This window comes from Pongo pygmaeus, chromosome 1 (assembly GCF_028885625.2).
Source record: "Pongo pygmaeus isolate AG05252 chromosome 1, NHGRI_mPonPyg2-v2.0_pri, whole genome shotgun sequence".
Classification (NCBI taxonomy): Eukaryota; Metazoa; Chordata; class Mammalia; order Primates; family Hominidae; genus Pongo; species Pongo pygmaeus.
In genome coordinates, this window is record NC_072373.2 from 206,317,069 (window position 1) to 206,584,519 (window position 267,451).

Consider the following 267,451-nt stretch of genomic DNA (forward strand, 5'->3'; position numbering starts at 1 on the left):
AATAACTGCTGTGGCTTCTGTCTCCTGACGTGACCCTGATGGACATGACTGCCTAAGAAATGATATATACCTGGGCTAGGCAGAGTGGCTCACGCCTGTAATCCCACACTTTGGGAGGCCAAAGCAGGCAGATTGCTGGAGTTCAGGAATTCAAGTCCAACCTGGGCAACATGGCAAATCCCATCTCTACAAAAAATGTTTTAAATTAGCTGGGCATGGTGGTGCCTCCTGTAATCCCAGCTACACAGGAGGCTGAGGTGGGAGGACCACTTGAGCCTGGGAGGTCGAGCCTGCAGTGAGCTGTGATCACACTATTGCTCTCAGTGTGGGTGACAGAGTGAGACCCTGTCTCAAAATAAATAAATAAAATAAAGAAATGATACATGCTGGGCACAGTGGTTCATGCCTATAATCTCAGCACTTTGGGAGGCAGAGGCAGGTGGATCACCTGAGGTCAGGGGTTCGAGACCAGCCTGACTGACATGGTGAAACCCCGTCTCTACTAAAATACAAAAATTAGCCATGCGTGGTGGTGGGCGCCTGTAATCTCAGCTACTCGGGAGGCTGAGGCAGGAGAATCGCTTGAACCCAGGAAGCAGAGGTTGCAGTGAGTTGAGATCGCACCACTTATTGCACTCCAGCCTGGGCAATAAGAGTGAAACTCCATCTCAAAAAAAAAAAAAGAAAAGAAAAGAAAAGAAAAAGAAATGATACACTAGGTGTATCAATGAAAGGACAGATGGCCTGGCCCAGGGAGTTTATGAAGACTGACAAGCTAATAGCTGTCGCGCTACTCAGAACCCAAAGGAGTTTCATTCTATGCAAAAAATAAATAAAAATAAAGAATTTAAAATAATTGTCTATTGATATATAGAGGACTGAAATTTTTTTTTAAATAGACTTTGAAATCAGTCATATGTAGGTTTGAATCCAGGCTCTGCCACTTACCCACCAGGTGGCCTTGGACAAATTACTCAACTTCCCCGAACCTCCATTTCCACATGTGTGTCATATAACAGGGGTTGAACAGCTTCCTTGTGGGGCCGTTGTGAGAAGAAAATGCATAAAGTACGTAAAGTGCCTGCCCAGAGTGAAAGCTCAATAAAGGGTAGTGGACCTAGGATGTAGGAGGTGTTAAGAGGACGAGACCAGAGATCATAAGACCTGAGTTAAAGTTTTGAGCCTGCAACTGACTAGCCAGTGACATCCTCTCTGTGGCCCTCCCTCTCCTTACACCTGTACCAAGACCAAGCATGGCTCTACAATGCTGGTCTCATCTTACCGGCCTGCAGCAAAATAGGCAAATAATGACAATGTCTGACATTTTTCATAAAGCTAAATTATTCAGTTTAAAGGATTACTATCTGAGATTTTGTTCTTCTTACTGTTTTGGTGTTAATGTCTTTTTTAAATGAAATGACAGGATAGTAGGGTATTTTTTTTTCTTTTCTATGTTCTGATTTGACAAAATAAGTTTGAAGAAGAGCAAGGAGCTGAGACTTGCCCAAACAGATTGGAAAACATATCAGAAAGCCTCGATAATTGGAACAGTGTTACTGGTGAATGTATAGGCAGACGACTGGAACAGAATGGCAAGTCCCAAAACTATAGATATTTAGTGTATTATAGAAGTGGCATCCAATTCTTTAGGGCAAAGCTGGACTATTCCATAAATGGTATTGGCATAGCTTGGTAGCTATCTCAGCAGAATAAAGTTGGATCCATACCTTGAACTGTGCACCAGAATAAACTCCAATGGCTTTCAGATGTAAACACACAACCAGACTATTGTCTAGTAAGTCCAACATAAAAAAAAAAAAAAAAAAAACTAAAAAGACTCAAAGATGACGTGGGGAATTCTTTTATAATCTTGGAGTAAGTTAGACCTTTCAAACTATGATTCAAAATCCAGAAGCTATAAAAGAAAAGACATTCGATTATATAATACAGATATTTATATAAGTAAATAACATATTTATATAGAAATAACCATATGTAAAACAAAAAACACAGAAGAAAAAGTCTCTTCCATAGTAAAAATAAATACTACAAGCAAATCAAAAGGCAAGTAACAAACTGGGGGGAAATAATTGTAGGTGTTATCACAAAGAAAGGTTAATTGATACCAAAGAGCACTTTCAAATAAATAAGAAACCAAAAGAACCATAGAACGGTGAGCAAAGCATATGGACAATTTACAAAAAAAAAAAACAAATAGTGGCTGGGCGTGGTGGCTTATGCCTGTAATCCCAGCACTTTGGGAGGCCGAGGCGGGTGGATCATCTGAGGTCGGGAGTTTGAGACCAGCCTGACCAACATAGTGAAACCCTGTCTCTACTAAAAATACAAAAATTAGCCAGGTATAGTGGCACACACCTGTAATCCCAGCTACTTGGGAGGCTGAGGCAGGAGAATCGCCTGAACCCAGGAGGTGGAGGTTGCAGTGAACCGAGATCACACAATTGTACGCCAGCCTGGGCAACAAGAGCAAAACTCCGTCTCAGAAAAAAAAGAAAAAAAGTACATGAACATATGCAAAGATGCTTAGTCTCATTCATACAAAGAGACATTTGTGACTTGACAATTTTGATAGAAAATATTTTCATAATTATAAGACAATATAAGAAATTGCTATGTAGTTTCCTGAATCATCCCAGGAGACCTACACAGCTGAGCTTTGTAAGATCAGAGTGTAGGGACGACCGCATTAATTGTATTCCTGAAGCTGTTGTTTAAAAGACAAACAGGAGAGTTAAAGATAGGGCTTTCTGGTTTTTTTGTGTCTTTTAACTTCTTAAAAAGTAATCCTGAGAATTAAGTGCATCAAAGTTTCTAGAGTGCCTCACATTTCAGTACAAGCTGGAGAAGGCAGAAAGCAATGCTCTCGCTGCCATGTGAATCTTCTCTCCTTACACCTGGACAGCTTTCACAGAACTATGCTCCTACCTGAATACCTTATGGCATCACAATGGGAAAATGTTTGTTTCTTGGCTTGCATTTGCTTTATATTTATAATTTTAATATTCTGCTTGGTGCATTTTGACATTTAATAAGGTCATGACAGAACACGGTGCTGCTGCACCAAACATCACCTTTTTCTTAAGCAAGCCTTGGACTTTGTTTCCTTTTTTATTGTTTGTTTGAACAAAGAAAGCTGATTTTGTAGTGAAACTAATAAGAAACATATTAAAGAGAAAACAAGATTAGCTACAGAAAGAGTTAGTAGCCTTTTGCCAATCTCTATTTAAAAATTTTTATTTCATGAAACCAAAAAGGAAAATAAAAACTGAATAAACAAAAAAATTAATGAGAACAAGATTAACGACGTAACCTTTTGCCAATCTCAATCTAAATAGTTTATTATTTCATGAAACCAGAAAGTAAAAACTAATAAAAATAACAACTGAATAAGTAGCAAAAAATTAATGAGAACAAGATTAACTATAAAAAGTAACTCTTTGTCAATCTCCATTTTAAAATTGTACTGTTTCATGAAATAAAGTCTGAGAGTTGTGGATGATTCTAAAATTCCCTTCAGGTCTCTGAAAGGCTGCATTTTTTTTTTTTTTTTTTTTTTTTTTTTTGAGATAAGAGTCTTACTCTGTTGCCAGGCTGGAGTGCAGTGGCACAGTCTTGGCTCACTGCAACCTCTGCCTCCTGGGTTCAAGCGATTCTCCTGCCTCAGCCTCCCAAGTAGCTGGGACTACAGGCATGCACCACCATGCCCAGCTAATTTTTGTATACTTAGTAGAGACGGGGTTTCACCATGTTGGCCAGGATGGTCTTGATCTCTTGATCTTTTGATCTGCCTGCCTCGGCCTCCCAAAGTGCTGGGATTACAGGAGTGAGCCACCGCGCCTGGCCGGTAGACTGAATTTTATTCCCTCGTCTGGTTTGCAGGTGGGACCATTGCAAACGTGGTCCCCAGAGACTCAGCTAATGAGCTTCTGTCCTTCAAGTCTGCACCTTCCTTTGAAACTGGGCCAAAAGTGATGTCCTACCCCATGGCAGACCTTACTCCCATTAAAATCCTGCTTGCCCACACCAGGAGAGGCAGCACAGTGAGGGAAGAACTCAGGTTTTGGAGTCAGGCAGTCCTGGGCTCAAATACTGGCTCTGCTGTTCACCAGCTATGACACCTGAGTCTCAATTTCTTTTCTTTTTGAGATAGGGTCTTGCTCTGTTGCCCAGGCTGGAGTGCAGAGGTGCAATCATAGCTCACTGCAGCCTCAGTCTCCTGGGCTCAAGCAATCCTCTGGCCTCAGCCTCCTGAGTAGCTGGGACTATTGGCACACACCACCATGCCTGCTAATTTTTATTTTAATTTTTTTTTTTAGTAGAGATGGGGTCTTGCTGTGTTGTGCAGGCTGGTCTCAAACTGCTGAGCTCAAGTGATCCTCCTACCTTGGCCTCCCAAAGTGTTGGCATTACAGGCATAAGCCACCATGCCCAGCCAGTCTCAGTTTCTTCATCTGTAAAAGGATACGATTAAAATTTACCTTGTGGAACTGTTATAAAGGAGAAATGAGATATAAATATGAGGTCTTAATATATCATGTGGCATACAGTAAGTGCTTAATATATGAGTATGTATATATGACTCTGTATTTTATTTTTGTGACCGTACAAATAAATATATAGGTACCATACTACACCTGCCTTTGTAAATTGGAAACTCGGAATGAAGAGACATATGTGCTTAGAAATACTTAAGATCAAAAGTGTTCATTATATAATTTAAAAAAGAATAAAGAGAAAAAAACCCCATTGTTTCAATATAATAGAGTGCCTTGATGGGATGCTCAATATAGTTCCAAGACTTTATATCTATTAACCCATCCAATCCTAAAACAATCCTTAATAATGCTGTTATTCCTGTTTCACAGATGAGGCACAGACAGGTTAAGTAACCTGCCCAATGCTACACAGCTAACAAGTGAGAGAGGAATCAAATCCAAGCAGTGTAGACAGAGAGTCTGTGCTTTTTTTTTTTTTTTTTGAGATGGAGTTTCACTCTTGTTCACTCTTGTTGCCCAGGCTGGAGTGCAATGGTGCAATCTTGGCTCACCTCCACCTCCCAGGTTCAAAGGACTCTCCTTGCCTCAGCCTCCTGAGTAGCTGGGATTACAGGCATGCGCCACCATGCCTGGCCAATTTTATATTTTTAGCAGAGATGGGGTTTCTCCATGTTGGTCAGGCTGGTCTTGAACTCCTGACCTCAGGTGGTCTGCCAGCCTCAGCCTCCCAAAGTGTTGGGATTACAGGCGTGAGCCACCGCACCCGGCCGAGAGTCTGTGCTTTTTAACCATGGTGAGGGTTGCAGGGGAAGCTCAAGTGAGCCTCAGCTGCAATTATGGGCATCTCTGGATCTGTACTGTTAATATATGAGCTATATGGAAATGTAATTAGATGAAATGAAACATTCAGTTCCTTGGTTGCACTAGCCACATTTAAAGTGTTCAACAGCCACATGTGGAGAGTGGCTACCATGTTGGGCAGCATAGACATAGAACACTTCCATCATCACAGAAAGTTCTACTAGACAGTACTGTTCTAGATAATTCTAGGAAGTATTAGCCAAACATAAGACACGAACTCAGCTGTCACTGCATGGATTTTTAATTAAATACCACTTCATAATGTTATTCGCACCTAGTACTTTTTTTTTTTTTTTAAATAAGACATGCCATAAGTCGTGAAGTTAACAAAATATAAGCATCTGCACAGAATATATTCTAAAGTGACTTCATTTACACCGCTTCTCAGAGAAACACACAAGTAACCTTTTGTCTGCCTATCAGCCAGCGTTGAAACAGCTTTGGAATTCACATGGAAGGCTGCCGGGCTGGTTCCCCAACACTAGCCTGATGGAGTCCTGTATCAGCACTGCGCCGTCAAACTGGCTGGTTTCCACTAGAAAAGCAATGGAGAGTCAGCTCTCCCTTCTTTACCCAGCGTTCAACTCCACACTGAAAAAACTGCATAACCTGAACCCTGCCGTGATGGCAACTGAAGTTTAAACCCAAGTTTGGTGACCTTGCTTTAGGTACCTGGGCTGCTCAGAAGGAGACCGAGGTGTGATATTTAACATTGCTTGCAACATTCAAGAGGGCTTGGGGACGTCAGAGCCATGAGTAACAATAACGAACCAGGGCTATGAGTGGAATCCTGATGTACCCCTTCCCCATCCTAACAGCCAGTGCTGCATATGGCCATCAGCAGACAGTCCATTTATACCACGGGACAAAGACTGGGAGGAACCAGCCCAAGACAGATGATGGCTCCACACCCACTGTGCTTCCTGACTACTCAAGTGACCTACGTGTGGCTTCCACTCAGGAAACCACCACTTAACTTTTTGCTCAGCCCTTTCGTGGCTCAGGTTGGTGGGATGACACCACTGCCCCAAACCTGAAGGCAAGGGAGCTTCCCAGGCCTCAGCAGCAGTTCCTGGGTGGCACTGTCCCCATGAGCTGCAGCAGACCTGAAATTATAATGCACTTTTATTCACTCATCTCAAGAAAGCTGGCTGGCCCAAGGCTAAAAGGCCCATACCAAAAAAAAAAAAAAAAAGGGAAGGAGGGAGGCAGAGTAAGTTTGGGAGCATATATATGCCCAAATTATTACTGATCACCTGGGTTTGACACATCTAAATAGCCTCCCTGCTCACCTTCTCTTTCTCCCTCCTGCCTCCACTCCCAGCTTTAGAAAAATCATTTGGGAAAGGAGGAATATATAAATAGCAGTGAAACCTGATTTTAATTTCCGCTTTTTGTTTTTTGTTCTTGTGGGCTTGGAGAAGGTAACTTATTCCCCCTTCTGATCCTTCCTCCACACTGAACAAGCCCTCCTTTTCAATCGGTGCTGGTCCTGCCCTTCTCTTCCTCATGAACCATCAATGGCTCCCATGTCCTCTTGGATACACTTTAAACTCCTTAGCCGGGTATTCAAGACCCTCCATGATTCGGCCTCCACTGCTTATCTTTTTTTTTTTTGAGACGTGGTCTCATTGTCACCCAGGTTGGAGTGCAGTAGCATGATCATGGCTCACTGTAGCCTTGGCTTTCTGGGCTCTAGCGATCCTCCCACCTCAGCCTCCTGAGTAGCTGGGATCACAGGCATGCACCACCACACCCAACTAATTTTTTTTTTTTAATTTTTAGCAGAGATGAGGTCTTGCTATGTTGCCCAGGCTGATATAAAACTCCTGGGCTCAAGTGATCCTCCAGCTTTGGCCTCCCAAAGTGCTGGGATTACAGGCATGAGCCACTGTGCCCAGCTTCCACTACTTAGCTTTGAGACTTGTCTCCCACCACCTTCCCTGGCTTTCCTTTCTTTGCCCTTACCTCTGTGCCTTTGCAAATGCTGGCCCCTCTGCCTCGGGGTGATCACCCTATTTTATATGCTTTATACAAATCTTAGATTTGCCACCCATCTATGAGTGGGGCCAAAATCATCTCCACTTCTGAATACCCCTTTGGGCTCAGGGTCCGACCTTTAGCAGGGTCTCCATGATGGTCATTTTCTGTGGCTCACCACCGCACTTCACACCCATCAGAGATTCCTGGGTATTTGTGCCTCCCTCTGCTGGCCTGGAGGGCGGGAACTATGTCTTATCTTTGTAGCCTGGGTCTTCCAAATGCTTAGCACACAGTAAATGCCTTATAAATATTGTTGAATTGAGTTGATACTCATCCTAAGGGAAAGGAGCCCACTGCCCGTTGCCGCCTTAGGCAGTTAAGACCACACAATACAGAAGTGGTTAAGACGCAATACAGAAGTGGTTATCACAGACAACAGATGTCAGTTTTTGAAGTCAAGATACTAAATCAGTATTAAGCACAATCCATAAAGATAAATGATCTATCACACTGGTCTATCAACACTGTTATCATGCCTATTAAAGGCTGTCTAGGGAAGTGGTGAGTGTAGCTCTAAGTAGGGAAGTGGTGAGTGTAGCTCTAAGTAGTATTCATCGGATGGAGAAATGCCACAGATCCTATGGGGAGTATTTAACCTTCCAAAAGAACCCTAGGGAGGAAATTTTCTAGCAAGACTGCATGGGGCCCTGGGGGTTTTAGCAGAACATCTTTGTAAATTCTTAGGCTTTCCAGATGTGAAATCTCGGGATTGCAGCATTGCATCAGAATCACTGGTGGTACCAGTTAAGAATGCAGGCCCGTGGGCCCCACTCCAGTCCCACTTAACAGTGTCTGCAGTTGGGGTGCAGGAATCTGCATTTTACATACACTTCTAGGGGATCCTTATGCCCATTAAAGTTTGCAAACCTTTATCTGCCCCTCTTAAAGTATACCTTCAGTCTAGGGGAAGACAGTCACATATGCGACCAGGAAGAAAGCAACAGCCCTGTTTTTGAGAATGCTTGCTTCTCCCAGACATATATGCGTGGGGATGAGGACCCAGAGGTTCTCTATTGACTTCAAGGAAATTAACCAGTAACTCAAGCTTGGCTTGTGGCTCTGTAATGGAGAGACAGAGGACAGGTGAAGAGGCTGTCTCTGAAATGAGCATCCCCATCTTTCCAGGGGTCTCTGGTATGCAGGAAAAAAGTAACACATACAATGGCCAGATTTTCTACCTATCCTTTTTTAAGTGGTGCAATCACCTTTTGTAAGAGTCAGGGGAACTTTTCTTCCTTAATGGGCTGAAGCATCATCACCCTCTCCTATCCTCCATATTCTTCCCCTTCTCTTAACCTCCTAATTCCTTTGGTGGAGGAGGCGGACAAACAAGTAGTCCTCACAGGACCAAAACCAAATTCGTTTTCAGAGTAGATCCAATTTGAACATATCAAGCACATCTTCCCTAGAAGGGCACAGATGACTGGAAGGCAGATGTACATTTCTGAAAACACAAATATCAGAACCTCCCACCCAGGGTTGGCCCAGCCTGCCATGTGAAGGCAACGCGAGTGCTATCACAGATACGGCATCAGGAGTGTCGGGGTGAGATCAGGCATGCACGTGAGGTGGAGGAAGACGAGATTTAGAGGTGTCCGGCCTTTCGCAGGATTTGAGAATTAACAGCAGACTCTCTGTCTTGTCTTAGCTCTGAAGGATACAGCATCCTTTGGTCACTGTCAGAGGAAGCTCAGTTACCATCCTCAAGGATGGTAGAAAGGCTTTCCAAATCCCCCTGGGCTAACCCAGGCAGAGGCTGGATTCTATCCCACCCGCCTGGAATAATGCTTCCATCCCCCCACTCTCATCATCTGAAATTTCCAAGACCAAGATAACACATCCTTTCCCAGAGACAAAGGCTTTTTGAGATCATCATCCATAGAGTTCTCAGTTAAAAACAAAATGAGACTTGAAAGGCAAGTTTTACGATTCAGGGTTGAACCACTGTCAGCCTGGCAGGGACAGTTATAAACAGAGGGAGGCGAGTCTCACTCCTTCTTGGTGTGCTCTAGGACTCGGTAGGGGACCCCAGAGGCACTTCTGGAGCCGTGCTCTTCTTGCATGACTGGCAGTGTGGCAGGAGCGTAGATCTCAGAAATGTTGTCATTGTTTTCCAGAGCCCCATAGGAAAAAGAAGCTTTGAGTTCAGGCTGGACAGTCATCCCTTTATCGTGCATGTTCTGCATACCTGAAATGAAATCCATTTTCCCCAAATCATTATGTGGTAAGAGGGCCAAGGAGGCCGCATCTCCCTCTATCCCATCACAGACTAATTATAGTGCTCAGCAGCTAATCATGTGCATTGTCAATTTCCTGAATGCTTTAGATTTAAAAGAGAACACCCACAAATATACACTGCAACTATTACGGTTGCTAAGCAACAAGGGATGAATCTTCAGGAAATATGCACACAGACCAGCTGCTGTCAGGAGGAACCCTCAGTTGGCCTAAAGTGAGGTGGGAATGTCGGTGTGGGCCCCAGGTGGAATGGAACTAGCACTGTGCTTTGAACGTGGTAGATGCCAATGCTTCACTGCTGAATTAAATCAGGATCCAGGAAACTTTGTTACGCTGTCGAGGAAAGAGGGTAATTTTTGTGTCGTGGGCACCTGAAGGTGACAGATGCATCCTGATGCCCAGAGGGAGCATCTTGGCCTTTAACTTTAAATTCCCTGGTCCACATATAGGGGAAGGTGAGATTTGCTTATTATTACTTCTGGGTACTTTGACAAGGGATTCCTACTCACATTTGAGGGCAAAGCCTTTAATCTTTAATTCCTTTACCTTTGTCCTACAATTCCCCTAGTCAAGTGAGGAGGGGTGCGGTTTGTTTGTTTATTTATTTATTTATTGAGACAGGGTCTTGCTCTGTCGCCCAGGCTGGAGTGCAGTGGAGCGATCTTGGCTCACTGCAGCCTCAACCTCTGGGGCTCCAGCGATCCTCCCACATCAGCCTCCTGAGTGGCTGGTACTACAGGTGCATGCCACCATGCCCGGCTAATTTTTTGTGTTTTTTTTTTTTTTTTTTTTTTTTGGTAGAGATGGGGTTTCACCATGTTGCCCAGGCTGGTCTCAAACTTCTGGGCTGAAGTGATCCACCTGCCCCGCCTCCCAAAGTGTTGGGATTACAGGTGTGAGCCATTTCACCAGGCCGGTTACTTTTGAGGCCAACTTTTCCCGCCAGGGAATTAAGACTTCAGATTCTGCCTTCAGGCCGAGTCATAAGAAATTGAATGCAATGAAACTATGATGATAATAACAGCTGACATCTAACTGTTTAATATGCCCTGGGCACTGGGCTAAAGCACTTTCTTTTTTGAGGTAGAGTCTATGTTTTCCAGGCTAGTCTTGAATACCTGGGGCTCAAATGATTCTCCTGCCTCAGTCACCCAAGTAGCTGGGATTACAGGTGTGAGCTACAACACCTGACTGGGCTAAGCACTTTAAATAGTAACAGTAACAACAATAGCAATGACAATGGCTTATGTGTATTGAGTATTTAATTGGTGGCAGATACTGTTCCAAATAGTTATAAAGTTCTATCTCATTTGATCCTCAGGATGACTAATAACGAAAATGAAGCAGCAGAAATGAAGCATGTAATTTGTCTGGGATCACACAGCTAGTAAGAGGCAGTGCCAGGGTCCAAACTCGGGGGTTTCAACTCGAAGTCCATACTCTTTTTTTTTTGTGTGTGAGACGGAGTCTCGCTCTGTCACCCAGACCCAGGCTGGAGTGCAGTGGCGTGATCTCAGCTCACTGCAAGCTCCACCTCCTGGGTTCACACCATTCTCCTGCCTCAGCCTCCTGAGTAGCTAAGACTACAGGCGCCCGCCACCACGCCCAGCTAATTTTTTTTTGTATTTTTAGTAAAGACGGGGTTTCACCGTGTTAGCCAGGATGGTCTCGATCTCCTGACCTCGTGATCCGCCCGCCTCAGCCTCCCAAAGTGCTGGGATTACAGGCGTGAGCCACCGTGCCCGGCCGGAAGTCCATACTCTTAACTGAATGCTGTGTGGCTTCCCTATATACCTGCACTTAATCCCTAAACAATCCTATGACAGAGATGAACTACTGTCCTCATTTTCTGGATAAGAAGAGATTCAGAGAGGTGAATAACTTGCCCAAGGTCACACAGCTAATGAGAGACCAAGGTGGGATCTGCCACCAGAGACCGAGGTGGGATCTGCAGTGCTCTTACCCACTCTGCAAATGGCCTGGGAAGACCCAGTCCGTGAAAGGCCCTTTGGCTCCCTATTGCATAAGACTTAACTGATGGTTCTTTGAAGGGCACAGTTTAAGAGTCTGTGGTTTGGATTTTGGGGGAGGGCAGAAGAGGGAAGTGGAAGAGCTGAGGAGGTGCCTGTCCTCAGGGAAGAGAGCTGGCTTAACAGGCCTGGTTTACCTTTTGGATTTTGTCAATGCCCTCCAGCCAAAGACCAATAGGAATACACCTATAGTCTAATAAATATGGGTTTATTGACACATTGCAATGAGAGAGGTGTACATGGCGGGGAACCATGAACCATCTAAGAGGGGGTTAGAAAGGAGTTATTGGGGGGGTTGGCTTGGACTAGGTGATTTTTGGGGAGGGTTCAAGGAAGTGAGGCTTTGCTTTGGGTTGGATGCTGTCAGGAAGCAGGGCTAATTCCATAATTGGAGATCTTAGCTTTTACCTAGAAGATGCCTAGATTGAAGCTAAAGCTGTGCCTGGTAAAGAAGTGGCAGTCTCTCACATTAGCAAGGTCAGAGGGATGTTTGGTGTTTTTCATGATTTGGACAATGTCCATTTTTTGTCTGTGTTTAGACAGGCTAGCAGAGTAGTCCTGTTTGTGTTCTTTTATTTATTTATTTATTTTTAATTTTAGGAAAAAAAACCCTTTTCTTCCCATTCCACCTGCTTGTGTCCTGATCCATCACAGCTGCAGAGTGGCCTTGTCTGCTGCTGATGTTCTGTGAAATTGTTTCTGTTCAACAGGAAAGGGCCAAGGCCTGGCTGAGAGTGCCAGGCTAGTTCCTGGAGGTCAGGCGCTGTTTCTCGTTCTCATTTTTAAGAAGTCTTTCAGGTGCTTGAATTACTCAAAGGCCTCCAAATTGTGATGTGGTAAATTTCTGGAATTTGAATACCTCTTGAACAGCAGTTGTCTGTTGTGAAGACATGAATCTAGGTAGACAAAAGGCAAGATCCTAATGCTGACCAGGGAAACCAAGTGGCTGGAAAAGCACCTCTGTTTAGACTGAGACTGTTCAGCAGTTTTATTCTGCATGTTCTACCTGCCTCCAGGTCAAACAAGTGTGTGAAACTTCCAAAGGTTTTTAAAGCAAAAGGGAAGTGAAACCAAATATAACCAGGCATCTACCATGTCCCAGACACCGTGCAAGAGACCTTTACACATGTGACCACTAGCCTGAAAGAAGGAATCCCGGTTACAAGTGAGGATGAGAGGCCTTGGGAGGTCACACAGCAGGAAGGTGGTAGAGCTGGGATTTGAATCCAGGTCATCTGAACTCCAAGCCCACGCTCTTCGCAGTACAGAACACCTACAATCGGAAGTGTCCTGACAAGCCGCTGCAAGGGCAGGGTCTCCCTGATTCAACAGCTGACTTCCCACTGATCACAAGGTACAAAGAAAAAGCTGAGAGCCACACCCACAAACAGACAACAGAATGTTGCTATCTAAGACTACCTTAGGTTACCTTCTATTTTCCACCAGAAAATACATCCATCTATATATATATATATATACACACACACAAATACTGATATTGATATATACACATAGTTTATAAACACACAAACACACGTTTACATACACATACTTGCACACACAGAGTTGACACCTCACCTATCTGGAATTCAGCTATCCAGCGCCCTCATCTATCCGGAACACAGCCGAGAAACAAGGAAGTTAGCAAAAAAGGAATCTGAGCAGCCAGATTAGACGTTTAAAAAGTTCATGCACCAAAGCTCATGCACTTAATTCCTAGGAGAAATCTTAGGCCCCCAACTCAGAGCTCCTTAATTTTGATTTTATTTGTAATTTGAACAAGCTGGGTTGAAGGAGCACATTGACATTGAGTTGCTATACTCAGGCAGGCTGGCTACAGCAAGAAGGACAGACAACAGCTTAATAACGAGAGAGGAGGAACTAATATAAAAAGTAGACACATAAACCCTGGGGCCATTTAATGTAGGGGCACACCAGTCAACCCTGAGAACACACCTGCATCACAGCGTTACAGCATGAAAACCTCTCGAGTAAGCAGTCCTCTAGACCATCAATGTGTTTATATTTTGTTCATGAGATTGTGTTAATGAAGGACAGGAGATTACGTTTTAGAGAGAGTTCCACCTTGTATAAATAAAATTAAAATGTTGAGTTAAGTGTGAAAGCTAATGGTCACCAGCAACCTACAGAGTTTAGGTCAGCAAATCTGAGGTTGGTCCAATGTCTTAACTTTTCTAATCCGAATTCCTTTAGGCTAGACAGGCACTCTCCAGTCCTCCACAGGTCCCACCACTCCTGCTGGGCAGTATTGGGCTGATTCACATGCTTATGTTACTGTCAGGGCTTACAGACATTTACATTTGTGTTTCTCGGTATGAATCCTTAGCTCGCTAGGAAATTAGGCTTTCCAGAATGATCCACTCCCTTGTGGCATTCAGGGAGTGAGATTATAATATTTTAATTTCATTCCACTCATTCTCCTTCCCCTCTCTAATCATTTCATCCCAACTAGATGAATGGATTTTTCCATTTGCAGGCATGAAGCCTGGGGCTGCAGATCCTAATTATATTGAGTATGAATCAGAATTTTATTTAAAAGATCCCCAAATAGACACAGAACTGGCAAGATGTGCTCAAAACCAACCGAGGTGCCTCAGCCATTGCCTACCCTTTTGCACAAAATTAAAAAGAAAAGAAAAGAAAAGAAAAAAGACAGTGAGAGAACAGTCACACAATCAAGGCACAGCACAGCAGTTGGTTGTCTCTTTTTAAACAGGAAGTAGCAGTCATTCTACATGGATGGTCAGCTAGACCCACGGGGCTTTAACCTTACCCGGCATGGCATCCATGGAAATATAGGGCTCAAATGGAATGGCCTTCTTCCTGTTACGTGTGATTAAGAAGACGCCCAAGAACGCGATGAGGCACCTGAGGAATGGAGATAAGATAGGAAGAGAAATAAGGCCAGGAGCAAGGTCGGGGAGGGACACTTTCAGGCTCAGGTGATGGAAAGAGGTAAAAAGGCTTGCAGGCTGAGGAGGAGGGCTCACTGCCCAAGCAGCCCTGAGAGGCTGCCAGCCTGGGATCAGCAGGGGCAGATGTAAGTTGAATAACAATAGCTGGAGTGGCCTCACATGCCCTACACTCTCCATGAGCTGTAATCAGAATAAATTAGACTCTTCTGGGCGAGCTTCTCATGGCTCTTCACTTCCATTCAAAAAGGATTCTCGGAAGCTTGCCTTTTAAAACATTTTCTTAAATTGAAGTCATTCATTTCAATCACTACTGAAGTATAGATAGTAAAAATCAATAAAAATTGGAGAGTCCCTGTACTCCTGGTCTCACTTGGCCAGGTAGGTGTATAGCCTTCCAGGTTATTTTTTGTTTTGTTTTGTTTTTTTCCCTTTTTCCTACAGCTTACATAAACAAGCATACTTTCTAAACATTAAGGTATAATTTATAAGCAGCAAAATGCACAAAGCCTAGATGTCTAGCTGAATGAATTTTACTTGTGAAATCATCAACCAGGTCAAGACAGAAAATACGTCCATCCCACTCAGAAAGTTTTCCTGGGCCCCTTTCCATTTCATGCCAGCCCTTCCCCAGAGGTAACTACTATCTTGACTTCTCCCACCATGGATGAAATTAGTCTGTTTTTTAATTCATGTAAGTTAAATCATACAGTATGTACTCTTTTATGTCTAGTTTCTTTCATTTGATAAAATGTTAAGATTCATCTTCTTTTTTTATTTTTTTATTTTGATTTTTTTTTGAGATGGAGTCTCGCTCTGTTGCCCAGGCTGGAGTCCAGTGGCACGATCTCGGCTCACTGCAACCTCCACCTCCCAGGTTCAAGCGATCCTCCTGCCTCAGCCCCCGTAGTACCTGGGATTACAGGCATGCGCCACCATGTCAGGCTAATTTTTGTATTTTTAGTAGAGATGGAGTTTTGCCATGTTGGCCAGGCTGGTCTCGAACTCCTGATCTCTGGTGATCCACCCGCCTCAGCCTCCCAAAGTGCTGGGATTACAGGCATGAGCCACCGTGCCTGGCCAAGATTCATCTTCTTTACTGTATGTATTAGTAGTTCATTATTTTTCTTTTTCTTTTTTTGAGACTGAGTCTTGCTCTGTCGCCCAGGCGGAGTGCAGTGGTGCGATCTCGGCTCACTGCAACCTCTGCCTCTGGGGTTCAATCGATTCTCCTGCCTCAGCCTCCTGAGTAGCTGGGATTACAGGCGCGAGCCACCAAGCCTGGCTAATTTTTGTATTTTTAGTAGAGACAGGGTTTTGCCATTTTGGCCAGGCTGGTCTCGAACTCCTGACCTCAAGTGATCCACCCGCCTTGGCCTCCTAAAGTGCTGGGATTACAGGCGTGAGCCACTGCACCTGGCCTACAGCTCATTATTTTTAATTGTTGCGTAGAACCCATTGTCTGAATATACCATGTTTTTCCTACTCTCCTGTTGGTAGACATTTGGGTTGTTTCCAATTTAGACCTATTATGAATAAAGCTACTATATAAATACTCATGTGAGAGTCATTTTGTCAACAGATGCTGATATGGTTTGGCTGTTTCCCCACCCAAATCTCATCTTGAATTGTAGTTCCCACAATCCCCATGTGTCATGGGAGGGACCTGCTGGGAGCTAACTGAATCATGGGGGCAGTTACCCCCATGCTGTTCTCATGATAGTGAGTGAGTTCTCACGAGATCTGATGGTTTTATAAGGGCTTTTCCCCCTTTGCTTGGCACTTCTCTCCTTCCTGCTGCCATGTGAAGAAGGACGTGTTTGCTTCCCCTTCTGCAATGACTGTAAGTTTCCTGAGGCCTCCCCAGTCATGCTGAACTGTGAGTCAATTAAATCTCTTTCCTTTATAAATTACCCAGTCTCGGGTATGTCTTTATTAGCAGCATGAGAATGGACTAATACAGATGTACTCTTTCTTTTGGGTAAAAAATCTAGAAGTGAAATTGCTGGATCATAGGGTAAGGCCACTTTTTTTTTTTTTTTTCTTTTTCAGACAGACTTATGCTCTCATTGTCCAGGCTGGAGTGCAATGGCATGATCTCGGCTCACTGCAACCTCCACCTCCCAGGTTCAAGCGATTCTCCTGCCTCAGCCTCCCGAGTAGCTGGGATTACAGGTGCCTGCCACTACGCCTGGCTAATTTTTTTGTATTTTTAGTACAGACAGGGTTTCAGCACGTTGGCCAGGCTAGACTCAAACTCCTGACCTCAGGTGATCCACCTGCCTCAGCCTCCCAAAGTGCTGGAATTATAGGCGTGAGCCACTGTACCCGGCCAAGGCCACATTTTTAAAAGTTTGTGATTTTTTTTTTTTTTTTGAGACGGACGGAGTTTTGTTCTTGTTGCCCAGGCTGGACTGCAATGGTGCGATCTTGGGTCACCACAACCTCTGCCTCCCGGGTTCAAGCGATTCTCCTGCCTCAGCCTCCTGAGTAGCTGGGATTACAGGTATGCACCATCACGCCTGGCTAATTTTTGTACTTCTAGTAGAGACGGGGTTTCTCCATGTTGGTCAGGCTGGTCTCGAACTCCCAACCTCGGGTAATCTGCCTGCCTTGGCCTCCCAAAGTGCTGGGATTACAGGTGTGAGCCACCTCGCCCAGCCTGTGATTTTTTTTTTTTGATGAATGTGTTCTAGACATGGTTCTGTGTCAGCACCTACAGACTGGCCTCAAGTTTTCAAAATGGCAGCATGGCATGCTATTATCTGGATATGGCATAATTTTTTAACGCTTGTATTCTACTACTGAGCATTTCTATTGTTTTCAATTGTTTGCTTATACAACTAATTTAAAAATTAATAAATAGCCTCATACATGTGTCTTTGCATCCCTGTTGAAGCATTTTTCCAAGATAAATGATTAGAATGGAATACTGTATCAAAAAGTATGCTTGTTTGGATTTTTTGTTGCTGTTGTTAAATTTTCCTCCCACATTCAAGTATGCTAACAGTGTGGTAATAGGCTGGCCTCCTCATCCTCTTGCCAGTGTGGAATACTATTAATCCTGTTAGTTTTTGCAAAATGATGATATCTCATGTAGCTTCAATATGTATTTCTTAGATCCGAGGTGCGGTTGAGAGACTTTTCATGTGTCAAAATGTGATATTTGAGAAATGCCAAAGAGATTAGAGTCCAAAAGAGAAGGGGAAGATAAAGCCCTTAGAGGAATAAAACGCTCACCTCTGGGGACAAAGCTCCAAAACCCCACAGCTCCTCTGACTCTAAAGGATGGGGCGGCTATAGCAATAAGGGAGAGAGAGGGGCAACCTACTTGGAATTCTACACACAACGTTTTGGGGCCGGCAAGCGGGACAGAACTCACCCCAGGGCAAACATGCAGATGTGCAGCACGTCCTCCCCGATGAAGTCCAGGTAAAATATTGCACCTGCAGCAGCAAATCATAGAAAATATCGCTGAGCTGTTTTCAAATCACCGATCTGCCAGTCTGTCTAGGATTTGGCTAAGCTCTCTTCCATTTAGGAAACCAAAATGATCAAAACTTATTATGACTCTGCCTTACAAGAAGAAAGGAATAAAAGCCATTTAGGGGATCAGGTTGTCAACTTTTTTCCACCTTAGGCCCCTCTGATCTCCATGTTGTTTTTTAACTTTTATTGGGGGATAATATTAGACTCACAAAAATGGTGTAGAGTCCCCATGCACCCTTCCTCCAGCTTTCCCCAGTCATATCTTCCATAACCACAGTGCATAATCAAAGCAGGGAAACAACAATGAACACTTACTAACCAAACCACAGACCCTATTTACCAGTTTGTGCCTACAATCGTCTCCCCTCCATGTTTCTTAAGATAGATAAACAAGGCTTTGTGCTTATGTTGTTAGAGCTTTCTAACCTCGTGTGGCCAGTAAATCCTGTCTGCGGGTCTACTCCTATGGTATGGGAGTGGGGTGGGCCTACTGCCCCTGCCCTGAGCCAGCCTTTGTCGGGAATCGTCTCACCCACACAGGCCTCCAGCTGTATTCCTGAGCTCCTGATTCCCTGCCTTGACTTCTGTTCTCACCCAACCATGGTGTTTGTGATTCCTTTCAACCTTGACTGGACTTCACACTTCTTGACCAAGCTTCTTGACCCTGACTTAGCTTATGGCTTCTGGCTGCTCTGGGTCAATGCCTCACGGCCCCTGGTGTTGCTCACAGCATGGGCCCTGGAAGCTGCGCACCTTGCATGTTCCTCCTGTGTAGACAGGAACTGGGGCACCACTTGTCTTAAGCGTTGGCAGAGCATAGGGCTTTGCAGCCAGGCTTTCATCAAAGGAAAGCACTTAGTTCTTATTGGATTTTTTACTCTGAAGATTTTAGTCACCTATTATGCCATTTAAACAAACAAACAGCTTTATATAATTGCAGCCTCTGAGGCCACTACAGAAAGAAAATGAAAAAAAACAATTAGAGGTGAAATAGAGGAAAAGAGGGCAGTAATGCTAATGATCACTTATTGAGCATCGATGATGTTGCAGTGCTATGCATATTCATAATCTCTAAAATTATATAGAAGAGATCTGTGGTCACTTAGCCAGTAGGGGTTGCGGAGCTAGAAGATAGCAAAACTTGTTAAAAGTACACACAGTATGGCGTAGGGCACATTTGGATCATACCCATTACAATTCTAGGAGGTAAGTGTTATCACTCCCATTTTATGAATGTGGAGCTGAGGCTCAGAGAGGTTAAGTGACGTAGGCAGAGCTGATGTGCGTCTGTGCTGGGATACAAGCCCGGGTCTCTCTGTCTGGAAATCCTGCACATTCTCCATGAACCCATAAATCACTCTACGGGAAGAACAAGTCAGCAGAATCAGCCTCCCTCTGCCCTGGGATAATACCCTGCTGCTAAAGTAGAAGACAGAAATCTAGCAATGGGTCACCCTTACCTGCTGTGATAGCAATGGTTGTGGATAGAATGTAGCCCACACTGGCAATCAAAGAGGAGTCGTACATCTGTGAGGCTTGACTCAAAAACCTTCAACACAAAAGCACTCCAGTCAGTGGGCTGTGGAGATGTTGGAAAGGCTAAGAGCTGACAACAGTAGAGTTTGATTTGAAATATGAAGATGATACATTTAGGAACGTTCCTTGGGTTTCTAATAATGCCACCCTCATGTTACAGGGCACCGTGTATCCCTGGTCTGGGGTCCATGCTTGATTCCCACTCTTCCCCTAGACACACAGCTAAGGCCCATCCCCATTTCCCAATTGAGCCATGCCATCATGGTCTCACACCTTTGGCCGCACGGCTCCTGTCACCTGAAATGCCCTTCTCCTCACCCCCCGTATCCCCACCCCACTAAAAAGAGCCATTCCTGCATCTCTTATACCCCTGCCCCCAGAAACTCTTATAGCACTAATCACGTTCTGCCTAGTGTCATAATTATTCTTTTAAACAAAATTTCTTTTTAATTTGAAAATAATGTGATCACTGAAATAAATATAGGAAAAAGAGAAAAAGAGTCCCTCCTAATCACTCCATCTATGATAAACAATACCCTTGTTTTGGAAGATATTCTTTGCCCTTTCTCTGCATGGTTGCTTACGCCATGCTCACCACTCAATTGCTTTTATTTTTTTACTTCGCTTTGTGGCCTAGGCTGGAGTGCAGTGGCACAATGACAGCTCACCACAGCCTCTAACTACTGGGCTCAAATGCTCCTGCCTCAGCCTCCTGAGTAGCTGGGATTACAGGTTGAGCCACTGCATGCAGCTTGGCTGTACTAGTTTGTTCACTGGCTGTCCCCCAGCCAGGGCTGTGAATGCCTGAGGGCAGTGAGTGACTACCTCATCATCTCTGTGTGCTGAGCACCCTCAGTGGGCTGCACTGGCTAGGGAATGAGTAGCTCCTTAGGAGGTGGGCGGTGGCATCTGAGCCATGTTTGTGACACCTGGAGTGCTCAGCACAGGGCCTTTGACTGGCAGGGGCTCCCAGGTGATGACTGGAATTGTTGTAGTGGGACCAAAAATAATAACCAAAATAACAATAGCAAGGCCAATAATCATAGAAGCAGCTCATGTTTACCGGGCATTTCCCTAGAGACGTTCTCCTAAGAGCTTCATGTGATTCTCTTAGGTAGGGACTATTGTTCTCATTAGCAGGTGAAGAATCTGAGTCTTGGAGAAGCTCAGTAGGCGACAGCAGAGCAGAGCGGTGAGGGCATGGGCTGGGGAGCCAGACACCTGAGTTCAGATCTCAGCTCCGCCACTTCCTAGCCTCTTACCCTCTCTGCCTCAGTTCCTCATATGCAAAATGGGGATTATATCCTCTACATCAAAGGAGTGTTGTAAGGACCAAATGAGCTGGTTCCATAAAGCACTGAGAAAAGAGCTGGGCTCACACCGGGCCAGCAGCAGCTGCTCCTATGGTCCCTGGAGGCCATGTAGCTGGTGGACCTTGAGTCTGAGCCTGAGCTTCTCAGGCTGAATCAGCCTCGTGCGCTGCTGAGTCCTGTGTACCTACACAGGTTTTGTCACCTACAAGATTCCTAGAGCCTCTCCTCCTCCCAGGCCCTCTGTTGGGCTCCAGGACTCAGACGCAAATGAGACACAGGCCCTGCCCACAGGCTGCTGCCTTTTATTTAACTTCATGCTTAGAAAGAGGAGGAGGCACTTTGCCTTCCACTCAGGAAGATTTGGAGGTGATATACTGAAGGCAAGAAATGACAATTTTTCTTTCCAACCCAGCAGACAAGCAGGTGCCTCCTAGGGATGGCCATGCTTCCGAGGCCCCTGAGACGATCATCTGCCCCGGAGAAGATGGGAAGTAAGGCTGCCTCCAACCACAAATTTCTCACATTCTGGCCAGGCGTTGTGGCTCATGCCTGTAATCCCAGTACTTTGAGAGGCCAAGGTGGGCGGATCACTTGAGGTTAGGAGTTTGAGACCAGCATGGCCCACGAAGTGAAATCCCGTCTCTACTAAAAATACAAAAATTAGCCGGGTGTGGTGGCACACACCTGTAGTCCCAGCTACTTGGGAGGCTGAGGCAGGAGAATCGCTTGAACCCCAGAGGCAGAGGTTACAGTGAGTGAGATGGCTCCACTGCACTCCAGCCTGGGCAACAGAGTGAGACTCCATCTCAAAAACAAAACAAAACAAAACAAACAAAATTATCACATTCTGAGGGAGTGGGGAAAAATCCATCCACTGCTGGCTTCGTATTTCTTTCTTTTTTCTATTCTTGTGTCTCAGCTTCCTGAGTAGCTAGGACTACAGGCATGTGCCATCACGCCTAGCCAATTTTTTTTTTTTTTGTATTTTTAGTAAAGATGGGGTTTCACCATGTTGGCCAGGCTAGTCTCAAACTCTTGGCCTCAAGTGACCCACCCATCTTATCCTCCCAAAGAGCTGGGATTACAGGCGTGGGTCACCGTGCCTGGCCTGGTTTCGTCTTTTAAGCGGCAGGTGTCCCTCCAGGTGACAACTCAGCAAATTAGCAGCTCCTGTCTCCACGCTGGATGCCAGGCCCTGGGGCATGTTCTGGCCTCCTTGGGGCTTCACAGCATACGTCATCAGGCCCCCAAAAGAGAAGTGGCCCGAATGGCGGGGCCCAGCAGGAAAAGGATTTGTAACTCACGCAGCCTGATAGACGGCGGTTGCCACCATGCACACGAACATCACGTAGAAGATGGGGTAGTCAAGCTGCAGGTTCCCTTGAATGGACAAGACAAGCATCCCAGCCACGGCCTTGACTGTCACTACTGTCATGGAGCCTGCAGACAGGAGACAAGGGCGAGTGGGGAGCCTCAGGGAAATGCAGAGTTAGGTCCAGAAAGCCAGTCTATAACCCCAAAGGGCTTGGGGAGACAGAGGGGAGGGAACAGGAACAGAGTCAAGCCGGCGGTTTGCACGGTGACAGATGCTGTTTGCACTGGGTCTCGTGTGCACCTCTCCCATGGACTCCCATGCTCTGTGCTGACTACACCCTAAAGCAGGGAGGAAAGCCAACCCCCTGCAGGTAATCCTAGATGTCACTTCTAAACTGCCAAGCATGGGCAGTAAGTTCAGTTCTCTGAGGTCTGGAGTGCCCAGCACTGTGGCCAAAAGGATCCGAGTGGATCAATGAACCTACCAGTCTCATGGCAACCACAAGAAAAACATGTGGTGTGTAAACAGCTTAGGAGTTGTTGGGTTTTTTAGTGCTCAGTCACTTGTATTTTTTGTTGTTGTTGTATTTTTTTTTTCCTTTTTGTGGAGAACAGGGTCTCGCTATATTGCTCAGGCAGGTCTTGAACTCTTGGGCTCAAGCTACCCTCCCACCTCTGCCTCCCTAAGAGCTGGGATTACAGGTGTGAGCCACCACGCCCAGCTGGTCACTTGTATTTTTAAAAACATTTCTCCAGTGTTTGGGAATGCACACCCCTGTGCATATGTGCAAACATTTCCAATATGTGTGTACCTATTTTCAAATTAGTCATGTGACCCTGAACTTAAATGGTAGGCAAGTTATAAAATTTGTACAGGAATATAATTTAAAAGGCAGAGAAAAAATGATTGAAGTTCTAATATTCTCTCTGTGTACCCTGCGAAGCATCCTGCTCACCTCCCTGTGGAGACCCTCGCTCTACCCTACTGTTCAGAAATGTCTTCTAACTGCAGACTGTCAGACTGCCCTGCCAAACAGGAGTTAGAGACAGCCCCCAAGAGTGGTCCAGGTGAAGCCCCTGGTCCCAGCTGCTGTGCTTTGCTTTCCTATTCTTCAGCTTTGGTTTATTTCGCTTTCTCCTGCCAACACCCCCAACACGCAGTGTCTCTCGGGCTCCTCACCCATTAGGCTACAGTTTCCAAACGTCAGCAACCACTTAAGCACTTGTCATCAGGGAGTCCTCCTTAGTCAGAAGGGGATCGGCCAATGGCCTCAGAACCTTCTGGCCTTCCTACATAAGAGGAGAGGATGTTTCAGTGCCATGATCCTTCCCACTTTGAAAGACAAAGTCACCAAGGAATGAAAGACTGATTCATGCTACGTGGGTGAACCTCAGAATCATCATGCTCAGTGAAAGAAGTCAGTCACATCAGGCCGCAAAGCATATGACTTTATTTATGAAGGTGTTCAAAAAGGCAAATCTACAGGGACAGAAGGTAGCTTAGTGGTTGCCTGGAGCTGGAAAGAGGGGAACAGGGAGTGACTGCTAATGGGCACAGGATTTCTTTTGGGGGTGACAAAATGTTCTAAAATTAGATTAGGATGATGGTTTCACAACTCTATGAAATACTAAAAACCACTGAATTGTATACTTTAAACAGGTGAACTTCATGGTATGTAAATTATATCTCAACAGAGCTGTTAAAAAATTAATGAAACCCCGTCTTCGGTGACAGGTATCTATTTGGTTGATGGCTTGTGGTAGTGGTAGGGCACACAGTAGGAAGGTTGGAAGAAAAATGCACATATTAGGCACCTGTGCACATGTCATTTAACCCCCACTCCCTTCCATGACTTGGATGTTCTCACAGGCCCCCCCTTTAGAGAAATGGACAGTGTGGCTTAAGGAGGGAGGGTCACTAGCCTGGGCCACACAAGAGCAGCGCGGTAGCAGGCTTCACCAGCCCTGACACCAGCCTGCTCCTCTGCCTCTGTCTGCTTCTCCTTCTCAGGAAGGATGGATTCCCCACAGCTCTATTTAGCTATCAAATTATACGCAGTTCTAGCCAGGCACAGTGGCTAATGCCTGTAATCCTCGCACTTTGGGAGGCCAAGGCAGAGGGATCACTTAAGGCCAGGAGGTCAAGGCTGCAGAGAGCTAAGATTGTACCACTGCACTCCAGCCTGGGTGATTGTACCACTGCACTCCAGCCTGGGTGACAGAGCAAGACTGTCTCAAAAAAAAAAAAAAAGGAAAAATTAATATGCAGTTCTAGCCTCAAGCTGATTCAGGAGCTATCTCTTCCACAGCATCCATCCCTCTAAAAGGAAAAGAAAAAATAGACGACAAAATCTAGTTTTACCTTTGAATCAGAATGAATTCCTAAGCTGTGATAGGTTTCACATGGATCTTTTCAGGGCTCAATCGCTGGGGCATGCTCTACTACTACCATCTCTGAAACAACATAACTCACCTCATCCTCACTCTGCTTTATTCTTCCTCATTGGAATTGTTATTGCCCAAACTTACATAACCTATGAATTTGGCTAGTTGTTTACTGCTATTTTCTCCCTTTAGATTGGAGGCTCCTGGAGCACAGGAGTTTGCCTCCGGTCAGCAGGGACCCAGCTCCCCAGAGCCACTGATGGAGACAGAACAACCTGAGCCAGTCTCAAGCAACTTCTGTGTCCAGCGGCTACAGCTCTGCAAACAAAACCCACATCTCCATTTGGTGCTTCTTGGTGGTGGCAAAACTCAATCATCCAGATGCCAACTTACCGAGTAACGCCACCAAGAGAAGAATCACGACAATGTTGTTGGCATTCTTCTCCTTGTAGAAGTAGAGCAGCAAGCAGAACAGAATGATCTCCACCAGCTGTGGAAGGCAGCAAGCAGGGGGGTCAGTGGGGACCACAGAGGTAAGCGAGACCGGGAGACCCTGGTGGGCTGGGCCATCATCAGAGTCACAGGGTTGAAAGGGAATGACTGAGCTATGATTTGGCATTTCCCAATCTACTGTTAGATGTTCAGGGGAAAAAGGAAACACAGAGTGAATCTCTCTAAACCCTGGCTAGTACTGAGAAGGAATCCCCTGTTGTCCTGAGGCTGAAGCTTTGAGGGTGATGTGCTGCCCTCATATCCACTCTTTCTTGGAGGGCCAAGATTCATCAGGCTGAGATGGTTTCTTCCCACTCCACTGCTCCGTGGGCATCCCCATTAAAACAATGGGTTGGTCCAAGAGGGAGACACTTGTTCACCAAGCTCTTTGGTCAAGAATGCGAGGCCAGGCACGGTGGCTCACACCTGTAACCCTAGCACTTTGGGAGGCCAAGGCCGGTGGATCACCTGAAGTCAGGAGTTCGAGACCAGCCTGGCCAACATGGTGAAAACCGGTCTCTACTAAAAATACAAAAAAAAAAAAAATTAGCCGGGCGTGGTGGCATCTGCCTATAATCCCAGCTACCCAGGAAGCTGAGGCAGAAGAATTGCCGAGATCGTGCCACTGCACTCCATCCTGGGAGACACAGCGAGGCTCCATCTCAAAAAAATAAATAAATACATAAATAAAGAATATGAGGATATACTCCCTGTGCTCCCAGCCAAGCTTCCAGTGTGAAGCTTAACAGAGTAGAATGAGGAAGGCATTTGGAGTCAGGGAGACCTGGGTTTGAACTTGGATCTGCCTCTAAACTAGTTGTGTGGCCTTGGGTAAGTCACTTAACTTCTCTAAACTTTCGTTAACCCTCTGTGAAGTAGGGTTAAGAATTCTTTTTATGGGCCCATAATCATAGCTTACGCTAAATGACATCTCCTTGTACGCCAGGCAGTGTTCTAAGCATTTTATCTACATTAAACTCACTAAATCAGCACAATAACTCTACGAAGCAGGCACTACCACGATGGCATGGCACAGAGGAATTTAAACCTGGACAGTCTGGCTCCCAGGCCCATGTACTTTCCTGCTAGGCCACACTGTCTGGTGCTATATCAGTAGAAACTTAACCATTAGACGATGGCAAGTCCGAGTTTGAGAAGCTCCCCCTCCTTGCATCAACAACTTTTCCTTTCTGCCCCTTAAAAGCCCAGATATTTGCTAACACTTTCCCAAGAAGTTAAGCCAGCCCTAGCGCCCAGTGCAACTAAAGCAGAAAACTTTGACAACAGCTTAGTCCCATTTGCCTATCCCAAACCCCTTATCAAAGCTGATTTAGTATAAAAAAAACACAGAAACATTAATGGGCATTTTGAAACATTTAAAACATTCCTTCTAATTAGAGACCATAAAACACAGCTGCTTTCATTTCCCCCTGTTTCTTCTTTGTCTTTGTTCCAGTGAATCCATATTTTATCGAGTTGTCATTATAGTGAATGCACAATTTTGTACTGGGCTGTTTTTAGTTACCATAAACAATCTTCATGTTTTGTGAAGTTGTCATAATTATCTTTAATTGCTGCAGAATACTTCCTCAAGTGGATGTGCCATCAATCATCAACATTCCCAACCACTGTGCCTGCATTTGAGGGGTCCCAATTTTTCAGCCATTCTCCATGATTCTTTTTTTCTTTTTCTTTTTTTGAGACAGGGTCTCACTGTGTCACTCAGGCTGGAGTGCAGTACTTTGATCATGGCTCACTGCAGCTTTGACCTCCAGGGCTCAAAGCTATCCTCCCACCTTAGACTCCTTAGTAGCTGGTACTATACGCATGCGCCACCACATCCGGCTAATTTTTACTTTTTTTTTCCAAATAGAGATGGGGTTTTGCCACATTGCCCACACTGGTCTCAAGTTCCTGGGCTCAAGCAATCCTCTTGCCTCGGCCTCCCAAAGTGCTGGGATTACAGGTGTGAGCCACCACACGTGGCCCATTCTCCATGATTCTAAAATGAACACTGGAATAGCACTGGACATTATATCATGAGATGGCTGTGCATATGTGGTGCCTCCCAACAGTCCGTGAGTTCTGTGGGCATGTCTCATTTATTTTTTATAATCATAGTGTCTAGCACATAGCAGACGCTCAATAAATATTGACTGAATTTGGTTTGGCCAAATCTCTCCAGCTGGCAGCACTGCCTCCCAGTCATGATGAACTAAGACAACAGAATCATTCACTGAGCATCTACCACCTTCTGGGTGACTTAAATGCTACTTCCTGGATCTCCCAATAGCAATTCTAAGTCCAGAGATTCTTGCCACTTTACAGAGAGGGAAACAGAGAAGGAAAGCGACTTGGCTAAGGCCACACAGCACTTAGGAAGTCTTGGGCTTCAATCCTCTGAGTGAAAGGCCTGTTCTGGCGTAAAGCTTTGCCCAAGGAGGCGGTCTTTTGCTCTGTCACCAACTACATGCTGGGGCTGGCTGCCAGTTGGGAAATGACACAGCCCCCATTTCAGGGGAAGTGATCCTCTGCCTTGTGGATAATCTGAGGAAAAAAGGATGTTCCAGGGCCTCTAGACTCAATCAGAGACCAGGCTGTTTATGTCAGAGGAAAACAGTGAATACCTTTGTCGGCAGGCCACGGGGAAGGAAGATGGCACCTGAGGCCAGGTGGGCCCGGCCTTCAAATCCAACTCTGCTTTTATGGACTCTGAGCAGGTCAGCTAACCCCTCAGAGCCCTGATTTTCTCATCCATAAAATGGGAAGAACATTTACTTTATAGGGTTAAGAGAATCTGAGATGATATATAAAAATGTGTTTAGCACAGTGCAGGGCATGGAACAAGAACGTACCAGTAGCTTTATCACATACTTTAGATGTTTTCCTTAATCAGTTGATTTATAGACTTAAAATGGGATAGAACTGGGGCAGAGGACTGAGCTCTGGCGGAGGGGTTAGGAGACAAAATTTCCCGTGTCTCCTGGGCTTCTATCAGCAGTGTGATACTGGGGAAAAAAAATAAAATAACATTCTTAAATGGTTTACAGTTTTAACTTTTTCTTCCCCTTACCATAAAAGTTTGAAATGGTTACTGTAGACATTTTGGACAATTTATAAAGATGAAGAGGAAATAAGAACTGAGTCATAACACTATCTTCCAGAGCCAACTACTGATGGAATTTGCTTTCCCATCCAGGCCTTCATAGATATATTACATGACTATATACCTATACATGCCTCTAAAAAATAAAACTGACATCATAATGGTTTTGATATTACTGTGTGGGGCACAGTGGCAGTTCATTCGTTCTCATTGTGTACGGTCATCCTCTGTGTGAACACAACACAATTTATCCATTCTACTGCTGGAGGGCATTTGAGGAGTCTCCAGCCTGGAGTTATAAAAAATAATATTGCTGTGAACATTCTCGTACATGTCATTTGAGAAACACATGTAGGCATTTCTGTTGAGTATAAAATGAGGGATGGAATTCCTCCATAGGGTATGTGGATGTTCAATTTGGTAGTTAGTGTCAAATGTTTTTCCCAAGTGGCTGTACCAATTTACACTCCCACCAGTAGAGTTTTGATATTACATAAATGAAACAAGCATTTCGCCATGAGCTGTTCACTCTCCAGAAGTACGGTCTTTCATGCTGGTAAAATGAGCCACAACTCACGGAATCCCCTATTGCTGGGTATTCACGTTTCTGGTTTCTAGGACTTGATCTCCCTCCTGCCATCTCAGGGGGAAGGATTGGAGGCTTCTCTTACCATGTACAAAAGGAAAGGCCAGCTCACGAGGTGCCTGGTGACATTCTCGCCTGTCATCTTCTCGTGACTGTTGGGTGCGAATGTCACCAGCAGGTAGGTACCCACGACAGCCAAACCACAGCCAACAAAGGATAAGATGTAGCGCCCTGCGGGGAAGAGAGGCTGTCACAGACTCATTGCAACAACAGGCCCAAGATACAGTACACGTTCTCAGCCACGAAAAAATAGGCTTCTCCTGCAACATACCATGACCTGGTATTGTTTGTATTTTTGGTTTTTCTTTACTTTAAAAAATAAATGATTTTCCTTAATTTTGTTAAAAAAACACTTAATGTAAAAAAAATAAAAAACTTTAACGAAGTATAACATGCATACAAAAAGTGCTTGAGGAATTCTCCCAAAGTGAACACACTCATGAAACCAGGTCCCAGATGGAGAAAGAGAACATTAGCCAGATACTGAAATTTCTCATTTGTGAAATTGATCACTAGACCCTACCCTTTCAATTGCTAGACCCCACTCTCAGGGTTACACTATCTTGACCTGTAACAGCACTGATGGCTTTGCCTGGCTTTGTGCTTTATATGAATGGAATCTACAGTGTGATCTCTTTTGTCTGTATTCACTCAACATGATGTTTCTGAGATTCATCTGCATTGTGGGGCACAGTGGCAGTTCATTTGTTCTGTGTAAGGTCATCCACTGTGTGAATGCAATACAATTTATCCATTCTACTGCTGGGAGGCATTTGAGGAGTCTCCAGCCTGGAGTTATAAAAAATAATGTTGCTGTGAACATTCTCGTACATGTCATTTAAGAAACACATGTATGCATTTCTGTTGAGTATAAAATGAGGGGTGGAATTCCTCCATAGGATATGTGGATGTTCAATTTGGTAGTTAGTGTCAAATGTTTTTCCCAAGTGGCTGTACCAATTTACACTCCCACCAGTAGAGTCAGACAGTTCTAGTTACATTCTTGTCAACACTTACATTTTGTCTTTTTCATTTTAGCCATGATGGTATTGCACTGTGATTTTAATGTGCATTTTACAGGTAACATTTCAAAGCTAAAATCACTTTATGGGCAAACTAAAAAACCAAATAAAATAAAACAGAAGGGCAAGCCTTCAGAGCTCAACACATACCTTTTAAAAATTACCTCATCCTTTCCCAACTGGCTATTTAACCTAACACCAAGGGAACTATATAATAACCATATAATTACTATCAATATTCTGCTCCACAGACCTGTCAGAGACTGTTAGTGGTCCAGGTGGCATGGCTCTTGTCTCTCCCCTGGAGTCCTGTCACACTCCTATTGAACTCTGTAAGGTTGTTGAAAAGCCTCCAAGGTCCAGCCCAGCCCCAGGAAGCCAAAAAATGGCTAAGAGTTCTAAGCCACACTTATGGTGACCACAGGCCTCTAGACTTTTCTGGGATAGAACTAACTTTGCCTATTTCATCCCACTGTCTAGAGAAAATGCGAAACCATGTTAAATGTCTTTTATCTTTATTCTCAGTACTAAGCCTTGTAAATGTAGGAGGTGCTCAGAAAACGGTTGTTCAATTGTTCAATGAATGAATGAGCCATGGTTAAACTCAACAAAGTAAGTGTGTTATCTAAAGTTTTTTTCAGGCAGGGATGAATCTTACTCATCTCCACACCTGCAGTGTCCAACACAGGTCTAGCACTGAGTGAATGTTTGCTGAATGTAATGGAACTCCAGGTAAGACAGCCATGTTCAGCTGTGCAGGTTACTCACTGCACAAGGGCACCTGGCTGAATAGGTGAGATGGGCTAAAATCCAGCCCATGCTCTGCTCATCAAGGCTTGTGCCTACAAAACTACAGATGCCCAGAGGGGCCTTCTTTTTCCAAGTCACATAGGGCACTGCTTGGACTAGCATGGCTCTCATCCTAGGACTACCTAGAGTATTCCCAAAGGGATGCAAACTTCTATACTGGTCTTAGAACCAGCCCTAACCCCCTGCCCCATCATTAAGACTACTGAAATTTAGTCTGTCATTTGGTCTTCTTGGCAGTAGCTCCAAAGTCTCCACTTTTTTCTTTTGGCAAAGTTCTGCTTTTTTTTTTTTAGAGTAAAATTCTTTTCTTTTTTGGCCTCTTGGTCCCATCTTGATCTTATTCTATATCAATGATTCAGAGAGGTCCCCAAACTTGGCTGAATATCCACAACATCTTGGAAATTTTCTCTCCCCGAAGTTCTGTTTGAAAAATTTTCAGACATATATTAAAGTTCAAAAAGTTATATAGTGAGTACCCATAGTCCCAACAGCTAGATTCTAAACTGACCTTTATACTTGTTTTCTCACATATCTATCCATCTCTCTATCCATGCATTAATCCATCTTATTTTGGATGCATTTCAAAGTGATTTGCAGGCATCAGTATACACTTCACCCTGGGGAGCTCTATAAGAATGCCAATGCCCTGGCCCCAGCCCAGAGCTCAGAATCTCCGAGGACAGAGCTTGGGCCACCATCACGTCACTCCTCAACTCCTCAGTATGGCACATAAGGCCTACATGTCTCACTGATCGCCCTCTCACTTTATTCATTACCCTCTGGCTACACAGCCTTACTGAGACTAGACAAACCAAGCTTGTTCCTGCCTCGGATCCTTTGCACCTGTGGCTCCTGGTATGTGGAAAACCCGGCCCGCAGACCTGGGGATGGCAATCTCCTTAGTATCACCTGGATCTGGGCTTAAAAATAACCTCCTTGTGTAAATTAGTTCAACAATTGTGGAAGACAGTGTAGTGATTCCTCAAAGTCCTAGAGGTAGAAATACCATTTGACCCAGCAATCCCATTACTGGGTATATACCCAAAGGAATATAAATTGTTGTATTATAAAGATACATGTGCACATATGTTCACTGCAGCACATTCACAATAGCAAAGACATAGAATCAACCTAAATGCCTATCAATGACAGACAGGATAAAGAAAATGTGGTACATATACACCATGGAATACTATGCAGCCAAAAAAAGAATGATATCATATCCTTTGCAGGGACATGGATGGAGCCGCAAGCCATTATTCTCAGCAGACTAATGCAGGAACAGAAAACCAAATATTGCATGTCTTCACTTGTAAGTGGGAGCTGAATGATGAGAACACATGGACACATGGTCGGGGAACAACACACATTGGGGCCTGTTGGAGGGTGGGGGCTTGGGGGAGGGAGACCATTGGGAAGAATAGCTAATGGATGCTGGGCTTAACACCTAGGTGATGGGATGATCTGTGCAGCCAACCACCATGGCACACGTTGCCCTATGTAACAAACCTGCACATCCTGCACATGTACCCCTGAAATTAAAATAAAAGTTAGGGGGAAAAATCACCTCCTCAGAGAGTCTGACCCTGATCAGTCTAGAAAAGTGTTCCCATCTCCCCAGTCCCCAAAAGTGTTCAATTTTCTCTGAAAAACTCACTATAATCTAAAATTATTTCATTTAGTTGTTTGTTTATTGTATCTCTCCCCTCCCCCAACACACACACACACACACACACACACACACACACACACGACTATAATCTCTGTGAGCAGAAGCCCCATCTATCCTACTGCTGTATCCTCAGCACCTATAACACAACATGGCACTTAGTAGGTGTTTTGTGGGGAATGCTTCTTCCCCACTCCTTGGGTTTCCATATGGAGGGACCTCCATTAAAGTGACACTTCTGCCTCTTGCCCTATTGGTCTACATTTCTCAACTTGGGTGGAGCTAATCTACTTAAAAAAATAAAAAATTAAATACTGGGGCTTTGATCTTTTTTCTTCCTTTTCTGGCCCAAACTATGTGAGGCAATAATTCTGGCTAAGTGTCTCCACTCTGTAAATCCAAGTGTTTCTTGGGGGGACCCGCCCAAGGTCTGACTGGGAGCTGGAGGGTCCTGTGGGGAGAGTGCAAGAACATTCCCTTGGCTGCTCACCTAAGCAGCTTTATGCTTTAATTTAGCTCACCTAAAATGCTCTAATCTAGCTTTTATTAGGAGTAAAGCATGACTTCTGATCATCTGTGTTTGACTCCCATTGCTTTAGAACTCGGTCAGGGAGAGAGAGGGTTTCTTAGGCCTCCTAAAATCCCAATAATAGATGCTCAAAATTGATCCAATGGGGTGGATAAAAGTCCATTTTTAAAAGCCTCACCAATGATTCTGATGTGTGGGCCAGGCTTGAGAACCCCTGATTAAAAAATCCAGCTCTGAGGAGCCTGTTGAGGGCAGAACATAGAACCACAGAGGAGAGCAGGAGGGAGATAACCTCTGAATTAGAGTGAACTGTTTTTACAATTAATAAAAAGTGTTCATGCAAAATTAAGGACACAGTTCAAATCACTGAACTTACTCAGAAAGTCTTTCGGTTTCCACTTTTCCTTGATGAATATGATTCCTATGATGGCACTAGCTGAAAAATGAAGCACAAAGAAAAGGGAATTGAGGCTGCTGTCAGTTAAAGGGCATCCCTTCACCCATGCCCTCTGGGTGGTTCCTTTGCATTGGAGCTTGGTACTTCCTAACCTGTCACTCATGCTGCCAAGAGCTTGGTTCCTGTGTGATTCCATCTAGGAAAGGGAGGCTCAGAGAGGAGCCTTCCTTCCTGAGGATTTCCTACAAGGCCAGAAGCATTGAGTACCTGCTGTGTGACAGGCAATTTACACAAGTTATTTCTGACATGTTCACCCTTGGAGGTGGGTACTCTCATTATTCCTATTTGACAAATGGGGACACTGAAGCTGAGAGAGGTAAAGGGCCCACTTGAGATCATGAAGGTGGCAGGGGAAGGCAAGACTTGAACCCAGGACTGCAGGAGGCCAGGCTCTTACTTCTTCCACTGTAACACCCACCTCTGACATTTCCCCCGGCTCTTTCCTCTCCCTGGCTCTTCCACGTTCACAGATGTACTCAAACACCCTTGGGACTGCCCAAAAGGATAGGGCTGGCAGTCACTGTGAACAGACCTGGACCACTCGCTACCCTAGTTCTGCCTCTTCTGGCTGTGTGTCCTTGGATATGTCACTTCACCTGAGTCTCAGTTCTCTAGCCTATGAAATACGGTGTTAGATCCAGCTGGCACCAGCTCATAGAATGTTAAATATTTTGTGGAATACTCGGAAAACCATCCGTAGCTTGAAATCAGCCACGGTAGGAGTAATAATGTCTATACCATACAAACTGGCAAGCGCTACAGATCAGGTCTGCCTTTTCTCCTTTCCACTTTTCCATCCCCTTTCTCCATCCCTCCATCTCCTCTTCTTTTTCTTCTCCTTTGTCTCTCTGAGAGGTGGTTTACCAGCACACCACTGAAAATTACTTTTCTGAATGATAGGGGTAATTCAATGATATATGTAAGCCACTTGGCACACAGTCAATCTCAATAACTAAGCTAGTATTATTACTAAAAGTACCTGGAGCAGTGATGGTTTAGTCACAGATATCCTCATTACTATTTTTAATATTACACCTCACTGGACGGCTTCAGAAGCTCTAGGGCCCCTTAATTTCCAGTGGCTGATATCTGAAGTTTTATCATTATAACTTGGCCTCTTTAAAAAAAAAAATTCGGTTATTTGAACCTTATTAAAATTCGAAGACTAATATTTAAAGCACCAGTCACTTAGACACTTATTTCTCATTGTGAAAAAGGTTTGGGAGCCCTTTGGAGATACCCGCAGTGGGCAGAGCAGAGTGATAAGGCTACAGGTATGATCACATACAGGGGCTGGGGAGTAACATAACACAAACATAGAAAATGGTCTGGGAGTAAGACAACAGGGAAAGGCTGAGACTCTGGAAAACTACTTGCCTCAGCTAAAGACATTCAAATTACATTTAAAAAATACTGTGTGGGAAAAAACACACACCATGTCTGAGGACCTCATTCACTTTGTAAGCTGCCAGTTCACCAACCCTGGTTAGGAAAAACAGGGCCTTATAACAGGATCAGGGAAAGTAAATAGGTTTCTGCTCCTTTGCCAACTCCTGGTGATTGGTAGTGACTGTTGGAAGCACTGAGAATTCTGAGGCCTCATCTATGCTCTCTAGGAAGGAGTGCCATGATTGATTAATGATGTCTGCCTTGAGCACAGGAAGGGAGGGGCACATAGTTACCATGCATCTGCCATCCCTTGCATAGAAGAGAACCTCTTAACTCAAGGAGGAATAAAACCCAAAATATGACTTTCTCCTTTAAGAGCAGAGAAGAGCATCTGGGCAGAGTAGTGCTTGCCAGCAAAACGCAAAGGAATATTTCAAAGCAAGTTCGTTGTCCTGGCTTCTATGCACACAAAAAAGCTATTGTTCACTAATCTACTAATATCTTTTCTTTAAGGAGAATTTTTTTTTTTTCTAATTCTGTTTTGCTTGTGTTCTCATGAACATTAAAGCTCCCTTGTCTTTTAGTTGGTTCAAATGTTCTGAAACACTGGTTCAGTGATTACAGAAATCATAGAAAGCCAGCAGATAAGAAAGTTAATGGCCGGGTGTGGTGGCTTACAATTGTAGTCCCAGCACTTGGGAGGAAAGGCAGGCAGATAGTTTGAGCTCAAGAATTTGAGACCAGCCTGGCCTGGCCCCAAACCCTACAAAAGCTTAATTTGTTTTTTTAATAGATGGGGTCTTGCTCTGTCACCCAGGCTGGAGCACAATTGTGTAATCAAAGCTCACTGCAGCACTCAAACACTGGACTTAAGGGATCCTCCTGCTTCTGTTTCCCAAGTAGCTAGGACCACAGGTGCACACCACCATGCCCAGCTAATTGTTTTTCTCTTTTTTTTTTTTTTTGTTTCATTTTGTAGAGATGGGGTCTCTCCATGTCGCCCAGGCTGGTCTCAAACTCCTGGCCTCAAGCGATCCTCCCACTTCAGCCTCCCAAGTAGCTGGGATTACAGGTACAAGCCACTGCACTCAGTGACAAGCTTAATGTATCTTGATGGTGAAAAGATGCATGGGTTAAGGTTTATCTTCCTTCTTCTTTTAGAAATAAAAAGCAAGTCTAAAAAGCTTTTGAATCTTAAACAGATCCTGGAGCCAGACAGCCCAGTTCATATCCCAGCCCTACTACTCACTAGCTGTGTCATTTGGGGAAAGTAATTTCATTACCCCGTGCCTCAGTTTCCTCATCTGTTAAATGGGGATAACAACAACATCTCCCTCAACATGTGGCTGGAGGATTAGCAGAATTAATATCTGTAAGCACTTACAGGGCCTGGTGTGTCTGAAACCCTTTGTATTAGGCTATTATTATCCAAGCTAAAGCTGGTTTGTTCAATGGGCACCTTTGATCCTGGTGATGGCACTCTGGTCACGCAGCTGGGAGCACCCCAGGGGAGGGTGGGACAGCCCTGGTCTTACCTATCACAGAGACTGCGCTGAGGGGCACGATGAGTGACAGCGGTGCGAAGGCGTAGGAGGCGAACACACCCAGCTCGCCCAGAAGCATCAGGAACAGGCCCAGCCACCATGTCTTGGTCTTGAAATAGGCCCGGGGATCCTTGGAGCCTGCCAGGCGGATGTGGCAGTACTTCTAGAAACCCAAGAAATAATGCAATTTGCTCAGATGTTTGGGGAAAAAAAATGCTATGATGTAGGTACCCTAAATCTACCCCCGACTTGCAAATAAATTGGGAAGACTTGTCAGGTTCTTGTGGAGTCCTGACTTAGAGAAGAGTAAGACAGTAGAGATCTAAATACTAGATCTAAATTCTAGGACAGTAGTTCTCCAACAGGCTGGGAATCCTTATAATCCCCTGGGAAGCTCTGTCAAAATACCCGCCTGGGCCTCATCCTGAGTTAGTCTCAGAGAGATGTGGGTGAGCCTGAAAACAGGCATTTCTAATGCACGTCACAGGCAATGCAGTCTCAGGGTGGGAGCCATAGTCTAAGGATCCCACTTGGCCCGGCCCTTGGGTCGACCTCCTGCCTCTCTCTGCAGTTTCCAGGATTCCCCACGTTTGGATGCCCGAGTGTTTGGCACACTCCTTCCTGTCTACATGCCAGCAGCTCTCGCTGGGCAGTTGTGTGGGTATCAGTGGGCCTTGCTCTCCCTGGGGTGGATACATGGCTCAAGCATGGTCAATATTCTTTCTGGGGGAAATGTGAACCTGGGACATAGAAACTGAGGCGGTAACTAAAGCAGGCTAGAAAGTCATGTTGACTTAGAGGGCCAAGTCTGCCATTTGGGGAGGATCATGATGTGGGCTGCCCGGAAGCAGATAAATAACCAGAGATGCTGCCCTGGAGAGAGAAGAGAATGAACCAGACAAGTAGCTAAGAGATCACATGGTGTCAGTGACACACGGAAACATACACATCCCAGAGCTGAGATGCATAGAGTACAGGTGAACAAGGCACAATCATGTGCCCACAGGGATCACAGTCTCCTGCCTGCTCCAGGGAGGGAGAGCAGTTCACTGCAGGTAGAAGCTGGGCAGTGCTTGGTGGAGTGAAGCCAGCCAGTGTGCTGTGGGATTCGTCCTGTTAGCAGGTATCAAGTCTTATTTGGGTTTCCCAGAAGCAGTCCCTGAGACAAGAATGTGGGAGCAGGTAGTCTGTATGAGACGATTCCAGGGAGCACAAGTAAGGGAGGGGGAAAGTGAGGCAGGGAACAGAGATGAAAGGTGCATTCATGAGCGAACTAGTCCCGTGGGCAACTCGGGCTCAGTCCCACAGGGGACCCTCTGAAAAACCCTGTGAATCTTACCTTAGAATCATCCTAGCAGAGGATAAGAGCCTGGGGCATTTATTCCCTGCCTCCCACCCCTGCTGGCAGAAGGCAGCCTCCAGGGGCATTAACCATCCCGCTCCCCCAGTGCACACCCCAGTTGTGCCTGCATGCCAGTAGCACCAGCTCCCTGGTGCCCCCATGAGAAGCTCCTTAGCTATCAACTTGCTCCACACCACAGCTGCTTGTGAACTCAGGCTGAGGGGACTTGGAGGTCAGTAGCAGGGTCCACAGCAGCTGTATAGGGCATCCCTGAGGCTTTTAAGTAATGAACAGTGCTGTAATTAGAGTTGAATTTGACAAAACTATGGTAATTCCAGCAGCTTTGTGGCAAGGCAAAGAGGAGAGGATGAGACCAGAGCCAGGGAAGCTAGCAGGAGATCACTGCAAAGCCCAAGGAGAGACAGTGAGGACCTGGCTAGGAGGGCGGGGGCGGGATGGAATGGAGCCACTGAATCAACAGAAATCCTGGAATGGCCCGCAAGGTATTGTCCCAGGTGCAGCCCAGGGATGCAGTAGGCAAGGCCCTGCAGAGAGGAGGCAGCTGGACCTGGATAAGACACCCTGACTTGTCTGCTGTGTCTCTGCCCCCAGACAGTGCTGGTTAACTGAAACTTACCTGGAGGTTAAGTGCAATGCTGACCACGAGGTGCCCGAAGATTGCCAAGAGGGCGCCGATCAGGTTTTCCTGTAAGGAAAGTTCACAGGAGCGGACATGATTTGGGCACAAGCCAGGGGGGCCCCAGGACACTTCTGACACTCAACCATTTGCTGCCCCAAAACAAAACCAGAAAAACAATATCCGTGACAAAGCCACACTCCAGACCCACAACTGGAATTTTACTACTCAAGGTTAATCTGGCTGCTTTGCTGGTTTACAAAATGCTGCCCTGAATTGGATACTTTGGTGGCCCGATCACACTGACCTGACAAGGTCTAAACCTGCTGTGCTATTCCCTTTAAAGTATTAACTTGCCACCACCTTGTGCAGAAAAGCAACATTCCAAAATCAGAATTTACAAGAGAAATACAGGCCAGAGAATACTTTTTGCTATCTTGTCAATAGAGTCTTCCATTTCCCAGAGGGGTTTCAATGAAACTCTTTTAACTGGCTCACTTGCTTAGGGCATTTTCACTTACTCAATTTATAAAAAGTTAATTTACATCACCTATGAGTGAGGTTCAGACTTCCTGGCATGGAATTTTTTACTTTATAAAATGATTACCAAACATATATTCATTGTAGAATAACTAGGGAATATATATAGATAAAAATAATAATATCTTAGACAAGGCAGCATGAGAACAAAATGAAAAATAAAAATAACAATAACACCACCACCATAATAGAAAAGTCACTTTTAATTCTATAACCCAGAGATAATGACTATAAACACTTTGGTTCTTATTCCTGCAAACATTTTTCTGTCCATAAATTTACATATCAATGGAAATGTTAATTTACTTTATAAAAATAAGATTACCATCTGTTTGATAATCTGTTTTTTTACTTAACATATTGCGAACACATTTCCCTGTCAGGCATACCTAATTTATCATTTTTATTAAATGTCAAATAACTCATTATTTTTGGATGTGCCATATTTTATATCATTACTTTGCTATTACTGGATATTTAGGCTGTTTCCTTTATTATTAATTTTCATTTAACTTTATTTTAGAGCGGGGGTAAATGGGCAGGTGTGTTACATGGGCAAATTGTGTCATGCTGAGGTTTGGGTTTCTAGTGAACCCATCACCCAAATAAGTGAACACAGTACCCAATCGGTAATTTTTCAACTCTCACCCCCACCCCAACCCCTCCCCGTTTTGGAGTCCCCCGTGTCTATTATGTTTCCTTTTTAAAAAACAATGCTGTGATTGAATAGCCTAGTGCACACATTTTTGTGCATTTGTCTGGATTAGTCCCTTGGGACAAATTCTTATAAGTGGAATTGCTGGGTCAAAGTGTACTAGCATTTAAAACACATTATAACGAGTCCCTAACACACCCTCCATCCGTATTTCACCACTGAACACCAAGGAATGCTCTATGCTGGCCAATGCTGCATCCTCCTTCCCAGCATGTTCTCTTCCCAACCCCACCTGATTCCCCTCCCTGGTGAAATCCTGCCCATTCTTTAAGGCGGGGGACAGGCCCTAGGGAATCGGCAGTTAACAAGACAAACAGTCCTCACTGTCATATGTTCAGTCCATCTGGAAAGATAGATAATTAGCAAGCTGCCCCGCAGTGGCCACAGCTGGCCGAGGCTTCCCCCTCAGGACAGAGTCAGCAGTAATAGTGAAGCCAACCCTCCCTCCTTCCCTCTTCTAGATTGCGGGGCTTAGAGAGCTGAGGGCAGGTCTTCCCTGAGAAGGGGCAGTTGGCCAGGGACGGGAGAGGGCAGGAGGACCGAGAGGGAGGCCCACCAACTGAAATCACCATGGACGGCTGTCCTTAACTTCTCTCCCAACAAGGCTCAGCGCTGCCACAGAAGGGAAAGATGTGGAGCCAGGGGACCCCAGTCTAGTCCCAGCTCCGCCACGACCTCACCACACCTGAGATGTGTCCCCTACCTGGAAAAGGTCAGAGCTGGGAACTGATTCTGACTCACCTGATGAGCAGCAAGAAGGAGTAAAACCACCTGTGGGCAGAACACGTCTTTCCTGTAGGATCACAGGATCTCAGAGCTAAAAGGCTCGCTGGAGACCCGCCCAGCCAGGGTTTCCCCAGCTGAGTTCCCAGAGATGCTAATGGGGTGCCAAGGCAAGAAAGGCACCATGTAGTTAAAGGCAATGCATCATCTACCCACTGCCGGGAGGTCCCCAGAGCATGTTAGAGGCCCTCAGGGGAGTTTCTCCTTGTCTAACTCAGGTTCTCAAACTTATTTGGCTCTAGAACTCTTAACTTGGAATCTAGCCATCAGCATCTGGAGTAAACATCTGTGACTCTCACTTGACTAACATTTTAATCCTTTCCTTTTCTTCTGATAAACGGCACCCTGATTTTGCTGGGGAGGACTCTCCTCTGCCCCCTCCCCATTGGACACAGTCTTATTGGAACTGTCATTCCCAGTGCTCCATCCTCCCTAGACATCATGGCCCAAGTGTGACCCAGGCCAGGCAGGCCAGAATCTCTTTCTCTGGGATCCAGATCTTGGACTGAGAAACACAAAGGCTGAAGAAAGGTTGGCTCCCTTCAGCCCAAGGTGAGGCCTGAGCAAATCATTAGTTGCTGCTCCTCAGGACCCTGGAGCCATCCTGGTTCCAGAACTCCTGGTTCCAGACCTTCCTGAAGCCAGGAACAGCCCAATTTTGCTTAAGAACTTGTTTCTGTTACTTGCAACTAAAAAGCTCAACAGAATCAACACTTTGTGGAAAGCATTTTGGGACATGTTTATTATTAGCCCAACTTCTCATAAACATGAGTGAGGTTTTTTTCTTCCTCCTTCTTAGAGGCATGGCTTTGGTGGACAAAAAAGGCAATCTGCTTTTATTTTGTAAAAAGAAATATGTTATTCAAATTTAGTTTTTTGAAATAAAACCTTACCATAGAACTAATTATTATAAATCTAACAAATTATATTTACAAATATAATGAATCTTAGTTTCAATATTTTATTATTATTTTTTTTTGAGATGGAGTCTCACTCTGTTGCCCAGACTGGAGTGCAGTGGCGCAATCTCGGCTCACTGCAAACTCCACCTCCCAGGTTCACGCCATTCTCCTGCCTCAGCCTCCCGAGTAGCTGGGACTTCAGGTGCCCGCCACCACGCCCAGCTTTTTTTTTGTATTTTTAGTAGAGACGTGGGTTTCACCGTGTTATCCAGGATGGTCTCGATCTCATGACCTCATGATCCGACTGCTTCAGCCTCCCAAAGTGCTGGGATTACAGGCGTGAGCCACCGCGCCTGGCCAGTTTCAATATTTTAATGCTGCTTGCATACAAAAAATTATTTTATAACTTTCCATTTAAAAAGTCAATTATAGAACATCTGCTTCTGGGAAGATGGAGTAGATGTACTTTTCCCTATTCTTCCTGCTATGTACAACTAAAACCCTGGTCATCACATATAAGGCAAACAAAAGGCCGGGCACGGTGGCTCACGCCTGTAATCCCAGAACTTTGGGAGGTCAAGGCGGGTGAATCACCTGAGGTCAGGAGTTCGAGACCAGTCTGGCCAACGCGGTGAAACTCCATCTCTACTAAAAAAAATAAACAACCCAAAAATTATCTGGGCATGGTGGTGGGCACCTATAATCCCAGCTACTCAGAAGGCTGAGGCAGGAGAATCACTTGAACCCAGGAGGCGGAGGTTGCAGAGAGCCAAGATTGTGCCATTGTACTCCAGCCTGGGTGACAAGAGTGAAACTCCATCTCAAAAAAAAAAAAAAAAAAAAAAAAGACAAACATAAGACAATTCTGAATGCAGAGAAGAAGGCAGACAAGCTAGAAAAGTTGGGACCCCAGGAATGGCATATTGGTGAGCTTCTTGGGTATTCTGTATTCTTTTTGCCTCATATATCCCAAACTTGTAGGTGAAGAAGCTAGCACTCTGGAAATACCAACAGGGGTGGAGCAGGGTAAAAAAAAAAAAAAAAAGCCCCAAGAAAAGCCTCCTCTTTTTTTGGACAAGTTGATGGGAAGCTTGGCAAGAAAAACGCTTTTAGACAATAACCTCACTATTCCAAACACCACAGAGAACAAGGCACCTGTACGTCTGAATGTTTGTGCCCGCTGCCCCCTAAGTTTGTATGTTGAAGTCCTAACCCCTAAGGGGATGGTATTAGGAGGTGGTGCCTTTGGGAAGTGACTAGGTCATGCGGGTGGAGCCCTCATGAATGGGATTAGCGTTCTTATAAAAGAGGCCCAAGAGAGGCTGCTCGCCCCTTCCATCATGTGAGGACAGAAAGAGGAAGTGCCCTCACCAGACACCCAATCTGCTGGGGCCTTGATCTTGGACTTCCCAGCTTTTAGAACTGTGAGAAATACATTTCTGTTGTTATAAGCTACTCAGTTTATGGTATTTTGTTACAGCAGCCCAAATGAACTAAGTCAGCCCCTCAACTCCCCTGTTGGGACTATCAGGGAAGGCTAAGCAGGGAGCCAGTGGCAAGGTGTCTTCCTCCCCATGGTGTCAACGGAGACCACACGGAGAGGCTAGACTTCTACCTTTAATGCAGAAAAGTTTTAAATTTTGATGAAGTCTAATCTATCTATTGTCTTCTTTCGTTGTTTATGCTTTTGGTGTCATATTTTGTGACAATAATAGCATCATGGGTCGGGGAGAGAGATGGAGCTATATAGGTGCGACATTTCATGTACTTCTAAAATTAAGTTGGTGTTAATCTGAACTAGGTTGTTATAAGTTAAGGTGTTAATTGTCATCCTCAGCACAATCACTAAGAAGATAAATCAAAATATGTAGTGGAAGAAATGACAAGGGAATTAAAATGGTACATGACAAAATATATCTATTTAACACAAAAGAAGGCACTAATGAAGGAACTGAACTAAAAGAGACAAAAACTGTTGCCTGATCTAAAATAACACCTTTATTTTCTTCTAAGAATTTTATAGTTTTAGCTCTTACATTTAGCTCTATGATCCATTTTGAGTTAATTTTTATGCATGGTGTGAGGTGGGAATCCAATTTCATTCACTCTTTTACATATGGCTATCCAGTTATCCCTGCAGTATTTGTTGAAAAGACTATTCTTTCTCCATTGAATGGTCTTAGCATCTTTGTCGAAATCAGTTGACCATAGATGTATGGGTTAATTTCTGGACTCTGAATTCTATCCCATTGATTTGTCTGTCTTTATGCCAGTACCATATTGTCTTGACTACTGTAGTTTTGTAGTAAGTTTTGAAATCAGAAGTGTGAGTTCTTCAACATTGTTCTTCTTCCTCCAAGATTGTTTTGGCTATTTTGGGTCCTCTGGACTTCCATATGGATTTTAGGATCTGCTTGTCTCAAGGTAGTTCCTATTATTTCCCTTGTGATTTTTTTCATTGACTTGTTGGTTATTTAGGAGCGTGTTGTTAAATTTATACATAATTGTGAATTTCCCACTTTGTTTTTGTGAATTTCCTTTTGTGATTTTTAATTTCATTCCATTGTGATCAGAAAACATACTTTGTATAATTTCAATCTTTTAAATAATGAGATTTGTTTTCTGTCCTAATATGTGCTCTATCCCAGAAAATGTTCATGTGCACTTAAGAAGAATTTGTATTTTGCTTTTGTTGAGTGGAATAGTCTACAGATTTCTGTCAGGTCTAGCTGCTTTACAGTGTTGTTCAAGTGTTCTATTTCCTTGCTGATCTTCTAATTGTTCTATCCATTAGTAAAAGTGGGGTATTCACTATTCAAGTCTTTGGGTATTATCGTCTATTTCTTCCTTTGATTCTGTCAGTTTTTGCTTCATGTATTTTGGGGCTGTGTAGGTGCATTTATTTTACAATTGTTACATCTTCTTGATGAATTTACCCCTTCATCATAATATAATGTCCTTCTTTGTACCTTGTAACAGTTTTATCTTGAAGTCTATTTTGTTTAATATTAGTATAGCTACTCCAGCTCTCCTTTGGTTATTGTTTACATGAAATATCTTTTTCTTTTTTCTTTTTTACTTTCAATCTGTTTGTGTCTTTGAATTTAAAGGGAATCTTTTGTAGATAGCACATACTTGAATGTTTTAAAATATATATTCTTCCAATCTCTGCCTTTTACTTGGAGATTTTAATCCACTCACATTTAATAATAATTAGTAATAAGAAAGGACTTGTCATTTTGCCATTTGTTTTCTGTAGTCTCTTTTTGTTCCTCAATTCCTCCATTACTGCCCTCTTTTGTGGTAAATAGATATGTTTTCTAGTGTACCATTTTAATTCACTTGTCATTTATTTTACTACATATTTAGAGTTATTTTCTTAATGGTTGTGCTGAGGATTATAATTAACACCTTAATTTATAACAATCTAGTTCAGATTAATAGCAACTTAATTTTAGCATTACACAAAACTTTGCTCCTATATAGTTCCATCTCTCTCCCCCACCCATTATGCTATTGTTGTCGCAGATCTCTTAATTCCTTTTAAAACTTAATCATCCAGTATGGGTAGACAGAATTCTGCCTTCCTTTCATTTAGAAATTATATCTAACTGGAGCCTCCATGTCTCTCTTTTCCTTCCCAATCAATAGAAGGAACTCAGTTTATGTTTCCTGAATAAATGACTTAATCTAAACACAAATAAATGGCAATAATTGAGAGACCGCTGAGAAAAAGGTGGAATGTCAAAGGAGGAATTTACTCTGGGCACAAAACCTGAACTACTTGGCTGTGGCAAAGGCAGTATGGAAGGACCATAGCTAAAATTTAGGCTCTCAGACTTCCAGCCTGAGTTTTTTTCACATGCCTGGCCTCCTCTTCCAACCTTCACATGGCACCCGGCCTGAGGCAGAGCATACGCAACCCCCTCAACCAACATTTGTGGCCTGAGGAGGACTGCAGAAGGCAACCTACAACGTACAGTATTTTGTGGAAACTAAGTGGAATCGTAATCCTAGGGAACTGCTCCAGCACAATAAGTGTGTGGAATGTGGTTATTCAGAGGTTAGGTTCTAGAGTCAGGCAGACCTCACCTTGAATCTAGCCTCTGTCCTTCATGACACTGTGACTTGGACATATCTTTGGGCATTTGTTTCCTCAACTGTAAAACGGAGTTATTAAGGGTACTTACTCCTCAGAGCAGTTGCAGGAATGAAACAAGATAAACCCATGGAAGTAACAAAGCATGATTCCTAGCACAAATCAGAGGGTTTACGGATACAGATTTCTTTACTATGGGGCTTCTCAGAGCCTTCAATAAATATTAGCTATCATAGTTAGAGTCATCCATCATTCAACAATAGGGCGTCGTGAGAACCTCCTACGTGTTAGGCACATGCCAGTGGGAGGTGATCAGGTTTACTAGAGAGAGATCAGCCTTTGGAAACTGACAGACTAGCCTTGTTGTAAAGATTAGAAATGATGACAACAATGATAATCATAAACTAACATTTATCAAGCACTTACTATGTGCTGAGTATTACTCCAAGTACTTTAAACATATTAACTCATTTAATCCTCATAACAACCTTTTAAGGCAGGTACTATTATCATCTAATTTTACAGTGAGGAAGCTGAGGCACAGAGGATAAGAGATAGCTAGTAAGCAGCTGAAGAAGGATGGGAACCCAGGTAGTCTGACACCAGAGCCCATGCTCATAATTATTATGTCAAACTATATAATATATAAAGCTCTATAACAGGCCTGGAACAGCGTAGGTATTGAATAAATAGTAGCTATTATTAGGAGCTGGGGAATTGGTTCTTGACCCAGTGACTCCCAGGCTAGTGCAGAATACAGACACTTAAAATATTACAATCTGGCCAGGTGCGATGGCTCACACCTGTAATCCCAGCACTTTGGGAGGTTGAGGCGGGCAGATCACCTGAGGTTGGGAGTTCGAGACCAGCCTGACCAACATGGAGAAACCCTGTCTCTACTAAAAATACAAAATTAGCCAGGCATGGTGGTGCATGCCTATAATCCCAGCTACTCAGAAGGCTGAGGCAGGAGAATCACTTGAACCTGGGAGGCGGAGACTGCAGTGAGCCGAGATGGTGCCATTGCCCTCCAGCCTAGGCAACAAGAGCAAAACTCCATCTCAAAAAAAAAAACAAAAAACAACAAAAAAACACAATCTATTAGAGATGGGCACAAGAACACAAGTATAGAGAAGGGAGGAATGGCACTCCAGTCATTTGTTCCTTCAGTGCCTAGTTTGTGCCATGCCCTGTCCTAGTCGTCACATAACGTACATTGAACTGACTATGTAATCACATTGTGGTTAGGGCTACACAGGAGAGGCACAGGGTACTCTACATGACAGGGACCTGATCTAGTGTGTGTGTTGTGGGGTGGTCAAGGAAGACATCTCTGAAGAATGATTTCTGAAGGGAGGCCTGAAGACCTGGAGTGGTGGGGGTGGGGTGGAGAAAGCTGTTCCACAATGCATAGGAAGCTGCGGGGGTGGGAACGAGCAAGTACTTTTGAGGAAGAGAAAGATGGCTGGTGTAAGGGGAAAAGACTCAGGGAAAAATGGGATCGGGGAACTGACTAAAGGGAACCCCCTTTAATTCAGTTTTAAAAGGGGTCCAGGGAAGATGGAAAGAAACCAGAGAAGCCCTATTCCAAGACATTGGACCTGGCCTTGGAGATGACAGGGAGGCTCTGAGTGACGTTATTAGCACTATGTTTCTAAAAGAGAAATTATTTCACTTGAACACTTAGAAAAAATAAATAAATAAATAAAATAGAAATCAGGGTTGCAAGGACTAGAAGGCCATCTTCTTTGGACTGGGGCCAGAGATTTTCTTCCACAAGGTGATACAGTCTTAAGGGACTTGATCACCTATCTTCATGTCTTTCCACGTTCTTTGCTAGCTTTTCGTATGTTCCGCTTTCTCATTTCACCTTTCACAGCAGTTTTTTCCCGTTTGATCAAAGAAAGGCTTGTCGTTCATTTACCTTAGAATCTTACTCTGGTACACTGCCAAGTTGTAAAACCACCAGGAAATCAAGGGGAATTCTGAAATTTTGTTTCCCACGTTTTTTTAGTGATAATCAAGATGCTGTAACACCCATCCCAAGAATGACTTTTCTTCCCTCTGTCATCCACATTCCTGTTAAGGCATGACACTGGAATGGGATAGTTTGGCCCTTCTTGGAATACTCCTAAGCCAGAGTCTGGTTTGACTGATGTTTGGACAATAAGGACTAGCTTTGTTAATTAGGTTATATTCCAGATCTGTTACACAGACTGAACGAGCTAAATTTGCTGCTCTAAGCTTTGACAAAAATATATTCAAAGCTTGTTATAAAATAAAATCATTTATACTTGAAATATATGTACAAATACTTATATACTATGCTACATAATAAATGTACAAATATATGTGCATTAAAGTACAGCATAAGCAAAGGTATAGTAAAAATAATATTTCAATTTCCCTGACCCTTTCTAGATATATCAGATTAACACAAGGTGTCTTTAGGTGAAAAAGTTACAGGCATAATTGATAATGCCCTTTTGGTAAACTTCACAGAAGTTATGAAAGCAAAACAAATCTTGTTGTAAATTAGGTGTGTCCTGTACTTTGCTTTGAACAAAAATGAAGGTAGCTCTAATCATACTGTTAGCTGATGAAAATAGTTTATCATGATGTGATTTTTAGCATGTAACTTGGAAGGAGTTTAAAGAATTTAGTGATACTGGAGCCTAGCACGGTGGCTCATGCCTATAATCCCAGCATTTTGGGAGGCCGAGGCAGGTGGATCACTTGAGGTCAGGAGTTTGGGACCTGCCTGGCCAACATGGTGAAACCCTGTCTCTACTAAAAATACAAAAATTAGCCGGGTGTGGTGGCTGGCACCTGTAATCCCAGATACTTGGGAGGCTGAGGCAGGAGAATCACTTGAACCTGGGAGGCAGAGGTTGCAATGAGCCGAGATTGCACCATTGTACTCCAGCCTGGGCAATAAGAGTAAGACTCTGTCTCAAACAAAAGAAAAAAAACAGAATTTAGTGATACTGCTATATGAACACTCCTTCCATTCCAGGTACTTATACTAATGTGAATAAAGTTCTTAGCACTTTAGCTATGGGAAACAAAACTTGCAATAGAATTGATGCTAAACTCTGCCTCATTCTAGCAATCAGTAATATTTATCTTGAATACAGAAATTAATTTTTAAAGAAAGCCTCATTCTTCTCATTCAGATATTCATTTCCAATACATTGTTTTTTTGCTTAATAATCATTGTAAAACTTTATACTGCATTAACAGCTTTCAGTCAATCATACCAATAAAAAAACTCTTCTGATTGAATCAACACTTATGAATCTTATATCCAAGGAAATTTTAATAAATGAAATTTGATTACCTATTCTACATCTTTTCTTATAGAGAAGTATGAAAAAATTTTCTCTGGGAGGCCATCAGGCTGAGACAGCTGTAGGGCCTTGGGTTCCTATGTAAGCAAACTGAATTGCAAAGTAACCAGTAAAATGAAACTTAAGCATAACCAATCAAAGCATCAACTAACCTCTAACTAGGGACCTTTTTCCAATCAGACCCAAATAAAGCAAGCACCTATCTGTAGCCAATCAAGCCACTTCTTTGCTTTGCTTCTGCATTCAACCTATAAAAGCCTGCTGCTCAGGCCACTAAAGTGGACCTCTCTGAACCTCTTCTGGTTCTGAGTGCCTGCCCAATTCATGAATCATTCTTTGCTCAAATAACTCTGTTAAATTTCATTTGTTCAAAGTTTTCCTTTTAATGGAAGTATGAGAGGAGTCCACAAAACTTTCAAGTATTAAAATACACAATTTTTTTTTTTTTTTTTTTTTTGAGATGGAGTCTTGCTCTGTAGCCCAGGCTGGAGTGCAGTGGCGTGATCTCGGCTCACTGCAAGCTCCACCTCCTGGGTCCACGTCATTCTCCGGCCTCAGCCTCCCGAGTAGCTGGGACTACAGGCGCTCGCCACCATGCCTGGCTAATTTTTTGTATTTTTAGTAGAGATGGGGTTTCACTGTGTTAGCCAGGATGGTCTCGATCTCCTGACCTCGTGATCCGCCCACCTCGGCCTCCCAAAGTACTGGGATTACAGGCATGAGCCACCGCACTCGGCCACAATTTTGGAATAAAATTCTGTGAGGGAAATAGAATGGAAATACAAAGTCAAGGAGAAAAAGGAATGATGTAAAATTTTCAACACTTAAAGAACAGCTTATATATTTTTCAGAAGGCTGGCAGTGGGTACTGAATGGTCTTTATACCAAGGGCTTCAGTTAAGAGTATCTAACAGTTTTAAAAAATACCAGTGTTTAAATTTGCCAGAAATGGTTCAATCCATTCTCCTGCCTCAGCCTGCTGAGTAGCTGAGACTATAGGCATGTGCCACCATGCCCAGCTAATTTTTTTTTGCATTTTTAGTAGAGATGGGGTTTTTCCATGTTGGCCAGGCTGGTCTCAAACTCCTGACCCCAGGTGATCTGCCCGCCTTGGCCTCCCAAAGTGCTGGGATTACAGGCGTGAGCCATCGCGCCCGGCCAATACTCAACAATTTTTGATGCATAAAGATGGTAGTTTTTCATATGGTTCCTATAACTGGTAGCTGCTATTTTACTTTTACTGCAAGGGACCAAGATGAGATGGCCTTGGATGAGTGGCTGACCAAATCCACGAGGATTTAGTCTGTGAAGGTGTCAGCCTGAGAATGTATTAATAACTCACTACCAGTGGAAGTGCGGAGCTGCAGAAGGGCAGAGAGAGGCCACTGTGGCCACAGAGACAAGTCAGGGAGTAGGGCAGGGAAGGCTGGGACCCAGAAGTGAAAACTGTAAACCTCACAAGGGTGAACCCATCTAGGCAGCAAAAACATTGTAGGCTAAAAGGTTATGCAGGGGCCAAGGGAAGACTTCCCCACTGCCCTCGGAAGGTTCGCTGAAAATCAACTGATGAAAGGCAGATTAATAGGAGAAAAGGCATACAAATTTATTTGATCATCATTTTATGTGACACGGGAGCCTTCAGAGTGAAGACCCAAAGACACAGGAGAAACTGTCATTTTTAGGCTTAGGTTCAACAAGGTATGGACGACTGTGTAGAAATAAGATTGGACAAAGGGGCCTGATCTAATGCTGATAGACTGAGTGGGGAACCCAGCCAGGTCTGTCTATTGAGATTTTTCTCGGCCTCTCTAGGCAGCATTCCTTCCTTATATGAGTCAGGACCCTCTCTGGAATGGGGGTCTTCTGACCTACAATCAAACAAAGTAGGTCTGATAATTTCCTTATGGCCAATTTTTACAAAGAAAAGTAGAAGAAAATTAGAGTAATATTTTAGGTTTTACAGCTGGCTTTGGGGAAAGGAGGTTCTGGTGTTTCTCTCTCTCTCTTTCTCTCTCTCTTTCTTTCTTTCTTTCTTTTTGAGACAGGGTCTCGCTCTGTCACCCAGGCTGGAATGAGGCTGGAATGCAGTGACGTGATCTCAGCTCACTGCAACCTCCATCTCTGGGGATCAAGCCATACTGCCACCTCAGCCTCCTGAGTAGCTGGGACTACAGGTGCATGCCATTACACCCAGCTAATTTTTGTATTTTTAGTAGAGACGGTGTTTCACCATGTTGCCCAGGCTGGTCTCGAACTCCCAGGCTCAAAGGCTGCCTCGGCCTTCCAAAGTTCTGGGATTACAAGCATGAGCCACCTCAATGCCTGCAGGGGTTCTGGTTTCTATGACCTGCCTTGGGGAAGAGGGACTGTAGTTTCTATGGCTAGCCTGGTGGAGAAGGGGGGGCCAGAGAAAGGAGAGTAAGAAAAGGTCAGAGAGGAACTTTTGCTTCTGAGGCTTTCTTTTTCGGGTATGGTTTTCTGATCCCCGATAGTTACTATGATAATAAAGGCTGGTATTGATGGAGCACATGGTGTGCTAAGCCCTTTCTGTGTACCCTCCTCTTAGGGCCACAAACAACCCTATGAGATGGGTGTTACTATGAGTCCTATTTTTAGCATCTAAGCCTGACTTCCAGCCTCTTGATGATAATTACTCCTCCAGACTATCTCCATTGTGTTCTATGAAGTGTCCTTCAAAGGTGGCACAGTCAATTAGGAAAAAAAATAACCTTATCAGTGCCACATTTCCACTAAGAACACAGATGGCTGAGGTTTCTTTTAAAAGCCATTTCCATAACATATGAATGTCCACATGTAATAACCAGTTACAGACAGACATGATTAGCAATAGCATAATATAACTCCACCTAAGCGTTTCAAAGGGTTTCATCAACATTAATTATGCCCCCAAACCCTTGTGAAGTGATGACGGGTCCAATTTTATTAGCATTCAAAGAGAGGCCAAGAAGTTGCCACCAGCCCTGGGTTACACTGCTTGTACACACACCTACGAGGTGCCCTGCAGTGCCTGGCATAGGGCAAGGGGAGGGGCAAGGATGACTCCTGCCAGCAAGCTCTTCCTCCAACCCTCAGGTTGGAAACCATAAATATGGGTGCCCAGTTCGGCTGCAGGGAGGGAATGGGTAGTGCCTGGCCAGCTCCCACCTCTGGACCCCGCTGGCAGCCTTCTCTACCTATTCTGCTCCTCTTTTTGCTGAGGAACCACCTTGTATGTCTTCACTGGGGTTATTTTAGGGGTGGAGCATTCACAAGTACACGTGCACAGTTAACCCAGAATAGGGATATTCCACCTTGGAATCAGTGACTTTGTCCCTTAAGCAAAGACACGGTGCATAGTGGAACATATGGTTCCCAGCTGACAGGCAGGGGTGAGAACTGTCTTGGGCGGCCCCAGGCTTGGGCACTGCCAGATCGGGTTGATTCTTCTGAGCCAACACCCAATCAGGTTCCCAACTTTTCTTGAGTTGACAAGGCAGAGTAGAATTGACAGTGTCCATTGAGGTGGAAGAGAGGGGAGAAGGCAGGCAAATATCTCAGGAGCTGCTCCCAGTCGAGATCTGGTACCCAAGAAAGCCCAAGACTCGGCCAAAGTCACAGAATAAGCAACTGTCAGGGTCTCCCCACACCGCACTGGTTCCAGTATTTTATGGGTGAGAAAGCATGAGGCCTCCCAACTACCAAGAGCCTTATATTTAGGGTAACTGTATACCTTCCAAATAGGAAGACTCCTCAGATCACCTGAAGTCAGCAGTTCAAGACCAGCCTGGTCAACATGGTGAAACCCTGTCTCTACTAACAATACAAAAATTAGCTGGGCGTGGTGGTACAAGCCTGTAATCCCAGCTGCCCGGGAGGCTGAGGCATGAGAATCACTTGATCCCAGAAGGCAGAGGTTGCAGTGAGCCAAGATCATGCCACTGCGTTCCAGCCTGGGCGACAGACTGAAACTGTATCTCAAAGAAAAAAAAAAAAGGAAGACTGAGAATGAAAGGGGGCTCTATTAACATACACAGGCATAAGGCACAAACCGGGACCACTACCCACGGGACCAGCATGGGTCACTCTACCCATGCTGCAGTCTCTCAATGGGGAGTGTTACTGGCGAAAGAAGTGAAGTGGAGGCAAAGCTACTCACCCCAACTACGCTACTCATTGACTGTGTGGCCACGGGCAAGTTAATTAACCTCTCTGTGCCAGTTTCTTCACAGGTAAAATGGGGTTATAACAGTACCTAACTCAGAGAGCTTTTGTGAGGATTAGCACAGTTCCTGTTCGGTAAGTAAATAATGTTAGTTGCTTTTATTATGATGATTACAATAATCATTGTTAATTGGCTATGAAAGGGTGGCTAAAGGACCTATATTTTATCGCCAGGAAGACTGACAAAGGCTTCATGGATGAAAAGGTGATACTTGTGCTGGAAGGCTGGGTAGGATTTCCGAAGGCAGAAGCAGGGGGTGGTGCAGGCAGCTTCGGTTTGCTCATCTGTAAATTCCGGTCATTCTCATAACTACCCTATAGGACGGGTATAAGACTTAACCACAGAGGCGTTACATGATTTTCCCCCAAGTTATAATGCTAGAAAATAACAGTGCTGGTGCAGAGAGCTATAATCACTGTGCACTCAGCCTGGGCCACACAGGAGACTCTGTCTCCTAAAAAAATAAGAAGAAAGGTAATAGGGCCAGGGATTGGAGCCAAGTCTCTGATTCCAAAGGCCATGCTCTTAACGCTCTGTTGTATCTCTATTTTTGTGTCGAATTCTGTCTTGAGGGGTAAACACTTGTGAAAATGTATCTTCCCCGCCTCCCTCCTAGACTGTAACCAGGGAAGATCTGTCTTGATGATCTATATCAGGGTGTTCAATCTTTTGGCTTCCCTGGGTCACATTGGAAGAAGAATTGTCTTGGGTAACACATAAAATATGCTAACACTAATGATAGCCACTGATGAGCTAAAAAAAAAAAAAATCGCAAAAAAAATCTCATAATGTTTTAAGAAAGTTTATAAATTTGTGTTGGGCTGCATTCAAAACTCTCCTGGGCTGTGGGTTGGACAAGCTTGATCTATATAGCTCCCGCCCCACCCAGCGCAAGCTGGAGAGAGCAGGTGCTCAGATGAAATGCCTACTCACTCAACAGAAGAATTGAGACCTGACTTTTCCCGGCTGAGGTAAAGCTTCCACAGTGTCAATGTCCTGCTGGGAACTGCTTCCTGGGCAGCTCAGCCTGGGGGGCTTCCTGTAGCAAAGTGCCCTCCCCAACAACCAAAATTTATATGCTGATGGGCAGGGCAGAGGGCAGGGCTGCAACTCAAAGGCAGACAGCTTGCTCCTAACTTCATCCCACCCATCAAGCTGGACTTGAGTCTCTCAATATTTTCCTCCTCCCAAAGGTAAGAGATGAGTTGCGAGGAGCCTGCCCAACCCACATGACCACTTTTCTGAGACCTGCCTGTAATGGTAGAGCCTAAGAAACCATGTTTGCCAGGTGGCATCAGCTGCGTGGCACTCGCTGGCCATCACCGACTGGACCAGGTAGACACCTTGCCCAAGCTGGCCACTGAGCTCTTCCCTCTTTTGAAGGGGAGGTATGAGTTCCAGCACCTTCCAAGCCCCATTGCCTTTCCTGCCACTGGATTTCATGAGCTACCCTGTAGCCTTATGATAATTTCCCTTTTTGCTTCAGCTTCTCTGAAATGGGTTTTTACTCACTGCAATCAAAATAGCCTTAACAAAATCGAGAAAAGAGACGGCTTTCCCTCAAAACCCCTCTCCCCATCCCCATGCAGAATTAACCACACCTTCCCCTCTACTCTGTGTACCTTTGTCTGTTCCTCTTGGAAACCCCGGGGCATATCTGAGTCACATGCTTCCCGCATGCCTACTACATGGTCAGATATTGCATTAGGTGCTTTTTCATTGATCCACAGAGCTGTTGGGAGGGGAGGATGAAAACCAGCATTCTACAGATAAGATAACAGGAGCTCTGCAGGGTTGCACCATACACCCAAGGTCACTTAGCTAAGAAGGAACAGTGGGGATTTGGACCCAGGTCCTCTTCTCTTTACCCCACCCAGTACTTCAGTCAGCTCAATCATCATCACAACCATGCCTGTCCCTCACCTCAATTCATACATCCTTGGTAGAGTCACCATCAATTATTCATCTTTGCTCTGGCATGAAGATATTCCACACTAGGCAACTGAATTGAATTTGTGATTAAAATGGAAACTTACTAGAAATCTCATCAGGGAGAGTGCTCTGAGTTTTCTTAGATTCTTATATTTGTCCATTTGGCATCCATTCATCACAGGGCCAATTGTATTAACTGATTTTTTATATTCTAAGGAGCATGCCTTTCATATGCTAACTAACCAATCCAGAGCCGCAAACATCTCCTTTATTAAACTCTCACACCCCAGGTCAATATTTTCCCTGCTCTAAATCAACCCAGGGCTATGTACCAGACAACCCAGAGTTCTTCAAATCAGCCAGTCCTAAACTGTTCCCCCTGTCCTGCCATTCGTTTCCCACAGAAAAACACAATAAAGGCTCTGATCTAAGCTTTCCCCACATGCCCTCTGCTTCTAACCAACTGATCTTGGTGTGTCCCGAGTGTCCCTCTGCAGCACGATGTGCCTCCTTCTTTTTCTTTTTTTTTTGTGAGATGGAGTCTCACTCTGTCCCCCAGGCTGGAGTGCAGTGGCGTGATCTCGGCTCACTGCAAGCTCCGCCTCCTGGGTTCACGCCACTCTCCTGCCTCAGCCTCCCGAGTAGCTGGGACTACAGGCACCTGCGACTGCACCCGGCTAATTTTTTTGTATTTTTGAGTAGAGACAGGGTTTCACCGTGGTCTCGATCTCCTGACCTCGTGATCTGCCCGCCTCGGCCTCCCAAAGTGCTGGGATTACAGGCGTGAGTGCCTCCTTCTTTTAGGAAATGTAAGCAACAAAAATCTTCTTCAATGGCATTAGCCAACCATGGAGTCACACTGTCATCTCCATAAATTAAGGCCCAGGGAAAACTCAAGAGAACAGCTTCTATCATTACATTAGAAATGGTGTAGACTCTGAATATCGAAAGCAGAATGGAATGTTCTGGTTCCTTCACAGAATGAAAGCACTCAGCACCTTCAATATGTAAGGCAGTATTCACTCAAGCTGACCAGTAGGTCCTGAATTTCCTCTGAAGTCAAGACTGTGCCACCATCCATGTGTTTTCTGACTTGAAGAGAGGGCGATTACCCCTGCGGGGACGGGAGTGACTAGCAGGGGCACAAGGAGACTTTTGGGTATTAGTAATGTTCTGTTTCTTGATTTGGGCGTAACATGTATGCACCCTCTTCATTAAAATTTAACATCTAGAGCTTATGATTTGTATATTTTTCTGTATGCATACCATAGGTCAATAAAAAGGCTAGTTAGGAAAAGTGTTTTCTGATTTGAAACCCTGCTCCGTTTTGAATAATGCTCTGTGAAGCACATGGACACCTCCAAGGATGCTAACAGTAACACTGCCTACTTGAGAAGTGTTTTGCTCAGTTTGAATATCAGTGCTGACTAAGATGTGGTGGCCTGAGATCTTGATTTCTCAGGATGATGGAGCTGGTGCGGGAAGGAGCTTAGTAGATCATGTGGTCCAGAAATTCCCACACCTGGCTGATTGTCTGATTCACCTGAAGAGGTTTTACAAAATGCACATTCTGGGTTTCTAGCCTAGCTATGCAAAACCACAATTTGCAGGGGAATAGAGATGAGGGGGTAAAAGGGTGAAGGCAGAGAGAGATGAGTCTGAGGCCTAGAAATCTGCATATTTTTGAGCTCCCCAGGTATTTCAAGTGGTTAGGCAGGATTGGGGACCATCTATGAACTCTACCTCTTCATTTTACAGAGACAGAAACTGAGGGGTAGAGAAGGGATGACACTTGCCCAAGATCACACACCCAGAGATGACAGAGCTGGGCCAAGAACTCAGGTCTCCCAGTTCTCAGTCTGATACTCTTCCCAACAGAGCCCTAGATGAATACAGGAACTGCACAGGAAGGGGAAACAACAGGCTTTCATGGAAAGAAGATCAACGAGCAAGATGCCAATGCTGAAACAATCATGCCATCTTGGCTCTGAAACTGGTTTGCTTGGTGAGGCAGAGTCCACTGAGAACGTCAGAGTCAATCTTCACTCTAGAATGAGTCTAATTCCAGACAAATGTTCCTAATTTCCATACATATTCCACCTGGCTGGTCAGATGGAATTAAAATGACAAAAGCCTTTAATGACCTGCAGAGTCCCCTCCTTGGGCATGCTGGGATGTGGTGGCAGCAGTAGGAGTCAGGACACCAGGGAGTCAGAGCAGCGCCGCAGTTAGGAGCATGGGTTCTGCAGCTGGTCTGACCCGGGTTTAAATTCTGGTTGCACAACTTACTAGTTGTGCCAGTCAGGGACATTACTGAACTTCTCTGTGTCTCAGTCTCCTTGTCTCTAAAGTGGGGATAAAGATGGTAACAGCTAGCACTTGACAAACATTGGCCATTATGTGTGGGTCATTGCCTAAGGGCTTCACACGAATAAATTCATTTCATCCTCACCACCACCAGGAGGCAATTACTATTCTACAGAGGAGGAAACCTGGACCTACTGTGTAGTGCTGGTGTGAAGATTACCCAAGGAAAGGCATGTGATGAACTCAGCACAATACTTGGGATAGAATAAATGCTCAATAAATATTAGTCATTATTATTATCATTATTATCTAAAATTAACAACAGTTCTAGCTCTTCCTCTCAACTTGCTATAGGATCTTAAGAATGTCGCTTCTCACCTCCCAGACTCACTGTTCCAATCCATCAAATGAGAGGTTTGATGAGATGATCTCTAAAGTCTCCTTTAGCTCTAGGGTATTAGCAGTCACTGATCTTTTTTTCTTTCTTTCTTTTTTTTTTTTTTTTTTTTTGAGGTGGGGTCTCACTCTCTCACCCAGGCTGAAGTGCAGTGGTGCAATCTTGGCTCACTGCAATCTCTTCCTCCCTGGCTCAAATGATCCTCCCAAGTAGCTGGGACCACAGGTGTGCCCTACCACACCTGGCTAATTTTTTGTATTTTTGGTAGAGACAGGGTTTCATCATGTTTGCCCAGGCTGGTCTTGAACTCCCGAGATCAAGCCATCCATCCGTCTCGGCTTCCCAAAGTGTTGAAGTTACAGGCATGAGCCACCACACCCGGCCTCTCTGATCTTTAAAAAAATAATTTTCAATAAATCCAAGTCATCAGATGCTGCATTGATAGGTGTTTAGAAACACTTAAATTTGACATTAAAACCCCCTTTTTTAAAAAGGTGCATTCCCTTTGACCTATTCATTGTACCTATATGACTATATCTAAGGAAAGGATCAGAGATCAGCACAGAGATTTACACTCCAGGATGTTCATGGTTTACAGCCACTCCAGATTAGAGACAGCCTGAATATCCAGCAATGAGGATCTGTTGAGCAAATTTTGACACAGCAGCTCAATGGATTATTGGGCAATCATTCAAAAAGTATGCTTTCAGTCACTACTCGATGACATGGGGAAATATTCCACAAGTAAGGTCAAGTTAAACAATCAAGATACAAAACTTTATGTGCAATGTGACCCCAAATTTATAATACTAGAAAAAAACAAGGAGATATACTGAAATCCGAATGAAAATTATCTCCAAGTAATGGAGTAGGTAATATACATACATACATATATATATATATATATATATATATATATAATTTTTTTTTTTTTTTGGCAACAGGGTCTTGCTCTGTCACCCAGGCTAGAGTGCAGTGGTGCAATGATAGCTCACAGCACCCTCAAACAACTCTTAGGCTCAAGCAATCCTCCCGTCTCAGCCTCCTGAGTAGTTAGGACTACAGACACATGCCACCTGGCTAATCTTCAATTTTTTTGTACAGGTGGGGTATCACTATGTTGCCCAGGCTGGTTTCAAACTCCTGGCCTCAAGAGATCCTCCCACCTTGGCCTCCCAACGTGCTGGAATTATAGGCATGAGCCATCACAACTGGCCCAGAGTAGGTGATTTTTTAAAAATCAAATCTTCTAAGTGGGAATGCATTCCTTTTATTCTATACCTTTTATGGTGTTTCTCTGCCTCCCTATTTTTATGTATTTTAATGAGCATCTCTCTTTTTTTTTTTTTTTTTTTTTTTTCCTTTTGTGACAAAGTCTCACTCTGTTGCCAGGCTGGATAATAGTGGCACCATCTCAGCTCACTGCAACCTCTACCTCCTGAGTTCAAGTGATTCTCCTGCCTCAGCCTCCCGAGTAGCTGGGACTACAGGTGGGCACCACCACGCCCAGCCAATCTTTGTGTTTTTAGTAGAGACGGGGTTTCACCATGCTGGCCAGAATGGTCTCAATCTCTTGACCTCATGATCTGCCCACATCCCAAAGTGCTGGGATTACAGGCGTGAGCCACCGCTCCCAGTCCATCTCTTGTCTTTTGCTTACACATTCCCTTGTCTGTGTGAAGAGCCGGCCTGTTTCTGCCAGTGACAGGCATGCAGACCCCATACATATCTGTTAGCCAATGCAGAGCACTGTGTAACTTTCTTGTTAGGAAAATACAAATTCCCAAACCCCAAAAAAGCCCTTGCCTTGTAAGAGAAGGAGGCCTCGCTCACGGCACTGGAGCTACTTGTGGGAGGCAGCTGCTGCAGCTGCAGGGCTGCACTGTGGGATCCATCCATGGTGGTCTAGTGGTGCATCCCGCAGGGCCTGGCCCAGGAGGTGGAGCTGCTGCTAGGCGGGGCCCAGGCCAGATGCCATCTCTCCTCGTGGTGTTCACCTCCCTCCAGCAGCCATCACTTCCTCATGACAAAAGAATACTTCAAGGCTGTTTTGGCAGATTTACAGCCTTCTCCTCAGCTTCACTCAGAGAAGTGCCAATTTCCGTGACTCTCCCAGGCAGACAGAGAGGGGTGTGTTTTCCAGTTCTTGCAGTGCTCTAGGGTGGTAGAGAGGAACATTAAAAATGCATGGACAAGGAAACACTGAGCCCAGCTTTGTTATCTGAGAAGAGAATACCATTCAGATAAAACATAACCGGCCATGACAAGTGAGTCCATTAAAAAAATTCTTCAAAATTCAATTTTAGCAGTTAAAAACAAGTTCTATCATGCCTTTGTCCTCCCCTTAATACAAACCTGACTCATCTATCTCAAAAGCTTTCTTCCTGGCCCTTAAAGGTTCCCTTTCCTCCTCCACTCTGCTTCCTTCCTCCCATCGCACCCTAACTTAAATCCTCCCTTTTTCCATAGTCTTGAGCACAAGAAGTAGAATACTAATTTCTCCAGGTCTCAAAAAAAAAAAAAAAAAAAAAAAAAAAAAAAAAAAAAAAAAAATTCCACTACCACAAAAAGGGAACCGTTTAAGTTTCAACTTAGGAAGAAAAGAATCAGAAGAAAAGCTACGTTCATGGAAAACAGAAGAACTGGCCTGCTACCGAGGGTTGGCCTGACACAGGTGAGGTGACACTGGTCTCAGAGGTGGAAAACCTGTGTGACCAGATAACTCTGCCTCTCAGAGATTCAGTTGCCTCCTCTGTAAAGTGGGGGTAATAATGTGGCCTCAAATAAACCCAGCAATGATGAGAATCCCTACTAATTTCATTGGACTTATATTTTCAGTGCTTCCCTAACTTTTCCTTTTTTTGGAGACAGAATCTCACTCTGTCATCCAGGCTGGAGTGCAGTGGCACAAACATGGCCTCAAGCTGGGCTCAAGCAATCCTCCCTCAGCCTCCCAAGAAGCTGGGACCTCAGACGCGCACCACAAGGCCTGACTAATTTTTTTGTAGAGACAGGGTTTCGCCATGTTATCAGGCTGGTCTTGAACTCTTGGATTCAAGCAGTCCACTTGCCTCAGCCTCCCAAAGTGCTGGGATTACAGGCGTGTGCCACTTCTCAAAATTTTCTACCAAACAGAGAAGAGAAAGTATACTTCTAGTGTCCTAGGAGGCATGGCCAAAACCCTACTTAAAAGTGTTAGGGGTTTCTTTGAGAACTTTTTATACATTTTTAAAAAATGTATTCTACTGCATAGTCTATGTTTATTTTAATAGAAAAATGTTTTAAATTGCTTTTCATGTGCCATGTGCTACCAGTTTTACCTTTGCCAGGTCATTTAACTTTTCAGCCAGTTTCTCCAGCTGTGAAATATAGATAATAATGTTCCCACCCCACATGGCCGTCATGAGAATTTGATGAAATCATCCATGTAAAATGCAGGCATAGCAAATGGTCCATGAATGTGAGCTGCTGTTAAGATTAATTTTATTCTCCCCTGTTTAATTATTTATTTTGCCCATTCCTTTCTCTCTCATGCATTCATCCAACAAATATTTACTGAGGGCTCACTGTGAGCTAAACAATTTCTGCCACTCCCTGAGGCTTCAGAGAGCTGCCTCCTGTATATCCTGTAGCTTCCAGTTCCTTCTGCTATCTGGCCCTAGGCCCAGGAATTCTGGTTCACGGTGTGGACGGCACATACATATGTGATAAGGTGAACACCATGTCCAGTCCTGGGATACAACAGATGCAGGTTTAGCACAGGGACAGCTACAGAAACCATTTGGCTTGGTTTCACTTTGTCAGAGGGCCTCAGGATGAAATTATTGCTACTACCTGCAGACGAGGTTATATATCCAGTATACAGACATGAGATGTAAGCATTCACCGGGTAAATTTATCAGGTAATTCACATCCCATAGCTAGACTTCCCTGCCTGTAAAACCCTATGAATATGTGTTTGCAATCTTGTGGAAAGCATAATTATTCACTATACTTTCACGTACATGTGAAAAGCATTATTGTGTTACATTTCTGTAAAAATGTTTTAGCATTTGTAATAATCATAAGAGCCTTAAGAGTGGCTCAGGGTTCTTTCTACCTCTGAGAGGCCCCGGGAAGCATTCAACCATGAAGCAGTCATGGAGTTGAGGAGCGCAAACTCCAGTGAGGTGTTTGCGGAATACCCTGTTCAGTTGCTCCCAGCTGAGATCTAGCCCAGAGCCTGACAGTGACTTGTATACATACCAACCGACTGACTAAATGCAGGCCGGTTAAGCACTGGGTGCACTGTGGCCCCTTCGCAGTCAAGAATGTCTTTCTAAGGCCTAATCAACCACAACTCCAGAGCTTCAACAAGCAGATATACTCAGCCCCACCCACAGGAGGTCAGAGAAAGCCAACAGATCTTAGCGACATGTCAATCAAGGGAGTGGTGGGAACCCAGGCCTCCTAACATCCTTTAGACTAGTTTGCCCAAGTGCTTTTCTGGTTTTGCTTTTGTTTGTGGTGGTTGGCATTGCTGTGGTTTAATTTTTCTTTTAAAAAGCAGCTTCCCTCTCTGCCTCAGGAACTCGCAGGCCTCTGAGGCATCGCCTGCAAAGATAGAAGGCTCTCCCTCAGCTGGGTGGGAGTCCGGACTGAAAGCCTGGAGGAACCCTTTGCAAGCTGTACTCCCTTATAAGACACATACTTTTCACCTGGTGACTCTCTTTTCCTGATTTCGAAGCATTTCTCCAGGACCTACATATGCCCGAGAGGCAAGCAGGCACCTCTGCGTTGTCAGCCACCCCACAATTAGAGCACATGGTCACTGACCCAAGAAGGGAATGAGAATTCACTAGGTGCTCTGCTTCCGTTCCCACCCCGTTTATCTCGATGACGGATTTCACCAATCCCACAGAGCACGTTTTACAAATGAGAGAGCCGTGGCTCATAGCGTCTGTATTCGAATTTGCCTCTTTCTGAACAAATCAATAAAACACGCTCTTCCCCACCACCTGACGATCTGGCTTCTGGAGGTGAGCGCCAGTTCCCTGCCAAGCTTCCCGTTCCTGGGCTTTGGCTCAAGAGAAGGTTACATTCTTCCGTCCCGTCCCATTGAGCTGGAAACTTACAACTCGAGGAGACAGCACCTCTGTTCCAGAAGCGGGCTTAGACCAAGAACGCCTCCCCTCATCCCACCTGCTAACTCCACCATCTGCTGCCGCCAGGAAGCCCGAGCCGCTCGGCACGAAGAGGAGAAATTCTGGCAAAGTTACTCCATGTCACTTCCTGGTTTGGTAGCGCCTGGCATCACCTTTAATAAGGTAGCCCATGCCCCCGCTCCTCTTGGCCTCGATGCAAAACTGGAAAGAACATTCTGAGGCAACGGGACCCAGGTTGGCGAGGCTGGTGACAGTAAGAAGGAAGGGTATGTACACTAGGGGACGTTAGGTGACTTCGCTTTTTCCAGAAAAAAACGAAGGTTAAATTCAATTCCCCTTCCTCCCAGTGTTAATCACTACTCACCGGCGGCGTCTCCTCTAAGGCCCACCTATCAAAACCTTCTGAGAAATGACTCGGACTCTTCGTGCAACCCGGAGGCACAGCCTCCTTCATCCCTTCCCAATTCAGAGCTGCCAAGATGCTGCAGTGTTTTGCTTTCAAAGGTCGCGATTTGATTTGCCAGACTGCCTGCCAGTCAGAAGTTGGCAGGCATTTCGCGCAGGCAAGTGGCTGCGAGGACGGGGAGTGGGCGGGACAGCCCCTGGCAATTGGCTGCGCTGCAAAGCTTGCTTGAAGGATAGGGGAGCGACCTGGGGCTAGAGCTTGGCGCTCACCTGGAGCGGGGACCCCCTAGCGGCCACAGGAAGAATGTTGCGGCGACTCCCCTGCCCCGTCTCCCGCTGTCCTAGAGAGCTCAGGTGGTTGCTCGCCTCCACCTGCCCGGCAGGTGGGCCTGGTTTTAGCAGCCTGCCAGGTGTCCTCCCTTCTTATCCTCGTAGCCACCTTCCGGGCTTTGCTCCTGCTGTTCCCCTACCCGACGCTCTCACCAAGTATTCAAATCCAAAACGTCCTTGAAGACCCAGCTCTCCCCAGAGCCCTCGCGAGACCTGGGGCCAAACATATCTCACCTTTCCTGCCCTCCTGGAACACCTGTCCGATACCAAGCCGCCCAGCAATACTGAAGGTCCTGAAACGAGACTAGCGCTTGGTTAATGTTTCTATAATGTACATAATTATCACGGCCATGATAATTAACATGCGCATGGAGTTTTACAGATGACAAGTTCTCATCGCTCACACGTTGTCATATACACGCATTTGCTTTCAGATCGTCACAGCCATGAGTGAGACATGAAGCCCGTTTTACATATGAAGAAATGTCATTTGGGCCTAGACATCAACAATGAGAAAGAGGCAGTTCTGGTCTCAGATCGTGGGGCAGAGAAAGCTCCTTGGGAACATGAGAGAGGAAGCAGTTGGTGCATTGTAGAAACTGCCCGAAGGCCAGCAGGGCTGGTGAGATTTTTCCGGGGGCGTGGTTGGGCCTGCGATCTGAGGGACGGGTCAGGGACAGTTTATAAATAATATATTTGGGGGCCGGCGCGGTGGCTCACGCCTGTAATCTCAGGACTTTGGGAGGCCGGGAGGATCACTTAAGCCCAGGAGTTTGAGACCAGCCTGGACAATATAGTGCAACCCCATCTCTACAAAAAAATTTAAAAATTAGCTGGGCGTGGTGGCGAGCGGCTGTGGTCCCAGCTACTCAGGAGGCTGAGGCGGGAGGATCGCTTGAACCCGGGAGGCGGAGGTTGCAGCGAGTCGAGATCGCGCCACTGCACTCCAGCCTGGGCGACAGAACAAGACCCTGTCAAAAAAAAAAAAAAAAGCTTGGATTTCACCCTAACTTTAAAGGCGAGCCATTGGAGGACTTTAAGTAGGGGAGTGACAAGGTCGCTGAGACCGCCCTGCCCTGAAGCGTGTGAAGAGGGGCTCGTGGAATACTAAGTGGCTGCCCTTGTATAGTCACCCATAGTCAATCTTTTTTTTTTTTCTTCTGTTAGAAACAGGGCTTGGGACCGGGCGTGGTGGCTCACGCCTGTAATCCCAACACTTTGGGAGGCCGAGGCGGGTGGATCACCTGAGGTCAGGAGTTCGAGACCAGCCTGGCCAACGTGGTGAAACGCTGTCTCTACTAAAAATACAAAAAGAATAGCCTGGCGTGGTGGCGAGCGCCGGTAATCCCAGCTACTCAGGAGGCTGAGGCAGGAGCATCGCTTGAACCCGGAGGGCGGAGGTCGCAGTGAGCCAAGATTGCGCCACTGCACTACAGCCTGGGCGACAAAGCGAGACTCTCTCAAAAAAAAAAAGAAACAGGGCTTGGATGAATGTTAATTCTCTTAGGTATATTCCTTGAAGCAGGATTTTTGAGTGAGCAAAATTCTTAGGCTTTTGGTTTATCACAAGATTTTTGAAGCATGGCCTAGATAAACCTCTTATTAGTTCCCCACCCCGCCACAGGCCCTGATGTAATTAACCTAAGCCCTAAAATTCGGCCGGCTTCTGTGCGGACTTTGAAACGCCTCTAATGATTGGTCAACAACTTTTCACGTTAAAGAAACAGAGGATGCCATTGGCTGAAGTTACCTCGCGGACGGCGGAAGGTGGACTCGCGAATGTTAGGCCTGTGGTTGCCATAGCGACCGGGAGGTTGGGCTGGCCAGATTCAGCTGCCGGGACCGGACCAGGTAGGAGGCAGTTCCGGCGGGGGGACCGGTCCCTGAGGTCGTGGGGAAGAGGACACGGCGCACCATGTCCTCCGCGGAGACCCCCCGGCCTCCAGGTGCTTGCGAAATTCCAGGGCTGAGCTAGGTGGAGCCCCAAGGGCGGGAAGAAGCCACCAAGGGAGTTGCCCCTGCGTCGGGGCGTGTCCTCGGTGTTTCCACCCGAAAAGTAGTGACAGCTGGGGCTTGCCTGCTCCACCGAGCTCCTGCGAGAGGCGTGGGCGTCCGACCCTTCTGGCTCAGCCTCCGCGAGTGCGCAAAAGTTGGGAGGCTTCAGTGCCTGGCAGTTGGTGGACGCCAAAGACCTGATCTCTACTCATAGGTCCACCCCAGCTCAGGCGGTGTCCCCCAGCAAACGACTTCCCTGCTCTGGGCCTCGATTTACCCATCTGTAAAATAAAAGGGTGAGATTGGAACCTGTTGGTCACTAGCCCGCCGCTAAATTTCCTTCCAGCTCCCTGACACACTTTCTCAGCCTATGAAGACTATCGAATGGGTTATTTACCTGAGAGTGCTTTGAAAAAATGTAAGCTGCTTCTAAGATGCTTATAACTGAGTAGATAAAAATCGCCTACAGACGAAACTACTCAGGACATCCAAAAAAATTCCATCTAAAGTAACAGTATACATAGTTTAGTACATGTTTATATACCCTGTACAGTAACATGTATAATGTAAACTATAATACTTAGCATATATAACATTTTTTAAAAACATAAAAGATGATAAAATGAAACTGTGCCTATAGTTGTGACCATGTAAGCTGTCCTTGTAGAATCTAACTCCCGCAGGAAATATATTATGAGCACAGCTCTACACACAATTGCTAAAAAGTGTCTACCTCTAGTATTCATTCATTCCACCAATATTTATGAACAAAATACTATTTTTAAAAATTCTCGTTACTATTATTATTATTTTTGTAGAGACAGGGTCTCGCTGTGTTGCCCAGGGTAGTCATGAACTTCTGTCTCAAGCCATCTTTCCCCCTCAGCCTCTCAAAGTGGGTGGCTCAAGGTGTGAGCCACCATGCCTGGCCAATTGAGCAAATACTATGTGCCAGGAAATAGACTGAAGATTCAGAGTTGAACTTTCTATTGGGGAAGATCATAAACAAATAAAGTAATAAACATACAATAGAATGTTGGGTAGTGAAAAGTGCTTTGAAAAAGATAAAGCAGAGTAAGGGGCTAGAGAGAGATGGGTTGGTGCTTCTTAAGAGAGGGTGGTCAGGGAAGTCATCCCTAAGAAGGTTTGAGCAGAGAGTCTCGTGAATTTGGTGACAGGACTGCAGGACGATGCCTGGGTCTGGTGAGGAAAGGAGCTCCCCATGCAGCAAGGAGATATATGGCAAAAGCCAAGGAGATCCCATGTGGAGAAGAAGATTAGTCTTTAGGTGGTGCGGCATGACAACTGCCTTCAAATTCTTGCAGAATAGTCATATGGAACAGTGGCTTTCAAACATTTTGACTGTGACTCATGGTAAATGCATTTTATATCGTGACCCAGCACGCACACACACATATGACAAACTAAAACTTCAAAAAAGACTACAGACTATGACTTGCGTTTTGAAAATCACCAATGTGGAAGAGAAATGAGACTTATTTTGAGTTGGTTCCAAGGGTGGGAATTAGGACGGATAGAAAAAGAAAGACAGAGAGAATCAGCTTTGATACAGGAAGGAACTTTCTAGCAATTAGAACTGCCCAACAGTGAACTTCCCCCAGGAGTTTTTAAACTGTGTTCTGATGAAACCTAGCATTCTGTGAATATTCAAGAGAGTCAAATATTTGCCCCCCCACCCAGCCATCCCTTATTTGCTTTATATTTTGAAAACTATATGCAATATTCTAACTTTAGAAACCCAACCAGATAAGGCACAGTGGCTCACTGTAATCCCAGTGCTTTGGGAAGCTGAGGTGAGAAGATCGCTTGAGGCTAGGATTTCGAGACCATCCTGGGCAGCATAGTGAGACATTGTCTTTACAAAAAATTTTAAAACTAGCCAGCTGTGGTGGCAGGTGTCTGTAGTCCTAGCTACTCTGGAGGCTGAGGTGGGAGGATCACTTGAGCCTAGGAGTTTGAGGTTGCAGTAAGCTATGATTGCACCACTACACTCTAGCAAGTGGACAACACAGCAAGATTCTATTTCTAAAAATAATAATAACAAACCAATCATACCCACTTGGGTGCTAAATGTCAAAATTTAGCAAGTTAATATTTAGTATGTGCTGCCTGAGAGGTTATTATAGAGGTTAAGGATGAGTAGAAGTCAGACTTCCTGAGTTCAAAGCCTGATTCCACTTTTCTTCTAATGTGACTTTGGGCAAGTCACTTAACCCCCCACCAAACTTCAGTTTTCTCATCTGTAAAAAGTGGGATTATACCTCACTGGATTATTGTAAAAATTGCATAAGGTATTCCATAGAGGCATTTAGGACTGTACAGGCTCAATAAATTATAGCTATTATTTTAAGTTGTTAATACGATATCCCTGTGCATATATTAAAACCCTACATTAATACAAGCCTGCTGCAGGATAGGGAGTATTAACCACTTCACATGGATCAGCCTAAGAGGAAGGTGCTATTATCACTCCCAGTTTATGGAGGGGGAAATGGTCTCAGAAGGTTAAGTGACTCATCCAGAATCAGAGCTATTAAGTGGCAGACCATAACCTTGAACCCAGGACTGGATACTCTGGACTGCTGCACTGGCCCCAACGTAGGAATTGCTTAAACATATGTTGTTGATTCGGAAGGTGGTATATCTTCACTGCTCTTTCTTAGATTCTAGGTCCATGCCATCCTCTCATGAACAGTTATACAGGTGGACCAGTAAGGCACACCTGGGCAGTGCTCTGTTCACATCTGGCCTGCACCTCCTCTCATCCTGCCTTCACAGGTATGCAGTGAGAAGACTGGAAAGCATTAGTAACAGTGTGGTCTTTTGGTGTTAGGATTGGGGATTGTTTTTTATTTGTTTGTTTGTTTGTTTTGAGATGGAGTCTCGCTCTGTCGCCCAGGCTGGAGTGCGGTGGTGTGATGTTGGCTCACTGCAACCTTCACCTCCTGGGTTCAAGCGATTCTCCTGCCTCAGCCTCCTGAGTAGCTGGGACTACAGGTGCATGCCACCATGTCCAGCTAATTTTTGTATTTTTAGTAGACATGGGGTTTCACTGTATTAGCCAGGATGGTCTGGATCTCCTGACCTCATGATCTGCCCGCATCAGCCTCGCAAAGTGCTGGGATTACAGGTGTGAGCCACAGTGCCCGGCCATGGATTGCAGATTGTTTAAAATTTTTTTGTAGTTTATCATATTTTCTTAAATGTTGACAGTGTACATACATTATTATTACAGTAGTCCTCCCTTATTCAAGGGGGGTATGTTCCAAGACCACCATTAGATGCCAGTGAAACAGTGGATAATACCCAAACTGATTACTGTCAATCAGACTGTTTCTGTTCATATCTTCCACTCACAAATTTAGTGCTTTTTCCATCTTAACTAAGCACTTATCATGCTCTGTGGCTACAACTTTTGTAGTTTGAGGTGAAGCACCAAAACTATCACCAATTTTTTTCCCCTTTGAAATTTGATGGATAAAAGATTTATTCTTACTGTAGATCTTAGCAACCTCAGAATACAGTTTTTTTCTTGCCTTATTAAGTCAAGAACTTTCACCTTTTCACTTAAAGGAGGCACTTTACAGCTTGTCTTTGGCATGTCCAAAGTGCTGGCATCACTACTCTTGTGCTTTGGGGCCATTATTAAGTAAAGTAAGAGTTACTTGAACACAAGCCCTGAGACAACATGACAGTGGATCTGACAATTGAGATGGCTACTAAGTGACTAATGGTGGGGTAGCAAATACAGCTTGAATGTGCTGGACAAGGATGATTCACATCCCAGGTGGGGTGGAGTCAGATGATAGGAGATTTCATCACATGCCTCAGAATGGTGCATAATTTAAAGCTGATGAATTATTTATTTCTGGAATTTTCCATTTAATATTTTCAAACCACAATTGACCATGGGTAACTGAAACTGGAAAATGAAGCTACAGACAAGGGTGGACTACTGTATAACAGGAAACTTAATATTTTTCGAATCACTCATAATTCCAGAACACTAATGCATTTTTTAATAACAGCCTTATTAAAGCTAGGGCAGTAGACGGTTCTTACTAAAATGGTATAACATTGAGGGGTGGTAAATGAATAGTGGCTGCTTTGGTTATTTTTTGAGACAGGGTCTCACTTTGTCACACAGGCTGAAGAACAGTGGCACAAACATAGCTTACTGCAGCCTTGACCTCTTGAGCTCAAGTGATCCTCCTGCCCCAGCCACTAAGGTAGCTGGGACTACAGGCACATGCCACCATGCCTGGTCAATTTTTATATTTTTTGTAGAGACGGACTTTCACCATGTTTCCCAGGCTGGTCATGAGCTCAGGCTATCCCCTAACCTCGGCCTCCCAAAGTGCTGGGATTACAGGAGTGACCCACCGCACCCAGCCCTAGGGGCTGCTTTTATAGATACTAAAAAACCTTGTTAAGCTGGATTGGTGATTGTACTTTGATCATTATTGATTTGTTTCTGTTATTTTGAATCTCTTAATTTCTTGAAGAATATTGTCAATAATTCTATTAAATATCAAATTTTTAATATAGATTGTCCACCAAAAAAAAGTTGAGAATTGCTGCTGTGAGGATTACAGAACAAAGTAAGGAAAAATACTGCAGGGAAAAGGACAAGTAGAGCGTAAAATCATTTATTCAATCCTTTACTCATTAGTATATATAAATGGTATAAGTTCCTTAGGGAAAAAAATGGGCAAAATGAAACCCAAGTCTGCTGATGAAAAATAATTGCTATGGAAATTAAATTGTGCCCTTGCTATTAACAACTAAAAAGTAGTTAAATGTGTTAAACAACTCACATTGGACAACAGGCACAGTACAATAATCCCTGAAGGAAGAAATACAAAAATCCCTGAAGGAAGTACAAAATCCCTGAAGGAAGATGAGTCCTACAATTGCCCCCATTTCGTACTGGGGTCAGTTTTTAGGCCATATTGTAGGAAATCCAAATGAATTCTAGATTTCTGAGTTGAGAAGATAAAAATAAGAATTCAGAGAGGCCAAAGAGGCTAGAATTTATAGGGAGAACCCTGAAGGAAGGAGCTGCACCAAAAATGTTCAGAAACCTGAAGAGAGGTCTCCTTAAGTTTTTGGCTGAGCAGTAATCTCCACATGCATGAGAAGAAACTAAGACTGGGGAAATACCCACCAAAAGGCCATAGGCTGAACAATTTCTGGGGCTTAAACAGAACTGGGAATGTTTCATGTTACCATAAACCAGAATGCAGAGACATGGTATTAGATAGGAATTGGTAGTAATTAGATAGGAATTGGGTAGGAATTAGGTAGTAGTGGGGATAAATTATTCCCAGAGTAAAAGCTGCTCTGGACTTGCCATAACAAAGTTTGAAAGCTTGAAAGGGTCAGATGGATCTACAAGTTACTGAAAAGTGTGCCACATCCTTTACAGGAATATATCAAAACCCAGCACTCAGCAATGTAAAATTCAAAATGTCCAATATCTAATACAAAATTACCAGACATGAAAAGATACAGGAAAATATGACCCATATCTGAGAGGAAAATCAACCAATAGGAACATACTTAAAAATGACAGATTATAGAATTAGTACAAAGAAACCTTAAAGCAGCTATTATGAATCTTACAAATATTCCCAAGGATGTAAAGGAAACTGAACATGATGAGGCTAGAAATGGAAGACAGAGAAAAAGAGCCCAAATGTAACCTTTAGAAAGAAAAAATACAATATTTGAAATAAGAATACAGTGGATGGGATTTGCAGCTGATGAGAGACTTCAGAAGATCAGTGAACTTGGCCGGGCATGGTGGCTCATGCCTGTAATCCCAGCACTTTGGGAGGCCAAGGCAGGTAGATCACAATGTCAAGAGTTCAAGACCAGCCTTGCCAAGATGGTGAAACTCCATCTCCACTAAAAATACACAAATTAGCCAGGCATGGTGGCAGGCACCTGTACCCAGCTACTTGGGAGGCTGACACAGAATTGCTTGAAGCTGGGGCAGAGGTTGCAGTGAGCCGAGATCGCACCACTGCAATTCAGCCTGGGTGACAGAGCGAGACTCCGTAAAAAAAAAAAAAAAAAAAAATCAGTGAACTTGAAGACATGACAATATAGACTACCCAAATGAAGGACAGAGAGAAAAGAGACTTAAAAATGATGAACAGAATATCAATAACCTTTGGGAAAATATGAAATGATCTAATATAACTGTAGCCCCAGGAAAGAAAGGGGCAGAGGCATAAAAACTATTTGAAAAAATAATGGCTGAATATTTTCCAAATTTGGTGAAAACTATAGCCTACAGATTAAATAAGTTCATTAAAACCCAAACATTAAAGACATAAAGAAAATTATGCCAAGATACCATGAAAATAAAATTGCTGAGAGGCACATAGAATAGTCAAAGTAATAGAAATAGAAAGTACAATGATGGTTGCCAGGGGTTGCAGGGAAAAAGGAATGGGGAAATACTGAGGAAACACCATATTGTAGGAAATACTGGGGGAGTACCATATTGGTTAATGGGTATAGAATTTCAGTTTTTCAAAATGAAAAGATTTACAGAGACAGATAGTGGTGATGGTTGCACAACATTATGAATTTGAATTCCACTCAACTGTACACTTAGAAATGGTTGAGATGGCAAATTTTTATGTTATGTGTATTTTACCATAATAAAAAATTAGGAAAAATCAAATTGCTGAATGAAAGTGATACACAGAAAAGCTTAAAAGTTGATGGATAAAAAAAGGATTATTACTGACAGAGGAATCAAAATAAGAATTACAGTGGACTTCTCATCAGAAACTATGCATGTCAGAAGACAAAGAAATAATATAAAAGTTCTTGGGAGAGGCAGGAAGAGAAAAAAACCTATGAATCCATAATTCTATACTCAGAATAATTTTCAAAAATAAAAGAAAAATAAAGACCATTTCAGACAGACAAAAACCTAGAGAATGCATTATCAGAAGACCTGCACTACATGAAAAATTAAAAGAATTTCTGTAGATAGAAGGACTATGACACTAGAAAGAATCTTGAATTTACACAAAGGATTGAAAAGCACTGAAAACGATAAAGATAAAATACTTTTTTATTTTAATTTCTTTAAAAGATAATTGAGTGTTTAAAAAGCAATATGAGATTAATAATATATGTAGAAGTAAAATGTATACAAAAGTAACAAAAAGGATGGAAGGAAATGGAAGTGTATTGTTGTAAAATTCTTACATTATATGTGAAGTAGCATACTATTATTTGACTGTGATAAATTAAAGATGTATACTGTAAACCTTAAATCAATCACTATACATAAGTATAGCTAATATGTCAGAAATGAAGATAAAATGAGACCATAAGTAATATGCACTTACTCTCAAAAGATCCAAGAAAAAAGGGACAAGGGCCAATATAACAAGTAGGAAATTGATAGGTTTCAGCCCAACTCTATCAAGTGCTACATTAAATGTAAAAGTTCTAAACACTCCAATCAAAAGGCAGAGTTTGATTAGATTAAAAACCAGGACCTAATGTATATTGTCTTTAACAAACCATCTTTAAATATAAAGACACATTCCTGCCAGCAGAAGTGTGAAGAAAACTCAATAATTAAATATAAAGACACAAGCAGGTTAAAAGTAAAAGGATAGAAAAAATATAGTGTGCTAATAGTAATCAAAAGAAAGCCAAAATGGCCATGTTAACATCAGAAAAAATAATAGACTTTAGAACAAGGAATATTACCAGGGATAAAGCAGGGTATTTCATAATGATAAAGGGGTCAATTCACCAAAAAGACATAAAAATTATAAATGTTCATGCACCTGGTAATAGTGCTTCAAAATACACAACAACAATTGACAAAGCTTAAAAGAGAAATAAACAAATTCACAATAATATAATATGGGAATTTCAACACTTCTCTCTTAGTATTGATAGAATGAATAAATTGCAAATCAGTAGGGATGTAAAAGACTTGAACGAACTATCAACCAATTCTACCTAATTGACATTTATAAAAAGCCCCATTAAACAACAAAAGGAAAATTCAAATCAACAACAAAAAGATAACTAGAGAATCCCCCTGACTACTTGGAAATTAAACATTAGACTTCCAAATAAACCATGTGTGAAAAAGAAATTACAATGAAAAATAAAAGATATTTTAAACTGAAAGAAAAATTAAAACACAACATGTTAAAATATATGAGATGCCACTAAAATGGTGCTTACAGGAACATTTAAGATATTAAATACATGTATTAAGAAAGAAGAAGGTGCTCGGTGTGGTGGCTCACTCCTGTAATCCCAGCAATTTGGGAGGCCAAGGTGGGTGGATCACTTGAGGTCAGGAGTTTGAGACCAGCTTGACCAACATGGTGAAACCCCATCTCTACTAAAAATACAACAAATTAGCCAGATGTGGTGGGAGTGCCTGTAATCCCAGCTACTGGGGGTGGGGAGTTGGAGGTTGCAGTGAGCCGAGATTGTGCCATTGCACTCCAGGGTCTAAATTCAATTGTTGAAGCTTCCACCTAAAAAGCTAGAAAGAGAAGAACAAATGAAACCCAAAGTAAGCAGGAAGAAAGAAAAAATAATCGTAGAAGTCAATGAAATAGAAAATTTAGAAAAACAGTAGAGAAATATCAATAAAACCACATGCTGTTTTCTTTTGAGAAAATCAATACATTGGTAAACCTCTAGCCAGACTTAACAAAAATATGTAAAACACAAATTACCAATATCAGGAACGAAGTAGGGACATTACTACAGAACCTGCAGATATTGAAAGGGTCATAAATGACTTTATGCCATTAAGTTTCATGATAGATGAAATGGAAAAAATTTATTGAAATACACAAATTACCAAAGCTCGGTTAAGAAGAAATAGATAATCTGAAGAGCCCTGTATCTATTAAGTTAATGGACTTTGTCATTAAAAATCTTCCCACAAAGAAAACTCCAGGCCCAGATGGCTTAACTTGTAAATTTAAGGATGAACTAATACCAATTTTACACAAACTGTGCCAGAAATTAAGAGAAAAAAAACACCTTCCAACTCATTTCATGAAGCAAGCATTACCCTGATGCCCAAATCAAAATTTCATTTTTAAAATGAAAAGGAAAGCTACAGATTAATAGCCCTCATGAACACAGATGCAAAAATCCTTAACAGAATTTTAGTGAACTGAATCCTTCAGTATATAAAAGTGATAATATCTTATGACCAGGTAGCATTTATTCCAGGAACACTATGTTGTTTTAATGTTTGAAAGGAAATCAATGTAATTCAATTAATATATTCACAAAGAACAATTATATGATCATCTCCATAGATGTGGAAAAAGTATTTGATAAAATTGATCACCTATTCCTGTTAAAAATTCTTAGGAAACTAAGATTAGAAGTGATAACAAGCTTTTATTTAAAAAAAACCTACAACTAACATTGTACTTAATGCTGAAAGACTGAATGCTTTCCACTGAAGCCAGTAACAAGACAAAGATGTCCACTATTGTCACTTCTGTTCAGTATTGTACTGGATGCCCTAGTCATTGCAGTGTTACAATAAAAAGAAATAACAGGCATACAAATTAGAAAGGAAGAAATAAAATGTTTTATTCACATATGACATGATTATATATGTAGAAATTCCTAATCGACAAAAAAGCTACTAGAACTAAAAAAAATGTTTAGCAAAGTTGCAGGATACAACATCAATATATACAAATTACTTATATTTCTGTATACCAGCAACAAACAATTAGAAATTTAAAAAATTTTAAGACCATTTTTATGACATAAAAATATGAAATACTTAATCAGTTTAAGAAAATATGTACAATTTTTGTACACTGATAAATGTAAAATATTGCTGAGAAATTAAATAATATCTAAATAAATGGAGACTATACCATATTAATGGAACATAATACTCAACAAAGTTAAGATTTAAATTCTCCCTAAATTGTTCTATAGATTCAATGCAATCTCAATCAAAATCCAGGGAGGTTTTTTTTTAGTAGAAATTGACCTGTAAGTTATATGGTAATTCAGAAGGGCTAGTACAAAAGCTAATACAGTTGAAATAATTTTGAAAAATAAGACAAAGTTGGAACTACCTGATTTTAAAACTTATTCTAAAGCAAGATAGTGTGCTGTTGGTATAAGGATATACACAGAGTTCAAAAGAACAGAATAGAGAATCTAGAAATAGCACTATATGTATCTAAATAAACACATACACACACAGTAGATTTTTGATGAATGTGCCAAGATAATTCAGTGGAAAAAGGATATTCTTTTTAGCAGATGGTGCTGGATTAATTGAATCTTCAAATGCAATAAAATGAACCTGACCCTTACCTTAATACCATATACAAAATGTAACTCAAAATGGATCCTAGGCCTAAATGTAAGAGCTAAAACTATAAAACTTCTAAAAGAAAATGTAGGAGAAAATATTTGTGACCTTGAGTTAGGCAAAAATTGCTTAGATCTGACAAAAGAAATCTTAAAACCTTAAAAGAAAATTTTGACAAATCTGATCAAAATTTAAAAATTTGCATTAAAAAGATAATGTTAAGAAAATAAAAAGGCAAACCTCAGTCAGGGAGCAAATATTTTCAAAACATATATGATAAAAGGCTTGTATCCAGAATGTATTAACTTTTACAACTCAATAAATAACCCAATTAAATCCAATTGTTTTTGGGTTTTGTGGGTTTTTTTTGTTTTTTTTTTTTTTTTTTAGATAGGCTCTTGCTCTGTTGTCCATTCTGGAGTGCAGTGGCACTATCATGGCTCAGTGCAGCCTTGATCTCCTGGGCTTAAGCAGTTCTCCCACCTCAGCCTCCAGAGTAGCTGGGACTACAAGCTGGCTAATTTTTTATTTTTTGTAGAGATGGGGTCTCACTATGTTGCTTAGGCTAGTCTCAAACTCCTCACTTCAAGCAATCCTCCCGCTTCAGCCTCCCAAAGTGTTGGGATTATAAGTGTGAGCCACCAGGCCTGTCCCCAATTTTTTTGTTTTAAAGGCAGAAGATTTGAACACACTTCACTAAAGAAGATAAATAAGCACATGAAAATATCCAAATTAAAATGACAATGAGATACCACTATAAAATCACTAGAATGCCTAAAATTAGCAAGATTGAGCAAACACATGTTGGTTAGGATGTAGAACAATTGAACAAAGTACTGATCTATGCAACAATATGGAAGAATTTCAAAAGCATTACACTAAGTGAAAAAAGACATGAAAGAGTGTCTACTTTATGATTGCACTTCTGTGACATTCTAGAAAGGCAGCAATTGTGACAGCAGAGCAGTGGTTGCCAGAGCAGTGGTTGGGAGGGTACTGACTGCAAAGGGACACAGGGAGCTTCTCAGCATCATAGATAAATTAATATCTTAATTGTGGTGATATTTAACTCGACTGTAAACATTTGCCGAAACTTGGAATTGTACAACTAACATTGATGAATTTTATTTGTGTATACATTATGTCTCGGTAAAGCTAAATTTAAATAAAAATAAGCCAGGCGTGGTGGCTCACGCCTGTAATCCTAGCACTTTGGGAGGCAGAGGCAGGCAAATCACCTGAGGTCAGGAGTTCGAGACCAGCCTGGCCAACATAGTGAAACCCCATCTCTACTAAAAATACAAATTACAGGTGGTGGGCGCCTGTAATCCCAGCTACTCAGGAGGCTAAGGCAGGAGAATCACTTGAACCCGGGCAGGGGCAGAGGTTGCAGTGAGCCAAGATCACACCATTACACTCCAGCCTGGGTGACGAGCGAAACTCTGTATCAAAAAATAAAAAATAAAAATAAAATCCAAGCCTTCAGTAGTTCTGTAAGCAACATCAACAGTGACTTCTTATGCAGTTCCTACTGCAGGCAGCACAATGTGCTTGGGACTTTGGGTCACTGGATTTGGTAGATCTCAGCCGGCACCCACACCATTTCTCAGTCTACGCTGTAGATAGAACTGAACCCATTTGCAATAATTAACCAATGTGAAATGATCTCTACAAATGCTGTGTTTTGCTGTTTCAGGTGCTTAGGAGAACATGCAGTAGAGCTTTTCATCAAATAAATGGAACACGTTGCAGAATTTTGCTAACATGGACAACTCTGCACAGAAAAATGAACGCACTGGCAAACATCCGAGATGTGCCAGTGAAGTACAGAAAGGTACATGTGTCTTTGCAGAGAGGAGATAGCTCCTGACATATGCTTATTTTAGTAGATAAGAGCAAATTTGGGGGGAATAGTAAGTCCTGGGTTATATCCACAGGGCCATCCTTACAGGCATACCAGATAGATGGCTTTAGGCCCTACTGTTTCAAGTGTGATGATTGGGAAGAAACTGTGAGGAGAAAGGATGAGAGAAGAAGGAGGAAGTCTGTTTAAAAATTAAAAACTAATAAACAAAACCCAGACTTGTTATTTCCATGTATCTAGTAAGAATCTCTATCCTCAAATTTAGATATGTAAGAAATCTTTTCTTATTTCCTAGAACTCAACTTGAGTTATGACTGCAAGTCCCCATTCTGCTGGGTTGTTGGAAAGGATAACTCCAGCCATTATCAGCATAAATCCTATCTCCCTCGTGATTGTTTCAAGTTCAGAACTTTCCCAATAGTTAGTGTGATCCCAGGAGGCTGGGTTGGGGTGGGGAGGAATACTCAGGTCATTGGTCAACCATCCACATTGGTGAGATCCCCAGTGTCCCAGCTCATGTGCTCCTTTTGGTTTTGCTAGTGTTCGGCAACTAGTGTTCTGGTTCGTTATTGTGGTTTAGGAATTATTGCTGAGACTGGAAACCTCATTCTGAGATCCTCCTAGGCTCCAACGCTTTTTCTTTCGAGGCTGTTACCACCTCCCTGGTGGGCTTCCAGAGTCACTGCTGCTCTCAAATCCAGAGAGATCTCTCTTTCTTCCTCCTATCTTCTGATTTTGCATTCTCTTTAACATTTCTTTAAATTGAAGCATAAATATATCTTCAGAAAAAGTGCACAAATTCTAATTGTATAGCTTAATGAATATTCACAAAGAAAACACCACCTATGGAATAACTTCTCAGACCAAGACAGAATGTCAGCAGCATCTCAAAAGCCCTTGTCCCTTCTCAGATATGATCTCCCTTCCCTGCAAAAGTAAACACTATGGTTATCCTGACTTCTCATATCATTAATAACTTCAGTTTGTTTTTGAATGTTATGTAAATGTGAATCATACAATATGAAGTCTTTTCTCTCAGGCTTTTTTCACTTATGTTTCAGAGATTTAACTTCAGTTGTTTTATCTTATCTATCAGTAATTTGTTCATTTTATTACTCTTGTTTGAATATACCACAATTTATTTATCTATTCTACTACTGAAGGACATTTAGGTTGTTTCCAGTTTGGGGCTATTATGAATAAAAACTTCTGTAACTATTCTTGTACTTGTCTTGTGGGACACATATTTATGTATTTCATGGGTCTATACCTGAGGAGTGGAGCTGCTGTCATAGGGTGTGTTTAGGGTAAGCTTAGTTGATGTTGCCAAACAGTTTTCCAAAGTAGCTGTGCCAATTTTACCTACTTACAAGCAATGTATGTGAATTCCATCGGCTCCAAATCCTCACCAACATTTTAAGCTCATAATAGTTTTAATTTGCATTGCCTTAGATCAGTGAGATTCAGCACTTTTTCATGTTGACTGTCCTTTTGGATATTCTCTTTGGAGAAGTGACTGTTCAACTTTTTTGCCCGTTTTCTTCTGCTGGGTCTTTCTTTTCTTTTCTTTTCTTTTTTTTTAATTTATAGGAGTTCTTTAAACCATTCTGTCCTTTTCTTATTTATAGGGATTCTTTATTCTAGAAACAAGTCATTTGTTAGCTATAAGTAAATGTCTTCCCCTATCCTGGGACTTTCCTTTTCACTCTCTTAACAATGTGCTAAGAAACGGAAACTCTTGATTTTAATATGACCCAACTTATCAATCTCTTTATGTTTAGTGTATATGTCTATTCTATTAATACTTAAGAAATCTTTGCCCATCCCAAGGTAGTTTCTTCTAGAAACTCTATTATTTTACCTTTTACATCTAAATCTACAATTCACTTGAAATTGTTTTTGTATGAGGAAGATGCCCAAGTCTGTTGTTTTCCATGTTGACCCAGCACCATTTATTGAAAGGCTGCTCATTCTCTACTACTCTGTATTGCTGTTGCTATCTTTGTCATAAATCAAGTGTCCAGGCATCTGCAGCTCTGCTTCTTGATTATTTATTTTGTCCAAATATCATACTGTCCTAATTACTAAAACTTTATAATAACTCTTTAGTAGCATAAGCCCTTCAACTTTGTACTTCTTTGTTTATGCTGGCTGTTCTTGACCCAGTGCATTTCCATATAAATTTATTTTACTTTTTTATTTTTAATTTTTATGGATACATAATAGTTGTCCATATTTATGGTGCACATGTGATATTTTGATACAAGCATACATTATGTAATGATCAAGTCTGGGTAGCTATAAAAATTTTACAATCAGCTTATTAATGTCTTAAAAATACTTTCATTTTAATTTGGATTGCATTGATTCTAGAAGTCAATTTAAGGATAATTTACATCTTTACAATAAATATTAACTTCTCTAATCCATGTATAGATCCTTTTATTTAAGTTACCTTAAATTGTTCTCAATGTTTTAGAGTTTTCTATGTAGAAATCTTGCATATCTTCATTATATCTATTCTAGGCATTTGATTTTTATGCTGTTATAAATGGTAATTTTAAATTGTTTGTTGCTGCTGTACAAAAAATTAATTGATTTTTGTATATTGACCTTGATTCTGGTGACCTCACTAAATCCAACTATTACCTCTTATAGGGTATCCATAGATTCTTTTGCAATTTCCCCATATACAATCTTGTCATCTGTGAAAATGACAACTTTATTTCTTCCTTTCTCATTCATATATTTTATGTATTTTTAATATATTTTACGTAGGCATTTGTATTGGCTAGAGACCTTCAGTACAACGTTGAATAGAAGGATAATAGCAGTTGTACTAGTTTCACTCCCTGTCTCGAGGGAAAGCTTTTAATATTTCACAATTTGGTGTCCTGTTTGCTATAGGCTTTTGTTATAGACATCTTTTATCAGATTAACAAAGTTTGCTCCTATTCCTAGTTTGCTAGAGTTTTTCTATTAATTGTCAAAGGATATTAGATCTTATGAAAAGCTTTTTCTGTATCTACTAAACAGTTACTTCACCAAAAAAAAGATATACAGAGGGAAAATAGCATATGAAGGAATGCTTAGCATCATTAGTCATTAGGGAAATGCAAATTAAAACCATAATGAGACCATTACATACCTAATGGGATGCCTGAGATTAAAAAGACTTCCCATTGCTGATAAGAATGTGAAGTCATAGAAACTTTCATACACTAATAGTGGGGATGTGCAAAAGTACAACGACTATGAAAAATCGTTTGGCAATTTTTTAAAAAGTTAAACATACGATCTAGTCATTCCACTTCTAGGCATTTACCCCGCAAAATGAAAGCTTATATCCATTTAAAGACTTGTAGATAAAATGCTCATAGCAGTTTTATTTGTAATGCCCCAAAACTGGTGACAACTTAAATTTACATCACCAATGAATAAACATCATGTTTTTATACAATGGAATATTACTCAACAATAAAAAGCAATGGAGTATTGACATATCAGCAACAGAGGTGAATCTCATAGTAATTATGCTGAGTGAAAGAAGCCAGACAAAAAGAGTACATGTTACAGGTATATGATTTTTTTTATCTATTGAGACACTCGTATGGTTTTTCTTTTTTAGTTTGTTAATATGATGAATTATATTGATTTTTAAATATTAAACTATTTTTGCATTACTGGGGTTGGTCATGATGTATTATCTTTTTATATATTGTCTGGTTTGATTTGCTAAAATTTTTCTAAGAATTTATGTATTTATGTTTATGAGGGCTGTTGATCTCTAGTGATCTTTTTCCCTCTTGTAATGATGCCATATAGTTTTGGTATCAGGTAGTGGTTGCCTCATTGAATGAGTTTGGAAATGTTTTTTCTGCTTCAGTTTTCTGGGACAGCTTGTATGGAATTGATAGGTGGAGTGTTCTATAAATGCCAATTAGGTCAGGTTAGGTAATAGTTTTGTTCAAGTTTCATATATCTTTACTGATCTATCTACTTGTTTAAATTATCGAGGGAGATGTTTTTAGATCTCTGACTATAATTGTGAAATTTTCTATTTTTTCTTGCACTTTTATCAGTTTCTGCTTCTTATATTTTCAATCTATTTTTATTGGGTACATCAGCATTTAGGACTGTTATGTTCTCTTGAGGAGCTGACTCCTCATAATGACCCCATTATGAAATGACCCTCTTTATTGCAGGTAATATTTTTTGCTCTGAAATCTACTTTATCTGATAATATCTATCTTTTGATTAGTGTTGGCATATTAAATCTTTTTCCATTATTTTACTTTTAACTTATTTCTGAGTTTATATTTAAAGTATGTTTCTCCGAGGTAACATATAGTTGGGTCTTTCTTTCTTATCCAATCTGAGAATCTCTGTTTTTTAATTGGGATATTTAGATTATTTACATTTAATGTGATTATTGCTATATAAGTTTAAGTCTGTCATCTTGTGACTTGCTTTCTATTTGTCCCATCTGTTCTTTATTTACCTTTTCTCTGTCTCTTGTATTATTTTTAATGCTTCAATTTTATCTCCTTTGTTAGCCTATTAGGAATAACTCTTTGTAGTATTTTCCTAGTGGTTACCTTAAAGCAACAGTTGGCAAACTTTGCTCCTTGGACCAAATCTGACCCACTGCCTATTTCTATTAATAAAGTTTTATTGGAACACGGCCACCCCAGTTTGTTTATGTATTGTCTGTGGCTGCTTTTACTCCATAATGGCAGCACTGAATAGTTGCCACAGAGAATAAATAGACTGCAAAGACTGAAATATTTACTATCTGGCCGGGCATGGTGGCTCACACTTGCAATCCCAGAACTTTGGGAGGCTGAGGCAGGAGGATTGCTTAAGCCCAGGAGGTCAAGGCTGCAATGAACTATGACTGCACCACTGCACTCCAACCTGGGCAACAGAGCAAGACCCTGTCTCAAAATATAGATCAATAAGATAGATAGATAGATAGATAGATATAGATGGATAGGTAGATAGATATGTACTATCTGGCCCTTAGAAAAAGTTCGTTGATCCCTACATACTTTAGAGTTTATAGTATATATCTTTAACTTATCATGGTCTACCATCAAGTGATATTATAACACTTCACATATAGTAGAAGAACCTTAAAACAGTATATTTTTATTTTTCCCTTCCTGGCCTTTATGTTATTGTTGTTAAACATTTTACTTGTACATATGGTATAAACCCTACAAAACAGTTGTTAGTTTTGCTTTACGTAATTTTTTTTTTTTTTTTTTTGAGATGGAGCCTTGCTCTGTCGCTCAGACTGGGGTGCAGTGACGCAATCTTGGCTCACTGCAACCTACACCTCCCGGGTTCAAGCAATTCTCCTGATTCAGCCTCCTGAATAGCTGGGATTACAGGCACCTGCCACCATGCCTGGCTAATTTGGTGAGGAGGCCTCCCAAAGTGCTGGATTACAGGCTACCACGCCCGGCCCATAATCATTACTTTTTAAATGTTTAAAATGTTATATTTAAATTATTCAAGGCTGGGTTTGGTGGCTCACGCCTGTAATCCCAGCACTTTGAGAAGCCGAGGCGGGCGGATCACGAGGTCAGGAGATAGAGATCATCCTGGCTAACATGGTGAAACACCGTCTCTACTAAAAATACAAAATATTAGCCGGGCGCGGTGGCGGGCGCCTGTAGTCCCAGCTACTCGGGAGGCTGAGGCAGGAGAAAGGCGTGAACCCGGGAGGCGGAGCTTGCAGTGAGCCGAGATAGCGCCACTGTACTCCAGCCTGGGCACAAGAGCTAGACTCCGTCTCAAAAAAAAAAATATTATTCAATTTATACTCATAATTTTATATTTTCTATTTACCCACATATTTACTATTTCCAGGGCTTCATTCCTTTATGTGATTCAGATTTCCTACTGGTATAGTTTTAAAAATTTTTATTCTGCTTTTGCTTTTGAAGATATTTTTACCGGGTACAGGATTCTAGGGTGACAGGTTTTTTTTTTTCCTTTTATTGCCTTAAAGGTGTTGTTTTCAATATCAATCTGCTGTCATTCTCGTATTTGTTTCTTCATATGTGACATGTCTTTTTTCTCTGCCCAATTTTAACATTTTCTTCTTATCACTTTTTAAGCAATTTGATTATGGTTGGCCTACGGTGTCATTTTCTTCATGTTTCTTGTATTTGATGTTAAGTGACTTTCTTGAATCTGTGAGTCAATAGTTTTTTTAATCAAATTTGGAAAAATTTCAACCATTTTTTCTTGAACTATTTGTTTCTATTTCTTCTCTCCTCATATTTCTTTTTTTGAGAGCCTGATTACATATATATTAGGCTCCTCGAAGTTTCCACACAGCTCACTAATCCTTTTTCTTGTCCTTTTTCTGTTTTATTTTGTATAGTTTTATTTCTAGGTCTTCAAGTTTACTAATCTTTTTTTCCTCTAATGTCTAATTTGCTATTCATCTCATCTAGTGTATTTTTAATCTCAGACATTTAGTTTTCACATCTGGAAGTCTGATTTGGATCTTGTCATTATATCTTCCATATCTACTTAATATGTTCAGTCTTTTCTCTGGCTTCTTGAACATACGAAATACAGTTAGTGCAGCAGTTATAATGTTCTTCTCCACTAATTCTATCATCTGTATCATTTCTGAGTTGGTTTTGATTGTTTATTTTCTCCCCACTTTGAAGTATATTTTTTCCTTCTTCCTCCTATTAATTTTTTATCAATGCCAGGTATTTTGAATTTTACCTCTTAGGTGCTATTTTTGTAGTCTCATAAATATTCTTGTGCTTTGTTCTGAGATGCAGTTAAATTATTTGGAAACAGTTTGATCTTTTCAGGTCTTGCTTTAAAGCTTTGTTAGCTGGAACCAGAGCAGTATTTAGTCTAGGGGTAATTTTGCCCCATTTCTGAGGCGAAACCCTCCTGCATACTCTATGTTCCATGAATTATGAGGTTTTCCCGCTGTGACTCATGAAAACAGGAGCTATTCCTGGCCTTGTGGAAGCCTCAGGGATTGCTCACTTGAATTCTGCCAGGCGGTTCCTTCTCCAGCCCTGGGTAGTTTTCTCATGCGCATGTGTTGATCAATACCCAGGAACTTACTCAGGGGACCCCGTTGCAGAGCTCCATAGCTCTCCATCTGGGTAGCTCTCTCTTCTCTGGTACTCTGCTCTGTGAACTTAGCTGTCTTGGCCTTTCTGGACTCCCAGATCTATTTCCTCAACTCAGGAAGACCACGGGGCTCCATCTGGATCCCTTCTTCCTGTGCTGTGGTCTGGAGATTTTCTCCTGGCAGAAAGCTGGGGGCCATCTTATTGCCAACCTCATTTATTTTGCTTCTCTCAGGGATCCCTGTCCTTTGTTGCCTGATGTCCAGTGTCTTGACCGCTTTATATATCTTGCCCATTTTTAACTTTTTTTTTCCAGCTGGGAGGGCAAATCTAGTCCTGTTTTGGTTAGAAATAGGAGTTCAGTCATCCAGAGTGTTTTTCAAAAATTCTACTTTTTAAATTGTTTTATCAAGAGGGCTGCTCTGACACATGCCATTCTGTTATAGCCAGAAGCCTTGGATCTCCTTTCCAGTCAGGCAGAAACCTCTCCTTTCCCCAGGAGAATGTCCTTCCTTTAACCTTTTTTAAATAACTCTCTCTTTACTGCCTCCTCTGCACACTCTCTTAGCTGTTCTATAGGCTTAGGCTTTTAGAAACAAAAGCCAGGAAGTCTTGCAGCTGCTTCATGCCTTTTGATTTGCTGTATAGCTCTCTTAAAGCAAACAAACCAAAAACATAGCCATTCATCTACTTAAATGGGGAGGGGAGGAGAAGAATACATTTACTGTATATTGGTATCCCCAAATATTTTCTACTTAAACACGTATTCAGCTCCTTTTACTGGCTTCATCCTCCACCCAGGCAGATTAGGCTTCAGTGTCCCTCTCCCCATCGTGTTTATTGAGCACTTACTAGAGGCCAGCTCAGGAAGAGGAAGCACAGCTCAGAGCTCAAGAGCCTGGGCTCATTAGGCAAATCATGTTCACACCCCACCTGTTCCGCTTAAGTGCTGGGTGATTCGGATGAGTAACTTAATCCCTCTAAGCCTCAGTTTCCTCATCTGTGAAGCTGGTTCATGATTGTACCCCTTGAGGGGTCCCTATTGTCTTCAGGCTTCCCACTCTGAAAAGGAGTATTGTTTTTTAAAAAAATTCAGAGATGAAGAAATGAGCCTTACTGATAGTTTCCATACAAACCACCCTCTGCCATGGCTAACACATACTTTCTTCTTTCCTTCTCTTGACTGTTTTTTTCCCCATTTCTGCATGTATTTCCTCTCTGAGGGTTAGGATTCTGATGTTAAAATAATTTGGCTTACTGTTGTGAACAGTCTACAGAGTCAGGATGCACCCCCCCACCCAAAATTTGGTTTGGATGTCAAGACTTACAGTGCCACACACACGCTCATGAAGAGTGTAGGAAAAGGCTTATCACCCACATAGTGAGGCCTTCTGAGGACAGCAGCACAGCCTTCCTAACCTGATCCAATAATGGCTTGAGAGAGCAGGGAAAGGAGCCTGGCTTGGGGGTTTTCTTAGAGTTGGAAAGCGGGGCTGGACTGAGGGCAGGGGTTTGCGTGGTTTGAACTTCCAGCTGGTGCCACAGGAGGGAGCTCTGGGCTTTCTCATCCGCTTGCCCAGTGGTGGGGCAGAAGGGAATGAGGGAGTGGTGAAGCTGAAGAGCTATGAGCCATCAATCATCAAAAAACTGGAGTCAGAGTCCATTACACTTACAGGTTAGAGTCTATAATCAACCTGCTATGCAGACAGATGCTGCTAAGTTCTAGCAGTTGTGGAAGTCTCGGCAGGAGAGCAGTTTATACATCAGACATGCATGTATACATCGCAGCCTAGACACACGAACTTTTAACTTCAGTTTCTATAGATGATCCCTTTCTGCTTTTTAACCCCATGTCTGCTCAAAACAGAAACGAAAACTTACACCTGTCTTGCACAGTGCCCTGAAAAGTGAGAGCCAGCCCCAGGCTGGAATTTCCCTAACCTCTTTGGATTTTAACGGCCTAATGCCTGGTGTCTGAATCTAGGCCAAGGAGCAGTGAGGACGCTTCCTCTGTCCTGACGGCGCCTTGTCCAGGCTGCTCCCAGAATAGTTTTGCTGTCTCCTTCCTGCCTGGCAAGAATGTCTTTACTATCATCTCCTTCCTTTTCCCCGGGACAGCCTGTTTAAGGTACTTTATGTGACCACATCTCACTAATTTAAGAGCTGGAGGGGGGAAGTCCAATAAATTACCGAGAGGGAAAGAAAGTGGGGAATATTTTTTTTTAATCCGGTTTCCTGTCTATTTCCTGTCAAAAGGCAAGTTTCTCTTCTCTACTATTTAAAATAAAACTTTAATATACACCTTTGTGTTTTCCACATTTGTCAATCATTGTTTTGTATTAATTTTGATTTTATTTCATTTTTGTTGTTTAGGTTTTACTGCTGCATATCCAACACAGTCCTCCATTCCTTTTAAATCTCCAGCTTCAGTAATCCCAGAATCAGAAAAAAAAGGATTCAATAGTCAAGCCAAGAGATTTTCTCATAAGAAGGTAATGACGTTGTCTTAGGGGTTCTTTCGTTTTAGTCTGGATTTTTGCCTTGCGGGACAGGCACGTTCTGTCTGGCTGCTGTGTCTTTCTGTGGACAGTGGAGGGCAGTGTGCTCCCAGGAGCCGCGGCACCAGCTCCACTGAGGGGCACCGACTGGACTAACTGTAAGAACGAGCCTGAAAAATGGGACATCTAGGGAAAAAGAACTATGTCCGGATTTATGGCGCCAAAAATATTGAACTGGACCAAAACTATTTTAAGAAAACAATATATTTTAAAAATCATTATAAAACTAAAAAATTGCAAAAATTCCCGTGTTATCAATTAAGTAAAAGGTTAAAAAAAAATCTTACCCATCCTTGTGAGAGGAAATCACATGACTTCAAATAACACAAGAGGAAAAGAAGAGTCGAATACATCTAGAATTACCTTTGGAGGGCCGGGCACGGTGGCTTATGCCTGTAATCCCAGCACTTTGGGAAGCTGAGGTGGGAGAATTAATTGCTTGAGCCAGGAGTTTCAGACCAGCCTAGGCAACATAGCAAAACCCAATCTCTACAAGAAAAAAAAAAAAGAAAAAAAAAAGTACAAAAATTAGCTTGGCGTAGTGGTGTGTGCCTGTAGACCCAGCTACTCAAGAGGCTGAGGAAGGAGGATCACCTGAACCTGAGGAGGTTGAGGCTGCATTAAACCAAGATAGCACAACTGTGCCCTAGCCTGGGTGACAGAGCGAGACCCTGTCTGAAATTTAAAAAAAAAAAAATTACCTTTGTAATGAGCCCTGCCCTACTTTAAAAACAAAAAAACAAAACAAAACAAAACTTCCTTAAACAATGTGTTATTAGCCGGGTGCGGTGGCTCACGCCTGTAATCCCAGCAGTTTGGGAGGCCAAGGTAGACAGATCACCTGAGGTCACAAGTTCGAGACCAGCCTGGCCAACATGGTGAAACCCCATCTCTACTAAAAATATAAAAATTAGCTGGGAGTGGTGGCGCACACCTGTAGACCCAACTACTGCCTCTCCTGAGGCAGGAGAATCGCATGAACCTAGGAGGCAGAGATTGCAGTGAGCCAAGATCGCGCTACTGGACTTCAGCCTGGGCAACAGAATGAGACTCCATCTCAAAATCACCACCACCACAACAACGTGTTATCATATTCCTGTGTTATCCACCACCCCCCCTTCCCTAAATCTTGCCGCATCTCTTTTCCTCTCTAACCTGGAAAGTTCTGCGTGGTTCCTGACAGGTCCTTATTTAATCTTTGGGATTTCTGGGACCTGACTTTCTCGTCTCTCACCAGCAGGGGACAGAAGCAACTCACAGGCATCCTTAGAGTCTAAAAAGTTTTTCATTCCTTCATTCATTTAAGCAAGACCTTTAGAATAATGTTCTTTTGGAGGAGTCCTCATTTCACATATCTTTTGCTGCACTCTAAAAATGGTTTTCATCCTATTACCTTGCCCAGATGGCAGAGAGGGAATGAGGAGATCTAGGTTCTGAACGGAGCGGAGGCATGGAGTGAGGGGCCTTGGCCAGCCCTGGTGCCCTCAGCCTGATTCCTCCTTGGTAGATGAGAACACTAAACTAGAGAATGTTTTAAGTTTCTTCCACTTCTGATATTTTAGGATTCTAAGAAAGCAAATAATAAAGAATAGAGTGTACGCACACAAACACACACACACAGTTTTAAATGACTTGTAGGTTTTCTCCAAAGACAATACATATTTGCTCAGGAGTTTTCTTCTCTCCCTAGTTTCTCTGTTTTAACTGTTTGGCTCTTTCCCATTTTCTGTCTGGTTTCCCATTTGTCAATTTAATGATAATATATTGTCCCTCTCTAGGATATTTGCAGCCCAGCCTCCGATAAAAACAATAGCAGCCACCATTTACTTATCCTTACTATGTGTACTTTTAGACTGCCTTTTATCTCTAATCCTCAGAACAATGCTGAAAGGAAGGGTTTATTATTTTAATTTAACACAAGAGGAAACCGAGGCTTAGGGAAGTTAAATGACCCACCCAAGGTCACACAACACAGGGTTTGGCACATAAGAGGCTCAAAGTAAATGTTTGCTGAATCAATGTTGAAAGAATTAGACCTCAACCCAGGTCTAGTTCACTCCAAAGCCTCTTGCTCTTTCCACACACTGCACCACGCCTGCCTCTGTGGCCTGCACAGCTGTAAATTTGGCCTGTAAAAGTCAGCAAGTTTCTGAAAAGGCCTTAGCAACACAGACCAAGCTGAAGACAGGGGAGGATGTCAGCTACCGTGGATGGGCCCCATCCCCCGTGATCTAGTTCTGAACACTGAAATTCAGAAAGCAAGTGGGCTGACTTGTCAAGTTAGTGTTTTAAAAGATGATTGCTTCTCAGAACGTTTTCGACTAAAGGAACCAAGGAGGCAGGTAGCCAAACCTACAGGCAGCGTCGAATAAAGACGGGAATTGCTCAGAGATTGGGTTCCAACTTTTTAAATGTGGTCGTGTTACTTGACAACATGGAAACTTTCATCTCAGCATTTGTAAGCATTTTAGAAATAAGGATGGAATTTTATGGAAAGGGCAGGGGATCCATCAATCAGGCTTTCCGTGTCCTACTCTGTCACTGGCTGTGTGCCTTTAAACCAGTCACTTGACTTTTCTGGGCTTCAGTTTCCTCAACTGAAACATAAAATTTGGATTATATAATTTTTGCAGTCTCCTCAAATTATAAAAACAGAAAAACAAATTCCTATTCTATGTTCGTTCTCATTTTTCCTGAGGGAAATGGGCATTGAGAAGTTAAAGATCTTGTTTAACATCACCTGATAATTTAGTGAGGCAATACAAATTAAAAACAGATTTTAAAACTCCAGGGCTTCACCACCCTTCTTAAAGCATTAGTCACCCACACCCTTGCTCCAGATCGAACATGGCTGCCTCCTCACAGTAGTCCTGTGGCCCACCTTAGCACATGTTTGACACAGAGAATCAGTGCCCTTTGAAATATGCACTTACCTTATGAGGCTAACTTTGCAGTGAACCATCAAGGTCTCCTTGCCCAGCTCACATTCCCCATGAGAATCTTACTGCAGAGTACAAGGAATCCTTCACAGAGCTCAGTGTCTGGACTGGCAATTTTGGCTGCTAGAAATGAAGTCTGTTTTCCTGAACATTTTCGAGTTATTTACAGATGTGCTGGTAACTTTGCATAGGTGAAGAGACACGCCCGATCTATGTGACAGAGCATGGCCCAGCGGCCTGCCGGACATTTTCTACCCCCGCCTCCCTGTTTCTGTCTCCACTTCACCCTGGATTGTGGTCACTGTTTCCCAAACTGTGTACCCCTAAGGACACCACTTAATGTCTTTGCTTCTCTTTTTTCTTATCCTAAAAATAAAGATGTCGTAATAGGTAGGTAAGCCCTTGCCAGGAATGAGTATTTCATGGTTCTAAACCTCATCCCTTCCAGGCTTGAATAAATAAATACCGGTAGGACATAGGTACCATGTGCTCTAGATGGGCACAATTTAAAAATATATGTTAATACCATTACATAGTAAATCTACCCTCCCAAATGGGAAGCCAGCCAGTGGTTAATTTGTGGTGAAATCATACAAAGTTAATATTGTTCACTTATTAACTTGATATGATACTAGACCAGGGATGTTTAAATGAAAGAGGTTCCGTTGGCAGAAGTCACCATGTTCAAGGGGACAGCTGCCCCAAGTGTGCCCTCAGCTGCATATCTGACCCACAGTAGGGTCTGCCCTGCCTCCCTGCTCTGTGAAGCCTGACTTCTCTGCATCAGTCACCAGTACCCCTTCCTAAGGGGTCTGCAAACACTGGGCTGGCACTCATGACATGCCAGGTACCCCTCAAAGGCCTTTGCATTTATTACCTCCTTTAATCCCCATAATAACCCCGTGAGCTAAATACCATCATTATCCATACTTTTCAGATAATGATCCCGAGATGAAAAGAGGGTGAAGTAGCTTGTGCAGTGGAGGCTGGACAGAGTGAGGATGAACCCAGGTAGCAGCTCCTGGTCCTCAGACCCTGTTTCCCCAGCATCTTCCCCAGGTGGAGGCACCTCCCACAGCCCGTCTTATGCCCTTGACACGAGGTTAACGTGTGTGCTGTCTTACCTCCACCACCTGCCTAGGGGCTCCTTGGGCAGTGCTCATTGCTGTCCTTTCCAGACCCCACAAATTCCTCAAAAATGGATCGAATGACCCCAACTCAAGTCTGTGCATTTCCCATCGAGTCACGACCACACATCCATCCATGAGCACTGTTGTGATGCATCTCCTTCCTCCCATTCCTAGACCTCGTGAGCTGCTAACAGGTTGTGCCTGTATCTTCCATCCTTGGCACAGGTCCTGATGCACAGTAGGTTTCAATCAGTGTCTGCTAAATGGCATTGTTGCCCCATCCCACACAGGGGACTTCAAGAGGCTGCTTATAAGCTGCTCAGTCCCACTCTGAAGGTTTGTGACTCCCAAGGGAGGGTCCTGGCTCCATGAAGGCAGTAGCAGGCAACATCGTACATGGTGATGGTGATGGTGATGGTGATGGTGATGGTGATGGTGATGATGATGATGATGATGATGATGATGGCGGGCCGCGTCGGCGCTGTTCCACCCACAGTATGTGTATTGACCCCTTTAATCCTGACACTTAGAGGCAGCGGAGGAGACAGCAGGTAGGGCTTCCATAGAGCGCTAGTAAATGCGAGTTCTCTTCCCTTCTCCCTCCCCATACATGTTTTTGTTTTGTTTGTTTATTTGGTTTTTGCCAAGAAACCAAGGAGTGGCTAAGTTCACATCAGTCACAACTTGGATTCTCGTTCTCTGGGATTTGCTCTGAGAGGCCTAAATTCATCCAAGTCACAGAATGTCAGTCGCAGGAACTGTTTTTGCACAGGCGAAAGGTCTCTCCGAGGGTTCCATCCATCCACCTCTAGAAGTCGCAGGAGAATGCTTGACATTTCCCTCCCAGAGACCTACTTGGGCGTTGCACGAAGCTGGTGGTGTGCTGGTCAACCGCCATTTACGCTCCTCGAAGAAAAGTGCTGAGGTGTAGCATCTACCCGTGTTTGTGGTATAAATACTCCTACCGTGGCCAATTTCAAGCCACCATCAGCAACATTTTGGAATTTTTAACCGTTGTCCTCACAAGCTGCCGCTGGCCAGCTCCAGCTGCCGCTGCCTGGAGGACTCTCCTTTTGCTCACTAAGAACAAACAGGCAGCACTCCATTCCTCCAGGCTAAGTGGTAACAGCCTTCTTCCCATTTGCCTTGGACTCAAGCCAGTTTGCAAAGTGGCAGAATTAAAGTGTGATTAAAGCCCAGGAATGTTGTGAGCTTCAGCAAATGAAAATACAAGATGTCCAGTTAAATTAGAATTTCAGATAAATGGCAACTCTGTCAGTACAAGTATGTCCCAAATATTGCATGGGATATACTAAAATCATCGTCTGCAGTGTATCTGAAATTCTAATTTAACTGGGCAGGTAGGATGGCGCAGGCATTTAGGTCTTGCATTTTGTCTGGAAACCCTAGCTCCTCAGACACATATGAGTGCTCAGAAAATTCTTGCAAACTAATGGTCAGGTTCAGAGTGTGGTGATAACCGGGAGCTAGAGGTGTGTGTCTTCACTATCTACTATTTCAACCTAGAAGAGTCACAGGGACACTTCCTGCGTCGGCTTTCCTAGATCCAGGGACTCTGGAAGCTCAAAAGCACCCCAAGGCCCAACACCTTGGACTCACAAATAAGGAAGCCCAGAGAGGTGACTTGCTCAAGACCACTTAACATGTGGCAGCACTGAGACTAAAATTTCTGATTCATAACCCGGTGGGGATTTTTTAAATCCTATACAATCTCATTTGAGAATTAGTTTGGTTTCGTGGTTAAGAGCAGACTCTGTGGTCAGAGTGCCTCGGTTCTGGCTCTGACATTTACTAGTTATATGGGCCCTATCTCTTTTGGCCCCAACTTCTTTAAAATGGAGATTAAGTGAGCTAATAGTACATGTAAAGTCCTCAGAACGGTGCATGGCACAAAATGAGCACTCAATAAATTGATGCTTGCCCTGAAAACAGTTGCCTAGAAAAATCTCTTCCTTGTCTCCCCGTAGCCCTTCACATCTGCATCCACAACACCAGGGTTCTCCTGAGCTCTCGGCCTGGGGTGCTGGAGTACCTGGCTCCACAGCGCCTCCTGCTGCCTGCCTCACTCTCCATGGCAGTTAGTTCCTCTTCCGTCCACCGGGGATCATTCTCACCTAAAGCAGGAATCAGCACCCCTGTCGCCACCTCCCATGGGGCAAGGGTGAAAGGACTCACTGCATTTAAAAGTCAGCACAGAAGAACCTGTTAACAGCACTTTGACCCTATCCCTTATATGAAACCATAATTACACACGCCCAGCCAGACTGGAAAGTCCTGGAAGGCACTGATGGTACCTTGGGCTTTCTACCCTAAGGAAGGCAGTAGGGACGGTGGAGACAGGACAGGCCTGAGTGGCAGAGATTGGAGATAGCAAGCTCTGGAGTCGGGCTGTCTCGGTTCAGCTCCGGGGTTTGCCACTTACTAGCTGTGTCTCTGGGCCTCACTTTCCTTAAAGTAGCCCTGACCATACCTCACTGTAAAAGGCTTGTTGTGAGGAGTAAACAAGACAGCACACACCATGCGCTTGGCACTGAAGTCAGGTAGTGCCACTTACAGCAGGGCGACCTTGGGCAAATTCATCTCCACGTGCCTCAGTGTCTCCATCTATCAAAGGGGGACAGTAATCCCTTCCTCACTGGCCGATGGTGAAAATGAGACCAACTTTGAAAAGCTTCTGACACCAAGCAGGTACCCAGGAACCTCTTGCAACAGTGGAGCATCCTTAGCATTTCATACCACTCAGCCAGCTTCTGTCAACATTTACTTCCCCCTGGTAACTAGCATGGGAAATGCAATGAACGCCTGATGAGCTGCCGCAGCAGAAATGAACTTGGAAGTGACCTCTCACTTATTCCTCTCTCACATGCCTGCATCATTCAGCACTTGAGCCTCAAGAGCTTGCGTCTTTTTGTCTGAGAGTTAGAAATGGCCTGGTTTGGGATGAAGGTTGTTTTTGTTTCATTTTGCTTTATAAACAGAAACACTCCCTGGTTTCTCTTCTGAAAGGCTGAGGAGGAAGCTGAGTCAGGTGGGGTGGGGTGAACGTGAAATCGCTCACCCTTCCCTTGCCATGGGTCTGGCTTACCCAATCACTGCACACTGACTTGCACATCAGCCGCATTCAGTGTCCCACTTTAGGCTCATTTCTCTAATGACTTGAAAAAACAACTGTGTTCTTTTGGAATGCGGCAGGGCATAGTGGAAAGAGCAAGGGCTTTGGGAGTCTAGCCTGGCTTGGAATTCCAGTCCCACCACTTGGTAACTGAGACGAAGATCGGGCAAGTCAGGAAATGGTGGAGCCAGGCTGTCACCCGCCAAGTGGTGGTAGCGCCTGTGCTGTGGGATTACAGTAAGGCTTAGTGTTAATGGATGTAAAGCCTGTGGAAATGCACAATGGAATTGAAGTATGTCGATGACACCACCTTCTCTTCCCTTTCAGAATGATATCCCAGGACCTGGGTTCTACAATGTCATTCACCAGTCACCGGTGTCCAACAGTGTCTCATTGTCCAAGAAAGGAACTTGCATGTTTCCCTCGATGGTGAGAACCACTTCTCTTGAGTAAAGCACTAACTGGTCAGTAATTTCCTTCATTCATTGCATAATTATATATTGGACATCTGGTCCTTTCTCTCCAAAGGCCCATGGTTCTAATTAGGAGAGTAACTGCCTCCTCAAATTTCATGCAGGTAAATTGGACCCTGTGTCTCTAAGTAACTTTTTCCCATCTCTACCCATTGCAAGGGTGGGAAGAGAAGCCAGAGGAATCTTCAGAACTTGATCCTTCCAAACCAATTTTGTTATCACTGAATGCACTAAGCAAGTATTTTCCTGAGATGTTTAGGAATGCCAGGAAATTGTGACTCTTACACATCTTGGTGTAATATGATTTTTACAATGCTTAATCTAATTGGTTGTCAAACTACTGAGAAATCTGATAGGACTAAAAAGAAAGCCGGCAGTGGGCCTGAAATGTCCTGGCCCCACCCCATTCCTTCTCTTCGTAAGATATGGGACTTAATTTTTGTTGAGGGCTGTAACAATCAAGTAGCTATATGAATTGCCAATGACCCTGACCAGAGTTGGGCAAAGATAGGGTTCTTAAAAATATTTATACATTGTCAAGAAAAAAAGATACAGCAAAATAGATAAATGGTCAAGAAAAATAGATACAGCAAGGGGAAAGATACAAACTAGGGTAAGGCTACCTGCGGAAGAAAAGTGAAAAGTGGACAGGCATGGTGGCTCATGCCTATAACGCCAGCATTTCGGAAGGCCAATGCGGGAAGATCACTTAAGCCCAGGAGTTCAAGACCAGCCTGGGCAACATAGTGAGACCCCATCTCTACAAAATAATTTAAAAATTAGCCAGGAGTGGTGATGTGTGCCCATAGTCCCAGCTACTCAGGAGGCTGAGGTGGGAGGATCACTTGAACCCAGGAGGTTGAGGCTGCAGTGAACTATGATTTCACCATCACACTCCAGCCTGCGTGACAGAGGCAGACTCTGTCCAAAAAAAAAAAAAAAAAGTGAAAAGAAAGCAAGCCCAGACTCTAACATTAAATTAACAAACATATGCCATCTTGTCCCTTTAAAAGTTGTAATAATTTCTTGCACAGATGTATTATGATGCCTGACATTGGAATTGATTTTTTTTTTTTAACCACACAAAAGGACCGTTTAAGACACACTAAATGTAGCCACGTCTTATTGGAATTCGAATTTGGCAGAATTGGATACTCAAGGAACAGACCAGCTTTGGAGTTAACTCCGCATTACCGAAGAAGCTGAGTTTGTACATGGCCTCAGTAGGTCCACAGAACAGCCATGCCTCTACCTATTTTTCTGCCACCAGCTCTGCTAGGAAAGAAACTCAAAAGAAGTGCCATCTCATGAAGTCCTGGTGTAGAAGACAAGACTTCAGACCTGATCCTGCCTCAGCTGTGGATTCTTGACGTGACCTCAAGCACGTCACCCTTCTGTGTCCCAGTTGCCTCATGAAAGTGGAGACTCCCTGGAGGCACTGGGCAAATTAACGTTGCAATGAGTGAAATACTCTTTGAAACAGCAAAGCATTATAAACATGCTAAATATTATGATTGTTACCACCTGAGTCACAAACAATACTTCCTGCAACACCTAGGTTTTCTCTCCGAGAACTTCTTTGCTAAATAATGGCACTGCCCATTCCATCTTGGTGCCAACAAAGAGATTGAATCAGAGGACACGACTGGTTGTCTACAAGGCTTTGCGTGCGGTAACTTTCCAAATGAAAAGCCGGACTATCTGGAGGAGAAGGGGCCCAAGGCAAGAGCTGAGTATTACAGAACCTAGCCACGCCTTTCAGGCCTTTAAAAAATTCAGAACCAAACCCTAAAGAAGGCAGACTTTGAGCTGTTCAGCTTCCCCCTCTCCTCCCTTTCACAAATATGGGAATTTGTATTTATAGTTATGTTACACTCAGGTATAAGCACTTAAGGTCCTGTACCTGGGGATGGGTGCCTGAAGTGGTCGATGGCGATCTATTAGGAGATCTCTGCGTTTTACCTCATTCCTGTGTGAACTGGATGAGAATTTCATATCCCCCCACCCCACCGCCTCTTTCAGTAACTTTCACCTTTAGCACCTCCTTCACTTCTGCATCCCAAGACTTGGAGGGAATTAAAAGTAGCTCTCATCAGAGAAAGATCAGAATGACCAGTAGGAATGTGATTATGGGTGAGGCTGACCAAAAAACTCTGTGGGTCTATAAATTTTAGAAACTTCCTCATGACTGTTGAAACAACTACACCCAACCTTTTGAGAGACCTGACATCTCTCTAAGTCCCAATGATATAAAGAGCTTTATTAGTATATTCCAAATCTTTGCTCCAGAATCTTCCACAGGACTGACTAGGAGAAGTATATGAGGCAGGTGGGTGGAGAGTTTGATGGCCTGTCTGTATTTGCATGCTGGCAGGAGTGACTCTAGAAAAGTTAGTAGGTGCTGGAGAGAAGTTCATAAATGCCGGCGTTTGGCCAGATTGGAGGCCACAGGCCTGGCAAGTAAACCAAGGGGTGTGTAGTGTTGGTGAGTGAGTGTTACCGTAGCCACATTCTGAGACTAATTCTATTATGATACTTTGTAAAACATTGCCTCTACTGGGACTTTTTTGGGAAGAAGTTTTTTCATTTTCAAAATGTAAGTTGTAGGTGTTCTAAACCAAAAAAGAGTCTATGATTTAATGGGCTTGCTGTTATCCCAGGGCCATGCCACTCAACCCTTTCCTCTTTAGAATGAGCTCTCTGATCCATGTCATGTAGTGGAGGCCGACTGCTTGGGTAGGAATGCTGGTCCTCCGCCTGAATTAGCTGAGGAAGTTCAGCTTCCTCATGTGTAAAGTAGAGACAATCATGAGATCCACTGCTCAGGGTTGTCGTGAGGATTCAACACAAAAACCCACCAAAGGTATTGGTTAACGCTTGGCCAGAATGAAAAAGATGAAGCACGTTCAAAGCTGGGGTGACCTTACTTCTAGGAGCATCAGCAAATCCTTACACACTGCATGTAGCCACTTCTTATTAGAATTCGAGTTTGGCAGAGTTGGATACTCAAGGAACAGATCAGCTTTGGAGTTAACTTCCCATTACTGAAGAGGCTGAGGTTGAGCTGGGGCTTGAACCCAGGTTAGGCTCTGAACAACTTAGGCTCTGGACAAGAACACTCCCGCTTCTGGTGCTACACCTACCCAAATGCTAGTGGGGGGTCCATAAACCAGATGCTGAGGACCTTCACCACCAAGCACAGAGTGAAGTAGGGGGGCCCTAATGCCTTCCTTTTGGCTCACCCACTTTCTGTGTTTGTGTAGTTATTGATTCCTATCAAGTGAGAAAATCCAGGGCAATGTTCTCAAGCTTTTGACCATTAAATAGTGGGAAATGTTTTGTTTTATCAGACTCCAATACTTGCCGTGCTATCTTAGGGGAAAGTGATGTTATCACTGAGTTTCTGTGACTTTTGTCCCTGTTCTTTTGACAAACATTGATTCTGTTTGTTTTTTAACTGAAGATAATTTATCGTGGCTTCCTGAAAGGAGTGGGATTGGTTCTGTTAAACAGTGAAAATACTGTAGGATTTGATGAAAACAGTAATTTGGTGGAGGGTAGGAGGCACGGATGGACAACAAGCCCCCTGGAGCTTTGTTTGAAGCAAACTCGTTGCTTAGGCAGTTCAGATCATTTAACCTTAGAAACAAGATGTGAGATTTTACTCAGAAGAAAAGCCTAGGCTGAGAAGACTGTCTAAAGCTTCCTATCACATAAATTACCCAACAGCTGATGAGTCAAGGGTAAGTGGCCAGGAACAGGATTGGGTGGAAATGCATTTATGGCAAAATCATTTTTGCCAAGTCCCAAACAGAAGATGAATAATTTGAGTTAGTTTACAGAAGCGAGTACAGGTCTGAACTTGCGTTTTCCAAGGGAAGATCCTCAAAGCCCAAGGTCAGTTTATCATTGTAACCTGCCAGAGTTTCGCCTTTTATAAAACGCATTTAGACCTTGTGCTGGTCACCATCTTTTTGACATCTGTCCTTCAGATCCACAATATTATGTGACAATGCTGATTCCTTTGGTTGTCTCCTTACAGTGCGCCCGATTGGACACCATCATTTCTAAATACCCTGCAGCGAACGCATACACTATCCCATCGGATTTTATTTCCAAGAGAGACTTTAGTAATTCGTGTTCCAGCATGTTCCAGTTGCCAAGCTTTATGAAAGTTCTCAAATTTGAAACTCCTGCACCAAACTATTACAATGTAAGAACTCTGCCTATGCTTGCTAAATATAGATCAAATTAATGGTTTACTAAAATAAAAGGAAGAGGGGATCTTGGGGACATCGTATTTTAATGCAGTTGTCAAGCCAGTTAGCATTTGTTGACTACCCAATGGGTGCCTAAGGCTGTACAAGACTCTTACAGGGAATTTGCAGACCCCAGAGATCAGGGTGGGCAACATGGAGGCCAGTGTCAAGCTGTGGGGAGGCCACTGCCCTGAGAAACACGTATTCTAATTACTCTTGTCCTGTAACCTTTCTGGGACATAGTTTTCTCATCTGTAACAATGGGTGTATTATTTACCACTTTGTCTGCAGCCACTAGTGATTTACTTTTTAGGTTCTTCTAGGGAAAATAAACTTTCATATCAGAAAATAGGTGTTTTAACAGTCGTGCCCTGCTGTGCCAATTATGATCGCTTTGTATTCACTGATGCAGAATGGCATGGATGGTTAAGAGATGGATTCAGGAAGGTTTGGTTTAGCTCTTATCTGTTGCCACTTTCTAACTGTGTGGCCTTGGGCAAGTCCCTTAACCTTTCCAGGGCTTAGTTTATTGATCTGTAAAATGGTGATGTATGTTCACCTCATCGTGTTAATGCAAATATTAAATGAGATAATGTATACTGCATGCCCAGGACAGCACCAGTCACACAAGGACCACACAATACATGGAGATTGGTAGGGCTGTCTTTGTTAGTACATGAAGAGTATTTACTTACCCTTAAATACAAGGCAAGTAAGTAAGTCACAGCCCCCACTGTACAATGGAATCAATTCTAATTGCCCTACAGGGTTAACATAAAGCAACGAATGTGAAAGCACTCTGAAGTGCGCAAGATATGAATTGTACGTAAGACATTGATGTTGTGCCATTTTCCAAACTATTTTGGTTTTATACATTTATTATACCATTTCCTTTTTTCCTTCATAATATTGATAATTAATAATTATTTTTCTGACTACAAAAATCCTGCCCACCTTCTATGATGGATTCAAGCAATTATAATGTGTCCAAAGTAATGTAAGTGCCTGCTGGGCCAGCACTGTCCACTAGAAGTAAAATGGGAGCCACAGACATCATTAAAAATTTTCTTTTTTTTTTTTTTTGAGACGGAGTCTTGCTCTGTCGCCCAGGCTGGAGTGCAGTGGTGCAATCTCGGCTCACTGCAAGCTCCACCTCCCGGGTTCACACCATTCTCCTGCCTCAGCCTCCCAAGTAGCTGGGACTACAGGCACTCGCCACCACACCCGGCTAACTTTTTGTATTTTTAGTAGAGACGGGGTTTCACTATGTTAGCCAGGATGGTCTCAATCTCCTGACCTTGTGATCCACCCGCCTCGGCCTCCCAAAGTGCTGGGATTACAGGCGTGAGCCACCGTGCCCAGCCTCATTTAAGATTTTCTAGTAGCCACATCGAAAAAGGGACAGATGAAGTTAATTTGAGTAATATAGTTTACCCAACAGATCCAAAATATTATCATTTCAACACTGATCAATATAAAAGTTATGAATTTTATATTTGAGGAAGATTATTTTCCTTGTAGTGAGTCTTTAAAATCCAGTATGTGTTTTATTCTTCCAGCACATTTTAATTTGGGCCAGCCACGTTTCCAGGGCCAATAGCCACATGCAACCTGTGGCTACTCTACTGGGCAGTCCAACTCCAGGCAGTCTTCCCTCGGCATGATCAGAGCCTGAAAATGAGCAGGAGGAGGAGGAGGAGGATGAAGCACTTCTCGTGTACTAAGTGCTGGTCTAAGAGTTATGTATTAATCATATTTAATACTCACAAGTGAATCCATAAAGTGGATTATCTTGTTCCCAGTATAAAGAAGAGAAAGCTGAGGCTCAGAGAGGTGAAGGGACTTGCCCAAAGTTACCCAGCTTGAAGGCATCATTTGCACTTCAGTGGGCACCAGTGGATGGCTGGGGTGGAAAGCTGGGGAATGATCAAAGTCACCTCGTTCCAGCCCTGACAGGCTTCCCTCTGTGGATCCTGTTGCTCCTCTGTGCCAGGCTGGTGATACAGCTTAGATTCCAGTGGGTAATTCAGAAAAGAACAGGTAAACAAACAAAATAATTACAAACTGTGGTCAACTTTGAGGGACAGCTGGAGCCTGAGGGAGAATATGTGGGAGATACGGAGGTTGGCAGTACCAAGTCAGCCTTCTCTGACTTGGTGGTCAGAGAAGGCTCTGAGACTGAGACCCAAGAATTGAGGAAGAGCCAGGGTTGGAGAAAGAGCATGTGCCAAGGTCCTGGTATAGCAAGGAGCCCAGCCCACAAGGACCTTCAGGAAGGTCGAGTGGCTAGTGTAGGATGAGCAAGAGGATAAGGGAGAAGGGGGCGCCAGACAGACAGCGGCCAATTCACGCAGGGCCCTGAAGATCCCAGGAGGAAGTTCACATTTTGTTCTGTGGGTCCTAGGAAGCCCATGAGGGGGGCTGGAGGCGTGGGGTGGTGTGATCTGATGCTTTTTTTTTTAGATGGAGTCTTGATCTCTCACCCAGGCTGGAGTGCAGTGGCACGATCTTGGCTCACTGCAACCTCCGCCTCCCCAGTTCAAGTAATTCTCCTGCCTCAGCTGGGATTACAGGCACATGCCACCATGCCCGACTAATTTTTGTATTTTTTTTTTTAGTAGAGATGGGGTTTCACCACGTTGGCCAGGCTGGTCTCAAACTCCTGACCTCATAATCCACCCACCTTGGCCTCCCAAAGTACTGGGATTACAGGCGTGAGCCACAGCTTCTGGCCAATCTGATATATTTTTTAAAAAGTTCCTTCCAGCTGCTGTGTGGTGAATGGACTGCAGTGTGGGTTGGAGAGTGGGTTCTGGAAAACCAGCGAGGAGATTGTTATGCTAACAGGAGAGACGGCAAGGTATGATCCAAGAAAGTGATCAGAAAGGGGCTTAGCCATTGCCCCTTTGTCAATCCCAAGTGGGAACCAGGCTACTTGGGAGAAAAACACAGGCACCGACTGTCTGTGTGGATGCCCCTCTCTGCAGCCTCCCGGTTGTAGCTGAAGGACGCTGCCATCAGTGTTTCATGCACCATTCTCCCCCAGTCACTGTCTACTCCTTCACCCGGCTTCCTGTCTCCAATGCCCAGCACAGGTCCTGGGATGCAGTAAGCATCCAATCAATGTTTATGGTATCAAAGGAATAACTTTACAGTAGTATACAGCTGTTAATCTAGAAAGGACCTCTTCCCAAGATAGAATTGTGTCCTTCTGCCAATAGATACATTTAGGCACATGTTTTTTGTTCATTATTGTCTTAATATGACCCTGAAAATAATACACACTCATCATAAAATATATTCAAGTCCTGTAGAAACCCATTAATTAGAAAGTGGAAGTCCCTTATAATTCTGCTTCCCAAAGCAAACCACTGCATCAAAAACCAGGTGCAGGCCGGGCACAGTGGCTCATGCCTGTAATCCCAGCACTTTGGGAGGCCAAGGCGGACAGATCACCTGAGGTCAGGAGTTTGAAACCAGCCTGGCCAATATAGTGAAACCTCGCCTTTACTAAAAATACAAAAATTAGTCAGGCATGGTGGCACACACCTGTAATCCTAGCTATTCGGGAGGCTGAGGCAAGAGACTTGCTTGAACCTGGAAAGTGGAGGTTGCAGTGAGCCGAGATCACACTACTACACTCCAGCCTGGGTGGCAGAGTGAGACCCCATCTCAAAACAAAACAAAAACCAGGTGCAATTTCTTTCATATTCTCTCCTACCTCTGTCCCTCCACCAGTATTAGCATTATTCTGTACACAGCACACATGGATTTTCTTCTTAGATTTCTTTCCATGGCAATACAATAAATCTGCCTCAGTCTTTTTTAACCTGCTGAATATTTTCCTGGCCCCATGGGGAAATCTTCCAGTGACTCACACTCAGCGTATACAAAAATGCTCCCTTTTTCAGTTGCTTTTCTGTCTGGGTGAAAAATAAAGCTGAAGTGCTGTTTTGTCTACAGGTGGCTTTTTTTCAGGCCAGGAGAACAATGGTTGAGTCAACTGGTGAGGAGTAGAAATGCAATAATCCTGTTAGCCACACTGTGCTTTGAGGTCTGTCAAAGCCTTTCTCTGCCTTTGCTGCCACCATCCCTCACTTGTATATTTGAGTCCTCTTCCTCGGTACTGTGTTATTACCTTCTCTCCGGCAACCTGGCTCCTCTCCTCCACTCTCCGTGTCCAGTAATTAACCTGTCCCATCTGGTCTCTTTGTTTGCCCTCTCTGCATGCCGTCTAGCCATTAGGGCCCTGGGAAAAGCTAAATTCCTCCACCTTTGTAAACACAAAATCAAAATGCCATCTGCATTTCTCGAGAAACATTTTTTTTGACAAAGGAGTATCACAGCAAATCAAACCATCCTGGCCCCAGCAAATAGTTTCACTCATTCAGCAAATATCCCCAGCAATCACAGGTTTAATTTGTATTGCCTCTGATCTCCAATGAATACAGGAGACTGCAAATTGGCATTTAAAATATTTATGATTCACGTGTAACAGAAGAATGATCTCAGGGTTTTTTTCCTATTATTTTTAGAGTTCTGGACACATCGCACACTCTCAAATGTATTTCGTGAGTTGGCCAGAATTCTTAATTTCTGGTCAGTTCAGGAAAGTCGAGACAAGGGAGTGCTTGCAAATGTGATCACAATCTTAAATGATACGACTTTCTTGTGTGCCCCAAATGCTGCATTTATAGAAGGGCTGTTTGAACAGTGAGCAATGCACCTAGGAATGAGGATGGGGATGGGTAGGACTACGTGTCCTGAAAACAGTAAAAATAGTAGAAAACCGGGTGCAGTGGCTCACGCCTGTAATCCCAACACTTTGGGAGGCCGAGGTGGGCAGATGATTTGAGTCTAGGAGTTCAAGACCAGCCTGGGCAACATGGTGAAACCCCATCTCTACAAAAAAACACAAAAAATTAGCCAGGTGTGGTGGCGTGTGCCTGAAGTCCCCTGCTATTCTGGAGGCTGAGGTGCAATGATTGCTTGAGCCCGGGAGGCAGAGGTTGCAGTGAGCTGAGATGGCATCACTGCACTCCAGCCTGGGCAACACAGTGAGACTCTGTCTCCAAAAAAAAAAAAAAAAAAAAAAGTAGCAACAATAATGAAGATAATTTGCGGGTGTAGCATTACACACTTAAAAAAAAAACACTTTCCGGCCGGGCGCAGTGGCTCACGCCTGTAATCCCAGCACTTTGGGAGGCCGAGGCGGGCGGATCACGAGGTCAGGAGATCGAGGCCATCCTGGCTAACACAGTGAAACCCCGTCTCTACTAAAAATACAAAAAAAATTAGCCAGGCATAGGTGGTGCATGCCTGTAGTCCCAGCTACTCCGGAGGCTGAGGCAGAAGAATGGCGTGAACCCGGGAGGCGGAGCTTGCAGTGAGCGGAGATCATGCCACTGCACTCCAGCCTGGGAGACAGAGCAGGACTCCATCTCAAAAAAAAAAAAAAAAACACTTTCCTAGAGGTGATCTCTGTTGGCCCACCCCCACTCGCTGACGGAACTCCACAGCGAGTGGAGCTGACTGTCCAATCCGTTTTACAGATGAGAAAACTTCGTTTCAGAGAGGTTACAGAACTGATGCAGGGGCACACAGCCTGTCCTTAGCAGAAGTGAGCCTGGAAGCCAGCCCGCAGCTAGCTGTGTGTTCTGTTCCTTGTTGAGTGACCAGCATTTTCCGGGGATCACAAACTCATAGACCACTTGAGCTGGGATGACAGTGAAGCCACAGCCAGTGTGACCTTTACAGCTCACATCTGTTCATTTGCTAAGAAGGACAGGTTTCGGTTTGATTTTTTTTACGTAGATTTGCCACTTGTCCAGGCACGATGACGAAGACAAAGAAAGGAAAGGCACTGAGTACATTGGGTGTATTTTCTCCCCCTAGGCCTCTGTCTCTTGCTGCAAGCAGAGAAACAACGTCTGTGCTCGAGCCGGGTTTATGTCAAAAACCCAAAGAGGATCTTTCGCTTTTGCTGACAAAGGACCTCCCCCAGGTAAGCAGCTGCTTTGCACTGGCCTTGACCTAAGGGTTAAGTGTCCCAGATTTAATTTGCAGGGCACCTCCTTCTTCACAGGGAGTCTTTGGAAGGATTTAGTCTTTGGGTGGGGAGGAGTAGCAGGCAGGTACTGAACAAAGAGGAGAGGTGAGAAGGCAGCCAGCAATCCCCACCAGGAGGACAATGGCTGGCTCTGGAAATGGGCCTCCAAAGCAGCTTCCTGGCCTCCCCTTTTATGACCTGGCATACCTGCTCTGGGTAGCCAAGTGGAGAAGTGGCTTCTCATCTCAGAAGTGTGCACATTTGTATACCCCAGGTGCCATCAGAGGCCACTGGGGAGGGGCGAGAGATACAGGGCATGACCACACATCCTGTTCCTTCAACACTGAGCTGCTACGTTCCTTTTCTCCTATGCTAGAGGTGACTTCATCATCCAGTCATAAAACAGAGGAGGCAGCTCTGTTTCCGGAGCACCTACTCCACAGTGAGTGGTTTCCACGCAGTCTTGCAGGTCTGCCGTCAAAGGTTCATCCACTTAGCCCTGCTTTTCAGATGAGCAAATGGAGGCTCAGAGAGTTGAAATGACTTGCCCAGCGTCACACAGCCAGTAAATGGCAGACACAAGCCCAGAGGGGTCTCACTAAGGAGCCCACATCCTCCATCATTCCGTTGTCCCTTCTGGAACCTCCAAGATTCAGGAATACACAAGAGCTTTCCTGCAAGTGTTTCCCCTGCTGGCCTTGGGGAAAGGTGTTGCACCTCTCCTGTGCTCTCTGACCTCCATTCCCGGAGCACTCATTATATTAGATTATCCCAAATAGGTCCCACAGACCACACCCCACCCCCAGGAGCCTTGGGCACCAGAGCTGCCCCAGGAACCTTGGGCCCCAGAACCAGGAGGAGGAGCAGGGAAGGTTTGCTTCTGCAATCATGCCTCTTGCAGAGGGGTGTGGATAAAATTGTACTGCATGTCAGATTTCAGCAAATCCAGATTAAAGTTGAAAAGATCAATCTGAAGCTGAATAACAAAACCAGCGCTAATTAGGAGGCTCAGCCCCAGTTCATGCTCCCCTGCCTTGCATCATCTATGGGCAAAACCCCACCTTGTCTGTTTATACAGAAGAACAAAGCCAGCATCCCTGGGGTTGGCCAGAGTCCCTGCCAGTGAGCCCTGGGATGCGGGCACCTCCACAGTCCTCCACCTGCTCCTGCTCCCTCCCAGCGGGGGGGATCCTGAGAAGCCCAGAACCCCTTATAACACAGAACAGGAGGGAAGGGTGGGTACTAACATCTGTTAAGCTCTCCATGGGTGCCAGGGGCCTTACATTCATTATCTCATTGAATGCTCCAAAGCTCCATGGAGCAGGTACTCACCACAAAATCATGGGCTCAGAAAGTGTGAGCTCTTCTTATTCTTCTTTTATCCCCACTTCACAGACAGAGGTGATAGAAAAGCAGGTGACAGGCCCAGTGTCCCACAGCTGGATTTCTTTTCGTTTTTGTTTTGTTTTGTTTTTTTGGAGATGGATTCTTGCTCTGTCACCCAAGTACAGTGGTACGATCTCAGCTCACTGCAACCTCCGCCCCCCAGGTTCAAGTGATTCTGCCTCAGCCTCCCAAGTAGCTGGGATTACAGGCATGCGCCACCACGCCTGGCTAATTTTTGTATTTTTAGTAAAAACAGGATTTCACCATGTTGGCCAGGCTGGTCTCAAACTCCTGACCTCAAGTGATCTGTCTGCCTCGGCCTCCCAAAGTGCTGGGATTACAGGTGTGAGCAACCACGCCCGGCCCCACAGCTGGATTTCAATCCAGGCACATCTAGTTCAATATCTGGTATCTTCAGCTCACCCCCACCCCAGCTTCCCGGTGGCTGGCTCTTTCTGATAGTGGCAGCATAAATGCCTTCTATTCCTTGCTTTTGCTTTTCATTGTTTTCTGTATTTTGTAATTCAAGTGTTGCTATAACATTTTTAGTAGAAATATACATACGAAACAGAATATGAGAGATAGTTATCCAATATTGTAAATGCTGCTGACATCTGCTTCTTTAAAAATTTCAGCCTATACTGGGTTTTTTTTTTTTTTTTTTTTTTTTTTTGAGAGGGAGTCTCGCTCTGTTGCCCAGGCTGGAGTACAGTGGTGCATTCTCGGCTCACTGCAACCTTCGCCTCCTGGGTTCAAGTGATTCTCCTGCCTCAGCCTCCAGAGTAGCTGAGACTACAGGCGCACACCGCCACACCTGGCTAATTTTTTTTGTATTTTTAGTAGAGATGGTGTCTCACCATATTGGTCAGGCTGGTCTCAAACTCCTGACCTCAAGTGTTCCACCCACCTTGCCCTTCCAAAGTGCTGGGATTATAGGTGTGAGCCACCGTACCCGGCTGATACTGGGAATATCTTTTCATGTTAGTAAACATCCTTTCAGAACATCATTTTAAATAAATATATAGTATATTATATTATAGTACCATAAATTAAGGAGCCAGTATTGTCTTATTGGAAATTGTGATTGTTTTGAATTGATTGCTAATATGAATAGAGTGGTGGAGAACATCCATTCACAGGGCTACTGACAACTTAGGGGTGAGATTGCTTCCTCTTCACCCCAGTTTTGGTCATTCTCTTCTTCCTTAAAGCTTTGTACACAAATTCATTTTATTCTGTCACAGTTTCTTGAGACAGGGCATTGTGATATGGTGGGGAAGTGTGGGCTTTGGAGACAAGCAGACCAGTCTACATAGTGGTGCTCAACACATACGTGTTAGCTGGGCATGATGGCTCACACCTGTAGTCCTAGCATTTTGGGAGGCTGAAGTGGGAGGATTGCTTGAGCTCACAAGTTCAAGACCAGCCTGGGTAAAATAATGAGACCTGGTTTCTACAAAAAAAAAAAAAAAAAAAAAAAAAATAGCTGGGCGCAGTGGCTCACGCCTGTAATCCCAACACTTTGGGAGGCCGGATCACGAGGTCAGGAGATTGAGACCATCCTGGCTAACATGGTGAAACCCCGTCTCTATTAAAAATACAAAAAATTAGCCAGGCGTGGTGGTGGGCATCTGTAGTCCCAGCTACTCAGGAGGCTGAGGCAGGAGAATGGCGTGAACCCAGGAGGCGGAGCTTGCAGTGAGCCGAGATTGCACCACTGCACTCCAGCCTGGGCGACAGAGCGAGACTCTGTCTCAAAAAAAAAAAAAATTTTTTTTTAATTTGCAGGGCATGGTGGTACATACCTGTAGTCTCAGCTACTCGGGAGGCTGAGATGGGAGGATCACTGAGCCCAGCAGGTCAAGGCTACAGTGAGCTGTGATTGTGCCACTGCATTCCAGCCTGGGCAAGAGAGCAAGACCCTATCTCAAAAAAAAAAAAAAAAAAAAAAGTTGTTGATTGCATGATATTTACAAAGCGACCGCTATGTGCTAGGAACTTAAAATATTACTCAACTATCATAACAACTCTGTTGTCAGAAGAATTATTATCCTTACTTTATAGAGAAGGAAAACTGGGCTTCAGCAAGGTGGAGAGATTTGTCTAAGTCCCTGGTTAGATGAATGTCCTTTGGCAAATTATTTAATATCTCTGAGTCTCAGTTTCCTCATGTTTAGAACGAAAGCAGTAATACTCATCTTGCCAGGCTAGTGCGAGAACTAAATCAGCTAAGTGTGTGCTTCCTGTGCCATCTGTTCTCTGCATGGTGAGGACTGTTTTTGGCTATCTCAGGCAGCCCTTCCACTTGGCCATCCTAGAGTGATGTTGCCTTACAGCCATCAAGTGTGTTCTTAGGGGTAAGGTACTGCTTTTTATTTACTTGAGAAGAGTTCCTTATTCTGTCCTAAAATTTCTTTCTCCTTAGGGCATTACGATATCAACGAATCCCTTGTGAAGCAATCGCCAAATACATTAATGTCTTGTTTTAAATCAAAAACCAACCGTGGATTAAAACTGACGTCAACAGGCCCGGGACCCGGTTATTACAACCCCAGTGATTGCACAAAAGTTCCAAAAAAGACTCTTTTCCCGTGAGTCCCAATCATTCTGGTCTTTCTTTTGAAAGGTGGTTGTGGGGAAGAAGCCCAACATAGAGAAAAGGAAGGGGTGTCACTGCTTGGCAGAACACAGTGCCAGGCCACTCTCTTCAGCGGCCCTTAGTCACACATAATGATGCTCAATAAATGCCTGTTGAATGCCTGATATTTATAGAGCAACTACTGTGTGCCAGGAACTTAAAACTGTATTCAATTATTATTATAATCCTGTTGTAAGAACTGTTACTCTTACCCCATAGAGGAGGAAGCAAGGCTTCGGATTTGGCGGGAGATTTGCCTAAGTCCACACAGCCAACTTGAGGAGCCACAGGGAATTGGCTCAGGACTGTCTTTCCTCATTCCCTGTAATGCTGGATTCCCCTGGTGCTGACATTGTTCTATTTTTGTAACATAAAATCTTCGCTGGAGTGGCAGGACATTCAGAAGCAGTCAAGGTCTCGTAGTTTTATACCGATGGAAGTTTAAGCCCCGACTTTGGAGTTGGTGATACCTGCTGGATTTGTACTTCAGCTCTGCTGTTTTTATGCTCTGTGGCCTTGGGCAGAGTTCTAACCTCTCTGAGCCTCCATGCCCTCATCTGGAAGGTGGGAATAATTCCTGCCTCGTAGGATTTTGCTTTCAGAATTAAAAATACATGTTTGGCTGGGCACAGCAGCTTGCGCCTGTAATCCCAGCACTTTGGGAGGCCGAGGTGGGCGAATCACTTGAGATCAGGTGTTCGAGACCAGTCTGGCCAACATGGTGAAACCCTGTCTCTACTAAAAATACAAAAATTATCCAGGCATGATGGTGCATGCCTGTAAATCCCAGCTACTCGGGAGGCTGAGGCAGGAGAATCACTTGGACCTATGAGGCCCAGATTGTGGTGAGCCAAGATTGCGCCACTGCACTCCAGCCTGGGTGACAGAGTGAGACCCTGTCTCAGAAAAAAAAAAAAAAGTAAATAAAATATATGTTTGGCATTGACATTGCAGCTGGTGACTCAATATTAACACAGATTTTTAAAAGTAAATACAGGGATTCGTGTTACCCTGTTTAATATCCTACATATTTTATATTACTCTCACCTAAGAGGCTCAAATACTCACAGAGCTTATTTATTTCTTGAATGGTTCTAGAACTTCTGGAACTAACTGCAGTTAGGGTTAGTCCTCCTGTTACCATCTCAGCTCTCACCCCTGCATACCCCTCCAGACAGAGCTGACCACTGGGAGGGCTGGCCAGGTGGGACCAACCATATATCCACTTGGGCCCCTCCAGAGAGATCAGGCAGGTGGTGGGAGCCATAGCCACAGTGGGTCGGAAGTCCAGGCAACCCAGGGAGGCTGACAACATTGGGCATAGTCTGATCATCAGCCTAGGGCAAAGGGACCACAGTTAGAGAGAGGTGCAAGTTGTGAATCTGCCAAGTCAAACTTAAGATCTGGAGAGGGGATTGAGACCTCAGCTGGAATCTACCAGAGGAGTCCATTCTGCCCTCCAAGTCTAGGGCTCTGCAGGCTGGCCTTGTATGGGCTGTAGGGCTAGGGGCTGGGGCAGGCCAGTCTCCAGGAACAGCTGTCTCTCTGGAAAGTCTCTCTCCAGAGACCTCCCACCTCCAGGCTGGCATGCGGCATCTCTACAAGCAACTATTCCCTTACTCTGCCAGAGAAAGAGTGGTCAAGAGGACATGTATTGGGGTTGGCTGACCAGAGTATGAATCCCAGCTCTGTACCTTCCAGAGACTTCTCCTCTCTGAGCCTCAGTTTCATGTTATTAAGTAGAGATAAGAATCTTATCTCATAGGGATTCCATGAAGATTCGATGAGAAGATGTTGGAAAATAGCTATTATCGGCTGGGCGTGGTGACTCACGCCTGTAATCCCAGCACTTTGGGAGCCCAAGACAGATGGATCACTTGAGACTAGGAGTTCGAGACCAGCCTGGCCAACATGGCAAAACCCCATCTCTACTAAAAATACAAAGCTGGGCGTGGTGGAGGGCACCTGTAATCCCAGCTACTCAGGAGGCTGAGGCAGGAGAATTGCTTGAACCCAGGACATGGAGGTTGCAGTGAGCCGAGATCATGCCACTGCACTCCAGTCTGGGTGACGGAGTGAGACTTGGTCTCAAAAAGAAAGAAAATAGCTATTACCCTTATAATGATAGCTGTGGTTATTGTATATCCTATAGACATATTAGGCTATATTATACAATACAGCTGTTATTTGGCATGGCAGCTCAAGCCCCCAGCCCAAATTTGGAAGCTTCTTCAAGGAAAGTGGTGAAATAACTTGAGTGGAGGACGCTCGATTTTTAACTGCTTTATCTGGAGAAATATCTTCTGGCTTTTGCTCAAGTTTGAACAGGTGGTTTGAGATCATTCTTATTTTACGGCGTTTGCATTTGTCAGTCAGCAGGCTCTATAGATTTCTAGTTCTGTACTGGAGGCTCAGGTGAACAGAACACCACGCCTCCAGCCAACCTCATCTGGGAACAGCCTCGAAGCCAGGTGGAGGAGCCTGCAGCAAAATGCTGGGTTAGGCGGCCCCAGGGGTGTATGGCCATGTACATCCCATGGGGCCGTCTTCCCACTGGGCAGTGCAGCGGGGCTGCGTGTCTGGGGCTTCTAGGGCTCGCTGGCTCTCTGTCAATGCTTCATAAATAAAAGGTCTTCAGTTAATAAGTCTGAGAAGCACTGCATCGTAATCCTCTGCCCCTGAGAACATCGCAATCCTCACAGTCATCTTAAAGGCTCTGAGAAGGCCTGCAGTAAAGGAACCTATTAACCCGCTGTCTCCTAAACTTGGGTTCACCCTGATGAGGGGATGGTGCCCCAGGCTCTATAGCACGACATTTGTGTAGCCGGCTCTGTGGTCTGGGGCTGCTCTGGGCACCTCTCTGGGTCTTCATTTCTGTATGAGCAAAAGAAGGGTGTCTGCATTTCTGACACATCAGAATCCCAGGTTTGCTCACCATGGACTCAGGAGAGCACAGAGGGGGCAATGAACGTGGAGCCAGCCTGGACCCACAGAGGAGGTCCAGATTATGTATTTTAAAATTAACGTGGGAAAGATGAAGCTAAGAAATTTATAATTTATTTGGAAAGCAAGAAGATAAGACTGGTAGGCTTTGGACTATTCTAAAAAAGCATCTATCTGTTCCCGGTGAATGATGAAGAAAATGATGTAATGAAAAGAAAAGACAGCTGAATATCAGAGTGTTGAGGAAATATCCAAAATCCAGTTTCTCAAATTCCAGTTCTGTTTTCTCCTGTGTCCCTGGAGGGAAGAGAGGGACAGGAGCCACACGGGGTCCTGAGGTCAGTAGACCCCTGAGGTGACCCCATCTGCATGCACCTTCCCTTAGGACTTTGTCCACATCAGAACTAATCCTCTTTAGCTCTCCACGGCTACGTGGAGCGGCGGTGACTCGCTGCCGTGTTTCTTTCTCAGGAACACACGTGTGCCGTGCAGGGGGAGACCTGCCCTCATCTGTCTTGGGTTGAAGTTGATTCAACCTGCCCATTCTTGGGCAGAGTTACAGCTACAGAAATGCTCTTCTGGATCTGCTTTCTTCAGGGTGCAGGAAGCATCAGTGCAGATGTGAATTCTCCCTGGAGTTTTTAGTCTCATGTTACTGGCCAAAAAATGTAAAGCCCAGCCGTGAGAGGATGGCTGGATATGACCAAAGCTCAGGAGGCCGCCATTAGGGCAGGGAACGGCTGATCACGTCACCTGGAGAGGCCGTGGAGGCAGCGTGGGCAGTGGATTGATTAGCGCAGGCCCCAAAGTCAGTACCATGGAACCTCCCCTTTCCCCGCTCACCAGCCCTGTGGGCCTGGGGGAAGGAAGATCACTTAACTCCCAGTGAATTCAAAGTCATCCTTGGTAAACCAGGATAAGAACACCTCATAATGTGGTTGTAAGGATAAAAGGAGATAACCCACAAAACTCACATGGTAACTTGTATTTTTATCAAAGCAGGTGAGCGGGTCCTCTCTGTCTTCCTAGGGTTTCTAGAGTGGCCCCGCAGGGCGGATGCTGTGCTAGGGGCTGGCTGTTTGTTAGCACTGGCATTTCTGAGCTCCTTAGCTAAAGGTCACGCCGTTGGGTGTTCCTTGGCCATGGCCACCTTGCTGACTCAAAGCTAAGAGGACTTCTCAGCTTCCAGGGTGTCTTCAGAAGCAAAGTGAAGTATCAGCCAATGTTTCGCTTCTGAGGTCTTCAATATCCGCCACAGTGATGACTCAATGACTTAGGGTGAGTCAGAGTGAGAGTTCTGGAGATCAAAATAGTTCCTCCTGGGCACTGCCTTCCAACTCATGCTCCCCAGCAAGGAGGTGCAACACTCACGGCCATCTTTCTAACCCTTAATCTGCTTCCTGGAGTTTTAAGCCACTGGAATTGCACAGACATGCTGTCTTGTCACAGCTAGAGCTGAAAAATCAAGCCCCATTGGCCCCACTCCAATTTTGGTAATTAGATTGGCCCCACCTTAACTTCCCCTGGGATTTTCAATTAGATATGGGATGCTTCTTCCCAAGCAGCTGTAATCTGTCACCCGCTACCCTGTTAAACAGATACTGCATTCCACCCCAGAGGCAATCGGCTGCCCTTTAATGCTGAGAAAAATTGCCCCTTTATCCCTCCCAACCCTGGGAATCCCTGAGGCAGGGTGAATGTGTGCCTGGGAGTGTCTGGAGGGTCTCGGATGCTTTCCCCAAGTGGCCTGCTGAGTCCTCTAAGACATTCATTATTGTTAGGTGATTTGCAAACAGCTCACATTGGAAGCTGCAAACACACTTAATCCAGTTGTGGCCAACTCAGAGCCTTTGATAGATGTTTTCTTTCCACGGGGCAGGGCCAGGTTGGCTTTTATAACTGAGCAATGAGGCTCATAAAAGCCCTGGTCACAATGCACTGTGGGCTGCCCTGGGTTTGATCCAGCCTGACCTTTGTGATTTGTCAGCCCCACCTCGACATGGAGGGACCAGCCCTGGATGAGGATGAAACTGTCATGTGGGCCTCAGATACCTGGGCTCCTTTACGTGCTGCCAGCCCTCTGCTTTTCTCTGCACTTCAGCAAATGTTCCCGGGATAGGGCTGGGGGCCTCAAAACTGAGGAAGACACAATCCCTTCCCTTGAAGAGCTAGGCAAGTAAAAGCCATAGACAATGCAACATTTTAAGTGCAAAGGAATAGCCAGAATGTATTCAGGGGCCACGTACTCTGAGCTCAGAGCTCTCAGATGCGACCTGCCATCGTCCTTCCACCTCTCCTCCAGGTGGGTGTGTCATTCCGAGTTTACAGTGAAGTGCAGGCTGTTTACGGTGGTGGGGCTGGGATTTGAATCCAGGTCCCTCTGCCTCCAAAATCCATCTCCAAAACCCATGTTCCTCACTTGAGTCACAGGATGGGAACATTCAAGACAGTCAGTTGGGGGGTGGCGAGACGGGCGTGGGTGGAGGAGAGAAGTTTCCCTGAAGGAAGTGAGAACGTCAAGAATTGAATTGGAGTTTGCAGGGAAAGTTGGTGTTTCTCACAGAAAGAACAGCAGGGACAAAGGCATGGAGTTGCTGAACTGTGTTGTGTTGGGTGTTTCTGGAAGGTAAAACAGAAGCAGCAGGACATGGGAGATTAGGCTGGATTGAGATGCCATAAATAGATCTTGCCTTTAAGTTTTCATCAGGGTTTGTAAGTGGGGAGTGTCAGAAGCAAGTGAACAACCCGGGAAATCACCGGTGAATGGAGGGTTGAAGGCAGTCTAGGTGCTCAGCGTCTGTCTCCTTGTGTCCCAATTCCTGCCATAACAGCTACAGCTTTCCCCATTCCATGCTTTTGCTCCTGCTGTTCCCTCTGCTGGAAATGCTCTTCCCCACCTGAAGATTTTCTGGATTTCTGGATGGATTTCTGGATTCATCTTGTTGGAATTAATGTCCCTCTGTCTCTTTCTCTCTGCTCTCAATGCATTTTTTTTTTTAACCTCTATTCGAACAGATTTCATGTTTTTAAACAAATGTTACAAGTAAAGCACAATCTTCCTAACAATCTGGGTGGCGGGTATTATTTCCACCATTTTACAGATGAAGAAACTGAGGCTTACGGAGGTTAAGAGCCTTTTGTAAGAACACATAGCTTTTGAATGGGGAAGTGGGGATTCAAACCCAGCTCTGTCTGAGTGCAAAGCCTGTACTGCCTGAAGTTGTCACCAGTCATGGCTGTTGCTGGCAGTGGATTGTCAAGCTCTTAAGGACACTCAGGTCCGTGTCTTAGTACAGAACTGCCTGGATTCCCAAGCATGCCTGGCCCAGAATCGCACACATGGCTGGTGCTCATGAAAGATCCATAGTGCTAGGCTGAAGGTTCTGAGCCTCTCCTGGGCATATTGAAGGAGTGGAAGACAAGGAACCTCTCTAACCCATCTTGCCAAGAACACTGGTGAGTCATTAACTCAGCATGCTCCAGCCTCCTGCAGGCTGTCCTTGGCTAAGAAAGCAGACACCTCATGGTTTTCTCAAAGAACAGGGTGGGAATCTTGGGCTTGGATTGACCCAGACCAGTGATGGGGTGACCTCATATAATGGTTGATTCGTTCCAGCTGTAATTTCCAGGAATCAAACCTGTCTCTCCATGATGCCAGCCACAAACTCATCAAATGTCTGGAGGTGTTTTGAAGGGGGAGCCACAAGCCAGAACAAGGAGAAGCCAGCTTTTATTTATAAGGGCAGAGGTTGTTGATTATACCCTGTAACCAGTTCTTCCATGCAGATTCATAGCAAACAGGGAGGCAGCATGTCCCCCCTTTCCCTGTGGGTACCTTTGTTCTAAATATAAGCATCCATGCCAGCTGCTCCTCCACCACAAGATGTGAGCCCAAGCACATTTATGATGGCTTTCAGTGTCCTCCCTGACAAGGGGGGTGTCCCCTGCCTCAGCATGACTCTGGGGTGGAAGGGCCCTAAGTCAGTCTTTTACGAGGCTCAGTTGCCTGTCTGTCACCAAGCAGCACACATTGATGCTGACACAGGGATCATCATCAGAATAACAACTACCTTTATTGAGCACCTACTATGTGCTGGTGCTCTACTAGGTGCTTTACATACCTTTTCTCTGTTCATCGTAACTCCTTTATAAAGTTAGTGTCATTGTTCCTTGCCATGCTTTGTATACTGACACTAAGCTATAGAGATCAGGGGACTGGTCTTACAGCCAGTAAGTGGCATGACTAGAATTCAGCCTCAGGTCTGTGTGACCCTTAAACTCAGTCCCCTCTGCCATCATGCTTTCTCCGTATTGCTAGGCACCGAAGACTTGAGTTCTATGCCAGCATTCCTATGAATGTGCCTGTAACTTTGGATCGGTTACTTTGTCTCTCTGGACACCAACATTTTTAGAAAACTAAGGAGGTTGAAGAAGACATTACTTGGGGACCCTCAAGCTCTCTGTGTTTAAGAAGTTGTTGGCTAAAGTGCAGTAGTGCCCCAGTGGCCAGGAATCCCAAGTCCCCTCCTTTGCTTGGATGGGCTGGCTCCCTTGGTCGTTGAGTGCTGGGGGAGGCTGGGGGAGGCTCCCTTGGCCGTTCAGTGCAGAGAACCTCCTCTCTCCTTTTGGTGAGAAGCCTTTTAGAAGAAGCCTTGGGTGTGAGCCAGAAGGAGGCGGCCCTTCTATTATGTGGTTGGGAGAGTAGCATGATTCCTGTAACAAGGGCAGAAGTCTCTGACAACCCAGTGGAACTTTGAATCAAGGCCTGATGAAAGGTCACAGCAGGAAGGGACCTCAGAGGTCATCTTGTCCAGCCCCTTCCTTTTACAGATGGGGAAACTGAGGCCCAGAATGACTTAATGACCAAGCTAGGACTCAAGTACAGGTCCTATTTCTCTTTCATTTAATGTCTCAATATCAGAGATAAAAGATAGACTCCCTTTCTGGAAGGAGGGGAAGACAGACTTGAAAACAATGGCGGTGTGAGTTGTAAAGGGTTTTGCAGAGTCTCTTGATTTCCAGCCCGGTGCTTTTCCACTCCTGCCTCCTGCCTCCCCAGGACGATATTTAGTAGGATTCTGGAACGTCAATGTTACAGTGGCCTCTAAAGACCTGCTGGTCTTGGGATGGCAAATCTCTGGAATGTGGGATGCTTCTTTCTCTTCCCTGATCATGGCAGACATCACAAGTAGGTCACCAAGGCCTCTTCCCATTGAGTCCATATGAGGCCTCAGTTTTTTTCACAGAACTCCAGCCAGGCACTACCAATCAATCAGAGTTGGCACATGAGATATACACTGCCTGCCATTTCTGGTTAGCTCCATGTCTCCAACAATGCACGCTGAGCTCTCACTGTGTGCCGGGCCTATCCTGAGTAGTGTGTTTTAGGTGCATCATCTCATTTATCCTGACAACCCTGACCTCAAAGTAGGTACTGTCATGATTGCCATGTGCAGATGAGGAAACAGATCCAGGGCTCCCCAGCTCACTACCAGTGGAGCTAGGGCTCTGCCCCAGTGCCATGACCAGTCTTCTTCCAGACGGCTTGGTGCTGTGCAGGCCTTGGCTGTGTCTAGAAACTGTGCCTTCCCCACTAGACTGCCTTAGTGACATCTTCCCGTTTTATCTTTCCCAAAGGAAAAACCCCATCCTGAACTTCTCTGCTCAGCCTTTGCCTCTGCCTCCGAAGCCACCTCTCCCGGGTCCTGGTCAGTATGAGATCGTGGACTACTTAGGCCCCCGCAAGCATTTCATCTCTAGTGCATCATTCGTGTCCAATACCAGCCGGTGGACAGCGGTGCCGCCTCAGCCAGGCCTACCTGGCCCAGGTCAGAGGATTGTTTTAAATGATTGTAAAAACCAAATCTTCTGGAATCGTTTGTCATTCTTGGGTCATAAAATGCCATTGATTTATAGGTTGTTTCCCAAATAGGTTACAGGGATGAGGGTAGATTTGGAGCATTATCAGTTCACATTTTCACAGTACAAAAATGTTTTGTTTTTTTAAGGTGAAAGGGCTCTTAGAGATGGTCCAGGTGAGGGATTCATACTGAGGACCATGAACATCTAAAAGACTCAAAGATAATCTTGAAGGGGTCTGTGACTCTAGAGTTGGCTGAAGATTTGGCACATATAGACATTATTTTCTGGGAAGGGGGGCCATAGCTTTTGTCAGAGTGTCAGAAAAGTTATTTTTCTTTATTATTATTAATTTTTTTTACTTTTTTTTTTTTGAGATGGAGTCTCGCTCTATCGCCCAGGCTGGAGTGCAGTAGTGCAATCTTGGCTCACAACTTCCGCCTCCCAGGTTCAAGCAATTTTCATGCCTCAGCCTCCCAAGTAGCTGGAATTACAGGCACATGCCACCACACTCAGCTACTTTTTGTATTTTTAGCAGAGACAGGGGTTCGATATGTTGGCTAGGCTGGTCTCGAACTCCTGACCTCAACTGGTCTGCCCGTCTTGGCCTACCCAGAGTGCTGGGATTACAGGCGTGAGCCACTGTGCCCAGCCAGAAAAGTTCTTTTTCTTAAAAATATTTAAACTACTGGTCTAATGTGGCCAGGTTATTTTACAGCTGAGGAAGCCCTGGAGAGCAGGTGGGCCACAGGTCCGCAGTGAGATCGTGGCGGGCAGTGCCAGGTGTTTCCTCATTTATGCCTTGTTTGTTCATGAAATTAACCAGGGACTGTCCAACGGAGCAGCTCTTTTGAGCCTTCTAGCGCCACGCCCTTTTTACGGGCAAGCATAAGTAGGGATCCCCTGTTACATCTGGGATCTACCTGGGAGCTAATATCATGAGGGACTCACTCCAGTGGGCGGCCTCTGTGCTTCCTGACCTATTTGTAGCTCTCTATAGAGCGCTTTTGCTATTACCGCACCCTGACCATGGCCAAAGCTGGTGGCACTGGGGACTGACATGTGTGGCAGGTGGCATGGGAGGATGAAGGCAGAGCTGTGATGGCCGCCAGCTTGTTTACACTCAGCCTTTCCGTGAGTGTTGACGATGCTCCTGTGCTAGGGAGTCAAGATGACCTGGGCCCCAGGTTTGCCTCCAGAGGCTGCAGTCAGGTGGGGAGACTCTTTCCGCTCCATACTCACAGGTGAGACTAACATAAGGCAGACTGGGCCAGGAGAAAGTCATTCTCCTAGCTTTGGCCTTGCAAATGTGGTGATAATCACACCAGCAAGGCTGTAGAGGTTTGATCTGGGGCTCATCTGGTCAGTCGAGGAGAACTCAGCATTGCAAACATGCAAATGCTCCATACAAGGGGTGAGCTCCAGAGAGGGCAGGACACGGGCAGGGATCCTGCTCTGACCCTGCTCTACCACATCCTCTGGAAGCATTGCCCGAATGACTTTTCCATGCTGTATGTGGTGCTAGGCATCTGGCACACAGAGACAGGCAGCTCCTGCCACTCTGATCACCCATGCCAAGGTGGGCTTCTGCGAGGGGTTTCCTGGGCACGTGCACGTGCCGGCATCTGCCTGCTCAGCTTCCAGTAAACTCAGGTATACCTGGACTACCATGGGCTCCCCTGAGCGGCTTCCCAAGTATAGGAACAGAGAGGCTGTGCACGGGACCCTCATTAACCAGGTCAGTATCAACATGAGTTTCTGGTCACCTGGGGCTACAGTTCCCAAGCCCTGCTCATCTCCTAGAGAACCATGTCCGCAATTGTCATGGCTTCTGCTTTTATGGAAACCCCTGAACTAAATCAAAACAAGACCCCATGAAGCTAACACCTTGCTTCTTTAAGAATATTGCTTTACTCAATTTCTTTTCGAATTTCATGGAAAATAGTTTTGTAAATTTTGTTCTGTTAAAGAAGTTGAAAAGAATTAAAGAAGGCAGGAAGCCAGAGTTTGACTTGCCCTGGGCCAGTTAAGAGCCAAATAACCTCGGGCCAGTTCCTTTCTCTCTGTCTCCCAACGTGTAAGATACAGGGGCTGGCACAGGGGTCCCCAGGCCTTTCCAGCTCCGAGGTAGAATGCCAGAGACTGCAGCAATGGGCCTTTTCTCTCTTAATGCCTCCGCCTCTCTGTCGCCTCACAGCTACGTACAAGCCAGAGCTCCCAGGAAAGCAATCCTTCCTCTACAACGAGGACAAGAAATGGATCCCGGTGCTGTAGGGATGTCACACAAGGTCGAGGAGAACTCCAGCCACCAGCCCACCCCGCCCAGCTTCCCCAGGACATTCCTCAGGAGGAGACCGATCATGTGTGTGGCAGCTGACAGCTTGGGGGGTGGCTCTACCACTCTGGCCTGGCATGCTAGCCGGACTGCTGCCATTGCCTTTGTCTTCAGCTGGGGACATTGCTCCCTGGAGACTTCACCCCAGCCCCACCGACTCCAGTGGCTTCCTGAGCAGAAGGGAGGAGTGGACAGAGCCCCCTGGCTGCTTCCCCATGCACCCATCCAGGCTGGCTTCCGGCACGACTCCCTGCTGCAGACTGAAGGGACTCCTGAAGCGCAGACTTCAGGGAGGATCAGTCCACCCTGAAGGTGGCCAAGCCTGGAAGCCCCACCCTTCCCTGTTTCATTCCTTCATTCATTTACGCATTCATTCATTCCCTCACTCCTGCCTTTCTCATTTGTCCCTTTCTGACCTCACTCACTCACGGTATGTCAACTGGGTGAAAGCTACCTGCAGGCAGGTGATGCTTTTTCCACCAGTCCACAGCTTCCTTTCTAAAGTGACCACCTGTTTGGAAAGGCCTCTCTTTACTCCTTTTAGACCTTTTTTCTCTTTGGAGTGTGAGATCATCTTGGAATGGCAGTGGCCGGGCCCAGGGGGCTGCGCTTTTCCCTGACTTTCTCTGCCGGCGGGACTGAATTTTCAAAAGGCTTACAGGCCCCTCCATGGTGTCCACATGGCCTGTCTAGGCCTGATAGCCTTTGTCTCTTTACGTGGAGGGAAAAAGAAATGTGCCCTGGTGGTTTTGGTGGAGGCTGCACAGATGCGCGGTGGGTGGGGAGCTGCCAGGCTCCTTTCCTGATCCCCCAGCGGGCTTTGACTGACACTGTAAGTCTCTCTGTACATTAACCCCGCCAGATACCGAGAGGTTACAAAGCCTCCAAGGCCTGTACAACTGTGGCCTCTCCAGAGAAGTGGTTCTCAGCCTTGACTGCACACTGTAATCACCTGGGGACTTGAAAAAAGTACTGAGGCCTGGGGCGCACCCACAAATGCTGATTCAACTCCTCCAGGGTGGGGTCTGGGCAGTGCAGGGGGCGGGGGAGGCAGGAGCCACCCAGGTGATTCCAATGATAGGTGAAGGTTGAGAAGCGCCATCTTCCAGCTTCCTAACTGGCTCTGGGAGGGGAGCTGGGTGGGAAGTTCAGGAGATGGGAACTTTATACACGCGGAGTACCTGGAGCACCTACAGTGTGGCTGTGCCTCCACACTCCTCTGTCATTTAACCTTCACGCATCACCTTGTTCTGACATCAAGGGTACGTCACAGCCACAGTGAGGCCTGGCCTGGGCTGAGCAACTCTGGGTGCCCCACTGGGTCCCTCCCACAGGGGCAGGCAAGCCTAATGGGAACCCGAGGCAAAAGGAAACATCAGTAATACGAATCCTGTCTTTAGAACTGTGATGTTTTGTTCACCATGGATTTTTTTTTTTGGCCTTAATTTTAAAAATATTGCATTAAACTTATTTATTTTGCTTATTGAGCTTTTGGGCACCCCTTAATTTTTGTGCCTTAGGCTAGAGACTCACCTGCCCATAGCCTTGACTGTAGGTAGGGGCTTGGAAATTAGGACCACAGATTCTGTCAGCACTGGGAGGTTCTTAGAGGGATCATGGTTTTCACACTTTTTTAAAAAAAGTTTTACTCAGACAAATGTTTACAAGAAACCCAAATATTTAAGTGGAGAGAAGCAGAGCTGCGGTGATGGAGTTAGGGGTGATACGCAGGGCCTGCTGCAGCCCCTTCCTCGCATTGTAGTGGCCTCGGAGACCCACCAGTGAGCCCTGAGGCTCTGAAGATGATAATTACAAACAACCAATGGAGATCAGGTCCTGCACTTTATAGCCAAAGAAACTGAGGGCTACAGGTAGCAGTGGCCGGTAAGTCTGCTCTCCCAAAGGAAGAAAGACCCACTTCAACTTGGCAGCTTAAAAAAGATAAATGAGGCCGGGTGCGGTGGTTCACGCCTGTAATCCCAGCACTTTGGGAGGCCGAGGTGGGTGGATCACGAGGTCAGGAGATCGAGACCATCCTGGCTAACATGGTGAAACCCCGTCTCTACTAAAAATACAAAAAATTGGCCGGGCGTGGTGGTGGGTGCCTGTAGTCCCAGCTACTCAGGAGGCTGAGGCAGAATGGCGTGAACCCGGGAGGTGGAGCCTGCAGTGAGTCGAGATCGTGCCACTCCACTCCAGCCTGGGTGACAGAGCAAGACTCAGTCTCAAAAAAAAAAAAAAAAGATAAATGAGGCAATGGAGGAACTGAACTAAAAGAGACAAAAACTGGCCACGCGCACTGGCTCACGCCTGTAATCCCAGCACTTTGGGAAGCCGAGGCGGGCGGATCACAAGGTCAGGAGTTCGAGACCAGCCTGCCAATATGGTGAAACCCCATCTCTACTAAAAATACAAAAATTAGCCAAGCATGGTGTCGGGCACCTGTAGTCCCAGCTACTCAGGAGGCTGAGGCAGGAGAATCACTTGAACCCGGGAGGCGGAGGTTGCAGTCAGCCAAGATCATGCCACTGCACTCCAGCCTGGGTGACAAAGCGAGGCTCCGTCTCAAGAAAAAAAAAAAAAAGACAAATGAAAAGAAAGGAAGCCTGAATCCGTGATTTGTTTTCTAAGGAAAATAAAGGCCTTGATTTGTAGCATTTGTCAATTTCTGACTCTCACCGTGGCTGATTTCAATGTGCCAACATGACCACACTCCTTCAGAGTTGGGAAGAGATGCCAGCAATTGCTTCTGTGAGCTGTAGGAGCTGGCTCCAGGGAAAGTGGCTTGGTCTAGAGAGTAGGGGCAGAGCTGGCACAAGACTCAGGTCATGTGGCTCCCAGCCTTGGGTGCTGCCTGATGGCCCCAGCTGTGAGGTCCTCTTCAAGCCCATTCTGCACCCTTCCCCAGACTTTCTCTGCAGAGTCAATGATCCCGAGGCTGTAACATTCAAACACAAACATCTGGGCATCAGGAATCTGCTGCCTTCCAGAGGGGGCACCTCTGCTCCACCGGTGCCCTGCATGTCCCAGCATCCTTCAAGTCCAGGGCAACCCGCACTCAGCACACAGCCAGAGTGGAGGGAGAAAGAGGAGCAAGACCCCAACCACTGTAGCCCTCTCTAGCAGACTCTCCCAGAAGGAACGAGTGCAGCATGTGAAGTAATGTGACGTAATACATAGATACATTTTATTACTAAATACCACGTGAGTATACAAAATGCATCACTGAATAACAGCTAAAAAAAAGTCCAAGAAATGTGAAATACACATTTTTTGAAATGATAAAAACATATCCATGAAAAATATAAAATGTTGCATATATATACAATATATTTATATATATATATTTAACATAAATGAAAATCGTAAATAAGAAATGTATACAACAGTGAGTGGCAAGGCAGTAGTTTTACACAGCAGTCACTTTGTTCCAGTCAATCGTTGGTGCTATTTACATCTCGCGCTGAGGAAGTCTGAGAAAGAGACTCCAATATAGTGTCTTTTAAAAGTCATTTGCACTGAAAATCAAGAGTTTTCAAGTCAACTGACCAAAGGTTGAGACATCCTTTGTCTGAAGTTGAAGGAAGACGGAGAGTGGGGGCTGCACCAGCTGGCGTGGTGCTGCGGGAGGGAGCACGTGCCGCCACCATCTTAACGGGCAGCCTGCAGGAGCACCACTGCAGACAAGGGTCTTGGGAGGAGGGAACAGTCTTCTGGGTAGATGGTAACCATGGTGACATTGTTTTGGGGTACGGGGAGGCACTGGCAGGAAGTTCAGGGAGCAGATTCAAGCATGCCATGGGGATTCAGGCCAGGGGACCCCCCCAGGTCTCTCCCTGGCCCTGACGTCTGTGGGTCTGTGACTCAAGGGCCTCTTCCGTCAGGGAAGGCATTCAAGTAACAGCGCTGAGGCATGTGGAGAGGTTGTGTGTGGCGTGGGGCCACGTCCCTGCTGGCCCCTTGCAGGTCGCAAGGGTTTGGATGCTCGAGAGGCCTTACAGCTCCTTAAGGATGATCTGAATCTTGCCGTCCAGCTCCCCCATGTCCAGCAGGAAGGCGACATGGTTGCTGTAATGTTGAATGATGTTGTTGTCCATGTTGACTAAGATTCTGGAAAGGAAGAGGGGATGTGGTTGGAACACAGCAGGCGCCCTGTTTTCAGGCCTTCTGAGTGACCAGGATGAGTGATGGGTCATACCCAGTGGGTACCTGCCACATTTTAGGCACCTCACAAACTTTCCCTCTGATCCCCACAACAACCCCGCGAGGTGGGGGAGTCATAGTCTCCTTTACTGCACAATGCCCAGTGGCCGAGCCACAACTCAACCCAGGCCTGCTGGCCCCTACACTCACAGCTACTGCGCCAGATTGCCTCTCTCCTGGTACACCTGAGGATGGACACTCAAGCAACCAGTATGTAGATCTGGGGGAGACGCAGTGCTCCCTTAGTCACCATATTGAGGACTCAGACATGAAGTGTGAGTTCAAGTCCAGGAGGACTTGGTGGTTTGGGTTCAACAAGAGGCTAGGATGTGTCCCTCAGGCATGCCTGCCTGAGCCAGAGGCAGGTGCCACACAAGCCCCTCCCAGTTCCATTCCCAGGAAGCTGAAATCTCAGGAGAATTGTCCGATAGACTTGAGGGGCTAGGCCCACTCTCTCCCCATATTCTCCAGGCAAGGACCTGGGTCAACCTGAGAGAGACACAATCTTCATGGCTGTCGGCCACTGCAGGGAGTCAGAGCCATTGCTTATGCCAAAGAGCAGCCCTCTAGGAGCTGCTCCTGATGAAGGACCCACCAAGATGTGACTTGAGCTGATCACATCAACCTTCTCTTTGCCCCTTCCCTGCTGTCTTCTGAGCATGTAATGGAGTTGGGTATATCCACCCACACATTCACCATCCACCATCCATTCACATATACCCACTCCCCATCTATCATCCACCCACCCAACCACACCCCCATCCACCATCTACCCACCCATACACACCCCCATCTACCATACACCCACCCATTCACATCCCCATCCACCCTCTACTATGCACCTACACACACACCCACCTGGCATCTGCTTGCCCATCTATCCACTCATGCACCATCTACCCACACCCCCACCCATCCACCATCCTCCATCCACCTGCCCACGTGGCTTCATCTTCCCATTCATCCCCTATATTCACTGAGGCCTTTCCATGTGCAGGGCCTTGCTCAAAAACAAGGACCATATGGAGATGAATTAGACCTAGTTCCTGCCTTCCAGGAGTTTTGAATCTAGTAGGGACTGGGAGGATGAATCCTTATATTACCCCAGTTCATAGATGGGGAAGCTGACGTTCAGAGAAACAAAGTTATTTGTCTAAGGTCACACAGTTCATAGACGGCAGGGCTGGGATTTGAACCTTTGTCTCTTTCTACTGTATCATTTTTAGAAGGAAACAAAGCCCTATAAGTGCAAGTTAGGAAGCAGTGGATAGAAGGAAGGCAAAATCCAGGGCTATGGGAGAGTTCTTTGAAGTGGCGCAGTAGCGGCAGGCACGAGGACCCCCCCGAGGGCAATGGCGACAACATGGACCCGAAGACATGGCCCACATCCAGTTGTCTCTCCCTGCCGCTCTCAGGAAGAAGATCCAGGCTTGGGCTCTCAGTGGTTTGAGTGCTGACTGCCAGTGTGTAATCATAGGCTCCCCTTTCTTGGGTCCTGCCTGGAGTTCCTTCATTTCACAGAGGGCTCTTTGGGCACTGGAGGTCGGAAAAAGACCGGGGGAGACCAGAACTGGGCAGAGGGATGGGTGCTTTGTCAAAATCAGGGTGGTTTTGTTGGCCATTGATTGGGTGCTTCTAGGTGCCAGGCACTGTGAAGTAACTGATGTGTACCAGCTGGAAGGCTGGATCCCTCCCACTCCCCAGCAGGGCCTTCCAGCGCCCTGAGCTCACACCTGCTCACATCTGCCAAGCTCACACCTGCTCACACCTGCACAAGAGGGCTTCCAGATGGGCCCACAGACACCTCTTCTCAAAAGTCAATGACAATGGGCCCCTGAGAGGCAGAACTACTGTCACGAAATGTGGGCCTCTTGTTACTTGCCACTTTCTAGCTGTCTTCAGTCCTGGGTCACATTAAACCCCTGGCCAGCTGCCAGCAAAAACAATGTATTTGCTCATCTTTCCAGCACTTAGTGGTGCCTGTAAAGCTGATTCTATCCACCTTCATCCAGAGGACTTTCAGGAGGGTTTTATGAAAATAAACCAGGCCTTTGATCAGAATTTCCTGTTTCTCACATGAGGACTCAGAGGGAGGCAGAAAATGAGCCTGGCCTCTCCTCTCCTAAGATATATTTTGGGGAACACTGTCATTCAGACATTTCAGACAGTCCTGGGGCTGAGGTTTTCATGGCCGTGGGGGTGTGCGGGGTGCCTCTGAAGGGTTGCTGAGTGATGCCCGGGGCTATGGTGCTGGGCAAATAAACTGGCCAGCCTGGCTACATCCTTTATTTGCACATTGCTTAGTGGTTAGAGGAACAAGCAGGAGGCAGGATAACAGAGTGGATGCCTGTACAGGCTTTAGAAGTCCAGGATGCTTCTGCCAGTTCCTAACTTATGACCTTGTAACTACTACTGCAGACCTCAGTTTCCCCATACGTACAAACAGAGATAATCATACCCAGCTCAAAGGGTCAATGAGATGATGCTTGGGAGTGATACAGCCCAGTGCCTGACATGTAGGAAGTGCCGCATAAATGGAAGGTTTTAGAATTATGATTTCAATAGCTGGCTGGGGCTTAAGGGGAAGCCTCTGGCAACTCAGCCAGTGGGGCTGGGGAACATCCTTGTACGCACTCCCCACCCTCCCACCCCCCATGCAATCACATAGCCTGGCCTGGAGTGGGATTGGTAAGGGAGGCCTGCCACAAGTGGGGCTGGAGCCAGGGGGCGTGGGCACTGGTGCTGAAGGGAGAGTGAGGCTGGGCTTGTCTGGGCAAAGCAGAGCCTGCCCTTTGCCGTGAAGTGGATTTCACTCTACAGAGCGTGTGAGACTCAGTTGGAAACCGAAACTTAGAAAAAAAGACACACAAAAAACTCTAGACATGCATGCAACTAAAACCAAAAAAACTCCTTCCCAGGAGCTGTAGGGATGGACACCTTCCCCCACCCTCAGCCTTCTATGGCAGGCTAGGAAGGCACCAAGGAGGAGGAAGGCAGGCAGGGCTGGGCCTGTGAGGAAGGCAGCCAGGCCCCTAGGCCTGATGAGATGGGGACTCAGCTTGAGTACAAAACCTGCCTCGCTTTACAAAGTCTTCTAAAAAGGAAGATCCACTTGCAATAGCCACGGGGCAAGTGGCTGAGCACCTCCAAGGGGCTACTAGCAAATGTCGCTGGAGTTAGACTATCCACAGCGAGAGGATCAGATTGGAGCTGTGGGCAGAGGGGCTAGGAGTGCATTTCCCAGGGCTCTGGTTCTGGGGTCTCTGGGCTGGCAACAGCAGAGACAGTTCCTCACTGTCTGGGGGCCCTATGCCAGGCTGGTGAAGTCACCTACTCAGGAAGGGCTGCAGAGGACAGGCTCACTGGCTCTGACCAGGGGACTGATGTCTAGAGGACAGTTACCATGTGACCCCCTACCTCCCTTTCCCAAGGGATCTTCTGAGCAGACAACAAAGGTACTATGGTCCCCAGGAGCCCATGGTAGGCAGCCAGGCACTGCCTGCCCCCTGGAGGGTACAGCTTTATTCCTGGCCTAGTCTGTCTAGCAAAGGTGGAGGAGGCCTGTGGAGCATCCCTGGCTGGAATCCCTCAACATGACTCCCAATCACAACTCCTTTTCCAGACTCATCGCCAGCCACTCCTTTCTGCCTACGGCTCTGTCAGTAGCAACTTTGTTGGGCCTGCCTGCCTCATGCCTTTGATCCACTTCTCCTCTCCTGCCCCTGAACACTGCTTATTACCTCTGAGCCTCAGTTTCCTTATCTGTCAAATGAGGACTATGGTATTTACCTCTTAGTGTGGCTGTGAGGGTTAACTAGGGTGTGCTTAGCCTAGTGTCTGACACATAGTGAGTGCTCAAGTGGATGGTGGTCACTATAATCATTATCTTTATAATCAAATGGCTTGGTTTCCCAGTGGCCTTGAACCTGGGTCTTCTGACACATGACCCTCCACTTCTCCCTCCACCCCACCCAGGAGGTCATATGTAAAGACTCTTCCACTTGTCTCCCATTCCCATCCTTCCCAGTTGTGACCCATGTCTGGTCTCTGCAGATGGAGAGGTGACCAGTGGCCTTGGCCTGGCTGGGGAGCTCTCCACCCCAACTCCACATCCCCTCAGCCCCTCCACAAAGGCCAAGTACAAACATTGCTCAGCAATGAGCAACCAGCTGGGGGAGGGTGAACTAGGCACTCACCCTCGCTTGCATTTCTTGTAGACTTTGTAAATGTTCTCTTCAGGGAACCCATACTTCTCAGAGATCTGGAAGGAAAAGACAGGTGATTCATTGCCTGCTGCCCACGCTAGATTTATACAAGTCTTTTATGCCATCACTTTTTTTACTTCCTGATTACAAAAGTAAAATATATGCATATTGTGGACAAATATGAAGAAGAAAATTACAATAATCTATAATCCTGTTTCTCAGAGATAGACACCATTAACATCTGGGTGTGCATCTTCCCATCTTTTGGTCATGTGTACGGTTGTGTGTATAAATGTTTTTAGGTTCCACATGGTTTTATATATCTTTTTACTTATCATCCTAGCATAAGACTTCCTATATCACAACAAACACTTGTCAAGCAGCATTTTTAGTGGCTGAAAAATATCCTGAAGAGCATCTACCATTTCCCTGAACTTGCCCATGAGACATTGAAACTGTCCTAGTGCTGAGGGTGCACCCATGTACCAGCTGGCTGGCCTCGTGCAAGCTACCTGTGGAGACAGGAACAGTGCCCACCTCAGAGGGTTGCTGGAAGAATTAAGTGGATTGATCCACATTAAACACTTAAGACAGCTCCTGGCACGTGCTGAGACCTGAATAAGCGGTCAGTGTTGTTTTTTTTAGAAGCAGAGCAATGAGGATGCTTCTTGCCCTGCTGTGACAGGGGAAACCCCAGACATCTCCCCCTTTTAGGCCGGAATTATTAAGCCCATTTGATGGGCAAGCATGTGGAGCTCAAACAGGATAAGCCACGCGCCCAAGGCCTAGACCCCAGGTTAACTGACTCCATCACATCCAAAAATGTTGGAACTTATTTCCCTACATGAGTAGACTGTGGGTCAGAGGCTTGTTGAGTGACCTGCCTGAGATCACACAGCCAGCGTCAGCCTGTCTCCCTAGAGCTTCCAAAGTTTCCTCTGGGTCAGGCAGATCCAGTCTGGTCCCAGCTGCACCACCTGGACGTGCAGAACTTTGAACAGGTCACTCTTACTTCTCCGAGCCTCGGTTTCCTCACTTGTAAAATGGGCATAGTAATAGGATGTACACACACTGTGGTTCTGCACACGAACTGAGACAATTGTGTAAAGGGCTCAGCCCAGTGCCTGTCCCAGGGCAACAGCTCTGTAAGACGTCGGTGTTGATTAGTACTAGCTGCCTAGAAGCTGCAGCAAACCTCAGGTCCTGGGTTTCAGGTGGAGGTCATCCTCTCTGGGCATTTTAGAAAAAGGATCAGGTTCAGCTTCTCAGTTATTCTCTACCCTAACAGAGATTCCTCCTGGCAAGAAGAGTTCTTAGACGACTATTTCTTTTAATGATGATGTGACTAAAAGCTACCAGGAAGAAGATCTCAAGTCAATCTAAGGAAGAACTCAGGAACTCTCTCACCATAAATTGGACAAATTGGACAAAGACACCATGGGCTGCCCCATAGGTAGTAAACTCTCCATTCCTGGAAGTACACGGGTCAAAAGTGGGCACCAGCTTGGAAGCGCTGCTGGAGAGAGGGAGCGCAGGCACTAGGTGGGGAGCTGACCCTTTAAGGTATTGTCCAACCCAAAGCCTCTGAGTCTATATTTAGGTGACATTAATGGTCTTTTGTGAGCCCAACTTCCTGGGGCTGATGCCAAGCAGGGCTGACGATGTGTAAAGAGAACAAGCAGCCGAGTAGCATGAGGAGAGACTGGGCTGGCATCCTGGCTCTGTCACCTGGAACTGAGTAACCCTGGCAAGTCACGTGACCTCTCAGAGGCTGTGTCCTTGCGGGAAATGAGGAGATACAAATAGTACCCACTTTTCAGGGTTGTTAAGGGCACATGATGAGCCAGCACAGGCGGCATGTCTGACCAACTGCCTGGCACATAGTGGGCCTTCAATAAAGGTCAGTTAATGTTACTATTTGATGCCATTTTCACTCCGCCAGCCTGAAATCTTGACACCATCTGGCTTTTCCGAGTGGTTCCACCTTCAGCCACAGCTGACTCTGGTGGAGGCTGTGTTTGCTTAGTTTTTGGTGGAGCCACAAAGCTGGCTATGGGTTTTATTCAGGACTGGGCTGTTTTGCCCACTCTCTGGTGGCTTGGGGGGCTGGGGAAGGTCTCCTTGCACAGACATTGCCTTCAGCCACCCCAGCCAGTGGCCCCCAGCCAACTACAAGCAGGCAGAATGAGGCCCCCTGGGAAAGAAAAAGAGAACGCCTCTAGGGCCTGGCCTTTTTGGGTTCCATTCCCATTAAAACAGAAACAGGTTTGCAAAGCCAACAAAAAACCCTGGCCTGTCAGACAGCAGCCATCAGATTAAGGAGGATTTATGGTGTGTGCGACTCCCAGGGTGGAGTCAGGGTTCTGGCTGGGAGATAACATCGCAGAGGCATACACCCACCGGCAGGGCCCCTCAGGCCCCCTGAACAGGGTGGGACGGGTAGGCCACCAGCATGCCAAGGTTCTCTCCTGTGGGAAATCAGAACTGTGTGGTGAGGAGTGGGGACAGGAGCCTAGAGGGGGTCTGCCATGGTGGGCGGGGTCCACAGGCAGCTTACCGCATTCCTCAGCCCCTTCAGGTCTGGGGTCTTCAACATGAGGGCGTCAAACACCTCCTCGGTCTCCCTCCGCACGTACAGCAGAACTGAAAAGCAAGGGGAAGCTTGAGTGCAAGGAAGATAATGTGAACAGGATCATCTCAGGGGCTGGGGAATCTGAAAACGTTACTTGAAGATTGACTTCTGCTGAGGGTCTGTGCCCAGCTGGGAGGCCCTTTGGCTGGCTCTGCAGATTCCCATGCACCTTCTTAAGCTGTGCTTATGTAGGGGTGTCTGAACCCCTGCTCTACCACCTGCCAGCCAGGTGACCTTGCAAATGTGATTTTAACATCACGGAGCCTCATTTTATTTGTATGTAAAATGGAGGCTCTGTCCGCTGTTTTGTAGAGTCATTGTGGGAATTGATGGCGGTTTTTGGAAACACGAGGTGCCACGCGAAGCTCGATTCATGGCTGCTGGAAGCTTTTGAGCTTAGCTGCTAGTTGGTTTCTTCCTGATGGTCAGCTACAACCTCCAGAGGTTTGGGCTTGTTCCCCACCCCGAGGAAGTCACAGATTTAGAAGGTCAAAGCAAGAAAGCCAGACATCAAAACCCCACCCTTCTCCCACTCCCCATTAGAAAAAGTGGGAGAGGGGGACTCGCCCAGCATAACGAGCCTGCTGACTATGCCAGCTGCCCAGGACGCCCACATCCACACGAGGTCAGGAGATAGAAGCCGCCAGTCCTGTGATGGTCTCTCCAAGTGGCCTGAGGTGCCCTCCTTACCCTCATCCCCAAGTCTTGACCTAAACCTAGCTCCAAGGGGTAAGGCAGCGCCTCGTGCCCCACTCCTCCAAGGAGGCTTTGGGAAAGCCCATGAGGGAGGTGGGAGCTGGGGTGGGCTCAGTGAGTAAATGAGGAGGGCAGGAGGTCACCTCTCTGAAGGTCGTCTTCCTTGGCCTGCTTGGAGGGCAGAGGCTCAAACTCCTCAGCAAAGGGCGAGCAGGTACGCTTCAGAGGCAGCCTGTGGGGATGGCAGTGGGGGAGCTTGTGAGGAACTCGGGGACCCCTAGAGGCTGAAGGACCCTGCTGGGCCTCCAGGGGCCCTAGAAATGGGGAAGAAAACACAAGGGTGGATGCAAAGCAGAGGGACAGTGGGGGTAAAGCAGCAGGTCTGGAGTTGGACTGCCTGGGTTCGAATCCCAGCCCTGCCACGCACTAGCTGTGTGACCTGGGTGAGTCCCTTAGCCCATCAGTGACCCCATGTATAAAATGGGATGATGAGAAAGCAATGATGGCAATACTTCATAGATGGATGTGAGGACACAGGAGACCACGCTCACTGCGCTTAGAACACTGTGACGCATAGGAGGGCCTCAATAAATGTGGACTCATCGTCATCATCATCGTTCCTTTTTAAAAGAAATCAGGTCAGATGTGAGGCAGTGGGGGTGTGGAAGGACTGTGGGCTTTGGAGTAAGACAGGCTTGGGTTCCAGTCCTGCTGCTGTGACTTTCACAGCTGTGTGACTAGAAGGCACTTCACTTCTCTGAGCCTCAGTTTCCTTATCCATAAAGTAGGGCAATAACCCTGCTTGCCTAACTCTGAGGCTGTTGTGAGGTGACAAGTGACATAATTTGGGGTGAAAGCACCATGTGAAAAGTATATTTTGTTCATAGAGAAGAAACTGATCATAACAGCAAATGATCTTCATAAAGTGCTTTCCCACTTACGAAGATTCCATATCCACACTGCCCTCCTCACCCTCTCGAGGCTGTTCTCCTCATCTGACAAATGTGTAGGCTGAGGCTCAGAGAGGTGAAGGGACTGCTCAGGGCACTAAGGCTGTGACTGACAGAGGGAAGGACACGAAGGCCCTTCCTAGGCCAAAGTGTCAAGGGGTGCCGGCCCCAGCTAGGCCCCCCAGTAGGTGTGTATTGGGGAAGGAGATGGAGGGTTTTCATCCCCTAAGCCTCCAGCACAGCTTCCCTCTTCTCTCTGAATCTGCACCACCACAGACTCTTTTCCTTTCCCTTTTTACAAGCGGGTGTCTCACCAGAGATGCGCCAACTTTTCACATAAAACAAACCCATAAAAACCCAGGCAGTTTCAGTGAGAAAGGAGCGTGGATCTAGCTTGGGGGCTGTGGGCAGAAGCTGGTGGCTTCCTCCTCTGGCCCCACGCCCTAGCTTGCAAGGAACAGGGAGAAAAGCAGGCTGGGGGCAATGGGCACGGTATAGTGGGCATGGCACAGAGGGCACAGATGTAGAAGGGGTACAGGTGTGGCGGGGCATAGGTATAGAGGGGGCACAGGTGTGGAGGGGGCACAGGTGCGACGGGGGCACAGGTGTGGAGGGAGGCGTGTGGTTGCTGCTATCCATACCTGTTGGAGCTGCTGGGTCCTGCCAAGGGGGCTGCCTGCAATGAAGTGAAAAAGACATTTTCCATCACACGCAAGAAGATGAGAGGGGCCCCTGGCTGCTGGAGGCTCTCTGGGAGGAATATTTTTGGTGGGAGGTGGGGAGAATGCTGTTACAATGCCTTTCTAGCCCATTCTGCTCAGACAAGTGCCCTTAAGTGACCTGAGATGTTGAGTGGAAAGGAATCACCCAGCCCAGGCTGGATGGGGTCAGGGACTCAGTGAACACACAGGAGGTGCTAAAGCCATGTTGTCAGAGCAGAGTCACACTGAGCGCCACCTGGGCCCCAGCATGCCCGGAAGGACTGGGAATTGCAGGTGGTAACTAGGCAGAGTTGGAGCTGACGGCCAAGGGAGCAAGGGGAAGAGGCTTTTTTTTTTTTTTTTTTTTTTTGCTGGTGGGGAAGAGTCTCCCAGGCTGGAGTGCAGTCCCACCATCACAGCTCACTGCAGCCTCGACCTCCTGGGCTGAAGCAATACTGCGGCCTCAGCCGCCCAAGTAGCTGGGATTACAGGTGTGTGCCACTAAGCCTGGCCAGAGGCCCTCTTCTTGGACCCTACAGTGTGCCTGGCACTGTGCGGTCTGGGGCAGGCATCACCCAGTCTTGTGAGGTAAGAAGCCGAGGCCTAGAGAGAGCAGAGAGCCTCTAGAGATGACACGCCCGGCAGGAGGCAGAGTCGGGGTTCAAACTCAGGCTCTCTGTTGGCTATTGCCCTGGGCTTCGCCTCTCCCAGGCTCACAGGTGCAGAGACTGGCCCGCCCTCAACCCCCACAGATTGACTGTCAACCTAGCCACAGGGGCCTTCACCGTGAGTGGTAATCTCCTTACTGAGGGCCTCTAGCTGGTGAGAGAGCGAGGACAGCCAAGAGAGAACAGGTTCACACAGCCGCCTGTGCTGCGGGGCCACGGTGCTGCTCCCAAGACGGCAGAGAGAGGAGGGACACAGACAGTGCTCTGCGCCTGTGCCAAGCTCTGTCAGCACTGGCTGTTCTTCTCAGCGCCACTGTCTACCTCATTGTCCTAAGTCAATATGCTAAACATGCCTTGTACACCGAGGTCCATTTGTATAAATATTCCTGAAGAAACAGTGCGGAGCTGTACCCTTAAAGGAAGGAAGTGCTCAGACTCTCCAGTATGGAAGCACACTAGGAGACAGGCTCTGGGGTCTTGACCCTGCCATTGAATTGTTGTGGGACCGTGCCTGGAAAAGGGGGTAGGTGCAGTCTCTCGGAGGACAGCTGTAACAGGGAACCCAGCCCACTCCTGCCTGCCAGGCGCTCAGTCCTGGCTGCTTGAGAGGCGGAGCAGCTAGTGGGGAAAGGTGTGGATTCTGAACAGGTGCCTCAGTTCAGATCCTGGCTCTGCCACTTACTAGCTGTGCAATCTCAGGAGGTTTCTTAACTTCTCTGTGCCTCCATTTCTACCCCACAGATCCAGGGACACATCATTGTTGACTTCCCAGGGCTGTAGAGAAGGGTAAGGACGGTGATGCCTGGGAAGCGCTCAGAGCCGCACCTGGCACACAGTGAGCACCACAAGTGCTGCCATGAGAATTCCATGGGGCTGCAATCAAATTTGGGGTCAGATATCAGAAGCCTCCTCTTTGTGTGCCCTAAGCATTGAATGTTTTAATGGTTACGAAATCTGTTTCTTCATAACATTCTTCTCTTCAATACAATAGGTCACTGAAGCTATAGGACCATATATACATGTTTAAACCCCTATGATTCAATAAAGGTCTTGAAACTGGCTGAAGGGCAGGCTGCTCCCCACTGGTCTGTGCTAAGGCAGGCCCCACCTAGGAGCCAGGACCCTCTCTCAGCTCCTCCCCGAGACCCCAGCCCTGGCCTCACCCCTCCAGAGCGCTGCAGGCTGGAGAAGTGCACATTGGGGATGAATAGCACGGGTGGCGTCTCCAGGTCAGTCTCTGGCCGAAGGTAAGTCGTCTCATTGCCCCTGAAGCCCGACAGCAGGCAGCCCTTGACACCTGATGGGAGAAGGAAGCCAATGTGCCCCGAGGTCCCTCCACTCAGGTCCCTCCCACCTCTAGTCTCCTTCTCCCCTTCACGCCGGCCCAGCCCACCCAGGCCCTGGATCCCCACTGACCGCTGTTGCTGGAGTCAGGGCACTTGACCTTCCTCCGGAACTGCTTCCGCTCGTCATCGCGCATCTTCCTCTCAGCTCCCTGCAGGGGAGAAGGAGAGAGGGTCACCAAGGGCCTGGGAGGGGCTAGCTACTTTCACAGCTGCTGCTTTGCATCTTAAATATGGGCCAAGCTTCTGGTCCTTCTTCTTTCCAGAACAAGACCAGGAAATGGGAAGGTACCAGCACTTACCTGGCCCAGCCTGGCCAGTGGGGCCTGGCCCTGCTTGCCTGAGGTCAGTACAGGCCGTAAGAGAGGCAGACAGACAGAAGACAGAAAAGAAGAAACTCAGAGAGACAGAGAGATGGAGGAGTGGGGGTGGAGGAGGAGAGAGGAAGGAGAAGGGATAGTAAAACAGAGAGAGACAGACAACCCAGAGAGGCTAGGAGGATGCACAGGTCAGGGCTTGGCCCTTCTACCTCCCCGGGACCCAGTATAGGGTCTGCCCGGTCCAGCCACCTTGTCACAGAAGATCTTGATCTGGCAGACAGCTCGGTGTACCAGGCGCTCAGTGCCCAAGCCACAGTCATAGGTGTCAATCTGCAGGTTCAGGGGGACACCCTTCACCCCCTTTTGTGAGGAAAAGTCTGTGCTCAGACAGTTTACGCCGATGAACACCTGGAGACAGAGGGGGCCGCTGGGTAAGTGGCCTGCCCGGGTGGCCAGCCCCACCGTCCCACAGTGATCCTGTATTTCTAGCTTTCTGTGTGCCTGCTGCTCACCCTTAAGCCTCACTACTCCCCTAGAAGGCAAACATCAGCACTCCTCTTTCACAGAGAGGGAAGCTGATGCTCAGAGAGGTGGGGCAACTTTCCCGAGGTGACACGGGCAGTATGTGGTGCAGCAGGGGTTTGAATCCAGACTCACAGCCCAGGCTCTTCACCGCTGTTGGTACAGTTTCCGCTAGACTGCCAAGGGCAGCCCAAGGGGTGGAGACTGGGGGGGAATGTCAAGAGTCCTATAGGAGCTTAAGATCCAGAGCCTCATTTTTCTGCAACTCAGGACAAGGAGGTGGAAAAGGGCTGAGTCCCCTTGTCCCCAGCACAAGGAGACCACTTTCCTGCTGGCCCAGAACACAGCCCCTCTCCACCCCAACCACCCACTCCAGCCATAGCGGGACCCTCTAGTGAGAGGTTCTTTCAGCTGATTTGATCCCACCCCACATACAGCAAGGGAGCGTCCTAGTCACCCCATCTTACAGCCAGGGAAATAGACGCTCTGAGCAGGGCTACAATTGCTGCCGTTCCCCTAGGGAGCCAGGCGTGGGGCATAACAAAGTGAGCCTGGAGGAGGGGCTGCCCACACCTGCTGCAGGAAGCTGGGCTCTGCCGCTCACTAGCCATACATGGCTTCAGACAAATCCTTTCACCTCACTGAGCCTCGGTTTCCTTGTCTGCAGAATGAGGATAATGAAACCTATCTTGTGTGGCTGTGGGGTGTGTAGGCTTGATATGTTGTAACCGTTGCCATGAGAGGGACAGCTGGAAGTCTCATCCCAAAGCCTATGCCCAACTGATGGTCGCCTGGGGTCAGTCTCAGCTGGGCAAACCCTGGCAAGATCACCTGGTGATTGTCCTTCTCTGGGGTTCCATGGGAACCCCGGTCCCCCCATCGCAGGCTGGCCCCTGGTCTTTGGAACATTTCCTTTGGAAATGACCCTGATGCAAACAGGATGTGGGGGGGTGTGTCTGAGCAGACCCCCTTCTTTCCCTGGCTGTGCAGACCAGGCCCCCAGGCACATGCCAGACATACCTCCCCCTCAGCCAGCTCTGCCCTCATGCAGCCCCCGCCCAGCTCGCACCTGAGAAAGACCCAAGCCTGGGGGCTTAAAAGGCTGTGAGAAAATCCCCACCGAAACCCATCTCTCCCTTCCCACGAAACTCCCCACTCCCTGAACCTGAGGCCCCAGCTCCTCCTCCAGCCCGGTGCCAGTCTGAATAATAATAATCCCTGCCTTTGTGCTCCCTTTGTGTTTTCTGAGCCCCTGCACCTCCAGCTTCTCCAGGCAGCCTGGCCATCCCTGGAGGCAGGCGGGGAGGCAGGGCTTAGCTCCCCAGCCTCTCCAGGCCAGAAATGCCCCCGAGATGAGCTGGACCTGACCCTGCTGAGTGAGGTAAGCCTGGTCCAGGGAGGGGAAGGGACAGGCCGAAGGTGCTCAGCTCCCGACTCCCACACTAGTGCCTCTCCACCATGCCGGCTCTCTAAACAGCAAACCAAGACACAGCGAGGCCCACGAGCACACGGCAAGCCCGCGGCTGGGCTCAAGCACTAAGGCTGGAAGAATCTTAACGGCTTAACTACTGGCATGAAAACATCACCAGAGGCTCCATCTCTCAGGCCTCTCCGGTTTGTAGACATGCATGAGCTTGTGGGATCTGCACTCCAATCCTAGCAGGCAGGTTACTGTTCTCCTTTTTACGGGCTCAGAGAAGTGAGATAACTGGGATTCGAGCCCTCATTCACCGGACTCCTTCGCATTTCTCCTGCATGCGACATTCTGCGCTGGCCAAGAAGTCAGGAAACCTGGGTGCCCCCAGTGGCTTGCTGTGTGACCATGCAGAAGGCTCAGTTTTCCCATCTAGTAAATGGGTGAACTGTAGTAATATCAACAGTTGCCACTTTTGGGCCAGGTGTGTGCTCTACCTTTTACTTATCTCACCTGCTCCTCACTACAACCTACCAGTGGGTGCTATGATCCACTCCTATTTTATAGTCAAAACAACTGAGGCTCAGAGGGACTAAGGCACTGGTCCAAAGTCACACTTTGGACCAATAGGTGGAAGGGTGGGATGCAGACCCAGCCTGCCTGGCTCCAAAGCCCAAGCTTCCATACTACACTGCATCCTGCCTCCTCCATGAGTGCCCTTGTCGGAGCAAATGCCACTATCCTAGGTGCAAGAAAGCCTCTACCCCAGAATAGGGACTTCCGGGCAGCCCAGTCCCATCCCAGCCACTGCCCTCAGCACTGACCTTGGCCTCTTCATTCACGTTCCACACAAAGGACAGTGCATTATAGGCCACCTCCTCAATGTGCTCCACAGTGTTGAAGTTTTCTTTGCAGTCAGCTGAAACCACAGGAGAGCAGAAGGAGAATCAGGAAGGAAGGGATCTGGGGCCACTTGAGGAGGGAGGTATTAAAAACTGGGCCTCACTCGGCCGGGTGTGGTATCTCACGCCTGTAATCCCAGCACTTTGGGAGGCCGAGGCAGGCGGATCACAAGGTCAGGAGATGGAGACCATCCTGGCTAACACGGTGAAACCCTGTTTCTACTAAAAATACAAAAAATTAGCCGGGTGTGGTGGCAGGCGCCTGTAGTCTCAGCTACTCGGGAGGCTGAGGCAGGAGAATGGCATAAGTAAACCTGGGAGGCGGAGGTTGCAGTGAGCCGAGATCGCGCCACTGCCCTCTAGCCTGGGTGACAGAGTGAGACTCTGTCTCAAAAAAAAAAAAACAAAAAAAACCGGGCCTCACTCTTGGCAGGGGGATACATTCTCTGCCCCAAGAACCACACTTCAATCCAGGGAGGAAAAGGGATTCCTGTGCCCTGGATTACAGATGGGAAAACAGGTCCAGCCTGAGAAGCAGATCCGCCCAAAGCCCCAGAGGGAATCCCAAGCTTTGCCAAATGGGCTCATCATGTTGGTGGTGGAGGTTATACTTTTCACCAGGGCTGTGATTTGGGGCTCCTGCCAGATGAAGCAGCAGCAGCAGTATGGTAATAACATCAGTAATAGGGGGAGTAAGAGCAGTAGCAAAAGTAGTAGGACTAGCAAGTGCCATTTCTTCAACACTTACAATATGCTAAGCCTCAGTTCATCCTCACAACTATGCTTTGAGTATTCAGTTTATATATGAGGAAAACGAAGCTCAGAGAGGTTTGGTTACTTGGCTAAGGTCACTCAGCTAATAAAAGGCAGAGTAGGGGCTGGAGCTCAGATCTGTCTGGCTCCTGAACCCATGCTCCTCACTACTCTGCTATCCAGCCTCTCGGACAAGTCATTAAACAGTCCCCTGTGTGGATCGTGTTCCCCAGGGCACATAGCTCCTAAGCTGAAATCAGCACTGTAAGCAGGCAAGGCAGCTGGCCTCAGCCCGTTTGAGAGTTGAACAAACTGAGGCTCAGGAAGGTGAGGTGACATAGGTCACACATCCAGGAAGGGAGAAAGGGAGCCAGAAGCTGAAGACTTGAGGGCGGGCTGTGCCTCTCACTTGTTTCAGGGCTAGGGATGGGGATCAGGCGGCACCCACAGGGAGCCTTTCCTCCGCCCTGCTCCCAAAAGCTGAACGTCCTGTGCTATGCCTCAGGCCTTCCGAATCTACCGCCTGCACCTTATCTTGTGCATTTGTGTCTTCATCAGCCTCCTGATGGAGACAAACAGGCCAGCATCTCAGGGGCCTATTTATCTCACACTGCTAGGGTCCCCAGGGCCCTGTTTATCCCAAAGCAATACAGAAAAGATGCCACAACTTCTAGTCAACAGATGCAAATCCTTGCAAACCCCACAGTGTTTGACCTGGAGACAGAGGTCAGAGCCGGGTAGGGAAACAGGGGTGAGTAAGAAAAAGGCCTGATTGGTGCGGGGGTGGGGAGAGAGAGAGGAGCTGGAATGGAGGCTTGAGAAGGCTCTCACCCACGTCAATGACCCGCTGCTTGGCAGTGGGTTGCCGGGAATGCCAGTGCTTCCAGAAGCGCAGCTGTTCTACTGGGACCTTCTCATTGTCGAAGACAACCATCACCACACTCTGCAAGCACAGTTGGTCACAGTCACTCCCGGCCTCTTCCTAGAGCCTGGGTCCAATGGCCTGCCCTTTTGCCTCAGTTTCCCCAACCCTGTGGCAATGGGCTATTATCAAACAGCCTTTCCCCAGGGTCCGTGGCTAGCCCAAGGAGGAGGTATATCTTGCCCCATTCCACCCCTTCCAAAGCTGCTCCAGGCCAACGCACCTTGACTTTGTTGGAGGACAAGGCAAGGCCTTTGCCACCTGCTGGGGTCCGCAGGGTGACGGGGTAGAACTGGCCTTTGTTGAGGTAGGCCATGGGTGACTCGCCTGACTTGATGTGGATGGCTTTGGGGGAGCCCAGGGTGTATTCAAAGTCACTGCAGGGAGGAGGGAGAGGACAGTGAGGCTGGGCTCCCAGGCAGGAAGTCTCCTAGAGGGCAGTGGGGCAGGAAGCCTGAGGCTATGTTACAGACTTGCTGTTTGACCTTGGAAAATAACCTTACTTCCTTGGGCCCCAGTTTCCTCAATTTGGGGGTTCTATTTAATGGCTTTGTTGAGCCACAGTCCTGCTGAATAATGAGGGCCCAGTGAAAATTAGAGAGAACCTTGAGGGGTGACAAAACCGGGAAAACTAAGGATAAAAGAACCTCGGTTTTCTGATAAGGTACAAGTTCTCAGCTCCCTATCACAGCCCAGGGACAGGATGTGGGAATCATTCTGTCTCCCTCTATCTATCTGCCTTCATCCCCCATTTCTCATTAATTGATTGTGCCTGCTATGCTCTGGGGACAGTGTGGGGCTCTGTCTGCAGCCTCCTGCCCACTGCCCAGGTGTCTGAGGGTCCAGGGAGACCAAGTTACCTTTTGAGGCTGGGGTAGTCCTCTGGACATGGGGGTTCCGGGGAGGTTTTCAGGATATCTGGGAAGAGCATCGACTGCAGAGAAACACAGCCCCAAGAGAATAAATGATCACATTCACTCTGGGAAGCCTCAGCCCAGGGCTGTGCATTACAGCTATGCAGGTTGTACAGCGTACAACTTGGACAATAGTACATGGCAATCCCATCTCAGCTCTAGGATGCTTTCCCCCACGGATTCCAAAGCTCTGATCTGTCTACTATCTTCTCTCATTCTGTACATGCACACACATATCTATGCTATAGGGGAGCGGGGATGCGCCCTCACCTCCTGTGGGTCATCTTTGAAGGTGCTGTCTGGCTGCCAGCGCTGTGTGGGTGGCACCCCATGAATGCTCTCAAACAAGGAGTTGAGGGAGCCATTATCATACACATCACTGGTGGGCAACAGGTAGCTGTCCACAGAGCTGGCCTCCAGCTTGCTGGGGCCTGCAGGGAGGGGAGCTGCCTTGCCAGGGGTGGGCAAGGCCCCCTCCAAGCTCATCAGGTTATTCTTCTTGAGCAAATCTGGGTACTCTGGGGTTCCAGATACGTTGTCTGTCAGGAATTTCATGAGGTGTGTGGGGCTTTCAAGGGGGGTGAGGTCCGTCTCATATTCCATGCCATGGTAGTACCTGGGGAGAAAGAAAAGGGGCTGAGTGTACTTCTCTCTGGGGGTAGAGGGGGGTCTTTGGCTAGAGTGGAAGGCAACTGACACACTGGCCTTTGTTCCAGTGTAATGTTTAGGCCCATCCAACATGCACGAAATAAGACACTGTAGCAGCCCAATTGGCCACAGGGATGAGCAGGGAGGTGCTGAGAATGGAACCAAGCACAGGCTCAGGGTTAAGGGAGCAACATCTGTTTTATCCATTACAGTATTCCAGTACTTATTTAAAAAAAAAAAAAAAAAACCCTGAAAGTTTAATCATTTATTTTTAGCCAAAGTCAAATGTCTCTGTGTCAAAATGTCCCTACTTCAAAACAACTGTATTGAGTCAACCCTAGCGGGGTGTGTACAAAGTGGGGAGGGTGGGAGAAACGTGTATCTGTGAGTACAGTTAACACACGTTTAGAAAAAGGTCTGGAAGGATGTACCCCAAACTGTTAAGCGGGAGAGGGGTACAGGATTATAGGATTTTTTTTTTTACTTTATACATTTCTGAAGAGTTTCAATCTTTTGCAAGAGGCTGGTGTTGCTTTTGTAATCAGAAGAGCTAATGATATTTTTAAAAATTAGTTTTGAGTGGCAGGGCATGGTGGCTCACGCCTGTAATCCCAGCTCTTAGGGAGGCCGAGGCGGGTGGATCACAAGGTCTGGAGATCGAGACCATCCTGGCTAATACTGTGAAACCCCGTCTCTACTAAAAATACAAAATATTAGCCGGGCGAGGTGGCAGGAGCCTGTAGTCCCAGCTGCTCGGGAGGCTGAGGCAGGAGAATGGCTTGAACCCGGGAGACGAAGTTTGCAATGAGCCAAGACCACGCCACTGCACTCCAGCCTGGGCAACAGAGCGAGACTCCGTCTCAAAAAAAAAAAAAAAAAAAAAATTAGTTTTGAGAAAGGTCCCCATGTACCCAAACCCACTGTTCCTGGCAGTGGAGGGGACTGGCCCTGAGCCAGCTGCAGGCCCAGGCTGGGTTATGAGATGAGCTGCAATGCCTGTTTGAATTTTTCAAAAGGCTTCCCAGCAGAGGCCCTTACAGGCTCATTTGTGAGAAGTCACCTGATTGGCCAGGAAGGAGAAAGTGGAGAAAGAGGGACAAGGTCTTTCCAGTGCCCATCTGGTCTTAAGCGTGGCCTGGGCCGCTTTCTAAAGGAAAGGAACGTCAATGCCCTGGGGCACTAATGCCAGGGGAAGAAGTATGGGAACCCAGATGTCCCTCCCCCAACACAGGTCTCCCTCCCCCAACACAGGTCTCCCTCCCCCAGAGGCTGTGGGGCTGCAGGGGAGAGGGTTTTGAAGCTGAGAAAGAAAAGCTGCCCCCAGGGCTTTTCTATTACTAAGGCTTTGAAGTTTGTTTTCAGTAAACTCCAGCCCACATGGCCTACAGGCATCTGGGGTGCGTGTCTGTGTGTGTGTGTGTGTGTGTGTGTGTGTGTGTGTTTTCAAGCTGAGTTTCATTAGGACTTTCAAGAGCCCTAGGCTCTGCCTTCACTGGCCCCTTCCAAAATATTTTAAAATATCTTTAGTAAGTACAATGGTATAAAGACAAATATAATCCAAGTTGGATTATATTTATTTTTTTCTTTTAATTTTAAAAGAAATGAAAACAATATCATGGATCCCAAAATGTGTTGTGGGCCCTCAGCACTGTGCCTTCTGTGCCTAATGGATAAGTCAAACCTGTGTGGAAGAGGCCGCAGGTGGAGGTGGGGAAGGGCAAAGAGGCAGAGGGTGTTGGCAAGCCTCACCTCTTTCCTTGGTCATTCCTGCCCCCAGTGCTGGAGGACAATATCCGCTTCTCCTTGGGACCCTGAGAGGAGAGAAAGGAAGGATTTATGCATGGCTAAGCTTCTGCTGGTAGGAGCCTTAACCCCCTCCTGCAGCTTTGGCCAGGCAGGGGAGTAACTTTGGTGATATGGCTCGGCTGTGTCCCCACCCAAATCTCATCTTGAATGGCAGTTCCCACAATCACATGGGAGTGGGGGGTAATTGAATGATGGGGGTGGTTACTCCCATGCTGCTGTTCTCGTGATAGTGAGTTCTCATCGTATCTGATTATTTTATAAGAGGGCTTTCTCCCTTTCGCTTGGGACTTTTCCTTGCTGCCGCCATGTGAAGAAGGATGTGTTTGCTTCCCCTTCCTCCATGACTGTAAGTTTCCTGATGCCTCCCTGGCCATGCTGAACTGTGAGTCAATTAAACCTCTTTCCTTTAAAAATTACCCAGTCCCAGGTATGTCTTTATTAGCAGCGTGAGAACAGACTAATACACTTGCTCACTAGAAAACCCTCCAGTCCTTCCCACTGGCTGGAGCTCTAGCTATGATTAGTCTGAGCCCCAAGTCAGGGAGTGCGAAGAAGAACCTCAAGCTTGATAGTTAAGGAGCATGAAATTTGGAGTCAGGCAGGCCTGGCATAACTCCTAGAAATGCCACTTGAAAGTGCACCGTGACTTTGGATAAATGACTATGCCTCTCTGAGACTCAGTTTCTTCATATGTCAAGTGAGTGGTTATAATACCTACTTAAAGGGGATTATGAACATTTGTTAATAAAAAATACTCACTTTTTTAATAGAGTACTTCTTATGGGCTAGGCCTTGTACTAACTGCCTTCTCATCTCTTAATCCTCACAATCACTCTGAGATGTCTACTAGTATCATCACCATTCTATGGATGAGGAAATGGGGGCTCAGAGAGACTCTATTGTCTTAGTACTTACAAGCATAGACTCTGAATCCAGATTTCTTGGGTTCAGTTCCTAGACCTACCACATACTAGCTGTGTGAGCTTACACAAGTCCCTTAACCTCTCTGTTGCTCATATCCTCATCTGTACAGAGATCATAATATAATACCAACCTCAGGGGTCACTTTGAACACTTAGAATAGCACCTATCACATGGAGAGCACTATATAAACATGACCTTTCATGAGTATAATTATAATATTGTTATATCTTAGAACATTCTAATTCATTTGTCTCTAAGGCTGATACAGCTAGAACCAGGACCCCAACCCAGCATAGCCTCCAAAGCCTGTACTCTTAATCACACCCCACGAGAGTATGAAGGAAGGTGCCTGACACAGTGGTGGACATTCAGTAAGAAACGGTAAGCAGTTGCCTTTAGCACTATATTACCCAAAGCCACATTTGTGGCAGGACTAGGTCTCAAATTCCCGACTTGGTGCTCCTTCCACACCAACAGACCACGTCATCACTGTCCAGGGGGCTGCTCTGAATCCAGAGTGCTCTGGAATGGGGAGGCCAGGGCAGGTGTATCTCACTGAGACACTGTACTTCGCTAAAACCAGTATTATCAATGTCACCTTCAGAGCCTCTCTTCTACCATCCTGGCCCTGGAATGGCTTCTTGCCAAGGGGACAAGGAGTTGGATTGTATTTTATGGTCCATTCTTAACCTATAAATCCCAGGCTGCAGTTTGAACCTAGATCTAGAATTCTGGCTCCTACCATGGCCCCAAGCCGAGGCAGCCATTCAAACTCCTCTTCCATCGATCTGGGCTGAACACTCTCTGGATGCTACCAGTCTGCTGGGGAGGAGGGAGGTAGGGTAACCAGACCACTCCAGAAGGAGACCCAAAGCCAGAGGATAGTTTTGGGCCTTCTCCTATCTGGAACCCACTTGGCCTCTGAGTTCACGCAAAGAATTTGCCTTTATTCTTGAGATAGACTGGATAAAATACTTCTTGGGCTAGTAAGTTTGAGGTCTTATGTACAAGGTGGCTTTAAATCTTCAAGTTTCTCAATAATTGGCTAGCTGTGTGCCCCCATCCCCCAATCTAGGAAAGTTTCTTGGAGCAGTTACCCAGCCCAGGGACAGCAAGTCAGTTTGCTGTCTTGTGACAATTCAGACAGATGGGTAGGGCCTATGTGGATTACTACATTTACAAAGATTCTGCAGCCTCCTGTACCTTTCATGAGAATGCAGGCTGCAATCCATTAGCAATGTCTGGCACACGCACTGGAGGTGGGAGGGGGGTTGTGTCATGTGTTATACCCTCGTGATTCCTGACTGGCCCAACCCCTACTTATCAGATATGGGAGGGCCTAATTCCTATTCTCAGGAGCCAACAGCCTCCCAGAGACAAGGCCAAGACCCTGGAAGTAGTTAGAGAACAGTAAAAGACATAATGGCAGCTGGAGTAGGAAAGACAGTAAGACCCTCGGGAGAGGGAGATGAGGTGGCAGATGGCTTCTAAGAGAAGGTGGGCCTTGGAAGGGCCCCGAAGGAAGGGAATGGGTTAAAGAGCAGGAGGTATGCTCCAGGTGGTGGGGCTGTACCAGGTGGGTTGGGATGACAAGGAAACATAAGATCCGAGGGACTGGGGTAGAAAGAAGATGGTGGCGTACGAGAGTGTTGCTATCATAGAATGTGCTTGGACCAGGCAAGGAGTGGGTCAGGCACTGTCCACTTGGTCAGCATGTGTCACGGATTGTGTGGCAGGCTGTATGGTGTGCTGAAGACTCAGTAATGATCCTCTAGGAGCTCAGTCTCATGCAGAAGATGGAAGAAATAAATGTGTAAACAGCAAGCTTCTAAGCATTCTTGATGGCATCAAGGATGACGATGGTGGTTGCTGAGGGCACCCAGAGAAGAAAGCCTCCCCTCCAATGAATGAATGAAGTGACATTTAAGCTGAGACCCAAAGCTGAGAGTAGGGGTTAGCCATGGGAAGGGAGGGTGCCAGGCAGAGGGAACAGCATTGTGCAAAGGCCCAGAGATGAGGGGCTGGGGTGGTCATGGTGGGCTGCTGAGCCATGAGGCCTGAAGTGAAGATACCCATTCAGTCAAAAGGGGGCATGTCCAGAGGGGGCAGACGTACCATGTAGTAATCATAGAGGAAGCTCAAGGCCGCAACACTGTCATCATCTCCATTGACTCTCATCATGGCCTTTGTGGCAGCTGTCAACGGGTTTTCTAGGTACGTCTTCCAGGCCTCATCCTCACTAGTGTAAGAGAATTTCTGCAAGTTGACTGGATCGTTCTTTAGAAGCCGCACAGACCTGAAACTAAATGCAAGTAAGGAGGGTCAAATTTAAGCTATCCCAGAGGAAGGTCCATGAATGGCAGCCACAGGCCAATGCCCAGGAATTCAGAGTTATTAGCTTTGAAAACATGAAACTGCCTCTTCTGCCACCATTAGGCAGTGTGGGGCAGCAGAATGGACACAAACTCTGGAGCTGGATCAATTCCAAATGTTGTCATGTAGAAGCTATTGACCCGGGCCTTAGTTCCCTCTTCCACAGCATGAAGGCCATCATCCTTATCTTCAAGACTACATAGTGGATTCAATAAAATACTTTCATAGTGGGTACTTATTCAAAGAGAATTCGTGTAATGAATGGGAAATGCCAATGACAAGCTGCAATGTGATAAGAATAACATTTCCAGAAAACCCATCATGAGTTCTACTGAAGAAGTTGTCCTTAAGACTGTGAAAGGCACAGAAGGCTGTAGATCATTTCAAGTCTGGGAGAAAGCGTGGTCTGTGACAGAGAGAGCCAGGGCGAGGAAGCCCTTAGGCAGAACCTGGTCTGGGAAATGGCATTTCAGACCAATGTTATTGTAGAGTTTTGAGCAGTTGCTCAGAAGCCAGGAACTGGAGTTGAAGGCTGCAGCGCACACAGAGGCAGGCAGGACCCGGGTACTGGTGCTGAGAAGCTTGGACAAATACAAGGCATTATCTCACTCAAGAGACAAGCCACAAGGGTTCAAAGGAAAGAGATCAGGAAAGGCTTTCTGGAGCAGGCAGACATTTTAGTTAGGGAAACTCAGCAGTGGGGATTATTTCACTTAGCAATATGGGGAAGGAGCAGGGACCTAACAGAAAAATAATGAGAATGGAAAAATAATAGCTACTCTTTATTGAACACTGACCATGCGTTAGGCACTAGCTAAGCACATTTCATAAATTACCATGTTACTTGAAACAACCCTGCAAGGCAGATACTATTATTATTCCTATTATACAGTGGAGGAAACTAAAGCTCAGATAAGTTGAGAGTTGTCCAAGGTCCCAGTAAGTGAGTGGCCCAGAGGGGATTCAAGCTCCTTCAGGGTGATGCAATGGTACAGAATAATGTTCTCAAACTTCAGCTGCATGAGAATGACTTGAAAGACTTGTTAAAACAGAGATCGCTTTCACAGCAGGGTGACTACAGCAAAGAACAATGTAGTGTATACTTCAGGATATCTAGAAGAGTAGATTTTTAATGATATCATCCCAAAGAAATGATAAATATTTAAAGTGATAAATATGGCAATTATCCTGATTTGGTCATTATACAATGTAAAGGTGCATTAAAATCTCACACTGTACTCTATAAATGTGTACAATTATTATATGTCCATTATTTTAAAATTAATTTTAAAACACACAGATTGTTGGGCCCCACCCCTGGAGTGTCTGATTCACTGGCTCTGGGTGGCTGAGAATGTACATTTCTAGCGATTTCCCTGGTGCTGCTGATTCTGGTAGTCTGGGGACCACATTTTGAAGAATCACTGGTTATTGCACATGCTCTTAACCACAAACAAAGGCATAGAAGCAGAAAAGTTGTGGTTGTGTTCAATTTAGAGCAAAGATCGTATGAAGATGGGGTGGTCCAGGCTATGAAGAGAGAGCCCCAGAGATGATGTGGGCACTGGCTGGTCTCCTGGTTTCCCAGTGCCTCCCTTTCTACATGGGCCAGGCAGAATCTCCCATGTTAGGGACCTAAGAACAATGCCAGCTGCCATTTACTATAATGCATATAAATGTTCTCTGTTCATTAGGCCGTGCTTCTTACAAGGACACTACAAGGTAAGGATCATTTGCTTCATCTGTTAAGATAAAGGAACCTGAGTCTTGCAGAGAACGAGAAAATGTCCAAGATCATCCAGCTGGTCCATGAGACAACCAGGATTTCAACTCAGCCTTATTGAGCACAAAGGCACACACTTGCCACTCAGCCACACTGCTTTTCCGTTGATGCAGGGGTGCAATCTTTATCACAGCAGAAAAATGTGTTTGTGGTAAAACTGTGGCACAGTGGCAGACTAGTGGATGGGCAGAGACCCCTGTAATCAGGGGCACGAAGTACCCTCCTGCTGCCAGGCCACTCGGGCCCATATCCTCAGACTGCAGTGGGAACAGCAGGCCAGGCCATACCTCGGCACACAGGAGGCGGCAGCTCTCCCAGCAGCTTCATCCAGGACAGTGTCTCCCATCCCACCGGGCCCCAAGGTGTGAGGAGTTGGGCTCTGAGAGGAAGGGAGGTGGAGCTGTCACGCAGGAAAGAGAAATGACAGAAACTTTCCTGTTCTAGGGGTGCGGAGAGCAGGAGGCACACCCTGAGTTTCTGTTGCTATAAATCAAGGGGCCTCAAGGAGAGGTGAGAAGAGGCCCCTCCTCATTTCTTCCTGGGCCTGGGGTTTAGAGGAATTTACTGAGCAAGTCCAGGGTGGCCACCCTCACTGTCTGCCCAGCCCTGAGCTAATGGAAACTCCCAACCAACGAGGCATGGGAAAAGCAGGGAAATGCCTGATTGATCCCACCCCCTGGGTCAACAGGGACCACCAGCGCTTAGCACTGTTCCTCATTTGTAAACAAGTCTAATAAAAGCACCCACCACATAATATCATGAGGATAATGCATCAGCACAAGAAAAATGCTTAAAACTGTGCCTGGCACAAAACAAGTATGTAATTCATGCAAGCCATCACTGTGTTCCAGGTCAGCTTGGGGCGAGCCATTGAGGGGTTGCAAAGTGGTAGAAGACATGGTTACTCTGCAAGTCAGTGGCAGGTCTGGGCCTGGAGCCCCAATCTGCTGACTCTAGGAGTTGACCATTATCAGCTTTGATGCTGTGAGTTATCTTACCCTTTAAAAAAGATAAATTTCAGAAGACAACAACAAAATGACACCGAAACAAAAGAAGAAACAATGTCTGCTATTCACCTGGGTGGGTCTCTTGGCCTATAAGGTCTCCAGTCTATCTTGTTGGTATCCCAAAGTCTGATTCCTTGATAAACAGCAGCTTCTGTACTTTAAACACTTACCACTGGCAAACATAGTGCCATCTGTTTTTGTGTGTCATCTCATCTACTCCACACAACAGCCCTGAGAGACAGGAATTATCATCTCCTTTTATAGAAGAGGAAATTGAGACTCAAATAGGTGACATCACCTGCTCAAGGTCACTCAGCCAATAAGTGATGGAGGCTCAGCTTGAACTTGGAGCTGTCGGACTACACAGTACAGCATTCAACCCCTGTGCTAGTCTCTTTTCCAGATGCCTTTCCTATTCTGGAAATTTCCCTTCTCAAAATACATTGAACTAATTCTCTGCTGCAAGGCAGAAAGGAATTTCCCACCCACACAAGGCAGGAGGAAGGCGGCAAGATGATGACTAGAAGAGTTTCTGGTCAGGGGCTGGGAGTCCCAGTGCCCTGGTTCCCATGCCTGCTCCTGCCACCAATAACCTCATGTTCTAGAACTAAGCATTTGGCTTCTAGAAAGTCTTAATGGATAAGGTTAGTATTGACTTGTGTGATGAATCCTAAAATCCAAGAACTTTTGGCTCTCTGGTCTCTTAAAGATTACAAATGAGGATTGAGGAGCCAGTAGGTGAGAGAGGGGGAAAAAATAAGTTGTCCCAGGAGCTGATACTGGATCAGTGTGAAAAGAGTTCTAAGAAGGAGTGAGTCCTACTCATGGGTGATAGGGCCAGAAGAAAGAAGGGAAACCAGGGGACTCCCAACCTATGAGGTCAGCTTCCCTGGGGCCTCCACAAACTCTCTGTTGGTGTCCCTGTCCAAGACTGAACTAAACTATCAGAAAGTGAAAAGGAAATGAGGGAGGAGGGAAGACCTGCCATGGACAGCCTGCCATCAGATCTCTACCAGACACAGCACACCAGAACCTGCAGCACCATAGAAGGAGGCAGCACCAGGGTCACAGTGTATGGGTTTGTTAACTACATGTCCTTGGGTAAGGCACTTAGCCCTTCTATTTCCTCATCTGTTAAATGGGTCTATTGAGTGTCTTCTATGTGCCAATGTGCCAGTCAGGGACTCTTCCGGGCACTGGGAATCAACTAAAATGAGACAGATAAGACTCTGCTCCCATGGAACTTACAATCTAATTGGGGAAGACAGACCATAAACAAGTAGGTAAATTAGTTATTTTTAGTTAGTAATAAGTGCTGTGAAGAAAATTAACATAGTAAGATAATAGAGAGTCACTAGGGGTGGCTACTTTAGAGTAGGGTTCGTCTCATGGGTTGTTAGGAGAATTAAGTACATTAAGGTAGGAAATGTGTTTAACCTAGAGTCTGCCAGAGAATAATTGCTCAGTTAATAAAAGCCATCATCACCATCATCATCCCAGAACCTCCAAATGGGAGTAAAAGGGATACTCTGCCCGAGGTTCTTAAATTTTCATCCCCCCACAAGCCTCCTGTCTGTGAATGGGGTTCTGTTGAAAAGAAACAAAAGAGATAGTGTAATAACACCTTACCCAACTTCCATTATCTCACAGAGCCCCCCAACATACATGATGTGTTACTATCCCTACTTTACAGACCACGAAATATACAATAGAGATGTTACGTGACCTGTTGCAGGGTACTGGATGAGTGAAGCCAGGACTCCTAGGGTCTGGCCTGGGAACTCTATGGCTAGGACTTTCCCAAGAAGGAAAAAACTACTACTTTCCAAGAAGGGATGTAGGAGAGATTTAAAAAGCAATAAACCTGGGTGGCATCCATCCATGTAACCATCCATCCCTCATTTTTAACAAATATTTATCAAGTAACTACTATGTGCCAGAACCTGTCCTGGGAGAATAAGATAACGAGGTCATCCCTGTTGACATGGAGGTTGCATTTTAGTGGCAGCAAGACATATATGACCACAAAAACAAGCAGTTAACATTAGGTAGGTGAAGAGAGCTATGAAGAAAAATAAACAAGAGGACTTCTGACCTGCCTGAACCCAAGGGAGCGACCGATGTTGGTTAAGAAGAGGGGTGGAGGAGAAAAGGGGTGGAGGGGAAGAGGGGTGGAGGGGAAGAGGGAGAATGGAGATGAGTTGGGAGGACCTTGGACCTTCCAGATCAAAGGAAAGGCAAGATCAAAGGCATCAGCCTGGCACAGCTCCCAGAGCTTGTCCGCCTACTGTGTGCCAGGTGTGAGCCAGGTGCTTTGCATATGCCACCTTGTTTTAAGGAAAGCCAGCCCACTAAGGAGGAAATCCAAGATTTGATAATCCCTCACATTTGCATAGTGTTATATTTTTCGGTGTGCTTCTCATACATCTGTCATCACCTCTGATCCTGCAACGCCCCTGTCAGGTAGGGAGGGAAGTTATGACTGTCCTCATTTGAGGAAAAACTGAGCCATGGAGAGGGCCACTGGCTTGCCTAAGGCCACTGAGCTTGTACCTCAAGGCATCAGGCCTAGAACTGAAGTCTCTGGCTCCCAGCATCCAGAACCTTCACAGAGCCGCCTCCTCAGAGTCTCCCCGTCTGGCTTCTCCTCCATTTAGGAGAGAGTTGGCAACAAGATCAAGAGAGAGGAGCTCAGGGGTCTACCTGATAGGCCTCACTTCTTGAGGCCTCCTGTCCAGTCTGTGAGGAAGTGCAAATTGCCAGGGCCAGTGCTCTGGGAGGAGGGGATGGGACCTTTCCCCAGTTCACTGGCACTCAGCACAACAGGGGTGTGGTGCCAGCTGCTCCATGCCCAGTCAGCCTCAGCCTTCATGGCTCCAACGTGCCTTATTCTGGGCACCAGGAAGGTGAAAGTCTAGAGTGATAAAGTGGGGTTTCATTCCAACAAGTCTCTTCTGACTCAAAATGCCCACTGCTTTCTGGCTGAGCTACTTAAAACCCCCAATAAGACCAAGGAAATTCTGTCTCAGCCATCAGTTGAGAACTTTTGGTATCATTTCCTTCTGTTAGAATCCTGGCAATTTAGGATGCAGACAGACCTGAGATCTAGTTCCAGAGAGGGACCTGCCTAAGGACATGCAGCATACGGCAGGATGGGACTCAATAGTTAAGCTACGGAAAAGAAAGTACTCACTCAACTTCCCAGGAGGTGGGAAGAAAACTCAACACCAAAGGAGGTGGTCTCAAGCTCCACCAAAGGAGGTGTGTGGCACAGGACAGATGCAGCAGGCTAGACCCCACTTCCCTTCAGCCAGAGAAGGAAGAGTTCCAGGGGCCGCCTGAGCTGGGTGTTGACACCCAGATACTCCCAATGACTTGCTAAATCCTGCCATGAGCCACCCAACCTCATTAACAGTGATCAATCACTCTCTAATCACCCACAGGGAGGCCCTGACACAACTCCTCACAGAGGAATCATTTTTCAGTCAGCCCCACACACGATGTTCCCTGGGCACGACAGGGGCGCCCCAGGGTTCTCGTGCCTGCCAGTGGCCCATCTGGTTTTCTGGGTGTACAGATTGTGAAATGTGCCTTGTCACATGGGCTGGGGGCTCATTTGGGGGCCTCAATGGGGAAATGGCAGAGTGTAGGGCATGGCTCTGTAATGACTCCAGTTTGAATGAGGCAGTATGAACTCATCGTTATGGGAGTGGGCCCAGAGCTTTGCAGACCTGGGTTCCAGGTCCAGCTCTGCTACTTACTGGGTGACTTTAAGCAAGCAACCTGACATCTCTGTGCCTGTTTTCTTACCTGCAAAATGTGAGGCGATTAGAATGCTAACCTCACAGAATTATTATGAGAGCTACTGTTCATTGAGGGATTACCAAGTACCAGCTGCTGGCTGACAACTTCTAGTCATTGCCTTTTTTTTTTTTTTTTTTTTTTTTTACAACTTTGTGAAGTATTACTGTTGCAAGATGCAATGAGATAATGCAGGTAAAGCGATCAGCATAGTGCCAGCACATAATAATGTGAACTACTTTTATTATTATTACTAATACTTTGTGGGGTAGTCCCCAGCAAACTGCACAATTCACAGCCTTCCTCCAGCCTATGAATCGGGATATCTCTTCCTAGCTGGCAGAATCATCCTGATGCTTGGAGATTTCCACTTAAGAGGAACACGCATTACCAGCTTCATCGTCAGGACTCAGGTGGGCAAGCTGACGGTGGTCAGGCTGCAGCAGACACTTTTAGTTGCATGTAAATTATCTAGGTGCCCTTTCCTAATTATAGCAGAAACTCACTTTCTTCTCTTTTAAAAATTCTTCCCTGTATGGGAATTTTTCTTTCATGCTATATTCTCCTCTTGGTGTCTTGTCTAATTTTCCTTTTTTCTCCCCTCCCATCTATTGCTCAACTGAGGTGTGAAAGAAGTTGAAATCCACCTGTAAACCTGGGGGTGCCACATCCCTTCATTTATTCACTCACTGTTTCACTCAACAAACATTCACTGAGGATTACTCTGTAAATGGCCACGTACTGGGTGCTGAGGACAAAACAGGTGAAGGCCACTGCCATTCATATGGCTACACTGTTCTGTCCCCTTTCGGTCCCTGCCCTTGAAAGTTCCCAATTCTTGCTGACCTCCTGGAAAAGCCTAGTGAAATAACACCAAATAACGGTGAGATAATTTCCCTTCAAGACTTTCACTAGGTCAGTTGTTCTAACCTTTTTAGGAGGCAAAAGGAATAGAGAGAGGGAGGCAGCCAGCCAGGATTATTTGCTGCATTTTAGATAGGAAAGCTAAGTTCCAGAGAGGGGAGGGAAGGCAAGAGAGGGAAAGGAACTCAACTATTTAATAGAGTCAGGCCTTGTGCCTTTTTATTCTCATACATGCCTTCTGAGGTGGGTATTTTTATCATCATTTTACATGGGCAAAAACTGACACTTAGGTTAAGGAGCTCATCCAAGTCACCCAATCTATAGGTGGCAGAGCTGGGCTTAAAACACAGGTGTGATCTTGGAACTAAGCTTTCAACCTGCTGACTCAGCAACTGCACTGCAGGTCAGTAGTGGATTTGGGAACCTCCTGCTTCCCAATCCTCTGCCTGGTCTTCTAGGCCAACAGTTTTACAACTTGGACACGCATCAGAATCACCTGGAGGGCCTGTGAAAACACATAACGCTGAGCCGTACCCCCAGTTTCTGATTCAGTAGGTCTAGGGTGGGGCTGAGAATTTGCATTTTTTAACTAGTTCCCAGGTGATGATGATGATGATGGTCCACGGACCACGGTTTGAGAACACTGTTCTAGGTGTTCTCTTTCAAAATGACTTCCTCTCTTCACCTTAACGATTCCAAAGGTAACACAGGTTTGTAAAATACAACAAATATATAAAATGTAGAACCTACAGAAAAATAGGTAGAATGGAATTCATCCACATTCTTCTGCTCAGAAATAACCACTCTTAACAGTTTGGCATATCCCCTCTGTCTTCTTTTCAGAGGCTAAGCACAGAGGAAGCGGGTGGCCTATGGCTGCTCCGCTAAGACCCGGTTAAGATCCCAGTGCTTCCGTGAGACCTAGGGCAAGCCTGAACCAAGTCTGGGTCCCCTCTTCAGCAAAACTGCATTTACACTCCCATCCCACATTAGTTTGTTGGGAGGGTTTAAAGAAGAGCGTGTATTTATCAAGCACTCGACACAATGTCAGATGCGGAGTCAGCGCTCCATAAATGTTGGCTGTCATTTTTGTTCTAACGTAAGAGAAAGCTGGATGATCCCATTTGGGTTTCAGCCCCGTTTTCCCTCTTCACTCCTCCGGTGGTTCAGTGGGAGCTCTGCCGACCGACCGCCTGGCTGCGGCCACTCACTGCTGGGACTGCGCGGCCTGCCCGCTCCCAGCAGCTGGCGGACCCACGGGACCCCCGCGCGGCCCGGGCCGCCGCCGTTAGGGTTGGCTCAAGCCTCTCGGCCCAGTCCGCCAGTTTTATAGCCCGAACTCAAAGAGGGCTTTTAACTTTTCGTTCAGCAGCAGCGTAGCTCCGACTTTTAATAACACACCTCGTGCACGACAAAAATTTGCTCCTGGCAATCATGGTTTCGACCACAAAACCACAGCAGGGAGGCGTTCCCGATTAACTCTTTCAGTGCTCCAGGCAGTCTGGAGCCGGCGCTCCTGGAGATCAGATAGAACGGAGGCGGCGGCCGCGGTCAGGACTGCGACGGTTCTAGTCCCCTTCCCCCAACCGAGTCGCGTCTCTGCGAGGCTGGGGGGAGACTCCAGGCGGCAGCGGTGGGGCCCAGAGAGCACGGAGCGAGGCCGCAGGGGACGCTCCTGCCTCGGTGCCTTAGACCTACTGTGTGCCAAGCCCCTTTGCTCCAGAGGGGAACAAGAGGTCACCGGCGAGGTCGCCTGCGGCTGCAGCTCGCCGGGGGCCCCGACGCACCTTCAGGAAAACCCGACGCCGGGCAGCTCGCGGGCGCCAGCTGTTTTCCTGCGAGACCCAGGCGGTCCGCGGCGACTTCCGGCGCCCTCGGCCGCAGCCCAGGATCCCTTGCGCCCTGCGGTAGCCCGGGGCTGCCCAGGGCTGCGGGCTCCAGGCACCCAGAGCGCTGTGACCACATGAAAGGCCCGGCGCTCAGCACCCGCCAGCCACCTCCAGCTGGTTTCTAACTACACCGCCGGGGCCTCCATGCTTCTCAGGGACCAGCCTTCGAAGTGCCGCCTTACACCCGGGGCCTGGCCACCGGGCGGGCGCAGATGGAGCTCTGGTCCACATTTGGGAGCTCACAGTTGTTCCTGCCAGGTAGGTGTTACAGACAGATGAGCAGACTGACGGTCACGGAGGACAAACAAATTCACCAGGATCCTGCTGTTGGTAAGTGGCAGAATTTAGAGTGAAGGCAAGTCCCACTTTTTCCACTATATCAAGGCCTGGCCAGAGTTGGCCATTCCATGAAGGCCCCAGCTCTAAGCTATGGCCAGTCCTCTTAACTTGGCACCTTTTAGGAGAATGTCGAGGCCGCAACAGCAACAGCAGCTCAGAACTTGCAAGCCAAGCGCCGGGTATCCTCCCCTTATCAGTAGGGGCAGCTGAGCCCCCAGGCTCTGCCATTGTAATCTCAAATGGTGGCTTGGAGTCCGCCTGCAATTACTCAGCAGGCAACTGGCTTCCCTCACCCCACCCCAGACTGAGAAGCCTCAACTGTCAGCGGATCTGACTTCAAATCCAAACCATTAGGGAGGAGAAAAGCAAGAAACCTTTCTGTTCAAGTAACCCAGCTTCAGAACACATACCCCCTAACGTGGGGTAATGAGTACATTCTGTCTGTAGCCTCCGCAGTTTTAGCCAGCAAATTTAAGTGGGATGGAGACACCTCTCAAGATTTTTTTGCGTGTTCAAAGTATGGAAAAATAGCAAGAGGTTTGGGAATGCTCATTGATTGGTTAGTTCTACATGAAATGACAATGGTGTTACTGGCGTGTTCTCCACCAGCCTTAAAAGCAATCACTATTCTAAAATTGTCAAATCCTCTAACACCATGAGGTGGATACTACTGTTGGCCACAATTTACAGGTGAGGATTAAGTGACTTGCTCAACATCACACAGCTATAAGTGCTAGAGCTGGGACTTGAACCCAGGTGTCAGTACCAATGCTCCTGCTCTTATTCTCATTGTGGTCCAATTGTCAATACATTGTCAACCCCCGGGAAATTCATTCAAAAGAAATGTGCCTGTTAACCCAAGTGATTGTGCTGTGAACATGAAGAGCTGAAGGGCTAGCTAGAACATAGAATCCTGTCTGCAATCGGGACCTAGCACTGCTCTGCCCACAGATCTTCAAGTTCTTAAAAGTCTGTTGAGGAGCAGTTAGAAAAAAGATGGTACAATCCTTGCCTCTGCCCACTCACCTCTGGGGGTGGCAGGAAAAGGAGAGCCTGTGTTTAAAGGGTTCTGGCTTCTCCTGCCAGCTCCCTGAACCCAATCTAAAGCAGCCCAGATCCCAACCTCATCCTGCCTTCTCTAAGGTCTGGACCTCAAGAAGTACACCATGGTGAAGATCAGCATCAGTCAGTCAGGATCTTAAATCTCAGATGTGGGCAGGAAGGCACATGCATCCTGCTAGCCAACAGAGGTGACCTACCAAAAATCACTTCTCATCTTCCCCAGCCTTAGAACTGCCTCTGAATAAAATGAACCACATTTTACTGAACACATCTTTAGACTATAGCTTTATGCTAAGCATTTTACAGCATTTATCACACTTAACTCTTTCAAGAATTCTACAAAGCATTCTTGTACCCGTTTTCCAGATGAGGAAAATGAAGCCCAGAAAAATTGAATGTCTTGTCTGAGACCACCCAGGGACAGAGCCTGGATCTGAACTTAGGTCAAGCCCACTACAAAGAGTACACATGCTTAACCACCACACTGTAACCTTCCCACTTGGGACCGTTCCAACCCAGCAAACAAGTCCCTTTAGAGAAACCCAACTCTCTGCCTAAGACAGCTCTTAGAACTACCTCAAAGAAGTTCCTTTTGGCAAGAAGATAGAAAGCCTCGATGGGATTGGGGTTGTCTGATTTCCAATGCCCCTTCAGAGGATCAAAAAGTGGTGTCAGAAACCTTCACAGTTTCAGTCTTGTGTTTCCCTGCCTGGCTCAAAACTGCTCAGCAAACAGAATGAGAAAAACTATTTTCCCAGGGAAACACTCATCTCTAGCTTGAGACTGGGGCTTGCCTTGACACGCCAAAGTAAGATCGTCAGCCCATTCATTTACCCTTACAAATTGCTCTGTGAATCCCGGTGCCGGCCTCCCCGCTCTTCCCCCTCCAGGAAACCCCATCCAGCCTCCACGCTCTGAGAGCGGCAGGTATCCACCGATGTTTACTCACTCAAGTTCATTCGACATCTTCCTGGTCCCAAGCTCCGACGATCAGCACTGAGGCTCTGCTGACCGCTTGTCTCTAATTCTTGCCTGACACAGACATTCTCTGCCCAGGAAAGTGTTTGATTTATGTTGAGGTTTGGGTGTCGAGATTTTGCTGACAGGTAGGTTCCCAGCAGCGCTGGCGCTGATTGGCTACAGGTACAGGTGCCGGCGACTGGCGGTATACCTCAACAGGTGCAGCTGTTAACTCTTAGCCCGCCGAGGAGGGCGGAGCTATGGGGGACTGGCTGGGTGGAGCTGGCCAATTCCTTCCTTGGTGAGGGGGTGGGGGGTGGAGATGAGGGAGGAGGGATGGAGAAAAAAATGTTGGAAAGAAGCAAGATAACTAGAGGAAAAGTACAGGGACAAACAGATAACCTGGCTTAAAGGAAAACTTGATTCCTGTTTCTAGTCATTGACTGGGTACCCAGAAACATCCCTACCCCCAAATTTCTTTGCCCCCTCCTTCTGTACCACTGGGGAATTCTCAAAGGAGAGAGCAACTTTTCCCAGGTAGATCTTTGTATAAGTTCCCTTTTTTTTCAGTTTCCCCTTTAAGATAATATTTATGAATAATCTTTTACAGTTACTCAAGTGACTTCTTTTGGTTCTTAAAGTAACCCACTGTGGTAGATTGATCATCGCTTCCCCCTTCCTCTTCAACACACATTTTACAGATGAGGGAGGAAATGGAGGCCAGAGAGGCAAAGTGCCTTGCCCAAGGGCACAGCTAGCGAGGTCCCAGCCCAGATCCAATCTGCAGTCATCTCACTCCAAGTCTGGCTGCCCCTTGGGCTGAAGTCAGTGGCCTCAATTCAATAGACATTCATTGAGCACCTGTTGTATGCCAGACTCTACTCTGGGTTCTGGAGAAACTGAGGCCAGAAAAAACAGGGGTTACTGTTCTAGAGGAGTTTACAATCTGGGGGGTGTGTGTTGGTGGTAGGGGTGGGGAAGTAAAGGAGAACAGGCTTTTATTGGGTGTGAAGGGGGTGTGGGCAAGCCACATACCTCTAGTCCGCACAGAAGGGATAGAGAAGTTGAAGGCACCTCCGAAGCCTCAGCCAGCTGGTCATTTCACGGGCTCCAAGTGCTTCGTTCGGTATTGGAAACTTGGGAGAAATTCAATGCCTGTCAGATGAAGTAATTGTGGAGTAATTGCTGTGAGCTGTCTTCTATAAAGAACAAGCTTGGTAACCCCAGAATATCCACAAACACAAACAGGAGAATGTTAGAGCTTTTTAAAGAGCTTCTTCCAGGATTAGTTTGAAATTAAATCTAAGCCAGAGATCTTGGCATCTTTTTTTCCCTCTCTCTTTCTATTCTCCCCTCCCCCACCCTTCCCCTTTTGGCAAATTATCTCTTTGCTCTGTCTTCCTGGAAACTTCAACTTGGCCCACTCCTCTCTCTCTTCTCTGGGAACGGCAAGTGAGGTTTCAGCTACCCCTGCCAATTTATGGAGGTTTTTCAGGGTAAAGTCAGAATTCAAAGGAGTCCTCTTGGGGTGGGGTCAGGGCTCTGGAGAGGGGGTACTGGGTTTGAGAACTCTCAGAGGTTGGTTTCTCCCTGGAGGCTGTGTTGGGGGAAGCCCAGGGGACCCTAATAAATAATAGTAAATAATTGCTAATAAAGCCACTTCCTCAGAGCAGCCCTCTTCAGTCACCCTTGTTAATAAAGTAGACATTCAATCACTCTGGATCACATTACTTTTTGTTCTCTGCAGAGCCCTTATGACTTATGATATAATGTAATATGACCTATGATATTTTTCTAATTGTTCATTGTGTTTCTCCCCTTCCTCTGGAATGTAAACTCTGTAAGAGCAAAGACTTTGTGTCACTGGGGAATCTCCAGTGTCTAGCACCTAGCTTCATATACCACAGGCACCGGGCATTGTGCTAAGCCTTTGCATGCATTGTCTCGCCTAATCCTTACAGCAACCCTGGGAGATAGACATTTTTGATACCCCCATTTTATAGATGAGGAAACTGAGGTACAGAATACTGAAGTAAACTACTCAAGCTGCAGAGCTAGGCAGTGGTAGAGCTAGAGCTGGGATTTAATCCGAGAGCAGAGCCTGGGTGCCCAACCACTTCACAGAGGTTATTTGTGGCTGAAGGGCTATTTGGTGCCAACTGTAACTGCAAAGCTTATTGCAGTCCGAGGATGGCACACTCCTCTGTATGTACCTGTCTGCCCACCTCATGGAAGGCTGTGGAGTTTCTGTCAACCATGTTGCAACCCACAGGTGAAGGGCTGTGGGGTGACTCATGCTGACTGGGCTCGGGGGAGGCTGGGATTCCAGGTGGCGTGTCTGTGCTCGCTGGGCTTTTAAAAATGGGTCCTCTCCCTCTGCCTCTAGGTTTTGCCTCTTTCATCACCCGCACCCATCTTCAGAGATCAGCAGAGACCCAAATCACAGGGCAGAGGGTTTCTATGTCTCCACACACAGGAAGGCTACAGAAGTGTCGTGGATGGGATAGGAGGACTGGTGGTTTGGGTTAGGTAGGCAGGAACGCCATGAGCCAGTTTGCAAGGTCACCAGACCCCTCAATAGGAGTTATACCTCCCAGGCAGGCGGTACAAGTGCTGTTCCAAGCCTTCATCCCAACAACCCAGAGATGCCAGGCCGTGCTTTGCTGCTGCCCCCTTCCTGCTCCTGTGGGGCTAAGCAAGGCTGGCACCTACTTCCCCTTCATGGATCAGCACAGCTGTTGGTTCCTTTGCAGAGGAGATTTAAAACAGAACAGCTATTCCAAAAAAAAAAAAAAAGTTAAAAAAAACATAAACAGAGACCAGCCAATTACATGTAACATAATAATTACATCCACAATAACGACAGTAAATAATGAGGGCTGCTGTTTAGTTAGCGTTTGTATTTTGCAAGCACTGTGCTAAGACTTACCTATGTGATAAGATAGTATTGTTCTGAGACTCACAGGCCTCCTTTCAAATCTCAGCCCAACCGCTTACTAGCTACATGATGTTGGGCAAGTGGCTACAGCTCTTTGAGCCTCAGTTTCCTCACCTGTAAAGTGTATATAAAAATTGTATTCCTCCCTTATAGGGTTATTGTGAGGATTAAATGAGATAATGCATGTGAAGTGCATTATCTGTACCTGGTGTCTAGCACTCAATACTTGTTAGAAAAGCCTTTTTTTTTCCTTAATTCTCATTTAAATCTAATGAGGAAGGTATTAACCTTATTTCACAAGTGAAGAAACTGAGACTCAGAGGTTAAATGATTTGTTGGAAGTCAAAAGTTAGCTGGGTGTGGTGGCTCATGGCAATAATACCAGCACTTTGGGAGGCCAAGGCAGGCAGATCATCTGAGTTCAGGAGTTCGAGACCAGCCTGGCCAACATGGTGAAACCCTGTCTCTACTAAAAAAACAAAAATTAGCTGGGCATGGTGGCATACACCTGTAATCCCAGCTACTTGGGAGGCTGAGGCAGGAGGATTGCTTGAACCTGGGAGGCGGAGGTTGCAGTGAACCAGGATCGCGCCACTGCACTCAGCCTGGGTGATTTTTTTTCTTTCAAAAAAAAAAAAAAAAAGCCAAAAGCTAATAAGTTAAAGAATTGAGATTTGAATGCACATCTTTCTGATTCCATTCTTGCAGGACTGGACTAAGTTAGGGAGTGCCCTGGGCTCAAGTTCTTTCTGACCTCTGGCCACTTATTGTGTGACTGAGTAAATTCTCTCCTCTCAGAGTCTCAATTTCCCTCTCTATAAGAACAGATTAGTGAATCACTATAAGGGGGGAGTTCCCTATGAAAATCATCTTGATTTGCTTTTCTAGATTACTGATGTTCTTTCTCCAGATGTTATGATCTGCCCTCTTGGAGGATTGCACAGTCCTTCATCCCTCCCCTCCTTTCCACAATCATGCCTGACCAGAAGCCACTGTTCCCAAAGAGTATGACACTTCTCCTTGGCATGTTGGGGAGGAGTAAAAGTTAGTGCTCACTATAAGTGAGCACTGAGAGCCAAGGGTCCTCTGTGTGTCTGTGAAGGTTGTGTACTGAACAACGACAGCACCATTTATCAGACGGGACGTGCGCTGCTGAACATGAGGGCGCTGCTGAACATGAGGACCCTGCTGACAGCCGTCCTTTTCTGACACTTCAATGCTTTCTCATTATCCAGAACTCTTAATGCAAATCTGTTGACCTATATTCAAATATTGAAAGAACATATACCCACATTTCAACAGTGCTTCTCTGTGGGCACTGAAATACCAGGATTTCAATCTTTTCCCCGTTTCCCCCAAATGGGCTACATTGAACTTGCACTGCTTTTGTAATTAGAAATTCTATACAAAGCCCCAGTTTAAATGTCATTAAACCAAAATAATTTCCCATTGACAAATGGCCATTGTGTCCCCATCCTTCCTGGGGCAAGGGCAGGGATGAAGAGAGTGAAGACTGAGTCCTTGCCCAGTGATCCCCTGGGAGGCACAGGAATGGAGACGGGGGGCTGTCCGGCTTGCAGGCTCTCAGCAGCGAGCTCAGCTATCTGATCTCATTTTGATTTTGCAATTAAAATTACTATCATTTATGGAGCACTTGACGCCGTAATGCTAGCTGTAGATGCTCTATCCCATTCCTACCTGTAAAGTGGGGTCACATGGTTGGCCAAGTTATAAAGAACCTCAGCTCTGAGGGTGACTGCCTGAGGCCTTGGACAAGCAACTTCACTTCCTTCTGCCTCAGTTTGTCCTCAGTGAAATGATTGCTATGAGGATTAGATAACAGTGTCCATAGTATGTGTCAGGCACTGTTCTAGTGCTTGATATATATATCATGTAATTCAAAAGGCCTGTGAAGTAGCCGCCATAAGTATCCCTGTTTTACAGAAGATGGTGACAGTCCCAGAGAGGTGATATAACATCTAAGGTCACCTGGCTCTCCCCTTAGTAATGGAGACGAAATCAAACTGAAGTTGGCCTGATCCCAAAGTTGTGGAAATAGTCCTTTCAAGCTTCCTAGTCCCTGTCTGGAACAAGGTCTAGGAGGGATAGATAGAAGGGAGATGGGAGGGAGGGAGGGAAGAAAAGTAGATAGGTTGGTTGATAGTATCTGCAAGGCAGATAGGATTTGTAAACTTCTGGAGGGCAGAAACCACACAAGGAAAAATAAATCTCACATGGCACTTGTCCTGTGTCTCAACATAATAGGTGTTCAATAAATGTTTGTTGAATAAATGAAAAATGGATGAATGAATATAATCTCACACATTACTGACATTCTGGGCAAGTTAGGTATCGCCTTCTACCCCCCACCCCACCCACCACCACCCAAAGGAAGACCTCCAAAGTTTGAATTCCCCTACTCCCTCTTATTTTCATGCACCAGTGCCTTCTCTTTGCACCCATGACTTCAGGTCTGTAAGTAATTTCCCATCATGCTTCAGTAGGGTCAGCCTGGGGATTAAATTAAATGAGATATTGACGTAAAACCTATGGCAAATAGGTACCCAATAAAAGGTAGCTGGTGTTATAGGGAGCACCCAGCTTAAAAAAAAGGCCTCAGCCACTTCCCATTTCCAGCCCCAGTACACAGCTAAGTTCACAGTATTCAGCCCTCAACCTCCCTTAAATACAGTCTCTGCTAGATGCAGAGCTCTTTTCAAAGTGTTTTCCTGTGCTTCATCTCCTCTGATCCATACAGCTATCCCAGGAGGAGGGGACAAGAGTGCATGGTTGGCCCCATTTGTTAGACTGAGGTTTAGAGAGAGTGCCCCTGGTTAAGTGAAGAACTTTGGATTGACCCTTGACTTTCGGACAAAGCATCACCCTAGATACCATTATGGGTCCTAAGGGGTCACAGAAGTGCTGTCCTGGGCACTCACTCAAAGCTCAATAAAATATTCTGTAGCATTTCATTTGAACGTTTAACATTTGAAGTAAAAGCTTCATTATAATGTACTTAAGCAGAGGGATAGGCCACACACCCTACATAGAGAATATGGCCCCCCCTTTTTTTTTTTTTTGAGACAGAGTTTCACTCTTGTTGCCCAGGCTGGAGTGCAAGGCTCACCACAACCTCCGCCTCCCAGGTTCAAGCGATTCTCCTGCCTCAGCCTCCCTAGTAGCTGGGATTACAGGCATGTGCCACCACGTCCAACTAATTTTGTATTTTTAGTAGAGATGGGGTTTCTCCATGTTGGTCAGGCTGGTCTTGAACTCCCAACCTCAGGTGATCCGCCCGCCTCGGCCTCCCAAAGTGCCGGGATTACAGGCATGAGCCATCGTGCCCGGCCGTGAGAATATGGCCCTTCTTTGAAGGCATGGACGGACCTGGAAGTTGTGCCTGCAGAGCAGCAGGACATGGAACGGGCAGCTCTCAGGCCCTTTTACATTCTGTACTTTAGATGTTTATCACAGTTCTTCCAATAAGACCACCTACATTCCTTCCTGGAGCTTCCTTGGACATGAGGAATCATGGAGTCTAAAGTCACCCTGAAAGCTCTCCTTAGAAATAAAAGTCTCCAAAAGCAAACAAGCAGTTTTTTTTTTTCTTTTATCCAGTTGATAAAGATGAAAGAAAATACTAATCACAGTATTGGCAAGGGAAAACAAGTGTGCTCCTTGCTGGAAGGAGAGAGAGCCAGTCTAAGCTTTGGCTTTCGAGTTTAGCTCATCCTTTGATCTAGCAATTTCACTCATAGGAATTTTGTCTAAGCAAATAATCTTTGTATGCAAAGAGTTACCTACAAGGATATGCATTAGAGCATTGTTTATAATCCTGAAAAATTAGAATTAATAAAAATACCCTTCACAAGAGATTCAGTGAAGTAAATTAAGATACCTGAATGTAGCTGCATGCCCCGCTACAGTTTAAAAGGGTGCTATGGAGGCTTCCTGTGTACTATGGAAGTTATTTACTGTGCTTTCAGTACAGTTGTTTGCAATTATGTGTCTTTATGATGTTCCAGGCAATAGGCTCAGTGTTTGACCTCGTATTATTCTCACAACCACCTTATGATGTGAGTACTATTATCTTTATTTTGCAAATGAGGAAAGTGAGGTGCAGGAGTGAAACTTACTAAGGTTATTTTCAGGGAGTTTCTGAGCTAAGTCTTGAATCTGGGTCTGATTCCCTACTTTTAAGTCTTCCCTTTACTCTACTTTTAGTAAATTAGTCCATTCCTATTTTAAAAATCCATTTATATGAATAGAGAAAACAATAATTCACCCCAGAGAGTATTATGGATATTGGAGTCAGTGGTGATTTATGCTTTATTTTTGTTTCTGTGGACATTATTTCTTCTGTTAATAGGAAAAAGAAACTTTATTTAAAAGTAACAAATCAGAGAAGGCTTATCCTCTGCTCAGGCAGAGAAGGAAGAAGCAGCCAGAGTGCTGTCTTGAGATTCTTCCTCTGTTGCCAGGAACCAGCCAGAACAGGAGGCAGTCAGGGAGAGGGGAGCCAGGGAGAACACAGCCTCAGTCCTGGAAGGAGAGGGCCTGCTGGGAAGAACGGAACCCAGCTGTCTTGGCCCCAGGTGAGCCCTCACCTGTGCCTCAGGCCCCAGCAGCCCAACCACTATTGCTGAGTCTGTCTTAAAAGAGGCCATTAAACAAGACACTGCCCACTTCCAAATAAAAGACAGCATCACGGAGAAAAACGTATTTATCCCCACTACCCCCACGGCAAACACTGGAAACGTATTTCCTCCTCTCTGCAGGGGTCAAACTGGGGCCTGGAGGGTTAAGATGAGGATTTCCTTGAAATGCTACAGAGGAAAATTGGCCAAGGTCTGGCTTGGACAGAGGGTCTTGGTGCCCCAGTGCTGAATGGAATGAGTGGGTGGCCAGGGTCAGTGCGGCCTTCCTAGATTAGGGTGGGGTGGGGTGGGGTGAGGTGGGGCAGGGCAGGGCGGGACCTGCTCTGCTTAGAGAGGTTCAGATAGGCACAACTAACCCATAAGGTCCTAACCTGTCCTGTTTCTTAGGAGTGTTCCTTCAAAGGCTGCCATTGGTGTTTATTTAGATCTGATCTCACTGGAGAGGGTGGGGAGAGGGAGGGTTTTGCTGAGGCCTTTCTGGGCCCTGTATCCCCGCTAGGAAGGCAGAGGCCATGTGGTCAGAGGTTAAGTGCTCAACCTTGGGCCTTGAACATTCAGGTGAGGGGTTTTCTGAATCTACCGCTGGCCTGCTAGGGAATTTTTCAAGGCCATCAGTTTGGGGCCTTATGGTCCAGCGGTGGAGAAAAGGAAGGACTTAGAAACTGTGGCCTGCAGGGGCCTAAGAACCATATCTTACGCCACGATCAGGCCCCTCTGGCTCTTCTCTCAGGAAGGTAACCGCTCAGAAGTCACCATCAATCTCCCCACCCCTCACTTGCCCCTGCTCACCCTTTCAGCCAGTGCTCCGGGCAGGCTGCCACATTGCCTAGGCACATGCGTTATTCATTTATCCATTCATTCAGTGAGTATGGAGAGTTATTTAATCATCACCAATTATAATAGCAGCTCTCATTTTTTGAGCACTTTAACTCTCTGTCCGGGTCTGTACACTTTACCTGTCCTGTTTCACTCAGTCCTAACAAGTGCCCACCTCTATTTTATAGATGTGGAAGCTGAGACTTAAAGAAGCTATGAAACTTGATCAGGTCATGCAGCGCCAGAGGACCCAAGCTGGGATCTCAACCCAGACTGTTCGGCTCCAAAGCTGAACTGCTACATTATGTTGCTTCAGCAAACAGTCATTCAGGTAACTTGGTGAGGACGTGCTCAGTTCAAGCAGCTATGCCACAGTCTGGGGAGAGAAATGAATAAGGTATATTCCTGTACACAAGCCCAGTGGGGGAACCTTGATGAAACCCTTCTACTCGAAAACCTTTCCTCTGCTTGCAACTAGATGTTTGGAAACATTGTTTTGTTGTCAAATTTCACAAAATCTCTTGTGTTGGAGGAGTCCGTTAGACTTCTCTAATTTCACCCTTCAGGTGATGCAGAAGTCTCTACTGCCGACTACCTGCCCTCACACACACATACACAGAAGGTGGAGCACATCTAGCTTGGATTTTAGAGCCAGTCTAGATGAGTCTGTATCCTGGCTCAGCCGTTCACTACTTCTGTGACCTTGGGCAAGTCCTCTGAGCTCTCTGAGTCTCAGTTTCTTCATCTGTAAAATAGGCATAATTTCACCGTTGCGAGGTTTTTGCAAATAAGGTAACACATTGCAAAACATTCAGCACCACTCTGGTGTATAGTTAAGACCTGGTAAGTGTCAGCCATTGTCTTTTATCATTAAGGATGGGCATCTCTTGCCACCCCAGTGAAACAGTTCCTTGTCTTGTCTGTTTCTTTGCTTCTGCCACCCGGGGCACTCAGCCCAAGGCAAATGTGCCTGATGATGGGGGTTAGTCATCAGGTTCCCCTGCCTCAGAGGATGAGAGCATGACTGCTGCTTTCTGCCCAGGCTCCTAAGAAATCTGATTCATGCCTTGCCAGTACCCTTATGAATATGCATACTTCACCCGCAGCCCTATCTCCTTTCACAATGAGCTCAGTCATTGGCACCTCCTGGGTCATGTGCAGACATCCTCAGTATTACCCACTGATGGGCACTGGAGAAACCGCTAAGAAGATGAGTCTTGATAGGCAGGTGACAGTGACTTGACTCTCTAGTCCAGGGCTTTGCTGTTTGGCCATATTTCAAAACTACCAGCGGCCTCTGAATTGACTGATGACCCAGCATAGGGTCACAGGATTTCATTTGACTGCTCTTAGACTAAAGTGACAACTTGGGACAGCCGCATCTGAATGGGACCAGTTTGGGAGCCTTCTGTTTCGCCCTCTTTCTCTCTCCAGTCCTTGTGGGTTCCCTGAAACGTGTGAGGTGGTTTGGGGATGTTGAAAGTTAAGCCCCTCAAGGAGAAGACTTATGCCTTAGATTAGTGTTAGTGATTACAAGCTCCGGGTTTTGAGACTGATCTGGGTTTGAAACCTGGCTCAGCTTTTTGTTAGCTGTGACCCTAAGCTTCATAACTTGTTTCTCTGAGTCTGTTTCCTCATCTATAAATGGGATTAATAGTAGTATTTATTTCATAGGATGGTTGTAACGATTAAATGCATGTAAAGCACTTAATATAGTGCCTGGCACACAGTAAGTGCTCCATAGCTGTTACCAATATTATGCAGCAGGAGAGACAGCACAGGACCGAGGGGCAAGAGATCAAGGTTTGAGTTCCAGCTCTGCTGCTTGCTGGCTGTGTGACCTCAGGCAAGTCATCTTCCTTCCCTGAGCCAGTCTCTCCAACTGTGAAATGAATGGTTTGAGTTTGAAGGTCACTCAGGTTCTTTCCAACCGTCTGAGATCTGTGACTTCGAAGGTGCCAAAAAAAGAAACAAAGGAAAAAATAATTAGTAGCAGATGCCTTTATCAGCCAAGATAACATTTCATAAACCCCCGGGCCTTGACACCATCTTCAAAAGCCACCCCATCCCGCAGCTTCTAGGCAGAACCTTCTTGACCAGATAGGGTGAATGAACTGTTTGCAAGACTTTCTGGAGCCACAAGGAGGCCTCAGGGAAGGTGTAAGGCTAAAAAGCGAAAACTGCATCACAAAGGGAGCAGGCCTGAGAAAACCAGCTAACCCCAAACATCAGACCTGGGGGATTCTGCCTTTTGGTGCCTTGGGCAAGAATCATCCTCCACTTGACCAGAATGGATTAGTTTATGGTAAGGGAGGGATGTTGTCCCTAGAGCCTGGGGATGTCCTGATCTGTTGTAAAACAGGCCCCACCTGGGAAATAGAACATTTTCTTTTCTGGGGCCTAGTGACCTCTGACACCCCCACCCCCTTCTTCCTGGCCCACTATGCAGTCTGAGTCACACCCAGCAGGAGACCAATGCTGGGAATAGAGGAGGCATTCAGCATCCCCCTTACCCACAAGAGTCTCCACCGAGTTATTCTTAAGCCCTGCTTGAACCCTGAGGGGGATGACATGGGCGGGATTTACAGAAAATAAAAAACAGTCAGTTTCAACTCGTTCTACCAGTTTTTGCCCCTTACAGTACAAAGTCTCTTAATCATCTTAATGTAACAAATTTCCCTTTACAGAGACAATGGGCTTTAGAGGAGTTTAGTGATGTTACTAACAAACATAAGTACCTTGTACTAAGCTCCTGGTGCCCAGGTGTTTGAGGTGAGAAAAACTGAAACATGAACAGCCCAGAGAGGTAAAGTGACTGGCTCAAGGTAAGTGGTGGAGTTGGTATTTGAACCCAGATCCCCTGTTTCTTCAGAACCTCAGCTACCGCCACGACTTTGTGTGCAAACCTGTCTGAAGCCTGTTGGTGAAGCTCTCTGCCCAGCTATGAAGAGGCACAGATCTGCCTGCCTTCCTTGGAAGGCTCCGACTCTTTTTCTGGAAGGCCTACCTTCTCATCCTTTGGCAGTTGGGGAACTGAAGCACAGTGAGGGAGATGAGCGTGCCATACAATGAGAGGACAGAGCTCAGTGCTCTTCACTCATCTGCCTGTGGGAAAGAGGCCAGTTCTAGGGGTGGGGATCGCGAAGGAGCACCCTACCTCCCTGTCCTTTTCACATCCCATGGCCAATAGCCATGTACTTTTTCCTCCTCTTTCTCTTGCCCAGCAAATACAGGCTCCAGCTGCAGCCACTTTGAAGATAAAGTTTTCTCCATAGAAATTCTGCAGTACAGATGTCCTTCGACGGTCCCAGTTCAGTCCTGCACCAGTTGCTTTTCCCACTGGGAAATTTCTTTCCTCTTCCTACTTGCATGCAACTGCGAGGCAAGGCTCAAGCCCCGCTTCCTTCTCCTTTTCCTGTGCCTCCCTGTGGAAGGAGCTCCCTCTTCTTCACAGCTCCAGGCTCTTCCCTACTCTGGCCCAACCTTATGGGCATTTTGCTCCATAACTCTCCTCGATCTGAACCGCTTCTGATTTCTCTCAAGTCATGTCGGGGAATCTCACAAATGCATTCTGAGAAATACAAGAATGCCTGAGATGTTCCAGGCAGAAAAGATTCCAGGATCAAAACATTTGGGAAAAGCTTCATACCTCTTCTTAGAAATGAACAAGGCATAGTCATCAAGCCTCTGAAAAGTCCTGCAGTCAGGAAACCTGCTTTGTTTGTTTTTTAACCCAGTATTTCCCAAACTAAGATGGCCATGATTTCATCTCCTCCATCCCCACTGACTCCTATAACAACCTGTAGAACCAGTGATCCACTGTGGAACACACTTTGGGAAACACTGTCCCCAGCCCTCCAGGAAGGCATAGAGTTGACCTTGCCTTCATTTATTTAAACCCTTCCTGTTTCTCTGGGCTATTTACTTATTATCTCACATAAAAAATAATCTAAGGTGATGTCTGCCCAATTGGGTTTTTAGGAAAGACATACCCGATGGGAATGAAGATTTTCTTAGCAGGATTTGATGAGCCCATTACTAGAAAAAAAATCAAGGATTTCCCAGACTTTTGGGGTGAGGAGAGAATTTGATACAACCAGCAGAGGCTGGGCACAGCGACCCACGCCTAGCACTTTGATAGGCCAAGGAGGGAGGATTGCTTGAACCCAGGAATCCAAGACCAGCCTGGGCGACATAGTAAGATCCCATCTCAATTTTTTAAAAAAGGATTTATCAAACTTGTTTCCCAGTCAACGGATAAAGCCGGAGATGTAATGGCCAGAAACCCAAAATCTAGAGTTCAGTACCAGATAAATACTTTTTGGGTGAATAAATGAATGATCACAAAGTTGGCAGACATTGTGAATGAATGGATGAATTAATAAACAATCAAATAACTGGTCTCCAGGCCTCCAGACTTCCTGAACTTCATTGTATCTACCTGCTGTGGCCGCATATATGTCTTCTCAAAACCCAGATCTCATCAGTCCACTTTTCTGTTCCCTGGCTGGCTCCCTGTTGCCTTCAGGATAAAGTCTACACGCCTTTGTCCTGGCATTTAAAACTCTGCAAAACAAAGCTCCAACCTAGCTTTCCATCCTTCTTTCTCTTCCCCATTGGGTACCCCTTACTCTAGTCACACCAGTCCCCAATTCACTTTATCTGTCTCCTTTTCTTTCTCGAGCTATTCCCTATACCTCACCTTTTCTACCCTGCCTGCATGGTTGCTTATTCAATCCTAGCAGTGCTTTCAGGCTCAGCTCAAACTTTATCACCCATGTTAAATGAAAGAAGCCAGACACAAGAAGGGGGACATTCTGAATGATTCCATTTATATGAAGGTTAAGAACAGGCAAAACTATTGTGGGGAAAAAACAGAACTGTGGTTGCCTTTGGGGAGTGAGGATTGATTAGAAGGGGTTTTGGGGGTATGAAAATGTTCTTGATCTTCATTCCAGTGGTAGTTTCGTGGGTGAATACATTTGCCAAAATTCATTGAATTGTACACTAAAGATCTGCATTTCTCTGTATTGTTAATTTCATCTAAAAATAAAAATCTTACCACCCAGATCTCCCTGGCAAGAATTCACTGCTTTGTCCATTATTCTCTCAATGCACTTTGTCTGTATTGGCAGCACTTCACTTAACATAGACTGCCTTCTTTGAGAATAATTTACGTATATGTCTGTTTGCCTTCCCCACCACGTAAGAGCTTGCCTCTAGGGCCTTCACACAGACACTCAGCAAACATTTGTGAGATTGAGTTAAGGCCCAAAACCAACAAACAATAGCAGCTATCATGTATTAAGCACCTACTATGTGCCAGGCTGCATGCTAAGTTCCTTACACACATATTTAATTTTATAATATAAAATATGTAATGTATGTATACATACATATATATATATATATATATATATATCCCATGAACTCAGATCTATCTCATGAGCTACTCTGTATCTGAAAAGAGGAAAATATGCATAACAAATGTGAATGGTATAGCTCGATTACATTAAAATACAGGCAAAATAAGTGCATTTCCAAACCTTATGGTTACTGTGTGATTAAGGACATGTACGTTTAATTTTCAGTCTCTATTTTACATTGATAATACTGAGGCCCAGGATACAACAACATATAGTGCTAGAAATAGGATACAAACCCAGGACAGGCAGATCTCAAAGCCATCAAGCTTGAGTACCTCCAAAGTGGCATCACATAAATCTAGGAGAAACAAAACAAAAGAAACCTCATGAGATCTTTCTGGCCAAGAGACTTGAAAACAGCAAGTCCTGAAATTGAAAATGTGTGTGAAGTGTGTATATGAAGCACACCCTGAGAAGAGGCTCTCTGGGGGCTCTGCAGGGCTCCAGGTGGGTGGTTAGCAAGAGGAGGACTTGGGTTTATAATCCTAACTGCTCCATTTAGCAGCTGTATAACCTTGGACAGTTATTTAGCCTCACTCAGCCTGACTGCTCTCCCACTTGCAAAATCGGTGTAATGACAGTGCCCACCTCATGGGGTTTTAAGGGAAGATTCAATGAAATAATGCATATAAACCCCCCAGCATGTGTAAGTACTCAGGAAACATTTGTTGTAGTTTATTAACATTTTACTGCTTTTACTATGATTACAACCACATGTATCCCTCCTCTGTGTCATCCCCTACACCTCCACACCCCCCACAACAGTATTTTGGCCTTCTCCCCACCCCTTCCTTTCCTCAGATGGTAGAAGCCCAGCAGGTAGTTCTCTAACAGCAGTTGTGATGGACAGTTTCATAATGAACAGCTATCACAATAGCCAGTCAGCCCTGTGAGTACAAAAAGGGGTTAATTCCCTGGTGGGTAGTGACTCTAGGGATCCCTAGCTAATTTGGAGAAAAAAAAAATCTTTGTTTTTAAATAATCTTTGCCACCTGCTTTGGGCTTGTCCTTGCCTAACTCATTCTGAAATGAGGTGATGGGAAGGCTTCCAACATGATGAATGGGGCCACTGAGATCGGGGTGCCCACCTTTGAATTGCTAGCGAAAACCAGCCTGTGGAATTCAGGGCTGATGGGAAGATGGGAACCTGCCGGTTGGAAACTCGCCCTTTGGGATTTGGCCTGAGGGGCTGGCTGGGGATGAGGGTCCTGCCTTAGAGTTCTGAAGACCAGACATTAGGGTTTCCTGTCCTCCATCTGAAACAACCCTCTGGCAGGTAGAGGACTTGCCAAGGATAAACCCTCATATGTCAGGCTTTTCATTTTTGTGATTTGTGAGTTCAACAGGCCAATGTTATTTGAAATAAAATAACTTTTTTTCTTCTAATTACAAAAGCAACCAATGCTCATTGAGAGGAAAAAAAGCAATGAAAATGCAGATAATTATAATGAAGAAAAAATTAAATATCCATAATTCACCATCCCAAGAGAACCACCATTATTCTCCCATATGATTTTCTTTGCCTACAGGAAAGCAATTACATCTGAGTTAACTGTACAGGCTCTCAGAGCCAAACTTCAATCCCAGCTAGAACATGTGGGCTAGTCTCTTACACTCTCAGAGCCTCAACTTTCTCAACTGTGAAATGAGAATAAAAAGAGCACCTATGAGGCTGGGTCCACACTGGTGGTCTCAGCTACTTGAGAGGCTGAGGCGGGAGAAACACTTGATCCTAGGAGTTCAAGGGTGTAGTGTGCTATGGTCATACCTCCAAACAGCCACTGCACTCCGGCCTGGGCAACAGTGAGACCTGTCTCTAAAAAAATAATTATTATTTTTTTTATTCTATTTTTTTTTTTTGAGACGGAGTCTCACTCTTGTTGCCCAGGCTGGAGTGCAGTGGTGTGATCTCAGCTCACTGCAACCTCTGCCTCCTGGTTTCAAGCAATTCTCCTGCCTCAGCCTCCCAAGTAGCTGAGATTACAAGCGCCCACCACTACGCCCGGCTAATTTTTGTATTTTAGTAGAGACGGGATTTCACCATGTTGGTCAGGCTAGTCTCGAACTCCTGACCTCAGGTGATCGGCCCACCTCAGCCTCCCAAAGTGCTGGGATTACAGGCATGAGCCACCGCGCCTGGCTATTTATTTATTTTTTTGGAGACGGAGTCTCACTCTGTCACTTAGGCTGGAGTGCAGTGGTGCAATCTCGGCTCACTGCAGCCTCCACCTCCCGGGTTCAAGCAATTATCCTGCTTCAGCCTCCCGAGTAGCTGGATTACAGGCACTGACCACCACACCGGCTAATTTTTATATTTGTAGAGAGACGGGGTTTCACCATGTTGGCCAGGCTGGTCTTGAACTCCTGACCTCAGGTGATCCGCCTGCCTTGGCGTCCCCCCAAAAAAATTATTTTAAAGAGCACCTATGATAGTTAAGAGTTTATTAAACAATTTTTTAAAAAAGAGTATCTGTTACAGGGTTGAAATAATGCCTAAAAATGACTCTACAAATGTTAGCTCTTACTGTAGAAAATACATATTCTTTTTTGTCTTTTTGAGATGGAGTCTCGCTCTGTCGCCAGGCTGGAGTGCGGTGGCGCAATCTCGGCTCGCTGGAACCTCCACCTCCTGGGGTCAAGCGATTCTCATGCCTCAGCCTCCTAAGTAGCTGGGATTACAGGTGCCCACCACCACACCCAGCTAATTTTTGGAAAAGACTTGTTCTTACGGAAAAAATGCTGCCACACTATTTGATGGCATTTTTGTATCCTGCCTTTTCTCCCCACTGGGTAACAATGTGAACCTCTGTAGCATTAAATATTCTCTGGTGACCTTGGTGTGGAAGACCCATGCCTAATTTACCAGTCCCCCATTGATGTACAAGGGTGTATCCAGTATTTCATTATCATAAACAACGCTGCACAAACATAATTATGGCTAAACCTTTGTGCCCAGCCATAATTATTTCCTTGAGGCCAATTTCAAGAAGTAGAATTGCAGGGTATAAGGGTAGGCACAGTTTTATGACTTTTGATAACTGTTATCATACTGCCCTCTAGAAAGGTTGGACCATATTCCTTTCCCACCAGCAGGGAATAAGAGTGACTGTTTCCCTGCACAGTCACCAACACTGAGTTTTATCATTTTTGTCCATTTTTAAACAGTTATTCTTGAGCCAGGGAATTTCTTCTATCTGCCTGATTCAACTGAAAACTCCCAGAGGGCAGGGCGGGAAGTAGTTCCTTCATCTCTGTGTATTTCCAGTACCTAGTACATGCTCTGCCCACAGTAGACACTTAAGAAATATTTGAGCTGAATCTTAGAAGCAGCCAAGAGTGGTTTTAAAAGCACCCTAGACAGCCAATTCTCAATAAGTGCAACACTTAACAACTAAGAATTGTACCTGGATGAAATTCAGAGAGTATGCACTGAGGAAGGCAAAGGCATTTCCAGAAACATGGCCCTGATATTCAGATATTAATCAGCTAAGTGATACTTTCTGAGATCAGCCTGGGTTGGGGCTGCTTATCTGCCAACAGATTTGCATGTGTAACTTGAGATCCACTCTGGTTCCAAATACTTGGGGGAACTCTGAGCCAGAATATCTGGGTTTTGCTCTGTCACCATTTTGGCGGTGGTCCAGAGCTCATCACTTTATCCTGTTGAGTTTGGTTTCCGCATCTATTTAATGGGGAACATACTAGGATTTCCATCAGAAGTATTTTAACAATCATAGAATTCTGCCTCCCTCTCCCTCTAGCATTTATTGAGGACACAGCCTCCTACCTGTACTGAAAGCAGGTTAGCATGGTGGACGAGGAAACAAGTTCTGGAGCTGGACTACTTGAGTCCAAAATCCTCTCTGTCACATTCTCACTATAGGAACTTGGGTTTGCTGGGAGGATTAAATAAGCTCATCTGTGCAAAGCACTTAGGACAGTGTTTGGTAATAGTAAGCACCAAGTGTTGGCAACAGTTACCTTATTTAAACCTTACAGTAACCCTGTGAAGTCACTATTTATTATTTACTCCATTTTAAAGATAGAGAAACAAGGCACAGAGAAGTTACACAGCTGGTAAGGATAAAGCCAGGCTTTGATCCCGTGTCTGTCTGACTCAGGACTGTTTTCAAAACTCTAAAATGTTAAAGCTGGAAAACACCCTATAGATTATCTAATCCAGTCCTCTCATCTGACCCATGAGGAAATCAAGACCCAGAGAGCAGAAAGAACTTGCCCAAGGACACAACAAAACAGTGACAGAGCAGGGCCTGGGCTCCAGCCCCTGCTTCCCAGAGACAATGTAGCCTCTCACATTGCTACCTTTGCTCCCCCCGCAAAGGAGAGGAGCACAGGAGCTTGCAGGTACTTGAGCAAAAAGTGCCTTGAGCAACTCTGCAGCCTGGCGCAGGCCAGGTGCCAGGAGAAGGCAGTGTTGTCATTGGCCACTCCAGTTACTCCTTTTGTCCAATTAATCCAGCCCTGAGTGCCCTCCCAGGGGGAAATCTACCAACTCCCACCTGGACTTGTGCTTTCTGAAGCTCCCCTAAGTGCCAAGGCACAGTGACTCCAAAAGTGGCTGCTCCTCCGAGGCCCTCCCTTGCCCCTCATTCCAAGTCCACCATTGGGTGCAGGGAGTTGAACAAAGAGACCCGGGGAGGAAGGTCCCTGCCCTCCCTCCCCCACAGTCGCACCTCCTCTGCTTTGTTTCTAGGCTTGTTTTTTTCAATGGTATATTTTACTGAACCCCATATATAAAAAATTATTTTGGGCCGGGCGCGGTGGCTTACACCTGTAATCTCAGCACTTTGGGAGGCCGAGGTGGGTGGATCACCTGAGGTCAGGAGTTCAAGACCAGCCTGACCAACATAGAGAAACCCCGTCTCTACTAAAAATACAAAATTAGCCGGGCATGGTGGCACATGCCTGTAATCCCAGCTACTCGGGAGACTGAGGCAGGAGAATCGCTTGAACCCGGGAGGTGGAGGTTGCGGTGAGCCGAGATTGCACCATTGCACTCCAGCCTGGGCAACAAGAGCGAAACTCCATCTCAAAAAGTCAAACAAAGAAAAAAAAACCAACAACAACAAAAAAACTTATTTCAAAATGTATTGAATATAAATAAATTATTAATGAGGTATTTTTATTCTTTTTTCTGTAAGTCTGATTTACCTTTATAATACATGTCATTTGAATGCTATATTTTCAAGGGCTAGTAGCCAAAAAAAATGGAAACACCCAAATGTCCATCAGCTGATGAATGAATAAACAAAACGTGGTACATTCATACAATGGAATATTATTCAGCCATAAAAGGAGTAAAGTACATCATGGTTGAACCTCAAAAACATATGCTAACTGAAAAGAACTGACACAAAAGACACATATTGAGTGACTGCATCTATATAAAATGCCCAGAATAGGCAGATCCATAGAGACAGACAGCGGACTAGTGTTTGCCTGAGGCTAGAGGTTAGGGAGGAATTCAGAGTGATGGTTGATAGATATGGGTTTTATTTGTGGGGGAGGGGTGATAAAATGTTCTGGAATTAGACAGTGGTGATAGTTGCATAACCTTGTGAATATACTAAAACCACTGAGTTGTAACACTTTAAAGTGGTGAATTATTTAAAAATAAAATTAAAAAAAAGCCGGGCATGGCGGTTCACACTTATTATTGCAACATTTTGGGAGGCTAAGGCAGGAGGATTGCTTGAACCCAGGAGTTCGAGACCAGCCTGGGCAACATAGTGATATCTTGTCTTACTAAAAGTTTTTTTAAAAATTAGCCAGGCATGGTGCCTCACACCTGTGGTCCCAGCTCCTCAGGAGGCTGAGGTGGGAGGATCCCTTGAGCTGGGGAGTTTGAAGCTGCAGTCAGCTGTGATGGTGCTGCTGCACTGCAGCCCGGGTGACAGAGCAAGACCCTATCTCAATTTAAAAAATGAATAATCAAATGGTGAATTTTATGGTATGTGAATTACATCTCAGGAAAAAAATTAACAATAAAATAAATAAAATTAAGATGTAATCCTACCAAAACAATACAGCTATATTTAACAGGGAAATCTTTTACACTGATTCGGTTTCTAAATTTAAATGTAAGTTAATTAAGATTATAAAATTAAAAGTTCACTTCCCTCATTAAGGCAGCCACATTTCAAGTCACTATAGCCATGTGGGACCAGAGGCTACCATAAAGGATGTTGTACCTCTGAGAGCTTGCTGCCCCTGGACGCCAAATGAGGTCCTGAGTGGCCATCCTCGACCACTCCCTGGGTAAGTCCTGAAGGAACCAAAAGCAGGCTGATAAGAGCACGCTAGCGTGAACAAATGAAACTGTATCATACAGACCCTTTTTCTTTCCACTATAAAGCAGAATCACATCAATTACATCATTTCTTTCCAGCAGCAACTGTATCTTATGGTGAAGAAATCCATACAATGTCAAAACCAGAAGGAATCTTTGAGACAACCAATATTTTAAAAGTTTAAAAGTACAATTCACTCTTCATGGCATACAGTTCTATGGATTTTGGCAAAGGTATGGATTTGCGTCCCCTCGACCATGATCAACATACAGAATCGTTCCATCACCCTCAGAGGTCTCTCACGCTGCCCAGTTATTGTTTGAAGCTTTCATTCTTTTCTTGACTATCCACTGTTTACCAGGCTCCCACTCTGCACTTCAATCTTTCTTTCTTTCTTCCTTCCTTTCTTTCTTTCTTTTTCTTTCTTTCTCTCTCTCTCTTTCTTTCCTTCCTTCCTCTTTCTTTCTTTTCTTTCTTTCTTTTTTTTTTGACAGAGTCTCACTCTGTTACCAGACTGGAGTGCAGTGGCCTCGGCTCACCACAACCTCTGCCTCCTGGGTTCAAGCGATTCTCCTGCCTCAGCCTGGGACTACAGGCACAGGCCACCATGCCCAGCTAATTTTTGTATTTTTAGTAAAGATGGGGTTTCACCATGTTGGCCAGGATGGTCTCCATCTCTTGACCTCGTGATCCGCCTGCCTCGGCCTCCCAAAGTGCTGGGATTACAGGCATGAGCCACCGCACCTGGCCAGCTGCAAACCTTCTTAGTCCCCTTAACCACTCTGTGTGGTGGGTATTCGGTTCCCCTTTGCTCAAGGCCACACAGCTCTTAGTGACAGAGCTGAAATGTGAACTCAGATCCACCAACTCTAGTCTTAACTAGGAGTTAACTTAGTAGTTCTTAACTGCTGCTATCCAAGGCTCGTTCATTTGCTGACTGCCCGCCAGAGGCTGGGTGTTCATTGAAATATTTATTGAGCACCAGCTATGCGCTGCCCTATTCCAGGAATGAAAAGGCCATGGTCCCTTCTGGATGATGCAGCTTCTGCCCTGGTCCCAGACTGCTGGGGTGCTGGGCTCTCACCTGCCTCACCAGGGGCAAGTTCAGCAGTACAAAAGCACACGGCTGCCCTCTCTTCTTTTTCTTCCTCTTCCTCCTCCTCCTCTTCCTCCTCCTCCTCCTTCTCCTATTCCTCCTCCTCCTTCTCCTCCTCCAGCTGCTCTCCCCTCATCCTCCTCCTCCTGCTTTCCTTCTCCATGTGCCAAGCCTGACAGCTTTCACCAGGAGAACTGAGAAGCCTCTCCCGAGGTCCTCTTCTGTTAACAGTGAGCTAAGGGCAGGTCCCCTCTGTCATCCTTTTCCAAAGGAGAGGAAGATGCCCCACTTGACTAGCCCTCCTCCTCACCCAAGCCTTCATTAGGGTGGACATAAACTCCTCCGAAGCAGCAGCAGGGCTGCAGGACCAGGTGCACAGGCGGCGGCTTGGAGGGCCCTTGCACAGACCACTGTGTTTTGCAACCAGGAGCGGAAGGGAGGCTCAGAAAACATCCCCAGGAGCAATGACCCTGGTGGCCTGAGGGCTGTTTCTCCCGTCACATAAGCAACTACTGTCTGGGGTTTCAAAATCCCTTTTCAGGCTTCATCACTTAAAAGTGTTTTACTCCCAAATGACCTGTTGTCATCCTCCTGATCTTCTAGAGCTTTTTTTTTTTTTTTAAATAAACCCCTCCCCTTGCTCAAGGTGAGGTGATGCCAAGACTGTCTAGGCTTAGCTTCAGGCTTCCAGCTGAGGAAGCTGAAGAGATTCAGTAGCAGAAGCCTCATAAAGAGAGGCTTCCCCCAGGGTCCTGCTTGTTCCTGGCTCCTGCTGAGGAGCAGACACAGACCAGAAAGCCTGGGACACAGGGCTGGTTCCATACTCAAAATCCTGGTTGCCTTAACCTGGGTTTAAACAGCACATTTTGATAAACAGCCCCGCTCTGAGAACTGTACAGTGTTGCTAAACCCAGCCTCTCAGGGTAAAGCAAGGCAAGGGGAAAACAAACATTTTATGGCTGTGGAAAGACAGCCACTCCGGCCCCGTGCCCTTCTGTGACAGCTCTCATTACAGGAGAAGCTAGGTCTAGAGGGAAAAAAGGGCCACACAGTCAAATACAAATATGGTGAAAAATGATTTCTCTTTTTTGTTTTGAAACAGAGTCTCGCCCTGTCACTCAGGCTGGAGTGCAGTGGCGCAATCTCATTCACTGCAACCTCCGCCTCTGGGGTTCAAGCAACTCTCCTGCCTCAGCCTCCCGAGTAGCTGGGATTACAGGCGCCCACCATCATGCCCCGGCTAATTTTTGTATATTTAGTAGAGACGGAGTTTCATCATGTTGGCCATGCTGGTCTCGAACTCCTGACCTCAGGTGATCCACCCACCTTGGCCTCCTAAAGTGCTGGGATTACAGGCGTGAGCCACCGCACCCAGCCTAATGATTTCTCTTTAGCTTCAACTCCCTGGGCTTTCGGGGCGGTAGGGCTGAATTGAAGAAGGCATAAAAGCAGAAATTAGCCACTGACCTTGAGATATTTTTGTATGAATCTGGGAGACAATTTTAAGCTAAGCTGGGGTTGGATTTACCAGAAATATCCGGGGATTTACTTTTATTATTTCTTTCAAATGTAATATATGTTTGTGGGAGAAAATTTTCAGAATTACCAAAGGCAATAAATAACTAAAAATTTAAAAACATTACTCCACCATTCAATGCTGATATTTTAAAATCTTCCAACCTATTCTTTCCATAGCAGATTTTTTTTCACAAAAATGGAATCGCCGACAAGATACTATGTTTTATAAGCTTACTTTTTTCTTTTTTTTGAGATGGAGTCTCACACTGTCACCCAGGCTGGAGTGCAGTGGCGCGATCTCAGCTCACTGCAACCTCCGCCTCGTGGGTTCAAGCGATTCTCCTGCCTCAGCCTCCCGAGTAGCTGGGATTACAGGCACCCGCCACCACGCCTGCTAATTTTTTATATTTCTAGTAGAGACAGGGTTTTACCATGTTGGCCAGGCTGGTCTCGAACTCCTGACCTCATGATTCACCTGACTCGGCCTTCCAAAGTGCTGGGATTACAGGCATGAGCCACCGCGCCCGGCCTAAGCTTGCTTTTTTCCAAAAAATGTATCAATAGATTTTGTTGTTATTTTGTTATTAATGACTGTATCAATAGTTCTTAAGCCCACTGGGCAAATTATTAATACTCTGTAACTAGAAATGATTCCCCTGCAGCATCCTGAGAGATGAACATGATTCCGCACAGTGACTTCAGGGTGGCTTATTAAAGAGATAAACTCCTCCACCTCTTCTTGTTAAGCATGTCTGTTCAACAGTCCAAGCCCAAGATGAAAGGCAAGTGGCATGGCTGAATCAGCACTTTGGTCCCACCATGCCCGCCACCTGTTTTATTAAGCGTGTCAGTGTGTCAAGTGCTAAGGAATGAAAAGAAGGGTGTTATTGTCAACCATGACTTCATCCCCTCACTCCAGGCCTTCCCTCAGCCACCTCAGCTGGAGAGGCCTTGAGACTGAGAAAAAAGTGCCTTCCGGGAAAGCAACTGCACACATTTACCTCAGAAAATAGGAAGCCCCCAAGAGCAGTGAATGAAACATTAGTTTGCTGTCTTTGGAGACCAATTTCCAGGTCTCTCCACTTTAAAAGGAATGCAGATACAAAATCTCCTCAGTCCCATGTAGCCGCGTGTGTCGTGTTTGTCCCCTTGGGACACAAAATGGTGAGCTTATGTCCTGTGGTGAGCAAGAGCCCCCCTTGACCTGAAGTAGCTTCCATCCGTCCCTCAGCCTCCCCCTTCTCTTTTCCAGTAAAGAAACCCAGTTTCCTGGTACAGTGTTAGACTTTGCAAGGCTGTTAACAACCTATAAAAGTCCAAAGACAGAATACTCCAGAAGGAGGAAACACTGATTAAGGAAATCCTGAATGCCCTAAGCCTGCTCATTAACAAGAGGCACATAATAACAGCCAAAGTGGAGAAGCTCATAAATTACCCAAGGAAGCCCAACACAGTTGGGGGGTGGGGCCTGACCAATGGAACCCAGGGTTCACTTCTGGGGTTAATGGAATCCTGGCTGGTCCCTGGGATTGCCCAAGGCCAGGAGTGGTGTTTCCTTCCTGCCTTGCTGGGAGAGGTGAGGAAGTTTGAGGGAGGTGATTATTGCAGAGTCACCCGCAAATCAGGGCGATACTTGCTCCGGGCCACAGAGCGAAGTGGGTCACGCACAGGAGAGTATTAGAACTCCAAGCTTTGTCTTGGCGATGTGCTCCCAGATAAGTAAATAACATCCCTCCCTTTCCCTCCCCCTACTGGGCATCTTCCACTCCCAGTCATTTATCACAGGCTGAAGAAAACACATTATTAAAAAGAAAAAGGAAAGGCAGGGAGGAAGACCTAGGACTTCTCAAACCCCTTTCCTTCCAAGAGCTCCAGGCTCGATGCTGTGATCACGATGAGCTTCCCGGCAGAAGATTGACACATTCAGCTAGAGAAACCAAGCGACAGAGAAGTTCACTGACGGGCTTCCACATCCCCAGCAAACCGGGGGATGAGTTTAATTTGCTTTTCATTAAAACTCCTGCTACTTACTAAAGATTTCACAAGATGATGGCCCAGTATAAGCAAAATGGAAGCCCCAGGCATGACTCAGCCCACCTCTTCATGACTCAGGATCTGGAAGAAATTGGAGAATGCATGATCAAATCTCACCTGTGGCACATCCAGTACGAAGAGGTTTCCCAATGCCCCGATGTGTCTGTGTAGACGGTGATTTCATCACTCCACCAATAAAGCCTAACAGTACCAACAACAGCAAAAGAATATGGTAGCTGACCCTTATGGAGCCTTATCCCTCCCAGGCATTAATAGACACTTACACACGTTTCCTCCTCTGGCCCTCACGCTAAACTCAAGAGGAAACCTAGGCTCAGAGAGATGACGTGACTGCCCAGATCGCACAGGGCGAGAACCACGGCCAAACTTGGGGCCCAGTTCTCTAACCGTATGAATACAACCAGATTTTGGTGCCATATTTGATGCAAACTCAGGTAGAGGTTAAGATCACGGGCCAAAGAGCCAGAAAGTCCTTGGAGACTGTCTTGGCCGCATACTTTAGGGTGAGTCACTTTGCCTCCCTGAGCCTCACCTGTAAGATGGGGGAAATAATACCGTTTGTGAGGATTAAATGAGATTCTTCACATAAAACACCTAGCACACTTGTAATAAGTTGTCAGTAACTGTAGGTTGCCACGGACTGGGAGTGCCGGCTTCTGGGGGCACCCAGGTGGGAGGGTTTGGGGAGGGCCCCAGCAGGGCCCTTAGAGGAGCCGCAGAAAGCAGCGTTGCCATTTCCACAATTTCAATGAAACCCATAATTATAACCCCTCCTGCCACCCCTGGCCCTGGGGCAGTGATAGAATCTTGCTGCTTTCGGGGTCAGGCCTAATCACCACATGGATGGGCAGGCACAGGGTGCTGTGGGAGATGGGTGGGGGGCAGATGGAAGAGGGCACTTGTCTCTGAGTCAGGCAGCAGGACACACCCAGAACTGCACCGTGGCGCACCCACCCAAATGGAGAAGCTGCTGCGGCCCCTTTCACAGGAGATTGCAGAGTGAGATTGCAAGGCCTAGAATTTCTGCTCAGGTTTTTTTTTTTCCTCCTCCCACCCTAGGAGCTCATATGTAACATGCTGAATTTGAGCCAAAGTCATATTAAATAACAGCTCCTCTGAATTGAGTTCTTACCATATACCAGGCCCTAGGCTGGACACGTTTTATTTATATTCCAATTTAATCCTCACAACAGCCCCATGGGATGGTATCAGTTGGGTACATATATATGTAGCAGTGACTATGTGCCAGGCACTGTTCTAAGCATTTCACATCTATGACTTTATCCACTCCTATGAGGGGAGTACTATTATTACTCCCTTTTTACAGCTGGAGAAACCAAGGCACATAGAGTTAAGTAATCTGCTGAAGGTCACAGGGCTAGAAAATGAGGGAGCCAGGTCTCAAAGCAGGGCAACCGGACCTGTGCACACACTTAATGTCTACATTACAAGCCTTCTCTACCCCACAAGCTACTGTTATTATCCCCATTTGGCAGCTGAACAAACTGAGGCTCAGAGACCAGAGCCAGGATCTGGCGCCAAGACCCATGCTCAAATTGTTATACCAGACCGGCCCACACTCTGACTGCAGTGGGTCTTTTTTTTTTTTTTTTTTGAGATGAAGTCTCGCTCTGTCGCCCAAGCTGGAGTGCAGTGGCACAATCTCGGCTCACTGCAATCTCTGCCTCCCGGGTTCAAGTGATTCTCTTGCCTCAGCCTCCTGAGTAGCTGGGACTGCAGGTTCGCACCACCATGCCGGACTAATTTTTTTGTATTTTCAGTAAAGACAGCGTTTCATTATGTTGGCCAGGCTGGTCTCGAACTCCTGATCTCATGATCCGCCCGCCTCAGCCTCCCAAAGTGCTGGGATTACAGGCATGAGCCACTGCGCCCGGCCAGTGGGTCTTTTTTCAGTGGGACATGAATGATGTGATTTAAGGAAAAGAGAGGGGCAGAGAGCCCCAATGCCTAGAAATAACCACAACCAGTAGCCCTTACACCTGTAAGTGTTACTTTTCTTCTCATTTTATGTATGAAAAAAATTAAGTCCAGAGAGGTGAGGTCCCTGTCCTGCCAGGGAGCAATGGGGCTGAGGCTTGAATCCCTGACTCCTGAGCCAAAGCCCCAGTGCGTCTCTTCTTCCAGGCAAGGTGTCTGAAATTCCACTCTAAGAAATTCGTTCTTTGGGTCCTGAAAGTGTTTGGCCTTCAAATCATTTAAAAAGAATTTGTTGAGCAGCGACCTTATTCCAGATGTCGTGCTGAGTCAGGGGTTTTCACACTGTGTTGTGAGGCCCAGGAGCTCTGAGACAGCGTCCCTGGTGGGTCTGAGATGCTCACACAGGTGGGGCTGCCCCAGCCCCCTTCCCCATTCTGCCAAGAACTGCTTTCTTGTATCTGTTTTATTTTGAGATACCTATAGATTTTGCTTTTGAAGAGAGAGTTCCACAACTAAAAATGCTTTAAAATCACTGTATTTGGTCCTGGGGAGGTAGAGGTGGTCTGTCATGTCCCCAGCTTCAAAGAACCACCTGGGACAGACAGGAAAACTCATTGCAGTACAGCTTAGCAACCCCCCAGGCAGGTGTGAAGTGCGGAGACAACGCAAAAGAAGAAGTGATTTAGCTCTGGGGCAAAGGAGGGAGAAGGCTTTCTAGAGGAAGGGACGTTGAACTGAACTTGGAAAGACTCTGGATTCTCTGAGCAGCCGAGGTAGAGAGAGCATTCCAGGTGGAAGGAACGGCATGGCCAAGGCACAGAGGTGTAGTGGAAAGTGTATTGAGGGAACCTGAAGGAATCCTGGAATGGAAAGTGTGGGACACCAGCACGTCGTCATTAGCTAGTGGCTGAAAGTGGAGTAGGTCACTTTTAACCATGCTTTTACTGTTAGTGTACTTATGCCGGGTCCTATGCTGGGCAGCGGGACAAGGATATGAGCCAGACAGAGCTCCTTGCTCTCCCACATCTCAACATCTGGGGTGGGGAAGGGTGAAGAAATTCAGCCCAGCTCCTGGTCAATGAGAGTTTCTTAGTGTGGGATGTGGGGGGCTGGAGATGATCAAGAGTTAGTTACTGAAGCCCAGAGCAGGGCAAGGCGTAATGCATTTTAAACAGGGACGGCCAGGGAGGGCTTCACAGGCAAAGTGGCACCTGAATTGGACTTGGAGAGGTGGGGATGATTGTGAGAGTCGGGGGTGGGAGAACACTTTCCAGGCCAAGGAAGGAACAGCAGCAGGAAAAGCCCAGACACAGGAATGCACAGGGTGTGAGCAGTGAACAGGGAGTAGCTGGGTTGGGTGCAGCATCGGGTACGGGAAAGGAAGTAGAAGGAGATCAAACTGAAAATGTCTGTTAGAGCTAGACTGTGGAGAAATGGGCAAGAGGCAAGCAAAGGAATCCACACCTAAGGATCTGAGCAACAGGATGAGCAGTGCACAATACCAGCCCTGTGTCATCACCACCTGTGGGGAGGTCCACCTCCTGAAACACCTCAGAGGGACCAAAGCAATCGCAGCCCAGAGGGCAGCCTCTGGAGCCAGCTGCTCCACTAAGCAGCCACGTGACCTTAAGCTTGTTACTTGGCTTCTTGGAGCCTCGGTCTGCTCATTTGTAAAATGGGCACAGTAACACATCTTCTAGAATTGGTGTGAGAATTAAATTAGTTAATACACTCAAAATGAACAGAACACAGCCGGTCACATGGTAAATACTCCTATTATGCTAGCGCTTATTATTTAAAAGACCAACTCATTTAATTTATCTCCTTTTCCAATGATGAGAAGAAGAGTTCTCCAGAGAAGGAGAGCTACGAGAGGAATTCCACTTCATTCGTTTCTTGGTTCTTTCATAGTTTGGTCATCCAGTTGCTAGGTTGGGCATGCCTCTTCTTTCCTTCTTTTTCCTCCCTTCCTCCCTGCTTCCACAAATACTTTTTTTTTTTTTTTTTGAGATGGAGTCTCGCTCCGTCACCCAGGGTGGAGTGCAGTGCGCAATCTTGGCTCACTGCAACCTCCACCTCATGCGTTCAAGAGATTCTCATGCCTCAGCCTCCCCAGTAGCTGGGATTACAAGCACCTACCACCAAGCTTGGCTAATTTTTGTTTTTTTTCAGTAGAGTTTCATCATGCTTGCCCAGCTGGTCTTAAACTCCTGACCTCGAGCAATCCACCCGCCTCAGCCTCCCAAACTACTGGGATTACAAGCGTGAACCACCGCGCCCGGCCCACAAATACGTATTGAGTGCTAACTCTGTTCATCGCTTTCTATTCCGTGTCAGGGAAGTTTGGGTGAGACACCCAGTACACTCTAGGTCACTATTTTTTCAACTCACAGCTCTTCACAGGGCACTGATCTGTGCCAGGCCCTGTGCTGAGTATGGGGAATACTGATGCATAAGCTGCTTCCTGCCCTGGGCGAGTTGCCATCCTGGTCCTGAGCCCGGGACTCTTGACTGTTGACCATAACCCAGTGGGATCCATGCTAAACAGTCCCATGGGAAGCCCAAGGGGAGAGTGGAGAGCCAGGGCCACAGCGGAGGAGAGGGGAAGGCTATCATTGCAAAGCGGAAAAGTCCTGATTTGGCCTGTGTCATGAAATCCTTTTATTGCTTACAAGTTTCAACATTCAGATTATTTTCTGAGTAGCCAGAGAGGAGCTGAATGGGACAAAGAATTTATGAAAATGATGCCAGCCCGGAGTTCTGGTGCAGACAGGCCTTCCCCAAACCTTGGTTACAATCACCCTGTGTATAGAACACAGGGTCCTGGGCCAATGATGATAATAGTAACAATGCACTTTTTTGTTTTTTGTTTTTATAAGACAGGGTCTCACTGTGTCACCGGTATGGTCATGATTCACTGCAGCCTCCAGCTCCCAAGCTCAAGTGATCCTCCTGCCCCAGCCTCCCAAGTAGCTGGAACTACAGACATACACCACCACACTCAGCTAATGTTTAAAACTTTTTTTTTCTAGAGAGGGGATATTGCTATGTTGCTTAGGTTGCTCTTGAATTTCCGGCTTCAAGTCATCCTCCCATCTTGGCCTTCCAAAGCACTGGGATTACAGGCATGAGCCATCTCATAATGGCCGGTTTTTTAGCACCTACTGTGTGTCGGGCACTGTGCTAGGTGTTTTACAGACATCATTTCATTTAATTCTCACAACGACTCTGCAAAGGAGATGAAATCTAGTTGAGATATGGACACCCAAGGTCACACAGCTGGCCAGAGGCCTGGCGTGCCACCAGGGAGCTCTCAGAATGCCAAGTTGAAACTTAAAAGTATCGCCAGTCAATCCTCATCCTTTGCAGATTCCATATTTGTGAATTTGCTTGCTTGCTAAAATATATTTGCAACTCCAAAGTCAATATTCACAGGGCGTTCACTGTCTTTCACACACATGTGTGGAGCAGCAAAAACTTTGGGCTGCCCGATGCTACATTCCCAACTGAGGCTGAACAAAGCGAGGCCATGCCCTCTTGTTTCAGCTGTCATACAATCAACAAATGTCCTATCATGCTCTGTTTAATTCTGTACTTTTCACTTTTTGTGCTTTTTGTTGGTGATTTTGCTGTTTAAAATGGCTCCCAAGGCTAAGTGCAGTGGCTCACGCCTGTAATTTCAACACTTTGGGAGGCCGAGGTGAGAGAATTGCTTGAGCTCAGGAGTTGGAAACCGGCCTGGGCTATATAGTGAGACCCTGTCTTTACAAAAATAAAAAAATTAGCTGGATATAGTGGTGCACGCCTGTGGCTCCAGCTACTCAGAAGGCTGAGGTGGGAGGATTGCTCAGGCCTGGGAGGTAAAGGCTGCAATGAGCTGTGATCACACCACTGCACTCCAGCCTGGGCAACACAGTGAGACCCTGTCTCAAAATAAATAAATAAATAAATAATAAAGTAGCCCCTAAGTATAGGGATGAAGTGTTGTCTAGTGTTCCTAAGCTGTGATGTGCCTTACAGAGAGAAAATACATGTTAGATAAGCTTCATTCATGCATGAGTTATAGTGCAGTCAATGTTAATGAAGCAACAACTTACACAAATAAAGTGTGTTTAATAGAATCACACATAAAACAAGGTTACATGTCGCTTGGTTAATGAAAATGTGATCAGTGGCTCACAGGAATTTCACCTTGGATTTATCTAGGAGCAATGGTTCTGTACTTGGGAAGTCAGTGTTTGCAGTGACGTTATAGGAGGAAAACTACCATAAGTAAAGAGTGTCAACTGTATAGAACAACACAGAAATTCTTCATTCAATATACTTATCTCTGTCCCTTACACATGACACACACACATACATACATACACATTTATACTTTTTTTTTTTGAGACAGGGTCTCACTCTGTTGCCCAGGCTGGAATGCAGTGGTGCGATGTGTACCCACTGGGGCTCAAGTGATCCTCCTGCCTCAGCCTTCCGAGTAGCTGGGACTACAGGCATGCACCAGTACACCCAGCTAGGTTTTTTTTTTTGAGACGGAGTCTCATTCTGTCACCCAGGCTGGAGTGCAGTGGCATGATCTTGGCTCACTGCAACCTTCGCCTCCTGGGTTCAAGTGATTCTCATGTCTCAGCCTCCCAAGTAGCTGGGACTACAGGTGTGCAGCACAGTGCCTGCCCAGCTAATTTTTTTTTTTTTTTGTCAAGACGGGGGTTTCACCATGTTGGCTAGGTTGGTCTTGAACTCCTGACCTCAAGTGATCCACCCGCCTTAGCCTCCCAAAATGTTGGGATTACAGGCATGAACCATTGCATCTGGCCGGTTTATAAAACATTTTTTGGAGAGACGAGGTGTTCCTATGTTGCCCAGGCTGGTCTCAAAGTCTTGAGCTCAAGCGATCTACCTGCCCTGGCCTCCCAAAGTGCTGGGATTACAGGTGTCTCTACACACACACACACACACACACAAAATTGGCCAGGTGTGGTGGTGCACACCTGTAGTCCCAGCTACTCAGGAGGCTGAGGTGAGAGGATCACTGGAGCTGGAAAGTTCAAGACTGCAGTGAGTCGAGATTGCACCACTGCACTCCAGTCTGGGCAATAGAGTGAGACCCTGTCTCAAAAAAATTATAAAATAAAATAAAATAAATGAATCTAAATGGGATCCTACTGTGTATATTCTTTTGCAGTTTTCTGTTTTTGCTTCACAGCAGGCTGTATGTGCTTTTTGTGTTGCTGTGCCCAGAGACCAGCCTCACTCTTTTTAAATTATCTGTGTGATGTGAATGTTTGTTCTCTCATGTGTTTAACCATTTGTCCCTTTGATTGACATTTAGGTTGTTTCTATTTTTCATTACAACAAACGTTTCTTGTCCATGACGATAGGGATCTGTAATGGGCCCTTCCATTCCTTCATAGAGGGTTTCACTGGGAGAGACTGGGGCCAAGCCTTGCTCAGATCTGTGGGCAGAGTTAGAGCCAGAGGATCCAGAATCCCAGCAGAGCTCCAGTTACCTGTGAGAGAAACAGGTGCCTGTGAGGGCAGAGAGGGTGGGCGGAGGGCCGTGGGCACAGAGCCCCCTGCTCCCTGGCAGTGCGTGTGGTCCCATTCCTCAGGTCCTTGTGCAAACACCGCTTTGTCCCTGGCTGAATAGGAAAGTCAGCCCCAAATTAGCACTAATGTGAGGGCGTTTAACCCTCTTGTGAGGCCCTTTGAGAAAGCACAAAAGAACTTTTTCAGGGGCTGGGCTGTGCAGCCCAAACAGGTCTGACTTGGAGACACATGCCTAGCAGGAACGCCAGCCCTAAGGAGACTCAGCAACTGCCCTCTCCCGGCAGGTAACCCAGCAGATGGAATCTGAACACAGCCCCTGGTCCTGGAAGGCTTGCACCCCAAGGGCTGTGGCAAGCAGGGGCAGGCCATGGTGCCAGAAGGCGGGATCTCATGGCTGGTTAACTAATGCTTTGACATCAGGGAGATCTAGGTTCAAATCCTAGCTCTGCTGTCAGACTGAGACCCTCTGAGCACGTCCGTTCCCCATCTGAGCCTCAGCTCTCTCAGCCGTAACATGGGGATGATAACAGTGATGACCAGAGGAGCTTATTAAGAAGGTGACCTGAGATGATACAGTGTCACCTTCTCCGGGAGCCTGATCAGGCTGTTTAAAACCACAACATTAGGTGGGGCACGGTGACTCACGCCTGTAATCCCCAGTATTTTGGGAGGCCAAGGTGGGAGGATCTCTTGAGCCCAGGAGTTTGAGACGGGTCTGGGCAACATGGTGAAACCCTGTCTCCACAAAAAAATACAAAAAAGGAAAAAAAAAAAAGAAAAAGAAAAATTAGCTGGGCGTGGTAATACACACCTGTAGTTCCAGCTACTTGGGAAGCTGAGGTGGAAGGATGGCTTGAGCCTGGGAGGCCGAGGTTGCAGTGACAGCGGTGATGGCACCACTGCCCCCCAGCCTGGGCAACAGAGCAAGACCCAGTCTCAAAAATAAAAACATAAAACAATAAAATAAAACCACAGCATTCCCCTGCCCAACTCCACTCCTTTCTCCTCCTTTCCCACCTTATTTCCCTCCATAGCACATGCGCCTTCTAACCTGCTATATAAGTTACTTATTTGTTTCACTTACTATGTGCCTTTCTCAACCATAAGCTGCATGAGGGCACAACTTCATACCTCCTCTGTTCATCGCTGTATCCCAAAAGCCTTACACAGTGCCTGGAGCACAGTGGGCCCTCAATAAATACTGGTCATGTACAGAAGGCTTAGCACAGTGCCTGGCACATAGAAGTCTTTGATTTTAAAAGACAGCTTTGGCAGCTGCCGCTGTTGGCATTGTTCTTATTCTCAATGTAATTCCCCAGGGCACATAGACAACCAGGTCCCTGTGCCACTAGGCTGTGCCTATCGGGATTCTCACCCTCCTCAGCTCATAAATCAAGAAAGAGAAATATTTGAGTCCATGCAAAACCACAGCGGAGGGCTGGGCCTTGCCCAGAAGTTGCCTCTGAGTGGAGTCTGTACGTGCGTGCGCGTACGTGTATTCGTTGGCCTGTCTGTGTGTTTTCCCATCAGCACAGGTGCCTGCTGGGGCCACACTCTACACCACAGGCTCTCCTCTCTCTCAAGATGGAGGTCGGGGTGCAGCTGCATTTGGGGAGCAGCTGCCGCATTTCCTTAGGCGTGTAGCAGCCTGCGTGTGCTCCAGAGACAGAGCAGCGTGGGTGAGGCTCAGGGTTTGCCCGCCCTAGCGGCCTCTGCTCCAGAACAGGCTTGTCTGGGCCTGCCCACCCCTAATCTGACCACAGAATCAGGGAACTGACTGAACCCCAAGTTCTAGGGGGGTACAGCTTGAACGCCAAGGCTTCTGCCACCGTCTCTATGGCCTTAGACCAAACCTTATCTGCGAGGGGCCAAGTCGAAGGGCCTCACGTGGGTGCTGGAGCTTCCAGATCCACGGGCCATCTCCTGGGTTCTGAAAGGGTCACTCGTGTTTCCCAAGTGCCCACTAAGTGCCAGACCTGCATGAGGAGCAGGATGGAGGGGTGAGCAACAGAGACCCAGCTCTCCGCCATGGGGCTCCCGGGCTGGGCCAAGGAGGCAGATGTTAAACAGTTACTTAAATTACAGATGTGATGAGGCTGAGAAGGAAAAGTTCAAGGGACTGTGTGTGCTTTGAACTGGGCTGTGGTGGGTGCTTTGAACTGGGCACCTGAGCTGGGTTGAGGTGCTCTCTGAAGAAATAATATTTATTTATTTATTTAATTTTAAGACAGGGTCTTGCTCTGTCACCCAGGCTGGAGTACAATGGCATGGTTACAGCTCACAGTAGCCTCAACCTCCCGGTCTCAAGCAATCCTCCCAGCTCAGCCTCCTGAGTAGCTGGGACCACAGGCACATACCACCACACTGGGCTAATTTTGTTTACTTTTGTAGAGACAGGGTCTGTGTTGCCCAGGCTGGCCTTGAACTCCTGGACTCAAGCAATCTGCCCACCTTGGCCTCCCAAAGTGCCGGGATTACAGGCATGAGCCAGGGCACCCGGCCAGAAATTATATTTAAACTACGGCTGGAAGGGTGGTTGGTGTTAACCAAGTTGAGAGGCTGGAGTGGCAATGGGAAGAGAGGAATTGTGTCTCAGAAAAAGGGAACAGCATGTGCAATGGCCCTGAAGCAAGCCTGATCCACGGTGTGATTCTATGGAAACCTGCAACACCCTAAGAGGGAACTTTTTATTTTGCTGATGAGAAGATGAGGCTTGAGGAGGTTCGGCCACCGGCCTGGGACTCTGCAGGTTGCATCCTGAGCCTCTGGGGTTTTCCTGAGGACTCAGCCTGAATCACCCAGGACTCAGCCAAGTCCAGAAGACCAGCCTCCTTTACCTGTGGAAAATGTTCAAAAAGTTTCAGGGTTAATGAGGTTTCTGGGGAGGAAACTCATTGTGAAGGAGAAAGCATTAAAAAAAGAGCAGAATCCTGATTTTGAGGTGACTGGGAAGGCAATTCCGGGATTCCAGCATCCTTTCCCAACCCGGTTCCTCCTTGGATGTGGTCCCATCTGATATGGCTTTCCCAGAATGAATCACAACGCAAAACTGTCCAGATGCATGTAGATAAGTAAATAAATAAACCCAACAAGTGGCCCAATTCCTTCTTCCTGGAGGAAGTAGCTCAGTAGAGTCCACAGATACAAAACAGAGTGTGTCTTAAGATTTTAATTAATCACATTGTTGATTTTCCCTGGGTTATTGAATAAGGTCCACTCGGAAATAATGAAGACAGCAATGTGCCTGGGCTCCTGGGCGAGTAAAGAGAGGGCAGCATTTGGCAATGCCTGGTGAAGGCCTAAGTGAGGTGTGGGTCATTCACTGTGATTTGCTCCACATTTATTTACGAGCCCAGCAAGCTGTCCCTACTGTCCCAAGGTGAGCAACCATAGCTTGACTTCCTGGGCTAGAGCAGGTGGCGTCTTTTTTGAGGAGGCCCCAAATGGCATCCCCCATACTCCCTGATATGATGACTATGACTGGGGCCTCCAAGTAGTAGGTGAGGCCTGAGTACCCACCTGTCTCGGGGTAACCACACCTACCTGGGTAAGCATTGGGTAACCAGGCATGAGGCACCCATCTGCATGGGCAATTTGTGCAATTACCCCGTGTGCCCAGGTGAATCAATGTTTACTTGCTGCAAAGCTGGGGAACCTCAACCTCGCCTGTGGTCCAGGGATCTCCAGGGCAGCAGCACGGGAGGAATGTCTGGTCCAAAAGGCTAAGGCATCCCTGGCCCAGTTTCAGGTACAGACTCCAGCAGACTCTCCAGTATCCATTCAGGGTTGAGAATGTTGAGGAACCTGGAGATATTTGAAAAATAACTCCAGAAACAAATGAAGCGATTTTTAAAAACAGGGCGCAGTGAGGTGAATTAAATTGCCCCAGGTCACACAGTGAATACACAGCAAAGTCAGGACTTGAACCAGGCACAGGCAGACTCCAGCATCCCCTTCTACTCTTGGATTAGTATACTTATATCTACTGTTGCATATGTATGGAATAGAAGGTCTGGAAGCATGTACATCAAAGTGATTTTTCTTTACTAGTGAGATTATTGGGGAGGGAGGGGGCTTTCACTTTCTATTTTTCACAATCATGTATTATTTCTTCTTTTCACAACCTGCATTAATTTTATATTTAGGAAAAAGTGAAAAGATGTGGTTTTGATCTGGTGCTCCAAATTGATAATGTTTTTCAAAGGCTTTAAAAATATCCTAAGGGAATAATCACATGTAGTCAAGAGGACACAAGACTGTTTCTGGAATCACTGATCTTCAACCCACTGCTTTATCACCTGACACAGTGCAGCACCTGTTGCTGGAACATTCCACAGCCTTTAGGAGTGGAGTTTTGAAGAACATGCAATGACATGAGAAAATGTTAATGACATAGAATTAAATATAGAAAGGAGGGTATGAAATTGTATACAGAGTATGATGCCATTGGTGTTTTTAAACAATTCTAGGCTGGGCACAGTGGTACACGACTGTCATCCCAACACTTTGGGAGGCCCAGGTGGGAGGATAGCTTGAGCCCAGGAGTTTCAGACCAGCCTAGGCAACAAAGTGAGACCTCCATCTCCACAAAAAAATGAAAAAATTAGCCGGGCATGGTGGTGTGTGTCTATGGTCCCAGCTACTCAGGAGTCTGAGGCAGGAGGATTGCTTGAGCCTAAGGGGTTGAGGCTGCAGTGAGCCAAGATCATGCCACTGCACTCCTGCCCAGGTGACAGAGTGAGACTGTGAAAAAAAAAATTTTTTTTAATTTTTTTAATCCTACATAGAAATACTAGAAAAATGCACCAAATATTAATAACAGTTATCTTTGGATGTCAGGGTTATGGTAACTTTAAGCTTCTTTCTACTTTTCTTCATTTTCTACGATACTTGTGTGTAACTTTTCTACTCAGATAGAACAATAACAAAACAACTAATGTTTACTGGTGTTTTCTGTGCTAGGCACGTTACATGTTCCATCTTATTTAATCTTCACCACAAACTTATGAGTAGATGTGAGGGAATGAAGACTTAGAAATGGGAAGTAATTTGTCCATTGTCACACGGCTGGTATGTGGTGAGGCTGGGGTCTGAACCCAGACAGTCTAACTGCAGAGGCCACTCTCACCCACTATAAATGCTATTTTTCTTTAAAATAAAAATCATACTTCAAGGGCTGGCTCCTGTTCATCTTGCCCAGTAGGCACAATGGAGACCTGAAGCACAGCCACCATGGATCGCTGGGCAGGCTGTGCTCTTGCTAAGCTGTGAGCCTTGGCAAGGAACTGTATCCATCTGGAGAAAGAGGTGCTTTTTCATAAAAATGTGAATTAAAACCACAGTGAGCTGCTACTACATACCTACCAGAAACATTAAAAAGATGGACAATACCAGCCACGTGTGGTAGCTCATGCCTGTAGTCCCAGCACTTTGGGAGGCTGAAGTGGGGTGGATCATTTGAGCTCAGAAGTTCGAGACCAGCCTGGGCAATATAGTGATACCCTGTCTCTACAAAAAATACAAAAATTTAGCCCAGCATGGCCACACATGCCTGTAGACCCAGCTACTTGGGAGGCTGAGGTGGGAGGATCACTTGAGCTTGGGAGGTGGAGGTTGCAGTGAGCTGAAATCGTACCACTGCACTCCAGCCTGGGTGACAGAGCAAGACTCTGTCTCAAAAAAAAAAAAAAATTAGACCAAATGTTGATGAGGCTGTGGAGCAACTGGAACTCTCATTCATTGTTGGTGACAAAGTGATACATTGTTGGTGGTGCAATAAAATGATACCACCACCTTGGAAAAAGATCTGTCATTTTTTAATAAAATAAACTTTTTTTTATAAAATAAAACATACACCTACCCTGTGACCCAGTCATTGTACTCCTAAGTATTTACTCAAAAGAAATGAAAACACATATTCACAAAAAGCCTTGTAGAAGAGTGCACATTCTCATAATAGCCCCAAATTGTCAACAGCCCGGGTGTCCATCAATAGGAAAATGGACAAACAAACTGCAGTATAGGCCTACAAAAGAATACTCCCCATTAATAAAAAGGAATGAATTAATGATATGCAGGAACAACATGGATGAATCTCAAAACACTACATTGAATGAAAGAAGCCTTATATGAGAGATTATATAAGGTATCATTCCATTTATATGAATTTTCAGAACAGGCAAAACCAATCTACTGTGGAAAAATATTAGAACAGTGGGTTGCCTAGGGTGCTAGAGGGGAGAGTATTGACTGGGAAGGGGCATGAGGGAACTTCCTGGAGTGAGGGGAATATTCTTTATTTTGAGAGAGTTTGGGGTCACAGGTGTATGCATTTATCAAAACTCAATAAAAAGCACTTGTGCATTTCATCATACATAAATTTTACATCAAAAGGATAAAAGTTGTGAGCAAATATATGTGCATGCTGAAGTAGTTAAGGAAATTGTATTGATGCCTGCAATTTACTTTAAAATTCATAATGAAGTCGAAGCATTAATGAATGTCTAGAGGGATGGCTTTATATGAAAGAAAAGCAAGTGCAGTACAACATTCATAAAATTGAAATGGTGAGTTTAAGGATATTCACTATAAAATGCTTTCAACTTTTGCTGTGATGTTTGAAAACTTTCATAATAAAACATTGAAAAACACGCTTGCTGTACACAAACATAATTACAAAAGAAGCCAGGCACAAAAGGACACATGATGTGTGATTTCATTTAGCTAAAGGACAAAATGAACTGATGAGATTAGAAGTCAGGATAATGGTCAGGACCAGGGAATGAGGGGGTGTGTGTTACTGGAAAAGTTCTGCTTTTGCACCTAGGTGTGGATGGCGGTGTTCAGATTGTGAAAATTCACAATTGGTGCACTTTTCTATAATGTATATTACACTTTTCTGTACATATGTGTATTGTACTTAATAAAACTGGGTTTTAAAAGACTTGTCATGTTACCAACTCCTGCTTCAATCAATATGTGGTAATAATTCACCATCTGTCTTACTCACAGAGAAATGTGGGTTCAAATTCTGGTTCTGCCACTTACCAGCTGTGGGATCAGACAAGCAATCTCCATGGGTCTCAGTTTTCTCCTCTGTTAAGAGGAATAATGACATCTCTCTCAGGGGAGGTAATGTTGAGATGGAAGGAGACAATACACACTCATTGCTTGGCCCTGTGCCTGCCACATGGTATTAGGTTGGTGCAAAAGTTGCTGAGTTTTTGCCATTAAAAGTAATGGCAAGAACCGCAATTACTTTTGCACCAACTTAATAACTGCTTTCAACGAGATTAAACGGTGGTGATTAATCAGTACCCTCAGGCTTCCCCTGTTTTCACCGCCACCAGGGATGTCATGACTGGGCAGCAAGAAAGGCTTTTGGGTTGGCTGAGGTCCTTTGGGCCACTTGCTTAACTTCAACTTCTCTGAGCCTCAGTTTCCTCATCTACAAAGTACAGATGATAATTCCTGCTGGGCGGTGTTGCCGTTAGCACCAGAAAAACTTTAGATCCATTAGCTTGAAGACGTCCAGGGTTTTCTAAAGATCTTCTTGTGTTTTTTTTGTTTTTTTGTTTTTTTGCTTTTTGAGACAGGATCTCACTCTGTTGCCCAGACTGGAGTGCAGTGGCTCGATCTCAGCTCACTGCAACTTCCATCTTCCAGGCTCAAGTAATTCTCCTGCTTCAGCCTCCCAAGTACCTGGGATTATAGGCGCGTGCCACTACCGCCCCGCTAATTTTTGTATGTTTTAGTGGAGATGGGATTTTACTGTGTTGGCCAGGCTGGTCTTGAACTCCTGACCTCAAATGATCCACCTGCCTCAGCCTCCCAAAGTGCTGGGATTACAGGCATGAGCCACCGCACCCAGCCCCTTCTTGAAGTTCCAAACCCCACTATGGGGATAATGGATGTAGCCTGGACATCTTGGAATAGAGGCTCTGGGGTCCTCCCCAGGATACAGTGACAGCCCTTGTGGCCCCTGCCCCTGGAGGCCAACACAGTAGCCTTGCTGGCACAGCCTAGCAATTGCTCCAGTTATTAAATCAGGGATTGCACTTCTGTGAGTAACCTGCCACCCAGGAGCAGTTATCCGCTGCTGCCACCACACAAAGGAAGCTCTGTTCAGGCACAAAGCGACTGCTTGGGGTGCCGGCAAGACCAGAGCTTCCCCTGGCCCTCAGGCCAGGACTTGGGACTGGGTGTCTGGCCCTGAAGGTGGGTCTCAGCTTCCCAAAGGTGACTGCCAAGCTCAGAGGCATTAGGATGTGCTCATTCCTGAGCTTCGAGACAGCTTGTCTTCCACCCACCCACTCTGCCAGGACCCAGGCTGGCTTTCCTGGGGGCAGCTGGTGCATTCTAGTGTGGTATGTGTGCCAGCCATGGACCAGATGGTCTACAAGCCAAGGATCCTCAAATGGAGACCTTTGACCCCAGCCCAGGACTCCTCAGCTGGAGAATCAGCCCACTCCTGCCCAAGAGGGACAGGTGCTTAGGACCAAGTGGGCAGTCAGTAAACATACATTAGAGAGAATAGTAGCTAAGGGCTTAATTGCTGGGCAGCATGCCAAAGCATTACATATATTGTCACATTTGGACTGTTATTATCCCATTTCTCAGATGAGAAAAGTGAGGTTTAGAAAGATGATGTAACCTGCCCCAGAATCCATGGTTTTAGCCGAGCTTGGGTGACTTTGAAGGGCTCCCAATCTTTTTTCTTTTCTTTTTTTTTTTTTTGAGACAGCGTCTCATTCCCATCGCCCAGGCTGAAGTGCAGTGGCCTGATCACAGCTCACTGCTGCCTTGAACTCCTGGGCTCAATTGATTCCACTGTCTCAGCCTCCCAAATAGTTGGGACTACAGGCACGTGCCACCACGCCCAGCTAGTTTTTTTGTATTTTTGGTAAAGATGAGGTCTCATGATGTTGCCCATGTTGGTCTCGAACTCCTGGATCCACCCTCCTCGGCCTCCCAAAGTGCTGGGATTACAAGCGTGAGCCACTATGCCTGGCCAAGCCTCCACTCTTGCCCACCTTGTTATACTAGCAGCAAGTGATCACAACAATGATACCTGGACTTTTAAGCACAGATAGTACATGTGCTAAGCACTGTACATTCATTATTGGATTAAATCACTCGAACGACCCTACGAAGCAAATATGATTATTCCCCATTTTACGGAAGAGGAAACTGAATAAATGAATGGCTGGTGGGCTTCGCCTCTCAATAACTAATTTTTGTCACATACCTTCTCAACAGAATTGGGTATTAGGACAGACACATTCATACTGATGATAGCCTTTCATCTCCACAACCCCAATAAGACGTCAGTGTTAGTTCTTTCATTTTCTAGATGATATAACTGAGTCTTGGAACAGTTACGTTTCCTGTTACACAGCTAAAAGAGCTAGAGCTGTGATTCAAACCCTAGGCAATCTGCCCCCAAAACGCACATTCCTGCCACTCTAAACTACTGTGCCAAGCCAACAAGCCAGTTGCCTTTAGCCATGCTTAATTAAAGAATGATGCCATATGGAATATGCCTGGCTAGGCTGATTAAATTAATCGAATGTCAAAATATCTGGGTGGACAGGAAGACAAGTCAGGTTGAGTCGAAAGGAATGTGTAACTGCCCCAAGCCCCTGGTTTTTGGGGGGCAGTGTCGCTTAGTGGTAAGGAGCCCAGAGTGCCAGAGCCAGCCTGTGTGGGTTCAAATCTCAGCTTTACCATTGACTAGCTGTATGACCTTAGGCATGTTGCTTAACTTTTCTGTACCTAGTTTCTTCATCTGTAAAATGGGTATGATGATGGCAATATAACAGTGCCCATCTCCTAGGGTTAATATGAGAATTAAACCAGTTAATATATGTAAAGTACTTAGAACACAGCCTGGCATGCTGTCAGCATTATGTAAGAGCCTGTGATTCCATCCACGAGTTGGGCAATGTATGCAAGCACTTAAGTTTTGCCACATGCAAAAATATCTTTGCTGAGTTGTGATTTGATGTTATACTCTAGTTTTTATAGAGGGTGGATGTGACAAATAGTTATTGAAGAATGTGTCAGTGTCACTGACGAAGCTGAGGACATTGTTCACCATGTTGCACAACGCCCTTTATCTCAACATTCCCATGCTCTCTCTGTTCCTCCCGGAGCTGAACACCAGGAAAGACTATGTCTCTCCACACCAGCACGCGTGATGTCTGGGAGCAGCACAAGACCCCTTTGGCTGTCAGGAATTTGGAAATAAAATGAAATGTGATGTTCATTGGCTTAAGCTCAGGTCCTAGGACATTCTCCTTTTCCTGTTGATTGTTTTCTTTATCAAAAACATTGTTTTAACTTTGATGTTTTTGAAATGGAAATTGTTTTGTAGATTATTTCTGATTTTAAAACATATGTATCTTGATTGTAAAGAAAAATATTAATACTTTGATGTATCCCCTTACAGATGTTTGTATATACATTTGGGTATGTATAATGTATGTGTGTGTTATGTATATTATATGTGTGTGTATGTGTAAACATGGATATGTTTGTGCATATGTTTTTGGAAACAAAATTTTAGAAAAGGGAAAATGGTGCCATACTGTTTTGAAACCTACCATTTTCTTTTAGCTTACTGCAGACATTTTAAGGAGTTACAATATCTCAGGGTATGCTTGTTGAAAAAGAAAAGAAGTTACAATAATCGCAGTCATAACTTTATTCATTCATTTAGCAAAATATGTATGATACCCATAAGTATTTTCTAGGCATGCTCTCTAGGCTCTGAGAACATAAAGCTGAACAAAATAGATAAGATCTGCCCCTCGTAGGAGCTATCAAACCATAAACCACTAAAAATGATCATTTCAAATGCTGCTGTGAAGAAAGTGATGCCCATATGTTGAGGGCAACATTGAAAAGGGGGTCATAAAAGCCTGCTTAGGTGAGGCGCAGTGGCTCATGCCTGTAATCCCAGCACTTTGGGAGGCAGAGGAGGGCGGACCCCTGAGGTCAGGAGTTCAAGACCAGCCTGGCCAACATGATGAAACCCAGTCTCTACTAAAATACAAAAAGTAGCCAGGCATGGTGGCAGGCACCTATAATCCTAGCTACTCAGGAGGCTGAAGTGAGAGGATCACTTGAACCAGGGAGGCGGAGGTTGCAGTGAGCTGAGATCACGCCACTGTACTCCAGCCTAGGTGACAAAGTGAAACTCCATCTCAAAAAATAAAAATAATAAATAAAGAAACATTTTTTAAAAATAAAGTCTGCTTTGAGGAAGGGACGTGTGAGCTGAAGCCTGAGTCATGAGAATGGGACAGCCTTGACCGCATCCCGGCAGGAAAATGGAGTAATTGGCAAGTGCACAGGCCCTGTGGTGAGAGCAAGCGTGGTCCATTCTAGGAACAGCAAGAAGGCTATTGTGGCTGGAGCTGATCAACAGACAGGTGGAGAGACCAGAAGGGCCCAGTTCTTGCAGATCCTGGGAAAGGGCTTGGGTTTTTCTTTCAGTGTCATGCTCTGATTTAGCCATCTGAAGATCAAGATGACTGTGGCTGCTTGGTGGGAACTGCAGGGACCAAGAGTGGAAGCCAGGAGAACAATTGCAGGAATCCAGGTGGCAAGCACTGGAGTGGCAGCAATAGGCATGCCACACCCTGGCTGGATTTAGACTTAATTTTGAAGTAAGTCAAAAGAGGTACTTGCAGAGGTAAGGAATAGGGGATTCAAGGACAGCTCTGAGGCTTTGGATAACAACAATAGTTATTATAGTCAGCCCTCTGTTCCAAGGATTCAGCCAACTGTGGATGGAAAATATTTCTTAAAAATACAATAACAAGTGGGTGGCCGGCAAGATGGCTGAATAGGAACAGCTCCAGTCTGCAGCTCCCAGCAAGATCAACACAGAAGCAGGTGATTTCTCCATTTCCAACTGAAGTACCCAGCTCATCTCATTGGTACTGATTAGACAGTGGGTGCAGCCCACGGAAGGCGAGCCGAAGCAGGGTGGGGCGTTGCCTCACCCAGGAAGTACAAGGGATTGGGGGGAACTCCCTCTCCTAGCTAAGGGAAGCGATGAGGGACTGTGCCTTGAGGAATGCTGCATTCCAGCCCAGATACTATGCTTTTCCCATGGTCTTCACAACCCATAGATCAGGAGATTCCCTTGGGTGTCTGCACCAGGGATCTGGGTTTCAAGCAAAAAACTGGGTGGCCATTTGCACAGACACCGAGCTAGCTGCAGGAGGTTTTTTTCATACCCCAGTGGTGCCTGGAACGCCAGCAAGACAGAACCATTCACTCCCCTGGAAAGGGGGCTGAAGCCAGGGAGCCAAGTGATCTAGCTCAGTGGATCCCACCCCCATGGAGCCCAGCAAGCTAAGATCCACTGTCTTGAAATTCTCACTGCCAGCACAGCAGCCTGAAGTCGACCTGGGACACTTGAGTTTGGTTGGGGGAGAGGCATCTGCCATAACTGAGGCTTGAGTAGGTGGTTTTCCCCTCACAGTGTAAACAAAGCCTCTGGGAAGTTTGAACTGGGTGGAGCCCACCACAGCTCAGCAAAGCCACTGTGGCCAGACTGCCTCTCTAGATTCCTCCTCTCTGGTCAGGACATCTCTGAAAGAAAGGCAGCACCCCCAGTCAGGGGCTTATAGATAAAACTCCCTGGGACAGAGCATCTGGGGGAAGGGGCGGCTCTGGGCGCAGCTTCAGCAGACTTAAACATTCCTGCCTTCTGGCTCTGAAGAGAGCAGTGGATCTCCCAGCACAGTGCTTGAGCTCTGCTAAGAAACAGACTACCTCCTCAAATGGGTCCCGGACCCCCATGCCTCCTGACTGGGAGATACCTCCCAGCAGGGATCGACAGACACCTCATACAGGAGAGCTCTGGCTGGCATCTGGCAAGTGCCCCTCTGAGACAAAGCTTCCAGAGGAAGGAACAGGCAGCATTCTTTGCTGTTCTGCAGCCTCTGCTGGTGATACCCAGGCAAACAGGGTCTAGAGTGGACCTCCAGCAAACTCCAGCAGACCTGCAGCAGAAGGGCCTGACTGTTTTAAGGAAAACTAACAAACAGAAAGGAATAGCATCAATATCAACAGAAAGGAATAGCATCAATATCAACACAAAGGATGTCCACACAAAAACCCCATCCGAAGGTCACCAACATCAAACACCAAAGGTAGATAAATCCATGAAGATGAGGAAAAACCAGCACAAAAAGGCTGAAAATTCCAAAAACCAGAACACTTCTTCTCCTCCAAAGGATCACAACTCCTCACCAGCAAGGGAACAAAACTGGAGGGAGAATGAGTTTGTCGAATTGACAGAAGTAGGCTTCAGAAGGTGGGTAATAACAAACGTCTCTGAGCTAAAGAAGCAATGCAAGAAAGTTAAGAACCTTGAAAAAAGGTTAGAGGAATTGCTAACTAGAATAACCAGTTTAGAGAAGAACATAAATTACCTGATGGAGCTGAAAAACACAGGACAAGAACTTCGTGAAGTATACACAAGTATCAATAGCTGAATCGATCAAGTAGAAGAAAGGATATCAGAGATTGAAGATCACCCAAAAGTGTGAAGACAAGATTAGAGAAAAAATAATGAAAAGGAACAAACAAAACCTCCAAGAATTATGGGACTATGTGAAAAGACCAATCCTACATTTGATTGGTGTACCTGAAAGTGACAAGCAGGATGGAACCAAGCTGGAAAACATTCTTCAGGATATTATCCAGGAGAACTTTCCCAACCTAGGAAGACAGGCCAACATTCAAATTTGGGAAATACAGAGAACACCACAAAGATACTCCTCGAAAAGAGCAACCCCATGACACATAATCATCAGATTCACCAAGTTTGAAATGAAGGAAATAATGTTAAGGGCAGCCAGAGAGAAAGGTTGGGTTACCCACAAAGGGAAGCCCATCAACAGCTGATCTCTCTGCAGAAACCCTACAAGCCAGAAGAGAGTGGGAGCCAATATTCAACATTCTTAAAGAAAAGAATTTTCAACCCAGAATTTCATATCCAGCCAAACTAAGCTTCACAAGCGAAGAAGAAATAAAGTCCTTTACAGACAATCAAATGCTGAGAGATTTTTATCATCACTAGGCCTGCCTTACAGGAGCTCCTGAAAGAAGCACTAAATATGGAAAGGAAAAACTGGTACCACCCACTGCAAAAACATACCAAATTGTAAAGACCATCAACACTATGAAGAAACTGCATCAACTAACGGGCAAAATAACCAGATAGCATCATAATGACAGGATCAAATTCACACAACAATATTAACCTTAAATGTAAATGGGCTAAATGCCCCAGTTAAAAGACACAGACTGGCAAATTGGATAGAGTCAAGACCCATTGGTGTGCTATATTCAGGAGACCCATCTCATGTGCAAAGAGGTTCAAAATAAAAGGATGGAGGAATATTTACCAAGCCAAAAAAAAAAAAAAAAAAAAGCAGGGGTTGCAATCCTAGTCTCTGATAAAACAGACTTTAAACCAACAAAGATCAAAAAAGACAAAGAAGGGCATTACATAATGGTAAAGGGATCAATGCAACAAGAAGAGCTAACTATCCTAAATATATATGCACCCAATACAGGAGCACTCAGGTTCATACAGCAAGTTCTTAGAGACCTAAAAAGAGACTTAGACTCCCACACAATAATAGTGGGAGACTTTAACCCCACTGTCAGTATTACACAGATGAATGAGACAGAAAATTAACAAGGATATTCAGGACTTGAACTCAGCTCTGGACCAAGTGGACCTAGCTGACATCTACAGAACTCTCCACCCCAAATCAACAGAATATACATTATTCTCAGCACCACATCACACTTATTCTAAAATTGACTACATAGTTGGAAGTAAAACACTCCTCAGAAAATGCAAAAGAACAAAAATCATAACAAACAGTCTTTCAGACCACAGTGCAATCAAATTAGAACTCAGGATTAAGAAACTCACTCAAAACTGCACAACTACATGGAAACTGAACAATCTGCTCCTGAATGACTACTGGGTAAATAATAAAATTAAGGCAGAAATAAATAAGTTCTTTGAAACCAATGAGAACAAAGACGCAACATACCAGAATCTCTGGGATACAACTAAAGCAGTGTTTAGAGGGAAATTTATAGCATTAAATACCCACAGGAGAAAGCAGGAAAGATCTAAAATTGACACCCTAACATCACAATTGAAAGAACTAGAGAAGCAAGAGCAAACAAATTCAAAAGCTAGCAGAAGACAAGAAATAACTAAGATCAGAGCACAACTGAAGGAGATAGAGACACGAAAAACCCTTAAAAAAATCAATGAATCCAGGAGCTGGTTTTTTTAAAAGATTAACAAAATAGATAGACTGCTAGCCAGACTAATAAAGAATAAAAAAGAGAAGGAATCAAGTAGACACAATAAAAAATGATAAAGGGGATATCACTACTGATCCCACAGAAATACAAACTACCATCAGAGAATAGTCTAAACACCTCTATGCAAATAAACTAGAAAATCTAGAAGAAATGGATAAATTCCTGAACACATACACCCTCCCAACACTAAACCACGAAGAAGTCAAATCTCTGAATAGACCAATAACAAGTTCTGAAATTGAGGCAATAATTAATAGCCTACCAACCAAAAAAAGCCCAGGACAAGACAGATTCACAGCCAAATTCTACCAGAGATACAAAGAGGAGCTGGTACCATTCCTTCTGAAACGATTCCAAACAATAGAAAAAGAGGGACTCCTCCCTAACTCATTTTATGAGGCCAGCATCATCCTGATACCAAAACCTGGCAGAGACACAACAAAAAAAGAAAATTTTAGGCCAATATCCCTAATGAACATCAATGCAAAAATCCTCATTAAAATACTGGCAAACCGAATCCAGCAGCACATCAAAAAGCTTAGCCACACGATTAAGTTGGCTTCATCCCTAGGATGCAAGGCTGGTTTAACATATGCAAATCAATAAACATAATCCATCACATAAACAGAACCAATGACAAGAACCACATGATTATCTCAATAGATGCAGAAAAGGCCTTCGATAAAATTCAACACCCTTCATGTTAAAAACTCTCAATAAACTAGGTATTGATGGAATGTATCTCATATACGTAATAATAAGAGCTATTTATGAGAAACCCACAGCCAATATCATACTGAATGAGCAATAACTGGAAGCATTCCCTTTGAAAACCAGCACAAGACAAGGATGCCCTCTCTTACCACTCCTATTCAACATAGTATTGGAAGTTTCAGCCAGGGCAATCAGGCAAGAGAAAGTAAAGAGTATTCAAATAGGAAGAGAGGAAGTCAAATTGCATCTGTTTGCAGATGACATGATTGTATATTTAGAAAACCCCATCATCTCAGCCCAAAATCTCCTTAAGCTGACAAGTAACTTTAGCAAAGTCTCAGGATACAAAATGAATGTGCAAAAATCACGAGCATTCCTATACACCAATAATAGACAAGCAGTGAGCCAAATCTTGGGTGAACTCCCATTCACAATTGCTACAAAGGAATAAAATATCTAGGAATACAACTTACAAGGGATGTGAAGGACCTCTTCAAGGAGAACTACAAACCACTGCTCAAGGAAATAAGAGTGGACCCAAACAAATGGAAAAACATTCTATGCTCATGGATAGGAAGAATCAATATTGTGAAAATGGCCATACTGCCCAAAGTAATTTGTAGATTCAATGCTATCCCTATCGAACTACCATTTACTTTCTTTACAGAATTAAAAAAACTACTTTAAATTTCATATGGAACCAAAAAAGAGCCCATATAGCCAAGACAATCCTAAGCAAAAGAACAAAGCTGGAGGCATAATGCTACCTGACTTACTTCAAACTATACTACAAAGCTACAGTAGCCAAAACAGCATGGTACTCGTACCAGAACAGATATATAGACAAATGGAACAGAACAGAGGCCTCAGAAATAATGCCACACATCTACAACCATCTGATCTTTGACATATCTGACAAAAACAAGCAACGGGGAAAGGATTCCCTATTTAATAAATAGTGTTGGGAAAACTGGCTAGCCATATGCAGAAAACTGAAACTGGACCCCTTCCTTACACCTTATACAAAAATTAACTCAAGATGGATTAAAGACTTAAATGTAAGACTTAAAACCATAAAAACCCTGGAAGAAAACCCAGGCAATACCATTCAGGACATAGGCATGGGCAAAGACTTAATGACTAAAACACCAAAAGCAATGGCAACAAAAGCCAAAATTGACAAACGGGATCTAATAAACGAAAGAACTTCTGCACAGCAAAAGAAACTATCATCAGAGTAAACAGGCAACCTACAGAATGGGAGAAAATTTTTGCAATCCATCCATCTGACAAAGGGCTAATATCCAGAATTTACAAGGAACTTAAACAAATGTACAAGAAAAAAAAAAAACAGCCCCATCAAAAGGTGGGCAAAGGATATGAACAGACACTTCTCAAAAGAAGACATTTATGCAGTCAACAAACATGAAAACAAAGCTCATCATCACTGGTCATTAGAGAAATGCAAATCAAAACCACAGTGAGATACCGTCTCATGCCAGTTAGAACAGCGATCATTAAAAAGCCAGGAAACGATAGATGCTGGAGAGGATGTGGAGAAATGGGAATGCTTTTTTTTTTTTTTTTTTTTTTTGAGACAGAGTCTCGCTCTGTTGCCAGGCTGGAGTACAATGGCATGATCTCAGCTCACTGTGACCTCCACCTTCTAGGTTCAAGCAATTCTCCTGCCTCAGCCTCCCGAGTAGCTGGGACTACAGGCGTACACCACCATGCCCAGCTAATTTTTGTATTTTTAGTAGAGACAGGGTTTTACTGTGTTGGCCAGGATGGTCTCGATCTCTTGACCTCGTGATCATCCGCCTGCCTCAGCCTCCCAAAGTGCTAGGATTACAGGCTTGAGCTATCACACCTGGCCAGGAATGCTTTTACACTGTTAGTGGGAGTGTAAATTAGTTCAACCATTGTGGAAGACAGTGTGGTGATTCCTCAAGTGTCTAGAACCAGAAATACCATTTGACCCAGCAATCCCACAGTATAATCCTTTGGGTATATACTGGGTATATACCCAAAGGATTATAAATCATTCTACTATACAGACACATGCACACGTAATGTTTATTGCAGCACTGTTCACAACAGCAAAGACTTGGAACTAACTCAAATGCCCATCAATGATAGACTGGATAAAGAAAATGTGACACATATACACCACGGAATACTATGCAGCCATGAAAAAGGATGAGTTCATGTCATTTGCAGGGACATGGATGGAGCTGGAAACCATCATTCTCAGCAAAGTAACACAGGAACAGAAAACCAAACACCGCATGTTCTCACTCATAAGTGGGAGTTGAACAATGAGAACACATGGGCACAGGGAGGGGAACATCACACACTGGGGCCTGTCAGAGGGTGGGGGGCAACGGAGGAATAGCATTAGGAGAAATACCTAATGTAGATGACGGGTTGATGGGTGCAGCAAACCACCATGGCACGTGTATACCTACGTAACAAACCTGCATGTTCTGCACATGTATCCCAGAACTTTAGAGTATAATTTAAAACATACAATAACAAATAACATTACAACAATAAAAATAATGCAAATAAAAACCAATACCGTAGAACAACTATTTACATACATAGTGTTTACATTGTATTAGGTATCATAAGTAATCTAGAGATGATTTAAAGTATACAGGAGGGGGCTGGGCACAGTAGCTTACACCTGTAATCCTAGTACTTTGGGAGGCAGAGGCAGACAGATCACTTGAGGTCGGGAGTTCGAGACTAGCCTGGCCAACATGGCAAAACCCCATCTCTACTAAAAATACAAAAAATTAGCCAGGTGTGTTGGCACATGCCTGTAATCCCAGCTATTCAGGAGGCTGAGGCACAAGAATCCCTTGAACCCAGGAGGCAGAGGTTGCAGTTAGCTGAGATCACGCCACTCCAGGCGACAGAGTGAGACTTTGTCTCAAAAAAAATAAAAAATAAAGGATACCAGAGAGGACTCGGCACAGAGGCTCGTGCCTGAAATCCCAACACTTTGGGAGGCCAAGGTGGGGATGGATGGCTTGAACTCAGGAGTTCAAGACCAGCTTGGCCAACGTGGTGAAGCCCTGTCTCTACAAAAAGTACAAAAATATTAGGATATGGTGGCACATGCCTATGGACCTGGCTACTCAGGATGCCAAGGTCGGAGGATTGCTTTTGCCCAGGAAGTCAAGGGGGCAGTGAGCTGTGATCACACCACTGCACTCTAGCCTGGGCAACAGAGCAAGACCCTGTCCCCTCAAAAAAATGTATATGGGAGGATGTGTGTACGTTATATGCAAATACTATATCATTTTATATCAAGGACCTGAACATCCTCAGATTTTGATATCCCTGAGGGGTCCAGGAACCAATACCCCTCAGACATCGAGGAATGACTATATTTACTGAGAAGTTACTAACACCAAGAACTGTGCTAAGCCCATGTATAGATTGACTCCACAGTTCCCCAAAGTAGGTCTGTGGTCTAAGGTATTAGACCCACCTGCTGTGGTCCTGAAAATGCAGAGATTTATATTCATATCATTATTCCAGGGATCTCATTTGTGGCCAAGCTAGGGGTGCTCATTTAATCATTCAACAAGTCCACAGGTAGGACTTTGTATATTAGTTTTACAGAGGGGGAAACTGAGGCTCTGGAAGCATAAGTGACTGGCACTAAGTTGACAGTCCCTCTGACTTCATAGCTGGGCACCTGGGCACTGCAGTCCAAATACTGGAAATAAATATGGCACCACCCAGTGACTTAACAGCTGCCCCGGATTCTACTTTATGGATTACCTGGTACTAAGTAAACACAATCTTTCCTTTTTACCTTTTATTTTCATCACTTTGGGGTGTGACATGGACTTGGGTTCCAAACCTTGGGCTTAAAATCCTTTCTAGATGTAGCCAGAATGAAGCACCACTTCAGTAGCAGTTAATTACCTTTAATGATAATTGGTAACACTAATAATTGCAGCTCCCATTTACTGAGCGCTTACTACAGGTCAGGCCCTGTGCTACGGGTGATGTGTGCCCTTTGAACACATCATCTCCTTCATCCCGCCCAAGTGAGCGTGGGCTGGAGATATTCACATCACCCTCAGCTCCCTCCCTCCCTCCCTCCCGGGTATGCGGGGAGACAGTGATACCATCAGTCAAGCCTGGTGATTAAGCATCTTGGGCCTTTGCTACTATTTCCATAATAAGGCAGTGGCTTTTGACCTACTTCCTGGGCCAAAACCCTCTCTGGGGATTTGGTGGCTCTGTGGTAAAATCTGACCCGTGGTCTATCTCCTTGTGGTCAAGAATCAGGGTGGGGCAGTGGGCGCTGGTGGAGAGAAAGGGGGAGGAAAGATTGCAGCATGAATCAGACCCTGGCTCCACACTTAATGGTCACCAAGAAGTCTGCCCCACCGTGGTGGCATTCCAGAGGCCAGAGGCTGGTGTGACTACTGCAGCTGGAATCTGACCACTGTGGCTTCCACCATAATGACACCTTGAGAGACGCTTGGTGGTCACATAGGGTGTGTTTTCTTCCCTACTCTTCTCTCACAGTCTTTTCCACTGTCAGCCGGGCCCTTGGGCTGTCCCTGGAGAAGGGAGCAGAGAGCTATTCGAGTAGAATGCTTGGTAGGAAAGCGCTTCCTCTGGAGACTCTTGTATTCATGCACTCATTGGTTCCTCTGCACATCCATCCATCCATCCTTCTTCCATCCATCCTTCCATCCATCCATCCATCCATCCATCCATCCATCCATCCATCCTTCCATCTATCCATCCACCCACCCATCTGTTTATCCATCCAGCAAATGACTATGTCTAAGGCACACTTGTAGATATTTGGGGCTATGGGAAATAACAAGGAGTAAGACACAGACCCTGCTCTCAAGGAGCCTGCAGTCTCGTGTGGGAAACAGAAGTAAACTGACAATGCCGTAAACTCTGGGAGTAGTTTCTAGGAGACATATTAAGCTGTGCTGAACAAGTTCATTTGAATTACTCAGAGCCAGTTTGGCCTCTGGAGGCACACATCCCTGCTCAGATCTCAGCTCCACCAATTATCATTTGCATGGCCTTGGGTAAGGCACTTCACTTCTCTGAGCCTCAATTCCCTCATCTGTAAAATGGGAGTAATTGTAATACCTACTTCACTGAGTTGTGAGAATTAAAAGGAATATGTATGTACAGGACAATGCCTGGCCTGTAGTAGATGTGCAATCACTGGTTATTTCATTTCTCTTTTCTTCTTTAAGCTCTCTGGGGGGTACAGAAATGGATAAGCTCTAGTTCCTATCACAAAGGGACTTAGAATGTAGTAAGTGAGAGTGACTGTGGGTTTAGCCCTTGCTGTTTGCCAAGCACCGTGAAATGCTTCCTGTTTATTTTCACATTTAGTTTGTACAACACACTGAAGGCTTTATAATTCCCATTTCACAGATAAGGTAATGGAAGCTCAGAGAGTTAAATGACTTGCCAAGTTTGCACAACTAATAAGTGGCAAAGCTGGGATCTGAACCCTGGTTTATTTTACCGCCGAGTCCACAGTCAAACACTAGGTTATAGTGTCTATACGCAGCTATGCATGGTAGAAGGTAATAAGTATCCTAATAAAGTGTCAAGCATATTGTTCTGAAAACATGGAGAAAGGACTTCTTGGGATTTCTCGGAGAAGATGGTATTTGAGCTCCATTGTGAAGGAGAGAAATCTAGAATATCAGTCTCATTTCATAGAAATCGCAGGTGGCAACTGTGGTCTTCCAGGCAGACAGCACAGCTCGGGTAAAAGCACGAAGGTGAAAAGTGTGCAGTGCTTTAAGGGAGTAATCCCAGAATCATATACCATTTATAAAACCTGAACATCATGTTAGTCCAATCCCATTATCTCACCGGTGACAAAACCGAGGTCCTGGCCCAAGCCCCGTGGTAGTGAGTGGCAATGCTGGGGTTAGCCCAGCATTGTTGGAGTGCAGAGTGTGGGACAGATAAGGCTCACCAGAAAAGTGGGAGTCAGATTACAGAAGACCTTGATTCTAATGTGAGGAGTTTGGAAATGGAGAACTGTTGAAGGTACCTGAACAAGGTGAGTTCCAAGCTATTGATGTTGGAACTGGAGGGACCACAGCCCCACGGGATGGGAGTCTCGGGTGGGGTCCAGCAAATCATTGGCTTCATGGGATTTGAGCCACTTCAACTGGTCTGGAGCTCTTCATCATAGGGACATTCATTTGCTCCTCAAAAAAATAGGTTTGCTTGAGGACTGGCAGTTCTAACAAGGTGTTTTGATTTTTAGATTTAGAGGTCTCCCCTGTTGAATAAATGCCCTCATAGAACTCTGTATTTTCTCCTTTGCAGCACTTATCACACTGTATCATTAAAGTTAATTGTGTGAAAGTAGTGAATGTCTGGCTCCATGGTCGGATCAAAGCTCTGGGGTGGGAGGGACTGTCGTCTGTTTTTTTCAACACCATATACCTAACATCTAGCAAGGGCCTGGCATAGAAGGGCTTCATCAACATTTTTGAATGAATCAATGAACCAACCAATGAATCAAAACTAAGTTCAGCCCAATCAATTTCCAAATAAGAAAACTGAGGTCCAGAGAGAAGCAATTCCTTCATTCAACTCGACACATACTCCTTGACCTACTATGCACCAGGCAATATCGTAAATATAATGAACAAGACAGACGAGGTCCCTGTCCTCATAGGGATTAAGAGTGAATAAACAATACGTGAGTAAACAGATACATTGAAAAGGCAGTTCTGTTAGGTGCCTGTCTTGAGGACAAGTTTTCCCTTGGAAACAGGATGGGCTGGCCAGAGATGATTCTTCTTTTCCTTACCACACACTTCATCCCTCTACCTCCTCCAAACATTTTGAAGGTTTTGGTTTAAATCAACATGTGGGATCAACTCTCAGGCATTTTCTCCCAAACCAGATTGAACATTTGGAGTTCTGGGATGATGGGTTTGAAGCCACCAATAGCATTTGTGGAGCACACTATCTGCTTCTAGAAATGTAGGCAGGCCAGGCACAGTGACTCGTGCCTGTAATCCCAACACTTTGGGAAGCTGAGGCAGGCAGATCGCTTGAGCTCAGGAGTTCAAGACTAGCATAGGCAACACAGGGAGACCCAGTCTCTACAAAACAAAACACACACAAAAATAAATTAGCTGACCTTGGTGGTGTGCCCAGTAGTCCCAGCTACTTTGAGAGGCTGAGGTGGGAGGATCTTTTGAGCCCAGGAGGCAGAGGCTGCAGTGAGCCATGATTGTGCTACTACACTCCAGTGACAGAGTGAGATCCTTTCTCAAAAACAAACAAACAACAACAAAAAAACAAAAAGAAAGAAAAAAAAAAGTAGGGCAGACCAAGAGACAGAGCCCACAGCTTACATCATCCCAAAGGTCAAATTCCACTTGATGAGGCAAAGGGAACCATGGAGGTTCTCATTATTGTTCGAGTTTGCATTTCCTTCATTATGAATGAGGTAAAACATCTTTTCATACACTTCCTGGCCATTTGAGTTTCCTCCCCTATGAAGCGGTTGTTCGTGGCCTTCTTTTTTTCTATGACCTCCGCCTCCTTTCGCACAGGAGGAAACTAAGGTTGACAGTCAACATGACTTGCCTAAAATCAGATAACTATTTTACATAAAATTACAGAAAACTATGTTATCTATTGTATGTTGCCTTCCTCAAGGTAGGTACCTGCTCAAGACCTGTGTGTTGAACTGAATTTAAATGAATAGAGAACAACCCTGAATGTGAGACACCATCTTTGGGTGGTGAAAGGAACATAGATCTGGAGTCAGCCAGCCAGGGAGGGCACTAAACCTGGCTGTGCTGTGCGATCTTAGATAAGCACCAAGCGTCTCTAAGCCTCCATTTCCTTGTGGAAATGTAAGAATCTCTATCCCCAGGTGAATCAGGCAACCTACCACAGGGCTTGCTCAGGGACCATTCATTTTTCCCTCTCGCCCCTTCCTGGAGGATGCAGAACAGCCAAGTGCACAGGGTTGTGGAGGCCAAATCAAGCAGGCACGAATAGGAAGGCAGGCTTGATGATGGCCCCCAAAACATGCAGTCTTAATCCCCAGAGCTTGTGAATATGTTACCTCACCTGCTCAAAGGGACTTTGCAGATGTAATTAAGTTAAAGATCTTGACATGAGAGATTATCTGGGTGGGCCCAATGTAATCACCAGGTTTTATGGTCAGAAAGGTCAGAGATACAGAGAGAGAAGTGAGGACAGAAGGCAGAGGTTAGAGTGATGTTCTTTGAGGATGGAGGAAGGGGAAGCCAAGGGATGGAGGCAATCTCTAGAAACTGATAAAGAGAAGAAAATAGATTCTTCCCCAGAGCCTTGGAGGGAGCATGGCCCTGATGACATCTGGATTTGATCCAGCAAAACCCACTTCTGACTTCTTTATTTTTATTTATTTTTATCTCTTTGAGACAAGGTCGTGCTCTGTCACCCAGGCTAGAGTGCAGTGGCACAATCATAGCTCACAGCAGCTTCGATCTCCTGGGCTTAAGCAATCCTCCTACCTCAGCCTCCTGACTAGCTGGGACTTCAGGCACGCACCACCACACTTGGTTAATTTTTTTACTTTTTGTAGAGATGGGGTCTCACTATGTTGTCCAGGCTGGTCTCAAACTCCTGGCCTCAAATGATCCTCCTGCCACAGCCTCCTAAAGTGCTGGGATTACAGGCATGAGTCACCGCACCCAGCCCCATTTCAGACTTCTAATACGTAGAACTGTAAGAGGATACATCTGTGTTGCTTTAAGCCACTAAGTTTGGGGTAATTCATCGCAGTGGCAGTAGGAAACCAACAGGGATGACATCTTGGAAAAACCAAGTTTTCTGAAGGAAGGGAAAAACATGAATGGTGGTGAAGAAACAATAATAGCTCCTGTGTTTTTTTTTAGTGTTTATTTTATACCAAGAAGTGTTCAAAACCCTTGTTTCAAATTATTTCATTTAATCCTCACATCACCAAGTGAGATAAAAGCCATTATCCCATTTGCCAACCAACAGAACAAAGGCCCAGCAGGGGCGAAGAATTTAGTCCCGTTAAGTCAGTGGAAGAGCTGGGATTGAAACCCAAGTCCACCTGTCACCAAAACACCATGATTTTCCCGAAGTGGAAGTCTATGGTATGGCCAGAGGCCAGAGGAAGTCTAGGCTTTAGTTTTAGAGCTGGCAGGTTGCTGCCAAGTTCACTTATTTGTGCCTAGCATTGCACTAGTGCAGGGGAGATCCACACTCCCTGGGAGACAGGATGTGGTGGAACACAGAGACCCAACCTGAACGATTCTGAAAATATAACCACGTTCTAAAATGCCTAATTGTGTTTAAATGAAGTGGAGAGGGGAAGAAAAAGAGATATTGGGCCTAGCAGGGTGGGCTTTTGAGAGAAGGTGGAGCCTTAACTTGTCCTTGAAGAATGAATAGGAATTAGGGAGATGGGAAGAGGCCTCTCTGATGGGGGAAAGGGCTAGAGAAGGGGATGCTGCCTGTGCCATCCCAGGCTGTGATGTAGCAGAAACTCAGTCCTGGGAGAACTTATACAACTCTATGAGAAAAACCTTGAAGATGCTGAAAGCTAAATGGATGAAGGAAAGGAAAGGTTAGAAGACAGGAATAAGCAATTCACAAACACATGGAAAGATGTTCCGTCTCATTAGTTATTGAAGGAATGAAAATTAAAACAAGATGCAAATGGTTGCCTATCAAATCAGTCCAGATTTGAGGAAATGATAATAGCCAAGGTTGCCAAGGGTGTGGTTGAAAGAGGAGCTCTCATTCATGGCTGGTGGGAGTGGAAATTAGTACAACTGTTTTGGAAAACAATTTGGCAATGTGTCTTAAAAGCCCTTGGTATGTTGATATCCTTTGATCCTGTACCTTCTCTTCAGGGAGACTTGCTCAGGTTATTGTGAATAGGGAAAACCTTTGTATATGAAATTCTCGCTGCATCCTTACTTATACAGTGGAATAACAACCACAGTGTCCCAAAGGGGAATGTGAAGTAAATTATGGTATCTCAATCTAATGAAATATTATGTATCCATTCAAAATAATGGCAGCAAAAATCTAGATTTGCTTTAATATTTTACATTAAGTGACTACAGCAGGACACAAAATTTCACATCTAGTAGAGCAACCACATACAAAGTGTTTTTTGTAATTGTGGTTAAAAAAAAAAAGAAAGAAAAAAGAAAAAACCTCCACAGCATAAATTTACTCCCTTAACTATTTTTAAGTGTACAGTAGTGTTAACTATATGCACGTTGTCATATAACAGAGCTCTAGAACTCTTTTTTGTTCTGTTTTGTTTTTTGAGACAGAGTCTCACTCTGTCGCCGGGGCCGGAGTGCAGTGGCATGATCTCGGTCCACTGCAACCTCTGCCTCCCGGGTTCAAACGAGTCTCCTGCCTCAGCCTCCTGAGTAGCTGGAATTACAGGCACCCGCCACCATGCCCGGCTAATTTTTTGTATTTTTAGTAGAGACGGGGTTTCACCATGTTGGCCAGGCTGGTCTCGAACTCCTGACCTCGTGATTCACCCCCCACCTCGGCCTCCCAAAGTGCTGGGATTACAGGCGTGAGCCACCGCGCCTGGCCAGCTCTAGAACTTTTTAATCTTGCATGATCGAAAATCTATACCCACCAAACAACTCCTCATTCCCCTCTCTTGAGTCCCAGGCAACCAGCACCCTACTTTCTGTTTCTATGAGTTTGAATGACTTTAGATACCTCACAGAAGTGGAATCGTGCAGTATTTGCCTTTTTGTAACTGGTTTACTTCACTTAGCATAATGTCAAAGTGTTTTTCAAAGGATTAAAATAAAAGATGCCAAAACTTGTGGTTGGCTTTGAGTGGTGGGTCTAAATATGGTTTTAAGTGTTCTTTCTACATTTCCCTTTTTCCAAATGGTTTAGGCGTGTAGTATCCCTTTAATAATAAGATAAGACTCATTTCTTTTTAAGGAAAAAGGACAAGAAAGTGGGTCCCAGAGGCCTAGGAAGTAGCACATTCTTAAATTTGTCACATGCTATGGAGGTGATAGGCTGGCACAAAGAAGATCTTAGGCTAAAGAAAAGGCTCCAATACGAGGCCCAAAGCATCCAAGCTTCCCCCTGCCATCTTGCCTTCCCAGAAGACCAGTTGCCTTCTGGGCAAGTCCTGAGAGCCAGGGACGTAGAGGACACCCTGCCCTGGTTCTCTTCTCCGAGAATCTACCACTTCTGGGCCCAGTATTTTTTTTATTTTTTTGATACAGAGTCTCACTCTGTCACCCAGACTGGAGTGCAATGGCGCGATCTCGGCTCACTGCAAGCTCCGCCTCCCAGGTTCACGCCATTCTCCTGCCTCAGCCTCCCGAGTAGCTGGGACCACAGGCGCCCGCCACTGCGCCCAGCCAATTTTTTGTATTTTTGGTAGAGACGGGGCATCACTGTGGTCTCGATCTCCCAACCTCGTGATCCGCTGGGCCAAGTATTGATTAGCAACAGGGCCAGTTGACATTCACCGCCCAAGACAACTATGATTCATTCCTCCCTCTCCCAGGGAATGTTAAATAGCTGTCTGCTCTTGGCTCTCTCTAAACCCACCCAGCCAAGCAGCCCTCGGGGACTTAAGCCGAGCTCCACCCGCTACGTGCAGAGTTAAAAGGAGGGACTGATGCTAAGTGGGTATAAATTAGGAAGTAGGTGGAGGGGACAGAAATACATCCGCCCAGTACTGTTTTTTGGGTCCACTGCTGTATCGGAAAATCCTTGCGGGCCCAGATCTTTTCTTGTCCAGCATCTCCACCCTCCAGCCCTGATTACAGGATTGTAAACCTTGTAGAGACTTCATAAATATTCATTCATTGGATGAACCAAGAGCATCCTATCATTTGGGTAAACAGCTCATTTGAGGTGTGGTGCATTCATCTTGGGAAATCATCAAGACACTGGAAAGTTACAGCAACAGGCAGAGGACAGGCAGGGAGGAGACCTCAGGTAGGGAGCTGGAAAGGACGCCAGGCCCAGCAAAGGGGCTCTCAGTTACCTTCCATCCCGCCCTGCTTCTATGCTGCTACCTCTGAATGCTAGACCCCTCCCCAACTTGATGTCTACTCCTATCCCTAAGAAGCATGATATGAACACAGGCAAGCACACTTCTCTCATCCTATTCAGGTCAGCTGGAATACAATAAGCACCGACTGCTACCATCCCTCAGGACCAGGAAAACCAAGTGTGAGTCCCAGCTCTGCTGCTTACGAGCTGAGTGACCTTGGGCAAGTCATGTATCCAAGGGGCAACAGACTGTATAATAACTATGTAAGGCATACCTAATTTTAAAATATTCATTTTTTGAGTTCTTGGAAACTTTACAAATAGCACCTACTTCTCGCAATGCCCTGTGACGGAGGGACTATTCTTATCCCCATTTTACAGAGAAAGAAAGCCCAGATTCAGAGAGGTTTAGAAAATTTCCCAAAGTCATAATGCTATGAAGTGGTAGAGCTGAGAGCTGGACCAGCTCTTATGACTTTACAACTTGGGCTCTGCCATCAGGCCATGCTGCTTCCCATCCACACCTACCTACAAAGCATTGCTGTAAGGCTCAAAAATGGGGTCTCGTATGTGAAAGCATGTTGTGAACTCCAGGGCACCATATGATTATTAGGCTGACTGTGCAGACATTCACAGGACAGGGAGAGGGGAAGGGACTGGAAAATCTCAGGACCACCTACCACACCTGCATCTGTCCCTATAAGCTTCTCAATTCCCACGAGGGTGTTTGGCCCTCAGGCAGCCCTCCCTCCTAAGGTGGACCAGAAGAAATTCTCCTTGCTCTGGAACTAAGAGTAGTTTCACAATTAGGGCTGTGTCCCATGAGCTCTCTGCATCAACCAATTGATCTTTCCATCAGCTGACAAGGTGTCCAAAGTGCCTAATATGCATTCTGCACAGTACCAAGCCCTCTGCCTTCACTGGGGGGCCAGGCCAGGCTTCAGGAGGCAGGCTTTTGCCCCAAGAGAGCTGCCTAACTCCAGGGCTCTGGGGAAAGAGAGCCTGACTAGAGAAAGGCCTCTTTCAGATGTCACTGGAGGTAAGAACTCACAGATGACAAAATCACATGCTTTGTAGGTCTGGCTGCCTGAACTGGCTGTTGATTGACTCAACTGTACAGTTCATCACCCATTTATCATGGTTACTGAACAACTTCTCAGCAAAGCTGGGTGGCACAGCGCTCAACCACGTAGGCTCCAGAATCAGACAGACCTGTGTTGGAACTTGGCACTGTGTTAATGAAATCACTTCAACTTTCTGATCCTCAGTGGCCACATCTACAAGATGGGGTAATATGATCCATTCACAGAATTTCTGTGAGGAGTGGAAGAGATGATGCACGTGGAGGCTTCAGCACAGTGGGTATGTAGTAAGTGCTTCGGCATGTAGTAGGTGCTCAGTAAATGTACCTGTGTGTGTGGCCAGAGCTACTTAGTTAGATAGGTAACTTAGATGAATAAGAAAAAGGCTTGCCTTCAAGGATTATACATTCAGTAGCAGGGTCAGAAAACTACAATCTATACTACAATCATGACTGCACTTAATATTTATATTTAGTTATTCCATTCAATCCTTGCCCAACCAAGATCAGGCAACAAAAACTTTGTAGAGCCAGGATTTGAACCCAGGTATGGCTTACTAAGATTGAGACATTAATTTGGAGAAAAGGATCAGACCTAGAGTTAGGAGACCCAGGAATGAGTCATCTTTTTGGATCAATTTTCCTAGCTGTCATATATATATATTTGGACATTGGGAAATGAATGTGCTGGGCACTCATCAAGTGGATGATTATTACATACAGTGGCAGAAACTGAAACCAGACATAGTCCTACAGAAAGTAAATTAGAGGCAAGGTCTGAAATCCTTTCTGACTTCTGAGCCCGTGCTCTTTCCCATGTGCTATGTCGACCTGCCAGCCTTGAAGGTCTGATGAGAAATTCACCACAGGTCTGCCAAGGAAGCAATAGGCTTACCAATCATTCATTGTTCTACTGTCAATCACTAGTTTTGAGGAACTGATGGATTTGTACTACGGTAATTGTGTCTCCTGGGTGACCTAATCATGACACCAGGCAATGAAGACAGGAGACAGGAGAGAATACTTTCACGGAGGCTGCATGTATTCATGACCTACTGTGTGCTCAGCCCTATGCCAAACCCCAGCATACAGGTGTCATGCCCTCCCTATGCTTCCAGGCTTGTGGTGAGCCAAGGCAAACACCCAGGAAGTATCCAGCCACACAAGACTCTAACCAGAAGCTCACTTTTACTTTGAACTGAATTATGAAGACCTTGGAGTCATACAGAACTGGGTGCAAAACTGGGTTCTGATACTCAGTGCCTGCGCAGTTTTGAGCAAGTCACTTCACCTCTCTGAGCCTGTGAAATGGAGATGAGAAGGATGTACTCAGGAATGTTGGCTGACAAAGACTGCGTTGGGTTGTGAAGACAGGGTGGGTTCCAAGACCACCTAGGGGGAACACTACAGCCTTGTGGTTGCCAACTAAAGAAAAATCAGGCTTTGAAATAGTTTTTATTTTTTATTTTTTGAGATAGAGTCTCACTCTGTTACCCAGGCTGGAGAGACATGGCGCCATCTCAGCTCACTGCAACCTCTGCCTTCTGGGTTCAAGCAATTCTCCTGCCTCAGTCTCCTCAGTAGCTGGGATTACAGGCGTGCGCCACTACACCCGGCTAATTTTTGTATTTTTAGTAGAGACGGGGGTTTCACCATGTTTCCCAGGCTGGTCTGGAACTCCTGACCTCAGGTGATCTGCCCACCTTGGCCTCCCAAAGTGCTGGGATTACAGGTGTGAGCCACTGTCCCCGGCCTAAGAATTAGTTTTATTAAGAGGACTGCAACCTGGTAGTCCTTCAGAGAGTTTATGTTAGACTGCTTCAAAGCAGTATTTAAGTCCAGTTTATATGAAGGTGGAGGTGGTTCTGCATGTGCTCAGAAGTTACATCAAACCTACTCAGAAGTTACATTAGAGCAAAATCTTATGAAAGTTTGGGTGCGAGGGTACGTGTTTACAGATTACAGAGGCACAATCATTAGTCCTGTCAGTATCTTATGCACAGGAAGAGGCAAGGGCCAGGATCACTGAACTTATTTTTTTCTAAAAATGCTGTGATTCGGGCAAGAGATGTGGGAACCTGTGCTCTATCCCGCTCATCATCTTAAGAGCAGAAGGGCTGCGCTGTCACGAGTCAAGGGCTTTGTGAAATTCTGCTGGGAGGCAGAATGAGCAAACATTGCTCCTTACCTCTGCTACTTTGTCTCATGTGGTTAAGAGTGGACTTGTGTAACAGACAGACCGGGGACAGAATACTAACTGCTCCATCATAGCTGCGTGACTGCGCAATTTAGTCAATTTCCCAGGTCTCTCTGTTTCTTACAGGAACAGAATGCAGTGACAGCAAGCTTCCTGGAGGAGACAGAGACCACATCACAGAACAGGAATAGCAAAACTCCAGGGGCAAGGCCCTCAAAGAGCGCACCTATGATATTCAGCTGGACTTAAAAAAAGAGAGAGAGAGAGTCTAGGGGGTGCCACCAGCCCTGCAGCAACCCTGTAAGGGCCTCATGCAGCCGACTATGGGTGCGAGTACCCGTTCTTCCACAAGCAAAGATGGAAGCCCAGAAAAACCACTTCCGGCGTTAACGGCTGAGGGTAAATTTCCAGTCCCAGGCTGCACCACGCAGCTGAGCTCTTAGTGGAAGGCCCTGATTGGATCTGCTTGCCACCGTCCAACATTGAGCTCTCCTATTGGACAGAGCCTCTGCGCTAGCATGCCTCTCTGTATCACCATGAGCCAATTAGTGGAGGCCGGGCTGTGAGGTCACCCAGGGGACAGGCCTGGCTCCAGCCATAGCTGGGAAGGAGCCGTTTCCCATAGCGTCCAAGATTCCTCTGCAGTTCATAGCTTGACCTGGCTTTCTTCCCTGTGTGCCAGCTCCTCACGGTCATTGATCTGCAGATGGACTCGAGTCTGTCCTTCACACTCACGTTTATGAGGCACTGGCCAGAGTGCTGTCATCTGTGGCCCTGGGACGGAATTTGTGTGCCTAGCAGCATTGCCTATCCAAGACCAAGATGGTGGAAATTACCCGCTCATTACTTGGAAGTCTGGACAGGACTCGACTGATGGCTGCCGTGACCTAAGCACCAAGAGGAGCATCAAGATGATGCAGATGTGCCCGTGTCCACAAAGAGCATCTGCGTCCTTGCAGAAAGAGGAAGGTAGTTGCAGAAATGTAATACAAAGTAGAAAATATCTGTGCCTCAAAAGAGGTGAAGATAGCTTGCAAAAGAGGTGAAGATGTAGTGCTCTGGGAAGGCTGCTGGAGCTAGAGCAGGAAGGACGAGAGCAGATGGTTTTTTTAGGACAATGCCACTCTGGCCATCACTGAGTGCTAGCGAGGAACTCACAGTCTTCACAAGATCTCTCTTAGTGGGAAACAGAGGAGTATAGTGGTTGGAAGCACAGGCCTTGGAGTTGGCCCACTGGTTTCAAATTCCTCTTCTATTTTCTAGCTCTGTGAACTTAAGAGATGAGATGAAAGTACCTCAGTGCCCGGCATATCAACGAATGGTTATTATCAATTCTCAAATGAACTATCACATGCCCTCAGATAACACATCACAAACTCCAGGATCCACAACGACAGGACTAGAACCTTAGCCTCTTCTTGTTCTTCAGTAATCTGCAATTCATGTTGAATGGTGAGAAGAGAGGATGGAGCAGACAGACCCACAGAGGCCTTTACTCAACTCCACACCTCCTCTCTGGTGGCCTTAAGTGAGGCAGGGAAAGCTTACCCGAATCCCTGAGGTCAGCGGTCCATCTCGCCCTGATGTCTGCCTGGTCTGTGATGGTGTCCTCGCCTTCCTGCAAGCCTTGGTCCGGGGCTGACCTTTCACCAGATGAAATGGACCCCTTCAATGGTTGAGGAAGAGAGAGACTTACCCCTGCCTTCTGTAGCCTGTCATTAGGGGCAGTCAGCAGCCTAGGGACAAGCAAAGGTTTCTAGCTCTTTAACTCTTGATTCTCAACTCCTTCCTTCCCCAGCTCTCCCCCAGGTATCTTATGAGCAGGGGAGGCTTCTAGTGTGAAGCTAGCTCCTCCACAGCTTTAAGATAAAGTTTCATCACTGGCTGGCACTCTCCTTCCAGTTGTTTGTTACCATATTCTCATCTGTAAGAGGTATATTTTAAAGCCCCAGCAAGGAAAGAATTGTTGGGCCTTGCTCTGTGTTTTGCAGTTGCCTTTATTTTAGTACTAACCTGAAAGTAATTATCTGTGGCTGAGTCTGCTTCCACTGGGGTCCTCAAGGGCTGGATCTGTGTCTGATTCATCTCTGTGCTCCCAGAATTGAGTATAAGGCCTGATACAGGGGGGTGCCCCATCAATATTTTGAGGGGTGGATGGATGGTTGGCATAGCTCATCCGTTTGGGCCTAGACACTTGGGAACTCACATCACAACAGAAAACTGTCCCAATTTCTCATGCTCTGACCTGATCTAGGTTATTGCCTAAAATTCCCCCATTTGACAGTTCGTCTCTTTGAATTCATCATTTACCGCCTTGGCCTCCTGGAATTTGGATTCTCTTTTAAAATCAGTTCGTCAGGGGTTCTGGAGGGTTTTAAGTGTCTGGAGGGTTTTAAGAGGTTCATGAGTCCCATGAAAGTGTTTGCAGGATTTTCAAAATGTGTGAGTACAGTTTTCTGGTGGCGAGGGTTACCACCAGCTTTCATCAGATTTCCAAAGGGGCCGTAACAAGAAGAGGTGAAGAAATACCTTGAGGATAGAGGGCTGTACACGGAGACTTTCTGAAGACCCTGGGTCATCAGTCCTCTCGTTATAGAGGGGAGAGAACGGCACTTACAGGGTTGTTGTCAGAATTCAGTGGTTTTTGGAGATTCCTCAAATTGTATTGGGTCTCCAACATACACCCCTGAGTGCGCACTGGGACTTCCTGGAAGGATTTCCATTGCTCTTAAAGTCTTCCTGTGGCCCACGTGGCCCTCCAGGCCCTCTCACAGCTTGCTCTCCTTTCTCTCCCCTCAAGCCACAGCTCTTTTTACTTCCTTGAGTGACCCTTGCTTCCTCCCATCATGGGTTCCTTGCACTTCCTGCTCCCTCTTCCTGGAATGCTTTCTCAGAGGTGCCGCCCTCATTCTCTCTTTGCCTGAATAACTCTTGCTTTTCCTTCAGATCTCTGCACACTTATCTCTTCCTCAAGGATGACTTCCCTGACCATCCTGACTAGACCAAAACCCTCCTTCACAGGCCCTTAGAGCATTGGAAACTGCTTCAGCACACTACTGAAGTAGTTTTATAATTTTATATTGACTTTTATGATTCCTTAATTGGTGTCTGGCCCCACCAGTGCATTGTGGGCTCCAGGGAGGCAGGAACCACATCCATTTTTTCCTCTGCATTCTATTCCCAGGATCTAGCACAATATGTACACATAATAGGTGCTAAATAAACTGGTGTTAGGAGCATCAAAACTCTTGTTTTCGTGTACTAGAGCAGTCCTAGCTGGAATACTTTCTCTAATGCTTTTTTTGTTGTTTCTGCAGAGTTCATGAGCAGGGCTTGTTCTCATGAATAATGTGGGATGGTCATTCTGGGTGTGGACTCTGGAACCAGACCACCTGAGTTCAAATTCTGGCTGTGCCTCTTACTAACGCAGTAACCCTGAGCAGATCATTTAATCTCTCTGTGCCTTGGTTTTCCTCATCTATAACATGGGTATGATAACAGTACCTACTTCATAGGGTATTTGTGAAGATTTGATGAATTCACACACATAAAGCCCCAAACAGTGCCCAGCACGTGGCTATCATTATTAGCCTCCTCCTACCTTTGGCAAACCTTAGTTTCAGCAAAATGACACCTGACCACATGTCGGGTCTTGGAGCTTGCTTACTAAGAGATGAAACTCCAAATATTATATTAGTATTTGGAACCCAGGATCTTGAAGACAGAATTCATTAATGCCCCTGAATCTTCTGCATGAATAAGGGCCCAGACTTTTCCTTTGAGTCTGGGGAGGAACTAACACTCGTTGAGCATCTTCTATATCCCTGGCACTCTACAGACATTATTTTCTAATTCAGTCCTTAAGTCAATCCTACATTTTGGAAATGAGGAAAGTAAGGCTCAGAGAGGCTAAACTATGTACCCAAGGTCACACAGTGGAAAAAACTAGGATTTGAAAATAATAGGACTGACTCCAAAATCTATGCTGCTTTAATTCTAATACTGGGCATTTTTGTTAGAAAAAAGCTCTGAAAGTTTATTTGGGGTGATAGAACAGTTCTGTATCCTGATTGTGGTGATGGTTATACAAGCCTGTACATGTGATAAAATTTCAGAGAAACATACATAAGCACACACACAGAGTGCATGTAATGTAGAAACTTGTAAAATCCAAAGAAGGTCTGTTTTTGAGTTAACAGTATTATACCTATGTCAGTTTCCTGGTTTTGACAGTGTACTTTGGTTGTGTAAGATGTTACCATTGTGGGAAGCTGGGTGAAGGGTACACAAGAACTCTCTAAACTATGTATGCAACTTATTATGAGTCTGAAACTATTTGAAAATAAAGAATATTATTTGTTAAATGAATTCTGACAGTTAATAAAGGGGGGTTGAGACTGGCTAATAAACAATGGACATCCCTATCTTACTTAAGGTCTCTTGGGCTGGGGGTCAGGAGACTTGCAGAGGCTGAGCAAGAGGCCGCCCTGCCCCTGTGCCTACCCACAACCACAGTGCCCCACCGCATGTCAAGTGGACACCCCTGGAGTGATGCGATTGACAGTAAGGCTCATTAGTAAGACAGACTCTGTTTGGTCTGATCCAAGAGTGTGCTGAAGCCAGCTTGAACCAGCTCTCCAGAGCCATTGTGTCCATCTCTTCCTAACTCTGTATGTAGTAAAGTCAGAGTGATAGCTTAAAACTAGCCATGGTGGGAGTCTGTACAGCATAGAAATCAGCAAATGCAACAGATCAGAGTTGGTTTTTTTCCTGAACAGCACACCACTACCCCAATCTACATCATATGCCTACACCAGAAATATTATCTTGTGCTTCTCCAAAGATGACAAGGTTCCTATTATAGGGGCTGGCTGTAGCACCAGCCCAGTGTCCAGCCGTCTTTAGCAAGCCACAGAGATCTGCCAGCCACTCACACACAATGCCCTGTGACCATTTTGGTCACTCTGAGCTATGGCACTAGTTAGTGCCTCAAAATCTGCAGATGACAAATCAGGTGATGTCTTCACAGCTGTGTTCTGAACAAGCCAGAGGGACTGCAATGGGCAATGTGGCACAATAGACACAGTCTCGGACTAGAAGTTCTAGGCTTGGTTCTACAGCACCTTGGGCAGGTCCATTCTCTCTGGGTCAGTGTGCTGAGGAAGGGAAGGAAGGAGCATTGAGCTAGATGGTCCCTGAATGCCTTCTCTAAGAACCATTCACTTTCAAAATGAGAACTCAGCCCTGGATCTGCCATCTACTCCCTGCGTGGCCCCTCCGAGACCTCAGTTTCTGCATCTGCAAAAGAGGATAAGAATCCCTTACTCAAAGAATTGTTCTGAGGCATAAATGAGTTTTAGAAGATGTGTCTCTTGCCCTCAAGGGGTCCCAGTCCTGTTGGAAGCATGAAACAAACCCACCCAGATCAGTGAATGCTGAGTTTCCTGAAGTGTGATCCAGGATATGATTTCAGTTCATGTTCAGACTCATGTTTTCTGTTAATAATTGCATATGTATGCATTTATTTTAAGGTATCTCAGGAAAAAATAGTAGTGATTCACTATTGCTTTATGAGATTTTTTTAAGGTATCTCAGGAAAAAATAATAGTGATTCACCCAAGAGTGCATGGACACTATTGCTAAGAATAATAATTTTTAAAAATTGAATTGTTTAAAATCCAACTTAGATGTGTTCAGTAGCTGGGTGCAGTGGCTTACAGCTGTAATCCCAGCATTTTGGGAGGCCAAGGTGGGCAGATTGCTTGAGCCCAGGAGTTCGAGACCAGCCTAGACAACATGGAGAGACCCATATCTACAAAAACTACAAAAATTAGCTGGGTGTGGTGGTGTGCACCTGAAGTCCCAGCTACTTGGGAGGCTGAGGTAGGAGGATGGCTTGAGCCTGAGAGATGGAGGTTGCAGTAAGCCAAGATCACACCACTGCACTCCAGCCTGAGTGACAGAGTGAAACCTTGTCTCAAAAAAAAAAAAAAAAAAAAAAAAGTTTGGTAAATAAAAACACAGTTTGTAAGGGAAATCTCGAAAGTGAAGCTTTGTAGATGCAGAAATGAAGTCATTTTCAAAATGGAGGCTCCTGGCTCCTTCAGTTCTGACGCTGTGGGATAATGGGTGGGAGATGCGGAGAGGCAAATTTGGGAGTCATACATGAAAAACCTTGACAGTGTTTCTACCTGTTAACCAGGGAGAGAGGCTGGGCTCTGAGGGGTTCCTGGCCGTTGACAAGGTTGTTCTAGAAGCCATCAGATCAGTGAGGGTGGTCTGGCTGGGAGTAATAGAAACTGTGACTCAAAGTGGCCTCAACAAGGAGGGATCTTATGGGCCTCATCACTGGAAGTCCAGAGGCTGGGCAGGCCTCAGGGCTGGTCCTGTAGTAGCCCCACAGTGTCTGCGGGGTCCCAGCTTCTTCCTGACTTTCTGCTCTGCAGGGCACAGTGCTGGCCCCACCTAAGGCTGGTTCCTTCTGCAACCTTTGAAGGATGGCCACCTTCTGGTTTTGGTGTTTCCTCCGGCCACATGCTTCCTTCTTCACAACTGGAGGAAGAGAGAGTGCCTCTTCCTCAACCGTCAAACAAAATTTCTTTTCAGTCTGACTGGGACAGCTTGGGTCCCCTGCCCACCGCTGAGCCCATAACTGTTGCCCAAGGAATGCCATTCTCTGCTGGCTTCAGCCTGGATTCCTTAACCAATCACTAGAGAGGGAATCACTATGAGTGGCCTGGACTAATCTGAGCTGAGGAAGGCTCCTCCACTGGATGAAACAGCCGAGAGACAACCATGATGTTCATCACCATCATGATTGTCAGATGGTCACCAAGCTCACTTCCTCTTCTTCCTAGGCACACAGCTGGACTACATTTCCCAGACCCCCTTGCAGTCAGGCATGGCCACATGATAGTTCCAGGCAATGGAATATGGATGAAGGTGATGTGGACCACTCAGTTGCCTAGAATAGAAATGTTTCTAAGGCAGGAGCTAACAAATGTTTTCTGTAAAGGATCCAGTACTAAATATTTTCAGCTTTGTAGGCCACATATAGTTTCCATCATATCTTCTTCTCTTTCTCTTTCCTCTTCCCTTCTCTTCTCCTAGCTCCATCCTTCCTCTCCTCTCCTCTTTCTCTGCCTTAGTCACAACTCTTTAACAATGTAAAACCATTCTCAGGTCTAGGGCTATACAAAAACAGGCTGCTGGCTGGATTTGGCCCACAGGGATAGTTCGCCGCCCCTGCTCTAGGCTGGCACTAGGAACCACATGTTGAAGATGGATGGCAGAGGCATAAGATGCCAAAAAACGTGGGTCCCTAAGTTACTGCATGGAAGAGAGTCCCCAAACAGAGCACCCTCATTTGGATATAACTACTGTGAAGAATAAACTTTTTTTTAACATTCTTTTTTTGTGTGGTAATACATAACATAAAATTTATCATTTTAACCATTTTTAAGTGTACAGTTCATGGGATTCACATTGCTGTTCAACCATCACCAACATCCGTCCACAGAACTCTTTCTTTTGTAAAGCTGAAACTCTGTACCCATTAAATAATCACTCCCCATCTCCTCCCAACCCAGTCCCTGACATCACCATATTCTACTTTCTGTCTCTATGAATTTGATTACTCTAAGTACTTCATGTAAATGGAATTATATAATGTTTGTCTTCTTAAAATCGGCTTAATTCTCTTAGCATAAAGTCTTCAAGATTCATCCATGTTGTAGCATGTGTCAGAATTTCCTTCCTACTTTTTTTTTTTTTTTGAGACGGAGTTTTGTTCTTGTCGCCCAGGCTGGAGTGCAGTGGCGCAATCTCACCCACTGCAACCTCCACCTCTCGGGTTCAAGCGATTCTCCTGCCTCAGCCTCTTGAGTAGCTGGGATTACAGGGGCCCACCACCATGGCCAGATAATTTTTTGTGTGTTTTTAGTAGAGACTGGGTTTCACCATGTTGGCCAGGCTGGTCTCAAACTCCTGAACTCAGGTGATCTGCCCAAGTTGCCCTCCTTTTTTTTTTTTTTTTTTTTTTTGAGACAGAGTTTCGCTCTTGTTGCCCAGGCTAGAGTGCAATGGTGCGATCTCGGCTCACAGCAACCTCCACCTCCTGGGTTCAAGCCATTCTCCTGCCTCAGCCTCCGGAGTAGCTGGGATTACAGGCATGTGCCACCAAGCCCGGCTAATTTTGTATTTTTAGTAGAGACGGGGTTTCTCCATGTTGGTCAGGCTGGTCTCGAACTCCGGACCTCAGATGATCCACCTGCCTCCGCCTCCCAAAGTGCTGGGATTACAAGCGTGAGCCACTGCGCCCGGCCTTTTTTTTTTTTGAGACAGAGTCTCGCTGTGTCGTCCAAGCTGGAGTGCAGTGGCATGATCTTGGCTGACTGCAACCTCCTGGGTTCAAGCAATTCTAGTGCCTCAGCCTCTTGAGTAGCTGGGACTACAGGCCACTTTTTCTATTTTTAGTAGAGATGGGGCTTTACCATGTTGGCCAGGCTGGTCTTAAACTTCTGATCTCAGGTGATTCACTAGCCTCTGCCTCCCAAAGTGCTGGGATTACAAGCATGAGCCACCATGCCTGGCCAATTTCCTTCCTTTTTAAGGCTGAATAATATTGCATTGTATGAATAGACCACATTTCATTTATCCATCTGTCTGTCAATGGATATTTCAGTTCTTTCCACCTTTTGGCTATTGTGAATAATGCTGCTATGAACATTGGTGTACAAATATGTGTGCCTGCTTTTAATTTTGGGGGGCATATACCCAGAAGTGGAATGACTTCTATTGTTTTAAGCCTCTGAGACTTTTATAGCTTATTTGTTATAGCAGCAAGTGTTGAAAAATATAATTGCCATTATTATCATCATCATCCTTTTAAACCATTTCTTGAACGCCTGGTGTGTGCCAAGGACTAAATCAAGGCCTGTATATGAATTTTCCTGGATTATCTCATTTAATCTACACAACAACTCAGTGAGGGAAATGCTATTTTATCCCCACTTTAGAGGTGAGTAAACTGAGGCTTAGAAAAGTTAAATGGATTATCCAAAATTACATAGGATCTCTGCACTTCAGTAGCTCACAGTCTACTGAGGAAGAGAGACAAGAAACAGACAATTTCCAAGGCAGCATGGTGAGTGCTGTGCTAAATAGAAAAAATGTTTTGAAGTCTTTAGCTTAGGGGGAAACAGGGTGGGCAGTGGACAGAGAAGGCTCCCTAGAGAAAGTGAAGTCTAAGCTGAGCCCCAAGAATAGAGAAGGTGTTACTTGACAAGGAGTTGGGGGAGAGGGCTCAGGCAGGCAGGTCAGCACATGCAAAGGCCCAGAGGTGAGTTAGAGACAGCATGATTTATGTGGACAACTGGCAGGCTAGGCAGACTCCAACCCTGGTCTGTGGGCTCTGAAGCCTGTGTTCAACCACAGTGTTGTGCTGCCACCCCCGAAAGGAGGAGAGGGAAGGGAGTGAGAAAGAGGAGCAATGATCCCTGAAATTCCTTCCACACCTGAAGCTCTGGTTCTGTGATTGCCCGAATCAAGCTCTGTGCAAGTATCAATGTGGGATCCTTCATCATCATTCTCAGGAAACACAGGCAAGTGGGAATCTGGTCCTCCTGCTGTAAATGTTTTGTGAGCGCATTTTCAAACACATGAGGCCATATGCTTAATTCAGATTACTCTCCCAAGTCTTGGGGGATTTGGCCTGCATGAGAGCAGCCCACCAGGCCTACCACATTGGTTCATCAATATTTAACACAGAAAACCTGCCTGGGCTCAGGCTCAGGCTCAGTGAGTGTGTCTAAGTACATCATTTTTTCTCACCTTCCAAAGGTCACGAGGGGCCAGGTACAGGGGCTCACGCCTGTAATCCCAACACTTTGGGAGGCCGAGGCTGGTCTATCGCTTGAGGTCAGGAGTTCGAGACCAGCCTGGGCAACATAGCAAAACCCCGTCTCTAACTAAAACTACAAAAATTAGCCAAGTGTGGCGGTGCATGCCTGTAATCCCACCTACTCAGGAGGCTGAGGCAGGAGAATCACTTAAACCCGGGAGGCGGAGGTTGTAGTGAGCCGAGATTGTGCCACTGCATTCCAGCTTGGGTAACAGAGTGACTCTCTGTCTCAAAAAAAAAAAAAAAAGTCACAAGGAAAAGTCCCCGGGAGGGACAAAGGGTCAGGCCAGGGCTTTATCCTTCTCTGTGGAGCCTGCAGGCAGGTGGACAGCCTCCTGGCCTCTTAGCTTGGTTACACTCCCCCAGGCCCACCTAAGCCCAGTGCTTGGGCTTCTCTGCCCTTCTGCAGGCAGGTGTGCAGGGGCAGCCTCCAGAGTGTCCCAGTGTCCCCGTTCCCAAGAAGCAACCACTAATACCCACTGAGGGCTACTATGTTCTGCCACTGTTCTGAGGGAATTTCCACACATTGGCTTGCTGGGTGCGGGGGGGCTCACACCTATAATCCCAACACTGTGGGAGGCTAAGGCAGGCGGATCATCTGAGGTCAGGCGTTCGAGACCAGCCTGACCGACATAGTGAAACCCCATCTCTACCAAAAATACAAAAAATAAATAAAAATTAGCTGGGCATGGTGGCACAGGTCTGTAATCTCAGATACTCTGGAGGCTGAGGCATGAGAATTGCTTGAATCCAGGAGGTAGAGGTTGCAGTGAGCCGAGATCATGCCACTGCACTCCAGCCTGGGTGACAGAGCGAGACTCCATCTCAAACAAACAAACAAACAAACAAACAAAAAACCACTCTCATAACAGCCCTATATGTTAGGGATAATTAATATCACTGTTCCCATTTTAGAGATGAAAAGACTGAGGCACATAAAGGATGGGTGACTTGCCCAAAGTGAGGTTCAAACCAGGCTGTCTTGCTCCAGAGTTCGAGCAGTGACTCCACATGCCATCCTGCCTCTGTAGGGTCCCTACAGATAAGAGCAGGGGCTGGAAAAGAAATATTTGGAGAAAGGGAAGATTTGGGGTTTGATAGCCCTGAATTTGAGCCCCAGCTCCTCCATTGTGCCTGTGCCACCTCTGACAAGTTGCTTAACCTCTCTGGGCCTCTAGGCCTCAGTTTTCTGAACGCAGAGTGGAGAGCATAATGAATACCCCCTTCCCACCAAGATTCTTGTGGGCATTAAATGAGATGACAGATACAAAGTGCCTGGCACACAGCAGGCAGTCGATATATGGTAGCCCTTACTAAGGATTGCACAGTTGATCGGATCAGGACTTTCACAAGATGACACTGCAGATCTAGGCCCGTTCCTGGTAATTGGTCTCAGGGACAGGAGCCAGCACAGCCTTACAGAAAGTGCTCTGGACCAAGAACTGAGAGTCCTGGGACTGAGTTCCAGTTCTGTCACTTGGGGCAGAGTGCTGCTCAGCCCTAAGCTGGAGGGTCTCCGCTTTTAAATGGGGGAAAGGGGTCAGCCTGGATGTTTCTAAGATTAGTCCCAGCTCTGGCATTCTGGGATTCCTTAAGGTAGGACAGACACATTTGGTCATTCAACAAACACCAAGTGCCCAAGTGGACAAGACACTGCAGAAAGTAAAGCATTTAAGGTAGGACTTGTCTTGAAGAACAGGGAAAAATTTTGCTGGTGAATGGTTATTTTTCACCACTAAAAGCAATGTGCAAGTGGATATTCATTTGCAAACAAACAAACATTAAAAACTTTATCAAAGTTTTTTGTCACCACTGCACTCCAGCCTGAACCACAGCGAGACTCCGTCTAAAAAAAAATAGTAAGATACACAAACATAAAGATAATAAAATAAATACAAAGTAAAATATAATAAAAATGGTAAAATGCAAAAGTGAAATACAAACAATAAAATGTTTGCAAATCATATATCTGATAAGGGACTTTCATCTAGAACATATAAGGAACTCTGAAAACTCAATGGTAAGAAAACAGACATCCCAATTAAAACTGGGCAAAAGATTTTTTTTTTTTTTTGAGACAGAGTCTCGCTTTGTCACTCAGGCTGTGGTGCAGTGGTGTGGTCTCTGCTCACTGCAAGCTCTGCCTCCCGGGTTCAAACGAGTCTCCTGCCTCAGCATCCTGAGTAGCTGGGACTACAGGCGCCTGCTACCACACCTGGCTAATTTTTTTTGTATTTTTAGTAGAGACGGGGTTTCACCGTGTTAGCCAGGATGGTCTCGATCTCCTGACCTCATGATCCACCCGCCTCGGCCTCCCAAAGTGCTGGGGTTACAGGCATGAGCCACCACGCCTGGCCAAACTGGGCAAAAGATTTGAAGAGACACTTCACCAAATACAATGCTAAGATGGTAAACACATAAAAGATGCTCAACATACAGTTGCAAAAATTAAAAAGACTATAGCTTTTTGTTTGTTTTTAGACAGGATCTTGCTCCATCACCCAGGCTGGAGGGCAGTGGTGTGAACATGACTCACTGCAGCCTCAACCTCCTGGGCTCAAGCCATCCTCCCCACTTAGCCTGGCTTGAGTAGTAGCTGGGACCACACGCATGCATCACTACACCCAGCGAATTTTTAAATGTTTTTGTAGAAACAAGGTCCCACTATGTTGCCCAGGCTGGTCCTAAACTACTGGGCTCAAGCAATCCTCCCATCTCAGCCTCCCAAAGTGCTGGGATTATAGGTGTGAACCACTGCTCCCAGCCAAAAAGACTGTATCTAGTGTTGCTGAGGTTGTGGAAAAACCAGAATTCTCATACACTGTTGGTAGCAATGTAAAATAGTACAACCACTCTGCAAACCAGTTTGGGATTTTCTTTTTTTTTTTTTTTACTTTAAGTTTTAGGGTACATGTGCACAACGTGCAGGTTTGTTACATATGTATACATGTGCCATGTTGGTGTGCTGCACCCATTAACTCGTCATTTAACATTAGGTTTATCTCCTAATGCTATCCCTCCCCGCTTCCCCCAGGGATTTTCTTAAAAAGCTGAATATACGCCAGCTATATGATCCAGCCATTGCGCTCCTAGGATTTACCCAAGAGAAATGAAAGCTTATGTCCATTCAAAGATTTGTACATGAATATTCAGAGCAAATCTGAATAAGAGGATATTATTTGTCATAGCCCTAAACTGGAAACAACCTAAATGTTCATCAACTGGTGAGTGGATAAACAGATTGTGGTATATTCAGACAACAGAATATTATTCAGCAATAAAAATTAGTGAGCCTTTTTTTTTTTTTGGAGACAGAGTCTCGTTCTGTCACCCAGGCTGGAGTGCAGTGGCGTGATCTCGGCTCACTGCAACCTCCGCCTCCCAGGTTCAAGCGATTCTCCTGCCCCAGCCTCCTTGGTAGCTGGGATTACAGGCGCACACCACCACACCCAGCTAATTTTTTTGTATTTTTAGTAGAGACAGGATGTCACCATGTTGATCAGGCTGGTCTCGAACTCCTGACCTCATGTTGGCTTCCCAAAGTGCTGGGATTACAGGCGTGAGTTGTCTTGCCCAGCCCTGAGCTACTTATACATGCAACAACATGGGTGAATCTCAAAATAATTATGTTGAGTGAAGGAAGCCAGATGAAAAAAAAGTACATACTGTAAGATTCCACTTCTACAGAATTCTAGGAAATACGAACAGTTAAACGATAGTGACAGAAAGCAGATGAGTAGTTGCCTAAGGATGGAGAGAGCGGGCCAGTGAGGGAAGGAGAGGTTCCCAAGGGGCCTTTGGAGCCAATGAATATGTTAATTGTCTTGATTCTGGTGATGGTTTCACAGTGTATACATATGTCAAAATTTATGAAATTGCACACTTCAAATAGGTACAGTTTATTATATGCCAATTATACCCCAAAAGCTGTTAAGAAAAATCACTGTACAAAAATCCAGTTGGTAGTAACAGGAAAGACAGTCCAAATATGTTAGGATCAAAATATACTTAAAAAGCACCTTCCAAGATAGCAAATATAATTTTATAAATACACACAAAAATGTAGCAGAATATTTTATGATTAAAAATGCACACAGGGCTGGGCGCGGTGGCTCACGCGTGTAATCCCAGCACTTTGGGAGGCCAAGGCAGGTGGATCACCTGAGGTTGGGAGTTTGAGACCAGCCTGGCCAACATGATGAAACCCTGTCTCTACTAAAAATACAAAAATACAAAATACAAAATACAAAAATTAGCCAGGCATTGTGGTTCACGCCTGTAATCCCAGCTACTTGGGAGGCTGAGGCAGGAGAATTGCTTGAACCCGGGAGGCGGAGGTTGCAGTGAGCCGAGATCACGCCACTGCACTCCAGCCTGGGCGACAGAGGGAGACTCTGTCTCCCAAAAAAAATGCTCACAGACCCTTCATCCTGGCAGTCTAACGTTTAGGGCGCCGTCTTACAGGGGGAGAAAGAAACAGAGTGTGGAAGGTGAGACTACCATATAAGGATGTGCAGGTTGTTCACTGCACAAGGAAGGACACCACACTGATGGAGCATGTAGGGCTGGAATCCGGCCTACACTCCACTTGCCAAGCTGCGTACTTTGTTACAGGCTGGTGTCTATGGGAGGGGTATTTTTTGCTAATTTGCACAAAGATACTAAACGGGTGATATGGTTTGGCTGTGTCCCCACCCAAATCTCATATTGAATTGTAGTTCTCATAATCCCCATGTGTCATGGGAGGGAGCCGGTGGGGGGTAATTTAATCATGGGGGCAGTTGCCCTCATGCTGTTCCTGTGATAGTGAGTGAGTTCTCACGAGATCTGATGATTTTATAAGGGGCTTTTCCCTGTTTTGTTTGGCATGTCTCCTTGCTGCTGCCATGTGAAGAAGGACATGATTGCTTCCCCTTCTGCAATGACTGTAAGTTTCCTGAGGCCTCCCAGCCATGCTGAACTGTGAGTCAATCAAACCTCTTCCCCTTATAAATTACCCAGTCTCGGGTATGTCTTTATTAGCAGCGTGAGAATAGACTACTACAATGGGCTACACAGCCCAGTCTTTAAAGACATATATCTCAGGATGATTACTGCAACATTGTCTGCAATAATCACTGCAGCAAATCAGAAATGACCTGGATGCTATCAGTGGAAGAAGGGGTGAATCAAGTCACCCAGCCATGTAACGAAAAAGTATGAAATGATTAACAGGAATGAGGAAGCATCACAAGAGTCGACCTAGAGAGAGGTCCAGGGAGAACGTTAAATGAAAGAAGCATATTGTGAGGTGCTGTGCATTGAGTGGACCCAAGGTTCCCACTCACACTCCTTGGAAGTCACCCAATAATCCCCTTGATTCTCTGCCTGTGTTTTCCTTTTCCCTCATGTTTCTCCAAACATCTTCCTTGTTGATGGTTGGAGGTCATTAAACCAGCCTTGGATGGCTGTATTAAGGCCTTCAATTAACAGAAGACATAAATCTTATACATAGAGACTATTCTGTATACATAAAATAAGACTGTGGGGCAGTCCCACTGGCTCACACCTGTAATCCCAAAACCTTGGGAGGCCAAGATGGGAGGATTGCTTGAGCCCAGGAGTTTGAGACCAGCCTGGGCAACAAAGTGAGACCCCATCTCTACAAAAAATTTTAAAATTAGCCAGGTGTGGTGGTGCCTACCTGTAGTCCCAGCTACTCGGGAGGCTGAGGCAAGAGGATTGCTTGAGCCCAGGAGTTTGAGACTGCAGTGAGCTGTGATTGAGCCACTGTACTTGGCCCGAGCCACAGAGCAAGACCCTGTCTCAAAAAAACAATTTTTAATGGCAAAGAGAACATATTTGTATAAATATATATGATGTACATATGTTTGAAGAGAATTAGAGAAGGTATATGGCAGTTTGTTGGAAGGTTTACCAAAGTGTATTGCTTATACTTTTGCATTTTATTATGGGGGGCTATTAACTTTTTCTTCACACACTTCAGCATCATTTGATATGTTACAATGGGCATATATTATAATCATCATCATCATTATTAATGTTATTTTGTAATTAACAAAACAGAGAATACAGGTGTTCCTTGTATTGTTCATGCTACTTTTCTGTAAGTTTGGAATTACATAAATTTAAAAACTTAAACATTTTAAAACAAAACAAAATAAAAATAGTTTGTTTTTTCAATAAATTAAATACTAAACCAGTACAGATCCCTTTTGAAACTGCCAACTAAGCTGAAATGACCCACACAAAAATATTCAGATTAAAAAAAGGAAGGTCTGGGCTTTGGATGTGACCCTCCACTTCAGTCCAGGGGAATCCAAGGCCCCTCTTCATCTGATAATTCATGAAGCATGGAAAGCGTTAAACTGTGGCCATGACTCCTATGCAGAGGCTAGAGAGAATCTGTGGCCACCTGACATTTTAGGAAGATGTTTCTCTGTGCATCTTTTGCGTGTCTTCAGCTCTTGTCCGATTCTCAGAGGGTCTGTGACCTAAAAGAGGGTAAAGTCCAGAAATTTGCTTTATCTTTAAATTCTGTCATTTGCAGATATGATTTCAGTAAGTCAGCCTACAAACTGAAAACATTAACAGCCAGGACAAACACGATGATTTTTATTACTATATTCGTTATAATAAAATTCACTGTAAAAATGAGAAAATCCTATAAAGCCATAATATCTGCGATTATAATTTTTTACTTTCTGTTTTTGTTCATTTCTACTTTTTTTTTTTTTTTCGGAGACAGAGTCTTGCTCTGTCACCAGGCTGGAGTGAAGTGACACGATCTCAGCTCACTGCAACCTCCGCCTCCCGCATTCAAGTAATTCTCCTGCCTCAGCATCCCAACACACCCACCACCATGCCCAGCTGATTTTTGTATTTTTAGTAGAGACGGGGTTTCACCATGTTGGCCAGGATGGTCTCAATCTCTTGACCTTGTGATCCATCCACCTCAGCCTCCCAAAGTGCTGGCGTTACAGGCGTGAGCCACCGTGCCCAGTCCATTTCTACTTTCTAAATATACTACAGTGAACACGTATTATCTTGGCAATAATAAAATTCTATGAATACATTTATTAGTATAAATATAAACATGTACATTGAACGATGCATAGACAAAAGCCTGGAAGAAATCACACCCAAGATACTCACCATGTTTATGCATGAGTGATGGGGTTGTGGGTTTTTAAACTTTCTTCTTTGGGTTTACTAGGAGTTCCTACATTTTCTTTATTGCCTTGCTTTTGGAATAGGGGAGAAATTATTCTGAAGCAATATGAAATCACTTCCCTCAGCCATGTATGGTGGCTCATGCCTGTAATCCCAGCACTTTGGGAGGCCAAGGTGGGCGGATCACTTGAGGTCAGGAGTTTGAGACCAGCCTGGCCAACATGGTGAAAACCCGTCTCTACTAAAAATACAAAAAATTAGCTGGGCATGGTGGTGGGTGTCTGGAATCCCAGCTACTTGGGAAGCTGAGACAGGAGAATTTCTTGAACCCAGGAGGCGGATGTTACAGTGAGCCAAGATGGCGCCATTGCACTCCAGCCTGGGCAACAAGAATGAAACTCCAACTCAAAAAAAAAAAGAAAAAGAAAGAAATTATCAGTTCCCTCTTGTTGATCATTTAAGATCTCTTTTTTCTAGCCCCCCGCCACCCCACAACTGGCACCCCTTCCTGCAACCCCTCTCACTCCACATTCATAGCCTTGTTTGGGGAAAGCGGGGACAAAGAAGGCTCACCCGGGCATGCTGGGGATGACTTTCTTTTGGGGCTCAGCCCCTGAGTCACATGAGAAACCCTTAAGCACAAACTCCAGACGTCTCACTCTCTCTCCCACCGCTGCATTCTCGTGGGAGAGTTAAAAGGTTGAAAGGGCAATCTAAGAGTTGGAGTAGCTGAGGCTCAGACAAGCTGAAGGGAAGAGGCTTTCTCAGATTCAGGGATTTTTCTAGATTCAGGGATTTTTCTAGCACAAGAGAAGCAGGGTAGAAATTGAGAGGTTGGGCTCTGACATCAGGCTACCTGAGTTCTAATTCCAATTCTCCTGAAGTATTGGAGTTCCAATACCAGCTGTGTGACTTCAGGCTAGTTCCTTAACCTCTCTGAGCCTCAGTTTCCTCATCTGCAAAATGGGGTGGTGATAGTACCAAGAAGGAGGTTGTGTGATATGAAGACATATCAATAAAGCATCCCATAAAATGTGAAATCATGAACATTCTCCCTCTGTAAATGAATGATTTATTGAAACCTGCATAATTTCATAGCAGGCAGACCAAGAAAATTGTAATCTCTTCACACCATAGCTATAGGGTTGCACCACTTTGGCAGGTGAACAAACACACGAACCACCTTTGTCGATATTAGTCTTGAAGTACGTGAGCTTGAAATGATGTAAGATCTTTAGTGAAAGGGCTTTCATATTTTAAGAAATTCATCCTCCCAGGATTGTAAAATTCCAATGACACACTTTATGTGCAGTGCCTAGGTTAGTGCCCGGCAAGAGTGTTTCATGTGCAAATATCTACTCAAAAAGATGACTTGGCCTCCTACCCCCGGGGCCTGGCAGCCACCCTGAGACCCCATCCAACACTGCTGGCCCCACTTTCCTACAGAAGAAGGGGCTGCTGGTATTCTCCTGGCGAGGGTCCCATCTGGTTCTCGCCCCAGAAACAAGGTAAATAGGGGCTGGGGGCTTGCAGCAGAAATCCTGGAACTCCTCCTGGGCTAGGAAGTAGTGTCCCAGCAACAAGTTAAAAGTGGGAGCAGGGGCATGTGGGTGACCCCAAGATGCTCCTCTTCCCCCTTGCTTGGGGGTCCCTATTTGTCAGTAGTTTATACATCACCTCCTCCAGGAAGCCACCCTAGCTTCCCTCTCCTCATCCTGCAACCGGAGCCTCTTCTGGCTTCCTCACACTCTGCTTACCCCATCACAGCACTTGGCACAATCGATTCCAATAGCCTGTCCGCTTGCTCAATGCTACACTCCCCATGCCTCCCACCTGGTAGACCGAGAGCTTTGAGGAGGACAGGGAGTGTGTTTTATTGTCTGTATCTCTGGCATCTAGCGCAGGGCTCAGAGTGGGCCCTCCATAATCAGATATGTGAGTAAGTGCCTGAGCACATGAGTACATGAGTAATTTGGCACAACTTGTAGGGCAGAGGTTAAGAATCTGGGCTTCAGAGCCAGACAAACCTTGATCAAATCCGAGCTCCGCATCTCCCTGGCATGGAACTTGGACGAGTTCTTTCCTCCCTGGGCCGCGTCGTCCTCATGGGTAAAATGGAAATAATAACAGTTCCTAAAGCACCAGTTATTGTGAGGGTTAAAGGCAGTAGTCTCAACAAAGAATGAGCTCAGAGCCTGCATGCGTTCCATAAATGCAAGTATTCCATAAATACCGTCTGTGCTGCTGTCTCCCCAGCTCCTAGAAGTGTGGCGGCTGGAAGCCTCCATCCCCTCCACCCTAGGAATGTGAAGGGCCCGCCTTGGGGGCAGTGTAGGGTCGGGGGAAAGCTGGTGGGCTTCCTGACCTGGATCCACTGCTCCTTTCAGAGACAAGGGTTGAGACACTGGCCTCAGCCTGGCTCACCCTTCCTGGGCCTCAAAGGCTGGGGCTCCCTCTCTCCTTGTCAAAATTAGCCTATCACATCCTGTGAAACTCAGGTGGGTGACTCAGAGACAGGCGGGCCACCTCGATTGCTGTTCCCAGGGCTGGGCTTATGGGCAAGGCGAGGCGTGGGCCCTCCACACACACCCATACCCCACAGGGACCCCGGGCCAGCAGCGAGCACCCCTTCCTCCCTCTCAGAAGCAGCCAGGGAAGCCCACCTCCCCCGACTTTTTCTCCTCTTTTCTTCCCACTCATCCAGCCTCTTGTTCTCTGCCCCCAAGGTGAAACGTGAGATCTGTCATTAGAAATTACCATGCCTGACTGTCTAGCAGCTGACAGCATTGAGGAGAAGGGAGGAGTGGGGTCTGCGGGGCTGGCTCAGTGGGTTTTTCCCCAGTCCCTCCCCCAACTGCCCTCCCAGGACGGCAGAGCCAGATGTGTTCACATCCAAAACACACTAATTGTTTCTGGAAATCATCTGGGAAGATCTTCCTACAGCTGCAGTTCTCAAAAGGTGGTCTGTGGACCCTTGGGCATCCCGAAGTGCCTTTGAATCTTTCACTTTTTACCAAAGACCCTTGGAGGGGGGACACAAGATCAAAACCATTATAATCATCCTGAGATGGTGTCTTTATCACTCTCATTCACTCACAAATATTTAATGGAGTTTTCTGGGAGCTCTGTGACATGTGACATTGCAACAGATTGAGTGCAGAAATAGATACAAGAATCCAGTGCGGTGGCTCACACCTGTAATCCCAGCACTTTGGGAGGCTGAGGCAGGTGGATCACTGGAAGCCAGGAGCTCGATACCAGCCTGGCCAACATGGCGAAACCCCATCTCTACTAAAAATAGAAAAAAATTAGCCAAGGATCGTGGCACATGCCTATAATCCCAGCTATGCAGGAAGCTGAGGCACGAGAATGGCTTGAACCCGGGAAGCAGAGATTGCAGTGAGCCGAGATTGTGCCACTGCACTCCAGCCTGGGTGACAGAGTGAGACTCTGGTTAAAAAAAAAAAAAAGAAAAAAAAAAGAATCCAGCTGTCTCCTGTGAAGCTAATCATTAAAGAGACCTGCAAAAATACAAAATAATGCCACTCCTTTAATTGGTTTTAATTTGGAAAATTGTGTTATTTCTTATAAAACTATGTTTTGTGTTAACATGTGATGAATTTGTTATCCTCACTTTAAATCAGTTTCTCAAGCTTGGCATTATGGACATTTGGGCCAGATAATTCTGTTTATTGGGGGGCGCACCTGTGTATGGTAGGATGCATCTCGGATGCTTAGCAGCATCTCTGGCCTCACCACACACTAGACGCCGGTAGCATGCCCCATCTCCAGCTGTAACAAACAAAAATGGCTTCCAGCCTTGTCAAGTGTCCCCTGGGAGATAAAACTATCCCTGGTTGAGAACTACTACTTTAAATAAATGAACTACTACTTTCAATAAAAGAACTAATTAATTAATTAAAATTTCTCAGTTTCAATTTCTAGTATGACAATTAGCAATAAATATAACAAAACTCTCAATGACTTTTCTCTTCTTTTTTTTTTTGAGATAGGGTCTCACTCTGTTACCCAGGCTGGAGTGCAGTGGCATGATCACAGTTCACAGCAGCCTCAACTTCCTGGGCTCAAGCAATCGTCCCACCTCAGCCTCCTGAGTAGCTGGAGTCCCAGCTACTTGCCACCATGCCTGGCTAATTTTTTAATTTTTTGTAGAGACGAAGTCTCACTATATTGCCCAGACTGATCTCAAACTCCTGGGCTCAAGTGATTCTCCCGCCTCAGCCTCCCAAATTGCTGGGATTGCAGGTGTGAGCCACTGTGCCTGGTCACTCAGTGACTTTTAAGAGTGTAAAGTGGTCCGGAGACTAAGAAGTTTGGAAACCTCTGCCTTAAACCACACACAAGGCATCATGGGTTTGCAGATGAGGACAAAGGACTGGCAGCTCCGACGTTTTTCACTGGCCTGTTCCTGCAGAGGAGAGCACTCCTCACTGTATAATTGTGGGAGGTGTGAGTCAGCCTCCCACAGAGGGGATTCTTTTTGTCCTTTTAAATAACATTTATTTTGCCTTTTCAAAGAACAAAACAAAATCAGCACATAGGGCGGCAAACATACAAAAACACAAGGGGGTGAGAAAGAATCTCCAATGATTCCACCCAAGGAATAACTGCACTTCACGTTTTGGTGTTTTGTCTTAATAGTTAAGGAACTGAGTGATGTGGTTTGGATCTGGTCCCAAATTGCAGGCAAATTGTAATTCCCAGTGTTGGAGGTGGGGCCTGGTGGGAGGTGATCAATCATGGGGGTGATTTCTCATGAATGGTTTAGCACCATCCCCCACACACCCGGTGCTGTTCTCGCAATAGTGAGTTATCACGAGATCTGGTTGTTTAAAAGCGTGTAGCTCCTCCCCCCTTGCTCTCTTTTTCCTGCTCTGGCCATGTGTTGTGTGTGCTCCTCTTCCACTTGCCATCATGACTGTAAGTTTCCTGAGGCCTTGTCAGAAGCTGAGCAGATGCCAGCATTATGCTTCCCAGACAGCCTGGGAAACAGTGAGCCAAGGAAACCTCTTTTCTTTAAAAATTACCCAGTCTCAGGTATTTCTTTATAGCAATGCAAGAATGGTCTCATACACTGAATCTCTATCAGATTGTGGCACCAACATGGTCACACTGGGCACTGTGAGACGGCTTTCTCCCCAGCTCAGTCGGGGAAGCACCTTAGATTTTCGAAGGTGACTTAAGCTGCTCTCTGCTGCACTAGGTGGAGTGGGGTCGGGCGTGGGGGCCTGAGGACGTGGTGAGACTCCCTGAACTGCACAAAGCCAGCTGTGTCTGCAATTCACACCTGCCCCAAGGCCTCTTTGGCCACTGGGTGGTGACTGAAAGCTCACCATTTGCATGGCATTTCTTTAACTTGAGGCTTTCCTCCCTAGTAGGCCTCCTAGGGGTATTCACAATCTCCCTGCTTGAACCGCTTCTGGGTTCCCCATTACCTGCAAGTTGAAGTCCTGATGCATTTGCATAAGTGAATAGTAACAGCTCCCAATCACAGTGTGTTTCCTGTGTACCCAGCCCTGTGCTGAGTGCTTTTCCTATTATAATGCGTGTCATCACATGACCTACCATAAGGTGGGCATCACAACTTCACTTTTCAGATGAAGACAAGGCATAGGGAGGCTAAAGGACTTGTCCAAGGCAACACAGCCAATGGGTGGCAGGTTGAACCCACTTCTAATGACACGGAAGCTTATATTCCTACATGCCACACTTTACACACACACATGTCCCTCACTGATCCCGTTTGCTTCTGCAGCTTCTCCCAGGAACGTCAACAGTACGGAGCTTTGGACACAACGGATTCTAGCCTTGACTTCATCTTTTTTTTTTTTGAGAGAGAGAATCTCACTCTGTCTCCTGGGCTGGAGTGCGGTTGTACAATCTCGGCTCACTGCAACCTCTGTCTCCCAGGTTCAAGTGATTCTCATGTTTCAGTCTCCTGAGTAACTGGGATTACAGGTGTGTGCCCCATACCTGGCTAATTTTTGTATTTTTTAGTAGACATGGGGTTTCGCCATGTTGGCCAGGCTGGTCTCGAACTCCTGGCCCCAAGTGATCCTCCCATCTCTGCCTCGCAAAGTGCTGGGATTACAGGTGTGAGCCACCACGCCTGGCTTGACTTCATCTTAAAAATAACTGTAGGCCAGGTGCAGTGGCTCACATCTGTAATCCTAGCACTTTGGGAGGCTGAGGCAGTGGATCACCTGATGTCAAGAGTTCAAGACCAGCCTGGACAACATGGCAATACCCCATCTCTACTAAAAATACAAAAATTAGCCAGGCATGGTGGCATGCACCTGTAGTCCCAGCTACTCAGGAGACTGAGGCAAGAGAATCACTTGAACCCAGAAGGTGGAGATTGGAATGAGCCAGGATCACGCCACTGCACTCCAGCCTGGGTGACAGAGTAAGACTCCATCCCCCGCAAAAAAAACAAAACAAAACAAAAACTGTAACCTGGAGGAAGTCACTCAGCCTCTCTGAGCCTCAGTTGCCTCATCTGCAAAGTGGAGTGATAATGATACTGACTTCATAGGGCCATTGAGAGGACTCAGTGATGCAGGCATGCTAGGGCCTTTGCGCTGAACCTGGCCACTAGTAAATGTTCAGTAAGAGAAAAACAATCCTACAACCAAACACACTGAGATCTTTATGGTTCCCCAAACACCCTGAGCTCTTGAAACCACCCTGCATTGTAGGCAGTACTCCCTCCACCTGGAATGTCTGCTCCTTCACTTTCAACTCCTATTCATCTTGCTCCATCTCTTCTTCAAAGTCTTTCTTGCCTTCTTTCCCCATGGTAGTCCCAAACCTACCTGGGCCTCAGAACCACAGGCTTCATGTGAAACCTATGTACAGCCACCCTACCAGCTGAATCAGAATGTCCAGGGTGGGGCTTGGAGCCCATCCATATTGTGACATGCTTCCCTGCTGATGAGGACGCGCAGCCAGTGTATACCCTCTAGGCCTGCAGCATGCCCTCTTATGAGGATTTGTTTCCCAGGATGTTCAGTGTGGCCTCCCACAGATGGTGGGGAGGACCTGGGAAGCAAGAAGGGGTCTCCTTGTTTTTGAATCTCCCATGAACTCTCAACATCTCCTGAGCACTTACTTGCTCTATGCCAGGCACTGTTCTACTGCTATGCTCATATTATCTCATTTAACCCTCAGATTACCCTAGGAAACAGGCATTGCTATCAGGGTGGGTGCTGTGGATTCACTGACTCCGTTCTACCCTTGAGCACCTAGAGGCGCAGCCATGAGCACTGCCTTGCAAACTTCCTATTACAGGGAGTGGAACCGCTCAGAGTCTCAGTGGCTGTGCTTTGAAATCTATCCCCATGGGATGGTCCCATCCAAGACTGAGTATAGTAGGGATACTTAACCAACGAGACCCACTCCTTGGGGATGTGGGACTCGCTTCACGACCACCTGTGGTTCAAGGACTCCCAGGTGGCTTTGCAGAAACTTTCCAAGTTTGCACAGTCTACAATGCTTCTTCTACCCAACCCTCTCTCGTCTCTTCTTCGCTTTGAGTCAAACTTGCTTTGCAATCTGAGGGCTCTCCAAGCCTTGCCTGGCTCTCTCCCTATTTTCTGCCCAGGCATTTCCCCTAGTAAAATCCTTGCATGTTTAATTCTTTCTTGTCCTCTGCTTCTCACAGGACCCAGACTAGGTCACTTTTTTTTTTTTTTCTTTTGAGATGGAGTCTCGCTCTGTCACCCAGGCTGGAGTGCAGTGGTGCTATCTCAGCTCACTGCAAGCTCTACCTCCTGGGTTCATGCCATTCTCCTGCCTCAGCCTCCTGAGTAGCTGGGACTACAGGCGCCCACCACCACGCCCCACTAATTTTTTGTATTTTTAGTAGAGACGGGGTTTCACTGTGTTAGCCAGGATGGTCTCGATCTCCTGACCTTGTGATCTGCCCGCCTCAGCTGCCCAAAGTGCTGGAATTACAGGCGTGAGCCACCGCGCCCGGCCTAGGTCACTTTTTATTGACAAGATTAGAAAACTAAAAACTACTTTTCCTAGATTCCCTTGTACCTAGGATTTTGGATATGAATTAGGTTCTGCCAATTAGATGCTCTAGTGTGATTTTTATAGGTGGAAAAGAGGAAAAGCCTCTTTCCCCTCTCTTTTTAGTTGTTTCTTCTGGCACGCAAAGTTGGGGAAATACGAGATTTTTCTCCAGCATATTCCAGTGGCCCTTATGCATGGGTGCCAAGGGGCAGCTGCACGCCAGGTGCGGTGGCTCACGCCTGTAATCCCAGCACTTTGAGGGGCTGAGGCGAGCAGATAGCTTGAGTCCAGGAGTTTGAGACCAACCTGAGCAACATGGTGAGACCTCGTCTCTACAAAAAATAATAAATAAATAAATAAATAAATAACAGTTGCAGTGGTGGCTTCTAAATCTTCCTTCCCACCTCCTGACTGGCAGTTAGGGGTGTTTGCCTGGAGCAGGGCCCAGAGGTAATAGCTCCCCAGAAGGTCAATTCTAAACACAGTTTCTGGAGGCCCGACCTAGAACTTGCTCCCTCAGCCGTTCGAATCATTTTGAAAGTCCCTCATTCCATGTGTTAAATCTTCTTGCTTACCACACCCTGAATGGCTTCTGTGTCCTGCACTGATACCAGCATGATTCTTCTCTTTTTATAGATGAGAAAACTGAGCCTCGGGTGGTTAAGAAACTTCACCATGGTGACTGATGATCGAGTGGGAACTGGCCATAGAACCCGGCTGTCAGGCTTTGGAGCCGTGTCCCCAGCCACTGCACCACTCTCTGAAGCACCCGGCACAGGGCTTGACATCTCTTACACTCTGGAAGATGGGAGGAAAACATATTTCCCACTTTACAAACATATTCTACCCTTTTTTTTTTGAGATGGAGTCTCACTTGTCACCCAGGCTGGAGTGCAGTGGTGCAATCTCAGCTCACTGCAACCTCTGCCTCCTGGGTTCAAGCGATTCTCCTGCCTCAGCCTCCCGAGTAGCTGGAATTACAAGTTCCCACCACCACATCCAGCCAATTTTTGTATTTCTAATAGAGACGGGGTTTTGCCATGTTGGCCAGGTAGGCCTCGAACACCTGGCCTCAAGTGTCTGCCCGCCTTGGCCTCCCAAAGTGCTGGGATTACAGGCATGAGCCAACCGCACTCGGCCTCTACCTTGTATTTTTAATAAGATCATTTTTCACCCTTCACCTCATGTCATAAGACTTCAGGTGGTTTTCACTTATGCAAAACAACCTTCCAAAATAAAAATCAAATCAAATGTTGTGATGTGCTTAAGCATTACTTTAAAATATAGGGCAAAAATGCAAAACTCAGAAAAAATATATACGTTTTTAAAACTAAGATGTTTGGTTGTTTTCTTATTCTCAAGGCAATATACTTTCATCCCTCAGTATCTGTGGGGGATTGGTTGCAGGACCCCCTGAAGATACCAAAATCCATAGATGCTCAGGTTCCTCATTTGCATATAACCTATGCACCTCCTCCCATATTCAGGCAAACCTCATCTTATTGCATTTTGAAGATATCGTGTTTTTCGCCAATGGAAGGTTTGTGATAACTCCGTGTCAAGCAAGTCTCCTGGCGTCATTTTCCCAACAGCATGATCCTACTTCATGTCTCTGTATCACATTTTGGTCATTCTTGCAATATTTCAAACTTCTTCATTATCATATCTGTTACAGTGATCTGTGATTGGTGATGCTACTATTGTAATTGCTTTGGGATGCCACGAACCATGCCCATATAATATGGCAAACTTAATCCATAAGTGTTATGTGGGTTCTGATTGCTCCACAGACTGGCTGTTCCCTATCTCTCTCCCTCTCCTTAGGCCTCCCTATTCCCTGAGACACAGCAATATTGAAATTAGGCCAATTAATAACTCTACAATGTCCTCTAAGTGTTCAAGTGAAAGGAAGAGGTTGCATGTCTCTCACTCTAAACCGAAAACTAGAAAGCATTCAGCTTAGTGAGGAAGGCATGTGTTGAAAGCTGACATAAGCCAAAGCTAGGCGTCTTGCACCAGTGAGCCAAGTTGTGAACCCAAAGGAAAAGTTCTTGAAGGAAATTAAAAGTGCTAATCCCGCGAACACACAGGTAATAAGAAGGTGAAACAGCCTTATTGCTGATATGGAGAAAGTTTGAGTGGTCTGGATAGAAGATCAAACCAGCCACAATTCCCTAAAGCCAAAGCCTAATCCAGAGCAAGACCCTAACTTGTTTCAATTCTATGAAGGCTGAGCAAGGTGAGGAAGCTGCAGAAGAAAAGTTTGACCCTAGCACAGGTTGGTTCATGAGGTTTAAGGAAAGAAGCCGTCTCCATAACATACAAGTGCAAGGCGAAGCAGCAAGTGCTGATGTAGAAGCTGCAGCAAGTTCTCCGGCAGATCTAGCTAAGGTCATTCATGGAGGTGGCTACACTCAACAACAGACTTTCAATGTAGACAAAACAGTCTTCTATTGGAAGAAGATGCCATCTAAGATTTTCATAGCTAGAGAGAAGTCAATGCCTGGCTTCCAAGCTTAAAAGAACAGGCTGACTTTCTTATTAGGGACTAATGCATCTGGTGACTTTACGTTGAAGCCAGTGCTCACCCATCATTCCAAAATTCATGGGGCTCTTTAGAATTATGGTACATCTCTTCTGCCTGTGCTCTATCAATGAAACAACAAAGCGTGGATGGCAGCACATCTGTTTATAGCATGGTTGACTAAATATTTCAAGCCCATTGCTGAGGCCTATTGCTCAGAAAAAAAAAAAAAAAAAAAAGATTCCTTTCAAAATATTACTGCTCATTGACAATGCACCTGGTCACCCAAGAGCTCTGATGGAGAGATACCAGATTAATGTTGTTTACATGCCTGCTAACACAACATCCATTCTATGGCTCATTGGTCAAGGAGTAACTTTGACTTTCTTTTTCTTTTTCTTTTTTTTTTCAGACAGTCTTGCTCTGTTGCCCAGGCTGGAGTGCAGTGCTGTGATCTTGGCTCACTGTAACCTCTGCCACCCGGGTTCAAGTGATTCTCTTGACTCAGCCTCCCATGTAGCTGGTATTACAGGTGCCCACCACCATGCCCAGCTAATTTTTGTATTTTTAGTAGAGACGGGGTTTCAGCATCTTGGCCAGGCTGGTCTTGAACTCCTGACCTCGTGATCCACCTGTCTCAGCCTCCCAAAGTGCTGGGATTACTGACCTGAGCCACCGTGCCCAGCCTTAATTTTGACTTTCAAGTCTTGTTATTTAAGAAATATATTTTGTAAGGCTATAGCTGTCATACACAGTGATTCCTCTCATGGACCCGGGCAAAGTAAAGTGAAATCCTATAGGAAAAGAGTCACCATTCTAGATGCTATTAAGAGCATTTGTGATTCATGGGAGGAGGTCAAAATATCAACATTAACAGGTGTTTTGAAGAAATTAATTCCAATCCTTATGGATAACCTTGAGGGGTTCAAGACTTCAGTAGAGGAAGTCACTGCCGATGTGGTCGAAACAGCAAGAGAACTAAAATTAGAAGTGGAGTCTGAAGATGTGACTGAGTTGCCGCCATCTCATAATGAAACCTGAATCGATGAGAAGTTGCTTCTTAAAAATGGGCAAATAAAGTGGTTTCTTGAGATGGAGTCTATTCCTGGTGTGAATACTGTGAACATGGTTGACATGACAGCAAAGGATTTAGAATATTCCATAAACTTAGTTGATAAAGCAGCAGCAGGGTTTAAGAAGATCGACTCCAATTTTGAAAGAAGTTCTACCGTGGATAAAATGGTAAACAGCACCGCATGCTACAGAGAAATATTTTATGATAGGAAGAGTCCATTGATGTAGCAAACTTCATTGTTGTCTTATTTTAAGAAATTGCCACAGTCACCCCAGCCTTCAGCAACCACCACCCTGGTCTGTCAGCAGCCATCAACATCAAGGCAAGACCCTCCACCAGCAAAAAGATGATGACTCACTAAAAACTCAGATGATTGTTAACATTTTTTAGCCATAAAGTATTATTTAATTGAGATGGGTACATTGTTTTTTAGACATAATGCTATTACACACTTAATAGACTGCAGTATAGTGTGCACATCACTGGGAGGCCAAAAAGTTTGTGTGACTCAAGTGTACCGTGATATTCACTTCATTGCAGTGTCTCCGAGGTATGCCTGTACTTTAAATCATCTCTAGATTACTTATAATACCTAACGCAATATGAATGTTGTGTAATTAGTTGCCATTGTGTATTGTTTAGGGAATAATCACAAGGAAAAAAGTCTGTACGTGTTCAGTACAGATGCAACCACCCATCTTTTTTTCTGAATATTTTCAGCCCATAGTCTGTTGAACCCACAGATGCAGCACCCATGGATATGGAAGACTGACTCTATGTTTGTTAACAGGCAAGCACACAAACAATGAAAAAGTAGAGACAAGTTGTGCAAAATTCTATTCCCCAGGAAAAACCACTGGTAATAGTGTATGGTGGCCAGGCATGTGGCTCACGCCTATAATCCCAGCATTTTGGGAGGCCGAGGTGGGTGGACACTTGAGGCCAGGCGTTTGAGGCCTGCCTGGCCAACATGGCAAAGCTCTGTCTCTATTAAAAATACAAAAATTAGCCAGGCATGGTGGCGCACACCTGTAATCCCAGCTACTCAGGAGGCTGAGGTATGAGAATCACTTGAACCGGGAGGTAGAGGTTGCAGTGAGCTGAGATGGTGCCACTGCACTCCAGCCTGGGCGACACAGTGAGACCCTGTCTTAAAAAATATAAATAAATAAAAGCTTTCCCAATAGGTTGTTGCATGTGTGTGAAGCCATCCTTCTAGATAATGGTGAAATTGTTTCGAGTGCTTCCCCGATCCCTCTAGGTCAAGATCTGAACCAGCTGCTCACCCTGGGGAGGGTGGTTTCTGTAAGGAATCTTCTGGCCAAAGTCCTCCGCCTCCACAGTTGTTAACAGAGTGGGGACAGCTCCAAGTCCTGTCCTTCGAGATTCTGCCTCTTTTGGGGGTCTCTCACTGATCCCTGCTGTCTTGGGGAGGGGAGCACAGAGCTCCCTTTGGTGGTCTGCTTAAAGCACAGCCTGGGAGCTCTTGCCTTCATTCCCCATAGCACAGCTGAGCTTCTTTAAACAAGAGGTTGGCCGGGAACGGGGACTGACACCTGTAATCCCAACCCTTTGGGAGGCTAATGCGGGAGGACCACTTGAGCCCAGGAATTTAAGACCAGCCTGGGCAACATAGCGAGACTCATGTCTCTACCAAAAATACAAAAAATATAGCCGGTGTGGTGGTGCGCATCTGTAGTCTTGGCTACTGGGAGGCTGAGGTGAGAGGATAGCTTGAGCCCAGGAGATCGAGGTTGCAGTGAGCTATAGTCACACCACTGCACTCCAGCCTGAGTGACAGAGTTGTCTCAAAAAAATAAAAATAAACAAGAAGTCACTAAGTCCCTGGGTGGGGGAAGGGAGATAGGAAGGAAATAAACACAGACAGCAGCGGCAGCACGAGACGAAGTTACCTATGTCACCTGCCACACCCCTCAGCCTCGGTTCAGCAGCCTCAGGTTCAGCAGCCTCAGCAAGCACTCAGCTCCCTGTCTACCTCCATGTGCAGGAGGCCTCTCTCCATCCCCCAGAACATCCCCCACCAGAACACCCAAGCTCCTCCAGGCCCAGATCACAGTGAGTGAAGTCCAGAAGGATGCAGAGGCCCCTTCCTCTGCTGAAGCCCTGCCTTCCTGACTCAGGATCTGCCAAAGGATCAACTCCCTCTAGCCCCAAGGCGGGGATGGAAACAGCCTGCCATACTCCTTCTCTCGCACCCAGGCCAGATGGCCCTGCTCATCATTGAGCCCACTTATAGCCTGGGAATCCTCAACACAGGCCCCGCTGAATTTACTGGGGTCCATGGGTTCCATTACCCCTAACTGTCATCCTTGACTTATGGCCTCAGTAGGACAACCAGCTCAGATGGTAGCCCCATAAACCCAGATAGGAGAGGTATTATTTCTTCCCAAAATTCACCCTTTAAAGACACCAGTTGCCTAACAAAAATGGGATACCAAGGCCCCAGATATGGCCCTTCATTGTTGCTTCCACATTGTGAGAAGGAAACCTCTATGGAAATGCAGGAGAGGAGTCAGGAAGACCAAGGATACAGTTCAGGGGAATTTGTCCCCAAGCGTAAAGGTCATCCCCAACGAGCCTAGGTCAGCCACTGATGTCTTCAGAACAGCCACTTATGACTTCTATTCTGGGAGATGATCCCATTGGAGCCTCCCGGCAATCTCTGTGGAGTAACTTATGCACAACCTCTAGGGCTTCAGAACTTGTGCTCTGTCTGGCACCTGTGGACCTGGGTGTAAATCCCAGCTCAGCCACTTGCCAGCTGTGTGACCTTGGACAACTCTCACCCTCCCTGAGACTCAGTTCCCACATTTCTAACATTTTCTCAGCTGGGGCCAATTCTGTGCCGGGGCATCTGGCAATTTTGGTTGTCATGACTGGGAGGCGGAGAATGCTACTGGCATCTGGTGGGCAGAGGTCAGGGATGCTGCTGAATTTCCTACAACACACGGGACAGCCCCTCAAACAAGTCAACAGTGCCAAGGATTAGAAGCCATGCTGTATATTAAGAGGATAACAGTACCCATCTCATAGGTTGATTGTAAGATTAAGTGAGGACATGTACATAAAACATCTGGAATATATGAAGTCCTCAATAAATGAGAAATATTGCCATAGTAGAAACCCCCCACCAGAACATTAAAAGTGGGGCCCACAAACTCCAATCGTTTTAAATGCAATCTTGCAGTAGCTTATGTATAGCCACCTGCGTAGCTAGCTGGTCTTGACTTCTAGGGACCTGGAGCCAAATTGCCAATGGCAGTTTACCAGATTTACATTATCATGAGGTTTTCTTGAATTTTTGTTATCCTATTTTATGGCTATGAAGCCCAACTTCCTGCTGGAACTGGTTTGTTTGTTTTTTTGTTTGTTTTGTCTTTTTGGTTGTTTTTGTTGTTGTTGTTTTGAGACAATGTCATGCTCTGTCGCCCAGACTGGAGTACAGTGGTACAATCATGGCTCACTGCATCCTTGACCTCCTGAGCTCAAACCCTCCTCTCACGTCAGCCTCCCGGGTAGCTGGGACTACAGGCGATGCCATCATGCCTGGCTAATTTTTGTATATTTTGTGGAGACTGGGTTTTGCCATGTTGCTCAGGCTGGTCTCGAACTCCTGGGCTCGAGCAGTCCTCCCACCTCAGCCTCTCAAAGTGCTGGGATTTCAGGCGTGAGCAACCGTGACCAACCTGGAATTGTTTCTGTACAAGTACTTCTCCATCTCCCAGGATTTCTTCCTCTCCAACTTGCTTCTTCTAGTCTAAGGTGGGCTTGAAAACCTTAATGAAAGTTGTTTGTAAGCCAAGAGTAACTAGGTTACAAATGAGAGTCAGAGGGTATTTCTAGGAAAGAAGTCATAGGTATTGGCGCATGAACTTTATACTTTCGTGTGTTCAGAGGTCTTTTCTGCTTGCTTCCTGGTTCACAGATGAGGCTTCCTGATACTGGATCTGAAGACTTGAGGTATTATCACCACCTGAATAAATTCTATCTACTTTGGAATGCAGTGTATGATTTTTTTGTGTGCGTGCCTGAAAACTTCCTTAAGTTGGACTTAGAAGAATTTTTTTCAGCAAATATATATTAGGTGACTACTCTGTTCCAGGCACAGTGAGTGCAGAGAGCCAGCCAAACCAGCATGGGATTCAGACCTGCGTATACAGCTCAGCATGGTCAACAGTTATTCTTGTTCGTTCATTCATTCATTCACTCATTCATTCATTCATAAGAAAAGTTTAGTAAGCACCAATGTGCGCTAAGCACTGTTCAAAGAATTTCACTTAATTAAATCCTCGATCTTAAAAATTACCAAGCAAGGTAGGTCTAATTATCCCCACCTGAATTAGATGAAAAGACTGAGGGTAGGAACGGCAAAATCTCTTATTCAAGATCACACCTCCAGGAAGGAGTAGAGCTGGGCCTCAGTTGTCAACCCTGCTCCTCCCTCTTCCCACTCCCTGCCACCCCCACCCCCACCACAAGGCTTCCGACTCCCCTAAGAAAGGTTTTCTTAATTGCTCTCTAAGAACCTTGCACAGAGCACTTAGCTTTGCCTGGCTCTGAGAGCTGTGAAACGGGTATTTCATTAAGCTCTTTATAAACTTGCCTGGTTCCACCCTTGAGAGATACCTAAGCGCCAGCCTCCCATGACAGAGGGGAAACCCAGCAGTTTGGGGCCACTGGTGACGCTGGCCTGGTGCCAGCTCTCCCAGTCCCTGAGTAGAGCCAGACCTGGTCACAAGGACTGAGGGCTGGTGAAGACGGAAGGCATGGGGAGGGGTCCATGATCAATCAGGACAGAGGGGGTCTGTGAACCTGCCACGGAGAACAGTTTTGCCTCTGGGGAACACCTGTGTTCTTACCTGGTTTTGTGGGAAAAGTGTGGACTTTGGGGCCACAGACCCTACTCCGCCCGCCTTTAGCTGAGGGAACTTCTAGCTGGGATGTGCTATATAATCTCTCTGTTCTTCGGTCTCTTCACTTATAAAATGAAGATGATAAGTCCGAACAATGAAAATTAAATAAAATTGGCCAGGTACATTGGCTCATGCCTGTAATCCCAGTACTTTGGGAGGCCAAGGTGGGTGGATCACTTGAGGTCAGAAGTTCAAGACCAGCCTGGCCAACATGGCAAAATCCTGTCTCTACCTAAAATACAAAAATTAGCCGGGTGTGGTAGTGTGCACCTGTAATCCCAGCTACTTGGGAGGCTGAGGCACAAGAACACCTTGAACCCAGGAGGCAGAGGTTTGCAGTGAGTTGAGATTGTGCCACTGCACTCCAGCCTGGATGATAGAGCAAGACTCTGTCTTAAAAAAAATTAAATTAAATTATGCCCTACTGTACTCGACATACAATTTGCCAGGAATATGAAATGTGCAGCACAGCTAACTCCCCATCTCCCCTCCTGTGCTCATGGCAGACATCACTAACAGATCACAGAACCCTTCTTCACCAAAACAAACCCATCTCAGCTCCAGATGCCTGCCCAAGGGAGCATCCCAGGCAGCCACCTCCCACAGATCAGAGTTGACATGTGTCTCAATAACCTATTACAAAGTTGTTGGTTTAAGACAGCATTTTATTATATCTTGTGACTTTGTGGGTTAGGAATTCAAGCAATTATTTGGCTTCATGTAGCGTTGACTGAGGTTACTCGGAAATACTCAACTGAGCTCATCTGAAGGGTCCACCAGCTTTTCTCACACCCCTGACAGCTCGGTGGGGGCTGCTGTGAGGCTGGGCTCACCTGGGCCCCTCTTCATCTGCAGCAAGGTGGTCAGCCTTCTCACCTGGCCACTCAAGGCTCCAAATGACAGGAAGTGAAGCTGCAGTCTCTCAGGGTCTGAGCCAGGACCTGGCCCAGCATCACTTCCGCTGTTTTCTGTTGGTCAAAGCAGTTACAGGCCCCTTAGGTCCATGGGAGGCGTGTCGGAGAATTTGCAGCCATCTTTAATCCCTGCAGCATGAGAGATGAAGTGCGTTTACCCCAAAACAAGCAGCAAATGCTGGGGCTCTTTGCACTTCTTCCTGGGCACCCACTGCCCCATCTGTATTTACTCCAAGCCTTCTCTATGGGTGTGAGCAAGTGCCATGCTCGGTGGGGATACAGGAATCAGCAGGACCTGGCCCTGCCCTCCAGGAGCTGACTGTGGGTCTGAGAAAATGGGCCACATTCCGTAAGGAACTGACAACAGGGCCATGGGGCTTAGCCTAGAGAGAGAGACAGAGGCTTTGGTGGTTCCCATCTGGGGAGAAGGTGGGGGCAGGTGGCATCTGAGCTGCATTTCCAAGATGGTCAATACTTTACAGCTGGAGTCTTGCATTCCACTGAGCACTAATGAGGTGCCTACTGTGTGCCAGGTACAGTTTTTGGCTCCGAGGAAGCAGCAGCAGACAGGACAGAGTCCCCTGCATGAGAAGCTGACCATTCTGGCTGGGGAAGACTATGAAGAGGCAAGGAAGTGAGTAAACAGAGAGCATAGTTTCCGAGCACGATAAAGGCTGTGAAGAAAATAAAGTGAGATAAAGGAACAGAGCAACTTGCTGGGGGAGAAGGTTGTAGGTGGGGAGTCCGGGGAGGCCCCTGAGGAGGTGGTGTGGGAGCAGGGACACGACAGTCATGAAGACCCTGGCCAGGTGGTGCTAAGACCCTGTGTGCCAGGCAGGCAACCCCAAGGGCCCAGGCCATGGGGACAGTGGTTGCAATTTTTTTATTTTTTATTTTTGACACAGGATCCCACTCTGTCACCTGTGCGGGAGTGCTGTGGCACAATCATGGCTCCCTGCAGCCTTGACCTCCCGGGCTCAAGTGATCCTCCTGCCTCATCTTTTTTATTTTTTTTAGAGACAGGGTCTCACTATGTTGCCTAGGCTGGTCTTGAACTCCTGGGCTCAAGCAATCCTCCCGCCTTAGCCTCCCAAAGTGCTGGGATTACAGGCAATTCTGTCTCAGGAACAAGGCCAGTGAGGATGATGCCCACGGGCCGGCAGAGGAAAGGTAGGCAGAGCTGGGTCAGGTAAAGACCACCATAAGGCTTGCGCATTTGATTTGAGTCACATCTGAAGAAGACCTTCTGGTTGCCTGCGGAGAGTGGATTGGAGGGGTGGGGTGGAATCAGGCTCATGCGGAGCTGCTACACTGTCTATGGGAGAGAGAGATTTGGGATGAACGGCTGGATCTTGGATGGTTTTGGAGGCAGTACCAAAGCATTTGCTGATGACAGATGCGGGGTATAGAAATCAAGGAAGATAACCGGGCATGGTGGCTCATGCCTGTAATCCCAACACTTTGGGAGACCAAGGCAGGCAGGTCACTTGAGTTCAGGAGTTCAAGACCAGCCTGGGCAACATGGCAAGACCCCATCCCTATAAAAAATAAAAAAAATAGCCAGCCATGGTGGCACACACCTGTGGTCCCAGTTACTCAGGAGGCTGAAGTGAGAGGATGACCTGAACCCCAGGAAGTCGAGGCTGCAGTGAGTTGTGATCATGCCACTGTGCTCCAGCCGGGGCAACAGAGTGAGACCCTGTCAAAAAAAAAAAAAAGGAAAGAAAGAAAGGAAGGAAGGAAGGAGACAGAGACAGAGAGAGAGAGAAAGAAAGAAAGGAAGAAAGAAAGAAAGAGAAAGAGAGAAAGAAAGAAAGAAAGAAAGAAAGAAAGAAAGAAAGAAAGAAAGAAAGAAAGAAAGAAAGAAAAAGAAAGAAAGAAAAGAGAAAGAAAGAAAGAAAGAAAGAAAAAAAGAAATCAAGGAAGACTCCAGGGTGTGCGGCCAGGCTGAACCGGGTTGGGGAGTGGGTGCCATTTCCTGCAATGAGGAAAACTGGGGAGGAAGAATTTAGCCCAAGTCAGATGGCATTGCTGTCATTTGAATTTTAGCTTCAATTTTTCAAGCAACTATTAAAAGTGAGATACGGTACTTTGTGACAATGATCACTCATCAGTGACATCTGTGAGACAGGCTTTTTTATGCCCACTTTGCAACTGAGGAAGGCAAGGCTCACATAGCTCCTGTACAAGTTCCACAGCCAGCAGGAGCAGGGCCAGGTGCGACCCCAGGTGCCCCAGTCCCTTTGCAATATACTATACATCAGTGAGTGGTTCTCAACCAGGGGTCACTGTAACTGCCATCCTCTGGGGACATTTGGCAATGTCTGGAGACATTTTTGCTTGTCAATCTGGAGAGATGCAGCTGGCTTTAGTGGATAGAAGCCAGAGACGTGCTAAACATCCTACAATGAGCAAAACAGTCCCCACAATCAAGTACTATCCTGCCCCGGGCCAGGCGCGGATACCTACTGTGTGCCAGGTACAGTTTTTGGCTCTGAGGGAGCAGCAGTAGACAGGACAGAGTCCCCTGCATGGGAAGCTGACCATTCTGGTTGGGGAAGACTATGAAGAGGCAAGGAAGTGAGTAAACAGAGAGCATAGTTTCTGATCACGATAAAGGCTGCAAAGAAAATAAAGTGGGATAAAGGAACAGAGCAACTTGCTGGGGGAGAAGGTCATAGGTGGGGAGGCTGGGGAGGCCCCTGAGAAGATGGTGCCTGTAATCCCAGCACTTTGGGAGGCCCAGGCGGGTGGATCACCTGAGGTCAGGAGTTCGAGGCCAGCCTGGCCAACATGGTGAAACCCCGTCTCTACTAAAAATACAAAAACTAGCTGGGCGTGGTGGCGGGCATCTGTAATCCCAGCTACTCCGGAAGCTGAGGCAGGAGAATCGCTTGAACCCGGGAGGCGGAGGTTGCAGTGAGCTGAGATGGCGCCACTGTGCTCCAGCCTGGGTGACTGAGCAAGACTCCGTCTCAAAAAAAAAAAAAAAAATTATCCCTCCCCAAATGTCAGGAGTGCACCGAGATTGAGAATCTTTGACACAGAGCTTCCAAGAGAGGCAAAGAACCGCATGGTTGGGCGGGGAGATGGGACGGAATTTTGATGGCAGGGCTTGAATGAGCAAAGCCACCAGGGCCAGAAAGCCCAAGTGAGTGGGAAGGAGAAATCCAGGCTGGCCATGGGGGGTATGTGTGCCTGAGAATGCGCACAAGAGGCACGTGGGGACCAGACCCCATATGGGCTGCAGGCCGGGCTGGGGAGCCTGGACTCCCCTCAGCGGGCAGCAGAAGTCCTGAGGGTCTAAGCAGAGGAGAGGAGGCCCTGGAGGGAGGGCACGCTTGCCCTTCCCATACCTGCTCTCAGAAAAACAGCTAACAAACTCCTTTACACAAGGGATAAATGACAGAAGACTGGATGGGTGACCCTTTCCTGGGCTCTCTGTATTTTAACCAAGACGAAGTCTTAAGCCAAAGAAGTGAAGCAATAATGGTGGAATTTCAGGCACCATCATGATGAATGTGGACTAAGCCTGACAGTCCCTCTCAGGCTGGACTGAGGTTGGAGGCCTGGACTGTAGATTTAGGGAGCCCAGGTAAGGAAGAACCACTGTTTTTCCATCAGTCAACATCCACTGTGTACTCATGCCTCTGTTCCAGGCACAGATCTTGTAGGCCCCACAATCCTGGGAGGGGGGTTCTGCTAGAGAGGACCTCCCCAAGGCACTCAGGGATTGAGTGGTACGGGGTGGAGCTGGTCCTAGAACTCAGGCAGCACCCCTCTGGGACTGTGTTCTTTATCTTGTCCAAACCCAGGACAACCCTAAGAACTGCTATAATTTATGGAGCCCTCACTACTTGTCAGGTATTTTAAGCTTTGCATATAGCAGTTCATTCATTCCTCAGGCAAACCGATCAGGTAGAACCACTATCATCCCCATTTTACAGGGTAGCAAACTGAGGCACAGAGCGGGAAGTAACTCGCCTGAGGTCACATGACTTGTAGGTGTAGGAGGCAGCCAAGCCAGGACTCAGAGCTAGGCAGTCCCACTGGAGAGCCACGCTCTTTGCCCTCCTGAGCAGCTGGAAGCCCTGGGCTTTGTGGGAGGAAAGAGAAGGACCTGCCATTCCGGGGTTTCCCAGCACAGCCGCTCCACTCTCACGCTGGCAGATTAGTGCCCTGGGGATCTCAGACACCAGGGATGGGGTGGGCACTGGGGAGGGACCAAGGAAGAAAATACAGGACACATTCTTGGCTTGAGGCCAGTGCTGAAAGTTAAAGAAAAGACCAAGAAAATTCTCCTTTGGGGGCCTGGAGCTGTTTTGCAAGGTGTTGCTTTTCTCCTCGACTGTGTTGACTTTGCCAAACTGGAACGCTTTTCTGAAATCTAGCAGCCCAGGAGGCTCGGGGCTGTTTGCCAAGGAACCAGAGCCAGGGCAGGAGGAGAAAGTAGAAGGCAGGGCGCTGCATCTCCTCAGGGGCCCACCTGGCTGCCTGCTCCCGGGAGGATCTGCCTGGAGGGCTGCAGGAGTGAGAGAGGCAGAAGGAGCCTCTGGTGGGGAGTCAGGAGGCGGGTGGCCTCCCTGTCCTGTTTCTACGTCAATGCCTCTCAAGTGTGTGCCTCTCTGGACCTCTGCCCCAGCCGAGATTTACAGATCCACCTGTCCACTCTACTGGGCCGCTTGAGTGTCTCGTTAACATCTCACCCTTAACAAGTCCCCAGTCAAAATCTGAGCCCCACCTCCTCATACCTGCTCACCATCCCCCGCTCAGCCATCCCCTCCCTCCAAGTGCTCAGATCAAAACCCCAGCAGGCACCCTGGATTCCTCTTCTTTCCCTTACGCCCCACATCCTGTCCATCAGCAATTCTCATGGGTCCCCTGTTTATTTGTTTATTTTGAGACAGAGTTTCACTCTTGTTGCCCAGGCTGGAGTGCAGTGGCACAATCTCGGCTCGCTGCAACCTCCGTCTCCCAGGTTTAAGCAATTCTCCTGCCTCAGCCTCCCAAGTAGCTGGGATTATAGGCATGCGCCATCACACCTGACTAATTTTGTATTTTTAGTAGAGATGGGGTTTCACATGTTGGTCAGGCTTGTGTCGAACTCCTGACCTTAAGTGATCCACCAGCCTCGGCCTCCCAAAGTGTCGGGATTACAGCCGTGAGCCACCGTGCCCAACTGGGTCCACTGTTAAAATATGTCCCGCATCGAACTCATCACTTCGACCACCTCCACCCGCCTGGTCTGTGCCACCAACCACTTCTAACTTGCCATCATGTCCACCCTTGCCCCTCTACAGCCCTTCTGCACACAGCGGCCAGAGTGGTTTTTTAAGAATGCAAATCAGATTGTATGACTCCCCTGCTCAGAACTGTCCACTGGCTTCATGTTACACTAGAGGAAAAGCCACTGTTCTCACCATGGCCTTGTCTGCTCTGGCCCCTGCCCTCCTCTCCTTCTGCTTCAGCCCCCACCGTTAGCCTTGTTCACTCTGCGCGAGGCACCTGGGGCTTCTGGCTGTGCCCCCTGCATTAATATTCTCCTCTCCCTAGAATGCTCTTCCTCCAGAACTTCCCATGGCTCCCTCCTTCCCATCATTCATGTCTCATCTCAAATGTCAGCTCCTCAGAGAGGCCCCTTTGACCACCATGGTCAGTCAGTCTGTACCCCTTTTTCCTTTAAAAAAAATAATTCTCCATAACAGACATTACATTCTGAAATTACTGAGTTTATGTATTGTCTTTCCCCTGTAGAATGTCAGCTCCTTGAGATCAAGGACTGAGTGTCTCTTGTTTGCTGCTGTGTCCTCAGCACTGAGCAGGGACCCGCACACAGTAGGTGCGCAGCATATTTTGTTCACTAGGTGCATGAACATGCTTTGTGGGGGTCCCCATGAGCAGGTGATGGGCACCGTCTGCACCCTGGTTCTGTCGTGTGTAAGATGAGGCACCTGAGCCTCACCTGCAAGGGGCCAACCCCCTCTAACACCTCTGTGAGTCTCTTATTGTTCAGAACCATAAAAGGCCAGATCGAAGACGTAGCAATAGAAGCAAAAGAAAAAGTGAGAGAGATGGAATTTTCTGAAGATAGTAAAGGAGGGATTCGGAGCCCCACATGAGCTCAGGTGTGAAAAGTGTCGGTGGAAGAGCTGGAAGCAGGAGGACTCTAAGTCCCACGCCCTGGCCATTTACCTGCTGAATGATTTCAGACGAAGAAGTTTGCCTTTCAATGCCTCAGTTTCCCCCTCTATAATATGGCAATGATACTCTAAGCCCTGCTTCCTTTGCAAGGTTGCAGAGAGGGTCAAACAAAAACTGATTTCATGGGTCAAAATTTAATGAACAATTATATGATAAAAAAATTGTTTTGGAGAAGTCTTTACTGAGTGTCTGGGAGCCAGACACTGCTCTGGGGTCTGGGGGTACTGTGAGGAGTGACCCTTTCCTTCAAGGAGGAGGATAATCATACAGACAAACGTGTGCCCACCAATAGTGAAAGGTGTGTTGAAGGAGGGGTGGATCCCCTGAGGGACTAGTCTGAGCTGCAGGTCAGGGAGGACTTCCCTGAGGAGGTGCCCTTTGGACTAAGAGGTGAAGGATAAGCAGAAGTCAAATAGCAAAGGGCAGGATGAGGGCTGGAAAGGGTGTTTCAGGCAGCAGATACAGCTCAGGCAAAGGCCTTGAGGTGGGGACGAACAGAGTGCAGAAGACTCGATAACTGACGTGGCTGCAGAGGTGGACAGGAAGCCTGCATCAGAGAAGCTGGCCAGGTTAGCAGGGACCAGGTCTCATGGGGCCTCACAGGGCACGGGAAAGCTCCATTGTCATAAAGGCAGTGTGGCCCCCAAAGGTTTGGGTGGGGGGAAGTGGGAGGTAATGATGTAGTCAGGTTTGTATTTCGAAAAAGCAACTCTGGCTGTTGTAAGGAAAGAAGATGGAGGGGAGCAAGGTGAATGTGGGAAGGCTGTTCACAGGCTACTGCACCTGTCCTAGCAAAAGTGGATGAAGCTAAAATAGGATGAAGTAGGAACTTGCACATAGCATGTTCAGGAGGGTAATTTCTGAGGGACCAATTTGCAATCTGAGGCAAAATAGCAAATGTGTAGACACTTTAGTCAAGCAATTCTGCTTCTACAACTCAATCCTACAGAAAGGCTGGCACAAAAGTTCAAAGACCTCTGTACAAGATGTTCACTACATCACTGGTTATAATAGTAAAAACTAGGAACAACGTGAGTGGGCATCAATTGACTTTGACAGAATTATGCAGGGGAATACCATGCAGCTGGTAAAAAGAATAAAACAAATCCATGTATACTGATAGGAAAAATAGACATGACACATGGCCAGGTGAGAAAACAGGTTACAGAACTACATAAATATTATTAAACCATTGATTTTTAAGTATATATCTTCCTCACGTTTCTGTATACATAAAAAGCCTGGAAGGCTGGACGCAGTGGCTCATGCCTGTAATCCCAACACTTTGGGAGGCCGAGGCGGGTGGATCACTTGAGGTCAGGAGTTCAAAACTAGCCTGGCCAACATGGTGAAACTCCGTCTCTACTAAAAACACAAAAATTAGCTGGGTGTGGTGGCTGGTGCCTGTAATTACAGCTACTCGGGAAACTGAGGCAGGAGGCTCGCTTGAACCCAGGAGGCGGAGGTTGCAGTGAGCTGAGATCACACCACTGCACTCCAGCCTGGGCCACAGAGCAAGACTCCGTCTCAAACAAACAAACAAACAAACAAACAAAAAAGGCTGGAAGATCGCACTCCCTTCTAACTAGTGGCAAATGTCTGAAGCAAAAGAATAAAATAATACAGAGAAACTTTCACTTTCTCTGTATCGTTTGCATTTTTTTTTACAGTGGACATGTATTTTTCAGCAAAATGTATTTCTTTTAAAATATTAGTTGCTATAATGAGATGTTTTAGTCTGTTCAGGATGCTATTACAAAATGCCAATAAACTGGGGGGCTTATAAACAACAGCAATTTGTACTTCACAGTTCTGGAGGCTAGAAGTCCAAGACCAAGGTGCCAGCAGATTTGGCATCTGGTGAGGCCCTGTTTTCTGGTTCATAGATGATGGCTTCTCACAGCATCCCCACCTGATGGAAGGGGCAAGGGAGTTCTCTGGGGCCTCTTTTATACGAGCACTAATCCCATTCATGAGGGCCGTGTCTTCATGATCTAATCACCCCCAAGGCCCTCCTCCTAATATCCTAATATCTTCACACTGGTGTTCAGGTTTCAACATATAAATTTTGGGGGCACACAAACATTCAGACCACAGCAAGATGGCTTCATCTATCATCCACCCCACTACCACTAACATCCCATCAACCTCACCAGTATCACCACCTCTACCATCTCCTCCATCATCACCTCCATCACCATCACCACCTCTATCACCATCACCACCTCCACCATCATCACCAACTCCATCACCATCAACACCTCCATCACCACCTCCATCACCCTCACCACCTCCATTACCACCTCTATCACCATCACCACCTCTGTCACCACCTCCATCACCATCACCAACTCCATCACCACCTCTAACATATAATCCACCACCTCCATCACCATCACCACTACCATCATCATCACCACCACCATCACCACCTCTATCACCTCCTCCATCACCCTCAACACCTCCATCACCACCTCTATCATAATCTCCATAACCCTCACCACCATCATCATCACCACCACCATCATCACCTCCATCACCCTCACCATCTCCATCACCACCTCCATTACCACCTCCATCACCCTCACCACCTCCATCACCACCTCCATCACCACCTCCATCACCCTCACCATCTCCATCACCACCTCCATCACCCTCACCACCTCCATCACCCTCACCACCTCCATCACCACCTCCATCACCCTCACCACCTCCATCACCACCTCTATCACTACCTCCGTCACCCTCACCACCTCCATCATCACCTCCATCACCACCTCTATATCCATCACCACCTCCACCACCACCTCCATCACCATCACCACCTCTATTACCATCACGACCTCCACCACCATCTCCATCACCATCACCACCTCTATTACCATCACCACCTCCATCATCATCACCAACTCCATCACCATCAACACCTCCATCACCACCTCTACCACCATCTCTATCACCACCTCCATCACCACCTCCATCACCACCTCTATCACTACCTGTCACCCTCGCCACCTCCATCACCACCCCCATCGCCACCTCTATCACCACCTCCATCACCCTCACCACCTCCATCACCACCTCCATCACCATCTCCATCACCCTCACCACCTCCATCCCCATCTCCATCACCCTCACCACCTCCATCACCACCTCCATCACCACCACCATCACCCTCACCACCTCCATCACCACCTCTATCACCATCACCACCTCCACCACCACCTCCATCGCCACCTCTATCACCACTTCCATCACCCTCACTACAGCCATCACCACCTCCATCAACCTCACCACCTCTATCACCACTTCCATCACCCTCACTACAGCCATCACCACCTCCATCAACCTCACCACCTCCATCACCACCTCCATCACCACCTCTATCACCATCACCACCTCCACCACCACCTCCATCACCACCTCCATCACCACCTCTATCACCATCACCACCTCCACCACCACCTCCATCGCCACCTCTATCACCACCTCCATCACCCTCACTACAGCCATCACCACCTCCATCACCCTCACCACCTCCATCACCACCTCCATCACCACCTCTATCACCACCTCCATCACCTCACTACAGCCATCACCACCTCCATCACCCTCACCACCTCCATCACCACCTCCATCACCACCTCCATCGCCACTTCTATCACCACCTCCATCACCACCTCCATCACCCTCACCATCTCCATCACCACCTCTATCACCCTCACCACCTCCAACACCACCTTTATCACCCTCACCACCTCCATCACTACCTCTATCACCCTCACCACCTCCATCACCACCTCCATCACCACCTCTGTCACCATCTCCATCACGCTCACC

General features: G+C 45.9%; 3 protein-coding genes and 1 long non-coding RNA gene across 14 annotated transcripts; 2 read left to right on the forward strand and 2 right to left on the reverse strand.

The window, feature by feature from the left end:
* Window positions 1–5,598: 5,598 nt before the first annotated feature.
* NIPAL3 (NIPA like domain containing 3) lies at window positions 5,599–63,163 on the reverse strand. 4 transcript variants are annotated; one of them, XM_054500278.2, is made up of 11 exons: window positions 63,058–63,163; window positions 38,303–38,371; window positions 36,315–36,486; window positions 33,310–33,369; window positions 28,929–29,074; window positions 25,053–25,149; window positions 22,265–22,400; window positions 19,572–19,660; window positions 18,005–18,068; window positions 14,484–14,578; window positions 5,599–9,609 (listed from the first exon to the last, which is right to left on the reverse strand). In XM_054500278.2, the coding sequence occupies exons 1-11, from the start codon at window positions 63,145–63,147 to the stop codon at window positions 9,410–9,412; spliced, it is 1,218 nt and encodes a 405-aa protein (XP_054356253.1). In that variant the 5' UTR covers window positions 63,148–63,163; the 3' UTR covers window positions 5,599–9,409. The 4 variants fall into 4 exon arrangements, with proteins under 4 accessions (XP_054356253.1, XP_054356232.1, XP_054356242.1 ...); XM_054500257.2 differs by lacking the exon at window positions 63,058–63,163 and adding an exon at window positions 59,356–59,706; XM_054500267.2 differs by lacking the exons at window positions 5,599–9,609; window positions 63,058–63,163 and adding exons at window positions 11,884–12,585; window positions 59,356–59,705.
* Window positions 63,164–65,172: 2,009 nt separating this feature from the next.
* Window positions 65,173–121,016, forward strand: STPG1 (sperm tail PG-rich repeat containing 1). 8 transcript variants are annotated; one of them, XM_054500350.2, is made up of 10 exons: window positions 65,190–65,279; window positions 68,108–68,222; window positions 77,507–77,644; window positions 87,166–87,284; window positions 94,880–94,981; window positions 99,068–99,238; window positions 105,180–105,288; window positions 109,145–109,310; window positions 117,938–118,128; window positions 120,357–121,016. In XM_054500350.2, the coding sequence occupies exons 3-10, from the start codon at window positions 77,575–77,577 to the stop codon at window positions 120,431–120,433; spliced, it is 1,005 nt and encodes a 334-aa protein (XP_054356325.1). In that variant the 5' UTR covers window positions 65,190–65,279; window positions 68,108–68,222; window positions 77,507–77,574; the 3' UTR covers window positions 120,434–121,016. The 8 variants fall into 8 exon arrangements, with proteins under 8 accessions (XP_054356334.1, XP_054356325.1, XP_054356307.1 ...); XM_054500322.2 differs by having other exon boundaries at window positions 65,227–65,841; XM_054500377.2 differs by having other exon boundaries at window positions 65,227–65,719.
* On the reverse strand, window positions 120,589–159,305 carry GRHL3 (grainyhead like transcription factor 3). Its single transcript, XM_054500286.2, has 16 exons — window positions 159,085–159,305; window positions 147,133–147,319; window positions 144,037–144,098; window positions 141,910–142,255; window positions 141,586–141,659; window positions 140,949–141,102; window positions 140,635–140,746; window positions 138,973–139,067; window positions 136,462–136,620; window positions 135,966–136,044; window positions 135,713–135,846; window positions 133,822–133,856; window positions 132,374–132,462; window positions 131,460–131,545; window positions 128,894–128,958; window positions 120,589–124,604 (listed from the first exon to the last, which is right to left on the reverse strand). Exons 1-16 carry the CDS (start codon window positions 159,099–159,101, stop codon window positions 124,490–124,492), a joined length of 1,809 nt encoding a protein of 602 aa, XP_054356261.1. The 5' UTR covers window positions 159,102–159,305; the 3' UTR covers window positions 120,589–124,489.
* LOC129043631 (uncharacterized) lies at window positions 154,135–172,587 on the forward strand. Its single transcript, XR_008504488.1, has 3 exons — window positions 154,135–156,992; window positions 167,696–167,838; window positions 170,380–172,587. It is a non-coding gene; the product is annotated as an uncharacterized LOC129043631 (long non-coding RNA).
* Window positions 172,588–267,451: the final 94,864 nt, after the last annotated feature.

Coding starts and splice junctions, on each gene's coding strand:
- NIPAL3 (XM_054500257.2), bottom strand. CDS start 59,448: ATGGATGGATCCCACAGTGCAGCCCTGCAGCTGCAGCAGCTGCCTCCC. Junction 25,150..28,928: donor GGCCTTTCCTTTTGTACATG/GTAAGAGAAGCC, acceptor TGCCTTCCACAG/CTGGTGGAGATCATTCTGTT. Junction 14,579..18,004: donor ATCTGCATGTTTGCCCTGGG/GTGAGTTCTGTC, acceptor TCCATTCCTCAG/GTGCCTCATCGCGTTCTTGG.
- STPG1 (XM_054500359.2), top strand. CDS start 77,575: ATGGACAACTCTGCACAGAAAAATGAACGCACTGGCAAACATCCGAGA. Junction 94,982..99,067: donor CTTGCATGTTTCCCTCGATG/GTGAGAACCACT, acceptor GTCTCCTTACAG/TGCGCCCGATTGGACACCAT. Junction 109,311..117,937: donor CCAAAAAAGACTCTTTTCCC/GTGAGTCCCAAT, acceptor TCTTTCCCAAAG/GAAAAACCCCATCCTGAACT.
- GRHL3 (XM_054500286.2), bottom strand. Junction 140,747..140,948: donor TGTCCTCCAACAAAGTCAAG/GTGCGTTGGCCT, acceptor CTGTGCTTGCAG/AGTGTGGTGATGGTTGTCTT. Junction 139,068..140,634: donor GCAGCGGGTCATTGACGTGG/GTGAGAGCCTTC, acceptor CTGTGGTTTCAG/CTGACTGCAAAGAAAACTTC.